This window comes from Rana temporaria, chromosome 9 (assembly GCF_905171775.1).
Source record: "Rana temporaria chromosome 9, aRanTem1.1, whole genome shotgun sequence".
NCBI classification, from domain to species: domain Eukaryota; kingdom Metazoa; phylum Chordata; class Amphibia; order Anura; family Ranidae; genus Rana; species Rana temporaria.
In genome coordinates, this window is record NC_053497.1 from 103,014,502 (window position 1) to 103,252,936 (window position 238,435).

General features: G+C 43.7%; 2 protein-coding genes across 3 annotated transcripts; both read right to left on the reverse strand.

Moving 5' to 3' along the window:
* Window positions 1-10,128: 10,128 nt before the first annotated feature.
* LOC120914466 (sperm acrosome-associated protein 9-like) lies at window positions 10,129-20,483 on the reverse strand. 2 transcript variants are annotated; one of them, XM_040325152.1, is made up of 5 exons: window positions 20,348-20,483; window positions 16,228-16,394; window positions 14,918-15,120; window positions 13,390-13,615; window positions 10,129-10,248 (listed from the first exon to the last, which is right to left on the reverse strand). In XM_040325152.1, exons 2-4 carry the CDS (start codon window positions 16,369-16,371, stop codon window positions 13,468-13,470), a joined length of 495 nt encoding a protein of 164 aa, XP_040181086.1. In that variant the 5' UTR covers window positions 16,372-16,394; window positions 20,348-20,483; the 3' UTR covers window positions 10,129-10,248; window positions 13,390-13,467. The 2 variants fall into 2 exon arrangements, with proteins under 2 accessions (XP_040181086.1, XP_040181087.1); XM_040325153.1 differs by having other exon boundaries at window positions 16,228-16,407.
* Window positions 20,484-49,202: 28,719 nt separating this feature from the next.
* Window positions 49,203-215,003, reverse strand: LOC120913799 (carboxyl-terminal PDZ ligand of neuronal nitric oxide synthase protein-like). The gene is made up of 11 exons (XM_040324020.1): window positions 214,303-215,003; window positions 173,736-173,807; window positions 96,360-96,452; window positions 84,280-84,338; window positions 79,235-79,343; window positions 77,295-77,436; window positions 76,664-76,821; window positions 74,811-74,978; window positions 55,112-55,277; window positions 52,731-53,019; window positions 49,203-49,799 (listed from the first exon to the last, which is right to left on the reverse strand). Exons 1-11 carry the CDS (start codon window positions 214,405-214,407, stop codon window positions 49,277-49,279), a joined length of 1,884 nt encoding a protein of 627 aa, XP_040179954.1. The 5' UTR covers window positions 214,408-215,003; the 3' UTR covers window positions 49,203-49,276.
* Between the last annotated feature and the right edge of the window lie 23,432 nt (window positions 215,004-238,435).

Consider the following 238,435-nt stretch of genomic DNA (forward strand, 5'->3'; position numbering starts at 1 on the left):
AACCATAAGTCACTAAATCAGTGTATAAAGCTGCATAAGAGATTCTGCTTACCTGTGTGTCTTGCTCCATGCTGTCGGCAGCCATGTTTGGTGTGTCCATGCTGTATTTCTCTACTTGCACAATGTATAAAGCCGCATAAGAGATTCTGCTTTCCTGTGTGTCCTGCTCCATGCTGTCGGCGCCCATGTTGGTGTCCATGCTGTATTTCTTTTCTCACTGGCGGCCATCATCTTGTAGCCAATTGGTTGTGAGTGTCACCGGCGCAAAAGGAAATAAATAAATAAATAAATGTGAACTGTGATCTGCTGCAGTACTGTGTGCCCTTAGTGGGGGTCAATAGTGCTCTAAGAAGAAAAATGTTACTGCGCTGATCTAATTATCCAGAGGTATTTAATCTCTGGGAATATGGACATAAGTGAAATATCAGGGCCACAATGTACCCAATCTTAAGTGTGAATAACCTGAATACAAACAATAAAAAATATAAAATATATGAGTCATACAAATGTGACACAGTGATTTCAAACTTAAATCATATATCTTGATCAGTGTGTCAGCATACAATCCATATGCCACAGTGCTTCTATGAGAAAAAAAAGGATTTTTGTACTCACCGTAAAATCCATTTCTCTGAGTTCATAGACGGACACAGCCTTCATTGACCTTAGGGTTATGCTTCTTCCTACCAGGAGATTTAGGCAGAATTCTACAGCACTTAAGGTGTTAAAAACTTTCCTTCATGCCGCTCCTCCCAGGGGGCGTGGCTCCCCCAGGCATAACCCCCACTCTGCTCTAGCAGCTTCAGTTCGTAACAAGCAGTACAAACCAAGGAGGGGTGGGTGCTGTGTCCATCTATGAACTCAGAGAAATGGATTTTACGGTGAGTACAAAAATCCTTTTTTCTCTTTCGTTCATAGACGGACACAGCCTTCATTGACCTTAGGGACGTCCCCAAGCAGTGTCAAAAAAATTCGAGGGGTGGGAAAATAACACAGCAAACAACAGGTTACACCCCAAACAAAACCGGAGTTACTCAACGGAGGAACTCCAACCGTAAACTGCCGCCTGTAACACCCTGCGGCCGAAGGAGGCATCAGAAGATGCACTCACATCCACCTTATAAAACTTTGAAAAAGTGTGGACCGACGACGAGGTCGCAGCCTTACACACCTGTAACACAAAGGCTTGGTGTCGGAAAGCCCAGGAGGCCCGATCGTCCTGGTCGAATGCGCCGTGACCCGAAAGGGAGGCGCCCGCCCCTTCAGGGCGTAGGCCTGAAGCACAACCTGTCGGATCCACCTGGAAATGGTGGCCGACGAGACTGCCAGGCCCTTACTGGGACCGGACACAGACACGAACAGCGAGTCCGACTTCCGGAACGGAGCTGTCGCCGACAAGTAAACTCGAAGGGCCCGAACCACATCCAGAGAATGTAAAACGGCTTCCTTCGGGTTCTTCGGCTGAGGACATAATGATGGAACAACAATGTCCTCGTTAATGTGAAAGGCCGAAACGACCTTCGGAAGAAAAGAAGGTCGCGGGCGCAGCACCGCCTTATCCTGATGGATGACCAAGTAGGGGGCCTTGCAAGACAAGGCCGCCAGTTCAGACACTCGTCTGATAGAGGTAATAGCTACCAGAAAGACCACCTTCTGCGACAAAGTCAGCAAGGGGATCTCCCGAATGTCCTCAAAGGGGGCACGCTGAAGCGCCGAGAGGACCAAGTTCAAGTCCCAAGAAGGTAGCGGAGGGCGCACCGGGGGGGCCACATGCCGGACCCCCTGCACAAACGTGCGAACCAAAGAGTGCGCTGCCACGGGACGCTGAAAATAAACAGCCAGAGCAGAAATCTGACTCTTGATCGTGCTCAAGGCAAGAGCCTGGTCCACTCCCCGCTGTAGGAACAGCAGGATCCGGGACACCACGTAAGTACGGGGGTGCCACTTCATCTCCTCACACATAGAGATGTATGCTTTCCATGTACGATGATAAATTTTTCGAGAAGTGGACTTCCGTGCACGCATCATGGTAGAGATTACCGGGCCCGACAGGCCCCGGTCCTTCAGTACCTGGTTCTCAACAGCCACGCCGTTAAAGCCAGTGACCGTAAAGCAGGATGGAAGATCGGGCCCTGAGACAGGAGATCTTCCCTCAGAGGCAGGCGCCAGGGGGCGTCTGCCACCAGACGTACCAGGTCCGCGTACCAAGAGCGACGCGGCCAATCTGGGGCGATCAGGATCGTTGGAATCCCTTCGGCTTCCACCCTGCGCAGCAGGCGGGGTAGGAGCCTTAGAGGAGGGAAGGCGTAAATCAGGTGATATTGACCCCAGGGAGCCACTAACGCGTCTGACGCGTCTGCCCACGGGTCCCTTGACCTGGCCACAAACCGTGGTACCTTCCGATTGAGACGGGACGCCAGAAGGTCCACGTCTGGAGTGCCCCATTTTTGGCACAGGATCTGAAACACCTCCGGGTGGAGAGACCACTCCCCTTGATCCAGAGTCGTGCGACTTAGGAAGTCGGCTTGCCAATTCAGAACTCCCGGAATGTATACCGCTGACAGGGCCGGAACGGACCTTTCGGCCCACCGAAGTATGTGAGCGACCTCCGTCGCCGCGGCCGAGCTCCTTGTGCCACCCTGATGATTGACGTACGCCACGGCCGTGGCGTTGTCGGACTGGATCCTGACAGGACGGCCCTGCAGCTCCAGGGACCACCTGACAAGGCACAGCTTGATCGCTCGGAGCTCCAGGATATTGATCGGCAGGCGGGACTCCTCCTGAGTCCAGCGCCCCTGGGCTGACTGGGTGCCCCAGACGCCCCCCCCAGCCGAAGAGGCTGGCATCCGTCGTGACCACTGTCCAGCGGCACGGAAGGAAAGACTTCCCGGACCGAAGCACCGGAGACGTCAGCCACCATGCCAGGGAAGACTTGGCCAGATGGCTCAACCGAATCTGGCGATCCAGAGAAGATGGGACCCTGTCCCATCGTGACAGAATCTCCTTCTGTAGTACCCTGGTGTGAAATTGGGCATACGGAACCGCCTCGAAGGAGGCCACCATCAGACCCAGAACCCGCATGCAGAAGCGAAGAGACGACCACTTCTGGGTCGACAACTGTCTCACTGCAGATTGCAGGGTCAGCAGTTTTTTCCCATGGGAGGAACACTTTTGTCTCCCCCGAATCCAAAACCAGCCCCAGGTGTTCCAGCCTCTGGGACGGAACCAACACTGATTTTCTGAGATTCAGAAACCAGCCGAACTCCTGCAGAGTCCGACACGTGATGGACACGTCCTCCTCTAACTCTGAGCCTGAATAAGCTCTCAGGAGAAGGTCGTCCAGGTATCCCACGATAGCGATCCCTCGCTGCCGTAGCAAGGCCAGGATCGGGGCGAGCACCTTGGTGAACACCCGTGGTGCCGACGCCAGCCCGAACGGGAGGGCCACGAATTGATAGTGGTCCTCCCCGATCGCAAAGCGCAGATACCTTTGGTGGCTTGTGCAAACGGGAACATGCAGGTATGCGTCCATGATGTCTAAGGACGCCATGAAGTCCCCCTGGTGGAGGGACGCTATGATAGAACGGACCGACTCCATCCTGAATCGCTGCACCTTGACAAAGGAGTTGAGGGCCTTTAGGTCCAGGATAGGGCGAACCCCTCCCTTCTTGGGGACCACGAACAGATTGGAGTAGAACCCCCGAAACCGTTCCAGCGAGGGGACCGGCACAACCACCCCCCTGTCCAGAAGATCCTGGACAGCCCCGGACAGGGCTAGCCGACGATCCGGAGGAAGCTGGAGGTTGGATGGAAAAAATCTGTTTGGGGGACAAGAAAGGAACTCTATCTTGTACCCCGAGGCGACCACCTCGCAAACCCAACGGTCGAATAGAAGAGAATTCCACCGATCCACGAAGTCGTGAAGCCGTCCCCCCACCCGAGACCCGGGCGGGGGCAGACCTTCATGCGGAAGCAGGCTTGTCCGCAGGCTTGTTCGTTTTTTTTTGAACCAGGGGCGCTTACGCCCGGCAGCAAGGGCTTTTGCACCTTGCGGACCTTTTCCAGCCGCGCTGGCGCACGAAAAAACCGCTTAGGGGTAGTAAAAGTAGGACCTTGCTTGCGGCGAGGTTCCCTACCTTTCCCCGACTGAGGGAGCAAGGTGCTCTTACCTCCAGTGGCATCCTTAATGATGTCATCCAGGGATGCCCCCAAAAGCCGTCCGCCCTTAAAGGGCAAATCTACCAAGGCCTTTTTTGAGGACTGGTCAGCCGACCAGCACTTCAGCCATATAAGGCGGCGCAGAACCACTGCGTAGACAGAAGCCCTGGAAAGCAAAGGAATCTAATCCATATCCGCCTCGCAGAGAAACTTCTGACCCTGAATCAACTGTTCAGCCAGGTCCCTAGAGGACTCGGAAGCACCCTGGACCTCCAGATCCTGCAGCAGGAGCTTCGCCCTTTCAGTTAGCGTCTGAGCAACCAGGGCTCCGGCCAGAGCCGGCCTTACCGCCGAACCCACCACCGAGAACAGGGAGCGGGCCACGGCCTCCACTCTCCTATCAGCGGGGTCCTTGAAAGCAGGAGCCCCCTCCACAGGCAACGTAGTAGCCTTACTCAGTCTGGACACAGGAGGGTCCACCGACGGAGGAGTGACCCACTTTTTTAAAAAGTCCTCCTCCAGGGGGTAACGGTAGCAAAGCTTTTTGGAACCGTAAAAACCTTTTGCGGTGTATCCCATTCCTTATACAACATATTGTCTAAATAAGGAACACAGGGGAATACCTTAGCGGTACGCGGTGGTTTGCGGAATCCAAAAGGGACTGACACCGCTGGTGTCTCCGCCACATCCTCTAAATGAAGAGTCTCACGCACCGCAGTAATAAGAGCTCCAACAAATTCCTTATCAGCAGACTCCACAGCAGAGTCATCCTTGCTGTCCATGTGGGTTAAGCCCGCATCCTCAGACATGACAGAACCAGAAGCAGCAACAGCGTTATCAGATTCTGCGTCAGAGATATCCCCAGAAACAGCCTCCGGGGGGGGCGCTTTTTTACCCCCCAACCGAGCACTGGCTGCTTCAAACCTGGTGAGAAAAAAACTCCAGGACAGCCGACACCGACTCAACAGATGTGGCAGGGGAAGGGGCGCTAACTGTTAATTCCGGCATTGTAAGGAATGAGGGGCCTGATTCAGGCTCCATATTGCCGTTGCCATTTCACCCCTACTGCCAAGGGCAGGAAAAAAAGTCCCCCACAGGTCACCTCCCGGCCGCTAGAGCACAGTATGGGGGCCCCTGAGACTCACCACCCTCTGGTACAGCGCGGTCTGTGAAGGCAAGTGTGTGCTGAGGAGAAGCTGCAGCGCTGCGTCTGTCCCCTCAGATGATTCGCAGTCTTTTTCCCCCGCCGAAACGGCCACTAGAGGCCGAACTAGTGCTGAAAACGGCGCCGGCCACAAGAAAATGGCCGCCGAATAATACAAGCGCAGCTCCGGCAAAATGGCCGCCGTTGCGCAGTTTTAAAAAGACAGTGTACCCAAAAATGACAGTACACCAAAACAGCACACAGCACACACAAAAATGCCCAGAATGTCCACCACAGTCCCCTGCAGTGACACAGAACAGCCCCAGCCATACCACGAGTGAAAAAAAAAAAATGAGCCCCAGAGAAAAAAAAAAAACCCTGCACAGCCGTCACCCAAAGGGGGAAGGAGGGAGAGGAATAAGGGAGAGAGGAAAGCAGGGGAAAACCCTCAGTCGACCTCCCAAGGGAAAACATTCCAGCCAGACCACTTACCTGAGTAAGGGGCCACTACTTACCTGTCCTGCGACTACCCGGCTGGAGGTATCCCAGACAGACCAACGTCCGCGAACGGCATGGTTGTCAGCCAGACACACTGTGACAAGGCCATAGAGACCGGTCATATGTGTGCCCTAGAACCGAAGTTCCCCGGCCGCCCCTGGAGCAATGGGGCCTGTCGTGGACGTCCCAAAGCGGAGCTGAGGGCCGGCACACGCTCGAAGGCCGAACCTGGGGGGACTACAAGGGTCGAGGACCCAGCCTGTCACCCAGTCGGCTGTTGATAGAAGAATCGCAGGATTCAAAAATAAAAATAAAATAAAAAAGCGAGGAAAAAACTCGCAAAATGCAAAAAAATTTGCAAGAAAAAACTCCAGAGTCCAGGACTCCAGAGAGAGCCTGACTCTCCTGACGGTTAGGCAGAAACAAACTGAAGCTGCTAGAGCAGAGTGGGGGTTATGCCTGGGGGAGCCACGCCCCCTGGGAGGAGCGGCATGAAGGAAAGTTTTTAACACCTTAAGTGCTGTAGAATTCTGCCTAAATCTCCTGGTAGGAAGAAGCATAACCCTAAGGTCAATGAAGGCTGTGTCCGTCTATGAACGAAAGAGAAATGGCTGTTGCTGCTACTGACCAACCAAATAGTGAAAACAATACAAAAGATATTACAAAAAAATATATATATATTATATATATATGTGTGTGTGTGTGTAAAAACCCAATATGCAGTATGCCAACTGCACCGTGAGTTGTCCAATAACCGATATTGGAACAAAATAAAATAAATATCAATAAAAGTGAAATAATTATCAAACAACCATACAAATGTGCAATGTGCTGGCTGCACTTAAAAATAGTCCAAATGACAGGCAATCTTGCTCTTATACAATAGGTTCCAGCAAACACAAGGTTCAATGTTGGTAATGCTGTGTACAGGAAAGTGCCGCTATCTCTTCCACCCGACAAAGATGTGCCACCATCACCAATGGTTAAAATCAACACTCACCAGACCCCAGATATTATTAGGCTCCAAAGTGGTGTCTTTTCTTTGTCGGTCAGTGGGTGTTGCCTCCTTTTCCCTTTTACAAGGTGTCATCAATTCCTCAAAAACAAGGGGCTCATCATGGTGTAGTATATTAAAATATGTATTTATTTAAAAAAGGTAAAAAAAATATAACACTTACAATATAAAGTGCCTCTGACCGGCACTGAGTGTCTTTGGCAGTGTCAACCGTTAAAAGCCGCTGACCAGCATTTAAGTGGCGTCCTAAGAGGTGTGCTTGCCCCGCTGTGCTCCGCATGTATTGCTACAAGGGGTCCGTGCGCGCTGGTGTGCTGCACCCTCAATGTGTGTGTCCAAACAGCCTCTACGCGTTTCGCTAGTTGCGTCGTCAGGAGAGCATCTTGTAGCCGCATTTTTCTGGCGATTTCTGCTAATGTGTACTGTCAGATCAGCAGCCATTGTACCATGGATCAGACCATTTTAAAAAGTGTTTGGGTTTAGCTTGAAGAAAAGGTGGCGACCCTACGCGGCAGGGAGCGAAGCCGCCCAAGTGCTCTCGCCTGACGGGCAGGAGTCGGCTTGTTAGTTTCAGACACAATCCTGGTGGCTGCAGCCACAGCATTGTGTGTAATACCCCTGGCGGCGAAAGGGTTAAAATACTTTACAGGTTGCCACTTTATATTCACAGAAGAGGTCTAGTGCTAGAATTACTGTCCATGATTCGATGTTTGCAGTGATAACTTACATCTGTGGGACGATCGCTGTTTTGGGTGCATGCAGCACCAAAGCACGCTTTTGCCTTTGCACGCAAGCATGGGGGATGGGGACACTAACTTTTTTTTAATTATTAATTTATTAAATTTTTTTATTTGTACACTGTTGCTTGTAAAAGGATTGCTTTTACAAGAGAGCCAGCTGTAAAAAACAGTACCTGGGTCATGCCTGCAGCCGCGGGCATCATCCGTTATTGCTGCTTGAAGTCCAGCGACATACAAGAACGTTGCTGGTTGGCAAGTTTCAGAGCTCAGTCCGTGTGTATAACCGTTTTCACTGCATTTTTCTTTTCCTTTTGCCACATTTTCCCCCCATTCCGCCCTCTTCCTCAGACATGTCACAATCTTGCTGTTCCCAGTCACTGTCCAGCAGGCCACAGTTCATATTGAATCCACATGTTCTGCTAGCAGGTGGACTGGCTACAGAAATTGTATGTTGGGCCGAAGCAGCCCAAACCAGGATTGCCCAGAAATGTTTTGCTTGTGTTTTAACTGTGAACAAATCAAGCAGGTTATTGTTTTGCACTAGTATTGCTGGTTTCTTACATGGTAGCACTTTTTTCAGTAACAATAATGCCAATTTACAACTGCAGCCACTCGGGATTCACATTTCTGAAGTGAAACCAGTGGAGTATGTGGGATTTAAATTGTTGTTTGCAGGTTACTTCACTTAAAGAATAGGTTCTCCTCCTTTTGTAACGTTGCATATTCCACCTGTATTTAGGGTGGAACATGTATCCTATTCCAGCATCTGCACCTTCTCCATCGGTGTGCGCACAGGGTGTGCCAGGTGTGCCCAGGCCTTATCACTCCGTGCAGCATAGATTCCCCCTACTGCCCTAGCTCCCCCCCCTTCCTCCTGCACCGCTGCTGGCTTCCCTCCTCTCCTCTCCCAGCGGCTGTTGCTGCAGGGATATTTTAGGTTGAATGGGGGAAGGGGCTGGTAAATATGTAATTTACTGACCTCTTCACTTTTTGAATTAACACCGTGAGCGATTTGTACTGTGTGTGTTTGAGCTTTGGAGTGCACACCCTAATGCCATAGGCTGCGCACACCTATGACCTACTAAAAAAAAATTAAAGTATGTATCGGGTTTCTGCCTGTGATGGCAGGTGAGGCAACTTCTCAATGAAGTTCATTCACTTTAGATTTTAACTGTTTTGAGCAGATGTAAAAAAAAAAAAAAAACACCTCCATGTACAATGGAAAATGTTTGGTGTAGACTAAACGAAAAGGTTTGACATCAGAAGTGTACAAAATGCCCTCAGTGGAATGTATCTGTCTGCGGTTTGTGTAATTTTTTTGTATTGCCTCAATCCTGACAGCAGGATATATCCAGCTAAATTCACAGCTTGACAGACTGGGGATTTGTGTTCCCCTCAAAAAAAAAGCTGCAGTCAGCCATACGGGGTTGTACAAATGCTGCAACTGTGATGCTTTGCTTTACGGTTGCAGCAAAAATGATCTACCCTCCCATTATGTTCTGTGGGTAGTACTGCTGCCAATCATGACCCAATCAAGTGAATGATTTACAATCGCTCTGCAACTGTGTGTTAAATGCACGCAATTGAAAGCCGTGGTATAGCATTTTCTGGGTTGAAACGGGCACTGAGGAGGTGACTTATTGCCTCTGAAATGCAATCCACCATGGATTGCTTTTTAAATTTGGGTGGCAAGCATTCCACCAAGAGTTTGACAAACCTGTGTGGTATATGGCCAGAGGTGTATCTAGTGAAAATGGCGCCTATGGCAAGCACTGAAACTGCGCCCCCTGTCGAAACATTTGAAACCCATCTTTCAGATAACCTTAACAAAAAAAAAATAGCTAACAAAACTAGTGATATTTATCATCCCGTGTGATACATTGGTAGTGACATATCCTCTATGTTGAAATCTGGGGTTTATTAGACCCCTGATCCCTCCTCTGCCCTCCAAGGCCAGGTAAATGCAGAACCAATACTGGAAGTGATGAAATCTTCATCACTTAAGGCCTCAGTTTTCACAGAGGAGAGGGAGAAACTGATGTTCCTCCTTCTTCTTTGTGTGCTGCCAATCCGACCAGATGGAATGGGAGAGCCTGGGAGAACAGGGGAGGGCTGTGGCTGAACGCAGCAGGGATAGCGCTGCCATTGTCCATTAGCAAAGGAGATCCTGACTATTCTCGGGAGGAGGGAAGAAGAGACCCTCAGACCCTGGTAAGTGCCTTGCTGCCCAGCCACTCAACAGCGCCCCCCTTCATATGGCGCCCATGGCACTTGCCATGGCTGCCATACCCTAGATATGCCACTGTATATGGCAGTTACATATCGGTCCTGGAACCAGCACTACTTTCAGTAATGAGTCCTCAACCATGTGTAAGCACCAACTGGAGTGACTTGACTTAGAGCTCTTTCACACTGAGACACATGCTAGTCCCAGGCATCTGAATGTAGCAATGATGGATTGAAGGAAGGTATGTGCTGCTGGGGAGCACTGGTTCACTTTTGAGGCAGATATAGGGATATAATATAAAGCTATATGGATGAAGATAGACACATGCTTGTTCTGATTTTTTTTTTACACATGCATTTATTGACTCTAGCAATGGGAAGTAGGAAGTTTGGAAAATGCTGATTTGCCTTATGTTCTCTTTAGTAATGGCAAAAATCCAAAAGCAATATGAGCAGGTCCACTTAACCTAAAAAGAAGAAAAATGTTATGGAATTACATGAGTAACTCATTTTACTTTTATTAAATGTACAGAATAACTGATAGTGATTATAATTCATTGTTTACAACACATGTATATATGATAAAAGATGATTATACTGTGATAAATGCTGTAATAGCAAGCTGGACTACTTGAAAATGGCTACTGTTTAAAACTAAGAAGACTGCAATTATTGGCTAAATAACTTTTAATTATTTGCTATAGAAAACAATGGTGACAATAAGGCATGAGCCGCAATGTATTCAATCTATCTGTGCAGTTAGGGTCCCATGCACATTGGTGTTTTAGATGCAGATGGAAGGCACAGGTGCACCACCCAGCCTGTAAAACTCTGAGAATGAAAGCTACTGGGACTGGACAGCGCTACTAATGTTTATGCACCAAGGGAAGAGTGCCTGAAAGGCAAGTAGTGTTCTTTGTGGGCATTTCGTCTATGGCAGGGATCACTAAATGGTGGTCTGAGCCTGGACTGAGTGTGGCTGGCAGTTATCGGCTGTGTTGGCTCTCCCGAGTCTCCCGCCTGGCTGTCGTCCTCACAGATTGGGATGAAGAGCGGGAGTTGGGATTTTGTACCCAGTATTTGGGGGGCGCTAAGCAGTTTATTTTTTAGAATCTGCATGAACTTCTCTTTGACTGGCCATGAAGACATACAGCAATAAAACACTTATTTGTATGTCTGTGTTCCTGTTAAGGATTTTATTTAATTTTTTCCTTAACTTCCTGTTCCATTGACAGGATCTATTGGGAAATTTCCTCGGTGAAGACTTAGACAACAATAAAAACATGGCAGAGTCTTTGATTCACACTACTCCATCCACAACCATACAAAAGTCTGTACGGGTAGTTTCTGCACATCTCCCTGTAACTGTGCCCTAGCTAGGGCTGCATTCTCCACAATACTGTTTTTGGTTTACAAAGTAGCTGCATTTTATATAGGATGGTTCACTGCTCTAATCTCAAGTTTTATTACAATTGTAGGAGATCAAATATTGATTGGGGGGGCTATTGTATAACAAATCTAAAATTGCAGCTGTTACTGATAGCAGCCAATAAAAATAGAATTTTTGTACACGCCATATAATCCTCTTCTCTGGATCCATTGAGGGACACAGCTTGGTGATGATTATGCAGTTTAGGATTATCCTGCCACCTACAGGTGAAATGGACACTAGCAAAGAGTGGAATTCCCAATTACCGGATACACTAGATAGTAAAAAATAATTCCATGACAGGCCTATAACCTGTCAAAGTATAACCCAATGGGACTTCTATCCTCTGTTATGTGGTGTAAGTTGCCCCTTCTTTGTTTGTATTTCGTATTTTGCATAATCCACTCCCCCCGCACTGTACAGAGCAGCTCCTTTAACCCAATACAGCCCGCCCCTCCCAGCGCCATACTGTGCTATTGGTTGCTAGGACGGCCTAGCAACCAATGAGGTACTTCATTAGAGTCCTCCTGTAACAACGTCTTTTACACAAGGTGTCCATGTAACAGCAGGACACCGGAGCTGGGAGGTGCAGCAGATCTGCACTGAAGCTGGTGATACATAGGGATTTCTGATGGGGAGGCAAATGTGCTAGGGGGGGTTCTATGGGGGATATAAATAAGGGGTAGGGGGCTATCATGGGGACATAAATGTGCATGGGGGGCTCTAAAAGGGACATAAATGTGTGTAAGGGGGCTCTGAGGGGGGACAAAAAATTACACGGGGGCTCTGATGGGGGGGAAGGAATTACATGGGGGCTCTGAGGGGGACACAAATGTACATAGGGGCTGTGATGATTGCATAAATGTGCCTGGGGGGGCTGTGATGGGGACAGAAATGTACATGGGGGACAGAAATGTACATGGAGGGCTCTGAGGGGGACAGAAATGTACATGGAGGGCTCTGAGGGGGACAGAAATGTACATGGAGGGCTCTGAGGGGGACAGAAATGTACATGGAGGGCTCTGAGGGGGACAGAAATGTACATGGAGGGCTCTGAGGGGGACAGAAATGTGTGTGAGGGGGCTGTGATGTGGACAGAAATGTGTGTGAGGGGGCTGTGATGTGGACAGAAATATGTGTGTGAGGGGGCTGTGATGTGGACATAAATGTGCACGGGGGTCTCTGAGGGGGACAAAAGTACATGAGGGCTCTGAGGGGACATGTGTGTGAAGGGGCTGTGATGGGGACATAAATGTGCCTAGGGGGGGCTCTGAGGGGGACACAAATGTACAATGGGGGGTCTATGATGACATAAATGTGCATGGGGGGCTCTGAGGGGACTGTGATGGAGACATACATTTGCATGGGGGGGGGGGGGGAATTATTCATTTCTAAAGAACACATTTTTTCGGCCCGCAAATTAGTGTCTAATTTACAATGTGGCCGCTTAAGTGGAAAAAGTTTGGGGACCCCTGCTTTAACAGAACAATTAGTCAGTAAACAATTCCATTGGAGAACAAAAAGACAATCAGTACACTCTTAAGTGGTGACGTAATTGCTGAAAAGTTCATCCCATCAAGGGTCAGTTCAGCTGACTTTAAAAACTTTGTGCAGTAGGTAGGTTTGTCGTTGTACAAAAGAAAAAAGGCACAAGAGGGCACAATCTTAGTACATCAAATTAAATCATTTAGTCATAAAAAGAAAAGAAAATTGGTCACTTACATGTAATAGGATAGAAGAGTGCATATCATAAGCTATATTCTATGCACACTTCTAACCTATTGCATGTGAGTGGCCAATTTGCTTTTTTAATGAATAAATGTTCTAAATTGCTGCACTTAGATTTCGCCCTCTTGTGCCCTTTTTTTATATAACAAAATTAAAGTGTATTTGCTCCATTCAATACTGTTGTGGCTTTGCCATGTAATATTTGAGTATATTCTCAGCATTAAAATACTATTTCAATACAATACTTTTGTAAAATTGGCTGTTTTTTTTTTTTTGCGGTGTGCATGAGGCCTATAGGATAGTGGTCCTAGAAAGTGGCTACACTTTGAAACACTTTTAGGTACAACAATATGATGGAGCTTATAGGGGGCTGCTGTATTGGTTAAAGAATTCTGAAAATGAAGTTTTGTAACTATCTCTTTTAAAGGACATATAAAGGGATGACAATTACCAGTTTAGGTGGAATAGTAGCTGCCAGGAGCCTTCCTCGTTGGGTTGAAGGACCTTAGATGGGCTTTAATTCTTCTTTTTACTTGGATGCACGTGTCCGGACTGTCTCCAGCCTAAACACAGCATCACGTATGTTATCCAGGACGATGGGAACGATGCTCACGACACCGGCATAGTAGTTGTGCACTTCGTTACAGCTGAGGCGATTCAAAACATTGTGGGGATACCTAGGAAGATAACAAATGTATTATTGAAAAACATAGGACCTCAGGGATGCTGAACTGCCCAGTTATGTACCAAAAGGAAGGTGCCTCCATCTCTACACTAAACCACTGAGCCCAGGGCAGCCTCCCCTCCTGGCCACCCCTTGTCCCGGCCCTGACTGTATGTCCGATTCTTCCATACACCCACGTGAAAGGAAGAATTTAACTGCTTCTTGAAAATTAGTATACTACAGACAAAAATAGGATTTTATACTCGCCGTAAAATCCATTTCTCTGAGTTCATAGACGGACACAGCCTTCTTTGACATTAGGGTTATGCTTCTTCCTACCAGGAGAGTTACTCTCCTGGTAGGAAGAAGCATAACCCTAATGTCAAAGAAGGCTGTGTCCGTCTATGAACGGAAGAGAAAATACAATTATACATGGGTTGCGCCAGTAGAAAACCTAGTCAGGTTCCCCACTGTCACCATCCGGAAAACTATCCTGAGAAATGCCATGTAGCCATTGCTGGGGTGCATGTAGACAGGAAGTTGCTGTAAAGAGGCTGCAGGAGATCGGCAGCACCAAGATCCAACAAAGGATGTAAAAAGGTTAAAGTGTAAGCATGAAATGTGAAGAAAGCATCTCCCTCTATAGCAGTGGTTTTCAACTCCTGTCCTCAGGACCCACTAACAGGCCAGATTTTAAGTATTACCTTAAGAAAATACAGACTAGAATGCTACAATCACTGAGCAGCAAATGATATCACCTGTGATGTATTTCAGTTATCTTGCAAACCTGGCCTGTTAGTGGGTCCTGAGATGAGAACCACTGATCTATAGTGTACTTGTCTCAGAGCACGTGCGATTTCTGTCTGCTGCCTTGTTCCTCTATCAGCATGAGTCGCTTCTGACAAATTTTTCTTGACACCAAGATAAATCTGGTGACAGGGGAGGGGACCTCCAGCACACGGCTTGTGATTGATAATCTCAACTCTGTTCTGTGTAACGGGTGTGTGCCCCTTCCCTCCAATCGTATCTCAGCTTTCTCACTGAGCTTTGCAGTGTGTAATCTCATCTCCCCCCAGCTTTATAAATTTAGCACTTTGAGCGATTGTAGAGGAGAGAAAACTGCAGACAAACGGGTACAACTTATGTAAGAGGATTTGTTTCATCTCTGTGTATCACCTGAGGCCAGTCCCTTCACTGGGTATACAGTATGTACGGCTTTCCAAAAATACTGCCGTTCTGTAGTAAATTAATTGTAATTCATGTAGGGTTTACACCCACTATCAATTAGGCCTGCCATTTGAATTTGCGCACTTACCTGACAGTCAGATCAGACAGGTCATTGGTTGGATTGAGAAGATCAATGGTTTGCTCTATGATCCCCTTTTCTGAATGTGTGGTCTTCTGCATAGATTTCAGCTGGATACAGAACGCGGCCAGATCCTCACAGACATCCAAAAACAGAGTGAGGATACCCTTATCTGTAAAGTTGTTGCAATGGCTGTCTAAGTAGTTGCGTACCTGTAAATTCCATTAAATATAAGCATTAGCAACAACAAATATGGCCACTACACTGATCTTACTGCCACCCCACCTGCCGCACAAGGAACGCAAATAGCAGGATATTTTATATGAACAAGTCGGCTTTTGGTCGTCTTCTCACTGCTAGGGTAATGCAGGTAAACTTCAAATGAATGAATATATGTGGAATAAAACCGTACTGCTGTGGCAAAGCAGTGCAATTTTTTTTTTATTCAGTTTTTATTTTTTTCCCCTCCTCTCTAAATGCATGAAGAAAATGGTGTCTTTATGCATAAATTAAAATGTATTTTCATTTCATTTGTATGGGCTCTTTTTATTTTAAACAGCAATGTGCTGCATTTCTAATTCTGAGCTGCCTTTACAATGTAGTCTGTGGAAACCAGGTTTCTTTTTACGTTGTCATTTTTATTAATTTTTTGAAGTTAAAGCGGAGTTCCACCCAAAAGTGTACTTTCTGCTTATCCGATTCCCCCCCATTTCGGTTTCACATTTGGGACCTTTCGGGGGGGAGCGGGTACTTCCGGGGGACTGGCTGCGGAGAAGTACGGCAGCAGCTCAGCCTCCCTCCTCGTCTGCCAGGCCAATGCGAGCGCAATGCGCTTCACACATGCGCAGCAGGAACCCGGCCGTGAAGCCGAAAGGCAGCGGCAGCACCTGCCCAGTTGATGTATTTTTTAAAATTGGGATATTTATTATAGCAAAAAGTTAAAAAATAAATAAATTTCTTTTTTCAAAACTGTCGCTCTTTTTTTTTTTTTTGTTTATAGCGCAAAAAATAAAAACCGCAGCGGTGATCAAATACCACCCTGTGGGGAAAAATAGGACGTCAGTTTTGTTTGGGTACAATGTCACACGACCGCGCAATTGTCAGTTAAACCGACGCAGTGCCGTATCACAAAAAAACTGGCCTGGTCATTAAGGGGGCAAATCTTCCGTGGCTGAGGTGATTAATGTGCTGACCCTATAATTTTTTTTTTACATTTTTTTTTAATGAAACGAAAATGCCTGCATTTAAAAAAAAAATAAATGATCAAAGCTTATTTTACACCAATGAAAGAAGAATACAAACTGGTACCAGCTATGTACCTGTGCCAAGGTCCTCACGGGTCCGATTCTGTCATGGGCATTTTCCCGTGTCCGCTCCAATGCCTTAATGAAAGTATTTTGTTGCTGCTGCAGGAGCTTGGCACGCTGCTCCAGGGCCTTAAGGGTCTGTCTGGCTTCAGCCATGGTGACTTCTATGTTCTTTCACTCTGCAGATGAAATCTGTACATAATTAAAGTCTTATTTTTTATTTTTTTTATTTGTATAGAGTTAAACTCCAGACAGATATAAAAGACAAAAACTGATCAAGCTCATTAATACATCATTAGTGTATTTTTAAAACACAGGCAGTGTAAGTGCCTGAATATGAACAACCTCTTGCAGTCCCTCCACAGCAGGGCTGGAGTCAGAGGTAGAAGCAGCACAAGGAGCCAATCTGTTCATGTGTTGACAAGAAGCCCAATGATAGGAGGAGAAAGCAAAATGAGCTCATCACTGTGCTGCTTATCCTTTCACTGTTCAGGCACAGCTCAGAATGCAATAATCAATAGTAACCAATCAGATTTCAGAACCCATCAACAGGCACGTTATACAGTAAATTAACTTTTCCTGCATGGACTACAGCAGGTTGCATATTCCTCTCCCCTTGTTATACCAGTCCATAAAAGACCTACAGCTAGAGCAGAATGGGTGCTTTACTATCATAAACACATTTGCTGATTATTTGCATGGCAGATGAGAGGTGGAATGAAGGATTTGCTGTGTGCATGTGATGACCCACGGTGCAGTAAAGTTGGGAAGACCTGGGCGATGAAAAAGGGTGAAGCTTGGAACAGTAGTGAGAGGACTAAAGCAATACAATACCCAGCACCAGAGTCCAGACATGACTCACATATCCATAGGAACAAGATACCAGTGGCGGCTGGTGCTCAAATTTTTTTTGGGCGGGGGGCGCAAACGAAAAAAAAAATTGCAGCCTCACTGTGCCCATCAAATGCAGCCACTGTGCCATCAATTGTCACCACTGTGCCATGCCATCAAAAGCAGCCACTGTGCCATCAATTGTCACCACTGTGCCATGCCAACAAAAGCAGTCACTGTGCCATCAATAAAACCATATCTTATAATATTTATTCAAGAATAGCAGTCTGATGAGGAAGAGAATGCCACATTTGATGTGTAAGAGTTGTCACCCCCTGTATCAGCCTGATACTATCAGGCATTTCATAATTATTATAGTTATGGTGGATTTAGAATGTTCTTAGCTACTTTGTTGTGGAAAATGTTAATGTAGCTTCATCCATACATTCCTAGTAGTGCCCTTCGTCGCCGCTGTGCCCTGTAAAGTGCCCCTTTCCCCCCACCACCTGGCACTTCACTTTACTGGAGACTGGAGTCAGCCATCCACATCCCTCGATGTCTTCAAACCGCCCTCGATGACTGACAGGCGTCTCAGCCAATCAGGTTACCGGTAGCCAGAATTGGCCAACCTGATTGGCTGAGACGCCTGTCAGTCTTATCCAAGGAGCGCATCCCTAGTGCGTTCCTTGTATAAGCTTCCGTTGGCTCTGATAGGCACTTCCGTACAGCCAACTAGCTGCCGTTATTCAGATGGCCGGACATGAGCGCCGACCATCTGAATAGAACATCGGCAGCGGCCATAATGACAATGCAATGTATGAATCTATGTTATTAGACTCAGTGGCGGTGAGAGCCAGAGGGGGGGGGGGGCTCCAGCGCCCTCTATGGATGAACCACCACTGCAAGATATACTATATTATAAGGATATTTAAAATATTGTAAGAATATCTAAGTAACATGTAGATTGAATAGTAACAGTACCTTTTTATATTCATTTCAATTCTATCTACTGTAGCCTTTTATAATCAGTCTACATGTGCATTCCTAAATATTTCGACTTTTTATGCTACAAGTCAATACTGTATATTGATCATACCCCCCCCAATACGTTGGTTTTTTATGACATAAGAGTCTGAATAAAATTCCATCTGCTTTTGGCACTCCCCCCCCCCCCCCCCCCCTTGCACTCCCAGTCCCTAATCAATCCAAGAGCTTCTTGACTACAAAAAATAAGCACTAACGTTACGAAGGCAACCATTGATGACTTTCTTCTTAAAGGCCAACCGCACGCTAATTAAATTTTCAGTGAAATGCTCCCCCAGTGGTATTAAATAGAAATAAAATATGTAAAGCCCTGCGTAAATTGACGGCACTATATAAATACCTGTAATAAATAAAGTAAAACCTCAGGCTGCAATACTCCCCTTCAATCAGGCACTGTCCCCTGTAATACCTCTTGTCTGTCAGCAGTCTTTCTGGGTCACAGAGTCACACAGGGGATTTATATGACCTGGAAGACTGAGGACATCTTGTGTCAGGAAAGAAGTATTGCAGGGAACAGTGTCAGATTGCTGGATTTTGTTTTAAAGCCAAACTCTGGGATTAGATTATTTTAATTGCTCCTTCCAGCAGTATTAAAAAGCAAAAAAACAAAGCAGTTTCAGCTGGAGTCCTTCGCAATACTTATTTTCTGTCATAAGATGTCATCATTCATCTGGGATTGAATGACGCTCAGTGTCATGCATATCACAAGACTGGGTACATACAGAGAGTACATGATGTCATCATGGTGACCTGTACTAACACCATCATTACACAGAACCCCCCATACTACCCCCATCATTACACAGAACCCCCTATCATTACATAGAACCCCCCCATACTACCCCTATCATTACACAGGACCCCCCATGCTACCTCCAACATTACACAACCCCCCCACCCTCATGCTACCTCCATCATTACACAGGACCTCCCTCTATACTACCCCATCTTTGCACAGGACCCCAGGGCTGGACTGGGACAGAAATTTGGCCCTGGACTTCATCCAGACTGGCCCACTTTGACAGGTCTCTCCCATGGTGGCCAGACAACTCCCACACCACCCCCCCCGAAGCCCCCTCTCCCCCTTCACTAGCCACTAGCCGTTCTACTTTATTACAGTAGAAAGGCTGGTACTAGTACTCTTATAGCCAGTACCAGTGGGGAAGCTAGACATTATTTCACCAGGGGCAAAGAATCATCTCGGTGCCCTCTTATGGGACAAGATTAGGCAGAAGTGAGAAACTCCCAGACCATAGCTGTTGAGTCAGCTGTCTGTCCCCTCCCCCCATGCTCCTCTGGTCCCCCCCCCTGCTTCTTTGTTCCCCCCAGGTGAGCGCTGCAGGGAGGAAGACACAGAGGAGCAGAGGGGGGCGGCAGTCCGCTGTCACTGAAGCCGGCCCACTGAGCCATCGGCCCACCGGGAAACTCCCTGTAGTCCCAATGGCCAGTCCATCCCTGCAGGACCCCCTCTCCCTTCAAAGACCCCTGAATAACCCTCCCCCCAGCAGTCTCACCTTGATTGTGTCCATAGGATGTCAATCATCAAAGCACACCCCACTAAACCCCTTTTACCTTACCGAGCAGGCCAATCACCACACAGGCAGCAGGCATAGCCCCCAACCAATTAGCAGCGCCCCCAACATTCAATTCCACCCTTATCTCCTGAGTGATAGCCAAATCCACCTATCCACTATATGCAGGCAACACAGGGCTTAAGGGGCAGCTCAGCTTTTTTGGGCCCCACAGCAATGAATGGGCCTGGGGCAGCTGTCCCTTTTGCCCCACATTAAAGACGGCCCTGCATATGGCAAACACACTGGGGGAACTTCCAGGAGAGAGGGGACACTTGTGTAGGAAGCCCAGTGTTGGGTATGTTTCCTGGCTGTCTCTGGATTTATTATTCATTAGCCCTGTAAAGTCAGTGACTCAGAAACCCTAAGGCCCCTTTCACACTTGTACAACTTGTCCCACGATTTGGGACTGCAAAGTAACATGACAAGTCGTTCCTCATGATTTCCAATGACAAGCATTCATATTAGTCGTTCCGACTTCAAAGTAGTCCCTGCACTACTTTGGCCCAATTTTGATGCCAATTACACAGGCATTCCTTGAAATTGCGGCAAATGGCGGCAAATCGCAGTAAAATTGCGCGACTTTGAAGTCAAGGCACAGAATCAACATAGGAGCCAGGATACTAGCATTTTCAGAAGGATAAATCGGCAACGATTGCCTATATATTAAAAGAGATTTACAGTACCTGGAAAGGCTGCTCCTGTAGGATCCAAGGTTCCCTGCAATCTGACAGTTGCTGGTCTGTCAACTGTCAGACCTCACACATCAACCCACGTGCAGTATGATATGCATATGTGTGTCTGCAGACTCCAGCAGTGCGATTGTTTGGGCCGTTGCTAGGTAACCGTTGTGACGTGTACAGCCAGTTGGGCCAACAAACCCTGTATAGGGGTCTCAAACTGGCGCCCCAACAGCTGTTGCAGAACTACAAGTCCCATCATGCCATCTGCCTGTGAGAGTCATGCTTGTAACTGTCAGCCTTGCAATGCCTTATGGGACTTGTAGTTTCGCAACAGCTGGAGGGCCACCAGTTTGAGACCCCTGAGTGTATACAAATTAAAGGAAGCATTTGCTATAGAAAATCTAGCCCCCCCTGGCTGCCATGCTGTCAATACTCTGAGCCACAAACCTGGGAAAACTAAGAAGATGAGGATTTAAAGTACAAAAGTATTGTCCGGAGCGAACAATATTTTTCTTACCTGCGTTCTTCTATAGCGAAGAGGGCGACCTAGTTACATCAGTTTCAAATCATATTGCTTTCATGCCATAAGTTGTCTCAAATGGAAAACGTGTTGGGGGGGAGTGTCTAGGCAAAGCAGGGGAGTGTATCGACTTAGAAGACAGCCCAAAAATAGCATGATCAGGTCTAGGGTACCCCTCTAATATAGGTTTAACCCCTTGATTGCCCCAGTTAACCCTTTCACCCCCTGTTGCCAGTGTCACTAAGCGATCTTTTTTCTGATCACCATGGTGTCACGGGTGACGCTAGTTAGCCTGTTAGTAATTTAGGTTTACGTCACGTTTTTATAGCATCAGGTACCCCCATATACTACCTAATAAAGGTTTTAACCCACTGATTGCCCCCTAGTTAACCCTTTTACCCCGTCACCAGTGATCACCGTTTAAGTGTTGTACGGGTGACGCTGGTTAGTTTGTTTTTTATAGCATCAGGGCACCCGCCATTTATTACCCAATAATGGTTTAACCCCCTCATTTCCCGGCAAGCGATATCAGTTAGGTTTTAGGGTCAGTTAGGGTCTGCGTTGCCCCAGGCAGCATAAGATTAGCGCTAACACCCACACGCAGCATACACCTCCCTTAGTGGTATAGTGTCTGAACGGATCAATATCTGATCTGGTCTATTCTAGTGTCCCCAGCAGTTTAGGGTTCCCAAAAACACAGTGTTAGCGGAATCAGCCCAGATACATGCTAGCACCTGCGTTTTGCCACTACGCCCAGCCCAGCCCACCCAACTGCAGTTGATCACTGTCACAAAACACTAAACACATAACTACAGCGTTCGCAGAGTCAGGCCTGATCCCTGCGATCACTACTTTTTTTTTTGGTAGCGTTTGATACAGTTGCCGACAGTCTAGGGGCTTTTTTTCCCTGCGAGTCGCACTAGTGTACCAATAAATTTAGAGCCCAAAATGACAAATCGAAGGTACACTAGTGAAGAGACCTACACGTTTCTGAGCAGGACAGATAGTGAAGAGGAAGTCACTCATCTGTCAGATTCAGGCTCAGAATACAATCCTGTAGACCAGTGGTCCCCAACCTTTTTGGCACCGGGGACCGGCTGCGTGGAAGAAAATGTTGCCAAGGCCCGGTTGGGGGGAGGTTGGGGATGGCACGCGGGGGGTAAACGATTTTTCGCTGGCAATTTGTCAGCGCATTATTTCTATTACATTGTAGTAATAAATGAAATAGTTAAACCCACCATAATGCAGAATCAGTGGGAGCTTTGAGCGTATCACTTGCCACACTGCCTGCCACCAGATGCGGAATGTCACTTGCCACGCTGCCTGCCACCAGATGCGAAATGTCACTTGCCACGCTGCCTGCCACCAGATGCGAAATGTCACTTGCCACGCTGCCTGCCACCAGATGCGGAATGTCAATTGCCACGCTGCCTGCCACCAGATGCGGAATGTCACTTGCCATGCTGCCTTCCACCAGGTGTGGTAAGACCCCAACTGATGAAGGTAGTGCCCCCCTCCACAGATGAAGGTAGTGCCCCCCTCCACAGATGAAGGTAGTGCCCCCCTCCACAGATGAAGGTAGTGCCCCCCCTCCACAGATGAAGGTAGTGCCCCCCCTCCACAGATGAAGGTAGTGCCCCCCCTCCACAGATGAAAGTAGTGCCCCCACTAGGCCCTGTACACTCCATGCACACATGTGTACCAGTCAGTCACTGGTACACATGGAGGCAGAGAACAGGGGCATATGGTAAATTGGGTCAAGGCACCAATATGACCGCAAAATATGGGAGGGGTGGACCTCAACAACCAGTTGTTGGTGCCGTACCTAGTTGCCCGTAAGACCAGACGCTGGTACAAAAAAGTGTCTGTATACTTATTTCAGTTGGCTTTGCTGAACGCTCATGTGCTATACAGAGCTTCAGGACGGACTGGATCCTTCCATATGTCCTCTCTAGTACCCCTACCCAACAAGCCCCCCAAAGAAGATGTGTCTGTAGCAAGCGCGGATATAGGCGTGACTCCCACTATTATTGTCCCTCCTGTCCTGATAATCCTGGCCTTTGCATTGGTGAATGTTTTATATGCTACCATACACAAGTGGAGTTTTAGCATAGGGTACTGCTCTGAACAGAATAGGACACACTTTCACAGGGTCTCCCAAGATGACATCGCATTTTGAGAGAATGGAACCAAACGTTAGTTAGTTTCAAATAATAGTGTAAAAAAAGTAAAAAAAAAACACCAAAAAATATACAATAATAAAAAATAAAAAAATTGTTGTCGTTTCTCTCTCTTACTATTCTAACTCTATTGTTCTGCTCTTTTTTACTGTATTCTATTCTGCAATGTTTTATTGTTATTATTGTGTTTTATCATGTTTGCTTTTCATGTATGTAATTTTTTACTGTGTTTTATTGTTAACCATTTTTTTGTTTTAAGGTACGCCATTCAGCTGCAGCACAGATTTATTAATCTTTATAGCAACAGCGGTTGCTCCCATGATGCATAAAGCTGTGACTCCAGCACTGTAGGAGGTGATTTCACCACCACAGTTAAAAAAAGAGCATATATGCCGAAGCATGGGGACAGCAGGGGTAGAGGAACGATTTGCTCCTAACTTTTGGGGCGGATGCCCCCATGCTTCGGGATATATATATTTTAGGCACAGATTGACTTTAAAACTGTTTTATTTTTTACTGTTTTTCTTTGTATTTGCTTTGTAGGTATGGTAAGTCTTACTATTATACTGTAATGTTACTTTGTTTTATTGTTAACCATCATTTGCTTAGCAGGTACGCCATTCAGCTGCAGGACTGATTTATCTTGACAGCAACAGCATTTGCTCCCATGATACGTAAATCAGCGACTCCATCGCTGTAAGGAGGTGATTTCACCACCACAGTTAAAAACAAAATGGTGCATGTATGCCCATCATTAGAAGTGGGTGAATGAAGGGAGGTATTCTAATGGTGGGCATACCCACCGATCAATCTCTTTTTTTGGTTCAGCCCACAGGTTGCATGAAAAAAAAGATTACAATATATGCCAAACAAGGACCAGCAACGTACGTTAACTAAACCCGCAGGTATCATTCCGGTTATTACCACTCAAAGTCCAGCAACGTACGTTGCTGGACTTTGAGTGGTAATAACCGGAATGATACCTGCGGGTTTAGTTATCATCTTGGTATCATTCTTTTCAGCCAGTGGTCAGCTTTCATGTAAAAGCAATCCCAATCATAGCGCTAATTAGCCTCTAGACTGCTTTTACAAGCAGTGGGAGGGAACATCCCCCCTCCCACCGTCTTCCATGGTTTTCTCTGGCTCTCCTGTCCCAACAGGGAACCTGAGAATGCAGCCATGGTTCCACCAGCTAACCATAGAGCTAATCAGAGACCAGAACGGCTCCGATGATCTCTATGGCCTAAGAAACCGGAGCATTTCATGACTTAGATTTCGCCGGATATAAACAGCGCCATTGGGAAATTGGGAAAGCATTTTATCACACCGATCTTGGTGTGGTCAGATGCTTTGAGGACAGAGGAGAGATCTAGGGTCTCATAGACCCCAATTTTTTCAAAAAAAGAGTACCTGTCACTACCTATTCCTATCATTTCCCTGAGATGACAATAAAAATGCTAAAAAAATGAAAGGAACAGTTTAAAAAAAAATGAAAATAAATAATAATAATAAAAAAAAAGCGCCCCTGTCCCCCCTGCTCTCGCGCGAAGGCGAACACAAGCGTCAGTCTGGCGTCATATGTAAACAGCAATTGCACCATTCATGTGAGGTATCACCGCAAAGGTCAGATCGAGGGCAGTAATTTTAGCAGTAGACCTCCTCTGTAAATCTAAAGTGGTAACCTGTAAAGCAGGGGTGCCCAACCAGTGTCCCGCGGAGCTCTCGGATGTGGCCGTGACCTCCTGCTCTGGGATAGAATAGAATACTGTTATTAAAGGTAAGTTTATTACTAAAATCACAGTGTATATATTGACATATATGGGCATATATGTTCTGCAATGGTTACTGGGCTGCTTTCAAACTAATGCGCAGATGCAGAGCAGTTCACCTGCGGTTTACCTGCACTGAGCCATACACTTCCGTTATTACCTGCAAGTTTGGTGAGCTTTCTCAAAGTGCACCAAACCTGCAGAATATAATAGAAGTCTATTGCAAAGTGCAGAAAAGCCAAAGGGTACAATACGTTGCAATATGAAAAATGGGGGAACTAATGCGCAAACCAATAAGGGATATAATAAACTAAAAAAGTAGCAGCCACCTAAAAAGTGTTCACACACTGAAAGGTATAACAATATAAAAGGGGGGGGTGAGGGGGCGCTTACTATAAAAATAATTTTAAACTATATATAATAACGTGCATAAAACATCAAATAATTCAGGAGTGATAATTGCAAAACACATCCATAAATGACTCTTCATAAAGGTGAAGTAATATAAAATAACACTGTGAAAAATGTATTAAAAAGTGCAACAATCCAGTGCAGAAATCACCTGTGTAAAAAAATTATATATGTAATCCTGTGTATGCAAAACACATACACTAGAAAAAACGACTGTATTTGCTGGTGTATAAGACGACTGGGCGTATAAGACGACCCCCTAATTTTCCAACTAAAATGTTGCTTTTGGTATATACTCACCGTCGGTGGCGGCTGGTGCTCAAAATTTTTGGGGGGGGCGCAAACGAAAAAAAAAAAAATTGCAGCCTCACTGTGCCCATCACATGCAGCCACTGTGCCATCAAACACAGCCACTGTGCCATGCCACCAAATGCAGCCACTGTGCCATCAATTGTCACCACTGTGCCATGCCATCAAACACAGCAACTCTGCCATCAATTGTCACCACTGTGCCATCAATTGTCACCACTGTGCCATGCCATCAAACAGCAACTGTGCCATCAATTGTCACCACTGTGCCATGCCATCAAACGCAGCCACTGTGCCATCAATTGTCACCACTGTGCCATGCCATCAAACGCAGCCACTGTGCCATCAATTGTCACCACTGTGCCATGCCATCAAACACAGCAACTGTGCCATCAATTGTCAGCACTGTGCCATGCCATCAAACACAGCAACTGTGCCATCAATTGTCACCACTGTGCCATGCAACACAGCAACTGTGCCATCAATTGTCACCACTGTGCCATGCCATCAAACGCAGCCACTGTGCCAATTGTCACCACTGTGCCCTTTAATTGTCACCACTGTGCCCCATGATGCCACTGTGCCCATTGTCACCACTGTGCCCCATGATGCCACTGTGCCCATTGTCACCACTGTGCCCCATGATGCCACTGTGCCCATTGTCACCACTGTGCCCCATGATGCCACTGTGCCCATTGTCACCACTGTGCCCCATGATGCCACTGTGCCCATTGTCACTCACCACTGTGCCCCATGATGCCACTGTGCCAATTGTCACCTCTGTGCCCTTTGTCACCACTGTGCCCCATGATGTCACTGTGCCCCTTTCCCTGTAAAAAGCACTTACCTGAGGATTCCATGTGCTCCCTCAATGTCTTCTGCCGCTGTGGTGAAGCTTCAGCCAATCAGGTTCCTGATAACCAGAATCCGGGAACCTGATTGGCTGAAACGGCCGTTTGTCTTATACAATGAGCGCAGATTGCCTGCGCTCAGAGTATAGACAGCTGAGAGCCGGAGAAAAGCCTATCAGAGCCGCTGGCTTTGATAGGCAGTTCCCCTCAGCCAACCAGCTGCCGCTATTCGGGTAACCGGCGTCCCGCATCCGGTTATCTGAATAGACCAGGCAGCGCTGGCAACCAACAATAACATACATTTGTGCATTTATGCACGAATGTGTGTTATTTGCGAGAGGGGGTGGCGCTGCAGCGCCCTCTATAGACGGCCGCCAGAACTGCGGCTAAAATGTCAAAATGACATTTTAGCCGAATAAAAGTTCTTAAAGGGCCCGTTTTTTATTTTTTTATGACTGTGGGAGGGGCGCGGCGCCCGTGCGTCCCTATGGACGGGCCGCCACTGCTCACCGTATAAGATGACCCCCTTCCTACTTGTCATGCCTAGCCTCACCTCACTGTGCCATTACATGCCAGACTGTGCCACCATTACATGCCAGACTGTGCCACCATTACATGCCTCACTGTGCCACCATTACATGCCTCACTGCATATCTCACTGTGCCATTGCATGTCTCGACGATCCCTTACCTTATCCCTGACATGCAGAATCTGTCAGACCGCGGCTGTCCCTTTTTCAAAAGCCGCGCCTCCTCCTTGTGCTGTTCCGTGATAGGCGGAACACTCAGCTTCCCAGCAGACACTGTGTTCAGTGTTCCTCCTATCACGGATGCCCTCTCGTCCGAGACCGAGGATGAGAGGGCATCCGTGATAGACGGAAAACACTGAACAGAGGCTCTGCTTGGAAGCTGAGTGTTCCGCCTATCACGGAACTGCAGTAGAAGGAGGCATGGCTTTTGAAAAATGTACGGCCGCGGTCTGACAGAGTCTGGATGTTAGGTTACCGGCGTATAAGACGACCCCCGACTTTTAGGAAGAATTTCATGGGTTAAAAAGTCGTCTTTTACGCCGGAAAATACGGTATATAAAATTGTGTAATTGACAGTCTTTAGTGCAGAAAAAATGTCCCTTAATTGCGGTGATATCCAATAAAGTGCAGGTGCTTTCATCCAGTGCTATGTGCCAAACGTTTCCCCCAGCATCTCACCTTAAGTGGCTAAATAATAAGCCTCTCTGTTGTATTCCTCATAAAAAAAAACGATCCCTGCTCACACCTCCTGGTTAGATGCTCAGACACATACAGGAAAAAGAGGGTACTCTATAGTGTACTATTTTAACACAAAAACAAACTTTTATTAATGGTAAAACACTCACATTTTAAGCAGAGGTAATTCAGCATATGACAGTACTGTGTGCAGGAAGACTTCCGGGTTTGGCCGCGCCCGGAAAAAGTGATGTCACCACGGCTCTCTGGCCTCACGCATATCATGACTGTCCACGCCACTTTTTCAAAGGATTTTTAAAGGATTTGAAAAAGTGGCGTGAACAGTCACGTTACGCATGAGGACAGAGAGCCGTGGTGACATCACTTTCCAATGGCAATATCAAAACCAAAAGAAGATTATGAATTTTTAATATATAAAAAAAAAGACAATAAAATATATATAATTTTGCATAAATATATCACTCGTTTCAAACCTCAACGGATCTCAAGCTGTGCCTCCAATTATGTCAGAATGTTTATACTGAAATAATAAAAAAAAGTATTGCATTTATGAAATTATGCAAATCTTGGTTTTGGGAGATTTACCCTTTTCCATAAATATCAACAAGAAATTTAAGTTTGTTTATCCGTGCTATTTTGAAGACAAGTGACACAAATGATATGTTTAAAAATATATATTGATTAACTAAGAATACAGTGCTAATATTATATTATAGACTTGGTAACTTTGGTGAATAGCTCTCCGTGGCTTCACGGATTTGTGTAAACAATTGTGTTTACCTTAGTACAAATGATTCCTTCTCAAAACAAACAGGCCATATACTTATACTCTAAAATGCACAAACAAAATGTTATATTGTGCACAACTTAATAATCCAATCAAGACTTGTGTTAAATTTAGAATGAATCTATTTTACTCACATATCATGACAAAACCATTGTATAAATGTTGGCTTTAGCTTTTTAAAGACAGACAAAACTGTGTATGTCTCTTAATATGTGGATAGAATTATTTCCTAATGCAGTTAAACATAATACAACTCCAATTTGCTCTGCCATATATATTTAAATGGTTTTAGTAATGTACATGCAAAAACAATTCAATTACAAAAAGGTATACATGAAAATATTAATATAGAAGATTAATACTTTACCAGTAGTCTAAGAAACTTTGTTTTTGAGAAGTATCAGAATGATGAGTCCCACAGGACTACTTTCAACCTCCTACATCTTTCCGTCTTTCAGGATCTCACTAGTGTCACTACTATGTAATTGATGATGCGATATGACAATACGTTTTATATGTTACCATAACAACCAAGTCCAGCGGCCATCTTGAATAATTATTATCTTTAACCTCTAGAGGCAGTGTTGTAGAAATGACTTAAATGTTATTTTTGTTGACAATTTATGACAACCCCTTGACTTGGCTTCACAGAAAACCATTAATTATGTAATGGTTGACAATCATGTGTCAATTTATTTCAGTATAAACAATCTGACAATAATTATTTAAAAAAATAAGTATTTTATCATATTAAAATGGTGTATAAAAACATCAAGACAATATCCATATGATCGGTCTCTGTGCCATTTACAGGTGCCGAGACAGATGTAAGCCATAATCATCACAATTATGACAAATCACGGCTTGAACTATCTTGCTTTGCATGCCATTGCATGAGTCTATCTTATATTAGTTTCACCTTTTTACGTTGCATTAGTGAAAGAAATGAACTTTTGCCCGATATTCAAATTTTTCGAGTTTCACCTGTATTGTCCTCCGTCTGCGCTTTGCCCTTCATTGCCCCCATTCATTTAGCATCGCCTTTACTCCTTGGCGATTTCTTAGTGGGAGTGGCTGATGGAGCAGAGATCTCCCAATGGCCGCTCATCACTGATGAGGATTTTCCAACATGATGCCGATGGAGTCACCACGCATGAGCGTGATGCCATATCCAGCCCGGGCTGCGCAGGGGTTACCCAGGCATCTCCACTGGTACCAGTGTACCCTGGGAAGATGGGGGATATAAATGGAGCTTCAGTTTGCCGCGATCGTTGCTCTAGGAGTGATTTGCTACTCTGTGCAAAGCATGTCTGTGACTTTGTGAGATACTAAAACTTTAATGTTTATTGGCAGGTGGGTGCTGGATGTAAACAAGGTACTGAACCCTCCATGGACAATATTTTCTTCTTATTGCAGCCAAGAAGTGAACAAGAAGATTCTCTGCTCCTTCTGGTGATCCCTATGTAGCGCAATACTCTATCCGTCAAGCATTTAATAAAGATCTTTGTATATAGTCACTGCATCTGTCTGTGGGGTTATTCCCCATACCTTACATAGATGACAGGTATGTATATTATTCCTATCTATAAAATATTGTGTGCTAGTCCCTAGTGATTGCTTCCTTTTGCTTACCTACACAATTAGTGTAGATATTGATGCACTGTAATTACTACCTACATTTCTATAGGCAAGTCTGGGGCTCTTTTGCTCTGGCTCTCTTCCTCACGCGTTACCTGGCTGCACACACCACTTAAACTATGATTAAGAGGCGTGTACAGCCACGTAACGCGTGCGGAAGAGAGCCGGTGGTGACGTCATCTCAGCTCGTGGCTGAGAGCAGGGTTAACCCTGTATACATGTTACACGCTGTCTGTCTACAATTTTACTGTAAGTGCATTTATTTTCATTAAAATTGATATTCATTTCGTTTTTACACTATTTATTGTCTATTGAGAGCCATCCACCCTGAGAGCTTTACCACTAGGACCTGGGAAACTTATACCTGGGAGATTAAAGTGACGTGGATGAACAGGCTGGCCTGGAGAAATTGATCAGCGGAATCTGCTGTGTTAGCAAGCCAGCAGGAGTGGAGATCCTTATAGGCTTATTATAGCCTCTTTGAGGTGAGAGGCTTGGGGAAACTGAGCTTTTGTCTGCACTGTGGGATCCCACAGTGCATGTAAGGATTCTTTGTTTTGTTCTGTTTGGAGCACCTCTGCACCTTGGAATTTAGTGCTGATTGAAACACTTTAACGAGATTTATTTTGAACACTTGATCTAAAAATCTTTTACACCTAGCTGTGTGGAGTGATAAGTGTGCACAGAGACTCACATTTTTTTTTTTTTTGTTCATCTACTAATATGCATGGTTTTGACACTTGCATTTATTTATTCACCTTTTATTATTTATTTTGTCAGTGGATTATGGTTGACATTTGCGTTTTCACATCATATTCTTATTAAGTGTATTATTTATCACTATAATTAATACTCTCATGTGACATATTTATTTCATTATTATTTTGTATTATTAGATTGGTGGTATCATCTTACTACTATCGTTCACGTTTTCATTAAAAATCACTCAGCTCACCCCCCTCATCCTTCCGTTGCTGGTTGGTGGGCAATTTTTTGATTAGGAGTGATACATTTTTTCTGGCCCATAGGGATTGTCGGATTTTGATTTATACTTACGGTTCATTATTTTTTTTATATTAATTTTAATAATTTTTATAAGCAAGCGCCATTACCCTCCTCTTTATCATTATCTTACCAGTGTGTGAGCACTATTTTGTTGTGGCTGCTGCTTAGTTTTTAGTTATTATATTAATTTTAGTCATATTGCTCTAGTTAGTGTGGTTTTGCGCATTAGTTCCCCCCATTATTCATATATACACTTTAATGTTTCTGGTCGTGAGGTGCAGAAGAGATTTTTCTTAAAGGTTATAATTCAAATTTCTAACTTTTGGCATTCATTGAAAGGAGGAAATGCCTAATATAGATGGCTCTATATTGTGTGTAATTGCTAGTATTCTGTGCAGAATTCACAGAAGCTGGGCATTGTTTTTGGAGGCCCAAAACATTGTAAAAAAAGTTGTTTTTGAATAGTGTTCTTTGTAGAGAGATCCCTTTTGAACTCTAAGTGATAAGGCTCTGCTGTGTGAAAGAATGGGGCTAGTAACCATTCCCCATCCGAAGACAGTTTATAATTGTCAAGTCTGAGCATTTACCTCTACTGTTTTATGATGCACTTATTTTTGTATTTAATATGAATTTCTGGATCTTGCCAATTTCTCCACCGTGCAGGTGCATGGAATTGAAAACCTGGAAAAGTTGATCACAGAACAAAGCATAATTGAGAGCGATTATCCTGCCGACTCCTCCGGCTGTCTGAAGATTATTATAATTATTCTATAAATAGCACCATTAATGTCAGTGCAGGACCCATATTAAGCCAGTGCTGGAGGCCCAGATGTTTAGTTGGGATAAAGAAACTGTTGAACTTGAAGAATGTGAGCATGCAAAAAATATTTTCACCCTCATAAAGTGAACAGACTTTGTCAAATTGTTGGCTGCCAGACATAGATACATTTTCTCTTACAGTAGTTCCTAACAGTGTCCATGTAACAATGATCAAACAAGAATTGGCATTTCCAAGCCTTTATCCAAGGTCACAAAATTAAACATACATGAAGTGCAGACTACGTGGCTTTGAAAAATGCAGTGCACCCATGTTCCCAATATCCAGTGCCTGATTAGAAAAAAAAATTGACAGGCCATAAATGGCCCCTCACGAGTTGCTATCCACAATTTAAATTTAGAAAACTGCCAACATAATAATTCTATAGTGGCTAGCATAACGAGGCCTTGGTACCATTGTTTGACAGTGCTGCTGTTCTCTCCACCCAATAAGCCTCATATTGTATGCAGACAACTACATTTGCACATATGATCACAGGAATATGGGGGGGGGGGGGGGGGTGTTGGGGAGCTCCGCTGCCTCAGATGTTCTTTATTTACCATTATAGTAATTTTTTTCCAGAAATTTGTGCTCTCATATTCACACACCTGTAAATGTTGGGTATATAAAATATTTATCCATGTAGCATCATCATCTTTATGCCTTGGTGTGAGCATACCAGATCACCTGCAATTCTTTGAGATATAGAGCAAATTTCTTTATTTTCATTACTTTTTTTCCTCCAGAAACAAAATGAGCTAGTATTAACAAATAATTTTTGACTTAATGTTAGACTTTGCAGAGAGGAGCATTTTTCTTCTTACAAGAGAAGTATAAGAATATCGATATAATACACAATATGATATAATAATCACTCATACTCATCTAGATGGCTTCAAGCTGCAGCTGTCCCCCACCGCCTCGAAGACCGAGAACTGAGCGATCAAACACTGCTGATCGCTTAACAGGCAGTTTGAAACCTGGACACATGATTCCAAACCAGAACTGTCTGGGTGAATCCTGGACAGGTGGCAACCCTAGGGCAAGCTCTCCTGGTCACTTCCTCTGGTAGTCTGTCGTGTCCTTGCTGTAGGTTTGAAGCCAGAGATATAGGGGGCTGAGGTATCCACCCCATAGTAGGGCGGAAGCGACGTCAAAACGTCACTTCCGCCCATGCTTCTTAAAGCAATATTTTCTTCTTGTCATTTTTTTTTTTTTTTTTTAGCATCTAAGTCTAAATATGAGATCTGAGGTCTTTTTGACCCCAGATCTGATATTTAAGAGGACCTGTCATGCTTTTTTCTATTACAAGGGATGTTTACATTCAAGTAAGGGGGAGGGTGGGAATGGAGGAATAGTTGCTGAGGCTAAATCCAAAACAAACACGCCCAATTGAATTATGGACTATCTCGGTACTGATAAGTCAAGGTAAACAATGGTGAGTAAAAAATATTATTTTATTTAAATTAAAATGTTGCATTAAAACAATAATGTACATTAACAGATTGGTCAATTCTCGCCAAGTTTCGTGGGGTATCCGCTTCCTCAGGAGAACCAATCTAAAGGACAATAATGCAATGAGAAAAATAAAGTACAAATAATACAGTTAATATTAGCAATAAATTAAATAATACATAACAATTAAAGTTTTACCCAATGTGTAACGAAGCAGGCGCGGAGCCAAGTCTGCCCAGGTGATTAGCCCCCCCCCCCCCCGCGGCGGACCTGGGGGATGGTGCGTTGATTTCTAAATAAATGGCATACACTAGATTAGGAGGGGCCCAGTACGTGGATACATTGAGGGTGGAATGGGGAAAGGAAGGATAGGGAAGGAAAGAAGGAGGGGGGGTGGAGAAGGAGGGGGAAGGAAGAGGGGAAGGGACAGAGGAAAAAAGGGGGGGAGGGAGGAAAAAAGGGGGAGGGGGGGAAATAGAAGAGGAAGGAAGGAAGGGCAGGGGAAGGAAAGGAACGGGAAGGGAAGGAAAGGAAGGGAAGGGGGGAGAGGGACAGGACTACCCATGAGGTGGTCAGGGGTAGAACTCACCACAGCAAGTGGCATCCACGGATACATAGGGGGCCGAGACCAAGAACATTTCTTGTAATAGGAATAAAAGTGATCCATTTTTTTTTCAGTGTTTTTCAGGGGATGAAGTCACATGGTGTGACGATACTCGTCGGGATTGGAGCGCTGGACAACCCCTAGCATCCGACGGACGTAGTACGAGTTCGCTACTCGTGGATTTATGCCATTAATACTGACTTAAATGTGAGTTTTATGTGCTGTTTTAAATTAAATTTGATTGTTTTTACTGGATTATGCAATGTGTTTTGCTTCCCTATTGCTTTGATTGTTCCACTGCTGCATGAGCTGTATAGTGATCCCAGCCTGACATATATGGAAACTGCCTGACATGCGTGAAAATTGGTGAGAGAGGAGAAGCAGGACACTGACGAGCTCGCTGCTCGTGGAGATAAGCCTTATATTTTATATTCCATGTGAGTGCATCTGAGTGTGTTATGTGCAAGACCCCCCAGCTCTATCAATATTACACCATCCTGCTCTATGTTCCTTATATATATGCATGTACTGCCTTGGAATGTGAGAGCAATCTATACCATCAAGACCAGACCAAAGGGTTTTCCTATCAGGCTTTTTTTGCTTGATGTAAGGTGAGCTGCTGGGACCACCAGAGGTGTGTGTGGAGATTTTTAAGGTGACGGTCTATCCTTTCTTCACCAGAGTTGGCTGTGGGGTCTCCCTTCGTTGAATATCTGTCCTCATTTTTCAACCATCAGACTTACCAGACTTTTGGAGACCTGGGGTTTCTTTTGTTTCTTGGACTTTATTTTAGTTGCATATGTGTATCTTTTATATTTACTGAGTTATTGTTCATTTTTTTGTTATCTATAGTTATTACCACGGCATACCCACGTATTCACTGTCACTTGTGTCCCTCCCCCCCCTTTCCCCTTTCACACATTTGCAATATATTATTGATAGTGTGTTTTCACAGCGCAGACATCTTTCACGTGTTTCAACTGCCAGCATGTGCTGTGTTGGATAAACTTGCCATTACTAGCCCACAATGCAGCCAAAACATAGGGGCAATATAAAAGTGCTATATAGAAAATAGATTATATTTAACAGTAGTTGAGCAGCAAATACAGGAAGTGATTTCAGGGGAATTTAGGTGGAAAAACTGATAAACAAGCGTTACAGAATCTGGTACACCATGCAGAATGACATTTGCTATAATCCTTCCTGGCCCAATGGATTATACAGATGAATAATCCCAAAGTGGCAGACCATATTTATCAAGAGCCCACAGCTGCCTCTGCAATGATTTGCTACTTATATCCCCTTTCAGCCATCACCCCAACATTGACAGACAGAGTCTAAAACTGGTATTTCCATTCAGCAGGGCATTGTGATCGTGACACAAATCCGACAGATTATAGGAAACGTCTTTCATTATAGTTAATAAATAAGAAGCTGTGAGAGGAAGTACAATAGCAGAAATAAGTGTAAATCTTTTCCAGAAAAAAAACAAAAACTGTCCAGAGATAGCATATTGTGTTCTGCCCCCTACTGGAAACTCTGCATGCATCCAGATATTTCAACAGCTATGAAAATAAATAATTCCACCAGTGATCTCAGAGAACCCACTCGGGGGAATGCATGAAAACTGGAGCAGAAAGAATCTGGAGTAGCTTTGCATGATAACCAATCAGCTTCTATTGTCAACTTGTTTAAGTAATGCCGCGTACACAGAAAACCGTGGATTTTTTCCCGACAGAATATTATCTGAAATTCTGACCGTCAAGAACGCGGTGACGTAAAACACTACAACGAGCCGAGAAAAATTAAGTTCAATGATTCCGAGCATGCGTCAAATTGATTCAGAGCATGTGTGTTTTTTTGTGCGTCGGAAATTCCGACTGAAAAAGTCAGATGGAGCCTACACCCGAATTTCCGACCAAAAGCTCACATCAAACTTCTCTTGTCGGAATTTCCTATCGTGTGTATGCGGCATTAGCCTTTGAAAAAGAAAGATTGAAGCAGATTGGTCGTTGTATGCACGGCAGCTTCAGATTCTGTCCGCTCAATTATTATAATTTTTTCATAAATGCCCTACATTGTATTTAACGTATTTTCATAAACAAAGTATAAAATAGATTTAGAAGACTATCTGGAGAGCATATAAGAAACAAAAGCAGGGCAACACTTGGCACCTATAAGCTTTCATTAGCTTAAAATAGTAACCAGCAAAGCAGAATGAACTTGTACACTAGTTGTATATATAACCTGTAAAATGTATTACTGGTAGCACTTTGCAGATTCTGACCTTTTTTTTTCCAAAAATCCCATTCATGACCTCCTGTATTTCCAATTAGACTAGTTTCTCATTTTAATTCAGCAATCAATAAAGTAAAGTTTCAGAAACTTCCTTAAAAAAAAATCTTGAACATTTTCCTTACATTGTGTAACCACCACAGGAATACAGACATCTGGAATCCAGCTTCCCTTCATAGTCCATTTCGTGCAATTCAGGCCAAGCCCTATGAAAGAAAAACTCCTTGTAACAAACACAACACTAAGGCTGATCTATACAGAATCTGCATAGCCATTTGCCCAGTAAAAGTGGTAAAAGTGCATGTACATTCATTCTGTGCGAATCAAGACAAACAAGCTATACCTTGTGATGTCTGAATGTAAATAATTAATTTTATATTTAATCTGCTTTTATTTATTTTTCTATAGAAATAAAGTACAATCCTGTGTATCAAATAAACATCACGCTGTGTTTGGTCGGAGCCGCAATGACGTCACGGCTACTGAAGAAACTGAACGAGTGGGCCAGTTCTTCAGTGTGCATGTGCCTGGTTTCCCTTAGTTACAATGGCGGAGCCAGCACCCGAGCTGATGGGGGGCGTACATCGCGGGCTCCCTGGACAGGTAAGTGTCCTTATTAAAAGAAAAAAAAGTTTGCTGTTGGAAAAAACGCTTTAAGTGGTTAAACTGCCCTCATTACAGACCGAAGTTCATTCCTTTGATCTAAAAGAACCGATAGATACATTGTTTTTCTTTATCACCGTTGATAAATATTTGCTGGCTGTGTTTTTTCTCTTTTCTTTTGACAGTAGAGCACGCCTCTGCACTAGTTTAACATGAATCAGGGACATGCTGTACTAAGATCATGAGGGAGGTTGAATCGCGATAAGTTTTTAATGATTAATCGTGCAGCTCTAACACGTTACGTTATAGAATATATGGTATGCCAGAGATATGTAATAACATTATAATAAAAGCACTGGTAGTGTCAGAGTTGAGTTCTCTACTTTCCATTCCAAGGTTAAACAGGAATGTATGAAATAACCTCTTAAATAACCTTTTTAATGCAACAAAACAAAACATTTATGAAAAAAAAAAATGTATTATACAAAAAGTTGACAAATTCGTACATTGAAATTTCAATATGTTCTAGTTGGATATTAAAAACAAGAGGATTTGATGAATCAGAGTGATACTGTCCGGTAACAGAGAAGCGGTTCATCCAGGAGGAATCGCTTCTCTGTTACCACCAGTTGATCTTGTTTTTAATATCTAAATAGAACATATTGAAATTTCAATGTATGAATTTGTCAACGTTTTGTATAATAAATAATTTTTTTTCATACATTTTTTTTTTTTTTTGCGCCTTTAAAATCCCACGATAGAGGTTATTTCATACTTCTCAAGTTAACATAGGCTGATGGCAACCACATGTTCAAATACACAAGTCGTCCTAATTTCTAGGTTAAACAGGAATATGCACAACAGAGAAAGAATTTGTATGGGTGATGTAAATTTGATTAAAAAAATTGAACGGGGGAGAAGTTATAACAACAACTTGGCCTATCTGCAATTACCCATACAGAGGTTTAAAAGTTTAGAATTTCAAACATTCACTGTACTAGTGAATTAATTATTGCAGAATAGTAGTCATAAGTAAGGAGATAGAAAAGAATGATCAGAAAAAATAGGGGGGGGGGGGGGATAACCAGGGGATAAAGGATAAACCAGACCCCAACCCAACATCTAAGTTTACCATTACCGCTAGAGGAGAATCGGCCATGTGTTGCCATCAAGAATATCCAGTTTACAAATGTGCTACAAAGTCCAAAGAGTGTCTTGAAGTGAATCCATACAGAATGTGATCTTATAGGCATCTACTTTGTCATTTTTGCAGGGGACCATACACTCCATATGACATAAGGAGTCCATTTCACCTGTCCATGGGATATCCGATTTACACATATTTCTGGACATGATGCTATGTGCAGATGTTCGAAAATGTTGGAGCAAACTTTTATTTTGTTTGTAGGAGCCAGGCAGCTAAGACAATAGGGTGATGGTTGGGGTGTTTGGGATTCTTTCCCCCTTAAGTTTATAGTAAAACTGTGGGGGCCATGGTTCCCGGAGCAACTAGGCACCTCCATAAATAACTGATTTTACATGGCAAATACTTAAAGTAGATGTAAACCCTAAAGTGAACAGCCTCAGATGATACACAGGGATGAAACAAATCTCCCTACATCATTAAATACTGTTTAGAAAGTGCATGTCCTGTTCCTGAATTTTCTCTTCTGGATTCACCTGTGGGTGTGGATTCTAGCTAAACACTGTGAGACAGCTGATTTGAGGCAGGGGCGGAAGGGGCAGATGCCCTGGGCAGTACAATTTGCTGGAGCAAGAGTGGGGCACAGGTGACGTGCCGGCAGTGTGCTTCACAGTACTGCTATTAGCAGTACTGTAGTCATATGTTCCTGACCTGTTACTGTAACAATGTACCAAGTGCGCTCCTGCACACACCTAGACAGACTGCACCAGCCCTTCCCTGTCAGTGCTTCTCTCCCCCTATTAAGGCACTGCGTAGTCCCGGCAGTGTGACGTCACTCACGGCTGGAGGCGGGATGGGAGGAGCATAGAGAGCTGCTGCCGAAGCTGCAACCACCGAGGAGGAGCGCACAAAAGTAAACCAGCACTAAGCAGATCATGATTGCCAAATGCCATGCCTTCTGCACATTCAAAAATTAACTGTCTGGATCCGATTGGGGGAGGGGAGGAGGCTGAGGGGACGGTAATTACCAATGCTATTTTTCATTTCTGTAATATGCAGCATGGGGGGGATTCATGTACTGCCACTGGTCAGCCACTAACGCATCAGTGACCAATGGCAGTACATTAACCCTCCCATGCTGCATATTACAGAAATTAAAAATAGCATTGGTAAATTGTAATTACCCTCTACCTGATTCATGGCTGGGACCTGCTTGATCCGCTGTGTCAAATCACAACCCAGAGCCCTGTGCCGATAATCAATACAGGGTTTTTACAGAGGGAATGATCATTTTTTTGTTTTGTTTTCCTGCAAAGTAAAAAGCAGCACTCACAGGAAACATAGTTGATTCCCACTATAATTTGTTGATCGCCGCCATTACTAGTATAAAAAAAAATTCAGCATATATCTCAATATTTGTAGGCATTTTAGCTTTCACACAAACCAAATTAATATACACTTATTTGTTGCCAACGACCGCAGAATACATTTTGGCCTAAATTTATAAAGATTTTTTATTTGTTTGTTTTTTTGGATGTTTTATAGCAGAAAGTAAAACATTTTTTTTTCATTCATATAATAAAAGCTAACAAAACCCAGTGGTGTGCAAATATCACCAAAAGAAAGCTTTATTTGTGTGAAATAAAGTTATATACATATTGTTTGGGTACAGTGTTGTATGACCGTGCAATTGCAAGTTAAAATAACGCAAAAATGGACTGGTCATGATGGGGGTTCTTTACACCCAGGGGGGGGGGGGCGCAGTTTGCCATCTTCGCCCTGGGCACCGTATGACCTTGTCCCGGCACTGATTGGAGGAAAGACACACACTCCCCTCCCCACACATGCAGAGCTTGCCTGTGACTAGTTCAGCTTTATTTATGGCTCCCTCCCTGACACAAACTTCAGGCTGCTGTCTTAGGCCGCATACACGAGGTCGGTCAAAACCGATGGAAACGGACTGAAGGTCTGTTTCATCGTTTCAAACCGACCGTGTGTGCGCCCCATCGGTCAGTTATCCTTCGGTCCAAAAATGTAGAACTTGCTTTAAAATTCAACCGATGGACGCCTAACCGATAGGTCAAAACCGATGGTTAGTACGCAAAAGCATTGGTTAAAAACCCGCGCATGCTCAGAATCAAGTCGATGCATGCTTGGAAGCATTGAACTTAATTTTTCTCAGCACGTCATTGTGTTTTACGTCACGTCACTGCGTTGGACTCGATCGTTTTTTTAACTGATGGTGTGTAGGCACATCAGACCATCAGTCAGCTTCATCGGTTAACCGATGAAACGGTCCTTCAGTCCGTTCTCATCGGATGGACTGATCGTGTGTACAGGGCTTAAGAGACCTTGTCAGAAGTTATCAGGCTAACAGACGAACGGGGCAGGCGAAAGCTATGGGACATAGGGCTTTGAAGAGAGAAAAGAGAACTCTGCAGATATGTGCCCAGCTCAAATTTCATGAATCAGGCTTACAACCACTTACGGACCGCCCGCCGTCATTATACGTTGCTACTTTATACCATTGTTATGGTAGTAGCTAGCTACCTGTCATGGTCTTACCTCTCTCCTGTCTCCTTCGTTTGACATGTGCTGGCGGCCATCTTGGTTTCTGGGTCTCTTGTAGCCTCCCACCCTGCGGCTCCTCCTTCCCACTGGGAGGAGCTGGATGCCTGGCTCATATATATATAGGAGGTCTGTGGCTTCAGTTCCTTGCTTGGTCCTCCTGTGTTCACATGCTTCTAAGACTGCTGCTGCTTCTGGTTCCGATCCTGGCTTCGTCTGACTTCCCTGCTGGTTCCTGATCCTGGCTTCGTCTGACTTCCCTGCTGGTTCCTGATCCTGGCTTCGTCTGACTACCCTTATGGTTCCTGACCTCTGGCTTCGCAAGACTCTGCTTCGGTTTCACCATCCGTTTGGACTTTTGCTTTACAGCTTGATTTTCAATAAAGCCTTCTTATTTTCACTTATCTCTTGTTGTACGTCTGGTTCATGGTTCCGTAACACTACCATAACCCCAGTATCCTCTTCAAGAGCGGACAGTCCGCTTCAAGATAAAAGTGGTCTCTGCGGCGGATTTGCCACAAGATCACTTTTATCGGCGGCGGGAGAGGGCCCCCCTCCCACTGCTTTCAGGTGCCCTCCGCTGCTTACTGGAGCCGTCGTAGCGGCGGAGGCGATCAGATGCTTTGCCTTCTGTGACATGGAGACAAGTGAGGGGAAGATGGTCCCCACCTGTCTCCATATCATTGCAGGGCGGAAGCGACGTCAATATTTTTGACCCCAGATCTCATATTTAAGCGGTCCTTTTTTTCTATTATACGGAATGTTTACATTCCTTGTAATAGGAATAAAAGTGAGCACAAATTTTTTTTTTTAAACCGTGTCAAAATAAAAAAAATGTAAGTATTATTTTACTTAATTTTTTTTATTTTGACACCGTTTAAAAAAAATATATTTATTTTTTTCTTATTTATTTATTAGAAAAAGATAAAAAAAAAATTAAGCGCCCCATCCCGACGAGCTCGCACGCAGAAGCGGGCGCATACTTGAACAGCACCAGCATATGAAAACAGTGTTCAAACTAGGGTTGTCCCGATACCGATACTAGTATTTGCGCTAGTACTTGTACTCGCGCAAATACTCCCGATGCCTGATAGAATACTTTTTTTTTTTTTTTCGAGTGCGGGTGGAGTGCGGGTGGAGAGGGGGCGGAAAGGGGAGCAGAGCAGTCCTCGTATGGGGGAGAGGAGAGCTGCTGCCGCTGCCGCCTTAGACAAAGCCAAGTCAACCCCCCCTCCCCCCGCCGCTGCCGACATCTAGTTACTATGCGCTGGGGTTACACAACAGCTGTCATTTGCATAGCTGTGTGTTTCTCCGCCGCGCCGTCATGTATAGCCCCTCCCCCTTGCCCGGGCACTTTGATACGACGGGTGACCTGTCTATCAAAGTTTCTGGGCAAGGGGGAGGGGCTATACATGACGGCGGGGAAACACACAGCTATTCAAATGCAAATGACAGCTGTTGTGTAACCCCAGCGCATAGTAACTAGATGTCGGCAGCGGCGGGGGGAGGAAGACTTGGCTTTGTCTTAGGAACAAGGAAAAACGCATATGTGGAGTCCGTGTGCCGCGCACCCCGAAAATGCAAAAACAAAAATGGGAAGGTCCCCCAGTGGGTTTTTTTTAGCGGCATGATGTTCTCAATAAATAGGAGTTTATTGGCTTTGTCTTAGGGGACACAAGGCTGCATTAGGGACGTGGCTGAATTTAGGGACGTGGCTGAATTTAGGGACGTGGCTGAATTTAGGGACGTGGCTGAATTTAGGGACGTGGCTGAATTTAGGGACGTGGCTGAATTTAGGGACGTGGCTGAATTTAGGGACGTGGCTGAATTTAGGGACGTGGCTGAATTAAGGGACACAAGGCTGCATTTAAAAAAAAGTATCGGTATCGGCGAGTACATGAAAAAAAAGTATCGGTACTTGTACTCAGTCCTAAAAAAGTGGTATCGGGACAACCCTAGTTCAAACCACACATGTGAGGTATCACTGCGATTGGTAGAACGAGAGCAATAATTTTAGCCCAGACCTCCTCTGTAACTCAAAACATGCAACCTGCAATATTTTTTAAATGTCGCCTATGGAGATTTTTAAGGGTAAAATTTTGTCATCATTCCACGAGCGGGCACAACTTTGAAGCGTGACATGTTAGGTATTAATTTACTCGGTGTAACATTATCTTTCTTATTGTTTAATTAAAAAAATAGTATAATCGCTGTATAAATACGATGTGACAAAAAGTATTGCAACAACCGCCATTTTATTCTCTAGGGTGTTAGAACCCCCAAACATTATATATATATATTTTTTTTCTAAGTAATTTTCTAGCAAAAAAAACGTTTTTAACTTGTAAACACCAAATCTCAAAAAGGCTTGGTCCTTAAAGGGGTTGTAAAGGTACAATTTTTTCCCCCTAAATAGCTTCCTTTACCTTAGTGCAGTCCTCCTTCACTTACCTCATCCTTTGATTTTGCTTTTAAATGTCCTCATTTCTTCTGAGAAATCCTCACTTCCTGTTCTTCTGTCTAACTCCACACAGTAATGCGAGGCTTTCTCCCTGGTGTGGAGTGTCGTGCTCACCCCCTCCCTTGGACTACAGGAGAGTCAGGACGCTCTCTACGTTGCAGATAGAGAAAGGAGCTGTGTGTTAGTTTTTTAATAAAAAAAAATAAGAAAAATAATGTTACGCTGAGTAAATTGATACCCAACATGTCACGCTTCAAAGTTGCACCCGCTCGTGGAATGGTGACAAACTTTTACCCTTAAAAATCTCCATAGGCGACGTTTAAAAAACTCGGTGGAGTCAAGAGTTATAGGAAATACCTATGATACTTAACCCTATTTATTGGCCAAATTTGGTATTTTCTGTTTAAAAGCAAAGATTTACATTCAAACACCACAGGATATAGCAGATTTGCATTTCTTTTTTTCCCCATTCGCACAGAACGAATGTACACACACTTTCACTGAGCAAATGACTGTGCAAATTTATTATGAATCAACCACAAAGTGTTGTTTTTATCTTTTATTGGTAGCTGTAGATTTTAGCTTGACAATTTTAATTTTCCAAAAAATTTGGTGGGTATATGTTGGAAATAATTTATCCTTACATTTAGCAAAATACAAACTAAATAGTGCTACCTTCATATAAGAATGAGCTCAAGTTGGATTACACTCTGCATAGCCTTATACACGCTGAAGCAAATGACTAAATATAAATGTAACGGAATCTAGCTGTTGAGGGTGACAAGGCAAGGGACATCCACTTCCTCCTGGCATGGCATACATAATTCTTTTAAATATCTTCACAGTTTTCATCAGAACAGGGGATGACCACATGGGCATTTTAAGGTCACCCATGTAATATAAAAAGATGTACATTCTCTAGGCTATATTTATATGGGCATGGTATGCCTGGCCTGAGTAATTTCCAATACAAAGTGATGCTGATTTATCTCTTATAGAACACATATCTTTCCAGTGGAAAGATATGTGTTCTATAAGAGATAATTCTGCTTCACTTTGTATTGGAAGTTACTCATGCCCGGCGTACCACCAGTCCATGTCCATATAGATATGAATTAGGGTTGTCCCGATACCGATACCGGTATCGGTACCGATACCGAGTATTTGCGGGGGTACTTGTACTCCCGCAAATGCCCCCGATGCCTGAATAGAATACTTGCCGCCGCAAACCCGCGTTAATCAGCGCGCAGAGAACATTACAGCTTTCGTTTGAATAGCAGAATCCCCGCCGCGTATAGACACTCCCCCTTGCGCGGGATTGGACGGATGATCTGTCCAATCCCGAGCAAGGGGGAGTGTCTATACGCGGCGGGGATACAGCTATTCAAACGAAAGCTGTAATGTTCCCCGCACGCTGATTAACGCGGCAGCGGCGGCATCATCCAGGTATGGGGGACATGATCTGTCCAATCCCGAGCAAGGGGGAGTGTCTATACGCGGCGGGGATACAGCTATTCAAACGAAAGCTGTAATGTTCCCCGCACGCTGATTAACGCGGCAGCGGCGGCATCATCCAGGTATGGGGGACATGGCTGGATATACGTGGGGGGACATGGCTGCATTATGTGGGGGGACATGGCTGCATTATGTGGGGGGACATGGCTGCAATATGTGGGGGACATGGCTGCAATATGTGGGGGACATGGCTGCATATGTGGGGGGACATGGCTGCATTTGGGGACACATTTAAAAAAAAGTATCGGTCCGGCTCCCCCCCCCCCCCCCCCCAAAAAAAAAAAAAAAAAAATATCGGTATTCGGTATCGGCGAGTACATGAAAAAAAGTACTTGTACTCGGTCCTAAAAAAATGGTATCGGGACAACCCTAATATGAATGTACATCTTTTTATACTGCAATACATCTGTTGTGGCCTTATTTTGATCTTGATGAAAACAGCCTATACAAAGTTAAGACGATTAATTATCTCTTAACATACACAGAAATATCTTTCCAGTAATAAATACATCAAAATACTCCTCCTAACTGCTGTTACCTGTGTTCTTCTTCTGTTGTTTGCAACTATATATGCCACTCACTTCAGGTCAGGATTTCCTGGGATGTGATGATGAGTAGGCGCTGGCAGCATATCATTCGGCAGCTCGGCCACTGACTGCACTGAGTGGGCGGTGCTGGCCGGATCTACACACCCTGTACAAGGCAGACAGCCAATCGCTGAAGAGGAGCAGCAGAACGGCCGAGCCATCTGATCCGATGATCGGGCCGGGGGTGAGGGAGTGTTACCTGAACCTTAGATGTAGATATTACAAATGATCTGTTAGAGGTTCATTGATATTCAGCAGCTTAATAAAAGTAACATTTGAAGACTTGTTCCCAATTGCCCCAAGTGCATCCTTCATCCTTTTGGCAAAAATAAGAAATAAAAAAATGTATAGGTCCAACGGCCTTGCCTCCTCACAGTTCTGCATACAGAGAAAGAAATTACTACATCTTTCACAGTTAATGGAAACTTAAATATACCTGTAGAGATTGGAGCTACGGGGAAAGGGAGGGACAAGAAATTTAGATCACATGGTATATAGACACACACACAAACTTAAGCAAATAAATAAATGTGGACACAGGCAGGAATAAAATGTCAGACCCATTTTATTGAATATCTGTGCAGTATAATCGATTATTCCCAATTCCCTAATATCATTCAACAGAAGCCTACATGTAATATCAGGGCCCAGTGATTATTCACAACATTTGAGAAGAGGGATAAAAGCTAGAGGGCGATTATATTATACTAGCAAAAATGAGCCTGTTCCAGAAAGGGCGTGATTGGGAATGGGATGAGGGCAAGGGGTGACCGAAAAGTGGAAGCTGGGGTGGAGGCAGCTGTTTTGGGAACATGAAGAGGCTCCTGCAGACATGGGGTGGTTAGCAAATTGTCGAGAGTAAGGATGGCAAGGATGGCTATGTATTATTGGGATGGTATAGTGGTGACAGAAAGGCAGCAAAATGGTGAGGGGGAAAGGGATGTGGAACGGGGGGGTCTGGCAGAGTGGTGTTGAGTGTGTGTGTTTGGGGGGAGAGAGGGGGTTTGAAAATGAATCTATAAAAATTTCCCCAAGTACAATTTTTTATTTTTTTATTTCACTGAAACAAACATTATCTCTAAGCAACTAAGCTAATGCCTAATTTATATATTTATTATGTTATATATTATGAAAATATATAATACTAATCATGTGACTAATTCCTATACTTAATTGTATTCCTATTAAGTTCATTTTCCAAGAGAAGTCATATGTAAAAATACAGTATACATAGATTTGAATCTTCATTTAGAGCAGGGGTAGGCAATCTCGGCCCTCCAGCTGTTTTGAAACTACAAGTCCCATGAGACATTGCAAGACCCTGACAATCACAGGCATGGAATTTGTAGTTTCAGCACAGCTGGAGGGCCGAGGTAGCCTACCCCTGATGTAGAGTTCATGCTGTTTATGGGGAGGAGCAGCAATGTAAGCACAGCAGGGGTTTTATGTAATGCTTCAGCTTCTCCATCTCAGAATGAAAGATTTCACTTAAAGTGCAAGTAAACTCTCCTATGGTTTTCAGCCAAGGAACCTGCCTCCGCCATGATGCTGCACATGTGATCAGTTTAGACACCAGCCATTGGACGGTTTGACAGTTTGGTTGAGAGCACAACCAATGGGAGTGTTACATTTCCAGGCACGTGCGGGAAATGAAACCGTTTTATGGAGGGGTTTACTTCCGCTTTCAGTACATGGAGGGTAATTTTATAAATTTGAAGTTTTGGGGGGTAATTGTGTGTGTATATATATATATGTGTATATATATATATATATATATATATACACACCGTTCAGTATGTTAAATTGTACATTTTTGCTAATGTTTATTATTTTCCTTTAGGACCTTGTGCAGAAAACTTTTTGTAATTCCCTTTTGACCTCTTCCACTTCCCGCTATGCCAAGAGCGACCAATCCTCAGACCTGTCCTAAGCTGCCCATAGATGGATCTAAATCTAGTCAGTTCAACAGGGATTGGACAAATGTTATTGATGAATGCTGGAGCGGCTGGTTTACAGAGGATTAAATCACTTTCTACACTGTTCTTCACAGATTATCAACACACATATCTATTCTCCTTCATATCTACGATCCAATCTGCCTTCTACATATCTCTGTTCTGCGGCCTTCAATTTCACATTCCAAATCCTTCAGCTAATGCAGCAATGCCCAGTCCCAAATACAGCTTTCTGACAACTCTGTGCCCTGGGCCCGCTTCCTCCTCTGTGCTTTTCTATCTCAGCTCTGCAAAACCAACCGCTGTTTATGGGAGGAGATCAGATTATCTCCCCATATTACTGAATACTATTATAGTACAAGTTAAGCTAAAAATGACAGGTCTTCCCTGGCCATCCTCCCATAATCCCCTCTCCCCTGGGAAGGTACAGCCTGTATATAAACTTTTATAGAAATTTGTGTCATTCAGAACTTTCCAATAATCAAAATAAATCTTCAACATGAATGCTTTTCTACTTTTTCAGGTTTAATCCTCTTGTAAAAAAAATATGCTAATAAAGATAGAATTAGTGTAGAATAATTATAATACTTTCCCACTTCTATAGAGGGCGCTATTACAAGTTGCACTATTCCACCTGCTCGCTCATCACAAACTAGGACATAAAATCATCCCAGCTGAAAAATACATGTAAAAATCCTCCTTATAAAATAAGCTACAATTTAATGAGGCGCTTCCATTTCATAGATTAAATTCTGTGTAAAAATAAATCCTATTCTACTTTATTTGGTAAACATTATCTAAATAATAATTTCTATTTTATTGCACTTTAAACTGTCTACAGCCACCCTCTAATATTCTAGTTCTATACTAGATGCTTTGCTTACGCAGCCTTGGTGGTGTGCGGAGTACAGTAATCCATAGCAACCATTGCCCATTTAGGCAGATTAGAAAAAGGTATGGGTTACTCAATATACAGTGTCTTTTACCTTCTAAAATAAAGTACTTCCTATATTCTCTGTACCAACTACCCACACGTAAAACAATTCACATTACAAGCCAATAAGGTATGTTTTAGATTTGGTTCCTTAACACCTACCAGATCCTGCCTGGCAGGGACGGTAAAAGTATATATGAAATCAATAGGGTTCTTCATGGCATACAGAAGCCATGTTTCAACCTCATGGATACCCATTTCCAGCTCTAGTTTTGCCTCTGAGCACTAGGCAGAGTTTCCTCACTCCGAGGAATGCAGGGTGATTCCTGGACGGAGTCGGGATTGGCACTGGCTTCAGAGTTTGAGCTAGTCACTGTAATCATTCATTTAAACATTTTTCTTCTGTTATTATGGTTTCATTAAGGAAGAAAATTTTTTTTTTCTTTAGGTGAATCGGTAGGAAAAAAACAATAAACTGATTTCTGTGGAAAATGTCACATTTTCTTCTATATGCATGCCTGATGCCCCATAAACTGGACTGACAAAGACAGATGCCAGGTTTAATGGGCTGTACTGCCAGCAGGACTTAATAGTACCTTAAAGGGCCCAAACTGAAAGAAAGATTCAAAGTACCATTTCTGAGTCCCAGCTTAATTGCTAACTGTGAAAAGCTGACAGACGGCCTTATCAATTGTTAGTTCTAACAGTAACAGGAGCAGGCAAAAGGAAAATCCCCCAGTATGTCCGGTTCTTGCCATTTACAAAGTCTAACCAGTCTGGTAAGACTGCTGTGAGTTGTTTAAAGGAAGGATCTCTGTATTACTCTTATGTAGCGTATATTCTTACTACTGGAAAATATTTATTTTAATATTTTGGAGCTTTTCCTTGCCTTGAGCTTCACGTCTTTTACTCCATAAATAGAATTTCCCCAATGTGGACATGCTATACACAGAGCTAATAATCACCACCACACATATATAATAAGCACTTTACAACACACATAAAGCAGAAAGTTATACATAGTATTTGTTGCAGTTAAGGACATCCATCTCTGTTCTTGTTTTCTGTAGGATTTCAGGAGTTTAACTGCATGAGCTTGAGCTGAGGCATCCTCTTTACACCCAATGAGCAAAAACCTGTCCCTAATATAGACTGCCATATAACTGCATATGCAACATATAATACCAGATAATGAGGTGATGAACTGTGATATGCCACAGTGCTGTTTCTTGTATGTCACCTTCTATTAAATACGTGTTACTTTCTACATATCACCAGTTGATAATATTGCAGCATCTGCTAATTGCCATTTGTAATAAGCCGCCATTGCTTGTGAACTTCTAGATGATCATCCACACCCATGTCAGGAAACTCATCCTCAGAGAAGCTGATATGAAGACAGGTGTCATTGGCAGAGGAGAAGGGGAGGGTGGCCTCCACATTCAGTGACTTAATCAATCCATTACATGGAGGCGTCTCAGGCACAATGGTTGGTGTGTCTTCCAGGTTGTCGTAACTGCTGGTGATGGAGTGGAAGGTCCCCTCATTGGATTCCTGGTGGACAAGCCTCCCCTTTATTGGGGACAGTTCACTGTTTTCAAGGCCAGGGAAATAAGAGTTTCTAAATGATGGGCTTATCTCTTCCATCTCAATGGGTGTTATAGAACAAGAAGTGATGGTGGTGAAACTGGTCAGGTTGAGGCTGGTTGGTATGGTCACATTCTCCGTAGATTCATTAACTGAGCCCGATAAGATCTTGGAGGATCTCTTTCTGGAGATTGGAGGAGGAGGAGGAATTAGCTTCGGGATGGAGTGAAGAAGCCTTTAAGACAAAGAAGCAAATTTTTGTCAGTTTCAGCTGTATTAATAATACGTTCACTCTACTCTTTGTGGAACATGCCATAAGAGAAATATGTGGGCCAAACACACCACTTGCTTGGCTGTGATGCTGATGATTTGGCTTTAATAATTTGAGCCACCCAGTAAAAGAAAATTGAGTTCTCTTCCAGAATGGTTGTTCCAAGTCACAAGTGACAAAATATTAAAGCGGTTTTCCACCCGCACATTTTTTCTTTAAAAGTCAGCAGCTACAAACACTGTAGCTGCTGACTTTTAATAAGGACACTTACCTGCCCAGGGAGCCCGTGATGTCAGCCCCCCGAGGCCGTTCCGCCAATCGGATCTGGTGCCAGCAGGGAAACAGGCATTGGAGTCTTATGGCTTCACTGCCCGTTTCCTACTGCGCATGCTCGAGTCGCGCGGCACTTTGCGAATGACCAGCTGTCTTCTGGGACACACAGGTGTTTCTTCTAGCAGTAAAAAAGGTTCACTGTTTCGAATCCTAACCATGACACCACCTGGTTTCCTCTGGATACTCTGGTTCCCTCCCAAACTTCATAGACAAGTTGGTAGGTTAATTGGATCCTGTCTAAATTGACCCTAGTATGTATATGTATGAATGTGAGTTAAGGACACTTAGGCCGCGTACACATGATCGGTCCAAACCGATGAAAACAGACTGAAGTTCAGTTTCATCGGTCCAAACCGCACCGCGTGTACGCCCCATCGGTCTGTTGTCCTTCGGTCCAAAAAAAGAGAACTTGCTTTAAAAGTAGGTACGCAAAAGCATCGGTTCAAAACCCGCGCATGCTCAGAATCAAGTCGACGCATGCTTGGAAGCATTGAACTTTGTTTTTTTCAGCACGTCGTGTGTTTTACATCACCGCGTTCTGACCCGATCGGTTTTGAAAACGATGGTGTGTACGCACAGACCATCAGTCTGCTTCAGCGGTGAACCGATGAAAACGGTCCGTCGGACCATTCTCATCAGATGGACTGATCGTGTGTACACGGCCTCAGATTGTAAGCTCCTTAGGGGAAGGACTGATGTGAATGTAATATATGTTAATCGCTGCGTAAATTGACGGCGCTTTAAAAGTACCTGAAATAATAATTATAGTAATTTGTAAGATATCTTAGTCTTGAAGCTTTTTAAAGCAGGAATAACTCAATGCTACAACATATAAAAACAAAACAAAAAGTGCAATAAAATAGAATGTATTTAATTAAAAAAAAAAAACTATAAAATACACTCACAAGTTTTGCAGAAGCGCAAGCATTTCAGCAGCCTATACAGAGTAAAACCTAATTATGGCAAGTGGAAACAGCCCCACCTTGGCAAGTAATGTGTAGCTCATCAGCTGAAGCTCTCCCAAGTACTCTGGCTAATGTCATCAGTTGTGGTGCCCTGGTGGCTGGAAGTACCCAGGCTAGCACCTTCAAAACATTTTTGCCAACAAAAAAATTGAATATTATGAAAAGACTTGTGCCATATATCCTTATATAAACAGAACCTATAATCATAAAAGAGTTTTTTTCCCATCACCTTCCAGGATGGCACACCTGAGAGATGAGGGATCCTCCCTACAGGAAACACAATCAATTGACAGCTTGTTATAAGTCCCCACCCTTCCCCTTGATCCCCAGTATTGATTGTGTTTCTCCCGAACACAGCGACATGTTTATTTTGTTTTAAGACCAAATGACCGGGGAGGGTCTGATGGTACCCCTGTGGAGACAAGTTTTAGGGAGGCCGAGGAGGGCTGAACTAACCTGTAGGCTTTGTCCTTCTCACAGGTCGCCCCAAGTGTGCACAGCGCTCTGGCCGAAAATTACAGCTTGTTCAGCCTCAGCCTATAAAAAGGTGTCTCATTAACAAGGTGTCACACAAACATCTCATGATGAGTAAAAGCAAAAAGCTCCCTCAAGACCTTCGCAACCTTGTGTTGCAAAACATACTGATGGCATTGGTTACAGAAGATTTTCTAAACGTCTGAATGTTCCAGCACTGTTGGGGCCACAACATTTCAGAAGCGGAAAGAAAATCATTTCACTATAAAGCAGTCACAACCAGATTTCTGACAGAGGAGTGAAAAGAACCATCAGAAGAGTTGTCAAAGAGCCAAGGACCACTTGTGGTAGAGCTTCAGAAAGATTTGGAATTAGCAGGTACAATTGCTTAAAAGAAAACGAAAAGTAATGCACTCAACTGGCATGGCCTGTATGCACGCTCACCACGCAAGACTCCATTACTGAAGAAAAAGCATGTTGAAGCTCGTTTTAAGTTTGCTGCACAACATGAGAATATATTTGGCACCAGTGGGGGGGAGTACAACGAGCGGAAGTTCCACTTTTGGGTGGAACTCAGCTTTAAGGTCATGTGCCTGTGTTCTTGATCTTGCTTCCCATTAAAATAAACTGCCCTCCAGAACCTTATTCACAACCTTAATGTATTTAAAGGCTTCAATCATGTCTCCCCCTTCTATCAGACTGTATATATTAGACTCCTCAAGTCTCGCCTGATAGGTTTTCTACCTTAGACCTGTTTATGTTCACATGGACATAAGCTTTGATCTAAAGCCTATGTCCATGTGAACATTAACAATATAGTATCCTACTATTGTCTCCAATGAGAAATGTTCTGGGCTGGTTCTGAACTGAGCTCCCTTCCACACAGTAGGATATAGAGTAAATGATACAAAAATAGTTCTATGCACAGCGAAGCAACCCTCAGCAACCAAATAAGGTAAAGACGATTTATGATTGGTCATCTGCTAATGCACTTTAGCACATCATTGCTTTTTGTTATTAAACAAAAGCCCACAGTTTCTCTAAGCTAATTGGAAGCTGCTGTGATGACATCACACAGGGTACATGAAACTGTAGTGCATAATTGGTGCTCATTTTTACTTACTTGTCTTCTTCAGTTTGGTCTGCAGTGACCTCTGACCCCTCCACCTTCCGACTGACCACCTCCTTCTCATCGGTACCCATTGTGGGGTCATGTTCCTTCTTCAGATTGATAAGATTGAGGTAAGAATCACCCATGTTGTTTACATTCATGGCATACGTGGTGGCAGTGTTGTTTTGCAACGGGGCTGGTGTGGAGGTGGCGGGAAGGTTTATTTCCAGGCTGTACAGGTTCTTGAGGTTCAGTGAAAGCGACTGGGCAATGGCCAAATTATGCAATGAGTGATTATTGCCTGTGAGAGACAAAAAAAAATTAAAATATAAACCTTAATTAATTCAAGTAGCTCATAAACTCAGGAGCTAGGCGCTGGGGCTGCTGTCTTCTGGCAGCATCCGAACGGCTAGCCTCTGTTGTCTGTATGTCTTATAACAACATTTCCCTTTTACCAACATCCATATGGCCCTATCCTTCAGATCGAGAGCTCTTGTGAACAGTCCCTGCCTTTGTGTTATTCCTTTACCATTTTGTAATTGTATAGACATTTGTTCATTTATTAAAAGAGAAAATAATATTTTGAAAGAATGGCGTATAATGTATGCGACACATGGGAAAGAGTGTAAACATCCAGCAAACACTGCAACTGTGCTAAACCACTCAGTTCATCTTAATTGGAGGTCTCTATAACCCACTGCATCCAAATTTCTGAGACAGTCTCATGGAGGGGGTGGGTGATGTGCTTAGTAACCAATCAGCTTCCAGGTTGTCAAAGCTTAATTGAACAAATTGATTGATTATTATGCAAAGCTGTACCAGATTCTGTGTGCCCCAGTTTTAGTAAATTGTCCCCAGTGTGTTCTCTTACTTCTCAGATTCAGCCCTGGTTCACACTGAGCTGCAGGAATGAAGCCATGAGAGTTCAGCTTTCACTCCCGCATGTCAGTCCCTATTTCGTTGGCGATTTCACAGAGACATCTGTGTGGGTTTCTGCACAGATTTCAAAGAAAATCGCACCCCAAAAATCGCAAAAAGTAGTACAGAAACCACTTTCTAAAATCGGGGCGGTGCTGCAAATGCAGTGGTGCCATTGTTGGCAATTGCTGCAGATTTGACATGTCGAAACACACCAATGTGAACCAGGGCTTAGTCTTCCAAGACCGAGGTGATTGTTAGCTGTGAGGAACATTTAAGAATGGACAATTCAATACATAAAATAACCTGCAGTGGCTGTGGGTTTCCCAGATCGGCAGATCACAGACATAAAAAAAACGCAAATCTCGGCAAAATCATGGTAAAAACATGGTACTTGCGTTTTGGATGCGGGCCTCGACCCTTTCCAAAAACGCAGAGGCACAAAAAAGCATTAATGTGAACATGTTCCATAGGAAACCATGTTAAAAAATGTCCCTGCATTTCTGCAAAATGCATCAAAAAACGCATTAGTGTGAATGGAGCCTTACGGAATGTATTTAAAAAAGATTTTCCAACTTCAAATTTCTGCTCTCTGGAAGTGACAAGTATGGGGCATCAAATAAGTGCAAGCCTGCCTGCATGACCATAGCCATCATTCGCAGGGCCAGGACAGGGGGTGAGAAGACAGGGCATGTGACCTGGGCATAGTGGCGCTATGCAGACAAGAGGCACTGGGCCAATGAGCGCTCTGCTCTCCAGCCACCTAAATGACAAGAGCTACGTTCGCGTCACCTCTCTCATTCAGAACCAAGCACAGCGCAGGGCTGTGATAGCTGCTGGAGGAAGCATTCTGCTCTATCTTCTAGAGCTGCACGATTCTGGCCAAAATGAGAATCACGATTTTTTTGCTTAGAATAAAGATCACGATTCTCGCAGCGTAAAATCTTTCACATTATACAAAAAAATTTGGGCTAACTTTACCAGTTAGTTTTTTTTATTCATTAAAGTAATTTGAAAGAGCGCTGCGCAAATACAGTGCGACATAAAATATTGAAACAACCACTACTTTATTCTCTAGGGTCTCTACTAAAATATATATATAATGTTTGGGGGTTTTAAGTTATTTTCTAGCAAAAAAAAAACAACAGCTCTGGGGACCCTGGCGTAAGGGGGGTTTCCCACTAATGATCGAATGCTGGCGGGACTGGCTACCGATCATGTGACCACTGTGACAGTCAATCACATTGGTCCTGTGATCAGCTGATCGATCCGGCCCCTGGTGTTCAAGAACCTTTTAGGTTGGGTTCACACCAGTCAGGCATAACGATAGTGTAAACTAGCCCTTAGTGTCACCTGTTGCCACTTGGGGTGCAATTTGGCATCTTCACCCTGAGCACTGAGCCATGTTCCGCCACTGATCATTCAACGTATTAAACTCCTCCTCTTGTCCAACATTACACTCTGCTGACCCTTACCAGAAAACTTTAGGTCGGATTTAATTTCCAACTCCTTCAGTTGTTTCACCAACAGCGCGATGTGCTGTAACAAGTCACGATTGGTCAGTAGCAGCTGGCGAACTCGGGCCTGAGATTCAATATGTGCAACGGTCTCTGCTGCAAGCTGGTCCTTCAGGAGCTGCACCTGAAATTCACAAAGAGAACTATGAATAATTTAAATCTAGAAGGTCTGACAAGAAAGAGGGGAGAAGATCCCACAAAACGTAATTAATATAGGCGTTTACAGTTCATGCCATTCTTACACCCTTAAGTCTTCTCTTTCCCCAAATTTTATTCACTTTAATTCTATTTCTTACCATACAACTCTTTAAATGTACAGCACAGTCACTTCAACTAGAGCCAGAAAAAACATAAGAATCTTGTGGAAATTATTAATTTGGGCTTCAAGAATTTTAGTGCTGAAATATTCTCTGGGTGGTCACTAAGGCTGGCCATACATTATACATACACTATTCTTATTCAATATGCCTTTAGATTTACCAAAACCTTCTAATACGAGATCAAACCTAAACACCTTCTATTTGTATGCAACCAGGAAGGCCCTTTCAGGGACGCTGTAGTTGCACTTGCGACTGGGCCCTGCCGTTCTGCCAATAGGGGGCCCCAAGACCCAGCATCTCCCCCTGCACCTCTGGCGTTTAGTTTGGGATGCAGTGGGGGGAATGGGAGGTGGCGATCGGCAGCTCTATGGTGCTCGTGGGATCTCCCTGAGGCTAGTATTTCTCCTCCAGAGTGTATACAGTGGAGAGGGGAGGGGCCTCTGACCGGGCAGCTACAAGTTTCACTCTTCAGTGTACAAGTAAGTTGCTTTGCTTGTACACTGTTGCCGATAGCTGCCCGGGTCAGAGGCCCCTCCCCTCTCCACTGTACAGAGTCAGGAAGAGAACTACAAGCCCCAGGGAGATCCCCCTGTCCACAGGCACCATAGAGCCGACGATCGCCGCCTCCCACCTCCCCCTGTGCTGGGGGTTAGAAGTGCACAGCCAGCCAGGTACAGGGGAACCCTGCTGTATGGGTGGGGGCTCTCTGATAACCCTGGTGAAAGGGGGGGGCTCTCTGGGGACAGTGGTGAAAGGGGGGGCTCTCTGGGGACCCTGGTGAAAGGGGGGCTCTCTGGGGACCCTGATCTAAGGGGGATGACTTTCTTTACTTGCTACACTGCTATGGGCTCTAGCCCGCTATGCCCATGGGGGGGGGTCCTTCATGGTTTCTTGCATCGGGGGCCCTGAAGATTCTAGTCACGCCTCTAGCCCTTGCACTACATAATTTAAGGTAAAAGAAAATTGGCCAGCCTAAGGTCCTGAACAAATGTAGTAGTACACAGATTATCCTGATTGTTTCAAGGAAACGTGTTAAGGCTGGTTTCACACTGGTGAGGTGCGAATTCCAGCTCTGTTATCTCTGCAAAGAGATAAGAGAGCTGTCCAGCAGATCATCTCCATTTTAGCTGCGAATTTGGAGACCTGGGAGAGGGGAAGTGTACTGAGGAGAAGGAGAGAAATCCTGATGAGAACTAAAACACATCTGCGAATCAGATCTGTGCCCATAGAAGCAAATGGGCCTGAATTCGCACCTGAGCCGCACCGCAATGCCTAGAAAACGCACACATATTTTGGGCAATGCGCAGTGCAAATGCATCGCACAAATGTGAACCAGCCTCATTAAAATCAATGTATTTTATAATGTTATGCGAATTGGATGCGGTTTAAGCCGCACTCAATTTGCATAGGTGTGAACCCGACCTAAAAGAATACCCCTGCTGAAAATGCAGTACTCTGCCTGGCTGTCACTGATTCAAAGGATATGGTACTTGTTGGGATGCTGTCGAATAAAAGGCAGATAATTAATTCAGCTAACTGCCTGGCTGACTAGACAATTAGCATCTTCAACAGATCAGCAACGTCTGCCTCTGTATTTGTCTCAGTACAAGGTTTCCAAAGGTCCCAATCACACCAGGCAGCAAAAAAAAAGGAGGTTGAGGCATGTTTCTTTATTTTATTTAATGTCACTCGGCTGTATGTCTAAAACCAGACAATGGCCCTCCTGAGAGCCCCATACACATTCTTGCTGCAAGGAAAAAAAAAAAATAGGGCATGTCGCATCTGGCAGGCGATACCACCTGCCCCATGCTCCACACAGGTGAATGGGAACTGCCTTGCAACCACAATCAATGTATGCAGTTGCAGCCCCATGAGGAGAGATTTCATTGTGAATTTCCCCTTGGGGAAATTGGGCTTGTGGAAGTTGGCATATTCCCTCCCAATTACATGTTAGCCATGGGCCAGTGACTGCTGACAGCACAATCCGCCATGGATCGCGAGTCGCAAGCTAGGCCCAGGTGAAATAGGCCTAACTGGTGACTGGGTGGTAATTTGGTAAACGTGGCAAACACCTCCCAGCATGAACCCATAGCTCCCATATTAGTTGGCATGAAGGGGGAAACAAGTAGGTTTTACATAGTGATTTAGGAGAATGACAATAAAAACAGCCCCTGTCCACAGACTACAAAACAGCACAACATGCAATATGTGATCACTGGCTTGGCAAAGTTGACAAAGGATAAGGGAAGACAATTTCCCTCACCATTATCTCTACTGGCGCTTTCAGAGGAGACATGTATAGCATACAGAGACTGGAGAGATGTACACAGCACCAGGTCAAACCTGCCTGCCATGAGGGATTCTAAATATTTGTGCGGTTGAATTATTGATTCCTGGCTCTGACCCATCTATGATAGAACTTTCTCCTCATTTTTGTCTCACCCAACACAACCATCTCCTTGTATGCAGCCAATTCTGAACACTGCAGTAAAAGCAGAGCATCAGCAGGGGGAGACAGTGCTCACAAACTGATCAATGTCACAGAACAGCTATGAGACATACCTGTACATACTGAATACCTGAAGTTGTATCATATACTATATGCTGGAGGTACATGTGACCTGCCAATAGGAGAGCTGCCAAATTCCAATCCTCTATAAATAGTTAAGGGAAATATACCTTCAGTGCAGTTAAATAAGCAAATTTATTGAACGGACGTCTCATTAGCTAGCAAGAACTGGATTTTTGTACTTACTTTTAACCTATTTTTTGTAGGTCATTGAGGGACACAGGAATTAAGAGCCTTATACTGCCACCTACAGGATGATTTGGACACTAGCAAAAAAAAAAAAAAGTATAGAATAACCTATCCTATTCCCAGAATGCCTTAGCACGCCTAACCCCTCCGACAGAGGGGTGTGAACTACAAGAAACTGATTTTACAGTGTATACAAAAATCGAATTTTCTCAAGTGTTCATTGAGGGACACAGGAATTCATAGACAGTTGGGATGTTGAAAAGCAATCCAAATAAGGATGGAAAACAGAAAAATAACTAACAGTCCCACAAAAACCATATACCAGGTAACTGCCTGCAGCTCAAATCACTGCCTGAAGCACTGTATGCCTGAAATTTGCAACAGAAGAGACCTGAACATCCACTGTGTACAATTTTGAGATCATGCAAACAGAAGACCAGGTGGCAAATCTGGGAAACAGTTGCTTGATGTCAAAAAGTCCAAGAAGAACTCACAGATCTAGTAGGGTTTCCTAACAGGAAAAGGTGAAACCATATGCTTTGAACCATAAGCCTTTATAATGGTTTGTCTAAGACCCCTTTCACACTAAAGCGTTTTTACAGCGTTTTAGTGTATTAAAACACTCAAACACTCTTCATGCATCTCAATGGACCCTTTCACACAGAGTCCTGCAAGCAGCATCTGTGGGGCGCTGAAAAAAACGCTCCAAAAATGCCCCTCTCCATTGAAATGAATTGAAAGCGCTGTAAAAACGCCTTACCCTTTGACACTGAGGCACTGCAAAAACGCCCTAAAACGTTAGGGCCTTAGCGGTGCTTTACCAGCACATTGGGATTGCAGGTGAGGCTTCGCTCAAATAACGCTTGAAAAATGCCCCAGTCTGAAAGGGGCCTAAGCTACTGGCAGATGGTGAAACAAAACAAGAAGCAGGTTCCCACTTATGGGGCCCCTTATGAATAGCAAAGAGTTAGTCTTTCTAATGTAAGCAGTGTCTGCAAAGTAGACATGCCCTACATCCATGCAATGGAGGGAGATCTCCTTGGTAAACTGGAGCCAGGCAGGAGGATAGAAGAACAATAACCTGGTTGATGGGAAAGGTCGAAACTACCTTAGGAAGGAAGAAAGTTCTGGAGCCCCAACACCACCTTGTCTTTGCACAAGACCAAAAAGGGTTAAAAAGGACAAATCCTCCGGCTCATACTCCAGCCTTGCAGTGGTGATAGCAACAAAGAATGCAACGTTGTGGATAAAAGTGGAGAGGGAATATCCCCGATAGGTTCAAAGAGTGGTTTTTGATGCACTGACAGATTCAGATTTAGATCCTACAGAGTCACATAGAGGGAGCCACCCTGTACAAATATTAATAGGCGGTTAGCATTCTCCGATACAAGATTGCAAGTGCCAAAATAAGTCCCTTAATTGTACTCAAGGTTAAATGTTAATTTAGGTCCATTTGCAACAAAGCCAGGATTCATCCCGAGAAGAATTTCTTTGGGTGAATGTCTTCACACAAAGTGTAGTACGCCCTTCATGTGTGATGGCAGATCTTACAGGAAGAATACATCCTAGCCTTTAGCATTATGGGAATCATCAAGTCAGAAATCCCACTGGTTCTTGGGACCTGATCTTTAATAGTCATGTTAAAGCCAGCGACCGTAAGGCAGGTTGGTAAACCGATTCCTGGGAGAGAAGACCTATACAATCTGGAAGAGCCTATGGAACAACTACCAGAAATCTGATCAGGTTCTAAAACATCTACAGGTGTAGGGACCATTCCCTTGGGCCAAGGTGCTGTTGGGGTAGTCTACATACCAATTGTCCATGCCTGAGATATACCTGATGAACAAGGCTGGAATGTGAATCTCTGCCCAGAACAGGATCCTTTCTACATTTCTTGCCGTGGCATGACTTCTGATTCCTTCTTGATGGGGTTGTCCAGCATTGCAGAGAGAACCGAATGACCCAAAGTTTTCAAATGTTCATCAGGAGATGATATGATGTTGTTTCAAAGGGGTCCTGAGTAGAATTGGGCAAATGGGACTGCTTTGAAGGAGGCTACTATTATTCCCAGAACTCTCATGCAAAAGCAAAATGTGGCGGCTGATTTTGTTTTTCTGTTTTTAGGCTTTTTTTCCCCCTCTATTTTCACCTGATGATGTGGCCACTGGCCAGTAACACACCTCCTGTATTAGAGTGCCCCCACTCCGGATGAAAGAGCACAGGGGCACAACAGACAGCAGCATTGTAAGTCTGGGGAGAAGGTTGTGTTAGATAGACTAGCAGATTCAGATGCACTAACAAATTGAAACAGAACTCCAGTTTACACTGTAGTCACTCTTGACTGATACATTTGCAGCAGAGCTTGTTCTGTTGGAAAAACAACAGACTGTTGGATAACTTATTACAACTTGTATAACACAAGATTTGTACCCGATTATCATATTCACTCAATAAAATACTTTGACAAGGAAAAACAACAGACTAATGCTGCGTACACATGGTCGGAATTTCATCATTTTGCTGATCAAGTAAATACTGTATTTATTGGTGTATAACACTCACTTTTTCACCCGTAAAATAGGTTGCAAATAGTATGTGCGTGTTATAAGGCGATACTCCAATTTGGGCTGCCTCGGAGAGAGAACAGGGAGGGGGCGGGACGAGTGCCGACAGATTACATACAGCGAGAATCTCCTGTTTACTAAGTGGCCTATGTAATAGGAAGTCCTGTCTCCTGGGTCGGCATTGGACCAGTGTTATGTCTATCATAGAAGCCGGTCCAGGAGGCGGGACTTTGTATTAAAGAGGCCGCCGAGTAAACAGGTGATTCTCGCTGTATGTAATCTGACGGCGCTCATCCCAATCTCCTCCTCCCTGAGATAAGCGTTCATCAGGCTGCATTCATGGCAATGGTGAGGCTGCAGATGGGCATTGGTCAAGCTGCATTGATGGGAAATTGTGAAGCTGCAGATGGGCAATTTTGAGGCTGCAAATGGGCATCGATCAGGCTGCATTGTTGGGCACTGACCCTTATTTTGCTTCAAAGTTCTATATTTAAAATTTTAGTTTTTTTCCTGAAACTTCACTCTTAAAATGAAGGTGCGTGTTATATTCCGATAAATACGGTATATATTGTTGTTTAAGAAGTGAGCTTGTGTTGAAATCAAAACCAGAAATAAGGAACTTGCTTGTTGGTCATGAGTTTTTGTTTGGAGTTTTTAGGTGACATAATGAGTTTGCTTAGATAGATACAAAGATGTATAGTTAATTATATGACATTATGATTGGTTGAATGCATCATGTTATAGGAAATATGCAATTTGAACATGTACCCCTTATTGGAGGAAAATGGTTGGTAACGCCCATCTTTCATTCACATTTAAAAGAGAAGTCTGTGTTTTTTTTTTTTCTATTTATACTTACCTCAGTGGATGCAGCATTAGACTGATGCTGCATCTGTCCCCCGGCACCTCTGCACTGAGAACCGAGCCACCGAACAGCGCCGATGGCTCGGTTCTCACTCCTCCTCGAGTAGAGCGATGCTGGCTGTCAGTCAGCATCGCTTCTGCTCTACTTCTCAGCGCTCATTGGAGCGCTGAGCAGTGGAGGGGTGGGGAGCAGCCATCTCAGCGGCTCACTGAGATGCTGAGACTGCCATCTATTAGGGCAGCTGGCAGACCTAGGCTTGGAAGTCAAGATGACGCGATGCCCTGACTGATGGCAGTGACGTCAGCGGAGAGCGAACTTCAGACCGCTCTCCACTGAAAACGAGCCACAGGAGTGCAATTAATTTTGCACCAATAGGAGAAGCCCAGTCTAAAATGCTTAGACTGGACTCCTTTAACACCCTATCTGAGACATAATAAAGCGGAACGGTGTATTGTAGATCAACCTGTGTTGTATCAATCATTTATATACATTGTCCTCTATGCATAGAGATATTTGGGTATGAGAGCAATGGAATCGGCCAACGATGAGGTAATTGTAATTTGATAATAAAGATAATAGTCAGGACTAGTGGTTAAAGGTAATGGTGAGCCTTACAAACATAATGTATTCACTTCCATTAAACTAAACAAAAATGCTGATTTATCATATGGAAAAAGTAGGTGCACGCCTACATTTACCACCACTTTATATCCATGAAATTAGAAACTGTTGTTTTAGATTAGGTGCAATTGATTAGAACCACCTTAGAGAGAGTATGCAGGTGGAACCTGTCTCACCTTAACCTCAAGCATCTATGGTCCAGTGTTCTTTGCTGTTGACATGTGTGGTTTAATCATGGCAAGATCAAATAGAGCTCTATAAAGCCCTCAGAAAGAAGGTTGTGGGTGCCGACTAGTCTGACAGGGTATTTAAAAAGGTTCCCAAATGATTTGAAATCAATCAGTCCAGGAAAATAATCTAATGCTATATATATATTACAAACAACCACTGATTTGTCCAGGACTGGCCTGCCCAGCAAATTCAACCAAAGAGCTGATTCTTTTTTGATGTTAAAAAAAAAAAAAAAAAAAAAAACCCACAATCTCATCACAGGTAACTCTTGCAACAGTTGGGATCAAAATGCATGCATCTACAATCAGAAAGAGATTGCACCAATTTAGTCTGCATGACAGGTATTGTTAAGAAAAGGCCATTGCTGTGCCCATTCTGAAGGGTCTGTTTCCAGAAAACAAATGTTCCTGATGAAGCAGTAACATTCAGAGTGGCATTTATTGGATGAGCAGTGGGAGTTATTGGATGGGGAGATAACTCTTTCAGGAGGTACTCAAGGCAATCAAACAGGCTGAGCCAGCTAAGGCTCCGGGCCCGGATGGGTTTTCTTTAGAGCTGCACGATTCTGAGAAAAATGAGAATCACAATTCTTTTGCTTAGAATGAAGATCATGATTCTCAAAAACGTTTTTATTTGACTGTGGTAATATTCATAATGTATAAAAAACCTCATAAAGACCTAAGTGAGGTGGGCAATTATAGGCCTATCTCACTAATTAATTGTGACTTCAAATTACTGGCAAAAATATATGCTACTCGATTTAACCAGTTTATAGCAAACTATATTCATGTAGAGCAGGCTGGTTTTTATACCAGGCGAAGAAAGAGAGCGGAGGGCGCACCAACCTCGTGTGATACTGATAAAAAATATTTATTCCAATAATAAAATCAATGGTTATACTCACAAAATTGGAGTTAAAAACAGGCTTCAAAAGTGAGTACAGCAGATGTCCAGCACCGTCAGTGGAACACGAATAATCGTTTGAACCAATCGGTAGATGTAAAAGCTGACGCGTTTCGGGGGCGTACCCCTTTCCTCAGAGCTAACGTGGTCTGCAGTGCTCCCTCGCCGTGGTGATTATGGGACTATATATACACACACACACACACACTCATATGCACAGAAATACACGCCCACATAAGTGGGCAGGCAGGCCTATGTTGATAGGTTCATGTCAGGGTGTAATCCTCCCAGGTAGGAGGGGGGCGTTTTTTCAAGGACCACACCTCTATATCCTCAGAGTACCAGTCCCTTAAATGAGGGTGGTCTCAGAGCAGTAATACAGTATATATTGTGTTTTTTGGAACTGTCATTGCAAATGTATACTGACTCCCATCTTTAGCTAACAGTGCATATTTATTTGTTTAGTTAGTTACTAAATTACAGGCCGAGTGTGTGGAGGAAGGAGTGCTCATATGCTTTACCCCTGTGTGGAGGAACGATAGGGACTTACCTGACTGTCCCTTTGTGCTTATCTCCACTGGATCAATGTACATGCTCCACGTGAGTCTGCTGGAACGCACGCCAGCCATATAGGACAGCAGTGCGTTCCAGCAATTGATGCGCGCGCGCGCCGTACTGTTCGCGGCGCGCGTGCCGTACTGCGCGCGCCGCAATCGCGATGTACCGCGCGCCGCGCACTGTGTCGGTGAATCGTCTCCCTATGCGCAGAGCGGAGACTAACTGCTCCAAGCTCTGCAGTACAGGGACTGTGACGTCACTGCGACTCTATGGTAGCATTTTACCATGGAAGATGGACCTCAATGTCTGCCCTCTAGTGGTGGAGGGTGCAAAGGACACTTAAACTCCATGATAGTGAGATCCTGAAGGGAAATTACCTCGATGTCCACCCTCTAGTGGTTGGAGGGTGGAAAAGTAACATTAAAAACACATTAATTTTCCAGGTGAGTGCTTTTAGCCTAACTCCACAGAAAATTGGATGGGGCTGCGTGCAAAGGGAAATACAGTTATAGCACTGTATCAATAGTGATGTGCATAACTGTGCCCATGTATAGACACCCACATCTCACAAAGTGGCTAACATAGGGGGGACTGCAGACCATCGAGACATCTACATATTAACAAGATGCAACATACAAATAAATAGTGACAAAAATCCCTCAATGATGTTACATTAGTGCCCAACATGGTGTTTGCTATTTTGTATCTATAGCTACTATAATTGAAATTATTTTACATACTATGGTGTTATATAACTTAATGTATCTATCTACTCATACTAATATATTAATGTTAAATTAAGTTTATGATGTATAATCATATGCATCAGAAACGAAAGGGGGAAGAAGCCCTAGTGATGGGGGAGGGGGACAAAAAAGGCAGGAAGGATGTAGTGTGATAATAGGTGGACTTGAATCAGGTCGACCTCTTTCGTTATTATCACAATGGTGTACAGATACTCATGTCACAGTGTGCAGTTCGATCTCTTCATTTAACCCATTCGGGACCATACTGCCCAGGGTGAAGATCCAGTAGGCCTCTCTTTTACAGAGGATCTGGTATTTCTTCCCACTGTCCAAACCGTTTTGGATGGCTTCTATGCCAAACACTTTTAGGCCCTCCACTTCACTACCATGGGCTTCTTTAAAGTGTTTTGGTATAGAGCCTTTGTCTTTTTTAGTTAGAATACTACTCCTGTGCTCGTTCATCCTAGTTCTTAATTGACGTGATGTACGTCCCACATATAGTAGGCCACATGGGCATATAATGCCGTATATCACAAAGGCAATTCCGCAATTGATGAACTGTTTAATCATGTGGCATCTTCCATCCACCCCGATGACATCTTTTTTCCTTTGTTGCATATGTGTGCAATTGCCACAGGAGTTTACACCACATTTGTAGCTTCCTTTTTGATCAAAGATTGTGGTCCAGGGACTTTCCAATCCTTTGTTTTTGTTGATGTTGATGTTTTTCTTTTTCTTCACCCTACTTGGGGCAACCATACTTCTTAGATCCTTAGGTCTTCTGAATACCAAATTGGGATGGGGAGGGATACAGGTCTTTAGAAATGGATCAGCTACCAGGATTTTCCAGTTTCTTTTGAAGATTTTTTGAATAGTTGGGGCTCTGTTATTATATCTAGTGCAAAACCGTACTGTCTGGGTTTCGTTCTCCATGTATTTTACGGTTTTTTCACCTGTTGTCCCATCTTTCTCATAGAGCTGGAAATATTTTTGGAATGCTTCCTCAATATGTGATTCACCGTACCCTTTTTCCCTGAATTTTTCTCTTAGAATGATGCTTTGTGCTTCGTAATCTTCCTTTTGAGTGCAAGTTCGTTTAAGACGACAGAACTGTCCGAATGGTACATTTTTGATCCATCTTGGATGGTGCTGACTTGAGGCGTGTAGATATGAATTTCCTGCGCTTGGTTTAAAATGGGTCTTAGAGAGTATCTTACCGTTCTCTTCTGCCCTTAGCTCTAGGTCTAGAAATATCAGTGACTCTTGGTCCACTACATATGTGAATGAAATTCCGAACGGGTTGTTATCACAATGTGTCAGGAAACCATCCAACTCTTTGTCGCTGCCATTCCATATAATTAGGATGTCATCTATGTAGCGGGAGTATAATATCAGGTTCTTTGCAAATGGGTTATTGGCCCATATGTATTTGGACTCCCAGTACCCCATAAATAGGTTTGCGTAACTGGGAGCAAACCTAGCCCCCATAGCAGTACCTCTTATCTGTCTGTAAAAGCAATCTAGGAAAGAGAAATAGTTGTGGGTGAGGGTGAACTCAATGCAGTCCCGAATAAATTGTGCTTGACGTGGGTTGAATTGATGTGCTTCTGCCAGGTAATATTCTATGGCTCTTAGCCCAAACTCATGTTGTATACATGTGTACAGAGAAACCACATCCAGTGATAACCACCTGTATCCTCTTTCCCACTTGTATGAGGTGAGGATTTCCAAGGCGTGTCCTGAATCCTTGATGAAGGATGGTAGATTGGTCACTAGACTTTGCAAGAAGAAGTCTAGATAACATCCCAAATTGCTCGATAGACTATCGATTCCTGCAACAATCGGTCGACCTGGTGGTCTCTCTAAGCTCTTATGAATCTTTGGTATATGATAAAAATGTGGGACTACTACGCCCCCCTCCTATCTGGGAGGATTACACCCTGACATGAACCTATCAACATAGGCCTGCCTGCCCACTTATGTGGGCGTGTATTTCTGTGCATATGAGTGTGTGTGTATATATAGTCCCATAATCACCACGGCGAGGGAGCACTGCAGACCACGTTAGCTCTGAGGAAAGGGGTACGCCCCCGAAACGCGTCAGCTTTTACATCTACCGATTGGTTCAAACGATTATTCGTGTTCCACTGACGGTGCTGGACATCTGCTGTACTCACTTTTGAAGCCTGTTTTTAACTCCAATTTTGTGAGTATAACCATTGATTTTATTATTGGAATAAATATTTTTTATCAGTATCACACGAGGTTGGTGCGCCCTCCGCTCTCTTTCTTCTCTTTTATAGTTTCATGAATACCCACGATTCTGAGGAGGGCTGCAAGACTCTAGATGATAACTTTTAATTGAACCGCACCACCCCATAGCACTCCCTACAAAATATCAGAGCGCAGGAGACTTTTTCTTGTATATTTTATACCAGGCGGCCAGGCTTCGGATCAAATACACGTACCTAGACTTGATCTCGTTACTTTAAACCTCCAGGGATCAGAGGCGCATGAGAAAGGGTATGCTGCTTTCCCTTGATATACCGAAAGCATGCAATAGTATTTTGTGGGACTATATCTTTAGAATACTGCATAGGTGGAACTTTGGCCCTCAATTCTTGTCATACATGTATCTCATTCTTGTTCTCACTGGGACACATAGGAGAGTGAGATGAAAGTTGATCGGCCATTCAAAGATGCGTAAAGAGTGGAGATAAGGCTCAGGGAATCCGGGGCATGTTAACAAATGTGTTCAAAAGCGGTTGTCCGAAACGGGTAGGACGAGGTATGCTGGAGCGCAGTTTTCAAGCATCAGCTCCTCCAATCACCTTGCATTTGGGGGATATAAAACGCATTCTGCCTAGTGACCGGGACACTTCCTGATGACGTTCTAGGAACGAAACGTATGTCGTGGCACATCCCGATCGCATCACTTCCAGTTTTCGTACACCACGGTGGTGGAACGCATGCCAGACCCACTAGCGGAAGCTGAACAGCTGTAAACACTCAATGCCTGGTGATACACGCTCTATTCCTTAGTGCCAGGATAAGGCACCAACATATGTAAGCGGTCACTTGGCGTTTTGTATTTTTATCTTTGTAATTAAATAGTTTTACACTATGGTCCCTTGTTTATCTATTTTTTAATGGGCTATATTGGTGGAGACATATGAGATTCCCAGCCATTATCGATACAGCAACAAGATTCCTGATTCATTTATTACTGTGCTTACTGACCTGCTTTTTAATGAGTGGTCATGGTGGTCTGGTGAGTAGGCATTTCACTCACTTCCCACTGGGTGGGTGAGAGCTGGGTGGGTGAGAGCTTACAGTCAGATCAGTCAGTCAGTGTCAGCGGTGGAGTAGGGCGCTTCGGACCTTCCGCATACGAGCCTGCTTCCACCCAGACCTGGCAGTCAGAGGCTAGGCAGCTGCTAGGCTAGACGCTCCATGAAACAAGCTCCCTGGAACCTGGAACCAGCATCTCGCTCTCCACGAGGACTCCTCTCTTCCGCAGGTAAGACCCTGCCTCTCAGGGCCTGACATCCTGGGGATCCACTGACGGCCGTCCTTATCAGGGCAGCCGTCACACAGACCCCACACTGCGGCTTTCCATACTACCTCTCGCCGGCATCTATCGCCCGCACGGCCACCCACTTTGTGGTGGTCCCAAATCACCCCCCCTGGGTGTATTTCCGGCGTTTCTGGGTGTTCTTTCACCCCCGCGCCGGCCTGCTCCTTCTCGCGGCCGCCGCACCTTAGGAAAGTCCGCGGCTTCAGCCGCGGCCTACCGGCGCGCCGCTCTTTTTCTCCTTACACTTAATTCCTAAGCACAGTTTGCTCTGGATATTCACCCCCACACCCCCAGAGGCCCCCTGCTCAGCAACTTTATCGGTAAATAGCATTTTTACCAAGCTGACAGCCCCCCCCCAGCCGGGTCCTGTGCTTTGCCTGGCAGCCATTATTTTGGTACACCCAGCAGCAGTGACACCCAGCTTCCCCCCCCCCTTTTTTCCCCTCCACAAGCCGTTAGTCTTTTGATCCAGGGTTTTGAGCCGATCGCCTTTAGGGATCAGGAAGGAATTTTTTCCCTGCCGCAGCACATTGGCCAGCTTGCCCAGGGTTTTTTGCCTTCCTCTGGACCAAAAATAAAATCCCATTTTCCCTTGAGCTAGGATTCTCGAATCCTCTCTCACCCTACGCCCGCACCCCAGCCCTTGGTGACTGGCAACAATGGTTAAGTTGCGTTACTCTGCAGAAACCATTTGGGGTCTGAGACAATTCGCTACTACATTGCCTGCCGCCACCACAATAACCTTAAAATCAGATCAACTTTTGAGGTTCGATCATCGATCGATCATCAAATATTTCAATCATTCAACACAGCTCAAGCACATATCATGTGCTTTGCTTAACACTAGATCAGCAGTTAAACACCGATCAGAAATCCATGATTTCTTACTACAATACGATCTAGACTGCCTCTTTATCACGGAAAGTTGGCTGTCAGACGATTGCAACACCATTCTCGGAGAACTGGTGCCAGCAAACTATCGCATCTTAACGGAAAATAGAATAGGGCAAAGGGGAGGAGGACTGGCGGTGATTCATAAGTCGCATATTGCAATCACTAAACCGGTCCTTCAAAATCCTCTTCCTTTCATGGAAACCCTTACGCTTCAACTTCAAGCTCATTCTCAGGAGACCGTTCATATTCTCCTCTGCTATAGGCCCCCTGGGCCCAAATCGCAGTTGATATCAGCATTAACGGAGTTCATTTCCACCTACACCCTTAGCGGTAATCATCTTTTGCTGCTCGGGGATTTCAATTTGTGGGCTAACTCCTCACAGGATCCCATCGCGGATGCCTGCATCAACCACCTGGAAGGATTTGGACTTCAACAACTTATACGCGGACCAACGCATGCTTCAGGTCACACACTCGACCTAATTTTCAGACAAAATCTGAAAATTAATATTGTGGGAAATGAACCTTTGCCATGGACAGACCACCATGCAATCAGCTTCATAATCCCCAGAACTCCATTAGTCATGAAAGTACCCAAGCCGGTGACAATACACTGGGCTAGATCTCTGAGGAAGCTCCACTCGGAACTCTTCAGATCTACCCTGGGAAACCGAATTGGGGCTATTCCTCCTCAGCTAGCAGCCTCAGATACTTTGGATGCCATTAATGCAGCTCTGCTACAGTCAGCCGACTTAGCAGCACCAAAGCGCAAATTTCGCAGCCGGGAAAATAAGTCCAGCTGGTTCAATAACCAACTGTCGCTATTGAAGCAAGAGCGCAGAAGGGCGGAAGCCTCCTGGAAAAGAAGTCCGTCAGAAGACCACCTCAACATCTACAAAGCAGTAACTACGCGCTATCACAAGGAAATTTTCAAAGCCAAAAAACTTCACTTCTCCAGGGTGATTAACAGCGCACTGAATCGCCCTCGCGAACTCTTCAGGATGGTCACCCAGACCATGAATCCTGGATGTCTAGAAGTCCCCACTTCAGACACCCAAGAGTTCTGCAATGAACTATCGGATTTCTTCATCGACAAAATTGAGAAAATTCGGGTAAGTATTCGGCAAAACAATACTCCACTCAGCCCCGTCTTCAATCAAAACAACGACCGAACGCCTCTACAATCAACTAAGTTCACTTTGGAACCCATCTCCATCGATACAACAAAAAAATTAATTGGCCTGCTGCGCGACAGCACAGCACCGAATGACATCATTCCCACCAAGCTACTGAAGGAATGTGCCGACATCCTGGCGCCTCCGATCACGCAGCTTATAAATCAGTCATTTAAGGAAGGCATAGTGCCTTCCCTGCTGAAAGAGGGCACAATCCTGCCGATCTTGAAAAAACCTAATTTGGATCCTATGGACCCAACTCACCGCCGTCCCATAACAAGTCTAAATGCTCTGTCCAAGATAATGGAGAAAGTGGTGGTAAATCAGCTGCAACAGCATCTGGACACCCACAACCTACTCGATCCATTTCAATCCGGGTTCCGTCCCGGACACGGGACAGAAACGGCCTTACTGAAAATATGGGACGATGCGCTCGAGGCCGCAGACGAAGGAGAATCATCTCTCCTGGTTCTGCTGGACCTAAGCGCTGCTTTTGACACAGTAGACCATGGATTGCTACTGAGACGACTAACAGAAGTCGCCGGAGTCTCAGAAGATGCCTTACCATGGTTCTCCTCTTTTCTAGGAAACCGATCACAAACAGTGAAACTGGGATCCTTCACGTCAGAAAAACGCACGGTGACATGTGGGGTCCCCCAAGGATCCCCCTTATCACCAGTGCTGTTTAATATCTATCTTCGTCCTCTCTTTGATATGATCAGTAGCCATGAACTACTTTATCACTCTTATGCAGACGACACGCAGTTGTATTTTCGCATCTGCCACAAAAAGGATCATCATCTAAGTTTAGAGAATTGTCTCTCTTCAATAGAAAACTGGATGACTAAGAGTTATCTCAAACTCAATAGTGCTAAAACAGAACTCTTTATCTTCGATGCCAGTCGGAAGAAATCACCGACAACAAACTGGACACCATCTCCCATCCTGGGACAAATCATCGCCCCTAGCTCCAAAGTCAAAAGTCTGGGAGTCACGTTTGACACCTTCATGACAATGGACGCACAAATAGGGTCAGTAGTCAGCGGGGCGCACCATTTGATGCGCCTACTACGCAGACTGATTCCATTTATTCCCAAAGAAGACGTAGCAGTCGTGGTGGGATCTATCGTGAATTCCAGACTGGACTATGCAAAAGCCCTTTACCTCGGGCTACCCAAGTACCAAATCGCTCGTCTCCAAGTCGTACAGAATACGGCCGCTAGACTGGTGACTGGGAAAAAATCTTGGGAATCAATCTCACCTTCACTGAGATCCCTTCACTGGCTTCCAGTGAAAGACAGAATTGCATTCAAAGCACTCTGCCTGACACATAAGTGCATCCATGGGAAGGCTCCTAGATATCTATGCGACAAGATCAAACCGCACAATTGCAGCCGCATTCTGCGTTCCACCGACCAAAATCTGGTCAAGGTTCCTATAACCAAATACAAGTCCAAAGGAGAAAGAAGGTTTGCTTTCCAGGGCCCCAGGCTTTGGAATGCTTTACCAACCAGCATTCGGTTGGAGCAAAACCACCTGTCTTTCAGAAGGCAGATCAAAACCCTGCTTTTCTGAAAGGCATGAGACACTAACAACAAGCGCCCAGAGGCGATTCAGTTCGCATGTGCCGCGCTATATAAGTTTTTCATTCATTCATTCATTCATATATATGTATGTATGTATGTATGTATGAAGCTTTATTCATCGGTGAAGGTGCACAGAATTTAAGTCAGATTACAATCTATATATGGACTTTTTCTGATGAAATGCTCACTTATTGTTCACTATAGGGCTATCTTGCTCATGATTTTTTATGACTGTGATGGCCACATCCATCTTGTCCTCATTTGTGTGGCTCCCAAGCTTGTGGATCTCCTTTGTGAGGTGAGTTGCAAGATTAGTGGTGGCCGCAGATAACTGTCTGCAGCATGGTCTTAAAGCACCCCATAAGTTCAGTGTCTCACAGTGGGGGAGGCTGTGGTGGTAAACATGCCTCTGCAATACTGTCAGTGTCTGAGAATAAGTCAGTCTCACCTGACAGCAGGGGCGGAAGGATCGGGTCGGCTGGCTTGGCGCTGAAGGCATGTGTAGTGCCGATTCTTTTCCACTTCGGTGCAGGAGATGGTGCGGGGGTGGAGGGTGGACAAGGTGGGTGTAAAGGACTCCACAGGGTGCAGAGAAAAAGGTTGATGTGACCAGCGGTCGAGGAGCGGGATTACCACGCGCCTATCTTGGATCACTGCTCACGAGCGCCCCCCCTTTTGGAGATACATTTTTGAAAGTTATACACTATATTGCCAAAAGTATTGGGATGCCTGCCTTAACACGCACATTAACTTTAATGGCATCCCAGTCTTGGTCCATAAGGTTCAATATTGAGCTGGCCCACCCTTTGTAGCTATAACAGCTTCAACTATTTTGGAAAGGCTGCCCACAAGGTTTAGGAGTGTGTCTATGGGAATGTTTGACCTGCAGTCTCTTCTCTAATTCATCCCAAAGGTGTTCTCCTGGGTTGGAGGTCAGGACTTTTGGGTTTATGAGATTTACAAATGATTTAATTCAGTTTTTATGTAGATTTTACACAGCGTCCCAACTTTTTTGGAACTTGGGTTGTACTTACTTTTTCACATGACTCTATGCCTGGATTTGGGCGGATGTACTTCAAGGTTGCTTCACAGCTTATATGGAGCTTTATGATTATATGTTAGACATGTTTATGCCAATTATACCACCCTGAGGCACCCCTAAAGTTGCGTGGTGCAAGATAGTTATTTAAATGCCAACTACTGGCACAAAAAACTTGCTAGGATTAAAGCAATTAAATATTCTTCTGCATGGAAAGCAACCCCCATCAATCCCCTTTCTTCTAAGCCCATCAAATCTGCTCATTTATATGCTATGTTGGTACAGCTGTCGCTGTACTTTTGGGTCGATTGGATACAAGCAATTCCAGTCTCAGACCCCCAAAGCTGCTGTCATACATCTTCTACTAGCTAGCTCAGCTTCAGACGAGGGAACATATTTAACAAGAAAATAATAAGTTAAACAGTAGGTGCTTCTAGCTAGTACAATATATAGAACGCGATCATGTAACTTGAAAACAGTTCTCATTTATATAAGCACGCTGATGAAAGAATTTATATTGTGTGAACTAAATAATTCATTAATATTGAGTTGTGTATAGTTAAAGCGGAGTTAAACTCAAATATGGAATTTCCACTTATCCGTCTTCTCCCCCCTTCCTTCATTTAGAACCTTTCAGGGGTGAGGGGGGAATGGATGCCTGCTTTTGACTGGTACTGTTCTACACCTCCGGGAGACGGGGGCCGTGGCTGCTGACTTAACATTTTTCGTGGGGGGCTGGACCTCCTCTTTTAGGCTAGGTTCACATCACGATTTTTACATCCGATAATCGGACCGTTAAATCGGATAGAATCGTATATGACAAAATCGTATGTAATCGGATCAGTCATCCGATTCATTACGATTTAGATTGACCACAATATAAAAAAAATCGGACACGATTTTAATACGAAAATCGGACACGATTTTAATACGATTTCAAATCAGGACCAAAAATCGTGGTCAAACACGATTTTTGATGCGATTTTAAATCGTATCAAATCTGATGCGGATCAAATCTGATGCACTTGGGGACCTACATTAATGAATGGAAACGTTTTGCCATACAGATTTGTACGATTTCAAACCTAAAATCGTGAGAACAAGTAGGATGATAAAATCGTGGTGTGAATGCACCCTAACTGATGGGCGTGGGCACAGATGCTAGCACTGAAATGTAGGCCAGTAAAAAGTTGCTCAGTGTATGTCGTGAATTAGTTTTATTGGATCATTCAACAGCTTCACAGTAAAAATGGCTTTTGTAAATGACATAAAATGCATTTTATTGCAGCACATGCGCCAAATCTCACGGCAATGCAGCATGTCTCACTGCTGTACATTATCGTGAATGAAGTGTACGTTTTTTTTACACTTCAAATAAAGTTTATACTAAAACAAGGGAGCCATGTGATGAATTGCTATGCAGAGTTGCTAGTGTTGTGAATCATTCTGGTAGCTTTGCATTATGTGTGAATACAGCCTGAAAAAGGATGCCACTCCTCTGAAAAACAATCCACAAATTAATTTCTTTTTAGAGACATTTGTAAGGCAGTGAGGAAGCAATGTCCGCTCCTCACCACTTGTTTTAACTCCCAAAATTACATGCACATGGTGCGGGGAAGTTGCAGCACAGTTCTAACAATTCTAATAAACAAATTGTCCAATAACAAACCTAATAAATCTATCAATTATTTATACTATTAAGATGGCCCTGGCTTCAGGGTTCTTTCTGCACCTAAAACATCTGAGAGCAGAACTGGCTCCATCGCCCTGGCTAATGCAGTCTGGGAGGTCTGGTCTCACATAAAAGACTATGCACTCACCTGGGCTACGGCCACCTGCGTCTGCTGCTGCTGTTGGAGAAGCTGGTGCTGTAGGAGCTGTAGGCCGTGCTGTGAGGCCAGAGGGGTGAGGACGGAGACAGAAGAGGCACAGCTCGGGGTGTGAAATTTCTGGGACAGCGAGGAGTAGGTGGAACAATTTTCAATATCCTGTAATCAAAGACAGCGAGGGTTGGGTACATGCTCCAGAATCATGAAATATAAATGAATGCTGAAATAGAGCTGCAAAAAGTGAATTTGTAATCATGTCCAATAAAACAGACGTTATATGAGGAAGTTACACAAATGACAGAAAGCTGAATAATCCAGGGTAATGGATAGCAATATCAGAGGCAAGTAGGTGTACATGCATGTTGAGGTGTGGTAAGTCCTGCCCACATCTTAAAAGTGAAATGACAATTGAGCCTTCTATCCTCAGCCTGCTGGATCTTTCCTCCAGTTTTCGTTCCAACAGTTCAACAATCTCTTTGCTGTCATGGCAGATAGTCTTCCACTAGGGGGCTCCACAAGCCAAAATATAAAACTTTAAAGGCCAGCAAGGACAATCAGCAACAGGACAATATCAGACTGTTAATTTGAGCCGCCTACCAATTTACAAGACATTTAAACTTAATTCAGAGATCGTTCACTCCTGAGTGGTTTATTGGTTGGAAATGCCATCAGAAATGAAAGAGCTTCTCATAAATCACTGCTATAGATGCTGAGAAAAATTACAAAATAAATAAATTCAGCAACTTTCGAGTGGTAAATGAAGTGGCCTATTTCTCCACTGTAATAATTGGATATTTACAAAGCTGGTAGCTCTTATAAAAGCTAGTAACAATTCACAAAACACTTGCCACTCTTTTCAATTAATCAAATGTTTTGTGGCTCAGACCTGCTGAAATAATTGCATTCATGTATATTGTCAATTTTTTATATGTTCTGCATGAGAAGTCAGTTCACAAATATTATCTCCCGGGTATTGCTCCATCTGACTGGTGAAAACAGTGACTTCTGTGAGATGTCTACTGTGAAGTACAGGAAAAAGGAGCCATTTCAGTGAACATACATAAAAATTCAAGAGAAATAAAGGATTTATTTGGCTAAATGCATTGGATGGGGAAAAATACTAATTTCACAACAGTGAATTTTTTTGTAAACTAAATGCTACACTGTGCAATAAAATAACAAAGGGATATAAAATAACGGACACCGATTTTCTTTCTTTCTTACATTTGAGCTCGGGCATTCAGTATCTCCTGTAACATTCATAAGTACTTGGTGGTGCCGCTCCAGCTGAGATGTAGAGCCCTATTGGCACTTAGGATAGTAGGAATGCCAGCGTAAGAAAAACTCACCCAGTAAGCAATGAACATTTTAGCTTGAAACCGCCACTCGCCATAGCTGATCCTAATATGTTATTGTATACATGTGAAAGCCTCAGCCAATGCCATTTCTCAGGCCATGTTTCGCCCCACCCACCGGGGGCTTATGAACGGCATTGACGGAAGATTTCACATGTATACATCCATACTAAGATTGACTATAGTGAGTGGCGGTTTCAAGCTATCCTGTAACATTAAAGTTATTACTGCCATTCTGCGGATGGTGTGAGATTTTTTTATGTCTGCTACCTTCTGTCCCCTATCATACACGCTAATAGCTCCATGTCACTATCAAATATAATTTCTTAAATGTTACTAATAATTGTTGAAATTATTGTGATCACACAGCAGCAGGCCAGAGCTCCTATAATAACTATAACTCAGTTTTGTGGACCACTGTCAAAAAAGTTCACTGTGGTTGGCCAGTGTATGCTGCGAGTACCCAGAACACTCTTGTTCATGTCTTACCTGACCATTTTGTTCTTTTAGCACTGTCAGACATTTGACAAGGCCCAGGTCTGGCGCAGACACAGTGCGTTCACAGGTTCTTTTCTCTGCGGCGCCTCTGTTCACACTTCCATCAGCTTCTTCTGTATCTTTATTTTCTGCTCCTGTCAGCTGTCGCCCTATTATAAGTTGAAAAGTTTATAAAAATTAAAAGAAAAACAGGCTTTAATAAATTGTCACCACACACGGAATACTAATCCGCCCGCAGCTTCATTTGCATGGAATTTGCATCAAGTATAAAACATTTATAACTGTATCAGGTGTCAAAATATCTGCTTCTTCAGCAAGATCCTCCCAACCTACCTTTAACTCTCCCTTTTCCGGCTGTGATTAGCAAGCTGTACACTGAACGAGCAATTACACAAGGACAAAAGGGAGCTCTGCTCATTTACATATAAATTTATGGATTACATGCATGGCTGAGGAATATTAACAGGCCTAAAATAAGCCCAAGTATTGCCATTTGTCATTCTGTTTGGCTGAAGTCAGTGCGGATGCGATTGTCATTTAGATAATTTGAGTCGCACAATACAATTGTCAGCTGTTCTGCCAGCTGAGCGCAATGTGTTATTGCACCTTTGTCTCCAGCTACCTTCAAGTCTGGCCTCTTCCAGGGACTTATCACTGGCACCGTCCGCCTGTCCGTCTGCATTCTGATGGGCGTGCTGGAGGCTCATTTTGTGGCACACTTCAAAGGCCTGTCCAACTGTTCGCACAATCAGCATTGCCTGGCTCTGCCGAAAAAATGGGTGACCAAGAGATGCCATTTGTAGAGAATATAATAATTACACAGCAACCACTATGCAGGCCACAGCACTCTAAGACAAAGGAAATCACAAAGAGCAAATTAAAGTTTTCTAAAAATGATTAATGGTCCTTTAAATAAACTATAATATTACTTAAAGCGGATGTGCCACTAAACAAATATATTAAAAGCCAGCAGCTACAAATACTGCAGCTGCTGACTTTTAATATAAGGACACTTACCTGTCCTGGAGTCCAGCGGTGATCGCAGCAGATGACGAGCCGATCGCTCGTCACCCTGCTGCTCCCCCCTCCATCCACGGTGAGGGAACCAGGAAGTGAAGCGCTCCGGCTTCACTGCCCGGTTCCCTACGGCGCATGCGCGAGTCGCGCTGCGCCCGCCGATTGGCTCCCGCTGTGTGCTGGGAGCCGAGTGTTCCCAGCATACAACGGGGGACGGACGGGAAGCGGAGAAAAAACCCGTCCTTTGCCCGTATCGTAGGGCCAGAAGTGGGTGCAGATACCTGTCTGTAGACAGGTATCTGCACCCCCCTCCCCCCTGAAAGGTGTCAAATGTGACACCGGAGGGGGGGAGGGTGCCGATCAGCGGGACTCCACTTTAGAGTGGAGATCCGCTTTAAAGTTTCATTTTTCAGTTTAAGCCATTTACTGGTAATGAGATTTCCCCACAGTGCCAACTGATACATCATGTTAATATCAATGTTATTATCAGGGCTGTCTTTAAGGCAGGGAAAAAGGGGCAGCTGCCATCGGCCCTGTCATTGTTGTGGGGCCCCACGCAGCTGCCTCATACTTGCTAACTATCCCAGTTTAAATTCCCTTGTCCCTTGAAGTTTTAGTCCGGTGCAGTGTCCCGATATCTCATTGTGAAGTGCTGCTACTAATGCTGCCCAGCTCTGCCCTATTGTTGTGTACAGTGACTCACCTACAGACCCTGTGTTTACATGTAAATAACCATCATTCATATGTAATTAGCTGAGGCCATCAGCATTCATATGTAAATACAGGCGACATTCATATGTATATCATGCCCCTCTGCAGTGAAGAGATGATGTTCTGTAACCTCTAGTAACTAATCAGTGAGCAGTATTACTGTACAGTAATCTCTAGCAACCAATCAACAAGCAGAAATCATGTGCTGTAACCTCTAGCAACTAATCAGTGATCCGTAATGTGTGCTGTAACCTCTAGAAACCAGTCAGTAAGTGGTAATGACATGCTGTAACCTCTGGCAACCAATCACTGCCTGATCTGATACAGTAAACTGATTTTAAGTCTAGCTCATATTTATTGTATGGCTCAGAGCAGGTGGAGAGCAAACTTGCATGAGATGGCCCCCAAGAATTTTTTTGCACAGGGTCCAATCAACATTAAAGACAGCCCTGATTATTATCAATGTCTGAAAGAAGAACAATCTGCTTTGCCTCATAGCAATCAAACAATGGGGTTGATTTACTAAAGGCAAATCCACTTTGCACTACAAGTGCACTGCAGGTGCACTTGGAAGTGCAGTCACTGTAGATCTGAGGGGGACATCCAAGGAAAATAAAAAATTGCATTTTAGCTTGCACATGATTGGATGATAAAATCAGCAGAGCTTCCCCTCAGATCTACAGTGATCTACAGCAACTGCACTTACAAATGCACTTTTAAGTGCACTTGTAGTGCAAAGTGGATTTGCCTTTAGTAAATAACCCCCAATGAATCTGATAGGTGGTTTCCTCTGCACACAAGGAGAAATCTCGGGTCCACCTTAGTAGTACTCACTTTCTTCTTAGATTTGAAGACGTTACATTTGAAAGTGTTGCTGGCACCGTCCCGGGCAATATAGCTGAATATCTTTAGATCTTGCGAGTCGTGTGAAACATAGAATATTCTGCAGAAAGAGATAAAAAACTTTTCAGCTCGCCTGTCATCCTGTAAATGGCGTTTCCATCATGAATATTCAGCACAGCCTGGAAGAGGGACGAGGAGATTAAACATTCAGCAGAGATCTGGGCCAGGCTGGAAATAGAATATGATCATATTCTGGAATTGGGTGAAATTATGCTGGCACTCAGCAACTGCCATACTGCCAACTAGCTCCTCAGCAGAATGTAGCTTAAATCCAAATTTCCCCTCTATGTAATAATCTTGCAGCAAGCTGTGAACACCTCCTAAAATCTTTTTCTTAAAGTTTTTGACTTCCAACAGGGCCGTCAATGTAAAGAGGTATCATGCTGCAGGGAAAGTATTCTCCTACACACAGCCAACTTTCTAATGCACACTTCTGGGAGCGCTAAAAATTCTGGATGGACTCTACTATATACATGCTTTTCTAGCAAACATTGCACTATAAATATATTGTTCACATACATTGCAATACATGTGTAAGCTGGCCAACTGCACCAAAATTATCCCTCTCTGGCCAGTCCCTACTCTGCTCTGCATAATACAAATGCTCCACCAATTTGTGAAAACACCACCTTCTGAAATGGACACTCACCAGAAACAAGATAAACAAGCGCCTTTGGGTTAACCACTCCACACATATGGGTATATCTGCAGATTTTCCAACCGGTATGCCAGTAATCACTCCATACACCTCCATATTGCTTTCTATAAAACCAATGTGGAGGTGTATGGAGTGATTACTGGCATACCGGTTGGAAAATCTGCAGATTTACCCATATGTGTGGAGTGGTTAACCCTGATTTAAACCAAAAGGCGCTTGTTTATCTTGTTTCTGGTGAGTGTCCATTTTAGTAGGTGGTGGTGTTTTCACAAATTGGTGGATAATGAGCCTTAGTCACAGATGTGGATTTGTGCACATGGGATGTAGCTTATCTCTGAAGAGAAACACTGGGACTATTTTTCTTGGTAAAATTATATGATTATTTTGTAAAATTTACGATTTTTGGTCATTTATTAACATATAAGGCATATCACTTGTTTTTTTATTTTGTTCACTTAAAATGCACTTGCTGGTCCTTTATTAATTATTGATAGATATTTTTGAATATTCACTGTTTGAAGAGTAGTAGGAAAGATATAATATTATTGGGTTCGCACAGCCATCACCTTTTTTCGTGTTATGTTAAAGTAGAACTAAAAGCTGAAGATGGAGTAGAGATGAACTAGAACACCTGTTTTTATTGCCAACTGTGCCCCCGTTAGAGAGATTTGCTTATAGTTCATTTTAGGGCACACCAACACAATATATTGAATATCAATTTTTTGACAGCTTATAAAACATGAGATTGAGCTTAGAAACCAGATAAACATGAGTGAACTTTAACTTAGGTGCATGGGTATTTAATTTTTTTTTACACTTTTTCCCTCTAAACTTTCTTTTTAATCACATAGTGGACAAAAGTTCCCCATGTGATACTTTTTTTGTGACAGGTTCTCTTTAATGAGGCATCAGGAGTCTCCTAGATCCCTGCTGTCTCACTTGACCTCCATGGAGGCTGATGGAGCAGCAAGACACGGAACTGTGATTAAAACCGTTTTATACTGAAATAAATTTGCCCCATATGCGAAGATGACCTTTTTCTTTATAGTCCATTGAGGGACACAGGAATTCCTAAGACACCTCGACTGTCATGTTATACTGCTGCTTACAGAATAAATGGACACTGGCAACAAAAAAAGGCTGCCCACAACTGTCATGCCTCAGTTTCTGCTTGTGTCCTCAGGAGAGTGGTTGAGCTTTCTTTAGATCTGCGGTTTGTTTTTTGTCTTCTTAACCACTTCCTGCCCGCCCGGTGGGTTTTTACGGCCACAATGTGACTCTTAATTGCCGGGAGGCCGTCTATATACAACCTCCAGCCACTGGGGGGCGCGCGAGCGGGTGGGGACACGCGCACAGCCCGGCGCGTCACAGAGATGCCGATGCGCGTGCATGGCGGCCGCGATGTCCGCCAGGTACCCGCGATCGGCAATGACAGAGCAGGGACGTGGAGCTCTGTGTGTAAACACAGAGCTCCACATCCTGTCAGGGAGAGGAGACTGATGCTGTGTCCCTTGTACATAGGGACACAGCATCGGTCACCTCTCCCAGTCAGTCCCCTCCCCCCACAGTAAGAATCACTCCCAGGATACACATTTAACCCCTTCCTCGCCCCCTAGTGTTAACCCCTTCCCTGCCAGTCACATTTATACAGCAATCAGTGCATTTTTATAGCACTTTTCGCTGTATTAATGTGAATGGTCCCAAAAATGTAACAAATGTGTCCGATGTGTCCACCATAATATCGCAGTCCTGACAAAATTTGCAGATCGCCGTATTACTAGTAAAAAAAAAAAAAAGTATGTCAGAATTCTATCCCCTATTTTGTAGCCACTATAACTTTTGCGCAAACCAATCACTATAGGCTTATTGCGTCTTTTTTTTTTTTACCAAAAATATATAGAATAGATATCGGCCTTAACTGAGAAAAAAAATATATATATTTTTTAAAAAATGGGATATTTATTATAGCAAAAAATAAAAAAGTGTTTTTTTTTAAAAAAAAATTGTCGCTTTATTTTTGTTTATAGCGCAAAAAATAAAAAACGCAGAGGTGATCAAATACCACCAAAAGAAAGCTCTATTTGTGGGAAAAAAGGGATGTCAATTTTGGTTGGGAAACACGTCGCACGACCGCGCAATTTTAATTTAAAGCGACGCAGTGCTGAAAGCTGAAATTTTGCCTGGGCAGGAAGGGGGTATATGTGCCCAGTAAGCAAGTGGTTAAAGAGATTGTAAACCCTTGTTTTTATAAAAATAGGCTGAGAGCCTGAGATGTATTCTCTCAAGACTAGATTAAGGGGGGATATGATCAACATGTATAAATACAGAAGGGGTCCATATAGTGAACTTGGTGTTGTTATTCACCTATGGTAATCACAGAGGACAAAGGGAAACTCTACATCTGGGAGGAAAAGAGATTTCATCTCCAAATACAGAAAGGTTTCTTCACAGTAAGAGCTGTGAAAATGTGGAATAGACTCCCTCCAGAGGTGGTTCTGGCCAACTCAGTAGATTGCTGTAAGAAAGGCCTGGATTCTTTCCTAAATGTACATAATATAACTGGGTACTAACATTTATAGGTAAAGTTGATCCAGGGAATATCCAATTGCCTCTCGGGGGATCAAGAAGGATTTTTTCCCCAGCTGGAGAAAATTGGATCATGCTTTGCTGTTCTTTTTGCCTTCCTCTGGATTAACTGTGGGTAAAGGATTGTGTATATAGGACTTTTATTGGTTGAACTAGATGGACTTACTACAACCAGACTAACTATGTATCACAGACTACCTTTGTATGGAGAATAAGAGAAAAATAAATGAAGTGTCTATTTGCTCATATGGTAGAATAAAAATAAAAAAATACTGTGAATCTGGTTACACATTCTATTTGTGAGTGTCAATAACATCCCTTTTACTAAATGCCATTTTAAAGTTCACTGCTATGAGAGTCTCCCAGAGTAGAACTCAGGATAATACATATGCTGCTTCTGGAAGCACTCCAGTAAATAGCATGGCACGAGCAAGCAGCCCCCCACTTGGGGCTATACAAAGTGTTCTATTTCCTCCCTCAAAGGAGCTTCTGCCATCACTAATATTAACAATAATAATAAACAATAAATCACCAATAAGGTAAGGCACTGGAACTGGCAGGCTGAAAATGTTTTTGGTAAACTACATCTTTCCATTTTGGGACGAATAGGATTTTTTTGTACTTAGCATAAAATACTCTTCTCAGTGTTTATTGGAGGAAACAGCTCTGCTTTAGATAATTACCAGCTGGATATATCGCCACCTGCAGTAGCTGGTGCACCAAATACAAAAGTCAGCTTAGGGGGCAACCCCTGCTGGTGACCAAAACCCCCTCCACAGCGAGGACACTCCATTACACGACATAACAGTGCAAACAGCGAGAATTAAAGTATTTACACATGTTAAAGTGATTGTAAAGTCCTGTTTTTTTTTTTTTCCTGTAAAAATAACAAACATGTTATACTTACTGTACCTGCTCTGTTGCAGTGGATTTGCACAGAGCAGCCCAGATCCTCCTCTTCTTGGGTGCCTCTTCGCTGCTCCTGGCCCATCCCTCCTGTTCAGTGCTCCCACAGCAAGCAGCTTACTATGGGGCACCCGTGCTGAGTCATAGCTCTGTGTGTCCATTGCCCTAACTGGCTAGCCGATTTTGATTGACAGCTGTGGGAGCCAATGGGGCTACTGCTGTGTCTCAGCCAATCTGGAAGGAGAATCTCGGACGGCTGAGACATTCGTGGACATCGCTGGACAGAGAGGGACCTCAAGTATTAGGGGGTGCTGGGGCAGCTGCTGCACACAGAAGGCTTTTTATCTTAATGCATTAAGATAAAAAAAAAAAAACTTGTGCTTTTACAACCCCTTAAGTGTCTGCTGCCCCTCTCTGCCAATCCCTCCACTGGCATCCACTCTCCCAACAAATTACATTTAATTTACTAACAAAAACTTTCGAAGCCACCCACAACTCTGCCCCTAGCTACATCACCAATTCTAAGGAGGAACTTGACTAACAACTGAGTGTCCACAGCTGTGGATGGTTTTTTTTTCCCCACCATCAGCAGCCACTCCCTGGGCTGTCCTTTTGTATTTTTTAGTACACTTAGTGTTAAACCCCTGCAGATGGCAATATACCTAACTGATGATTGTCTAAAGCAGAGGTGTGTCCTCCAATGAATGAAAAAGAATAATGCAACCACTGTACTGGATTCATTTTGGTGTATTGTGATGGTGGATACAGCAATAAAATGCTGTGGGTTTGGTCATAGGCAAGACTGGGGGTGGGGAAGGTTTCTTACCTGTAGACGGGGTCATGCATCAGCAGCATCTTACTCTCATCCCATGTCCATTCCTTCCTCTGTGACACAGAAAACACCATTAGAAACATCATACAGGACATCAGACTCCTCTACATATTTCATGTCTCACACTGAAATGTACAAAGTTAAAAATGGTGACAGGGGGCAGACTTAGAGCTGGTTCACACAGGGGCAATACGACTTCGTGCGGCGACTTGGACACGACTTGAGCGTGAACCACAGCGCGACTTTTAAATAAAAAAACGGCATAGAACCGTACCAGGCCGCATTCCCTCAACATGGGGGGGGGTAGGTGCTTTGGGGCAGGGGGCGCCCCCCACCCCAAAGCACCTTGTCCCCATGTCGATGAGGACAAGGGCCTCTTCTCGACAACCCTGCTCGTTGGTTTCGGGGTCTGCGGGCGGGGGGGGGCTTAATAAGGGGGCCCCCAGATCCCGGCCCCCCACCCTATGTGAATGAGTATGGGGTACATCGTACCCCTACCCATTCACCTGGGGGGAAAAAGTGTCAAGAAAAAAAAAACCACACTAGGTTTTTAAAGTGATTTATTAGGCAGCGCCGGGGGTCTTCTTCCGACTTCGGGAGTCTTCTTCCAACTTCTCCACTCCACTCCACTCTGGTTCTTTCTGCCTTCTGCCGGGCTCCTCCGCTATCTTCTTCCAGCTTTTACTAGCGGCGGCCCCGTCTTCTGCGTCGTCTTCTTCCCTCTTCTCTTTTTCCGATGTTGACTCGACGATCTTTCCGTTGTTATGCCGTGTGCGTAGCAATTTATATAGGCATAGCGGAGGACAGGCCCGGACTGGGACAAAAAATAGGCCCGGGCATTTTAGACTGAGCAGCCCGGGGGGGGACGACACGCGGCGGGGGTTAATGATGGAATGCCCACACAGAGAGAAATCACTCCACATTGCTGGAACAGAGAGAAATGGTTCGACATTTCCCATTGTTGTACTGAAGTCAGTTGATAGATCGGAGTCTGTATAACCAGTCTGCACATTGGTAGATTGAAATTTCTGCTGAACTGGCAGAATTTTAATCTATTTATGATGGCCTAAGTCCACCAGTCTCTGAGTTTAATAATATCCTCAAATCTTCTGAAAGGGGTTCTCAACTTAGGTTTAGAAATTCACTTTGAACTCCACCTTATTTCCAGAACTCTCATTATGTATTAGATGTGCAAAGAATAAGGTGAGAGAACATCTAATACCTATAAAGAGTAATGAAAATAAGGTGGAGTACAAAGTGAAATATCTGGAGGGACTGGCTGAGGTTAAAACAGGCAGGGAGGAAATTAGGCATCACCTCCTTACTGTCTGTCAAATGCCTCTGAAAAGTGACATGAGAATTGATAACTTTTCAGTGGAGTATCTGTGAGTGCAAGCCTTTTGGCTCACACTGGTGCTCAACATTTTTTTGGGGGGAAGCAATCAAACTGAACAAAAACATCAAATGCAGCCACTGTGCCCCATTATATGCAGCCACTGTGCCCCATCAAATGCAGCCACTGTGCCCCATCAAATGCAGCCACTGTGCCCCATTATATGCAGCCACTGTGCCCCATTATATGCAGCCACTGTGCCCATCAAATGCAGCCACTTTGTCCCATCAAATGCAGCCACTGTGCCCCATCAAATGCAGCCACTGTGCCCCATCAAATGCAGCCACTGTGCCCCATCAAATGCAGCCACTTTGCCCCATCAAATGCAGCCACTGTGCCCCATCAAATGCAGCTATTGTGTCACATCAAATGCAGCCACTGTGCCCCATCAAATGCAGTATAGGCGTTTTTAAAGGTGACCTATTTTTTTACATTAGAAATCTCAAAAATGATGGCAAATTATGAAAAACCATAAAAAAATGTAATTGCTTGCATTGCATTGTGGACAATCCACAACTTGTGGCAGGTGACGTGGCCAGGTGACGTGGCCAGTGGACAATCCACAACTTGTGGCAGGTGACACGGCCAGGTGACGTGGCAAGTGGACAATCCACAACTTGTGGTAGGTGACGTGGCCAGGTGATGTGGCAGGTGACGTGGCCAGGTCCTGTGGCCAGTGGACAATCCACAACTTGTGGCAGGTAACATGGCCAGGTGACGTGGCAAATGTACAATCCACAACTTGTGGTAGGTGACGTGGCAGATGACGTGGCCAGGTCACGTGGCCATTGGACAATCCACAACTTGTGGCAGGTGACATGGCCAGGTAATGTGGCAGGTGACGTGGCCAGGTCATGTGGCAAGTGGACAATCCACAACTTGTGGCAGGTGACATGGCCAGGTGACGTGGCAGGTGATGTGGCCAGGTGACATGGCAAGTGGACAATCCACAACTTGTGGCAGGTGACATGGCCAGGTGACGTGGCAGGTGATGTGGCCAGGTGAAATGGCCTGGTGATATGGCAAGTGGACAATCCACAACTTTTGGCAGGTGACGTGGCAAGTGACGTGCCAGGTGATGTGGCAAGTGAACAATCCACAACTTTTGGCAGGTGACGTGCCAGGTGATGTGAACAGGTGATGTGGCAGGTGACGTGGCAATTGGACAATCTGAATCTTGTGGCAGGTAACGTGGCAAGTGGACAATCCACAACTTGTGGCAGGTGACATGGCCAGGTGATTTGGCAAGTGGATAATCCACAACTTGTGGCAGGTGACGTGGCAAGTGGACAATCCACAACTTGTGGCAGGTGTCATGGTCAGGTGGTGTGGCAAGTGGACAATTCACAACTTGTGGCAGGTGACGTGGACAGTTGACGTGGCCAGTTGACGTGGCCAGTGGACAATCCACAACTTGTGGCCAGTGATGTGGCCAGGTGACATGGCAGGTGACATGGCCAGGTGATGTGGCAAGTGGACAATCCACAACTTGTGGCAGGTGACGTGGCCAGGTGATTTGGCAAGTGGATAATCCACTTGTGGCAGGGACGTGACAAGTGGACAATCCACAACTTGTGGCAGGTGACATGGCCAGTTGACGTGGCAGGTGACGTGGCCAGTGGACAATCCACAACTTGTGGCAGGTGACGTGGCCAGGTGATGTGGCAGGTGACGTGGCAGGTGACGTGGCCAGGTGACATGGCAAGTGGACAATCCACAACTTGTGGCAGGTGACGTGGCCAGGTGACGTGGCCAGTGGACAATCCACAACTTGTGGCAGGTGGCGTGGCCAGGTGACATGGCAGATGACGTGGCAAGTGGACAATACACAACATGAGGCAGGTGACGTGGCAATTGGACAATCCACAACTTGTGGCAGGTGACGTGGCCAGTTGACGTGGCAGGTGACGTGGCCAGTGGACAATCCACAACTTGTGGCAGGTGACGTGGCCAGGTGAAGTGGCAGGTGACGTGGCCAGGTGACATGGCTAGGTGACATGGCGAGAGGACAATCCACAACTTGTGGCAGGTGACGTGGCCAGGTGACGTGGCCAGTGGACAATCCACAACTTGTGGCAGGTGGCGTGGCCAGGTGACATGGCAGATGACATGGCAAGAGGACAATACACAACTTGAAGCAGGTGACGTGGCAAGTGGACAATCCACAACTTGTGGTAGGTGACATAACCAGGTGATGTGGCAGGTGACGTGGCCAGGTGACGTGGCCAGTGGACAATCCACAACTTGTGGCAGGTGACGTGGCCAGGTGACATGGCAGGTGATGTGGCCAGGTGACGTGGCAGGTAATGTGGCCAGGTGACATGGCAAGTGGACAATCCACAACTTGTGGCAGGTAACGTGGCCAGGTGACATGGCAGGTGACGTGGCCAGGTGACGTGGCCAGTGGACAATCCACAACTTGTGGCAGGTGACGTGGCCAGGTGATTTGGCAAGTGCATAATCCACTTGTGGCAGGTGACGTGGCAAGTGGACAATCCACAACTTGTGGCAGGTGTCGTGGTCAGGTGACGTGGCAAGTGGACAATCCACAACTTGTGGCAGGTGACGTGGCCAGTTGACGTGGCAGGTGACGTGGCCAGGTGACATGGCAGGTGACGTGGCAGGTAATGTGGCCAGGTGACATGGCAAGTGGACAATCCACAACTTGTGGCAGGTACCGTGGCCAGGTGACATGGCAGGTGACGTGGCCAGGTGACGTGGCCAGTGGACAATCCACAACTTGTGGCAGGTGACGTGGCCAGGTGATTTGGCAAGTGCATAATCCACTTGTGGCAGGTGACGTGGCAAGTGGACAATCCACAACTTGTGGCAGGTGTCGTGGTCAGGTGACGTGGCAAGTGGACAATCCACAACTTGTGGCAGTTGACGTGGCAGGTGACGTGGCCAGTGGACAATCCACAACTTGTGGCAGGTGATGTGGCCAGGTGACGTGGCAGGTGATGTGGCCAGGTGACGTGGCCAGTGGACAATCCACAACTTGTGGCAGGTGACGTGACCAGGTGACATGGCAGGTGACGTGGCCAGTGGACAATCCACAACTTGTGGCAGGTGGCGCACTCGGCCAGCTCAGTGGCCTTTTTGCAGGACATTAGAGCAGCCCAGGGGGCAAATGCATTCTTACAACCCAGCCCAGTCCGCCCCAAGGGCCTTGGTACACCTCTGGGTAGAAGTGACATGCGGGCCGCCGAGGGCCGTCCGCGGGCCGCAAACGGCCCGCGGGCCGCCAAGGGCCATTCGCGGGCCGCTATTGGCCCGCGGGCCGCCACAGCCCACCGGGCATATGCCCGGTATGCCCTATGGCCAGTCCGGGCCTGGCGGAGGAGCCCGGCAGAAGGTAGAAAGAATCAGAGAGCGGGAGAAGTCGGAAGAAGAGCCCCGAAGTCGGAAGAAGGGAGAAGACCGGGCCACCGCTAGTAAAAGAGCTGGAAGAAGATAGCGGAAGAGCCCGGCAGAAGGTAGAAAGAACCAGAGAGTGGAGAAGTCAGAAGAAGACCCCCGGAGCTGCCTAATAAATCACTTTAAAAACCTGTCTAGATACAATGTACCCCATACTCATTCACATAGGGTGGGGGCCGGGATCTGGGGGCCCCCTTATTAAAGAGGGCTCACAGATTACGATAAGCCCCCCGTCCGCAGACCCTGACAACCAATGGCTGGGGTTGTCGGGAAAAGGCCCTTTTCCTCGTCAACATGGGGACAAGGTGCTTTGGGGTGGGGGGCCGCAGGGCGCCCCCCTGCCCCTAAGCACCTACTTCCCCATGTTGAGGGAATGCGGCCCGGTTTAGGAGGGGGGGCGGTCGCTAGTCCCCACCCCCGTTCCTGACCAGCCGCGTTGCACGCTTGGATAAGGGTCTGGTATGGATTTTGGGAGGACCCCCACGTCGTTTTTTCAGAGTAGGGGGTTCCCCTTGAAATCCATACCAGACCTAAGGGCCTGGTATGCTCCTGGAGAGGAACCCATGCCGTTTTTTTATTTAAAATTTGGCGTGGCGTTCCCCCTCATGATTCATACCAAATACCTGCTCTATGGGAGGGAGGGGTTTGCCTTAGAGCCGGTTCACACAGGGGCGACTTCCTGTAAAGTTGCCTCACTATGAACGGGGATCCGACTTCCTTTGAAATCAATGGGTACAAGTCGCCTAGAAGTCGGATTGAAGTAGTACAGGAACCTTTTCTGAAGTCGGAGCGTACATTAAGACGGCTCCCATTCTCGTCAATGTAATTTGACATGTCGCACGACTTGGGGCAACTTCAAGACAGATCCCAAGTCGCCCCTGTGTGAACCGGCTGTAATGATGGCTGAGCTTCTGAGTGGATGAAATTATGTCTGCAGTGCTCCACGTTCACAATCAACCCTTACAAGTCTCACAAGAGCAGACTGGATGTGATCAAAGACTGTCACAGCTGAAGCAGCCTCACCACCTACTCAGCCCAGCACTAAGGCCTCATTCATACTTGTACAACATATCACTTTTTTGGCGCATACGTCATGCAACAGCATAGGGCAGCCCATTCTCTTGAGTCGTGATGCGCAATGCCATACATTTCAGCACACATTCCCAGAATGCTAAGGAATGCAGCAAATATATAGGACTGTCAGTATTATCATTACCACTTAATTATCAGCACTGCCCCCACATTGTTGGCGAGTGGTAGATAACTGCATAGAACAGGCCTTTATGAACTCCAGAGAAATAGAATACACAGCACGGTAGAGAACTTGGTATAGATGGTCGTTCTTATTGCAAATCTTAAACATCTAATGTAAATGAGCACGTGGCCCACACACAGCCGCCATTAAAAATGGGATTCTTTGCCTTTCATCTTCTATTTTATAAAAATAAACATGTCATATAAGATTTCCCTTCACACCTTCAAAGCTCTGAAATCAATTACCCAGCAAAGCCACCTCCATGATGCCAGCTTTGATCAGGGACCGCAAGCTGACACACATTGGAGGGAGCTTGTTCTCTATAGGAAGCTTTCCTGCTGGCAAATTCCCAGTTACAATAAATATACACAATTAACTCTTCAGTAAAACTCACTATTTAAATGCCACGCCACTCAAAACTGACATTTCAACTATAAGTGGATGTACAGTGCCTTGAAAAAGTATTCATACCCCTTGAAACTTTCCACATTTTGTCATGTTACAACCAAAAACGTAAATGTATTTGATTGGAATTTTATATGATAGACCAACACAAAGTGGCACATAATTGTGAAGTGGAAGGAAATTGATAAATGATTTTCAAATATAGAGTAAAGGGGGCTGGATACAAATGCACGCCACACTTTTCAGATATTGATTTGTAAACTATTTTGAAAACCATTGATCATTTTCTTTCTACTTCACAATTTTGTGCCACTTGGTATCACATAAAATCCCAATAAAATATGTTTACGTTTTTGGTTGTAACATGACAAAATTTGGAAAATTTCAAGGGGTATGAATACTTTTTTCAAGGCACTGTAAGAGATTCTTCTTCCTAAACATGTTGCACATATTAGATTCTTAAGGCTGTTTCACATATGTACAGTGTATTTTTGTATCATTGCATTTTAGGAACGTTACTATTGAACACTATAGAACATATGTCTTGATGAGAACACATCTAATGTTCACCAGGCTGTTACAGTGGTTATAGAAAAGAATCCCCCCCCCCCCCTTTAAAAAAATCACATTTTGTTGTTTTGTGGCCTGAAATTAAGACAGACAGTTTTTGTTTTACCCAGCTACATTTACTCAGTGCAACTTATAACAATCCAAGTGAAAAATATAACACCAACATGTCAGAATCTCTTTTTTTTTTTTTTATTCAGAAAGAGAATCATTCTAAAAATGACTTTTAAAAACACAATCAGATATAGCTAATCATCTTCTTAATGGCACACAAAGCCATTTGACTTATATACTGTGATCATTTTGATTAGCTTAGCATGAAAAAAGCTTTCCCAGCGCATTTCAGTCCCTGGTAGTGCAACTGAAGCAAACCATCAGCTATGGGTGGAAAGGCACTGTCAAAAGATCTCCGGGATATAGTTGTGAACAAGCACAAGTCAGGATATGGATACAAAAAAATTATGAAGAAGTGGAAGATATTTGGTACAACACAATTCAGTGATTATGTTTTAGAACTATTTTTCTCTGACATGCTGGTGTTATATCTTTCACTTGGATGTTTTAAGTTGCAGCTGGATAAAACAAAAACTGTGTCAGTCTTCATTTTTAGGCTGCAAAGCATTACAATTTGATTATTTTAAAGGGGGTGATTCTTTTCTGTACCTACTTTATATCCTGGGTATGAAGGAATGTGCATCTAACTACAACCATAAAAGGTGCGCTGTCTCTTTGAGTATGCAAATACTCATATAAAGTGCTCAAACTTATCACAATACAAATTTGCTAAGTACTACAATCTAAAAAAAGTGCATTTCATTTTAAATATACAAATGCTGATTTAAAGTGCTCAAATGCACAAATTCATAAACAAAGTGCTGTGAGACCTCAAAGCAATCCTTGTACCACCAGTGTGTGACAACCTCCACCAGTACAAGTTGCTTACCAGATGAAGTTGCTCTCGAAATGTAACAGGTTAATGTAGCACAAAAACAACTTCCTACGGTCTTCAAAGTAACAGTTTGCCTCTTCATAGGATAGCCCTCAGTGACACCTTACGGCTCCAATATGCTTGCATCACTCAGAAAGCAATAAACAAAAAAAAAAACATGGGCCAATATCTTTCAAACAGAAAATATCTTTCAAACAGAAACATTTAATAAAATAGAGCATACTCACAAAGAAACAAATGTAGTCACACATAGAATAGCATCACTGCTGGAACAGTGGCAAGCACAATGACGTCACAAATTGGCTCTGCCCAACACGTTTCGTGACAACCCACGTCTTCAGGGGAGAACCGTGAAGATTTGCTGTGGAAACTGTATGGAGTTGTTTTTGTGCTACATTAACCTCTTATAATTTTGAGGTTATTGTCCTTGCGTAAGCAGCTTGTACTTGTAATGGTGGAGGCTGTCCCATGGTGGAAATGCAAAGATTGCTTTGAAATTTGATGGCACCAGTCTGTTCTGTGGTTCCAGAACTTAAAATGGACTTTCACAGATACTGATAACAGTTCACATATTGGCATATATGTGCATGAGCATTTTTTATTATTTGTATTGAATTTCAAGCATGAATTTATATATTATTTAATGCACATTAGAACTTTGTTTATGTTTATGAATTTGTGAGTATTTATTACACTTGAGCACATTATATCAGCATTTGTATATTTAAAATGATAGTGCGCTTGTTTTAGGTTGTAGTATTTATTATATTTTGTACCATCATACATTTAAAGTGTTACTAAACCCACAACAGTAAAATCAGTCTGTATATGCAGTACAGCATGCTTATACTGTGTAATGGTAAACCTTGGTGCCAACTCAAATAACAACAAACTAAAAGAATCAATGTGTGAAGCTGCCCCTTTAAGTGGATGGACCACCTCTGAAAAGGAAAACAAGGCTAAACATATCTAATGTTTACATGTGAACAAAAGATAAATAACCAGTAGCTCTGAATAAAATAAAGAGAAAACAGAAATGTGCTGGAGATGTAATAAGGACAGGGGAACAATGGTACATATCTGGTATGGGTGTCAATGGGTGTGAGACTTCTGGCATAAGATACTTAAAATCTATCAAAAAGAATCAGGAATAGAGATAAAATTATATCCTTTATATCTAGTTGTATCTATCACACCAAGATCAATAAAAACTATAAAATCAGATATCTTTCACCACATGATCACAGTGGCCAGAACAATAATAGCCCATAGATGGAAGAAAATAGAAACCCCCAACAATAACTCAATGTATATGTGAAATTAACGAAATACAATATATGGAAAAAAGGATAAGGGAGGGCGGGTTTGTAAAAAAAATCCACCACCAAAAATGTGGCAACAATGGGATGAATTCTGGCTTCTAGCAAACTTAACCAAAAATTCTAAAGCCGCTTACACACAACCATTTTTAATGGTCTAGAAAAAACAAAGTTTTTTCAACCCGATTATTGTTAAGCCTGCCTACACACGATCGTGAAAAAAAAAATGCTCTAGCAAAGCGCGGTGACGTACAACGCGTACGACGGCACTATAAAGGGGAAGTTCCATTCGGATGGCGCCACCCCAACGCGAAAAACGGTCGTGTGTACGAGGCATTATAAGAGGAAGGAAAGGGGAAAAACTCCCTTATTTAATCTTGTGGGTTTTTTTTGGGTTGTTTGTGTGTGCTCCACCACAATGTGTACAAAATGCACGCTTACCGAAAACATCTATAATATGCGCCTTTGGTGTCTTAGGGTACCACCCTTTTGAACGTTGTATTCACAATGTCCCACCTTTGTAGTGATAAATTAGAAACTGCCAACCGCTGTTCTCCACAAGCTTTAATACCCGACACCCAGGGAAAGATCATAATCCAAGATAGTCTAAGAATGTTTATTAAAAAACAAAACGGGGATAAAATATAGATTTTCCACTTACATTTACAGGTGCTATAGTCAGCACAAACACAGCCTGGTATCAGTCGTCCTGCACACCCCTCGGTCTGAGCTGGCGTGCATTCCAAACAGCCAAATGTCCTAACCAGATCAAACAGGAAATCACGTCATGTATGGCGGACGCGCAGCCTCAATGCATTTCAATTATCAGCATCATCAGGGAGCTCTTCCTGATGATGCTGATAAGCGAAATGCATTGAGACTGCGTGTTCGCCATATGTGACGTCACTTCCTGTTTGAGCTAGTTAGGACATTCAGCCGTTTGGAATGCACGCCAGCGTAGATTTTTTTTCAGCAAAGATTTATGAATATATATTTTTTGGACTGTGCAGTTTTTCATTACTTTTTATTATTTTGAACTTTCAAGTATATTTGATTGTTATTTATCTTTAGTGCACACGCAAACATTAGACATGTGTTAACGCCTTTCTTTCATTTTTTTTTCCGTATGCTTGTTATACTCAATGTGGAACCCAAGAGGTTAACAAGGCTGTTTGATCTTGTATGCACAGATCCTCCCCTCCCTGCACAAGTCCTGATAAGACAGAGCCTTTGGAGTCAGGCTGCACATGCTCAGTTTGGTGTGTATTGTTAGGGAGGTTTTTTTTTTCCTTGGGAGCGTGCATGTGATCAGCACAGGGCCAATCAGCACTGTCAAGACAGAGGGTCAGGAGCCCTGCAGCCTCACAGGACAGTAGCTCAGAGCAGAATGAAATCTTCTCCAGGAACTGATATGCACTGTGGGAGACCAGATATAGTGAATGCAGGGTGCTGAACTTGGTAACACTTAAGCACTTCATGCATATGCATATTGGCATTTTCATATTTAAGAGACAGCGCACCTTTTATGGTTGTATTATTGAAACTTATCTAGTAGTCTGATATTTTGGGTTGCAGCCGTCTCATTAGCCACTGGGACACGGATCACAGGTGTTCTTTTTTTATTTAATGTGCATTCTAACTTGGCTGGTGCAAGGATTTTTGGCATCCTAGGCGAAACCTCATTTTGCCCCCCCCCATTGACTCCAACCCCTTTGCCCTGCCCATGTGACAGGAGGCGGCGCTATACATCGGCTCTGCTTCCTCTAGTGATGGCTCCAGTGAGCAGCTGCGCGTGAGACTGAGTTATTTACATGCTGCAGCCTGCAGAGCATGCAGACATGGAGGGAAACAAGCGGACAGGCGCCCCTAGGCAACAGTGTGCCCTAGGTGGCTACCTAGTTTGCCTCGTGGTTGCACCGGCCCTGCATGTAGCGGAATTCTCTAACTGCAGCAGATGAAATCAACGACACAAAACTGTGGCTGTTAAGTAACATTTATAATGTTGTTTTCCAAATCTTAGCAATATGAAGATACTCCATTTGTGCTAAATATTGGCATGGGGTGAACACAATGGTTTTATCATTTCCATGTCTTGTTACCAGTTGAAAATGAGCATATACCCCTCTACCTAGTGCAGGGGTCTCAAACTGGCGGCCCTCCAGCTGTTACGAAACTACAAGTCCAATCATGCCTCTGCCTGTGGGAGTCAGCCTTGCAATGCCTCATGGGACTTGTAGTTTCGCAACAGCTGGAGGGCCACCAATTTGAGACCCCTCACCTAGAGGCACAGTAATCTCCCAAGTGTGAACATTCAGAGATGACAAACTCAGTACATTTTCTACAGAACTGAGGAGAATAAGCCTTTAGGAAGTTGTACAGAAGAGCGTAAAGAGACTGTGAAGGAATGTATCAAAAATACGACCCCTATCAGAAGTCCCAGGTCTTGTTTTAAACACATCTATCATCTTTGCTTATTACACTCCCATTTTTGAAGCTGCGCTTACAGTATTCCCATCATGCAATCACTTTATCGGATGCAGCGCCCAGTGGCCTCATAAGATGCGCTCATCCATTATACATCATGGCCAGAAATGAGATTTTCACACATTCATCCAGAGAGTTCTATGAGTTCTGTCACTTTATATTACCGGAATAGAGCTGAACGTTAGTTCAGATAAAATGTTAAATTAGACAGGGTGCTTTTCCCACAATGCTGTGCTGTTGGGATAGCGCAGTATTTACAGATCAATATGGAATGCATAATCTCACCTTCTGTTTCTTTCTCATCACTACTTTAACTCCATCCAGGGACACTGTGATTCCGACTTTCTTCTTTTTGATGTTTTTGGCTTTGAACTCATACTGGTGGAAAAAAAGTGGAAAACAAAAATTACCATCTCCAAAGTGCTATGCGATATATACGACCTTCATCTATCCTAATTCTGAGCTCAGCTGTTCCAACGATGGCACAAAGCTAAAAAAAATTCTACCGTTAATCAAATCAGATCCCGATCCAATAACTACACATAGCACTGATGCTGCAAAGCATTCAAGGATAGAGAATTAGAGCCCTTTCACACTGCCAGTGCCCGAAAAACGCTGGTAAAGTGCCGCTAAAACTAGCGGCGCTTTACCAGTGTTTTCGGGTGCTAGCGGGGCGCCTTTAACCCCCGCTAGTGTCTGAATAAATGGTTAAAAGTGCCCACAAAGTGTCGCTGCTGAGGCACTTTGGCGGCACTTCCCATTGATTTCAATGAGAAGGGGCGCTTCAGGAGTGGTGTATTCGCCGATCCTAAAGCGCTGCAAAGAAGCTGCGTGCAGGACTTTTTTTGACGCCCTGCCAGCGCAGCGGCCCAGTGTGGAAGCACTCAGGCTTTCACACTTGGGTTGGAGATGAGGCTTTTTTCAGGAGCTATTTTTAGGGCTAAAGCGCCTGAAAAACGCTTCCAGTGTGAAAGGGGTTCAAGAACTGAGAAAAAAAAAACATATCATACAGGATAAGGGAGGTGCTAATGTGCAGCGTCCATACATAAAGAATTAGAACAAATACTGAGAATTGCATCCCTGCATACAGACCATGAACAAGAGAAGTGCCACTGTGCAGCACCCATATACTGTATACAGAATATAAACATATAATCTAAATTACTCCCAGCATACAGAGCAATTTTGCAGCAACTATACAAACAGAACAAGAACAGATACTAAGAAGTACATTTAGAGTGCACCACAAGAGAAGAGGTATTGTGTAGAGTCTATACATACAATAAAACAGATATTGAGAATTACACACATACACAGAATAAGAGGTGATCATATGAAGCATCCATATATAGTAGAGCTGCAGAAATAAAGTCGTCAAAAAAGATCGAGTCACAATCCTAATCCAGTATTTCCACAATTCATGTAAGTGCAGAGCCGGTGTCTGCTCAGAGCAGTACAAGAAAAAAAAAAAAAGCCGGCAAAGGTTTATTACAACATTGCTCAGCACTAAGAAATAAAGAGAAATATTGTATCATTTGGTCCTTTTACATCAAAGGGAGGAACTTCGGTCTTTAAATGAGGTTAGTTTAACAACTTAAAGACTAAACCTTTTTCTGACATTTGTTGACAAGTTAAAAATCTGTAATTTTTGCTAGAAAATAATTCAGAAACCCCAAACACACACACACACACACACGAATCGTGCAGCTCTAATATACAGTACAAGAAAAATACTGAGAACAACACCTAGCATTCAGGGCAAGAGAAGTGCTTCTGTTCAGTGTCTATACAATATAGAATAAGAACAAATACTGAAAACTACACCCTGCATTCTGAACAAGAGAAGTTGCAATGTGTAGTGTCCATACACACAGAGCAACAAAAGACATTGAGTGTTACACCCATCATATAGAATAAGATCTATCTATTGTACTACTGCTCTGACCAGCAGATTTGGCATCATGAAGAAGATGGAAAGCTGCAGAAGAAAGTCATTCTTGCTGTCAGTAGGTGGTCTCCGCTGCAGACTTTCAATATGGTGCTGATGGCAGAGGGGGTTATATAGCAGACTTGAGCGATCTCAAAAACTTGAAGGAGCAAAAAAGTAAAAGTGCAGAACAAAGATGGCTTCTCTGGAAAAGTTATTTTTTCTTTTTATAACTCTCAGTGATGCACTGGATATAGCTTACAAGTCTAATGCCTCGTACACACAATCGGTTTTCCCGACGGGAAAACTGCTGTGTTTGCCTTTGGTCTGGAAAACCGTGTGTATGCTCTATAGCAGTTTTCCTGCAGTTTTCCTGTCGGGAAAACTGCAAGCAAAAAAATGAGAACCAAACCAAATTGCTCCTGGAGGAGTGGGCCAAGGGCCTGCACTCCTGGTTCGGCAGGTGTAATCTTCTTAAGATGTCTATCCTCCCGAAATTCCTATATCTATTTCAAGCCCTCCCGATCCGGATTCCGTCCCTATATTTTAGACAAGTGCATTCCCTTTTTACCAAATTTATCTGGGCAAAGTCAAGACCTAGACTATGTAGACGCTACCTAACGCTATCCAAACATTATGGGGGACTGGCTCTCCCTGATGTGTGGAACTACTATTCGGCGGTCCACTTAGGAAGAATAGTGGATTGGAACAGACATGGTGACAACAAATTGTGGATACAGCTGGAGCAGGCGCAATCCACTGCCACGTTAGGGGGAGCCGCCTGGTGTTACGACCGGCTTGCCCCCGGGCTGAAGTCGCACCTGGTAATAGGGACCACCCTCCAGATAGCCGATTCTACGCTGTTTAGAACCTCGCTCTCCTCAAGGGACTCCCCCCTGTATCCGATACTGGGCAATCCTGCCTTCCCTCCCGGACTAGACCGGGCAGAGTATGGGACGCTCCTAGCCACTGGCAGAGATCGGGCCCAGCACTTTGTGGCAGACAACCACTTGCCATCAGTGCCCACCCTGACTGAGGACAATGGTCAGTTTGGGCTTCCCTTTTGGAATGCAAGAAGATTACATAATTTTCTCCACTTGATACCCAAACTGGCAAAATATGGCCGTAATCCGACAACTTTCGAGAATTACTGCGGGGAGGCAGGAATCCTGCCCAATGTGCTGTCCAAAACTTATGATCTGCTTAACTCCCCTGCGGAACAACCAGACTTGCAATTTGTACGTAAATGGGAAGTTGATTTACAACGCCCGTTCACGGACGCCCAAAAGCATTAATTATCGTATTTTCCCTTAAAACATCTATCTGCACGAAGATTCAGGAACTTAATTATAAGATCCTGACCAGAAGGTACTACACGCCCAGTCGACTACATAGGTTCTTCCCGGCCACTACAGACAATTGTTGGAGATGTCAGACAGAGAAAGGGACACTCCTCCATCTCTTCTGGTCCTGCCCTCTGCTGCAGCAATACTGGACGACAGTCCGAGCAGCAGGGCTTTTTATTCAGGGGGAACTTGGGGGAACTCAGTTCCACCACCTCTGGCTCAGACCCTTTGGTGCCTGCTCACCACAATCACTTGTAAACACAGAAGTCTGGTTTCTGTGTTTATAAGGGACAGCTCTGCACTCTGTGTGTAACCCCCCATGAACTCTGTACTCTGTATGTAATGCAATCCTGGTATTTAATGCCCCTTTAAGACCCTTCTACGGTTTGTGAAATCTGAACAGGGTCGTGGTCGAGTTCCTGCACCTATTTTCTGAGAAAAAAAGCTCTGCCGAGCGGTAACTCAAAAATTTACAGACCACACGATTAGTAATGACCCGGCCTTCATCCTACTCCATGTCACTTCAATTCCAGCTCGGAGTTACAAAAAGTCGATTGTGAGGCATCTCCTGAATGCAGCCAATGGAATAAAAGTTACCCCCCGACCACGGGGATGTGGCTGCGCAGGGTGGAGCAGATCAGGAGACTGGAGGACTTGGTCCGTACAGCCCAAAATAAACAAGAGCAACACTCCCAGGCGTGGATGCTCTGGACGATGTTCATATACTCTGATGAAGGAGTGGCTTTGCTAGCCACTTGGGGTCACATACTATAACAATTTGTACGGTCATTACAGCATCCACATGTGGTCCAGAGTCCTCTAGGTCCACCTCCTCCTTCCCCCTCTAATTCTAACTTCTTCTTTCACTACACATATCGCTCCTCTTCCTCTGTGTGTATATGTATATGTATATATATATATATATATATATATATATACACATATATACGCGTTTCTGTTCTCTAGCATTAGAGATTGCTATTGGATATATTGGTGTTCGGAACCTGGACGATGCGGCCAGGTCTGAAACCACGTAAACGAAGTGACATCTCAGGCTCATCAGTTGTGGCCCTGATAACAGGCGTTTTCTACAGGTGTGGACTGTTATCCACCGACCTCAAATGCTGATACTACTGTTGTCATTTACATACTTGTGAGTGTCAGTTGTTGTACTTTATGATGCAAGATATTTTTCTCTGTATGTTTTGTTTTATTTTTTCCTTCTGTCTCTTATTCTTTTGAAAAAAAAACAATAACATTTATATTTGAAAAAAAAAAAAAGAAGAAGAAGAACCGCCGCGATTCTGTTTTTTTTGCTCTGCAGTTTTCCTATGGGAAACACTGCAGTGGAGCATAAACACGGCCGGTTTTCCCAATCAAAGCTGTCATGGCAGTTTTCCTGTCGGAAAAACTGGCCATGTGTACACGGGAAAAGCAACCAAGCAGGTTCTTGGTTGTGTCCACCTTTATATTGGAATGACACTCAGAAATCTATTTTCTATTTTGAATTAAAGTTGTTGTTTTAACAATGTTAGCTTTAAATTGTTGTGCTTTACAAATGAGAAAACATTGGGAACTATACTTGAATGGAAATAATTGCGCTCACCATTTGTGTGCTTTTTTTTTTTTGAGTAAAGTGAAATTCCGCGCCTAACTAATAAAAAACAGTTAAATATATATATAGATATATACAAATATTAAGAGTGTAAATAAATAAATAATAAGCTGCTCCTCAATAACACAAGTGGTATGTGGATAAGATAGAATATAAATAGAGGGCGCTAGGCCCATACACATTAGGTAAAGTGCCGTAACAAAGTGTCTATCTAGCAATAAAATTGCAAAATAAATAACACAAAAAATATATGAAAAAGTCCCAACAGTTGCAGTCGACCTGCACTTGAAACCACGCGAGTGGATTCAAATATGATCAAACAAATATAAAAAATAAAACAGTGAACAAAGTCCAATTGTAATGATAGTTCTGTGAAAGAAGAAATGCCACCACCGCTGCAGTATGATTATCAATTCCACCCAAGGTGTTTTAGATAAGGTATGCTCTTACCAGAGCTCGTTGACCCCTTTAGTGAAAAAGATGGTCAACTAAGCTTATGCAGGATTGTGCCTGCAACACTTGAAGATATGGACAGACCACTTTGCAAATCCAGGAACCTCACACGGGATTATATGTAAAAGAAGAGAGGCCAGATAGCCAAATAGCGTGATACCGTTTTATTTAAAATTTTTAAAATAGACATAAAAATCTGCCAAATGGCTCCTTACATTAGGGGGTGCCCACCCGGCACTGAGGCTGCGGACCTGTCACCGCTCGAAGCGGTTCTTTTGGTCGGATACGCTGGGGGATGAGAGCCGCCGCTCACATGTAACGCCAAACGATCCCTTCAACAGTCCAAAGCACGGGGGGTACGTCACGTGACCAGGCTGCCTCCGACGTACGTTTCGTTATGTTAACGTCATCAGGGGGGCGTGCCTGGTCACAAAGCATGATGGTATATGTAGTCAGAGAAACACAATGATTGGTGAGCTGAAACTAATTGCAGATACAGCCTCGGTGCCGTGTGTCATCAATACAAAATAAATATAACACCGTAGGTAAGTACATTACATTCATCATATTTAAACAAAAGAAATAGAGAAATGCACAGAAATATAGAATGGCCAAAATACTATGAATTCAAGAGTATTCCGCTGTTGAAATACATCTTAAATAAAATACAGATCTCGCATCCCTCCGGACGTGCAGATTCAAAAATAAGTGCCAGAAAAACTTTACTCCATAAAATTCAATCATGATCACTCTAAATGATTATTCATACAAAATCATCTTAAATACACCAAAAATGAATAAATATAATTAAAAAATAATGAATAATGAATATAAATAAAAAATTATTTAGTTGTCTTTCAACCTTATACAGACCGGATTTAAACAGGGTAAAAAGAAATATCTCCCAATACTTAGTGATAGATTGCAAATATCACTAGATCCCTCCAGACATGTGATATGAATGAAAGGGGATTAGAGAGTATTCAAATTATTTGGATATTATTTCCAATATTAAATTGAATAATTGAATATAGTGATGATCTCTACAAAAGGGGGGAGATCGCACTAATTACCTAACCCCAATCAAAAACCAGCATACACAAATATTAAATAAATAAAACCATACGTAAATATCTGGCAACCCTAAATAGTCACTGACGACTATAGATGATTGAAAATAAAAAATAAAAAATAATAATAATTAGTCCATAAAAAAATGAATGGATAGGGAGGAGTGAGGGAAGGGAAACTGGAAGGAGTAGAGAACACTCAATCATCGGTTAAGAAACAATTGAGGTCCAACTCCACATTCAGTCCTAAAGGTTGCATGGTCCGTAATCTGTGTACCCATTTCATTTCGTTTTGGGAAACACTCCGTAACATATGTGTACCTCGCCAGTTTCTTTCTATTTTGTCTATGCCATAGAACTTACATAAACTGGGGTCACTTCCATGGAAATTGGCAAAATGTCTTGAGACACTATGATTAGGGAAACTTTTTCTAATATTTGTTAAGTGTTCATTGATGCGGATCTTAAGTTGGCGAGTGGTCCGGCCAACATATTGTAAATGACATGGGCATTCAAGCACATAAGTCACATGATCAGATCCACATGTGATTAGGGGTTTGATCTTGAAAGATTCGCCTGTTACATTAGAACTAAACTCGATTTTTTTCTTTTTGTCACCAGGATTCCGTGTAGTTCTACACGCTTTGCACCTAGTGCAGTGATGAAAACCGGATCCATCTAAAAAGGTCACCAATTTTGTTGGTGGATCAGGAACATTAGGAGCAATTTTGTTCCTGAGGCCTGGAGCTCTCTTATAGATGAACTTGGGCACCTTAGGGATGGATGTGATCAGGTCTTTATCCTTCCTCAAAATATGCCAATGTCGTTTAAACACAGCTTCTACCTGTCGATATTGCCTATGGAATCCACTAATAAAAGGTACTTCATTTTTATACTCTTTTCTCGGTTTGGGGACCAATAGAGATTGTCTGTCAAGAACTGCCACTTGGTTATACGCTTGATTTAGTGTAGTTTCAGAGTAACCTTTTTCCAGAAATCTAGTGGTTAGTATATTAGCTTGAGTCTCAAAATCATCATTATTATCACAGTTCCGTTTTAACCTCATATATTGCCCTTTCGGGACTGCTCCTATCCAGGAGGGATGGTGACAACTATGAGTGGGTACAAACCCATTACGGTCTGTAGATTTGAAGTAGGTGAGTGTTTCAAATCTCAGATCGTTCTTTTTTATAGTAAGATCCAAATAGTTTACCAGATTTTTGCTGATTTCAGCTACAAAAGTAAGTCCATAATTATTTAAATTCATTTGGGCGATGAATATGTCGAGAGATTCCTCAGAACCTTCCCAAAAAAGAATATCGTCGATGTAGCGTTTGTAAAAATGTAAAGATTCTGGTCTGTTTGAAAAAATTGTTTCATGTTCCCACTTATTCAAAACAATATTTGCGACACTTGGAGCATATCTCGCTCCCATTGCTACACCGCCCACCTGATTAAAAAATTGATTGTTGGCCCAAAAATAATTATTTTTCATTGCTAGTTCAAGTCCCCTTATCAGGTAATTTATTTGTACCTTCTTTAGCTTAGAAAATTTACCTAACGCCCATCGAAGGGCAATTAGGGCATCAGAATGTCTGATATTTGTATAAAGGGATTGAATATCCACAGTAGCCATAATGGTGACTCGGGTGGCTGGTAAGGTTTGAAGTGCCACAATCAGATCCCTACTATCCTTAAGATAGGATGGACTCGCTGAAACCAGGGGTTTAAAGAAACCATCAAGGTACTCTCCTAGACGGGAAAAAAGGGAACCTATTCCACTTATTATCGGTCGACCAGGGGGGTTAACCTTGTCTTTATGGATCTTAGGTAAAGTATATAAGACTGGAATTTTAGGTGCATGTAAGACAATATAATCTGCCTCTTTAGGGTCTAGGATACCTCTTTCTAGTCCCTCATTCACCCAAACAATCAGCAGATTTTTCAGCTTAAGTGTGGGGTCGCCCCCAAGAAGCTGATAAGTGTTACTATCATCAAGTTGGTTCTTCATTTCTCGATAATAATACTCTTTAGTGAGAATTACAAGGCCTCCGCCTTTATCGGCTGGTCTAACCACTATGTTTCTGTTAGTTTCTAAATTCTTTATTGCTTCCCGAAATTGTTTGGTAGATTTAGATGGAAGGACTGTCATTGCACGAATATCGTCCTGAACTAAGGTCCGAAAAACCTCAATGTAGTGATTGGAACCATGCCGGGGGTTGAATACCGATTGGTTCCTCAATCCACTATGAATAAATCTATCAGATTTAGGTGGTCCAAGTTTCTGCGTATTTCCTGCAAAATGTTTTTTTATATTAAGTTTCCTAATATGTTTTTCTATATCAATAAAGACTTCAAATTTATTGATGTCCTTATTAGGTGCAAATTTAAGGCCTTGTTGTAGAACCTCCAGTTCAGATTTGGAGAATTCTATTCCTGTCAAGTTAAAAATGCCCTCAGTTAATCCAACCTTTTTCTTTTTCTCTCTCCCTCTTCCTCGTCGTCCTCTCTTTCTAAATACTCCTGATGGTGGATGGGTGATTTTGGGGGGATGCGGTATGTATCTTTCCACCCTCTCCCATCCCCCCCCCCCTGTTGTTGGTTATAATGAGGTGCCGGCCTACCTCGAAAATTCCCTCTGTGGCCACCCCGAGGTGGTCTGGGAGGGTAGGGTGGGCGATAGGGTTCGTAATAGTGATAGTCTTGGCTCCTATCATCTAATACCCCAAACCTATTATAGGTTTCAATTGGCTGAGAATACCCGTAGGCATTAGGTGGAGGATAAGTCGATGGTTTATAATAAGGAGTGGTGTGTTTGGAATTTTTGATGGCCGATTTTTTAGGGGTGCTTGATATTTGTACTGTTTTTTTCTTTTCAGCACTTTTGTTAGGCTGTGGAATAAGATCTCCATCTCTACTCAGTTCCAAAGGTGTACCCTGTCTGAGAGTCTCCTGCCATTTATAAATTTTATTTTCTTCCAAATCCTGTGCATCTCTCTGATATTTCTTTAATTTTTTATTTTTAATTTCACTATCATATTTTGATAGGTGTATCTGCAAAATCTTAGATTTATCCTTATATTCGCTACTGGAACTAAATGGCTCCATCCGTTTTTTAAGGTCTGCAATTTTGGATTCCAGAAGCGTATTTTTGGTTTTCCGTCTCTGGACCATTAATTGCATAAGTTTCTGCTCACAGGCATTAAAAAATTGGTACCATTCTTCAATAGATTGTAAATTATCATTCCCATCATTGGGACTGATATCCCACCTGAGGTGCCTGGGGGTGAGATTTTTACTTATATAAAGTTCAAATGAGGCAATATCCCACCACACTCTGATCTGTTTCTCCATATCAAATTGTAACTCTTTAAACCCTTTATCTAGATCAATGTTGGAACTTGGGGTTTCTTGAAAAATTTCCTCTAAGTTAATATGACGTTCTCGCATAAAATTAAAGATATCCATGGCTGCGTGAAAATATGGTTCAAAAAAGCAAAGATTATTAAACCTCAGAATGTGTAAAGTGAAATTCCGCGCCTAACTAATAAAAAACAGTTAAATATATATATAGATATATACAAATATTAAGAGTGTAAATAAATAAATAATAAGCTGCTCCTCAATAACACAAGTGGTATGTGGATAAGATAGAATATAAATAGAGGGCGCTAGGCCCATACACATTAGGTAAAGTGCCGTAACAAAGTGTCTATCTAGCAATAAAATTGCAAAATAAATAACACAAAAAATATATGAAAAAGTCCCAACAGTTGCAGTCGACCTGCACTTGAAACCACGCGAGTGGATTCAAATATGATCAAACAAATATAAAAAATAAAACAGTGAACAAAGTCCAATTGTAATGATAGTTCTGTGAAAGAAGAAATGCCACCACCGCTGCAGTATGATTATCAATTCCACCCAAGGTGTTTTAGATAAGGTATGCTCTTACCAGAGCTCGTTGACCCCTTTAGTGAAAAAGATGGTCAACTAAGCTTATGCAGGATTGTGCCTGCAACACTTGAAGATATGGACAGACCACTTTGCAAATCCAGGAACCTCACACGGGATTATATGTAAAAGAAGAGAGGCCAGATAGCCAAATAGCGTGATACCGTTTTATTTAAAATTTTTAAAATAGACATAAAAATCTGCCAAATGGCTCCTTACATTAGGGGGTGCCCACCCGGCACTGAGGCTGCGGACCTGTCACCGCTCGAAGCGGTTCTTTTGGTCGGATACGCTGGGGGATGAGAGCCGCCGCTCACATGTAACGCCAAACGATCCCTTCAACAGTCCAAAGCACGGGGGGTACGTCACGTGACCAGGCTGCCTCCGACGTACGTTTCGTTATGTTAACGTCATCAGGGGGGCGTGCCTGGTCACAAAGCATGATGGTATATGTAGTCAGAGAAACACAATGATTGGTGAGCTGAAACTAATTGCAGATACAGCCTCGGTGCCGTGTGTCATCAATACAAAATAAATATAACACCGTAGGTAAGTACATTACATTCATCATATTTAAACAAAAGAAATAGAGAAATGCACAGAAATATAGAATGGCCAAAATACTATGAATTCAAGAGTATTCCGCTGTTGAAATACATCTTAAATAAAATACAGATCTCGCATCCCTCCGGACGTGCAGATTCAAAAATAAGTGCCAGAAAAACTTTACTCCATAAAATTCAATCATGATCACTCTAAATGATTATTCATACAAAATCATCTTAAATACACCAAAAATGAATAAATATAATTAAAAAATAATGAATAATGAATATAAATAAAAAATTATTTAGTTGTCTTTCAACCTTATACAGACCGGATTTAAACAGGGTAAAAAGAAATATCTCCCAATACTTAGTGATAGATTGCAAATATCACTAGATCCCTCCAGACATGTGATATGAATGAAAGGGGATTAGAGAGTATTCAAATTATTTGGATATTATTTCCAATATTAAATTGAATAATTGAATATAGTGATGATCTCTACAAAAGGGGGGAGATCGCACTAATTACCTAACCCCAATCAAAAACCAGCATACACAAATATTAAATAAATAAAACCATACGTAAATATCTGGCAACCCTAAATAGTCACTGACGACTATAGATGATTGAAAATAAAAAATAAAAAATAATAATAATTAGTCCATAAAAAAATGAATGGATAGGGAGGAGTGAGGGAAGGGAAACTGGAAGGAGTAGAGAACACTCAATCATCGGTTAAGAAACAATTGAGGTCCAACTCCACATTCAGTCCTAAAGGTTGCATGGTCCGTAATCTGTGTACCCATTTCATTTCGTTTTGGGAAACACTCCGTAACATATGTGTACCTCGCCAGTTTCTTTCTATTTTGTCTATGCCATAGAACTTACATAAACTGGGGTCACTTCCATGGAAATTGGCAAAATGTCTTGAGACACTATGATTAGGGAAACTTTTTCTAATATTTGTTAAGTGTTCATTGATGCGGATCTTAAGTTGGCGAGTGGTCCGGCCAACATATTGTAAATGACATGGGCATTCAAGCACATAAGTCACATGATCAGATCCACATGTGATTAGGGGTTTGATCTTGAAAGATTCGCCTGTTACATTAGAACTAAACTCGATTTTTTTCTTTTTGTCACCAGGATTCCGTGTAGTTCTACACGCTTTGCACCTAGTGCAGTGATGAAAACCGGATCCATCTAAAAAGGTCACCAATTTTGTTGGTGGATCAGGAACATTAGGAGCAATTTTGTTCCTGAGGCCTGGAGCTCTCTTATAGATGAACTTGGGCACCTTAGGGATGGATGTGATCAGGTCTTTATCCTTCCTCAAAATATGCCAATGTCGTTTAAACACAGCTTCTACCTGTCGATATTGCCTATGGAATCCACTAATAAAAGGTACTTCATTTTTATACTCTTTTCTCGGTTTGGGGACCAATAGAGATTGTCTGTCAAGAACTGCCACTTGGTTATACGCTTGATTTAGTGTAGTTTCAGAGTAACCTTTTTCCAGAAATCTAGTGGTTAGTATATTAGCTTGAGTCTCAAAATCATCATTATTATCACAGTTCCGTTTTAACCTCATATATTGCCCTTTCGGGACTGCTCCTATCCAGGAGGGATGGTGACAACTATGAGTGGGTACAAACCCATTACGGTCTGTAGATTTGAAGTAGGTGAGTGTTTCAAATCTCAGATCGTTCTTTTTTATAGTAAGATCCAAATAGTTTACCAGATTTTTGCTGATTTCAGCTACAAAAGTAAGTCCATAATTATTTAAATTCATTTGGGCGATGAATATGTCGAGAGATTCCTCAGAACCTTCCCAAAAAAGAATAATATCGTCGATGTAGCGTTTGTAAAAATGTAAAGATTCTGGTCTGTTTGAAAAAATTGTTTCATGTTCCCACTTATTCAAAACAATATTTGCGACACTTGGAGCATATCTCGCTCCCATTGCTACACCGCCCACCTGATTAAAAAATTGATTGTTGGCCCAAAAATAATTATTTTTCATTGCTAGTTCAAGTCCCCTTATCAGGTAATTTATTTGTACCTTCTTTAGCTTAGAAAATTTACCTAACGCCCATCGAAGGGCAATTCCATCCCTAAGGTGCCCAAGTTCATCTATAAGAGAGCTCCAGGCCTCAGGAACAAAATTGCTCCTAATGTTCCTGATCCACCAACAAAATTGGTGACCTTTTTAGATGGATCCGGTTTTCATCACTGCACTAGGTGCAAAGCGTGTAGAACTACACGGAATCCTGGTGACAAAAAGAAAAAAATCGAGTTTAGTTCTAATGTAACAGGCGAATCTTTCAAGATCAAACCCCTAATCACATGTGGATCTGATCATGTGACTTATGTGCTTGAATGCCCATGTCATTTACAATATGTTGGCCGGACCACTCGCCAACTTAAGATCCGCATCAATGAACACTTAACAAATATTAGAAAAAGTTTCCCTAATCATAGTGTCTCAAGACATTTTGCCAATTTCCATGGAAGTGACCCCAGTTTATGTAAGTTCTATGGCATAGACAAAATAGAAAGAAACTGGCGAGGTACACATATGTTACGGAGTGTTTCCCAAAACGAAATGAAATGGGTACACAGATTACGGACCATGCAACCTTTAGGACTGAATGTGGAGTTGGACCTCAATTGTTTCTTAACCGATGATTGAGTGTTCTCTACTCCTTCCAGTTTCCCTTCCCTCACTCCTCCCTATCCATTCATTTTTTTATGGACTAATTATTATTATTTTTTATTTTTTATTTTCAATCATCTATAGTCGTCAGTGACTATTTAGGGTTGCCAGATATTTACGTATGGTTTTATTTATTTAATATTTGTGTATGCTGGTTTTTGATTGGGGTTAGGTAATTAGTGCGATCTCCCCCCTTTTGTAGAGATCATCACTATATTCAATTATTCAATTTAATATTGGAAATAATATCCAAATAATTTGAATACTCTCTAATCCCCTTTCATTCATATCACATGTCTGGAGGGATCTAGTGATATTTGCAATCTATCACTAAGTATTGGGAGATATTTCTTTTTACCCTGTTTAAATCCGGTCTGTATAAGGTTGAAAGACAACTAAATAATTTTTTATTTATATTCATTATTCATTATTTTTTAATTATATTTATTCATTTTTGGTGTATTTAAGATGATTTTGTATGAATAATCATTTAGAGTGATCATGATTGAATTTTATGGAGTAAAGTTTTTCTGGCACTTATTTTTGAATCTGCACGTCCGGAGGGATGCGAGATCTGTATTTTATTTAAGATGTATTTCAACAGCGGAATACTCTTGAATTCATAGTATTTTGGCCATTCTATATTTCTGTGCATTTCTCTATTTCTTTTGTTTAAATATGATGAATGTAATGTACTTACCTACGGTGTTATATTTATTTTGTATTGATGACACACGGCACCGAGGCTGTATCTGCAATTAGTTTCAGCTCACCAATCATTGTGTTTCTCTGACTACATATACCATCATGCTTTGTGACCAGGCACGCCCCCCTGATGACGTTAACATAACGAAACGTACGTCGGAGGCAGCCTGGTCACGTGACGTACCCCCCGTGCTTTGGACTGTTGAAGGGATCGTTTGGCGTTACATGTGAGCGGCGGCTCTCATCCCCCAGCGTATCCGACCAAAAGAACCGCTTCGAGCGGTGACAGGTCCGCAGCCTCAGTGCCGGGTGGGCACCCCCTAATGTAAGGAGCCATTTGGCAGATTTTTATGTCTATTTTAAAAATTTTAAATAAAACGGTATCACGCTATTTGGCTATCTGGCCTCTCTTCTTTTACATATAATCCCGTGTGAGGTTCCTGGATTTGCAAAGTGGTCTGTCCATATCTTCAAGTGTTGCAGGCACAATCCTGCATAAGCTTAGTTGACCATCTTTTTCACTAAAGGGGTCAACGAGCTCTGGTAAGAGCATACCTTATCTAAAACACCTTGGGTGGAATTGATAATCATACTGCAGCGGTGGTGGCATTTCTTCTTTCACAGAACTATCATTACAATTGGACTTTGTTCACTGTTTTATTTTTTATATTTGTTTGATCATATTTGAATCCACTCGCGTGGTTTCAAGTGCAGGTCGACTGCAACTGTTGGGACTTTTTCATATATTTTTTGTGTTATTTATTTTGCAATTTTATTGCTAGATAGACACTTTGTTACGGCACTTTACCTAATGTGTATGGGCCTAGCGCCCTCTATTTATATTCTATTTTTTTTTTTTGATACTGACTTTTTTACCTTTATATGGCAAAGGTGGGTCTTTGGATAAACGTCTCGTTCACACCGGATGTATTGTTACTGCAATGGGCTGCCTTGCCCAGTGCAGTTCCAATAGAAGACAGGGCACAAATTCCTTTTCGGTGTTAGGCTGGTTCCATCGCTGTGCTGCAGTGGTGTGAGCTGAAACAAGCAATACGGCGTGGTTTATTTTCTTGGCACCTCACTGCATCCTAGTGTCACTCATGACATTTCAACAATGTACCGACAAAAGATATCAGTCTGTTTTTAGCAAACCGGATCTTCCGCCGCTCCATAGAGAACAATGGGTGGCCCGCCCAAAAAACTAAAAGGTGGACTCGATCGGTCCACTGGTGTGAAAAGGGTCTAATACATTGGGATTGACGCATCAGCACTATTCCTCCCAATGCACACTGGAGGCCATTCAGTGCCACGGCTGTTGTGAAAGAGCTCTTAAGATTTTAGGAACCCCCGTTCTAATGTAACAGGCAGTAAAAATACTTATATACATATCTCAGGGTAAAAGGGGGGGGTCCACATATCAAGTGGTATCATTCCTCACTGAGTTAGTCGGTCAGTACAAGCATGCAGCAAGCTAAGACTTAGGACACCTAACCAGCATAATTACAATGTGTCCACTGTCCCTCGGTTCCTTGGGTCAGAGAGGCCACACATGCCCCTAAACAGGGGTCTCCAATTTTTCTAAATAGAGGGCCAGTTTACTGTCCTTCAGACATTAGGGGGGCCGGTCTAGGGCCATTGGGAGTAGAAAATCTCCTGGCGTCCAGTGGGAGGAATTGTGCCCCATCAATGGTGTCAATGAAAGGAATTGTGCCCCAGCGTTGATATCAATGGAAGAAATTGTGCCCCATCGTTGGTGTCATTGAGAGCAATTTGATGGCATTAGTGGAAGGAATAGTGCCCCATTGTTGGTAGCAGCAACAGGAATTATGCCCAATTGTTGGTGTTAGTGGATGGAATAGTGCCCCAGGGGCCACATAAAGGCAGGCAAAGGGTCACATCTGGCCCCAGGACCACAGTTTGGAGACTGCTGCCCTAAAGAAGTCTCTCTCTCTCTATATATATATATATATATATATATATATATATATATATATATATATATATATATATATATATACACACATACATACACATACATACACTGATATAGAGAGATAGATATAGAGAGAGAGATAGGGATATATAAAATTATACACACACATATAGGCGCCCCATCAATTGGGAACTTTCCTGCAAGGATAATTCATGTTTACACGGATATGGAGATTGTATCAGAAAGGACTTTCTCTGGGGCACATATTAAATTATCATCAAAAAGAAAAAGAAATTATTCATGTGATCATTTGGAAGATACCAGTGAAGACAGAGAGTCTGATAAGATGTGTGCTGGGACACGTGCAGACAGCGCTGGAACACAGGATTTGAGAATGTATCATCCGTATTTACAACGCAGATATCTGGCTGAGAAGGAGACGGCTTACAGGAAGGCACATTTCTTGAGAAAAGCCACATCTCAGAGGCTGTGTTGTGTCCACCAGAGGGCAGACTTCTCAGAAACATTCCACCCCTACAGGTTTTTTGAGGACACATACTGCCCAACATAGGGCCTTCTGTCATTTCCATTTATCAAGCTAAATTTACTGTTCAAACCAAACCTCAACCATCCATTTCATCAATAAGGAAATAATTAGCATTGTCAACAGTACTGATTGTCATCAATCCTGTTATTATATGCCTGCGCAGGCTACTGAAGTGGATAAATGTGGCGTCACTAAAGCGGATTTCCACCCAAAAGTGGAACTTCCGCTCATTTGCCTGCGCTCCCCCCCCTCCGGTGCCACATTTGACACCTTTTGAAGGGGAGGGGGGAGCGGATACCTGTTTCTCACAGGTATCCCGATACCACTTCCAGGAGTCCGGGCCACGGCCTTTGATGTCATCGCTGGGGCTCCCTCGTCCTTCCCCTGCCGCTGGACCAGTAGGAGAGAAGAGCAGAGCCTGACGCATGCACAGCCGTAATGCTACACTGCCGGGTTCCCGTGGTGCCGACATCTCTGCACTCCAGGACAGGTAAGTGTCCTATTATTAAAAGCCAGCAGCTGCAGCATGTGTAGTTGCTGGCTGTTAACTTTTGCAGCGGAGGGCGGACCTCTTTTTTAATACATCCTTAGATGTGGTTTCTCATGCAAGCAGTGTATGTACCTGAACTTGACTTGTTATTAGCATTATGCAGTCCCTGTACAGCAATGTTTATAATTGAAGGGATAAGCAGCACATGCAGAATGCGGATAGGGGAAGAGAGCAGAGTGACAGAGATAAGCCCATTAGGCCCCTTTCACAAGTTTTTTAGGCAGACCTGAACGGACACTCTATGGAGCGCCGAATGTCAGCGGTGACATGCCGCTGACATCCGACCCGCTAAAGTGTGACGGATAGAGACCTTATTTTCCATCTGTCTGGCGGATCGTATGAAGGCGGACTCTATGGTCCATCTTCATCCAATCCCCCATAGGGGAGAGCGGCGCGCTGACAGGTCATCCCTGCACAGTGTGTAGAGACCGACCTGTCATCGACGGAGCGATCCCCACTGAGCAAAGCGGAGCCCGTACATGGACACGTCTGTGTAAAAGGGCCCCAAGTCTGCTGCTTCTCCTTTGACTGGGGATGGACAAAACCTTAAGTTACCCAACTGTAGAAGAGAAAACTCATGTCTCTTGTAATGCCAGACAGGGCTGTGATGAATGCCAGAGCTGTGAGAATCTCAGGGCTGGATGGATAGAAATACAAGTCTTTTTGCAGCTAAAACTGTTCCAATATATGCATTATATATAATGTGTGTATTCAGCTTTATATCTAGGTTATAGCAGAAGACAATTATGTTAAAATTATATAAAATGTAAAAAATAAACAAAGAAAAGAAGGTAAATTTTCAAGAAGTGAGGGGTTAACAAGAAGATGAAATATCCGACTTTCATGCTTCAGAGAAACAAAAGAATGTGAAGCGCTGGAGGCGGAGCTGCCAATGTGCAGGTAGATCACATCCCTACCAGCCGAGATCCAGACCTCCGGCACTCCTGTGACCTGATTATATGCATCATTAACTTTGCCTTACAAGAGGTTCAGCTGGGAAGTCTAGAGGCAGATCACTTCACTCCAGAGCCATTTACTTCCATATTACTGGAACCATTTACAGGTCACACAGGGGCCCTGCCACCCAGAGAACAGCACTGTGCTACAGTGCACCAGGTATAGATAATTTACTTATAGTGCTAACATTTTCCACACTGCGCCATTCACATCCGTCTTTAATATCCCCACCACCGTCACACATCATTATTAAACATTTATACAGCTCTGACATTTTCTATACAGAGACACCGCAGACATACTAACACCCAATCAGAGCAGACATACTAACACCCAATCAGAGCAGACACACAGAGCAGACATACCAACACCCAATCAGAGCAGACACACAGAGCAGACATACCAACACCCAATCAGAGCAGACACACAGAGCAGACATACCAACACCCAATCAGAGCAGACACACAGAGCAGACATACCAACACCCAATCAGAGCAGACACACAGAGCAGACATACCAACACCCAATCAGAGCAGACATAACACGCAATAAGAGGAGACACACACACAGAGCAGACACACACACAATCAGAGGAAACACACAGAGCAGACACACACCAATCGGAGGAAACACACAGAGCAGACAAACACCAATCAGAGGGGACACACACACCGAGCAGACACACTAACGCCCAATCAGAGCAGACACATGCAGCGCAGACGTGCTAACACCCAATCAGAGGAGACACACACAATCAGGACACACAGAGCAGACACACAAACACCCAGAGGAGACACACACAACCGGGACACACACAAACACCCAATCAGAGGAAACACACAGAGCACACAATCAGAGGAGATGTATATAATCAGGACACACAAACACCCAATCAGAGGACACACACAGAGCAGACAAACACCCAATCAGAGGAGACACAAACCCCCCACACAATCAGGACACACACACACACACACACACACACACACACAGAGCACATGCACAAATACCCAAACAGAGCAGACATACACATATTCAGGGCACGCACAGACAGAGCAGACATACAAACATTCAATCAAAGTAGGACACACAAACTCACGCTTGAGCTGGATACACACTATACAATTTTCTTTCAATTTTTTTTTCTTTAGATTGACCAAAACCATATAATATGTAGCAAGGTCCCAGGCCTCTTTTGGTCTGATGAGAACCTCCAGGGCCAGAGACAGCCGACGTTCTTCTGTATGTAGCGGGTTGCGAGGTATGGTGGGTTCAGAGTAGTTATTGGGTGCCAGACACTTCTTGAATGCAAAAGAAAGTTTATTTCTCTTAACAATAATTTTTTGGGGGAGGAGAAAGAGTTAGGGCCAGGACACCCTTAGGTAGTTGCAAGATTGATTGGCAGACTCAGAGACTTCAATAGGAGGACAGTCATGCAGGGAAAGGCCCCAGCAAGACGCCACATCTGCATGTGCAGGAATGCTGTGTCCTATTGCAACAGTCTTTAAGAGTTCCAAATACAAAGTTCCTTCATATTCACTACAATCTCTCCTTGTAGTTCTTCAATACACTGAGCTCCTGGTTTCTCACTAGACCCTCCAGTTCATTGTCACTGAATCCCTTGAGCTCCTCCAATCTTCACGGTCGTATCTTCCTCAAATGTCACCCCCGCTTCTCTGGTGGGTCCCTAGCTTGGCACTCAAGATACTTCTCAAGCTTCACCCACGCTGACCAGCTCGGTCCCTAGCTTGACACACAAGGCTGCTCTGCAAGCCACTGGGTGGGTTCCTGGCTTGATTCTCACTAAAGTTTCCAGATTCTTCACCATCCCAGGTTGGTGAGAATGCTGCTCCGGTACTTGCTCTTCAGCTACTCACTGTGGTCCCTGGTAATAAGGCGACAGCTCCCCTTCTACCTCTGACCACAACAGGTTCTCCGGCTGACAGAACAGTCACTTCTGGTTGGACTGCAAGCCGCAATCCCAACCCCGCGCTTCTCTCTTGCTTCTGGATAGACCCTCAGACAGCCTAGCCGCCAGATGTGTCAGGATAGGCTCGATCACCGGCCTAGAAGCCCGGGGCAATACGACACACATCCACCCAAACAGCCAGCCGGGTGGCACATATCACCTGACTCCACACAAATATATAGGCTCTCCCATCAAGCCAATGCGATTCAAGAAAACCCCGTCCATTGGCTGAGATACCCTATACACCCATAACCTGACCTTGCGTTGCCCTTCTCGCATTTAGTACTACCAAGTACCCAGTCACCTAGTGGTAGAAGAGAAAAGTTAAACAAGGCCAAACTTAGAGAGAAATCAATAGATCTCTAGCAATCAACCAGGAGAACTACTCCTGGCAAGTAAATTTGTGGGGAGCAACCCTGCCTAAACTCCAGGATGTTATAAATATGAGGTCAAACCTGAAGAGTTTAAATTTGTTTGCAATCAGGCAGGCCCTTGCACTACATGATTTTAGTAAATCTAAAGGAAATCGGACAACAAAAGTTCTATAGTGTGTATGGGGTCTTAGAGCGGACACACACAATCAGGGCAGACACACATTCAGGGGAGACATGCACAGCCATTATCTTGTTTTCTTATTTTCTCATTTCAAACATTATTTGCAGTAGTTATAAAGGCAGAATCATTTTTTTCTTCTTAACATATTAAGATAAAAAAAAATAAAAAAATGTGTGCCGTCCCCCTAATACTTACCTGAGTCCCATCTTTTATCCAGCAATGTTGCACCAGAACCTCTGCTGTCCAGGACTTTCCCTCCTCATTGGCTGTCAACTGAAGACAGTGAGCCAATGAGGAGTGAAAGGGGCGGGGCCGAGACAAGCTGCTTGCTGTGGGGGCACTCGGCAGGGACCAGGAGTGATGGCAAACAACCGGAGAAGAGGAGGATCTGGGCTGCTCTGTGCAAAACCACTACACAGAGCAGGCAAGTATAACATGTTTGTTATTCTTAAACCAACAAAAATAACAAAAAAAGACTTTAATATCACTTTAACCACTTCCAGATCACGCACTGCACATACACTGAGGCAGGACGGCCCAGCTGTACATCGGTCCGTGCATTAGATACAGTGGGCGCGTGCCCACAGGTCCAGTGGCCTCGATGTCCACCGGCCACCTGCAATCATGGTAAAGAGAGGAGGATCCCTGTTCTGACAGGGGAGAAGAGAGAGAGAGAGATCAGGAACAGGATCCCTCTCTACTCCCAGTCCGTCCCCCTGACAGACTGACTGAAACACCTCCCTATAGAACACTTAACCCTTTAATCACTCCTAGTGTTAAATTCTTCCAGTGACATTTATACAGTGATCAGTGCATTTTTATAGCACTGATCACTGTATTGGTGTCACTGGTCACCAAAAAGTGTCACTTAGGGTCAGATATGTCCGCTGCAGTCCTGCTAAAAATCGCTGATCCCTGCCATTACTAGTAAAACAAACAAAAAAAAGTCCCTAAATCTTTTTCCCCTATTTTGTAGAAGCTATAACTTTTGCGCAAACCAATCAACATAAGCTTATTGCGATTTTTGTTTACCAAAAATATGTAGCAGAATACATATTGCCCTAAATTGATGAATACATTTGTTTTGTTATATATTTTTTGGGGGATAAGTATTATAGCAGAAAGTAAAAAATATCGTTTTTTTTTTCAAAATTGTCAGTCTTTGTTTATAGTGCAAAAAATAAAAACCGCAGAGGTGATCAAATACCACAAAAAGAAAGCTCTATTTTTGGGGGAAAAAAAAGGACATCAAATCTGTTTGGGTACAATGTTGCACGACTGCGCAATTGTCAGTTAAAGTGACGTGATTAAGGGGTAAATCCTTCGGGGGGGTTAAGTGGTTAAAGCGCACTTGCAAATACATCTATATTACACACAACCACATTGTAATTGACTAGAGAATTTCTCTCTACATAAAAGAAACATGTTTGACCTGCGAATCACCATACTGCTTGTATTGTTGCTGCTGTGTTGCTGCTATGTGAAGCTTCGTCCCATCTCCCCCCACAAGCACAAAGAATAATGACAGTAAAACATCAGATCAGCTTGTAAATATTTAAGTAAACAGGAGACCTTACTTATCCACAGCGACAGGAACTTGTGTTGCTTTTACTGGTATGAATAATAGAAAGTTAAACTTTATAAATGGTCCGGAAGCCAGGACACGGGCGGAGCACCACGCTGCAATTTCTTCTAAATATTTGATCAAACTTCTGGATCTACAGCTTTCATGTTCTCCACTGTGACGGCACAGGGAAGCCGCCTAAATAATTCAGCCTTAAGATGGCCATAGATGGGTAGAATTTCGAATGAAAATTCTAAAGAAAAGTCTTCCAAACATGCATTTCTCATTTGAAAGATTTTATTTGTTTTTAACAATTTTGTAATGAATAGACTTTACTGAACAAAAACCACACTGTTAGAAATTTGTTTGTGCAAGAACATTTTTCCATCCTGGTCCTTTGAATTTTCCTGTCACTACGGTCAAAAACGCACGCTGATTTGACCCACCAATGATTTGAAAAGTGAACAAACTTTCTAAAAGCTTGTACACACTATAGGAAAATTGGGTGAACATTTTCATCCGAGGAACTTTCGTACGATTTTCGCATTGTGTGTAGGGCTGCAACTAACGATTATTTTCATAATCGTTGAGTTGGCCGATTATTGTTTTGATTAATCGGTTAACAACATTAAAAAAAGAAAAGAGAAAAAAAAAGGAATTTTGCAGTGATTTGCATTTTTTTTTTTTGGCCTATTTGTTGTTGGGCAGATTAAAAAACAAAAATTGCCCCAAAAACACATTACATGTTTTTCTGCAGCTTCTCCATTGAAGTATATTGAAGCAAAAAAAATAAAAATAGCACTGTTTTGCGTTAAAAAAAAGTCCTTGCCGTTTCCAAATACGCAGCAGCTGAGAAAAATCATGGATGTGAACGTGTCCCATAGGAAACCATGTAAATAAACTGTAGTGTGTTTCTGCAAAAAGCACCAAAAAACACAGAGGTGTGAACCCAGGCCTGATGTTTAGTAACATAATGGGGTTAAAAAAACGAAAATTCGTACAAAAAGATCAAATAATTGCTACTGTAAGGGGTTCATTTTTTACTGTTGGACAGTGAAAGTAATATTTATCGTAGCGATTTGCTGTTTTTGTACTATAAAAGGCCAATTTTTGTTTTTTTAACCCCATTATGTTACTGGCCGATTACTCGATTATGAAAATGGTAATCGATTAATTTCATAATCGATTAGTTGTTTCGGCCCTAATTGTGTGTACACAACTTTCAACAGTTGACTTACGACTTTTCGTTCGAAAATTCCTGAAACAAATTCTCGTAAGGTAACAAAACAATTTTCTTTTAATGTGTACCGTTTGTTTGATTTTCATATAAGAAAAATTGAGAAAAGAAAGACTGGGCATGATCAGAAAAAATAACAAATAACAAAAAAAAAATAAAAAAAATAAGCCTTTGTCTTCATCGGTTACAATTTGCTGTGAAAACAACAAGGGCAATTGGACGATCAAACTTTGGCAGGCTGCAGGGCTTGACATTGGACCTGTGCCTCCCAAGGAAAATGCTGGGATTGAAGGCTCCCCGGATAAATGTCTCGGGTGCATATGGCCTGACGTGTTATTTTTTGTTGATGCACTGAAATTTCGGCGGCCGAATGGTGTTGACAGCATTTTGCCAATGAGAAAAAGGTGTCGATAATAGTGCCAAAAACGCACGTGATTTTACTGTGTTTATGGTTTATTTGTCATAGATTATGTGACTCAAAAACATAACATGGGTGTGTTATTGATGCATTTTCAATGCTTTTCAACGCTTTTCAACAGGGAGGTCTGTTTTTGGTGCTTTTTTTTTTTTTAACTAACCAAAAATGCAGCAAGCAGGTTTTTTAACACCACAACAGAAGTGCAAAGGACCAGTGTAAAGACATACATAGGATTTAAAGGCATACAGGGAGCTTTTCTTGCGCTGAAGATGCCATTTAGGGCCCAAAAACAACTAAGCGATTAATCGACAACTAATCGATTATAAAATTAATCGATTAATCGGCCAGTAACATAATGGGGTTAAAAAAAACTAAAATTAGCTCTTTATTAGTACAAAAAAGCAAATCGCTACTGTAAATATTACTTTCACTGTCCCACATTAAAAAAAATGAACCCATTACAGTATTTTTTGCTCTTTTTGTACTTATGTTTGTTTTTTTAACCCCATTATGTTACTAAACATCTCAGACCTGGGTTCACACCTCTGTTTTTTGCAGAAACACGCTACAGTTCATGTACATGTTTTCCTATGGGACACGTTCACATCCATGATTTTTTTTTCAGCTGCTGCGGATTTGGAAAGGGCAAGGACTTTTTAACGCAAAACGGTGCTATTTTGTTTTTTTTTTGGTTCAATATGCTTCAATGGAGAAGCTGCAGAAAAGCATGTAATGTGTTTTGCCCAACAACAAATTGGCCCAAAAAAATGAAAAAATAATTTTTTTTTTTAAAAGGCTATTATCCGATTAATCTAAACAATAAATCGGCCAACTAATCGATTATGAAAATAATCGTTAGTTGCAGCCCTAGACAAATTCATATCCATATGCCTGATATTAAATAAAAAAAGTCAAATATAATACAATTATATTTAGGAAATAAAATGTGTTTATATATAGATAACCGGTGTGATCATCTTTGGGAATTGAACTTTACCTTTATTTTATCACGAAAATCCTTAAAATAAAAAAAGTAATAATAAAAGTTATGTAAACTCTACAAATTTTTTTCTGATCTTGGCTTGGTATCAAGACATCCCCAAATGTTCCACTTCTTAATAAGTGATTGAACAGTACTTACTGGCAAATTTAAGGCTTTTGATATCTTTTTATATCTTATGCCATCTTTTTTAAAGTTCCATTACCTTGTTACGAAGGACTTTTAACAATTATTTTCTGCTCCCTATGGCTCAGTATCCAGCCTGCTCAGTACATGAATGTGAGAGCCAACAACTCACTAACAATTTACACAGACACTACTTGCAATTTAAAAATCCACAGATGTGGGAGATTAACTTTTAATTGCCATTTTAATCTGTGTGTCATCTTCTGTGTCTGTACCAAACATTCCAAAGTGAAAACGCCACCTCCAGATATTTGTGTCCATGGTCGCAGGTTCATCGGAAACCGAGTGAACGTGGTATCTGTGGCCGGGCTCGTGGAGTCGTTTCTGGCTACTTAAACCTATTGGCCCAGCTAGGCTAAATATATACTTTTTTTCCCCACAAACAATGTACTTTTAGCTGATAAAGGCATATACAAGGTGGCGGTATGCTCAAAGCGTGGGGCTACGAGACTTGGGAACAAAATGGCGTTGGGATAATGTAATGATGTCCCTATATAAGTTGCATCCCTTCTCCCCATCCTCCCCCTCTTGTTATTGTGTTTAAGTATGTTATGTCATGGCACGTAGACAAAAGGTGTGGAGACGCATCCCAGCAAGGGATGTATAAGAAGGGGCCGCCTGCTTGTCCTAATCCCTTTATGCGTTTCAACTGTAGTTTTTGTTTGAATGTAAAAGTGTTGAGTTCCCATTGGTTCTTCCTCCCCCTACCCCCTCTATGAAAAGGTTAAGGGGAGTGTCCCAAACTGTGTTTAAAAGTATAGGTTTTGTAAGTAACAGTTTATGCTCTGCATGTTTAACCCTCAACATCTTTGTGGTTTGCCTCGTGATTGGGGGTTAAGGGCTGGTTATGGCGAGTCGGCTGGCTGAGGGTGCGTTTGGAGAACAGGAGACAGTTCTGGCGAAGGTGCCCAGCTTGCGTATCCGAGATCCGTCACAATCACTAAATAAAATAGTTTTTTGGCATGATCAATCATATTTTCAATATCAATGCCAAAACGTCACAATTTCTGCCAGGGTACTAAAACTTTTTTATAACTGTACCATCCATAGTGAGGCCATAAGATACAATCAGATCTATTGAGGCACTAAAATGGCAGTCTGGCACACCTCCAGAGAGATTTCATAAAACAGGGATATAACCCAGCAACAATCAACCAACAGAACAAAGCAATTAATATCTATTCCCCAGAACCAATATTTTTAACTATAAAACAGACTGGCATACTACCCACTCCTAGTTCTAAGAAACATCTGGAGCCAACCTCTTCTGCAAAAAGATGAACAACTTCAAGAGATCTATGTAGTCCGTAAGTAGTCAGGAGAGTTCTATCCTGGCTGACAAGGAGCCCCAGACTGTGTGGATGATATGAAAGTCAAACACATTAGAATAACAAAAAGGTGAGCCACTTATCCTGTGCTGCGTCCACAAAATAAACGCCTGGATCAGGACATTCACAGAGTAGAATGATTTATGAGCAGTAACGAGAACTGGCCTAATTTATTCCCGAATCCCAGCACACATAGTCTCCGTCAATCACGACACTGAGCGATGGACGATGGAGCCGCTGGCAGAGAACAGATTATTAATTTCCTGGGAGCGATAAAATGGAAGAAAGTGGGAACACAGCATGGGAGCAGTAGCGGATGTTTACACTCTGAGATAATAACACTGAACACCATGAAGAGTGATTTTTTTTTGTATGTATTTGCGCATATTTTTGCCCATTTTCGCACATATGCGCGCAACTTATGCTAGCGTGCACAATATGCAATGGGCATTTGCCCATTAATGTGCGCATGCATTTGAGTGCATGAGGCGTAAATTACTTAACAAAAATGCATATTTTTCTATATTGTGCATAGGCACATTACACTGAATGGGCTGTATTTTATCTCAGTAAAAGAATAAGCCGTACTGAGCTTTTTCAAGCTGCGGTGTGCAAGAGGCCTTATGCCGCGTACACACGACCATTTTTTATGGTCTAGAAAAAACGAAGTTTTTTTCAACCCGATTATTGTTAAGCCTGCCTTGCCTACACACGATCATTAAAAAAAAATGCTCTAGCAAAGTGCAGTGACGTACAACGGCACTATAAAGGGGAAGTTCCATTCGGATGGCGCCACCGTTGGGGCTGCTTTTGCCGATTTTGTGTTAGTAAAAGTTTGGCGAGAGACGATTCGTGCTTTTCAGTCTGTTACAGCGTGATGAATGTGCGATCTCCATTACGAACGCTAGTTTTACCAGAACGAGTGCTCCCATCTCATAACTTGCTTCTGAGCATGCACGTTATTTTCATGTCGTTAAAGCCCACACACAACCATTTTTTACGAAGTTAAAAACGATGCAAAAACTTAGAGCATGTTCTAAATCTTTAATGGCCATTTTTAACGTCACGAAAAATGCTCTGGAGCCCACACACGGTCGTTTTAATGACATAAAAAAAAAAAGTAATTTTTCACATCGCGAAAAACGGTTGTGTGTACGTGGCATTTGAGCTGGATTCTCATTTTTTGAAGACCTTACTTCTGCCATTACTGCAGACCACAACTCCTGTACCAACAGACTGCTAGACTGGATGCTGAATTTTGCCGCCTGTCCACTACTAGGTCTATGTGAAGAAGAAAAGAGAAGGATAAACTTTACATTCAGGCCGGGTTCACACTTTTGCGAATTGGATACAAGTTTTCCATGCATCCAATTCGCATGATAGGAGACTGTGCCAGGCTCTCAATGGAGCCGGGTCACACAGCTCCTGGGCAGCCGCTGTCCGCATTGGAGAAGGGTCCGGTGCGTCTTTGGTACCATTTGAGGTCCGAATTCAGGCAAAAACGTGGACCTGTTTCGCACCTGAATCGGTGTAGAGGGACACACCGGACCCCATTCTGGGACCCGCATTAGTGTGAACCCAGCCTCAAAGTGAACATTTTAACAAAGTAAAAAGCAGAATGCTCATCAGCTTAAAACAGTGAAAGCTGGTTACTATGGGTTACAGAACTCTACAAACTGCACTCTGCCTAATAAAAAAGGGGGCAGAATTCTTTCAGGGAGAGCGCATTGATTCTGTGACAAGTGACATCAGACTGGCAGAGTGAGCATCAAATTTCTGAAGTTTAAAAAGAAAAGTTCAGTGAAGCTCAGCGGGGAGTCACTTTAACAAGCAATAATGTCACAGCACGTTCTGGCAGCGGATGCGGTCAATGACATCGCCCTGTATAGACTACAGATATTCTCAGTCTCTCTATTCTTCCTACTGATCCACACCTCTGTGCTCATTATAGGAAGTCCTGGAGAAAGATATTCACAGCTACAGCACTCAGGAAACCAGTAAAAGGCTTTACAAGCCCAGCCAGAGGCTCCGGAACAAAGGACCTGGCTGGCTTTTCACTCCAGCTTTTATCGTTCCTGCCAAATGCAGAATGTCAACCCTTTTCATGAATTAAGTTGGGGGTGACAGAGGGAGAAAATTGGCAATCTGAGCTGTCAGCAAAGTGTCAGTTAAGAGACAGGAGCAAGGTGCTCACTATACAATGCCAGAGCAGGAACAGCTGGATGGCCATTTATGAAGATTTACAGAAGTTTTCTGCTGCATGTCTCAATCTAATAAAATGGCAAGAGCCCCAGGATCTACTGAACACTCAAGATTCCTGCAAAATTCTCTGATTCACCTACCTAAGTCTCCTGGTTAACACTGATGGTGGTTGGGCATCTTAGGCCTTGTACACACGACTGAACATGTCCGCTGAAACTGGTCCGCGGACGACCGTGTGTAGGGCCTAGCGGACCAGATTCCTGGGCTAGCGGACAGGTTTCCAGCAGACAAAAGTTTCTTAGCATGCTAAGAAACTTGTCCGCTGGAAACATGTCCGATGGTTAGTACGACTCATCGGACATGTCCGCTGGTTATGACGTATAACCAGCGGCCCGAAATCCCGCGCATGCGTCAAATTGATTCGACGCATGCGTGGAAGCATTGAACTTCCGTGTTAGAGAACGTCGGTGTCTTCTACGTCACCGCGTTCTCTGTCCGCTGGGATTTTGGTCGGATGGTGTGTACACACATCAGAGCAAAAGCTGATAGGCGTCCAATCACAGCGCCTGTCGCTTCAGCCAATCAGGTGACAGGTAACCAGACCCAGTGCACCCGATTGGCTGAGAGGCGTGTCAGTGTTAGGAAGCAATTTATTCTCTAACACAACACTGTGTAAACAGCAAACACAAAGCATTGCGCCTGCTGTCTACCAGTTTGGAAACCTATTATAGCCTACGGCTCTAATCAGGATGCCTATAAGAGCCCACGGCTCTAATCAGGCACTTCCAAAAAACACCCCTGCTGCTGTAATTCAGATGTCCGGTGGCCAACAAGGGGCCGAACACCTGAATAGGGGGCGGCAGCGGCAACAATAGATAGATTCATACAATGCATGAATCTATCTATTGGTGATAGAGCAGTACAGGAGAGAGGGGATGGCGCTCCTGTGCCCTCTATGGACGCACCGCAACTGAGGCCAGTACTGATACATTTGGATCAGCATGACAGCCAGGCAATTAGCATTTTTCAAGAGGAGAGGTCAATAATGACAATTCTAACAAAGCAATTTAAACACCATACGAAGCACCACCATGTGACATGGAGATACGACAAAGCCTCTTGTGACCCTGGAAATCAAACTACACATGAACAGAAGGTACAGCATGTTGCCAGCCCTCATGAAATTGGCCACTGTCTCAATACTGATGGAATGGCACAACTGTATGTTGCACACTGCTGCTGGTATTTGAGCTGTGGCCAACGATAATCAACAAGGTTATTGGTGTAATCTGGCACATTCCAAGATGTCGGCGCATCCAGGCAGAAAATGAGAAATATTCCAGGTGGGGTGCAATGACCAGCTGAGATAAATAGAAAGCTGGTAGTCTCTGAGGGGAGACACAGAAACGTGTGCTCAGCAGAGACATTAAAGAGTATAATTATCCACTGCGATCGCTTTACTTCTCACCGAGTGCAATATAAGCGGGAATAGAGATGTGCAATTATGGCAGGAAAATCACTGTGAATAAAACCGAACCACAACATTTACAAGACTGTTTACAATAAAAAATCTTGCCATACAGATTGGCTAGGGTTTTACAAGTAGGGATGAAGTTCAGATTTGCGGTGGATCCATTTGAAATCTCAGTCCTGGCAAGTTATTGTTGAGATTTAAACAGACCAAATTCATTGCAACCATAATGCACTGCCTGAACTTTTAACTGTGGTCAGCAGGTTTGCAATGGCAAATGATGTATTAATAAATGGTGCAGCACATAAAATAAATCACAGAATGTCCATATAGATGAGAATGACGAATAATGCCTCGTAGACACGACTGGTTTTCCTGGCAGGAAAACTGCCATGAGAGCTTTTGCCCGGGAATCCCGGCTGTGTGTATGCTCCATCGCAGTTTTCCCGACATGAAAAAAAAGAGAACATGTTCTCTTTTTTTCCCGCCGGGATTCCCAGCGGTTTTTAAGCCGGCAGTTTCCCTATGGCGAAAACCTGAGGTGGAGCATCCACATGGCCCGACCAAAGCTCTCATGGCAGTTTTCCTGTCGGGAAACCCAGCCGTGTGTAGGGGGAAAAAGCTACCGAGCAGGTTCTCAGGTTTTCCCAGCGGGAAAACCGATCGTGTGTACAAGGCATTAGAAGAAATTAATACAAAGACTCCTTGGTGCTCCCAAAGACAGACAGGACACCAGATTCCTTGTGCAAATTAGCCCACCAACGACACTTATAGTGTTTCGCTCGCCTCAATATATTGACCTCTGTAGCCATAGATAAGTAAAATTAAACAGTTTTCCCACTCACAGGGGGAGATGAAACCAGTGGATAATACCCTGTCACAGGATCTCTCAAATTGTATCCGTCATCCCGAGGTCATGAAACATTAAGGCTGCATTCACACCTGAGCGTTTTCAGCTCATAAAAACACTCGTAAAATGCCAAAAACGTCCAACAAGCTAAATCCCATTCATTTCCATGGCATCTGTTCACATCTGAGTGTTGTCACCTGAAGCAAAATGCCTGCTTTTCTGCTTTTTTCATTGGTGACCTGTAAAAATCGTTGAAAACAAGTTGCGCTTACATAAAAACGAGCATGTAAACAAACAGTGGCGTCCTCTGCGCCATCTCACATCACTCTTGGTGTAAGTCTTGTCCAAGGCCAATCCCTACGCGTTACGAAACTGTCTCGTTTCTTCGTCTGGCCAGACGAAGAAACGAGACAGTTTCGTAACGCGTAGGGATTGGCCTTGGACAAGACGTACACCAGGAGTGATGTGAGACGGCGCAGAGGACGCCACTGTTTGTTTACATGCTCGTTTTTATGTAAGCCCAACTTGTTTTCAATAAATGTCCTATTTTACTTTATACTACACCATTGGAGGCCCTCGTTTGTCCCTCTTGTGTCCCTGGCTTGAGACCTTCCAGGTACTACATTCAGCCATCAGGTTTACACCCGTTGGTATCAGGAGACATTGAGGAGACTGCCGTGAGGTGGAGTTTGATGTATTGAACGCTCTATTTTTCCCTCATTGAGGTGAGAGTTCTGGGAGACCAGACTGGTGTCTTTGGTGGAGTTTCCATTTCCTCTGGGATTAGTGGACACCCATTCACAGCAGCCGATCACTTTCACATTTGGACTTTGACACTATTTTTTTCAGCGTCATCTTCTTAGTTAAGATTTGATCGCTCAGCACCTTTATTTGCACTTTTTGATGTTTCTGTGTCTTCATATTGTTTATATATGAATGTTTTCGCACAATTACCTGATATTACTTAAATTTTTGCCCATTCCTCCTTGCAAAACCGCTCGAGTTCAGTGAGGTTGGATGGAGAGGGTTTGTGAACAGCAGTTTTCAGTTTTTTTCACAAATTCTCGATTGGATTCAGGTCTGGACTTTGACTTGGCCATTCTAACACCTGGATATGTTTATTTGTGAACCATTCCATTGTAGATTTTGCTTTATGTTTTGGATCATTGTCTTGTTGGAAGACAAATCTCTGTCCCAGTCTCAGGTCTTTTGCAGACTCCATCAGGTTTTCTTCCAGAATGGTCCTGTATTTGGCTCCATCCATCTTCCCATCAATTGTAACCATCTTCCCTGTCCCTGCTGAAGAAAAGCAGGCCCAAACCATAATGCTGCCACCACCATGTTTGACAGTGGGGATGGTGTGTTCAGGGTGATGAGCTGTGTTGCTTTTACGCCAAACATAACGTTTTGCATTGTTGCTAAAAAGTTCGATTTTGGCTTCATCTGACCAGAGCACCTTCTTCCACATGTTTGGTGGTGTGTCTCCCAGGTGGCTTGTGGCAAACTTTAAACGACACTTTTTATGGATATCTTTAAGAAATGGCTTTCTTCTTGCCACTCTTCCATAAAGGCCAGATTTGTGCAGTATACGACTGATTGTTGTCCTATGGACAGAGTCTCCCACCTCAGCTGTAGATCTCTGCAGTTCATCCAGAGTGATCATGGGCCTCTTGGCTGCATCTCTGATCAGTCTTCTCCTTGTATGAGCTGAAAGTTTAGAGGGACGGCCAGGTCTTCGTAGATTTGCAGTGGTCTGATACTCCCATTTCAATATTATCGCTTGCACAGTGCTCCTTGGGATGTTTAAAGCTTGGGAAATCTTTTTGTATCCAAATCCGGCTCTAAACTTCTCCACAACAGTATCTCGGACCTGCCTGGTGTGTTCCTTGTTTTTCATGATGCTCTCTGCGCTTTAAACGGACCTCTGAGACTATCACAGTGCAGGTGCATTTATACGGAGACTTGATTACACACAGGTGGATTCTATTTATCATCATTAGTCATTTAGGTCAACATTAGATCATTCAGAGATCCTCACTGAACTTCTGGAGAGAGTTTGCTGCACTGAAAGTAAAAGGCGCTGAATAATTTTGCACGCCCAATTTTTCAGTTTTTTATTTGTTAAAAAAGTTTGAAATATCCAATAAATTTCGTTCCACTTCATGATTGTGTCCCACTTGTTGTTGATTCTTCAAAAAAAATTAGTTTTATATCTTTATGTTTGAAGCCTGAAATGTGGCAAAAGGTCGCAAAGTTTAAGGGGGCCGAATACTTTCGCAAGGCACTGTATATAGTATATGTTGGTAATTTGGTGTTAAAGCAGAGTTCCACCCAAAAGTGGAACTTCCGCTTTAAACACTCCTCATCCCCTTACATGCCACATTTGGCATGTCATTTTTGTTTTGGGGGGGGGGGGGTTAGCCTGCCTTTACACTCACACTATATTCGACCAAAAGTATTGGGACGCCCGCCTTTACTTTTGGTCAAATATCGTGTGAGTGTAAAGGCAGGCAGGCCTGCTACCTCTCTACAACCCACGCTACACCCGACCAAAAGTATTGGGATGCCTGCTGCCTCTCTACAACCCACGCTACACCCGACCAAAAGTATTGGGATGCCTGCTGCCTCTCTACAACCCACGCTACACTCGACCAAAAGTATTGGTTTACTTTACATGTGGATGAAGGCGTTGGCGGAGTGGAGTGACGCTCCGGGCTGCCGCATCGCTGGACAGTGGAGCAGGCAAGTGTCTGTTTATTAAAAGTCAGCAGCTACACTTTTTGTAGCTGCTGACTTTTAATAAACATAAAAAGGCTGGAACTCCGCTTTAATACACATAGTGGGATTTTGATGAATGCACACAGCGTCTCACTAAGGTTACAATTAATAGGTGGATTCTGTAAGAACACAATCCATATTGGTTTAAATCACTTATGATATAAATTAGTGCACGCTCAACTGTGAAGGGAGATCCACTAGATCACTTTTCAGTTCATAGGCAGCACCACTTATCCCCAACTCACATACACAAATTTGAGCCTTAAGGCTCATACACACGGTAGGACATCCAACAAAATTTCCCTTGGATTTTTGTCTTAATTGATTTGTCCGATCACACCCATAGCATACACACGCTCGGACTTTTCTGCAAACTTTTCTAACACTTTCCCAACATCACGTGGTTTTACTTGCTCTTTACCGCCACCCTTTGGTTAACTTCTGCTATTGTTGGTTGAGTTTAACATTGGTTCTGAGCATGCGCATTTGTACTTTGTCCAAAAGTCCGATGGTTTGCTGTACACACGGTCGCACTTTGCACAATCGGACTTTTCGGAACAGAAAGTTGGTCCGTTCACAGACCCAACTTTTTGTCCGATTGAAGCCAAAAAAGTTGGTCCGATGGAACGTACACACGGTCGGACAAATACGAAAAGTGCCGGATTTTGAAGTTGGTTGGGCAAAAGTCCGACCGTGTGTACGGGGCTTAAGTGACACATTTGGTGACAAGATACAGTGGCCATGACACCAGCACCTGTTCACTTACCTTTTGTTTACAAACCACTTCAACAAAATCTTTTCAGGATGTTTATTATGAATGGAGCTCATCTCCCCTGGGAGCAGCCATGTAAAGTATCAGAAATTAGTATACATTTCCATGTAGTCAGCCACAGCTCATGGAACCTTGCCTAAGCTTTGAAGGAACCCAAGCCAAGAATGGCTTCTATAGAGAATATCAATCCAGGGGTTTCAATACACCACTTCTTTTCCTGTGGGCCCCATTCACCACCACCTGTCTGGAAGCCCTTATTACCAGCACTGACCTTATTAAACTACTGCCTATCTCAACGTCCCCATTATCTGTTCTGAGGGACGCATTATACCGCCATCTATTTTGAGGTCTCCATGGTATAGGAATTCGACCTTCCACCCCAAGAAGCTTGTGCCCCCAATCATTGTACAACAATGTATAGAATGCAAATTTATATAATGGATATCATAGTGTTCATCCTGCAGCAACATTCTGTGCAATATGATTCAAAGAGCCAGAATAAAGCTGGCAGCATCCGGTCAGAGGAGATGGAGTGCTACAGAAAGGTCATGCCAACGTTCCTCCATTTGTCTTTGTAGCAGAAAAGTCGACTGGAACAAAACAGCAATTAGGAAGCAGATTCCAGTTTTAATTAAAGCTGCAGGGGAAAACTAAGTCTTATCAGGAAAACAGAGCCTGTGCCATCCCAATGCCAAGCCAGAGTGGTCCAAGCAGATAGTAGAAAATATGTGCCCGGGCCCAGGTTTGTGTGCCAGCTATGGAGATACCAGGGAGACTAAACCCATGCCAACACCATAATGCTCCTATCAAAATGCTTCATTCACTGCCACACAGCGCCAATAATTTTGCTCCGCTCCAACTCTATTTTACTCCTGATCCAACCATATCACACAGTCTGCAGATAGAGGATGAAATGTGTAATCACAACTTAGAAAATGCTGGCAGCTCTCTAAACCACATTTATTATCCACCTTGCTTTGCTATACATGAACAGACTCTTGAAGTGTCAGCTAAGTTTTGAGAGAAATGCGGTCATCGGGCCATTACAACATGGCTGACAACAGTGCCGACTCATTGTACCCAAGGAAAAAAAAAACAGATCTGTCTGGATAGAGAACTCTAGATTAGGCAGATGGGTGTAAAAGCATCATCGTCTAAAGCTGGCGATACACGTTAAGATTTCAGCCCATGGGGCCGAACGAGATAATTTACTCGGGTTCCTCCATAATTGCAGTTTAGCAAATCTGCCAACTATTTTATTCTGACAATTGGAACCTGCAGCTCTCAGAATGCCTAAACAAGTTTTCACCCAAATATTTCTGCCCCACACTGACAAAATAGAAGATCCCCGGCTCACTGTCACTACAGGCAGCTCTATTGGGAAAACGCTGCAACAGTGAGAACACTAAAAACAGACGCAACATGTACCCAAAGGTGACTAACCTTTAAAGCAACCAGATTTTGCCCTCAAATACCCTCATTGAAGGTAAGAAGCCCTTACCAGTCAGCAAAAACATGCACTCCAATCAGTGCTGCCAACCTACCAGATTAAAATTTACTGACACAACAACCCAAATTTACTGGCAAAGCCAAGTTTTTACTGGCATTTCCAAAAGTTACAAAACTACAGTTTTAGGTGGAAATTTCAGTATTTAGGCCACAAACTAGTACAGTATGCAATTGGGAATGTGATTTAAAAGAGGAATTGCAGTCTGATTACATAATTTGTAATAAAAAGAAATCTTTGCCATTCTGAAGCTTCCCTCCAACCACTGTGCATATTATTTTATATATACTGTGATTTTGTACTTGCCAAATATGTTACAGAATTCTCCCTTCACAGAGTCTGGTTGCAACTGTGGGCAGCTGAAGCTGCTGCCTGTTCACTTCCTGGATTTGCACAGAGGCACACCTCCAGCTCTGAAGTCCTGTAGCTCTCATTGCCCCTCTTATGACTCATCCCCCTCCCTTCCTAGCAAACTCTCATGAGAGTGAGAGAGAGAGCTGTCCATGTCGTCATAAGCCTAGGCTAATGACCAGAAAAGAAACATGAAGTGGGCTGTATAAGTTATTTACTGGCAGAAAAAAAAATGTTTCTAAAGTTAAAACAACAAAGGGCAGAAGATTTAATAGAAAGGAAAATGACTTAAGGTCTGCTTTAAGGTTAAGGCGAAAAAACTTTTTTTTAATTTGAATATAATAAGTAAAAAGAGGGTTTCCGCTCCCCCCCCCAAAAAAATGACATGCCAAATGTGGAATGTCAGGGATCACCTTCCCTTAAAGCAGAAGTTCCATATTTGGGTGGAACTCCGCTTTAAGTGTTGAGCATACCCAATGTCGGCATTTGGTTTAAAAGAACTCCAATCTCCAAAGAACTCCAATCTGACCTAAAAAAAACATGCAGTTAACCAATTAGGAGCTTCTTACATCTTCAGGAAAAACTAAATGTATTTAGAGAGTTCTGGCATACGGTAATGGAATGGTAAAAAAAAAAAAAAAAAAAAAAAATTCCAAAAGGGCCGCCTCAAAATAAGATTAGTTGAAATGAAGCTGGGGCCTAGATTTCAGTGCAGATGAATACAGATATAGTATTGTAGCAAGCTCAAATACTAGAAGTTTTTAGTCGAGTTCTACTTCAACACTTCTCTGCAACAGAACAGAAAACTGAATGAAAGGTAAATGTCACATCGATAGCCTGCTGCACAGTATTACCGTCATTCTGTATTTCAAGAGGATAAAAAGACCAAATCATAGGGTAAACAACACAAAGCAGAATAGAAGATCCTACCAGGGAGAGGGGACCTAACCTTAGAGGGGTTGTAAAGGTTTGTTTTTTATTTTCTAAATTGGTTCCTTCAAGCTACTGCATTGTTGGTTCACTAAACATTTCCTTAAATTTGAATGAATGAAAAACTTATATAGCGCGGCACATGCGAACTAAATCGCCTCTGGGCGCTTGTTGTTCCTGTCTCTTCTAAATGTTTTTTTCTTTGTTTTCTTTGTCTGAATTTCTCACTTCCTGTTCCTCCTCAGTAAGCTGTTCTGGCTGACTTTCCACCGCTCGGATGATGGTGGAAAGCTTACCGAGGAGAAACAGGAAGTGAGAAATCCAGACATAAAAAAAAAAACATTTAGAAGGGAAATCGAAGGAAAAGGTAAGTGAACCAACAATGCACTAGCTTAAAGGAACCTATTAAGAAAATAAAAAACAAACCTTCACAACCCCTTTAGTAATGACCTTGGAGTCACACTATAGAAATCAAAAGCTTGTCAAAGCTGTCTGGATATTTTGTGTGCGTTATATAGTGCCCTTTGAACGCTGATCATTAATAATGTATGTTATATGCTGGATATTATACAGCTGGCCTTACAACAGTAGCGTTTTATTAGGAAAAAATTCCCTTTCAGAAAGGTACTTTGATTTTCTAATGGTTAATTGACATTCAATGTCGACTGAAATGACAAGAAATTGCAAAGTAGGATTTTGATATTTTCTCAGACTAAACACAATTCTAATAGTTTATGTAGTTTTCATTTGGGAAAATTCATACAGATTTTAATGAAACCCCTTAAAAAGTTAACTGCCTATTTTAAATCGCACTCAACCATGTTACACTCGTTGCATCTGATCTCTCCCCTCATTTGCACTTATCTGGCTTCTGGAACAATCCAAATTTCCAGCAGCTAAAACCAAATCCAGCGGCGTTCGGATGGTGTAGGACATGAGGGACTAAATATGTGTATGAGCTCTTGGAGCTTGATGGTATCAAGTCTTAACTATTGATGTGAGCTTGGCAGATTCCGGACACAGATCTTTTGTTACACCCAAATCCACCACCATGTTCACCCTCTGCTTAAACATCAATCGAACTGCCCTAAACAGTTGACCCCATTGGAAAATAGGTGTGGTTGAAGAGATTAGTGTCTGACCTCTATAGGTTACCAACAGAAAACCTGGGGCCTTGCACCCTTCCTTGGATACAAAGTGGGAAGTCTTTGGATGACTCCTCCTGGAACCAAATCTGGCCTAACTCTTCCAGGTGTTCTCTGAATATTTTGGACAGGATAAGTGTATAAATTCGGGCATTTCCTGGTTTCTGTGTGGTGTTAGTTCATCAGAGTTTGGCAATAGGTCAATTACTTCTTCATTTCTACCCATAATGCCTTTCTTTCTTATCATAACTTTTCTATGTTGTATTCCTTATAATTGGATAATCTGGCAGCAAGACATGGTAGCTATAGAAGAAAAGAGAGGAAGCTGTACACACGTTACACTCTGATTGTGTAATCTTCTTTGCATCTATCAATAATAACGCCAATCGTATGTTTGAGTGTATTGCCTAACGTTTATGACCAGGTTGTCTGGTGTTTTTTTTGTATGTTTTTCTGTTTGTTGGTTTGTCTTAAACCTAATAAAAATATCTTTAAAAAAATAAAAAAATAACGCCATTCGTGCAGCTAAAGGAGAAGTCCAGCTTGAGCTCGTTTGGCTGGGCTTCGCCTATAGGTCACAGGAGTACAATTCCTTTTGCATTCCTGTGACCTGTTTTCTTGGCAATCTGCATGAGGTTTTTCATGCAATAGCGTCACACACCACTGTGTTGATTTCTTTAAAACACAGGGATCTGTTTTCACTGCTACAATGCACTCTTCTTTCCTGGCAATGGTTACTTTCTCTATATACTTCTGATCCTCCATGGTACAACGATTTACATTTACTTAGATTAGTCCATACATCTGAGTTTTTACAACGCATTAATTCTATAGATGCGCTTTAAGGCTCCATTCACATCTATGCGACAAAACGCCCGACGCCGGACGCTTGTGCCGCTAGAGGGGGGAATTCCCATTGCTGTCTATGGAGATGGTTCACATCTCATAGACGCCGTACGCCTGTCGCCTGAAAAAAAGTCCAGGACCCTTTTTTTCAGGCGACATTGGCGTTCTCCCATTGACAGCAATGGGAAGAATTTGAAAAAAAAAAAAAAAGTTTCACACTCGCGGCAAAATACGCCACGTACGCCGTTGTCGCGGAGGTGTGAATGGAGCCTAAGTTACTACTCAGTACTAGTGTTGTCCTGCTACCGATACTAGTATCAGTACCGATACTGAGCATTTGCCCGAGTACTTGTACTCAGGCAAATGCTCCGATGCTTCACCCGATACCTGGAAAGTCAGGGGTGATCGGTGCGGCGGGGGAGTTACAAGCACCGATCACCCTGAATAGATTTCAATAAAGCCTGACAGACGTTTCTCCCAACGTGGCTTTCAGCTGCGTTAGTGAAATCTATACAGGGTGATTGGTGCTCGTAACTCCCCCCACCGCACCGATCACCGCTGACTGTCCCTGTATCCTCCTCCAGTCCCCCTCCGTTCTGCTGTCCCCCTCCGCCCTCTCTCTGTCCCGATCGGTCAGGATGGAGAGTGGAGGTAGGAGTCTGTAAATCTGGCTCCTTCCCTTTCCTAATGAACAGTCAATAAACACTGACTCTGTCCATTCACATAACCGAAACATCGTATTCACATAACTGAAACATCGTAAAAAAGCGTTGTAAAAAACGAAGAAATTAAAAAAAAAGGAAAAAATTACTGACACATATGCCACTGTCACTTGACATAAAAAAAAAAAAAGTATCGGTGAGTACTTTTTTTTTTTTTTTTACCAGAATAAGACAGAGGAATCAAATTATGAAAACCACATCCCAATATGGAGAAAATTTAAAAAAAAGGGGGAAAGGGAGGTCACAAACTTCGGGACATTTAAGGTGTTAGGTATGAAGACTAAAACTAATTTATACAATATATAAAAAATTGAATTTTATTACAAAGATAAAAAACATGAGAACAAGTTTTCATCCATATCAAAATTCACTTGTTCTATACAGAAGCATAATTTACAGACACTACCACTCAACATGTTTCACTTCAAAAAAAAAAAGTGTACCTTTACAAGGACTCACATAAATGTTATCAATTTGAGACTTGATAATCCTGCTGGTCAAAATTGCTTTCCAGCAAAAATAGTAATCCAAGGGAGTTAATATTCAGCAGCAGTACAGTCTGTATGAATACCACAGATTGTAGCGGGAACAAACCGCAATTCATAGTTTTTTTCCGACCCGGCGGCGTCTGACATCACCACCGGGTCGCGGACGTAGTAAAGGGATGCCCGTGCGTATGCGCCAAAGCTTTGTATGGCGCATATACAGAGACGCTGCAACACGTCAAGGATACGGCCGCCATTTTTGAAAATTGAATGCCCATAGTAGGTGGAACGAATGGGACACAGCCAAAGTAGACAGATAAAATGAATAGCAAACTCATTTGCAAACATGAATCTGTCATACCGAGGAAAAAACTGCTGTTAAAAAAAAAAAAGCTGTAGTCAGATGGGCAAACCGGGACTCTCACCAGTGGGGCTCAGACCGGTCGGGTCATTGATTAGCAAACTGAACGATGAGTACAAATAACAGGATCAAGACAGACAAAAAAAATGGGAAAAATTAATGTGAACATTAGAGAATTTGATGGCAAATAAAGTTGATTTAGGTAAATTATAAAAATAAATGATTGAGAGTAATTTAATCTGCTTAATTAATTAGCAAAATTAGATAATTAGCAGGTTTTAGGCTAGGCTCAATGTATACCCATATATGTAGAATATACAACTTTACAGCAAAAAAGCATCAATGTATAATTTAGTATTTACAGTGACCCCAGTAATCAAGTCAATCATTGAGAGACATGCAAGTATAAAGCATATGACCAAAAATTTAAGTAAAACAAATAATAAAATATGAATATATATATATATATATATATATATATATATATATATATATATATATATATATATATATATATATATATACACATACACACACACACACACACACACATATACATACATATACACACCTGTAGACAGGTCGTATATCCAACGTACCTCACGTTGTAATAACATTTTGTCGTTAATCACCCCCTCTCTCATTTGTGGTGATATGCTCAAGGGCAAAAAAATGCATCTTTAAATCATCAAAATTGTGATAGAGGCCCATATGGCGACTTATGGGCGTTTCCATCTTCTTTTTTTAATACCAGGGAAACCAATGAACCCTGATGCGATGGAATAAAGGTAAATTTAGTTTTCCCCACGTAGAAGGCATCGCATTCGCACATCATGACTTATACCCCCCCCCCCCCAATGGATTGGCATGTTGCCAAAAACTTTGGCTTATACAGGCGTTCATTGGGGAGGATAACATGTCGCAATGCGTGGATGCAACGACAGAAGCTGCATTTGTGCCATGGCCTAGTCCCTTTTGCCAAACTTGAGATTTCTAATTGTGGGTTATAGTGGCTGTGCACAGAGTTATCCTTTAATGACCTAGATCTTTTATAGGTTATCTCAGGATATTCTTTAAGGTGTTTAGAGACATTGGTGTCCCCCATGAGGAGATACCAATACTTTTGCATAATGTCACGCACCCGTTGGTGCTGACCTGAGAACTGGGTACTAATCCTGACCCCCGTGTTAGGTTTAGGAACTTGTGGCCATAAATTAAAAATGGATCTATCTTAGTTTTTGGCTTTGAGGTATGCTTTTTTTTCTTACATCTAAACACTTTCAACGCCCCACAATGATATTTACAATATCTGCATATTTAATACATGCCAATATATTTGATAAACCGGTTTGTATTAATAAAAATTAACACGCGTTTTCATTCCAACCTCTCTGTTGTCTATAGCATATAAAACGTCACAACTGAAATTCCTGAGGAAGCTCTGTTGAGTGAAAAATGTTGAGTTGTAGTGTCTGTAAATTATGCCTCTGTATAGAACAAGTGAATTTTGATATGGATGAAACATTGTTCTCATGTTTTTTATCTTTGTAATAAAATTCTATTTTTTATATATTGTATAAATTAGTTTTAGTCTTCATACCCAACACCTTAAATGTCCCAAGCTTTGTGACCTCCCTTTCCTCCTTTTTTATTTACTTGGGACGCAGTGTATGTGTCCACCTCATGTGCCAATCAAGTCACCTCAGATCCCGAAACAGACCCATCCAGCATCTACTCCTTAGTACCACATGATGATATTTTCTATATCCAGACACCATGAGGCATCCGCTCCTACGGAAATGGCTGTGACCACAAAACGCATAGAGCAACATGCATTCATGTTTTTATTATCTGGATATACTATATTATACCAATTTTGATGTTCATTACCCCATAGAGCAAATATTACCTCATTTAGATTGGCTTTTAATGTGCTGTCTCCAATTCTGTGTATGCATATCCATGTGCAGTCTTATTGATGCTATGTATGTGTAAATATATGAGATGTTTTTTAACAGGAATATTGCAATGTGCTATTTTTACAATCTATGTTAATAAATATGATTTTTTTCATTTATTGCCTGTCATTTGCCTCATGCAAAATCCCACCCTTTCCCCATTTTCGTGACCCGTAATGGCACTTCTGTAAGGCTGGGTTCACACAAAGCAGATCCAATGGATGGACTCTGCTTGCTCAGCAGGGATCGCTCCATTAATCCCGAATGAGCAGGCGGATGACTGGTCCATCTCCGCTCACTGTGCAGGGGTGGACCTGTCAGAACCCCGCTCTCCTCTATGGGAAGATTGGGTGAATGGGAAAAGCCTGTCCGTTTTCATCTGAACGTATCCGATCCGCTGCATGGATAGTGAACGCATCGCCATCCGTCTGTTTTGAGCGGATCTTATCAGATCGGATGGCAGGCAGGTGTCAACGAAAACATCTGCCCATAGAAGTCAAAGGGTTGCCCACTCGGATCCACCTGAAAAAAAACGGACAGGTGGATCCGAGCGGGCCGATCACGTGAAAGGGGCCTAAAAATGTATCTGGAGAGGGGTGAATTCACTTCTGTATGCTAAAACTTATATCTAGGGAGTGGAGACTTAAGGTTGAAGGTCCGCTCCAGGGCCCTGTTCTTCTGGATTCGGTCGCCTTCGAGCACTGTGTCATCCGTTCTTTCATTGATGGGCTGAAAGATGAACTATTGGCCTTGAATTCCATGACAAATTCAATGACTTGTACAAGTTTCAGCAGGTATATATGCTGAGTTCTGAGGATTATCGAGTTTCATCTGACCGTCTGGTTTCCCTGTCATTGGAGATTGTCATTGACCAGAAGCACGATCATGATCTTTGGCTCGATACAGCTTACCTCTGGTAAGCACATTATGTTATAGGTGGCGGTTCACACGTGTGTTTACTGGTGATCACATTCTCTCTTCACACAAGAATTTCACTCATCAGATCTTGCACTGTGCAATCTATATCGGACAACCAAATTTTTTACATTGATCCAATAGATTTTGGACATTTTATGTTTTTTCTTTGGATTATTTATGCACATTATTCTTCACGTTTCAGATCGATATTAGATTGTTTTATATTGATTCATTCTTCATTCACTTTATTCTTTTGCGCAGCTCTTTTTTCCCTTTTTTTTAATTCTCTGAATGTGTGGTCTCACATTGTGAGCTGCGGCACATATATATTTTTCACGTATTTAGGTAGCGCAGTATATTCCATCCTTACATATTGGAGACTAAAGATGCCACTCTTGCGATATACAACTCTTATTTGGGAGAGTGGTAATGTCATTCTTAATTAATCACTTGTATCTGTAGACTGGTAATGTCACATCTGAATAGTATCTGTATACTGTCGATTTCACTCTTGTAATTTACAACTTATATCTGTAGAGTGGCAATGTCACTCCTGTATAATAGCTGTAGAGTGGCAGTGTCGCTCCTGTATAATATCTGTAGAGTGGCGGTGTCGCTCCTGTATAATATCTGTAGAGTGGCGGTGTCTCTCCTGTATAATATCTGTAGAGTGGCGGTGTCGCTCCTGTATAATATCTGTAGAGTGGCGGTGTCACTCCTGTATAATATCTGTAGAGTGGCGGTGTCGCTCCTGTATAATATCTGTAGAGTGGCGGTGTCGCTCCTGTATAATATCTGTAGAGTGGCGGTGTCGCTCCTGTATAATATCTGTAGAGTGGCGGTGTCACTCCTGTATAATATCTGTAGACTGGCAATGTCACTCCTGTATAATATCTGTAGAGTGGCGGTGTCGCTCCTGTATAATATCTGTAGAGTGGCGGTGTTGCTCCTGTATAATATCTGTAGAGTGGCGGTGTTGCTCCTGTATAATATCTGTAGAGTGGCAGTGTCACTCCTGTATAATATCTGTAGAGTGGCGGTGTCGCTCCTGTATAATATCTGGAGAGTGGCAGTGTCACTCCTGTATAATATCTGTAGAGTGGCGGTGTCGCTCCTGTATAATATCTGTAGAGTGGCAGTGTCACTCCTGTATAATATCTGGAGAGTGGCGGTGTCACTCCTGTATAATATCTGTAGAGTGGCGGTGTCACTCCTGTAAAATACCTGAAAAACAGGGTGGATTAAAAAAAAAAAACGGATTTAAAATCGGATTTATTTTGATAAAATGCTTTTGGAGTAAAAAAATCTATATAAAAAGATACTTTTCCATTCAAGATAGATAAATAAATTTAGTTATTCAGCAGCTTAGTTATGTAGCAGGAGACTGTATATTCTACAATATTTAAAATTTTATTTATGTTTTAGGTAAACTCATTCATTAAATCCAAGTTCTGCAAGCTGAGATAACATGTGCTGCATTTATGCAATCACACAATTTCACAGTAACCATGACATAAAACAAAGTTAAGGAATATTGCTTTATCCTATTGTTTTGCAAATCTTTTTACACTACAATCTAAACCTATTAAACTAAAATCAGTTCTGATATCACGGTTTTACTAACCTGACAGTTTTTTATTCTAAATAGGAAACCTACATTTTGTTTGCAAATATTACCCACTTGCCGACCGCCTCCTGTAGATATACGTCGGCAGAATTGCTCGTGTGGGTAAAGCAACGTACCTGCACGTTGCTTTGAAAATCCCACCGTGCGGCGCATGCGTGCGTGTGTGTGTGCCCGCCGCAAGCTCCGCGACCATGCCCGCGGACTCGATGTCCGCCGATGTCCTGCGATCATGTCACGGAGCTGCAGAACAGGGAGATGCCTTTGTGAACAAGGCATTTCCATGTTCTACCTAGTGACAGGATAGTGATCTACTGCTCCCGGTCATCGGAAGCAGTGATAAAATTTCGTGTCACTGGTAGCCCAGCCCCCTCATAGTTAGAATCACTCCCTAGGATACACTTAACCCCTTCTCCCCCTAGTGGTTACCCTCTTTCCTTCCAGTGTCATTTACACAGTAATCAGTGTCCATTCCTCTTGGAAAAAAGTCTTCAGTTCCTGTAAATTCTTGGTCTGTCTTGCATGACCTGTACGTTTGAGATCCCCCCCAGAGTGGCTCAATGATATTGAGGTCAGGAGACTGAGATGTCCACTCCAGAACCTTCACTTTATTCTGCTGTAGCAAAAGACAGGTTGACTTGGCCTTGTGTTTTGGATCATTGTCATGTTGGAATGACCAAGTACGCCCCATGCACATATTCCTGGCTGATGAATGCAAATGTTCCTCCAGTATTTTTTGATAACATACTGCATTCATCTTGCCATCAAGTTTGACCAAATTTCCTGTGACTTTGTAGCTCACACATCCCCAAAACATCAGCGATCCACCTCCGTACATTTCATCATAGGCCTTGTTGACTCTCCCAAGTGTAGCGTTTATGGTTGTGGCCAAAAAGCAAAATTTTGGTCTCATCACTCCAAATGACTTTGTGCCAGAAGGTTTGAGGCTTGTCTCTGTGCTGTTTGGCGTATTGTAAGCGGGATACTTTGTAGCATTTGCGTAGTAATAGCTTTCTTCTGGCAACTCGACCGTGCAGACCATCTTTCCACTAGTGCCTCCTTATTGTGCATCTTGAAACAGCCACACCACATGTTTTCAGAGAGTCCTGTATTTCACCTGAAGTTATTTGTGGGTTTTTCTTTGCATCCCGAACAATTTTCCTGGCAGTTTTACTTAACTGTAGTTTGGTTTCAACAGAACTCCCAATTTTCCACTTCTTGATTCGAGTTTGAACACTGCTAATTGGAATTCTCAATTCCTTGGATATCTTTTTATATCCCTTTCCTGTTTTATACAATTCAACTACCTTTTCCCGCAGATCCTTTGAGAATTCTTTTTGCTTTCCCCATGACTCAGAATCCAGAAACATCAGTGCAGCACCGGATGAAAGATGCAAGGGTCTGTCAGGAGTCCAGAAACTCATTGAGCTTTTATACATACACAAGCATTACAAGCAAACATATCACAGGTGAGGATGGTTACCTTTAATAGCCATTCAAACCCCTTTGTGTCAACTTGTGTGGATGTTATCAGGCCAAAATCACCAGGGTACGTAAACTTTTGATCAGGGTCATTCGGGTAGTTTCTGGTGCGATTAGGATTTAAAAAATGAGTAAACACAGTTGATTGATAATAAATGGCTTCAACCAAACACTAAGCATGAGTGGAAGAAAAGTTTTTGTGTTAGCAATCATAGTCTCTGAAAAAAATGGCAGAATTTATGATTTATTTTCCAGGGTATGTAAACTTATGAGCACAACTGTATATGTGGAGACTTGCAATGTCACAAATTGTATCTGGAGACTTGCAATGTGACTCGTATATACAACTTACATCTAAAGATTGGTAATACTGTAAGGGCCAGTTCACACCACTTGCAGTCCAGTGAGTTTTCTTTCTGCATCAAAAAACGCATGGAAAGTAGGTTATATGATTTTCAATGGCATATAGTTCACACCAGTGCTTGCAGATCCATTGCGTTCCAGTTCAAGAAACATGATGCATTTTTCCTTTACTGGAACGCTGTAAAATGCATCAAAAACGCACTGGAACGCACACATGTCCTTAATTGAGATTAAGAATAAAGAGGGGGGAAAAATGCACTGGACTGCAGGGATAGCCCTTATGGAAGATACAACACATATAGGGGGCAGTAATTTCACTCAATGAACATATAATATATCTAGAGAGAGTTGTGATGTCACTTATGTAAATGATTACTGCTACCCAAAAAGTGGAAACATTTTTCTTATGAAATATAAAACAACCAGTAGCCAACTCATCAAAAATGATGGGTAATGATAGCCAGACACAGTCAGGCACCAAGCATTTTCCCGAAAATTACCAGCAAAGTCAGCCTCTGTGTTGCTCACATGACAGGTTTACTTATAAGTGACTAATAAATAGGATTGTCTTTTGATGGAAGCAGCCATCTCTTGAAATACACATTATTTACTGACCCCCGAACGATTCTGAAAAGTATACGATGGGTAATAAATAGGGGTGCAACGGATCGTCACCGATCCGTGATCCGAACGGGCCACTCCGTTCGGATTGGCACACCCCGCGATCCGCGGAGCGCTCCGGAGCCTAGGCCTAGGAAAGTCCCTGGCTTCGGCCTAGCTCCGGAGCGGCGGCCATCTTGCTCCACCCAGTCTGCTTGCCAGAGCCCAGCGTGACACGCCTCCCCGGGGAGGCGTGTCACGCTGTGCACTGGGCTCTAGCAAGCTGAATGGGAATGTTAGCAGTGAAGCACTGGTGTGAGAGGAGGGGGGGAAAAAAGAGCACAATAGCAATTCACAGGGGTGGATTAAAGAGGAAGCAGGTGAGGCTGTTTGGGACTTGTTAAAAGTACAATCTTGATGTTTTTACAGCAAAAAAAAAAAAAGTAATAAATGCTCCTATGAAGGTCTATTTCTTCATAGCATAGCTGGCACCAACTTTGACCAATGTGGTGCTGAAAAAAGGTTAAAAAAAAAAAAAAAGTAATTACACCAACTGTGACCACCAAAAATTAATAAAAAAAACAAACAAAAAAAAAGTACTTACAAACAAGCAAAACTTTCCCAGCTGAGCGATAAGGCCACAGAGTTCATCCCATAAGACGAATATTGATGTTACTCAAAGCTGGAAGACAAATCAATGCTCAGCAGCAAAGGAAGAAAGAGGAACAGCAGATAGGATGAAGAATAACGATCAATAACGATCAGACACCGTGCACTGCATTAAGCAGAAACAAATATAAAACGTTGAAGCCCACATCGGCCACCTGAGCCTTCGCTGCTCTGACCAGCCTTTCAGACGTCACCTCATTCTTCCTGAATAATGAGAAGGTACAGGATGCCAGCAATGAGATTTACAATATACAATAAAGCCATGGAAGAAGGCTGACGAAACGTGTCAGTCACTTTATCCCTGTAATATATCTCTAATACCTTGATTTGCAGTAACCGAGGACAAGACAGACAAATAGACTTTATTTCGACCCAGCAATAGCTTGGTAGAGAAGAAATTCTGAATCCTGTAGCAATGTGACAAACCAACAATTAAATCTTCTGCTATGCACTTATGACATGCAGGTATGGTGATCAGTTGGACTGGCTGGACTAGTGAGCATTGAAATATTCCCAATAGCTGATCGTCATCAACTACCACCAAGAAAATGGAAGGAAAATACAGTTTCCAACGCATTGAACTGGGGGAGAGACAAAAAGAGATCATTAGGTAGAAATAAACAGGGGGAGTGCGAGATATAGAGGGAAAGAAGGGGGGGGGTGAGAGGAATGAGGGAGATTGGGGAAGGAGCACACAAAACAGGACAAGCGGAACTACATTGCTTCTGAGCACCACAAACCAAGAATGCTGTTTTGTTGAGAAATCACATTGAAAAAAAACCCTAGCATTTCTGGATGTGGCCATCTTGATTAAGTGTGAAAGATTCAAGTAGTATTTACTTCCTGGAATTCATCTGCGTTTAGCTCAGGCAGGCATGCAGGCAGGAGTGTGTGCTTATCTGAGAAAACCCCTCATCCACTCCTGAAGATTCCTGGGATGTATGACATTACTTCCTGGTTTCCATGCTTAGGCAAATGATTAAATAAATGTAAAAAAAAAAAAAAAAAAGTTTAAAACAAGTAAATATGATATACTAATACAAGCAGCATAAGGATAAAAAAAATAGTCTGTTGACTGAGGGTGAATTTCCACTTTAAAGGGGTTGCAAAGGTAAATGTTTTTTCACCTTAATGCATCCTATGCATTAAGGTGAAAAAAAACATCCGACAGCACTGCCCCCCCCCCCCCCCCGAGCCCCCGTTTTACTTACCTCACCCCTCGAAAGTCCCGCGCACATCCCCGTCATCCTGTTCGGTTCCCAGCCTGGCCGTTGATTGGCTAGGTTGGACGGATTGATAGCAGCGCAGCCATTGGCTGGTGCTGCTGTCAATCACATCCAATGACGCGGCGCGAGAGGGGACGGGGCCGATTGATACAGTTGGTGGCAATGGCCGCCGCTGTATCACGGGAGTGCGCTCGCAAGAGCTTTCCACTATGTGAGGGAGCTCGCATGAAGGTAGAAAGCTTTTGCGAGGAGGAGCCGAGACAGCCGCAGAGGGACCCCAGAAGACCGGTTTTGGGGACACCCTGTGCAAAACGAGCTGCACAGTGGATGCAAGTATAAAATGTTTGTTATTTTACCAAAAATTTACTTTAGTGTTCCTTTAAGGTGCGCTACATTAGAGGAGGAAGACACCACTTTGATCTCAGGGAAGACAAGCTGCCACATCTCAAAATGATCTTAACAATTCTTCACAAACATCAAAGAAAGAGTGTGTGATTAACGCTGCCTGGGAACCTATCAGCCAATGCCATAAAAACAGGGTTAATTTAAAGAGTCCAAACACGTTTAAGAAATAACGTTTTTTTAGACATACGTGATCAACCTCAAATGTAACTAAAACATCTTATCCATGTGTTGTACTAGTATATATAAACCATTTACTGTGTATAGAATAGAATGCTATATGTACTAGGGTACAATCTTGCTTGATCATTACAAAAGCAGCCTCTGCGTACAACAAAGCAGAAAGATGGCACCAGAAAAATAAATCACTCAAAGAACGTCTTGTTTAATCAATGGAACTGTCTTTGCAGAGTCACTCACATAAAAATTGTAGGGAAGTCTAAAACCGACCAAAATCATAAAAATGCAATGCTTCCATTTATTAAAAAGTACTTTAAATAAAAAATAAAAAAAACAATATTGTGCATTGAGAAATTTCATCAGCAGCGGTATTTGCCATCATATAAAGTATCTCCCAAAAGCGAATTCCCTTCTCACATTTTTGTAAATATTTTCTTCCATCTTTTCATGCGACAACAATGAAGAAATTACACTTTGCTATAATGTAAATTAGTGAGAGTACAGCTTGTATAACAGTGTAAATTTTCTGTCCCCTCAAAATAACTTGACATATAGCCATTAATGCCATAAACCCTTTACAACAACTTTATGCTACAGGTAAGCCTATATTAAGGCTTATCTGTAGCTACACTGGATATCTCCTAAACCTACACAGTTTAGGAGATATCCCATATATACATTATATATATATATATATATATATATATATATATATATATATATATATATATACACACACACACACACACACACACACACACACACACACACACATATATATATATATATATATATATATATATATATATATATATATATACACACATATATATACACACACACACACACACACACACACATATACATATACACATATATACACACACACACACACACACACACACACACACACTGTTGTCATCGGCACATGCGCACTAGAGCAAACTGAAGCAATGACACCTATGTGTCGTTGCTTCAGTCAGCGTGCCGTTACTGGCGGCTCCCATGCGCGCTACGTCATCGCGGCTCCAGCCAATCACAGCGCTGGAGCCGCGATACCCAGAAGTAACCCCCGGGATAGGAGGGGGAGACGAGGATGGCTGCGGGGGCTTCGATCTAAGGCAAGTAATTCACAATGAGCTAGTATGCTATGCATACTAGCTCATTATGCCTTTGTTTTGCAGGTTTTTTTTTTTTTTAAACCAGGGTTTACAACAACTTTAAAGGCCAGAGGACAAATAAGTGCGACACCATGTGCAACTCTAAGGCTACTGAAGGATGTGATTCTCTGCTGGTGATGAATACACTGAGCCTTAAATCCCTCAATGGAGGGGCGTGTCACCGGAAGCAGTGCGCTAGACGTGATGCTGGAGGAGGAATCCACTGAAAGGACCTCAAGCTGGAAAACAAGCTGGTGTGCCATTTCCATGAGAATTCGTTTTGGGGGGTGACCCCTTTGTCAAGTCACTTTTTTTTTTTTGGTGCTTTTGGATTATGAAATTATCTTCCACCACTCCAGGTGTTTTTTTACCAATAGCTGCTGGATACCACATTTTGCTGTGGACTTTAATGCAATTTTTCTTAATGAAATAGTTTTAAATTACAGGACTTACTGCAGTAGCGCTTAGCACCTGACTATTTTGTGTTATACACCGGACTATTTTTATTGGATATTTTTTATAACAAAAAAAAAAAAAAAAAAAATTGTCGCTCTATTTTTGTTTATAGCGCAAAAAATAGGTGATCAAATACCACCAAAAGAAAGCTCTATTTGTGGGAAAAAAAGGATGTCAATTTTGCTTGGGAGCCACGTCGCACGACCGCGCAATTGTCATTCAAAGAGTGACAGTGCTGAAAGCCGAAATTTCACCTGGGCAGGAAGGGGGTATATGTGCCCAGTAAGCAAGTGGTTAAAATCCGCACAGCCCTGGCGGAATTCAAATAATACTTCCAGATACAGGAAATGTGTTTTAGATTGTGTATGGGACGTCAGTGTAAATACACAAAATGTTATCCTAAAAGCCCAACAAACAACCTAACTTAAAACAAGCATTTCTAAAAAGAAAGTTGTTGCAGATTAATTTTTTCTCTTTGTGATCATCAGACTCCTCAAAAGCGACATTATCACAAAAAGCCGGAAAAGTTTGCAGCGTCTTGTGAGGAGAAGATGGAGGAAAGAATTGCTATTAATGAGTAGATTACTATCATTATTCTAAAGAAAACAAGACTCATCAGCGATCAGAAACAGGCCGACAGATCTTGATATTTTCAATGCCAGGATAAGAATTATTCATCAGATCTCATCTATAAAGGACGACATAACAGAATCATGTGTAGTGACAAGTGAAGAAGATATAAATGCAGTTGAGATGTCGGTATCCATGGCAACCATGACAGCGGGTGAAGGAGGAAGCTGTGAGGCAATGTCCAATTGGCAGGGGCCAACTTCTATTAAAAACGATGGCAGCAAATCTGCCCAAGACAAAATTCACCATTAGTATTGATATCAGCATCAATAATTAACCCATTGAGAGAGACGAGTATAAGGGGTGGCAAGAAATGTATTATCAGCGAAAGAACCCTAAACTTGCAAGAGAGGAGAGTATAGAAGCTGGTATGAGGAGTAACTAACCCTAAACCAGAGACTGAGACAAGTATTCAAAAAGGGGTAAATATCAGGGTCTAGATAAAAAAAAAAAAAAAATCAAAAAAAAAAAAAATCGCCATCAACAACCATGCCAGGGGTCAGTGACTATAACTAATCCAGCAACAGAAGGCAAAGATCGCCACTGGGATACATTTCACCTACAGAAATATGAGGATGAGTAACTAACCATAACCTCTGTAAATTAGGTTAGTATCAGAAATAAAATGTAACATCCGTAATGTCATTAGGATTAGGAAATTACCCTAACCAATAGTGGCAGGAAAGTATTGACGCCCAAGATGAAATTCATCAGATCAATAATTATGGTACCTGCACCAGGTAGCAATAAAGCCAAAGCTATAACTCGAAATGTCACGCAGTCATGGGGAACAAAATGTATTATTATTATCATCATCATTATAATACAGGATTTATAATCCAACCAACAGATCATGCATTGTTTTACAAAATGAGGGCAGACAGTACAGTTACAATACAATTTAAAACACAACAGGAAATCAGAGATCCCCACTTGTTAGAGCTTACGATCTAAAAGGGAGGGTCAAGTGATACAAAAAAAAGGTAATAACTGTGGCGATAGAGAAACTAACTAGGTGAAAATAACTGGGTGATAGAGAAAATAAAAGTTTAGTTGTTAGGTGGAGGCAGGATAGAATTCTCTGAAGAGATGGATTTTCAGGGATCGCCTAAATGTGGATAGAGTAGGAGATAGTTTGACAGATTCAGGTAAGGAGTTCCTGAGACTGGGGAGGCTCTGGAGAAGTTCTGGAGGTCAGCATGGGAAGGGGTTATGAGGAAGCTAGAGAGCAGGAGGTCTTGGGAGGAGCAGAGCGAACAGTTTGGTTGGTAATTTGAGTAGAGGTTAGTGATGTAGTTGGGGGCAAAATTGTAGATGGATTTGTAGGCTGTTAGTATTGGAATTGTATTGGTTAGGTAAACAGAAAACTAATGGATGGATTGGGAGAGGTGGGTAGAAGCCACTGAACAGTTGGTAAGGTGGAGGAGTCCGACAGCAGAATTCATGGTGGACTGAAGGGGGCATAGCCTATATAAAAGGTAAGTCAGTGAGGAGGTGCAGTAGTCAACATGAGACATAGCAAGAAAAGTAGAAACTTTGTGGTGTCATTGGTTAAGAAGCGTGGAGACGTTGCAGACGTTAAGGCAGGAAGATCTGGACAGTGATTTGCATGTGGGGCCAGAAGTAGAGAGTTCAGGGTCCAGGACCACACCTAGCTCCATGGCTTGCAGGGACAGACTGATAGATGCGCCATCATTCTCGACAGAGAAGTCAGTGGAAGAGGCACTTCGGGGCGGATATATTATGGAGCTCAGACTTGGATAGATTAAGTTTGAGGAAGTGGTGCGACATCCAAACTGACTTCTAGTGAATTAAAAGGAGTAACTGAAAACCTGAACAATCGGACAATACATTATGCATGCAAGAAAAGGTAGTAGTAGCATCTGTGTCAAAAGTTGCAATCTGGTTTAAATTCCGGTTTGAATGAGGCGATTTGTTTCAAGATGTCCCGCAAGAGTTGCTGTTTGGCGGTTGATGGGGGGGAAACACAGGAAAAGCACCATCTCTTCCACAAAAAAATTACGACTTATTCACAGGAAATTGCCTAAGAAACTGCACCTTTATCGTTGAAAGGCTGTAGTGATGGACAATTCATTGTTATTTTTCGCACGGATCCAAACTTGGCACACTTTTTCTTTTGCTTTCTTATCACCTCTTATCTTCTTTGATGATGAATGACTTTATTTTACATTACAGGGATGGGGCTGGTGAGATGAAATAGAGTACAGAATAGCAGAAACACTGAAGGACAAGGCAGAACACTTTCACTTGGAATAAAACCATACAATGATAAATGGAGGACACTTTCTAAGCCTCTCTGGTGGGGTAAACATTAAAATACCCAATTATTGTTATCCAATATGGCAAAGAGAACAATAGTAGCAGCGGGCTGGAAATGTTTTTCTTTGCTACTTTGACCGCTTGTCGTCCATTCATTGTTGCGTCTATATTACAAGTGAATTCAGGAGGTAAAATTAAACTATTTGCAGAACTCTGTAATATGCAAGCAAATCATTAGTTTGCATTAAAAGGTTTGATCATTCTGCTGCTGTTGGTAAATTTGGGCATATTTAATTGGATATGTGAATCAAGAACAATTACTGGGCAAACTAACTGGCTCATCACCAATAAAGCAGATATATTCTAAGTAGGTAAAGGCCACAGAGATTTGACTTAATAGACAGTAGTAGTACGTTCTCTACATACAACGCGCACAAAATCAACAATATGATAAACAGCCTGAAAAACTCACTGTTACCATGTAAAATGTAGATATAATGGCATCTGGGCAAGGTTAAGGTGGCCACTAACAAATTATCCAACAATCACTCTGTTATCATGTGTGTTCATGTCACCAGATGTAAAAGTTGCACTTTGGAGGTTTTGTATAAAATCTTTAGACGAGTCCAGGGGTGAGAGGGAAAGAAGGGTCATTTTATGTATCAATATAATTATAGTTTTAAATGTTAGGCACAGTAGGCTTCTGTAGATGTTTTAACATATATATTTAACAACCACACATTTTATTCTCATTGTTAGTAGGAATGATCTCATAGAAGCCTATTTAAAAATGCTTACAATATTATAAGCCATGGTAGGAGGAGTAAAACAAAAAAAAAGGTGATCCTGGGAGAAGGGTGTTGGTTGCCAAATGTTGTATGCCTGGCAGCTCCTGTGTTGGAGTTATGGCTCCAATCATTACTCTTTTTTCAAGCATGACCACCATCCACAGAGGGTAAAAACTTTATGTTAAAATAAACCCCTGTATGTTTAAGTGTCAGGTCACCTGTAGCCAGATGACAAATGCACCCTGTTGGAGTCAGGGGTGCACCGCAAGGTAGTGAACCCTATAGCAGACTGCTGCGGATGGACAGGAAGCTTGAGCCCAAGATTCCCCAGGGCGCGGAGTCTAAGGTCCAGCTGGTGTTCACCAGAGCCTCTAGTAACACAGGATTACAGCGCTCAGGAAGTTCATTGAGGACAATCAGCATTAAAGGTAAAACCAAGGATGTGGTGACAGCAGCATTTCAGAAATTAAGTATTAAAGTCCATTAATATGAATACAAAAAGTCTATGCAATAAAGATGTATTCACTGGGCAAATTTCATCAGATAACCAAGGGCTGCTCTCCAAGAGTGAAGTCAACTTGAGCAAACAGAGAAAGGAGCGCGCAGTATTGCTACAGACTAGCGCTGGCTCTGAAACACGTTGTGTAGTTTCTTGACCCGTGTCAGCCACCGTCCCTCTGACGTCACTATTCATCAGACGAGCGGCTTGCCTCTACAGCGCTCACACACAGCCACAAGACTCGGCTCTCCCAGCTGCAGAATCGAGCTTTCTTCACAGAATGCAGGCACAACCCGGCTCCATTTGAAATACCTTCACTTTCACCCCTGTTCCTGCAATTTTAAATGTAAGTGTTGGATACCTGCACCTGTTATTTTAATTAAACCAGATGACTCAGAGGCGCTTTTTCCTGCGTTTCTTTTTCTACCAGAGCATCTAGTGGTGAGAATGGCCTTCGCTGCAACTGAACCCAGGTTGTGGCCCCCGGAGTCCCCCAGGTCACGCTCTGTAGGGAGAGAGGGGAAGCAGCCACTCAGGACACAAGGTATAGTGAAGGGTAAGCCGAGGTCAGGGCAACAGGCAGACGAGGATAACCAAGGGACAGGGTCACAGGCAAACAGGAGTAGTCGGGGACAAGCCAAAATCAGTACACAGAGAGATGAACGTAGCACACGGCAAGCAGGAACACAAAGCTAACAAACAACGTTGATCAGCAATGCAGACCTGCAGTGCACTAGTTAATATAGAGTTCCTGGAATGGCCTGGGGTGGAGCCATACAGGGAGGAGAGATGATAAAGGCAGCCAGGTGAGAGGGCCAGGCCTCTAAAATGAACACATGGAGAGCAAGGTAAGCCGCCAGACATTACTGCATATCCATGACATTAAGCCAACAAAGCTACATAGAGAAGTGGCAAAACATCCAACACCACAGAACAAGTTCAGCTGAATGTGACTTATTACCAGCTATGCCATGACCTGCAGACTGAGAACCTTTTACATACCACCTTATTATAAAGCATTGTGTTAGGATTTGCATTCTTTTTATTCACAAAGTTATATTGCAGGACTATAAGAGTATGTGGCCAGTTTCTTTGTTGCCAGTAATAGCCAAACAGCAACGACCATGGCACAATGGTACCGATACTAATCTTTAGCCGACCAAGCTTTGAGCCACAACATTCTGTGTATGTGAATGGAGATTAGAGCCATTCTGGAAATTTGTGTCATTACTTGTTCTAGGGCATTTGTACAAAAGAGCAGAGCAGGACATAATTACTGAAAATGCTCAATTGAGGCACAGTCCTGGAATACAGGCTCATGTTGGTATTTCATTGCCGTAGTCCAGTTAGCTGTTTGACAGACAGAAATTGCAGAACTAGGCCTGCAAGTATAAAGAGAGCCATTAAGAGTGCCCAGGGCATCTGCCCGATGGGCCAGGGCCGCATGTCTTGACAAGACTTGGCTGTGACATGTTGTGTGCCTGAAATAAAACTAGAGTCGAAAGCCGAGACTGGTGTTAAAATCAAGTCCTGCTTCAGTGCAATAGAAGCATCCTCACTCTGAGGCGGAGTGTTGAGCAGGTATTCGACGGAGAAAATGTTTGCCTGAGTTTATGCAGGGTACCACGTCTTACCTGGCCATGAGGCTTGGGATATGCAATTAGCGGACCTCCAGCTGTTGCAGAACTACAATTCCCACGAGGCATAGCAAGACTCTGACAGCCACAACCATGACACCCAGAGGCAGAGGCATGATGGGACTTGTAGTTTTGCAACAGCTGGAGGTCCGCTAATTGCATATCCCTGTTATATAGGGTCCAGGCTCCACCCGTCACAATGGGCATACCACCAAAGTGGTCTTTACAGTCTGGGTTCCAAAAGGATGGACCATGGCCCTGGACCTGTAAAGCACCCTGTGGCTAACTACAAACAGTACACAAAAGTGCCAAGGTGAGCGTCTGCAGAATGTAGTGCCCAAAGCAACATTACAGAAAATCCCCATGGCATGAGGTCTGGGTACAGCTTCCAATGTTTTACTGAAGTTGCACAGATCCGAATGCACTGCTTCTGTTGTTGCATTAGAAAACAGTAAAGAGTTAATTAAATAATTTGGATATAAATAAAGTAATTAGGCTAAAAGTGATTTCCCATTGGGGATAAGAGGTCCACCACCTTGGGACACTAGCAAAAAAACTCAGGACTCATGGAGTAGTGTAGGGCTATAGGGGAGGTGCACAGGGGGTATGTCACAAGAACATTGCCAGTGCAGAAATCACCTGAAGGTATGAGCCTATAAACCAGGGTCTATGAAAACTGACACGTCTGAGATATGTTACATTTATATAGATGAACACGCTGCTGAGCTCAATAGATTGTTCATGTTGCGTGATTATAGTGTTATCACTATCCAATATAGTGGGATGCGGTTAGCTTTTAATTCAGTTTTCATTTGAATAATTAACTGTCACCACAGAGCATAAAAGGTCTTCATTCTAACTTGAACATCTACATATATCTTACACAAGTCTAAGGCTGGATTCACACCTATGCATTTTTTGTGCTTTTTGCATTTTGCAGATTACAGTCCATTTACCATGGATTCCTATGAAACACGTTCTGTATTCCAAATCTGCAAAATGCACTAAAATGCATAGGTGTGAATCCAGCCTAACAGACCATCAAACTATCTGTTTTCTCCAACACACCCTCCTTGTCAACAGAAACACTGTATAGTCTAAGTGCTAGTTCACACTAGATGCAGTTCCGTGCACTTCCTTTCTGCACAAAATGCATGCACAGTGTTTTCCATGCATTCCAATGGCTCTAGTTCACACCATGCAGTTTCCGGTCAGTTTCCAGTGCAGAAACTGACCGGTGACTGCATGGTGTTAACTAGAGCCATTGAAATACATGGAAAACACTGTGCATGCATTTTTAGTGCAGAAAAAAAGCGCACGGAACTGAACTGCATCTGGTGTGAGCTGGCCCTAACTGCACCAGAATATAGCTGTAAACAATTTATTAAACAAGAGGAACCTCAACAAAAATGTCAGTTTCCTCTGTGGTATACATTTTTAAAAGCATCTTTTCTGTATGTCACGCCTGTTAGCAGGATGATCCTAAAAAAACTTTACAAGATGAAATAAGAGATTATGAAGATGAATTTCTGTACTACATTGATTGCTGTTCTTCTAAGAGCTTCAGACAAAATGGGCAAAAAATGGTCTGTATAAATGCTATTGCTGTGCAGGAATCACGCCAGCTCTCAAACATGCAATCTCTTTAAACCCGCAATAAACAGATTGGCTTCTAGAACTGGAAAAAGAGACAACTCTCAGAGGACCATCAAGGTCAGAGTCGCTGCTAGAGGCCTGCAAGGAATTTGCTACTTAATGGCTTAATTTGAATAGCATTAAAGGAGGGAAGACATGATTATTTAGAAAATATAGCTTTTCCTGCCCTGGAACACTACGAGGAGGAAATAAATAGATCATTAGCAATTACGGTAATAAGGAAAATGAGAGGCAACACAAAATCAACTGCCTCCTCCCAACATAAAAAAAAAAAAAAAAAAGGAAGAAGGACTATATATGCCAACAGATCCTGCGTAATCACAACTACAATCCTCATTATGCTCACTGCATCCCACTACCCCACCAACAGATTCAGCCTACTACAATCCTTATCATCCCCTCTCTTCTCAAAAGATCAAGTCCAGTTACCATACAACCATCATCATGCCCACTGCCTTCACAAAAATATCCAGTCCCACCCAACTACAATCATCACCCTCCACTAAACACCATTACTCCCCTACAACATATCCTGACAACCACAACAATGCAATTTCCCCCTCAGATAGATTTATTAAATTCCCCCTAACCCTGAGGCTTCATGTACATGGGATGTTGTTTAACCTCTCCTGAACGATTTATCTTGACAGCTAGAAACCAGTGTCTAAAAACGTCCGTTTAGCCGCGTTTGCGTCTTGAAGCATTTGAAAAAAATATATATATTTTTTTTTTGTTAAAAATTAAAAAAAGTCGGAAAGGAAAAAAAAGGAAACGCTGCTAAATGTGAGTTGCCGTGTTTAGCTGCGTTTGGCCCTTGAAATGCCTCTAAATACATTTTTTGGGGTTCCAGAAAAAGCCTCTAAACTCAACTGTCTAGAAACTATAACATGTACTGATAAGGTAACATAGAGGTGAGGTCAGGAGCAATTGAAAAAAAATGCCCAACTGCTCCTAAACCTCCGTTTACCAGCAGCAGTGTACATGAGGCCTAACAAATGTCCAACATTTATTATCATCCACAGATACCACAATACCCAATCTTCTGGTCTCACTCGCACATACACACAAACACACACAATCAATTTTGCACCAACTTTTTTAGTTTTTACTGTATTTGAGTTTATTTTACCTCCCAATGTGTTGTTCGTTTTGCTATATCCATTTAATTAAATCAAAGTTACAATCCTAATAACAAGACTAAATCATGGCTTTTCAGTAAATATATATTAAAGATGGACTTCAGGCATTTTTTGTCAGCTTTCCCGTATATTTTTACAGGTCCTATGCTGAAACATTGGCCCCTAGAATTTCCTTCTGAAACTGGGTAAAGATCCTTGAATGCTCCTCGGATCAGCCAATTGTACTGTTGAACATAGACCTTAAAATTCTCACCAAAGTGTTAGCTTTCCGGCTGCCCAAAATCATTGCCTTATTGGTAGAGATAGACCAAACTGGTTTTATGCCAGGAAAATCTACTGACACAAACCTACATAGTGTGTTTGCTCACCTCCAAATTGCTAATGCTGGCATGTCACCCATTGTAATGGTGTCAATTGATATAGAAAAAGCCTTTGACTCCGTTGATTGGCAGTTCATGCACAGGGTCCTGGAGCCAATAGGATTTGGGCCCAAATTTCAAAGGTGGGTCACACTGCTTTATAGGACTCCTCGAGTGGCAATTGGACTGGGTCTTGCGGTTTCCCCATTTTTCAACATAGGACAGGGCACTAGACAGGGACGCTCACTATCCCCCTTTCTTTTCGCTCTTGTTATGGAGCCCTTGGACACAGCCCTTCGAATGTCAAGACCATCTGGGGCCATTCAGATGGGATCCATTAGCGAACGGATTAATGCACAATATGCAGATTACTTCATTTTATTTTCATGACTTGGGACTTCTCTTCAAATGTCACTAAACATCCTAAACAAGTTTCCCATATTCTCTGGGCTTAGGGTAATTGGGGCAAGTCATCTATCCTGCCTTCAGATGATGGAGCCAGGGAGGAAGCGGACCCTGACCTTCCTCTGCGTTGGGTCACGTCCCTCACATACCTTGGCGTTAAGATAACAGCAAATGTCAATGACTACATGTCTCTAAATCTGGCCCCACTGGTGACCCAATTCACACAAAAAACAAAAACGGTCTGTAACTGCTTACCTTGGTTGAAGTCCATAGTGCAGAGATGTATGCTCACCCTTGCTAATACACCCAGCCCACGGTAACTAGGTAAAAGGCTACATGGGCTGTGAATCTGAGCACGGGGGCTTGACAGGAAAAGGGATCCGAATATCCAGTACCAAAGAGGGAAATTACCAGGGCCGTTTGAAGGAATTAGGGGGCCCCAAGCAAAATGGACATGGAGGCCCCCCCCACCGCACGCACAGCGCAGAACCACAGCAAGCAGAAAACCAACAGCCGGGTGGATGGAAGGGGTGATGGTGGGGCAAGATGAATCACTAGTGCCCCAGCATAGCATGACATATAAAAGAGGGCTGCATACAGGGCTGGTGCAAGGATTTTTGACACCCTAGGCGAAACCTAATTTTGCCGCCCCCCTTGGCTCCACCCCTGACCCCACCCCCTTTGCCCTGCCCATGTATACCCCACCTTTATAACGAAGCACCCATCAAATGCAGCCTTACCAGCGCCCATCAAATACAGCCTCACCAGCGCCAATCAAATGCAGTGTCACCAGCGCCCAAATACAGTGTCGCCAGGGCCCATCAAACACAGCCTCACCAGCGCCCATCAAATGCAGCGTCACCAGGGCCCATCAAATACAGTGTCACCAGCGCCCAAATACAGTGTCACCAGCGCCCAAATACAGTGTCACCAGCGCCCATCAAATGCAGCGTCACCAGGGCCCATCAAATACAGTGTCACCAGCGCCCAAATACAGTGTCACCAGCGCCCAAATAGTGTCACCAGCGCCCATCAAATGCAGCCTCACCAGCGCCCATCAAATACAGCGTCACCAGCGCCCATCAAATACAGCCTCACTAGCGCCCATCAAATAGTGTTGCCAGGGCCCATCAAACACAGCCTCACCAGCGCCCATCAAATACAGCCTCACCAGCGCCCATCAAATGCAGTGTCACCAGCGCCCATCAAATACAACGTGCATCCACATCGGTATCACCCCCCGTTGACTGCACTTATTCCACACCATTGATGGGTTGTCTGGTCTGCTTCCGGCCGGAGCTCCAACTTGACAAGCCTTTCAAACACTGCTAATCTGTAAGTGTGTTTTTGTCTTTACTTTTAAATAAAATAATTTTTATACGGATTGACACTATTGTGGCCCCCTATGTTTTTTATGTGGTATGGTCATCGTATCCCCCAACACGGGAGTGTAACAGAGATCGACATCCGGATTGTCCACACAGGCCTTTACTCTCCAAAGTATCAGTCTTCATGCTACCTGGGGTCTTCTTTTAACTAAGAGACCACCGGGAATCTGGTAAGCAGATTCATTACTCGTTTGGTGGAGGTTTCTTCTTATCGGATTGTCACTTATCATCATGGATTTTTCTTTTCTTATTCACTGGTGAAAGGACTTATTGTTTTTATCAAGGACTTTTTTTGATATCTTGTCGTTAATTTAAATTCCTCACATTACTCACGGACAATTAATTTTATTCGTTTTTGGGTATTTTCATATTATGTGTAGCGCATCTTGTTTTTTTTCTTACAGCCCCACTAGTGCCCATCAAATACAGTGTCGCCAGGACCCATCAAACACAGCCTCTCCAGCGCCCATCAAATGCAACGTCACCAGCGCCCATCAAATACAGTGTCACCAGCGCCCATCAAATACAGTGTCACCAGCGCCCATCAAATGCAGCCTCACCAGCGCCCATCAAATACAGTGTCACCAGCGCCCATCAAATACAGCGTCACCAGCGCCCATCAAATACAGCGTCACCAGCGCCCATCAAATACAGCGTCACCAGCGCCCATCAAATACAGCGTCACCAGCGCCCATCAAATGCAGCCTCACCAGCGCCCATCAAATACAGTGTCACCAGTGCCCATCAAATACAGCGTCACCAGTTCCCATCAAATGCAGCCTCACCAGCACCCATCAAATACAGTGTCACCAGTGCCCATCAAATACAGCGTCACCAGTGCCAATCAATGCAATGTGGGGTGGGGGATATTTTAATACACAAACACATTTAAAAATTTTATGTCAATGATCATGAGAAGGGTTCAGGGATCAGGATACTCCAAAATGACACTAGCGATTAACAGGAGGACAATCTTCAACCTAAATCCTCATAAATGAAGTTACACAAGAAGTTGTCATCACACATATACAATATGCAACAGTTTTTATTCACCACACCAGTGTCACCAGGTGACGGTCTTGGGCTCAGCAAACTTCTGACAATATAGTACTGTGTACCTGCTGTTTGCTGTGTTCGTGCCTCTTCCAGGCTCCACCTGACCCAAAGCCCGGGAGCCGCTGCCAGGTGCCAGTGCCATGCTATATCCCATGATGCACCATCCATGTCTGCTCCAGACACGGCCAGGAGAGCATGAGGGGGGGGGGGCGCTGTGCTTCTGGACACTGTAGAGAGAAGTGAGAGAGGCCTGTGGACACAGAGAGCAGAGGGGGGGGGGGCTGCCTTGTTCTGAACGGAGAGTGTAGAGGGGGATTGCTGGACACATGTGACTCACATGTGTCCAGCAATCCCCCTCTACACTCTCCGCTCAGATTCAGAACAAGGCAGCCGCGCCCCCCCCCCCCCCCCTCTGCTCTCTGTCAGGGCGGCTGCCTGGTGGATAGTGCAAGCTCCGTGGAGGACAGTGCGGCCGGGCTCCCTAGGCGGTGTAGTGTCTCCTCACCGGGCCCCACTCGGCTGCGGGCCCCATAGCGCCCGCGTTGGGGGCCCCCTTCCAGCTCGGGGCCCCAAGCAATTGCTTGCATTGCCTCTCCTGTTCCGACGGGCCTGGAAATTACCAAAGGATTGTCGAGGTGAAGCTGTAGTCAGGGGATTCCAGAAGTCAGAGTTAACAAGGAGCAGAGCCAGGGTCAGAAACCGGGGTTAGTCTTGGAACACTGAAACTTGAAAACAAGAACACAGGAAACCAGGAACCTTTGGCAACGCAAGAGACAATGAACTGACACAGCCCTCAAGGTGTCTACAAAACAAGACAAATCTGCAGAAAGGAACACAAGCGGGATCATCCATTCAATGACCCTCTTATAGACTAAGAGGATCCCATTTCCAGATAACCAAACCCCACTGTTGTACAGGATGAAGGGGAATTCACATATTGCTAGCCTGTGTGGTGGGCTGAGTAAACCAACACCACGATGGCAGCAATGGAGACAATTATAAGTTTCCAGTTTAACTAGGATGCAGGAGTTCACCTTTAAGTGGAAACAAATTATAGGTAGTCATCTCTTCAGCAGTGCCTTTTAGAATATGAAAAACTCTCCTGGGTAATATTATAGGAAAAATCCTTTGTAAAAAAGAAAACAAAGGCAGCAGCTCATATCAGTTTACAACTAGCAAACAGGGGAAAGGTGCACAGACAGGCCAACATAAAAAAAAATACATAACCGTTTCAACATCACATGTCAGAGGCTTTTTTGATGCATACATTTCTAAATTAATTTTAAGCCACCCCGCCTCATCAAGGCACCTCTGCAGAGGATGGTCCCCAACTTGAAACTATCTACTAGCGAAGCCTGGGGGCAGCCTTTAAACCTTTTGCTGTTACAGCCATGTTTTTACATTTTTCGCACACATTTTAAAATGCAGATTTTACGGCTAAAGATTAAACCCAAAACCAAAAATGTATTATATTGCAGCTTACCAATTCTTAGATGTGGTGGCTGCATTCATTCTCCCCCCCCTCTGTTTTTACCTGGTTATCTGGTCAATAACACATCTCCTGTATTAGGCCAACCATAGATGGTTCAAATTCCTGCTGAACCGGTCAAGATTCGAACTGTGTGGGCAAGCTGAATGTACCAAGTTGATCGATCGATCAGCTTGGGTACACCCGGTCTGCTGGAATCACTTGCGATTATTATTAGCGGCTGCTATATCCGCTAGCAATAATCACTGTCTTCTTCTGGCATGGACAGCACCCCCCGCCCGCCCCTGCCCCCCCACTGGGAGCAGACAATTGCTCAGCAGGAGGGATTCCCCTCTTAACACTGAATGTCTTGATGGGTGAATCATGTGAATTTCTTTCCTCCTCCTGCCTTCAGAGTGCCCCAATAGCAAGCTGCAAATTGTAGTACAGAGCGTCTCTATGGCAAAATAAAGAAAAAAACTTCTGCTTTTAGAACCACTCAATTCCTGCCCAGGACTACGTGTCCCATGAGGCATTGCTCCTCACACATTCACAAGTTCTAAGGCACCTACTAACATGGATGGACAGTGTGCTGAGCTGTAGGTGTGCTGCACTGTATTTCCTAATATGTAAACAAATAATGCATTCTGTATGCAGGCCAACTAAGCGGCTGGCCGTAACAATCGATTATGAAAATAGTGAACTATTCTCATAATCGATTAGCTGTTGATTAATCGATTCATTTTTTCGGCCCTAAATGAAATGACATCCCTAGAATTATTCCTCACATGGGCAGCAATACCAGACAGCATAGTAAGAGGTGGGAGTGCTTTGACTTTGTAGGCTGTGGATCCCAGGCTGCAGGGGGACCGAGACAGGAGGCAGTTCCTGAGACTGGAGGTTTCTGGCCGATTGATATTCCGATCTGTGAGCTTCTTATGTGAGAGTGTTCTGGTTTTGTTTGTTTAATAAACTTGCCGCTACAGACTCCTTTCTTTGTATTTGAGATCATGTATACCTGGAGGGGATGAGAGTTGAAGCAATTGTGAATCTTTGCCATTAATCTGGATATTATCTCATGCAGTTATGACCTCCTTATAATATAGGGGTCCAACTGTGAATGTAAGGGCCCATCCGTATGAGTACCTGCTAGTGGAAGTCATCACTGTGAAGCGTGTATTGTACTTTGGAAGAGTGTTGGGGCCATTTATCAGATCATACCAGTTACTTAAAGTATTTATATCCTTGAAATTTTCCACATTTTGTCATGTTACAACCAAAAACGAAAATTTATATTATTGGGATTTTATGTGATAGATAGACCAACACAAAAGTGTCACATAATTGTGAAGTGGAAGTAAAAATTATAAAGGGTTTTCAAACTTTTTTACAAAATAAATATCTGAAACGTGTGGCATGCATTTGTATTCAGCCCCCTTTACTCCGATACCCCTAACTAAAATCTAGTTGAACCAATTGCACCAAAAAGCAGCCCATGGTAACTTGAAGGAGCTGCAGAAACCCACAGCTCAGGTGGGATAATCTGTCCACAAGACAACTATTAGTTGTGCATTCCACAAATCTGGCCTTTATGGAATAGTGGCAAGATGAAAATCATTTACAGTTTGTGAGAAGCTATGTGGGGGACACAGCAAACATGTGGAAGAAGGTGCTCTGGTCAGATGAGACAAAAATTTTACTATTTGGCCTAAAAGCAAAACGCTATATGTGTGGCGGAAAACGAACACTGCACATCACCCTGAACACACCATCCCCACTATGAAACATGGTGGTGGCAGCATCATGTTGTGGGGATGCTTTTCTTCAGCAAGGATACAGAAGCTGGTCAGAGTTGGTGGGAAGACGGATGGAGCCAAATACAGGGCAATCTAAAGGCCTGTACACACGATCAGACTTTTTGACAACAATTGTCTGACAGACGTGTTTTAATCGGACAATCCGACCGTGTGAATGCTCCATCGGACAATTGTTTTTGGTTTTTCACCAGACAAATGTTCGCTGTGAATGTGCCTCAAACTTTTCGGCAACAAATGTCTGATGGAGGATAATCCGATCGTGTGTACAAAGTACAAACACGCATTCTCAGAACCAAATGCTAAAAGATCAGACAACAATAGCATAAGTTGCCCAAAGAGCTGAAAAACCACGTGATTTGGTGAAAGTTGGCTGAAAATGTCCTGCAGAACAAGTTTACGGCCAACGCCCATTCGGACCAAAATCCACAGAAAAGTCAGATGGAAGTCTGATCGTGTGTATGAGGCTTTAGAAGAAAACCTGTTAGAATCTGCAGAAGACTTGAGACTGAGGTAGAGGTTCACCTTCCAATAGGACAAGGACCCTACACATACAGCCAGAGCTACAATGGAATGGTTTAGATCAGGGGTGCCCAACCTTTTGAAGAGCAAGGGCCACTTGAGCAACTTGGTAAATCGGTCGCGGGCCACAATATGGGCTCTCTGATCCGCCCATACGGAAAGGGACAGATACCCTTTAGTTGTTTTTTAGTGGATCGGATTGAAGGTAGGCGGGTGTAAACGGACACAAGTCTGTTTACATCTGCTGTTACATAGAGATGAATGGAGGGTCCGATTGGGTCGAACTGATTGTGTGAAAGGGGCCCAAGGCTGCTTTCACACTGATGTGCTGTGGTTTACCCACACCGCGGGTGCAGCGCAGTGCACCTGTGGCTTTCCAGCGGGTTAGCTGCACTTTTCCATAGACTTCTATTATATCCTGCAGGTGTGGTGCACCGTCTTAAAGTGCACCAAACCTGCAGGTTCAAACAGAGTGCATTTGGTATCACGCCGATTGCTTCCTCTACCGCCATCTTCATTCACAACACTGAGGCTTGCTAACCCACCATCCCAGAGAAAGAGGTCGCGGGCCAAATCAGAAGGCTCTGCGGGCCACTGGTTGGGCACCCCTGGTTTAGATCAAAGCATATTTATGTGTTAGAATGACCCAGTCGGGGCGTGGCCTGGACAGGCATGTGAGCGGACGCTTGGCACGGAGCTCCCGCTATTGATCCTGCAACGATCCTTCCCGCGGCGATCCTGTACCGCACAAAGCGCCGACAGACCCACCCTACCTTCCTCCACACGGCGGCGACCACACAGAGACCTTCCCGATCCCCGAGATGGCCCGTAGAGGTGAAAAGGAAGCGGCGGTGGTGGCGGCCCTGACCCTCCAAGATGGCGCCGGCTCCGTCCTCCCTCAGAGGGCCACGCGCGGCTGGGAGACACACAAGGAGACGGGTAAGCCGGCTAAGACACCAAAACAGCAGGGGAGGGAGCAGCCCAAAGATATGCTGTACTATACCCAAAAGCTCCAGGGCCCGAGCTGCTCCCTTCCCCCTCAGCTGTCGACACCATTACATGAGGCTGGGGGGCAAGATGGCGCCTCCACCCTAGATGACACGCTGCCCCTGGAGGTGTCCCAAGGACAGATAGCTGACCTGTTTGAGAGGCCAGAGGATGCTCCACAACCCACGCTGAGTGAGATCCTGCAGGCAGTGCAAAGCTGCACCACATCTGTGACTGCGTCCGTGGATGGCCTTAAGCTGCAGTTTGGGGCCCTGACAGAAACTGTGTCATTTATCCGACATGACATCCAGAAAATAAGAGAACGCACCACGGCAGTGGAGGGGCGCGTTAGTGAGGTGGAGGACCAGATGCCCCACCTCGTTAGAGACACCAGAACTGCGCTGCAGCAAGCGGGTCAGGCGAACGCAAAGACAGACGATATCGAGAACCGCCTAAGAAGGAACAATGTTCGCATCGTGGGGCTCCCTGAGAAGGTGGAGGGCCGGGACCCCACAGCCTTCGTGGAGTCATGGCTCCAGGAGATGTTTGGTGCGGAAGCATAATAGTGCTCAGGCTGGCGCGGGAGAAGGGGACTGTACACTATAATGGAGCAAGGGTCTCATTCTACCCAGACTTTTCCGCAGAAGTGCAGCGCAGGAGAGCCAAATTTGCTGATGTGAAGAAGCGCCTACAAAATATTCAAGTGACATACGCCATGCTGTACCCGGCCAAACTAAGAGTCACAGTCAGAGGCCAAGCCACCTTCTTCGAATCCGCCGCGGATGCTGCGGAGTGGTTGGACCGCAACGAACAAGATTTGCGCAGGAGACGGGACGTAGACGAGGGGGACTGAAACACCTGACCGCACAAGATGGACTAGGTATGACACCTGTTGTGGGAAATGCCTGTTTTTTATATCTCTAATTGCTATTTTCTTTTTCCTTTTTTTTTTTTTTTTGTCAGCGCGAGCTCAGAGCTTTTGAAAAATTACCCTTCCAATGTTGGAATCTGAGCGGCAGAGGGGGAGGCCCCCCCTCTATGTCGCACACGCTAGAGAACGACCCCGTAGTCTGGGGAGGACTGATAGGTGCCCGGTTGGCACAGAGTTCCGGAGACTGTGTTTTTTCATCTCAGTTTTTGTGTTGTTTTTTGCTCATCTCACTACACGCTACGCTACCTCCCCTCTCCCCACATTATATTTTTTATACCTCCACCCATTTCGTACATGGACTGATGCCTACAGGCACGCATTATTTGTTCTGGACTCCTGTGCTCGAGGTGGACTTGAGACACTGTCGCCGTACGGCGTTGCCATTAATCCCCAACGGTCATGGCTACCACACCTATAGTATCATGGAATGTCCGTGGTGTCCATGACCCCCTGAAGCGCACTATGATTGGCTCATGCCTGAAGAAGTTCCATCCCGCAGTAGTGGGTCTCCAGGAGACTCATCTTACGAAAGACACTATAGGATGCCTGGGACTTTCCTGGGTGGGCAAGGCATACCACTCCACTCACACCTCCTACTCTCGGGGGGTGAGTGTTTTGGTTCACAAATCCTTGGCCTACCAGGAAATAGAATTGGTAATAGACTCCCAAGGGAGATATGTTTTTCTGCATTGCAAACTCTTTACTGTGACAATGATACTTGCTTTTGTATATATTCCCCCCCCCTTTTCTAGAGAGGTTATACAATGTCTCCTGTCACACTTAGCTGATAAGCCTGATATACCTGTCATGATTATGGGGGACTTTAACGGGTGCTTGGACCCCAGGCTGGATAGACATCCACCGGCCATACCACCGCTGGGGGGCAGAGGCACTATTTTGAGCCGCCTGCTGGCGGAGGTGGGTTGGATTGATGTTTGGAGAGTCAGACACCCGACGACCAAACAATTCTCCTGCTTTTCTAAGACCCATGGGTCGCTTTCACGCATTGATCTGTGCGTGGGGTCCACCCAGGTTCTGCATATGGTCTCCAAGTCGGAATACCTCCCCCGAGGGGTATCGGACCACTCACCCCTGGCAGTACACCTTATTACCCGCCCGGTCTCCTCCCTGCCCAGGGCCCCCTGGAAAATGAACGCATTCTGGTTAAAACTGTTCACCTCTCATGAGCGAATAGGGCTGCAGATAGGGAAATACTTTACGGAAAATGGCCAAGGGGGTGATGCAGTCGAGGGGTGGGATGCATTCAAGGCTTGCCTTAGGGGCACGTTTATTGCTGAAATCACTGCCGTTAAGCGCAACTCCGCAGCACTTCTAGAACAGGTCGGGGACCAGGTGCAGAGACTGGAACTACAATATGTAACAGATCCCTCGGACTCCGCGAGGGACGCTTGGATATCGGGCCAGGACTCCCTGGACCGGTTGAGAGCGTCCACCGCGGAAAAGAAACGTTTTTTTACCAAGCAGGCTTTTTACGAGGAGGGGGAAAAGACGGGCAGACTTTTGGCCAGGATTGCCAGGTCCCAACAGGCGTAACCGGCCATAGGAGAAATTCGCAACTCTCAGGGGAGGCTAGTGAACGATCCAGAGCAGATAGTTGCCGTGTTGGCGACCTTCTACATGGATCTGTATAAACCCTGTGACGACTACCCTGACAGTGAGCTACAAACATACATAGAAGAAGTGGCTCTTCCGGTGTTGTCCCGACAGGCCCGAGCTGCAATGGACGCTCCCCTTACCCTTGACGAATTAACGAAGGCGGCTGCCTCCTTCCCTACCTGTAAGGCTCCGGGAGACGATGGGATCCCTATGGAGGTATACACCCAATATGGGGGGGAGATTCTCCCCAAACTCCTAGAGGTCTTTAATGCTGCTTTTGAACAGGGGAAGCTACCCCCCTCCATGACAAGGGCAAACATTATTCTTTTGCTGAAACCAGGCAAGGACCCCCTCGACCCAGGCTCATACAGGCCCATCTCCCTGCTGCAGAGCGACGTAAAAATTTTAGCCAAAGTACTAGCCATGAGGGTTAACACGATTATTCTATCCATAATCCACCCTGACCAGGCGGGATTTATGCCACGTAGTTCCACCGCGACCAACCTTCGCCGCCTGTACCTAAACATGCAGACCCCATCGGACACCGTCGGCCAACGGGCACTGTTGTCACTTGATGCCAATAAGGCTTTCGACAGTGTCGGCTGGCGGTATCTGTGGGTGGTATTAGCCAAGTTTGGCTTCGGCCCTAATTTCTTGAGGTGGGTGAGACTGTTGTATGACGCGCCCCAGGCGGCCGTGCGGCTGTCGGACCGGATGTCTCCTGCCTTCGCTTTGGGCAGGGGGACCAGGCAGGGCTGTCCCCTGTCCCCCCTGCTCTTCGCCTTGGCGATTGAGCCCCTGGCGGCCCTGCTGCGGGACTGCCCAGCAGTAAGGGGCTTCCGATACGGAGACATGCATGAGAAACTCATGTTGTACGCCGACGACATGCTCCTGTTTCTGGAAGATACAGATGAATCCCTGAGCCAGGTGATGTCCCTTGTGGTGAGGTTCGGACATTTTTCTGGCCTCACCATAAATTGGACTAAATCCGCGTTGATGTACTTAGACGGACCTCCTCAGTCCGAGGGTAGCCCCTCAACCCCTGTCCCGGTAGTGTCCTCTTTTAAATACCTAGGGGTGCATGTTTCCCCCATAGTGACTGACTATAGTCGTTTGAATATCTTTCCCCTACTGACCAGGTTTAGAGACAAGATCCACATATGGAATAGGCTGCAAATGTCCCTCGCGGGTAAGACCAATCTCATTAAGATGATCCTGATGCCACAGTTGCTGTACCTGCTCCACAATTCCCCGATAGTCATCACCCTCAAAACTTTTAGAGTGGTAAACTCGCTCTTTAGACAACTGCTATGGCACACCAAAACGCCCAGGATAAAGCTGGAGCAATTGCAGCGGCCCAAGGAGGGAGGGGGGCTGGCACTCCCCAACCCATGGATCTACTACCTAGCTGCGCAGCTACAGCACCTAATTGGTGCTATGTCTCCGGCCCCGGCCGGCTCCTCGGCCAGGCTTTTATTGTTTGGCACTGGGGCCCGGTCGATTCCGGAGGGACTTGAGGCTCAGCACTTCCAGAAGCCCAATAGGAAAATGCCCACATATGCACTTACCCAGAAGGTGTGGAATAAGGCGAGGCAGCTCCAGGGGGTCACAGGGTTTACTGAATACAGCCCGATATGGGATAACGACACTTACACGGAATTAGCCAAACTAGATCAGGGCCCCCGGTGGAGCCTTCGGGGTATTAGCCTACTCAAACAGATTTTTCATAGGGGCACTTTGCTCCCATTTGATACTTTAAGGTCCAGATTTGCGCTCCCACAAAACATGCTTTTTTACTATGTCCAGCTGCAACATGCAATCAGGGCCCAGGGGGGCGCGGTGGAGTGGGCTCAGTCCCCCACTCCGGTCTTCCGCGTCCTACGGGACGCTTCGGAGACCAAAGGCATTATCTCACTGTGCTATAATATGCTGCTTGACTCTTTTCTAGAGGGACATCCTATGAAGGTGGCAGATCAGTGGGAAGAGGACGTTGGGCCATTGACAGGTGACATGTGGGAGGAGGCACTGCAGGTGGTCAATAGTTGTTCCCTTAACGTCGCACAGAGAATATCGCAACTATATATCCTACTACGGGTCCACTACACCCCCGTGAAACTCTTTAAAATGGGCAGGGTCCCTGACCCCATGTGCAACAGGTGCAGGGTAGGGACGGGTGATTTGATTCACCTGCTCTGGCGTTGCCCCAAACTCCACAGGTTCTGGAGGGAGGTCATGGACACGCTCAACTCTGTCTTCCAGACTACCGTTCCCTTAGAACCAGTCTATTGCCTGCTCGGAGTACTGGAGGGGGCGGTATCGGAGGAGATAACTAGAATAGCACTCAATAGAGCTTTATTCCAGGCCAGGAAGGTCATTCTCCTGAAGTGGAAACTGGAGGCACCCCCCACGTTTAAACTATGGGTGACACATATGGGCAAGATGCTTGTAATGGAAAGGTACATTTATCAGCACAGGGGTAGGGTGGGCAAGTTTGAAAGAATATGGGATCCATGGCTCGCCACACCCGGCCTGAGCCCTGTGGAGCTCGTCCAGATGAGATTGTTAGGAGGTAACTAAATTCGCTAGATATGGAAGAGTGGGAAGGGAGGACGCAATATAGGGTAGGATGCATACATGCTTGGTATCTGACGAAGAGTTGTATGTGTAGTGTATTGTTTATACCTTGTATGAGATGTCATACTGCTGTTTTCTTGTTTGTTCTATGAGCAATAAAAACTTCTCTGATATAAAAAAAAAAAAAAAGAATGACCCAGTCATAGTCCAGATCTAAATCCAATTGAGAATCTGTGGCAAGACTTGAAAATTGCTGTTCACAGACGCTCTCCATCCAATCTGACAGAGCCTGAGCTATTTTGCAAAGAAGAATGGGCAAAAATTTCACTCTAGATGTTCAAAGCTGGTAGAGACATCCCCAAAAAGACATGCAACTGTAATTGCAGCGAAAGGTGGTTCTACAAAGTATTGACTGGGGGACTGAATACAAATGCATGCCACACTTTTCACATATTTGTAAGAAATTTTGAAAACCCATTTATTATTTTCCTTTCACTTCACAATTATGAGCCACTTTGTGGTTTGTCCCGGGAAGTGATTAGGACAATGTACGTTCTGGCAACAGGTATTTTCTGTATTTTTTTTATGCTCTTCGTGTGAGTAAAAAAAAGAAAAAAAGGAAAAATGAATGTAGCCACTACATCAGAGATCTGTAATCTGCAACATGTTGTATTTTTGTTCTTGGGTTTAGTTATGCTTTATGGATACATCATGGGTCCGTTAGACCCCTAATGTTACCCCTGCACTCTGTTGAAGTCAGTCAAGCACAGACATGGGTGCAACGGTCGGAGGGCTAAATCTGAGCCTGGAAGTGCTTAGAGCTCTTCTGGGATCATACTTCACAGGGAATAAGGTAAACATTTGTATGTCAAAATGATCAGGTGGGGATGTAAAGATTTTTTTTAATAGCAGCCAGAAGTTTGTTTAGATTCCGGCACAGAAATAATACCTATGTCAGTTATGGAAATAGTTATGAAATAAATTGGGGTGCCTCCAAGTAATCCTGCTCTTAATTTATGCATGGATTATACATATATCTCTGCTGAAACAATTTAGTGAGGTTTTTTGTGCCGATCTGCCAAGACAAATCCTGGGAATTGTTGTATTACTCTTCTAGTTGTAAACTGATGTGGCTGCCATTGTGGTTTTATAAAGGAAATTCATTTTCCGTTTTCTCTACCTCTGTCCACGCAGCCTCATCTATCCACACACAGAATTATAGAAGGATATGCATATCCCGTGGAGAGGCCTGTCTACTTCTACACACGGCGCCACGGATGGGCAGATTCTCTATGCCAAGCTGTCATATTATGAACACAGCCTGTCAGTTTTGTACTGAAGTCAGACAAACAGACGGCTGACATCATAAGTTTCACTGATGCTTCTCAGTTTGCCATCAAGAGGCAGTACTGTATTCAGCATACAGTCCATGCAGCTGCTAAGTAACTCCTATATGCTGAATTAAAAGCCCTATATCCCCTCAAAAGCCCCCATCGGTAGGGTGGTGTGTTGTCTATATGTACAGAGGGTAAAAATTACACATATAGCCAGAGAAATAAATTGTATGTAAAGCCAAAAAAAAAAAAACACTTTCATTTTAGTTTTGTGTCTCTTCTGGGCAGAGATTCACCCTCTCTTCTTGCCATGGTGGATACCACTGTCTCCACAACAAAAAGTAATATGAATTAAAAAAGATGTAAAGCAGAACTTTACCCATAACAGTTTAATAACAATAAATATTCTTTAACAAGAGAACATACATTCCACATAATAATTATGCTACCAAAATAGTGTGTGCTGTAAATTGCCTCCAGCATTGCTCCTGTTTCTTCTTGCTGGAGGCCGCCATTTTGTTGAAGCCCAGAGCAGCCACTTCCTTATTGGAAACTCTCCCCACTCTCCTTCTCAAAAACGATGGGGTTAAAAGTGGTGGGTGAAAAATCTGGTGCAGCTGTGCCTGGTAGCCAATCAGCTTCTAACTTCATCTGGTTCAATTAAGCTTTGACAAAAAACAAAAAAAAAAAAAACTGTAAACTGATTGGTTTCTATGCTGAGCTGCACCAGATTTTGCACTCTTCCGTTTTAGTAAATCAACCCCTATATGTCACTTTCTGAAATTAAAATATGTACATTTTCAGCTGTGATTGTTTGTCTTTGTCCAGATAGACGCAGGCAGACATTTTAAGCTGGTCGTACATGGATCAAAATTCAGGTTCAGCAGGAACAGGCCAAATTTTTATCCATGTATGGACAGTCGACTTGTGTACAACCAACCTGTTGGAAAGTTTTCTCTCAATCAGCATTGCTGGCTATGGCCAGCGGTGCAGATTAGTGAATTTTGACAACTGGAAAGTCACCCCGTCCCCTGTCAAAATACGAGGGAGGGATTACCCCATCCACAATCGAATGTGTGGATGGCGAAAAGCAACTACTGTATTTGCTGGCGTATAAGACTACCTTTTACACGTAAAAAAAAAAATACCCAAAAATCAGGGATTGTCTTATACGCCGGGTCAGCTGCTCGGATGCCTGCTGGATGTGCGGTAACACTGTATGCAGCTGTATATACAGTATATACCGCTTAGCCAGTCCCGGTGAGCGATGTATTCAAATGAATACAGAGCCTGTTCGGATCGGAGTAACAACCTCTGCCAATCCGAGGAGGCTACATACAGTAGCCTGCTCGGATTGGCTTTGAGAGTCAGAGAGCCGTGGGCTGATGATGTTACAGCCTCTGCCAATCCAAGCAGGCTTTGTATTCATTAATAGAATAAATTGCTCGCCGTGATTGGCTCCAGCACGAAGGAAGAAGAATATGGCTCCAGCTCCAGCAAGAATGAAGAAGAATATGGCTCCAGAAGGAAGAAATATGAAGTGTTGGAAGCCTCGGAAGGGGGGGGGTCGTCTTATACGGTGAGTACAGGCAAAAAAAAAAAAAAATCTTAAAAAAAAAGTAAAATTAGGGGGTCGTCTTATACGCCTGGTCGCCTTATACACCAGCAAATACGGTATTTTTCTTTTGTTTAACCCGCTGGTTAAACTAAAAAAATTAAATAAAAAAAAGAAGAAGGCTCATGTATGGCCGGTCTTTAGCTCCATTCAAACTTGGTGTTTTGGGATGTCAGAATTGTTGTAGTTTCAGGTGCCATTATTTTCAAAGGCACCTAAAAAGCGGTGAGGTTTTTCCCATGTTTTATTGTGTGGCAAATCGCATCATGTGAAGCTTTTCACCCAAAAATCAGGACAACTCTCATTCACCAGCTTCCATGCAACATTCCTTTGTGATAAAAGTATCCTTCTTTAGGTCAGTTTCCATAGGTTATTCCCTCCGTGCTGGAGGGAATAACCTATGGAAACTGACCTAAATTTCAATCCAATCAAATTTTTACTCTTGTCGTCTCTAATGTTGCATCAGAAATTCCTTATTAGTTTTCAATAAAAACAGTAAGAGACTTGCAACGTGTAGAAAGACTACTAGAGAGCATGAGTCCTTTACAAGTCAATTCTTCCACATTTAGCATTTGTTTTCTACAGCCCTTGACCATCACTATAAATTATATTTTTCTCAGCAATATCAATTCTGGAAATTCAGAGAAATAAAAATACACAAAAGAGAAAATGGAACAGATGGTACAGAAAGGAAATAAAACGAAACTCTTTAACTAGCAGAAACATGATGAATTCCATTAGAGTTTAGATTTTAGATTTTCTCCGATGGAATTCCGATGTGATTTGGCCGGGCAAAAGCCTGATCGTGTATACTCGGCATTAGAGAAAATCTCAGTCACTGTCAAGTATACAACTAACAAACAGCATCCATCTTCCAGGCCTGCATGGCAACATTAGGTTTCTTAGAAGAAAATAGAAATCTCACCCTTATCCTTCTCATGGCTGCCACAATTTCCACCCGGCTGTTGGGTCTCGGGACATCCAGGCTGCCAATATACTAGAAAGAGATACAGATAGTTAGGATTCTGATCTGCAATGAAAGGCTTGTACAAAATCCTGCCATGAGGAACTAAATAGTAGTGTTGCACCAAAATTTAAAATTCTGGACCGAAACTCGGGGCGCACAATGGACAGGTTTTTAAATTGAATTAATGTGGCTGGCCTTTTTGCATTGAAGTCAATGGGACGCAGTTTTTGCATTGAAGTTAATGAGACGCAGTTTGTGCATTGAAGTCAATGAGACGCGGTTTGTGCACTGAAGTCAATGGGATGCAGCATGCGATTGACACCTTTTTTTTATTTCTATCGGAAAAAATGCTGATTAAGCCTAGTTTCATCCAATAATTTTCAGCGGCCGATATACCAGTGCATCCCTACTAAATAGATCTAAAGACTGACGATGCCCACACACTACAATCTTTTTGTACGATCTCCTTTAGATTTACCAAATCTTTCAATTTACAAGTCAGGGTATTACACTAAGGCTAGGTTCACACTGCTGCAATGTCATACATTGCATGTGATTCGCACTGCACTGCAGTGCAAATCACATGCAATGTCTGTGCAATGCAAATTCAGCCATACAGATTGTATGGCTGAATTTGCATTGCATTCGGCCCAAAGTCGTGCAGGACCCTGTTTTTGGTCCGCACCAAAATCGGATTGCATGTGTGTTAACACCCATGCGATCCAATTCCTGTCCGAATGTACAGTTCGCACTGTGATATGTGAACCAATCTGTGGGTGTCATTAACTTTGTATTGATACCTGCAGTGGTTCGTATAGGGCAGTGTGAACTGTATGCGAGTTGTATGCGATGCGGGAACCCGTACTGGATTTGCACAAGTTCTTGCATTGCAGCAGTGTGAACCGAGCCTTAGCCCTGGTTCACATTGGTAAGATTTGAGATGCGATTTGACATGTCAGATCGCATCTCAAATCGGCGGCATTTGCCGGCAATGGAACAGTCCTGCACAGATGTCCCTTTAATTGCGGCCAAAATCGGGACTGCCAGCTGAACTCGCACGGCTTCACTCCCGCAGCCCAGTGTGAACCTGGGCTTAATGTTGTTCTAAAACTACAGAAACATTTTTAAATTGAATTATAACATGTATGGCCAACTTTCGTCAGCTCTAAACCATACGAGATACTTTCTTGCTTTCAAAGAGGTACAAACTCTTCACTTGCCTCAATTTTCCACCTATTCTCTTCCCCTTTACTTTCCCAACCCCTCTTTCCAGCTTCCTTTTTTCTTACCCCTGGCACTCCTACTCATCATTTCCCTTTCTATGATGGATATTTAAATATAGTATACAACACACCCTCCTCTTAATTCATGCCAGTTTTTGTAAAATCAACAAAGATCTCCATTGTACAATGTTATGCAAGCCACCCTTTCTGGAAACACAATTCACTGTTGAACATGATACCAAAAACAATTGTTTTATTAAGTTCAACAATATCATATTTTGTATGTCTTGAATGACCTGAGACAACTTCCTTTCTCTGTTTATACAATACTGAACATAAAGACAGATTATACATTAAAAAGAAGTACAGAAAGATGCAGACAATCTTGCCCCTGACAAAGCATACGTAAAGCTGGCCATTTTTCGTTCATCCATTGGGCACAATCAAAGTAGACAGAGAAATCTCCAGGCTGAACTTTGTATTGTGACAGTGGCACCCTACTGGACAATTTTCCAACATGTCCCTTCAGCATAAGTCAATTAAACAATCGACTTCTGTCGAGTGGGGGAGCCTACACGCTGATCACATTTCAATCAGTGTATGGTCGAATGCCGCGTACACACGATCGAATGTTCGATGTGAGCTTTTGGTCGGACATTTGCTGTCGGAATTTCTGACATCAAATATTTGAGAGCTGGTTCTCAATTTTTTCCGACAACAAAAGTGCTTGTCGGAAATTCCGATCATCTGTATGCAATTCCGACGCACAAAAATCCTACGCATGCTCGGAATCATTGAACTTCATTTTTCTCGGCTCGTCGTAGTGTTGTACGTGACCCCGTTCTTGATGTTTGGAATTTCCTACAACATTTGTGTGACCGTGTGTATGCAAGACAAGTTTGAGCAAACATTCCGTTGGAAAAAAATCCCCAGTTTTGTTGTCGGAATATCAGATCATGTGTATGCGGCATAAGACCTCATCTTGAATGTACAGTTTCGTTTTTGGCATCAGTACACAAAAAGGATGTTGCTTAACTGGAGAGAATGTTCTACCATCGGATGTTTTTTTATATGTCTAAATTATTGTGTTCTATTTTGTAAAATAAAAAATTCAATTTTTAACTATATTTGCATTATTGATTTAACCGACACCGTTTAAAGACCCCAGGGTTTGTTACCCTTCTTCCCATTTTCCTAAAATGTACTCTCATAGGGGAGGTGGTGTCTAGATTTGAGTATCTGTATCCCACAAATTGACTTCAAAACATTTACCTACTCTGTTCAAAGGAATTGCACAGAGTGGCCCCCGAACCTCTACTTCTCGGTTTCCGTTGGTGCTCCTGGCTCCTCCCACAGACAGCGAGACTACGCCCTGTGCCTTCATCACTGGGCTTGATTAACAGTAGAGGGAGCCAGTGGCTCCTGCTGCCTTAGCAAAGCCCGAGAGACCAGGAAGTGAGGAAAGAGAAAAGCTGCAGAAGGGCACAGCGCTGGATGGAATGAGGCCTCAGGTAAGTGGGTGGTACTGATGCCTAAACATTTTTCACCTGAATGAAAAATATGCATGAAGTTAAAAAAAGGTTTAGGCTTTATAGCCACTTTAAATACTCAGATTTAGTAATTGCCTTCATAGGCTGTGCATATGCTGCCCTCCTGTTCTTTCCTCCTTTTCCCTTCCCCCTCTTCCAGCCCCCCACTACTTCTCCTCATTCTCTCTCCTCCCCTTACCATCCTAAGGGGTATCGGCATATCCCATGCTGAACGCCCAGTGAATCATTCCAGAAATGCTTCTCGATTATTCATTGACAGGATTTTTTGTATCTGTTACATGTATTCTACCGTACCTTGACTTGTACACTCTTGTATAATTTCTTAATATACCTTTTCAATCGACAAACAGAAGAGTAAAAGCTGTAAATCATACAGGGAACCCAGGACGTTGTGGAAAGAGATTGCCAGCAGAAAGGCGGGAATTAAACATTTTTTCACTCACAGTCGCACCATTTCTTCAAAAGGTTTAAGTTCACGTTGGATTGCCAAAGTATTGTTTGTGTTGTACAATGCTCCTATAAAAGGAAGTATGCTGTGACCATTAAACTTCCTTTAAAGCATGGGTCTTCAAACTACGGCCCTCCAGTTGTTCAGGAACAACAATTCCCATCATGCCTAGTCATGTCTGTGAATTTCAGAGTTTTACAATGCCTCATGGGATGTGTAGTTCCGCAACAGCTGGAGGGCCGTAGTTTGAGGATCCCTGCTTTAAAGGGTTAGTTTAACTTTTAAATTGAACAGGTGGACACCTAAACTCCCCCCCCCCCTCCATCCCCATTGTACTTGCCTCCATGGGTGAGGAGCGGTCAGTGCAAATGCAGCCAGTATAGCAGTTCCGCGCCACGAAATCTCTGCTCTTCCCTTTTCTATAGGACTTTCAGGATGGATCAGTGCGATTCTGATTGGTGAAATCTGTCACGTGCCAGTGCTGAGCAGATTCACCCTGATCCCTCCTGGAAGACCTACAGAAAAGGGAAGAGCAGAGATTTTGTGACCCGGGACTGCTACGCTTGTTGCGTTTGCACTGACCGCTCATCGTCCATGGAGGCAAGTACAATGGCTACAGAAAGAATGGGAAGAGAAAGGGGGATTTCAAATCCACAGACAACTACATCAGCTGCATGGATACTTACAGCTCATCTCCCACCGAGGTAAGTACAGTGGGGAAAAAGGGGGGTGGGGTATGGTGTTAGTTCACTTTTTTTTCTGAAAAGGTGAACTAATATTTCAGTTTATTGCAAATGACAATGGAGCATGCTTTTCTCTGTATTTGGAAAGACTTCTTCATAGTAGAAACAGTGAAAATGTGGAATAGATTTCCACAGGAGCTAGTTCTAGCCAGCTCAGTAGATATTTTTTTGTTTCAAAGAGGGATGTACCGGTATGTCTAAATGCACAGACTAGATCCAATAATATTTATAAGTAATAAAACTGTAGATTATCGCATTTTGCCCACCTCTTGATTACCTGTAGGTTTAGGGTTCTGTAGATGCAGGCTGTTTCAATAATTTTTATTATATCACAAAAAAGTGACCAACATATGGAGCCAAGTGTGCCCTCGAAGGTACAAAGACGCGTACCAGCCAAAAAATAAAAACTCCTGCATAGTGAATAGTTGGCATCATACAAAAAGGTATGTAGAGACAGCCACAGGAAGAAGGAGGAAAGCATGAAACAGGAACAAATGAGAAGCAAAAAGTAGGTAGGAAAAAGTGTGTGTGTGTGTTTGTGGGGGGGGGGGGTTTGAAAAGCCATAACCCATCCAGCCACTATTCCTGGTCAGCACTGTAGCAGCCGGCACTCAAGGGATTGAAGATACTGGGGGAGATTCAGATAGAGATACGCCGTCGTATTTCTGAGATCCGACGGTCGGATCTATGCGAGAGGTTCATAGAATCAGGTTCCGCATAGATCTCACTAAGATCAGACAGGTGTAAGTGACTTACACCGTCGGATCTTAGGCTGCATTCTCCCGCTGGCCGCTAGGTGGCGTTGCGTTTTTTACACACGTTTTTTACGTCGTTTGCGTTCGGCTTTTTCCGGCGGATAGTTACCCCTTCTAAATGCGGCGTATCCTATGTTAAGTATGGCCGTCATTTGGGTATGAGGGGACGCTACGTTGTGGACTATCAACGGGGAAGGTGCATTGGGGAGGCCTGGACCCCCTATGTTCCGGGGATCTGGGACTCCCCGTACATCCGAATTTTATTATTTCTGCATGTGCACTTTTATTCCCCTGGTTGCCGCCTGGGGCTTCCCTCATCATGGTGGCCATTTTCTTTTTTCTTTTTGTTAAGCACCCACAGGTGGTGCATAGATCTAACATACACCCACCCACCCGACGGGCGTTCCCTCCAGGCCTCCCCGTTCTGCACATTTTTCTTTGGGTTTGTTCTCCCTATGATTGTTGACCAAGTTATTCAACTGTTTTATTTTCTCTTTTTTTGTTTGAATCTCCGACTGTCATGTTCTGGTGTGTCCACCCGTCGTGGCTGGGACGCTGTGGGACGCTGACTTATGTAGTGCTCGGCGGTGGACTACTTCCCCGCTTTGCACGAACAAATGTATGACTTCATAGTCCCATGGGGTCCCACCACGATATGTAATGATTGTTTATTTTGCCGTTATTTCTTGATGTGTATTGTATTGGTGTGTTGTGCACGGGGCTCTCCCCGTGAACTACCCACGACCCCCAACCTAGGCCTTTCAGCTGCCTTTACGGCGATGGCTGAACCGTTGCTTGCAACGCTATTAGTGTGGCCAGTTTGGCCCGTCTTTTCTTCTGCTCTCTTTCTCTCTCCTCTTTCCCCTGTCCCCCCCTTCCCACAACCCTCTCTCTCCCACCTCCCTCCCCCGGAAGCAGTGTGCTCCCCACTGGTAGGTACTTGTCCCCTTTTGCTGCGTTATCCTAATGGCTAATCCCGATTGCTTGACGGTTTCGTCCCTGAACTGTAGGGGGTTTAATACACCTGAAAAGAGGAGACAGATTGCATTTCATTTCCATAAGCTCCGTACCCAAATTCTCCTCCTACAGGAGACCCATTTTAGGTCTGATTCTATCCCACAGCTTTCCCATAAACATTACCCTACATGGTACCATAGTACTAACCCATCGGCAAAATCGAGGGGGGTCTCCATTGCATTCCATGCCTCTTTTACACCAAATGTTGTGGACTCCTATGTGGACCCAGCCGGGAGATTTATCTTTCTCAAATTGTCTTATAAAAATGTGATTTACACAGTTGCTAACATATATTCTCCTAATCAGGACCAACTGCAGTTCTTCACCTCCATGACCTCCCGCCTCAGAAAGTTCGGCACGACTAACATGATCCTGGGCGGTGACTTCAACGTTGCCCTGCTGCCTCGTTTGGACTCGTCAACCGGTAAGTCCTCACACTCCTTAGCTAGTCTGACCAAGCTACGTTCTATCTTTACAGATCTCTCCCTTGTTGATGTATGGAGGGTCTTGCAGCCCACAGATAGGGACTACACGTATTATTCCCCTGCACACTCCTCCTATAGCAGACTGGACTATATCCTCATTTCCCAATCCCTACTGGACCTCTCCCCTAGTGCGTCTATAGGTCTCACTCTTTGGTCAGATCATGCACCTGTGCATGTCGCACTAGGTAAGACCCCCACGCGAAAACCTAGATCCTCCTGGCGGCTTAATGACAACCTACTTTCGGATCTGGCGTGTACTGAGGACATTATTCAGACTATCTCACATTTTGTTTCTGATCATGCCCGGGACGATACGAATCAGCTGACGAAATGGGAGGCCCTTAAATGTGTCCTCCGGGGCAAGTTCATACAACACGGGTCTAGGCTAAAAAAGGCTAAGTCGGCAGACGTTACCCGTCTCCTCACTACTATCGCGTCCCTCGAGGACCCACACAAGCGCTCCCCGGATCCGACCATGTTGGTTGATCTGGCTAACGCCAGGCGAGATCTGTTGCGGATTTTTGCTGAACGCTCTTTGGTGGCCAGGGATAAGGGGCGCTTTACGCATTACTCCCAGGCAAACAAATGTGGACGGCTGCTGGCGAACACCCTGCAACCACGCCTAAGCAGAAAACACATCCCCCTAATCGTTTCTCCCAACAAAGGCAAACTGCAGACTAACACAGCTATTGCCGAAGAATTTCGACAGTTCTATGCAGCCCTTTACGACCTTCCCTCTCCAACGCCCATGCCTTCTACGCACCCCCCTGACTTCCCGAGCGACTTGCTCACATATATTACAGAAACGGCCCTCTCGACGGTCCCCGACTCCTCCGCTGAGGAACTGGAATCCCCTTTTTCGGTGGAGGACTTCCTTTCCGCAATTAAGAAGCTCAAAAACGGTAAAAGCCCTGGCCCCGATGGGTTCACCCCACGTTTCTACAAAACGTTTGCTCCTCAACTAGCCCCCCTCATGACGAAAGCCTTCAACGCCATAGATGATGGCGCTTCTCCTTCTGCCCTCCTTCTGGCCCAAATAGCAGTCCTGCCCAAACCCGGTAAGGACCCGTCTTATTGCGCAAACTACAGGCCCATATCCCTCCTAAACATAGACCTGAAACTTTTCGCTAAACTATTGGCCGACCGAATATCTCCGTTGCTCCCAGATATCATCCATGGAGACCAAGTGGGGTTTGTCCCTGGCCTCGAGGCCAGGGACACCACCAAAACGATACACCTCATAGCTTACGCCCAAAATCATAGAATCCCTGCGTGCCTCCTTTCCTGTGATGCCGAGAAGGCATTCGATCGGGTCAGTTGGCAGTTCTTGTATTCCACCCTGGCTCAAATAGGCCTAGGCCCTAAGATGCTGGCCCGCATCAAATCCTTGTACTCCTCCCCCACTGCCTCCGTCTCGGTCAACGGAATACAATCCAGTACGCTATCCATCAAAAATGGCACCAGGCAGGGTTGCCCCCTTTCCCCCCTTCTATTTGCCCTTGTGATTGAGCATTTAGCTCAGGCACTTAGAGCAAATCCGAAAATCCAAGGGATCCAAACGCCCTCTTCCCACTGTAAGCTCTCTCTATATGCGGACGATTTACTCCTGTATGTCACCCAACCCCACACCAGTATCCCCTCAATTTTGGCTGAAATTGAAAGGTTTGGCGCGCTGAGTAACTACAAATTGAACCTGTCCAAAACAGAGGCACTGAACCTCTCCCTCCCGCCTTCCACTTTAGCCGCCCTCAAACCCAATTTCTCGTTCCAATGGAAAGAGAAATCAATTTCCTATCTCGGGACTGCAGTCCCGCACCGATTATCAGACATCTTTGCCCTAAACTACAGCCCGCTCCTCACCAAACTTCGACACCTCATGGAGGCCCGTATGGATCTGCCGGTGTCGTGGTTCGGACGTATGAGTACGCTCAAGATGGATATATTGCCCAAACTTCTGTACCTGTTCCAGGCCCTTCCAATAGCCCTCCCTTCAACTTTTTTTCGTACGGTGCGATCCATGGCCATTCAGTTTACATGGAGACGTAGCCGACCTAGGCTGAAGCATAAACTCCTTTGTTGCCCAGTGTTGAGTGGGGGAGCAGGTCTCCCAGATTTCGAACACTACCATGCATCGGCGGTACTCTCCCGGATTCTGGAGTGGTTCCCTCACCCGCTGGGTAAGGTGGCAGTGCGTGTGGAACAAGATATGTCCTCGACGGACCTGAGAGCCCTTCTTTGGGGCCATGCCACGTCCCACCGAGCCTTGGTAGGGATATCCCCCCTAACTAGGGATGCCCTGACATTATGGTACCGTAGGAGGGAAACATACGCCCTTTCTACGGACCCTAGCCCCTTGACTCCTATTTTCGATAACCCAGACCTGCCGGAGGGTGGAGGCCTCCACTCCCTGGCTGGCCACCTCAGGCAAGACTGGCCCACGGCACGAAGCTTCGTTAACCCCGCTACAGGTTCCCTCATGTCGACCCCGACGTCAGCTTCCCCGAGAACGACTTGGCTCACCCAACTACACCTGACGGCCTATTGCAAGACACTCCACAGGTCCGGACAGGCCCACAGACCATTGACAGAATTTGAACAACTTTGCTCCTTTTCCTCCCCTCAGAGACACACCCTCTCTTTGATCTACAAATTGGTGCTAGGTCACACACATAGCGCCCCTCCCACATTCACGTTGGCTTGGTCAGAGGAGCTGGGGAGAGACATTAGTGAGGCAGAGTGGCATAAGGCCTTCTTTTTCACGCATAAGTCATCCATATCGAGTTATGCGCAGGAAAAAAATTACAAAGTACTTTCACGATGGTACCGGGTCCCGACCACCCTCAGGGTCATGTTTCCCTCGACCCCGGACTCGTGCTGGAGATGCACTGCAGCCAAAGGTACGTATAGCCACATTTGGTGGGAATGCGATAGGATACGCCCGTTTTGGGCCCAAATTTTCTCAATCTACTCGGACCTTTATGGCAAACCGCTCGCTCCCTCCCCGTTTATAGCCCTTCTCTCCATTTTGCCGGGTGCCATCAAGTTCCAGAAGAATTCCCTCCTGAGGTTTTGTTTGAGCGCTGGGAGGCAGTTGATTTCTAGGCACTGGAGGTCGTCCTCCTCCCCCTCCATCATAGAATGGATAAACGAAATGAATGGTATCATGCTTATGGAGGAAATGCAGGCCAGGTCTCTGGATAGGTATGCTAAATTTGTGTTTGGAGACAATACTCCACTTCGGATAAACTCAAAGACAGGGTTACCCCTGCAGGGTCCACCTGAGGACCAAGGGCTAGCCATGGAAACAACGCTGGGGGCTCCCTTCCAGTTTAGTTAATAGGTTTTACACTCTTCCCTGGATATTTACCAGGAGAGTTGGTCAGGGACATATTGTCGCATTCCTGCTGGAGGCCGAGCACACCGCTTCCCATACCCCTTCCCCATCTCCCCTTCCTTTTCTCTTTACTTCTCTCCTTGTTTCCTTTCTATTGTTTCTTTTTCTGGCTGACTCTTCAGCTACTTCATGGTGACACCTTCGCACAATCCTACTGATGCACACGGTCATTTACTTGTACTCTAGCATTTTCGCATTGTTCGAGTTTTGTATCATGGTATTTGGCAGTTCTGGCTACTTCACCACATTGGTCGATTCGACCCTTCCCACTCCCCTGGGCCTGGACGCAGATGGATCCCATGGGGGCGCCCAGGCCGGAGGGGGGTCTTAATAGACCAGGGCCATACCCTATGCGTAGTGAAATTTGCGATTCATGTATTTTACTGCAATGACTTCCTGTTTTGTTTTATGCCTTATGTAATAAGGATTAAATATGTTGCACGTTTTATGTTTTCGGACCTGAGCCGCCCTATGTCGGGCCCTCGGCCGCACCATGTTCTACTTTTTTTTATACTGTCTAAAAATCTCAATAAATCTTTATTGAACCTTAAGTATGGCCGTCGTTCCCGCGCCGAGTTTTGAATTTTTACGTCGTTTGCGTAAGTCGATTCAGAATACGGCCGGACGCAAGTTACGCTCACGCCAAAACCAATGACGTCCTAGCGACGTCATTTGGAGCAATGCACGCTGGGAAATTTAGCCGGCGGCGCATGCGCAGTTAAATCGGCGTGGGGACGCGCCTGATTTAAATAGTACACTCCCCCTAGCTGCAGAATTTGAATTCCGCCGGGGGATTTACGATACGCCGCCGCAAGTTTTGAGGGTAAGTGCTTTCTGAATACAGCACTAGCCTCTAAAACTTGTGCCGGCGGATCGTAAATCAGATAGATTACGCGGATCTAAAGATCCGCTGATCTATCTGAATCTACCCCACTGTATCCAAGGATTCCAGACTCTCTCAAACTTTGGAGAGGTATCCCTGAGTTTGCTGACCAGCTTTCCGTTTGTCATAACCCAAATAAGTTTGCACTTCATCAGATCAACCAGTGGCTTTTTCCAAGCGGTCTAGATGCAGGTTTTCAAATGCATTTATTTTTTTGCTTATGAACTTGTTACTTTTTTCAATGTAACTACACTATATTACCAAGTATTGGGATGCCTGCCTTTACACACACATGAATGTTAATGGCATCCCATCCCATCTACGCTCTAATTCATCCCAAAGGTGTTCTATCAGGTTGAGGTGCAGGCCAGTCAAGTTCCTCCACCCCAAACTCGCTCATCCATGTCTTTATGGACCTTGCTTTGTGCACTGGAGGGGTAATTATGGTGTGGGGTTGTTTTTCAGGGGTTGGGCTTGGCCCCTTTGTTCCAGTGAAGGGAATTCTTAAGGCGTCAGCATACCAAGACATTTTGGCCAATTTTTCTGCTTCCAACTTTGTGGGAACAGTTTGGGGGTGGCCCCTTCCTGTTCCAACATGACTGCGCACCAGAGTACAAAGCAAGGGGATGAATTACAGCAGAGATTGCGAGCCAGGCCTTGTCGTCCACATCAGTGCCTGACATCACAAGTGGGCTTCTGGAAGAAGGGTCAAACATTCCCATAGAGACACTCCTAAACCTTGTGGACAGCCTTCTCAGAAGAGTTGAAGCTGTTATAGGTCCAAAGGGTGGGCCAACTCAATATTAAACCCTATGGACTAAGACTGGGATGCCATTACAGTTCATGTGCGTGTAAAGGCAGGTGTCCCAATACTTTTAGTAATATAGTGTATGTTATTATGGTAATTAATAATAAAAACTAGCATTATTATTGTTTTTAAACTTATGGACATATGAAGTTTTGTTGTCCTAGGAGTGGATATTGAAGATTTTGGATTAATGGTTTTAGAATTTTTCATACGTATGCTATTAAAGGAAAAGTCCATCCCAACACTAAAATCTCTGCATCTACAGACAACCACGATCTAACACTAACCTATCTAGCCCTGTAAAAAAGAAATTAGTATACACAACTTTTTTGAAGCCGATCCAGTCCAGTCCAGTCTCCACCGGCGGAAGCTCTGCAGAAGAAACAGCTGACAACAGCTGTGAAATGAATGGGTAGGGACGTCACCCATAGACTTACTATGGTGCTTCCAATGTCGGCTGTGTCCTCTGCACCCACCTCCACAGCTCAGCGTGGGATCAGGTCAGATGGGCTTCAAAAAAGGTATGTATATGGCGGATTTCTTCTTTACAGGGTTAGCTAGGTTACTGTGAGATTGTGGATGTCTGTAGATGTAGAGATTTTGGTTGTAAAGGTTCATTTTTTTATTTTCTAAATAGGTTACTTTAAGCTAGTTTTTTCCTCTTTTGTAATTTAAGCTAGTGCATTGTTGGTTCACTTACCTTTTCCTTCAATTTCCCTTCTAAATGTTTTTTTCTTCGATTTCTTTGTTTGAATTTCTCACTTCCTGTTCCTCCTCAGTTTGGTGTTCAGTAAGCTGTTGTAAATGACTTTCCACCGCTCGGATGATGGTGGAAAGCTTACTGAGGAGAAACAGGAAGTGAGAAATTCAAACAAAGAAAAAAAAACATTTAGAAGGGAAATCGAAGGAAAATCGAAGGAAAAAGGTAAGTGAACCAACAATGCACTAGCTTAAAGGAACCTATTAAGAAAATAAAAGATGAACATTTACAACCCCTTTAAGGTGGACTTATCCTTTAAAACCTGAAAATGATTTGCTATACAGGAGTGCATACAGGTGCTGGTATATGTGGAGGGTGCTTTATATGCTTATATGAAGCATGTGGATATATGAAAGAGGGTGGATGAGAATATCCTATATAAAATATATTTAAAAAAAAAAAAAAATACACCGGGTTTTAAAATATAAAAAAAAAAAAAAAAAATTCCTGTGTGTTGTGAGACACTTACATCCATACATTTATTAATTTATGTACTTTTTGTGCACGCTCCTTTGTTTGAAGAGCCGTACAGCGTGTTTTTAATTATTCAGGTGATTTAAATGATTTAAAGTTTTGAATACTTGGTGGCTATAAATGTCCTCCCACCCTGGCCACCCCTTCCTCTACGATTAAGCCCAGTCAGGGTGAAATGCATCAGAGGTGTGTGGCTATGGATGGGGAATGTGTAGAAATCAGTACGATGGAATTAAGTACATGGTTGAACATGCAGCAAAATATATAGCTGTTTCATAATAATCAGTATGTATTCTAGGGCCGAAACAACTAATCGATTAATCGACAACTAATCGATTATGAAATTAATCGATTACAATTTTCATAATCGATTAATCGGCCAGTAACATAATGGGGTTAAAAAAAATTAGCCCTTTATAGTACAAAAAAGCAAATCGCTACTGTAAATATTACTTTCACTGTCCCACAGTAAACAAAATGAACCCCTTACAGTAGCGAATATTTGCTCTTTTTGTACTTATTTTTGTTTTTTTAACCCCCATTATGTTACTAAACATCTCAGGCCGGGTTCACACCTCTGTTTTTTGGTGCTTTTTGCAGAAACACACTACAGTTCATTTACATGTTTTCCTATGGGACACGCTCACATCCATGATTTTTTTTCAGCTGCTGCGTATTTGGAAAGGGCAAGGACTTTTTAACGCGAAACTGTGCCATTTTGTTTTTTTTGGTTCAATATACTTCAATGGAGAATCTGCAGAAAAGCATGCAATGTGTTTTTGCGGCAATTTGTGTTTTGTAATCTGCCCAACAACAAATTGGCCCCAAAAAAATTATATATGCACTTTTTTTTTTTTTTTTAAGGCTATTATCCGATTAATCGGAAAAAAAATCGGCCAACTAATTGATTATGAAAATAATCGTTCGTTGCAGCCCTAATGTATTCAACCTGCTATATGATCACCCAAATTTTGCAACATCAGTTCTGAGTGAAACTAGACTAGACCGTCTTCTCTAAGATTCAGTGAGGAAACGAAGGGGTGTTTACTCAACAAAATGTTCACATAGAAAAGGGAGCGTGTTAGACAATAAAGTGTCAATGCAGGCCACCACACATGGTGTGAACAAGAAAACATTCCATAAAACAGCAAAGTAATACAGCGTTCTGTCCACACAGGGGTTGATTTGGCACAGCAATAAATACAAATGGATTTTAGCCTCCTGACAATTCTGTAGCAAAGCTCTGTCCATTCCTCCTCAGGCTTCATGTACATGGGACATTTTAAAACCTCTCCTGAACGATGGAACTTGACAGATAGTAACCGTCATTTGAAAACATCCATTGTGGCACGTTTATATGGTGTGTGTGCGCATTTGGAATCGTTTTTTAGTGGTCTCTTCTCTCGCTCTTTCTCCCTTTTGCCGGGCACCACCGATGTCTTCTTCCAGCTCTTACCAGCGGGGGCCCGGTCTTCTGTGTCGCCTTCTTTGATGTTGACTCAACGCTCCCTCCCGCTGTAATGCCGGGTGTGCGGTGCGCAACGATTTATATTGGCCTCTTATGACGTCACAGTCCCAGCATGCCCTGGGTGGCGACAACATAATTACCCCACCCCCTTATGTCATCACCACCCGGAGCATGCTGGGACTGTGACGTCATAAGAGGCCAATATAAATCGTTGCGCACCGCACACCCGGCATTACAGCGGGAGGAAGCGTTGAGTCAACATCGAAGAAGAAGGCGACGCAGAAGACCGGGCCCCCGCTGGTAAAAGAGCTGGAAGAAGACAGCGGTGGTGCCCGGAAGAAGGGAGAAAGAACCGGAGAAGAGAGTGGAGAAGTCGGAAGACCCCCCGAAGTCGGAAGAAGGGAGAAGACCGGGCCACCGCTGGTAGAAGAGCTGGAAGAAGACAGCAGTGGTGCCCAGAAGAAGGGAGAAAGAACCGGAGAAGTGGGAAGAAGGGAGAAGACCGGGCCCCTGCTGGTAAAAGAGCTGGAAGAAGACAGCAGTGGTGCCCGGCAGAAGGGGGAAGACCCCCGAAGTCGGAAGAAGACCCCCGGAGCTGCCTAATAAACTACTTTTTACTTTACACTTTTTACCCCCCAGGTGAATGGGTAGTAAGCATTAATTTAACCCAAAAGCAATTGTAGCTTACCAATTCTTAGATGTGATAGCTGCATTAGTTTTCTTTTTTGGCATTCGTTCCTTAATTTTCACCTAGTGATCCTGCCAGTAGGTCTGTTTTCCAACAGAACAAGCTGTCCTGTGTAGCAGTTAGGAGGGATGAGACAAATTTATGTAAAACCTTTATCCCAAAGGAAAAAGAACTGCTGCTGTAACTAACTCTTAGCTGGTGTTGCTTTAACCACTTTACGCCCAGGCAATTGACAAAAGACGGCCACAAAGGTGGCTCTCAATTGCCCGGAGGACGTCTATGGACGGCCACTGGGGGGCCCGCGCTCCTGCGGAATCACTGAAGTGCCGATGCGCGTGCCTGGCGGCCGCGATGTCCCCCAGGCACCCGCGATCGGCGGATACACAGACAAGGACGTGGATCCACGTCCTGCCAGGGAGAGGAGAACAATGTTGTGTCCCTTGTACATAGGGACACAGCATCGGTCAACTCCCCCAGTCAGTCCCCCCCCCCCACACACTACACTCCCTAGTGTTAACCCCTTCACTGCCAGTCACAGTTATACAGTAATCAATGCATTTTTATAGCAGTGTTCGCTGTCTAAATTTGAATGGTCCCAAAAATGTGTCAAAAGTGTCCGATATGTCCGTAATGTCGCAGTCCTAAAAAAAAAAAAAAAAAAAAATCGCCGCCATTACTAATAAAAAAATAATAATTCTGTCCTCTATTTTGTAGGCGCTATAAAACTTTTGCGATTTTTTTTTATATAAAAATACGTAGAAGAATACGTATCGGCCTAAACTGAGAAAAAAAAATCGTTTAAAAAAATAAATAAAAAAAATTGGGATATTTATTAGAGAAAAAAGTAAAAAATTGTGTTTTTTTTTTCAAAGTTTTCACTCTTTTTTTGTTTATAGCGCACAAAATAAAAAAACGCAGAGGTGATCAAATACCACCAAAAGAAAGCTCTGTTTGTGGGGAAAAAAAAGGACGTCAATTTTGTTTGGGAGCCACGTCGCACGACCGCGCAAATGTCAATTAAAGCGACGCAGTTCCCGGAAGCTGAAATTTCGCCTGGGCACGAAGGGGGTTTAAGTGCCCAGTAAGCAAGTGGTTAATAGGTCAATGTATCTAAATTTGCTAGTGCATCTAACAGTCCCCTCCTCCCAGAGTAACAATGCTGCTGTCCTAAGGCATCTTTGTTGCCCCTTCATTCAGGATGGGGGCACTCCAATACAGGAGGGGTGTTACTGGACAGATCACCAGATGGGGGAAAAAAAAAAAAAAAAGCTTAACAAATTAAATACAATTCAGCCACCACATCCAACGATTGGTAAGCTGCAATATGGTACTTTTTTGTTTTAATACCCCTTTTTAAGCTGTTCTCACAGGACATAGAAGCAATCAATGACTACAGAACACTTGGAGCTAAATCAATAAAGCATTTGTGCATTTGTGACATCTTTGAGTTCTTCACCAAATCCATGAAGGCCATGTAACAGTTTTGTTCCCATTTTGGTACTTTTTTATATTTGCAGGTACAATAAAATAATAATGGATGACTCATATAATAATCCTTGTATCAGCAGGGTGTTATTAGGAAAATAAAAATAGATATAGGAGGAGGTGCTACTGAATCCAACAATTGTGATGTTGGCCACATCCCTGATATATACGAAAAGAGAGATGACCCCCCGAGTGGGACTTTAAAGGCCAAAACACAATATAGATATAAAAAAAAATATATGTTTATTGGGACAATATGAACCTATTGACTAGGGTTGTCCCGATACCGATACTAGTATCGGGACCGATACCAAGCATTTGCCCGAGTACTTGTACTCGGGCAAATGCTCCCGATGCTTCACCCGATACTTGTACTGTCGGTGGTGATCAGTGCGTGGGGAAGTTACAAGCACCGATCACCGCTGTATAGATTTAATATCTCTCTCTCTCTGTGATCGGAAAATATGGAGAATCCCCCAAAGTGGGGCTTTTGAGGCAACAGTAGTTAAGGTAGTCAGATTTATACAAAAGTAATGTTTTTTAATAATCAAAAAAAGATTTACATATATAACATAATAATTTAAAAACAACACATGAGGGAGTGTAAGTTGAGAAAAGAGTCCATAATACGAATACAGGGCCCTACGCGTTTCCCTTCTTCAGGGGCCAAGGTATGTATGGAGTCGAAGTGTATTTAACAACTTTTCATTCAGGACGTTTATGCAACTTTGCACACCCCTTGATGGGACATCGCAGGCAGGACGCAGAAAAATCCTCAGGTGCCGTCCAGACATTGCGGACGGCAGTGGTGTCAGCGGCTCGCCTCACTACTCCATACTAGCTGTATACCATCTCATACCTCCAGCTATTGAGCTCTCCACTGACCTCTCTGGCCAACTATATATAATTCACCCTTTAACTTCAGGGACAGGTAAAATAATATTTTTTACGCTGTGACATTTTTGGCCAAGGGTCTTGCTTCACTGCGATATAACACAGGATGCCAGTCTCCACTCCCTCCTTTACAACCTGAGGATTTTTCTGCGTCCTGCCTGCGATGTCCCATCAAGGGGTGTGCAAAGTTGCATAAACGTCCTGAGTGAAAAGTTGTTAAATACACTTCGACTCCATACATACCTTGGCCCCTGAAGAAGGGAAACCCGAAACGCGTAGGGCCCTGTATTCGTATTATGGACTCTTTTCTCAAATTACACTCCCTCATGTGTTGTTTTTAAATTATTATGTTATATATGTAAATCTTTTTTTGATTATTAAAAAACATTACTTTTGTATAAATCTGACTACCTTAACTACTGTTGCCTCAAAAGCCCCACTTTGGGGGATTCTCCATATTTTCCTGTCTACCAGGGGTGTTGGCAACCACTTGAGACCATAAAATCAAAGATGTTCCATTTATACTCTCTCTGTGATCGGTGCTTGTAACTCCCCCACACACGATCACCGCTGACTGTCCCGTGTCCTCCTCCAGCCCCCCTCCATTTAGCTGCAGTCTGTATCCCGCCGTGTTTCTCTCCCCTTCCGTGCTCCTCCTCCACCCCCTGGAAATGTCAGGATGGAGAGCGGGGTAGGAGTCGGTAAATCCGGATGGACAGAGTCAGTGATCATTGACTCTGTCCATACACATAACTTTTTCAGTTTATGAATGAAGAGAAGACGCTGTCTTCTCTCCTTTCATTTTCAGCGCAGCTGATGCTGCTGAGAAAGGGACAGGGAAACATGTGTCCCTAGTCCCTTTCCCTGTCTCAAAGGGAAGATGTCAGAGGTCTGTTAAGACCCCTGATATCTCACCAAAGCCCCCCCAACAGGGCTGAAAAAAATAAATGAAAAAACAAACCATAAAAAAAAAAAAAAATATAGAAAATAAAAAAAATTTAAGAAAAAAAACACACTGACACGGTGCAGTACATAAAAAAACATAAAACATATTCCATATCCATATGGAATCACCAAAAAGCAATGCGTGTGCCGGATGGCAAAAAGAAAAAAACAGAACATAAAACACAATACACAACGTAAACTAGTAAATCAAAAACACTCTCCAAATGGAAAATAAAAATACATGTCAATGCCAATTGTCTTGTAGCTACTTAGAAGAGCAATATTTTACAAACAGAAAATCCTTCCACTTATTTGTGATGAATCTTGTGCAGCAAGTTTCTATGGATAGTGGCCCTACGGTCTCAACACGTCACTTCTTTAGGAGGCAATATCAATATTTAAAAGCAGTGACCTATAAATGATCCAATAGAACCTCAGCACCACACTCACTGGGAACAGATGTGTATGTCCCCTACATGAGGCCACTAGGAGGAGGAGGTTGGAGTGCATCCAAAATATAGCAAGCAGCACTGCGACATTAAAAAAAAACTTGGAGGATATTATTTGGATAGCTAGAGCAGTGTTTCTCAACCTTTTTCCAGTCGGGGCACCCTTAAAAAGTATTTTCAGTCTTGAGGCACCCCAGTCCAAGGCTTGGTTCACATCATGGTGTGTCGCAGAACACGCGCAAAATCGCGCTCATTCCTGACACACAGAATAATGCTCTGCTCTTTAGAGGTACCATTAATTCTTAATGGTACACCCACACATTGGAAAATGTCGGGTGCTTTAGCTGCAGTGCAATTAAAAAAAAAGAAGAAGGTTGGGGACTTGTTTCCCTGCATTTTTGTGGGTACAGAAGCCCATTGAAATTTATGGTCTGCCCTACATGCAGCTGCACAGATGTGAACCAAGGGCTTGTTAACATGTCAAAGGGGCGGTAAAACCACATGGTTGAGACGTTTTTACCACCCCCAACTTCTCTACCTTTAGCTGCAGAGGCAGCAGCTGGGGTGTTCACATGCTGTGGCTGCAACTGGAGGTATACCGAGGGTGAATGGGGGTGCACTGCAACTACCCCGCAACTGTGTGCATTGCACGGTTGCGGTGTAGTGATGCTGCATTTACGGGCTTAAAACAGGTAGTAAAGAGGCAACATAATGCCTCTTTACGGCCTGTCAAATGCCTCTGAAAAGCGATCTGTGCATGGATTGCTTTTCAGAGAAGCAGCAGTCCTTGCTATCAAACAAGCCCTACAAAATCCATTGTCATGGTACAGGAATGGGGGGGGGGCAGGATTAAAAGTAACATACATACAGACTACAGACACAGGCTTACACATGCATACACATACATACCAGGGTTGCCAACTTTCAGTAAATTTACGAAGTTTGTAAAATCCGTACTTTTTTCATCTGTCCTTGAATGTCCATTGCGGACATGTAGGCTGCATGTCTGTAACGGACATTCATGGACAAATGCAAAAAGTATGGATTTTACAAACTCTTTGTAAATTTACTGAAAGTTGGCAAACCTGATACACACACGCACACAGACAGACAGTCACATGTGCACACACATACAGACAGACAGTCACATGTGCACACACACACATACACAGTCACATGTGCACACACACACATACACAGTCACATGTGCGCACACACACATACAGACAGTCACATGTGCACGCACACACACACACACACATACATACAGACAGTCACATGTGCACGCACACACACACACACATACATACAGACAGTCACATGTGCACACACACACACATACAGACAGTCACATGTGCACACACACACACACAGTCACATGTGCACACACACACACATACAGACAGTCACATGTGCACACACACACACAGAGACAGTCACATGTGCACACACACACACAGAGACAGTCACATGTGCACACACACACACAGACAAATGTATAAAGCCATTTTAAAAAAAAATAATGTAGCTTCTAGCTCAGTACCTTTTCAGATTTCTCTTTAGCCGGGTACTGCACTCTAGGGGGAAGCAGAGAGCACAGCACACTCCTCTGCACTTCACTTTCATTTTTGAAGCCGACAGAGCTTCTCACAGTTCGGCAGGAGAGCTCATCTGACAGCCTTCTCTCCACTGACCCCCGCGGCACACCTGAAAACCTCTGACGGCACACCAGTGTGCCGCGGCACACTGGTTGAGAAAGGCTGAGCTAGAGGGTGAGCAGAAAATTGCCCCTGAACAACGGCGGCATTGGTGTTCATAGGGATAAAGCTGCATTTAATATAAATGCCTACTTGTCCGTCCTCCTTACCAGGTGCTTGTCAACAATTCGTCATCTGGTTAAAAGGATGCGATTTGCAATACTTAACCACTTCAGCCCTGGACTATTTTGCTGGTCAATGACCTGGCCACCTTTTTGCGATTCGGCACTGCGTTGCTTTAACTGACAATTGTGTGGTCGTGCGACGTGGCTCCCAAACAAAATTGACATCCTTTTTCCCCCCCCTCAGTTTAGGCCGATATGTATTCTTCGTGAAAAAAAAAAAATGCAATAAGCGTTTACGGATTGGTTTGTGCAAAAGTTGTAGCGTCTACAAAATAGGGGATAGTTTTATGGCATTTTTAGTAATATATATATATATATATATATATATATATATATATATATATATATATTTGTTTTACTAGTAATGGCGGCGATCTGTGATTTTTATCGGTACTGCGACCCTTATGGCGGACACATTTTTGGGACCATTGGCATTTTTATAGCGATCAGTGCTATACACACACCCACACACACACACACACACCTCCCGGTTCTCGCTCTGTAACAAGCGATCGCGGGTGCCCGGCTGTGATCGCGCGCGTCGGCAGCAGGGGGCGCGCGTCTCCAGCAGTGTGCGCGCGCCCCTAGTGACTGAAATGTAAAATTACGTAATATGCGATTTCGCGCAGCCGAGCCGGCATGCCGCCGTAAAAATTGCGGTGGCTGGTCGGCTAGTGGTTAATATACACTATATTACCAAATGTATTGGGACACCTGCTACACGCACATGAACTTTAATGGGTTCAGTATTGAGTTGGCCCACCAACTTTAATGCCAACTATAACAGCTTCAACTCTTCTGGGAAGGCTGTCCACAAGGTTTACAAGTGTGTCTATAAGAAACTTTGACCAGTATACCAGTCTTTCAGAAGGGCATTTGTGAGGTCAGGTACTGATGTGGATGAGAAGGCCTGGCTCCCATTCTCCGCTCTAATTCATCCCAAAGGTATTCTTTGGGATGAGGTCAGGCCAGTCAAGTTCCCACCACCCCAAATTGATTCATCCATGTCTTCATGGACCTTGCTTTGTCTACTGGTCCAAGTCATTGGTGAAGGGGGATTATGGTGTGTGGTTGGGCTTGGCACCTTAGTTACAATTAAGGGAACTCTTAAGGTGTCAGCATACTGAGACTTGTTTGAAAAATGTCATGCTCCCAAAAATTTGTGGAAACACTTTGGGATAGCCCCTTCCTGTTCCAACATGACTGTGCACCAGTGAATCCTACAGACTAAGACTGGGATGCAATTAGAGTTAACCTTCATGTAAAGTCAGTTTTCCCAATACTTTTGACAATATAGTGTATATGGAGATGTGGTGCCCAATGGCCACCGCCTGCACCAAAAAAATTCTAGTAAAAATCTCCGTCACAAGTTGGCCCATTGTTACACAGGTAGGAGACAGATCTCTACTGAGTGTCTATGACACTTAGTCATTTTTGTGTCAACACCTACTTGACTCTAATCAGTTTTACACCATTTTAGGGGTCATTTTCCTGCTGTAGCAGGAACTATCTCAATGTTGAACAACTTCCCGCCCATGGGACGTCATATGTCATCCACGGATTGAAGTGGTTATACCAGGAGCTGCAATGGGCCACTACACATTTCAGGGGGTCCACCCCATTTGTCAAGCAGAGCAAACTGAACTAAAAGCTCAGAGCCACTGAAACCCTAAACGGTCCACCTATTCCATTGATGTTGTGTGCCTGTCAGAGGTGCTAGAAAGACACCGCCTGCAGCTCTTTTAAAGTTAGCGGGTCTGGATTCCACTGTATAGAGGCATAACATTACAGCAGCCCACCTGTCATCCCTGCTAGTGGTCCCTACAGTGCACCCCCTCTGCTCTTCAGGCTTCTTATACAAAGTGTGCTATACACTGATCCTACACCTTTGCTCTTTAACTTTATAAAGTATCATCTATTGCTCTCTTTCAAACTTTTTTTTTTTTTTGCAGGCCGGGTTCACACATATGTGAATTGGATGTGGGTTTCTCTGCATCCAATTTGCATAACAGGAGACTCTGATGGGCTCTCAATGAATCCGGTTCACACAGCTGTTAAAAAGGGTCCTGCTTCGGCCTAGGCCCGCGCACACTGACCACGATCCTGGCGTTATACTCCACACCCTGTGCCCAAGTCAAAGTTAATGGCACCTTATCCACTAGATTTCCCATCAGAAATGGCACGCGGCAGGGGTGCCCATTGTCACCCCTCCTGTTTGCCTTGGTCCTGGAACCCTTACTCCGGACCATTCGAGCTAACCCTTCAGATAGGCAACACGGAACATAAGATTTCTGCATACGCAGATGATGTCCTGTTTCATCTATCAAACCCGCTGATATCATTGCCCAACCTAATGAAAGAGCTGAAGCTATTTGGGACCTTGTCCAACTTCAAAAATCAATTTGACGAAGTCAGAGATTCTTCCTATCAACCTCCCTGCACATGTAGCCAGTGGTCTCCGGACCTCCTTCCCCTTCACCTGGGCCACGACATCCCTGCGATACTTGGGTATACAACTGACAGATAAATTTGACACCTTGTACGCTGCTAATTATACCCCATTATTGACGACGGTTAAAAATGACCTACAACGCTGGACGCGTACAGCTTTCACCTGGCTAGGTCGGGTTAATATTATCAAGATGACTGTACTGCCCCGCATCCTTTTTTACTTACAAATGCTCCCGATCCCCCTGCCCAAGCAATTTTTCGACCGCATCTCTAGCATGATGATCGCTTTCATCTGGAACGCACATAAATCTAGAATAGCGCTCAGAATACTGCGACGTTCAAAACGCACGGGAGGTCTAGGGGTTCCCGACGTTAAACAATACTACCGAGCAATAGCTCTGCAAAGGATCCTGAACTGGCGCTTCCATACCCACACCAAGGTCTGGGTGCCTCTTGAGAAAAGCCTGGCGGGCAGGAATTTATCCTACGCACCGTGGCTGTCGCGGGAGCACAGGGGGTTGTCCGACACAACTTCACCTCTGACGACCCATGTTCTAAACGTCTGGGACAAGGCCAATACCGAGTTCGGCTTGGCCCCCCCGATGTCCCCGCTGGCCCCCCTGGGAGGTTTCCGATGGTTTCCCCCAGGCGAACAAATGTCCTTCTTTGACTCGTGGGTGGATGATGGGAACGCCAGCTGTGGGAAACTCATGAGGGACGGTAAACTTCAAAGCTACGAAACACTCCCGGTAGGCAGACAGGGCTCCCGTATGAACTTCTGGAAATATAGACAGATACACCACTTTTTCGAGATTCATGGTCGCACTATTAGAGACCCCCTGACACTCACCCCCTTTGAACGGTTGTTCACAGAGGACGCTCCTATCACGCACATGGTATCGGAACTATACCGACTCCTCACTTCCACTGCAGCACAAGTTAGACCCGCTTATGTTAGGCGATGGGAGTCTGATCTGGGAATGACATTCACAGGGCCACAGCTTGATCACCTATACCAACTAACCCACTCGTCTTCCATTGACTCAAGGACGCAGGAGACGAACTTTAAACTTCTGTCCCGGTGGTACAGAGTGCCAACAGACCTGGCAAATATTTATACCTCTACGTCGCCACTATGCATGGCGAGGCTGCGGACTTAGAGGCACACTACTCCACATTTGGTGGGACTGCCCCTTGATCAAACCCTTCTGGGAGGACATACGGGAGCAAATTAAAGTAGTGACTGGACTGGAGATCCCTTTATCCCCGAAACACTTCCTGCTACATGTCCCCACGATCCCCATTCGGCAATACAAAAAAAAATGTGCTGCCTCATCTGCTTAATGCAGCAAGGCGCCTTGTGCCACTTCACTGGAAAACGTCCAGGATCCCTACGAGGGAAGACTGGATCACGGGGGTGACTGTGGTTAAGGAAGCAGAGGACTGGATAGCGACCTGTCGCGACACACGAGATAGATACACTACCATATGGGCCCCCTGGTCGGACTATACCTCAGACCCCACTTTTGTCCCGTCAAGTTTGGACACTGCCCTACTAGAACTGTCAGACCCTTCCCTTAAAGCCCGCAGGTTGGCAAGTGCACAGGACAACCCCCTAACCACGTGAAACCGGCTATGCCCAGCGGCCAGAGAGAACCAGCGGAGACTGACCACTATGGCACCGAGCCCGGCGAGGGGTGACTTGCAGCCTTTTGGACGCCTGAAGGTAAACCTGGTCTGTCTTTCTCTCCCCCCTCCCTCCCTCTCTCTCTCTTTCTATTTCTTCCCCTCTCTTTTCCTCCCCTTGTTTCCCTTCTCACCCAATCCCTATTTACAACTGTTGACTCACATATTCTGTTGCTGATTGCACTCTCAACCAAGGAGCCACTCAAGGAGCCGAGAGTAAGGCTGATTTTTCAGACACTGGTGACTATGGGGCCGTCCCCGAGTACTGAGGGGACACTGGTGGCCTCGAGTCTAACTCCAGGACCTCATGTGGGGTGCCCGGGGCGGGCGAGTTGTAGCAGGGAGAGAATTGTTGGAGGCCCCATGGCCCCCCCCCCCCGTTCGGCTCGCGGGCTAGGGCCCCCACTGATGTAGCGACCCGCGTGGACGGATACCAGACTCGCCTCGGTGGGGCGGGGCCGTTCACGGGGATTACTGTAGCCTTGCCCTCGGGGAACGGCTGGCGTTACAGCCGGACCCTATATTACAACCCAGAAATTAATACCCTCCTTGGTTGACACCATGTTATGGGATGCCCGTTGGCGCCCCCACGTCCTATTACATTATATGTTTCTGTTTTGTATGTTTAACAGACCCCTCCGGGGCCTTGAAGCCTGCGAGGTCGCTAGTACTGCCTACCGACAACTTTCTGTTAAACATGTGTATGTCATGTGTATTTCTTTGGTTAAAAAAAAAAAAAAAAACTAATAAACTTGATTATACAAAAAAAAGGGTCCTGCTCGTCTTTGTGTCCGAATCCAGGCAAACATTTGGACCAGATTTTCACCTGAATGGGTGAACACAAATGCACCGGTGAGCCTTAAATATTAGAGGGTGGCTACATTCAATTTCCATGGTCCGAGTGTATGTAGACAATAGACATGTGCATTTGTTTTCATTCAAATGCATTTTCGTCCGAATTTCAGGTATTTTCGTTATTGGTTTTAACAAACGAAAACGAACGCGCAGAATCCCAAAGATCCGACATAAAAAAAAAATGCTTTAATTTTTGTTGCTACAACAGTTCGATATAGATGGAAGATTCGACATGACGCTGACAATAGCAATCTGTGTCTATCGAACCTGTGGTCGAATGTGCCCAACCTTAACTCTATTAGTCCAAGATTATTCTACATAGAGAGAAGAAATTTGACATTATAGAGACAGTGTTGGGGTAGACCATTCGACATGAATGAGGAAGATTCGACAAAAGCAGCGAAAAACATACAAACGTTGAATCTGTCATTAAAGGCTTACGGTGTCTGTCGAAAGTTCTAAGAAGATTCGACAAGCAGCTAAACTGTACGACAACGCAATCGTACATCTACGGTTAAATGCTTGGCCCGTAGGCTATAGAAGAATTCGAATGTTGGTTGACTAGTAATAATAAATGTATAGATTATTACTAGATATTAGAATTCTACCATAGCTTGTAGGTGGAACATTTGACCGGAAATGTACGATTGCGGCATCGTACAGTTTAGCTGCTCCGTCAAATCTTCTTAGAACATTTGACAGACACCATAAGCCTTTAAAATGACAGATTCAACCTTAAAAAGGAACACTAAAGGTTTGTTTTTTATTAGATCAATTGATTGCTGTAAGCTAGAGTATTTATATATCACTTACCTCGTTTTTCCTTTTGACCTCCAAAATACAGTAATCCAGGTTTGAAAATGCCATTTCCCGTCACTCCTCTTCTTGCTTTCCACCAGCATCTGAGCCGTTTTGTATGGTGGAAAGCAGAATGTGCTCACCCCCTCCCTATGACTACAGCCCTGCGTGAAGATGCTCTCTTATCCCTCACAGGCATGGAGGCTAAGCCTAATGGGAACTCTAGTTCCCATTAGGCCGTGATGTAGCAAGAATGAATGCGCACCGCAAACCAGGAAGTCAGTGAGAATAACGATTCAGGAGTGACGGAGGTGAATAAAGCAGCTCGATTTCAACAGGTATCAAACTAGTTATAATGCAAAACATACTTTTTACTTTATCAGCTACTGTCAGACTTTAATTTAAGAGGAAAATATTTTTGTCTTTACAACCCCTTGAATTCAGACAAATGCATTTAACGAAACAAAAATAAAAACGAAATAACTAAATAAATGTATTTTTCGGACGAAAACGAAATTCCGAAACATAATATTTCAGGGTGCACATGTCTAGTAGACAACGTAGCCACCCTTTCTTATTCACTCCAAAGATGGACTATGGGATTTGTAGTGCGCATAGAGTAGCGCACATGACCAGAATTAAACTGCTCATTCCAAACAAATGGAAGTGGGTAGGAAATGGAGAGGTTCAGGAACTCAAAGAGGAGCTTCTAAAAAGTAGCAGAAAAGCTCAGTAGTAAACAATTTTATGAAGAATAGATTACGAGGCCATTAAGTAGTGGAGGTGTATGGAGTATTTTTGGAGACAAAGAATATCATTATGGGTCACTTTAGTGGTGACAGAGCATCCATCTGTCCATACACACAGTGCCCCTCTCTCTCTACTGATTCGGGTCATCAGAATGGGGTAGGGGAAACATCATCTGACATCCCCCAATCCCGAACACTGCCCTCCCCATCACTGGAATGTCCTTTGTCCAATAGATTCTGGAGGGAACATAATAGACTGGCTCACAATGGCAATCCTCTGCCAGCAGAGCCTAGTCAATGGCAGCTTTGTCTGTGCATTAATCTGTCCTGCTCTGAGCATCCCTCCTTCTCTCTGCAAGGGGCCCTGCGAGCGACAGGAGGCAAATTCAAACTTGCATTACAAGACGACAGTTGGAAGATGAAAATCTGAACAATAACATTTGCCAAAACTGCCAACATATTTACATTTATCTTCGTGTCTTCTCAGCCCCCTGTGCCTTTTCACACCAGAGCACATCAGGAATGCACATTGCCACTCACAAGTTTTTCTAGTAGTTTTCATGTGTTAACGCACATTGCACCTAGGGCAGCCCAATCACTTGAATGAGCTGCCTTACACGCAACATACCCCCCCCCCCCCCAAAGTAGCTCCAGAACTTTTTCAGTCGTGGAGTTGTAGCGTGGCAAAACATGCATCTGCTACCCATGCTTGGGGTACCATAAAACAATTAATGCCACTGCAAGCATGACCTGCAATTTCAGGGTGTTTGCGAAACGCACAGCAAAATGCACATTTGTGCGTTTTGTCATGCATTTAGGAAATGTGCAAGTGTGAATGCAGCCGCAGCTGGTTCTTTATGTATTCTGTAATGCCAATTTACACGAGTCTCAAAGGTTTCATGTTTGGTAAAATACTTGGGTAGAAAAAGGCGGCATACCGACCAGGATGTTGGTGGTGCAGTTTTTCTGATTACAATAACACCAATCATGTTATTATATCTATTCAGCAAAATGCACTGAAATAGCCCATGTCTGTATCTACTGAAAAGAAGCAATTATGGTTTATATATAGCCAAAACATTTATCACCAATAATGGCATAATCAGAGTCATTTATCAGAACAAATGTGCATCATCCGAGTGCTGAAAGGCGCTTTCTGGTCACTTGCTGTGGGTTGGAGCTCTACACATACCGGTGTTCCTATTAAGCATTAAACTGTACTAAACCCAAAACTAAAGATGTAACATATTTCAGCTTACCAAGCATTAGATGTGGTGGCTGCCTTTGTGTGTTTCGATTTTAGCCTCCCCCGTTTTCACCTAGTGATCTGGCTAGGAACACAGCTCCTGTATTAGAGTGCCATCACTCTGGGTGAAGGAGCACAGGGGGCACCTTTGAACAGCATTGCCAGTCTTTTGGAATAAAGGTTTTTCCTGAATACGGTGTAAATAAAAACAGATTGTTGCAAGCACCCCTGCTAGTGTTAAGTGTTTTTTCTCATCTCTGTATCTGATACATTGTGTAGGAGAGCTTGTTCTTTTGAAAAAACAACAGACGTACTGGCTAGGTCACCAGATGAAATTAGAAGAAAGAAAGCTTAAAAATGAAAACTAATGCAGCCATCATATCTAAGAAATAAGCTGCAATATAATAAAATGTTTGCTTTTGGGTTTATTACTGGTTTAATCCCTTACAGAAGTAATCTCACTTGATGTTATTATGGCTTGCTAAATTCCCTGAGGGCCCCTGTGCACACAGCCCCTGTCCCCGTTAATATTGGTTCAGTGGTTCCTAAGCAGTGTTATCGGAATATCTAGCCCCTTCCACCTATATCCAACAATGCTGGAGACAAAGGATGGGCTCAGTGACCACACTGAGGAAAGGGGGCGGTGCAGACACAGAGCACAGGGAGCCCCGCCTCCTCTGAACATAGCAGTCCTCCTTGCCAAGGATCACTGTGCCTCCTCGGATACATTTGTACAAAGAAAAGGCTGAGCATGCAACATCCTTCAGCCATGTCTACTTTGCTACTTGTAAAAGACTGAGCCTCCAATATCCTTACAGCCAGGGCAGGTGCTACCACTAGGCAGCCGCCTAGGGCGCCCGGACACTGGTGTTCCTACTCTCTTTGCTCTGCAGCAAGCAACTAAGTCTCAACATCAGCAGGCAGCAGAGGACCGTGTCTGTGTCCCAACTCCCGAATGAATGAAAGCAAGCAAACATTCATTGATGGGCACTGGTTGTCTGCATTTGATGGGCCGCTGGCAAGGCTGCATTTGATGGGCCGCTGGAAAGGCTGCATTTGATGGGCCGCTGGCAAGGCTGCATTTGATGGGCCGCTGGCAAGGCTTCATTAAAAAGGTGGGGTATACATGGGCAGGGGAAAGGGGTGGAGCCAGGGGGCGGCAAAATTAGGTTTTTGCTTAGGGTGACAAAACTCCTTGGACCAGCCCTGCTTACAGCTAGTCCAGAGAAGATTACAACAGTAGTAGCTGGAGGCAAATCTTATGTAAAGGACAGTGGCTGGGGAGCATTTGTGTAGTAGCTGCTGTAGACAAGCGGAGTAGCGGCCTGACTTAGGCTCTATTCATACCTGGGCGATTTAGTGTCACCTAAAAGAATAATGCCATCGCAAACGTGTCCTGCGTTTTGCCACGATTCAAAATGGCACAGGTGTGAATGGAGCCTAAATGCAATGCGGGAACTAAAGAAACATTTTTTTCCTTTCTTTTGGACAGAGTGGAGATAGATTAGAACACCTACTAGGTGCTACATCTGCCCTAGTTAGTAAGATTCAGACTTTTTGTCCTGTTTACCATTATCGTTGAAAATAAAAGAAAATCCCAAATTTAGGGTTGTCCCCAGAGCAGTAAGGAGGGGAAATCTTTTATTGTGGACACTAGTTTTGATGCCCAAGAAATTAATTTAATTTGCATGGATTTTCTCACTTCCTGTATTGGCTGTGGCATAGGAAGTGAAGCCTATAGTTCTACTTCAAGGCTGGGTTCACACTTGTGCTATATTAGCACAAGTGCTGTGCAGATCACATGCAATGTCTGTGCGATGCAAAATTTAGCCATACAGGTTGTATGGCTGAATTTGCATTGCATTCACACCAAAATGGTGCCCCTTTTTTGTCCGCACTGGAATCGGACCGCATGTGTTTTCACACCTTTGCGATCCGATTCTTGCACCATTTGGCAATTCGCTAACCAATTTGGGGGTGTCATTAACATTACATTGACACTCGCAGCGGTTCGCAGATATCAGTGTGAACCGCCGGTCGGTGACATGTAAGTGCGAACCTGCACTGGAATCACAATGGTTTCTGCATCATATGTGTGAACCGGGACTCAAGGTATTTTTTTTATGACTTTACAGTACATAGGCTTGTTCAAGAGTTTGCCCTTTGTTTTCTGGGCATGTTGTGCCCTACCTCTCTCCCAGTTTATTGGACCAAAACATTGTTCAGCAGTCTTAAATTGTTGGATGGCATCATTTTATTCACAACCGCATAATATGTCAAGAAAACCATCCTCTATAGCAGGGGTCTCCAAACTTTTCAAACAAAGGGCCACTTTATTGTCCTTCAGACTTTAGGAGGGCCGGATTGTGGCCAGTGGGGGCAGAAAATGTCCCGGGCTCAGCAGTGGTGAGAATAAATGTGGCCTCGGGGTTGGTGGTCAGTAGGAGTAGGGCTCCTATCAGTAGGAGGAATAGTATCCCATCATTGATATCAGTAGAAGAAATAGTGCCCCCTTGTTGGTGTCAGTGGAAGGAATATTGCCTCATATCAGTTGGAGGAATAGTGCCCCAAGGGCCACATAAAGGCTAGCAAAGGGCCACATCTGGCCCTCGGGCCGCAGTTTGGAGACCCCTGCTCTATAGGATAAGGGGGTTCTACATACATAAAAAACTGTTCTTCACTGCTGAGGAGGAAGGACTTCCTGCAAGAAATTGTGTGAACAGTCTGTTACTGAGGACCTTGTCTTTTGATTCAGCTATTGATCATTGTTATGCGACTGTGATCAGGTAAAAACAGGGAGTGCTGCATTAAAGCACAAGGTAAGCAGTGTATGTTGTTGGTCCCATTTTTATTTTATTTTTCCAGTTTGAAGGGGTTAAATGGCACCCAGCCAGGGGGTGGGGGGAATTCAGGTGCAGTAGAAAAAGCTGAATCTTTAAATTCATTTATCGTAAAGTTAAACACAGAAAACACAAGATAACAAGTGGAGATCAAGCCAAGTCTGGAATCATCTTCAGCTAATTAATGTATTTCTGGCTCCACATTGGAACATCTGGACATGTTTTTCCATCATAGAAAGACTCATCTTGCCAGAAGTGGAAGAATTAGATTGTGCATTGATCGCTTTCATGTAGAACATTAATGGAGACTGAAAAGCAAAACACAAATCAGACAGAAATAGAGTTATGGCAGGCAGAGGCGACATCGCTTGTACATCCATCATGGAGGCTCTGCCAGCGAGGACGCTGTGCGCCCTTCAGCTTTGCTTCCTAGCAGGGTGCAGTAAAACACACATCTATACAGTGTCTTGCCAAAGTATTCACCCCCTTGGCATTTTCCGTGTTTTGTTGCCTCACAACCTGGAATCAAACATGGATTGTTTGAGGATTTGCATCATTTAATTTACAGAACATGCCCACAACTTTTTTTTTTTTTTTTATTGTGAATCAAACTAATAAGACAAAATAAAAAAAAAATCAACGTGCATAACTATTCACCCCCCTAAAGTTAATACTTTGTAGAGCTACCTTTTGCGGCTATCACAGCTTCAAGTCGCTTTGGATAAGTCTCTATGAGCTTGCCACATCTTACCACTGGGATTTTTTCCCTTTCCTCCTTGCAAAACTGTTCCAGCTCCTTCAAGTTGGATGGTTTGCGCTTGTGAACAGCAGTCTTTACGTCTGACCACATATTTTCTATTAGATTGAGGTCTGTGCTTTGACTAGGCCAATCCAACCCATTTACATGTTTCCCCTTAAACCACTCTAGTGTTGCTTTAGCTGTGTGTTTGGGGTCATTGTCCTGCTGGAAGGTGAACCTCTGTCCTAGCCTCAAATCACACACAGAGTGGTACAGGTTTTGCTCGAGAATATACCTTTGTTTAGTACCATCCATCTTTCCCTCAACTCTGACCAGTTTGCCAGTCCCAATGGTATTCTTTGGATGATGTGTTGGGTTTGTGCCAGACATAGCGTTTTGATGGCCAAAAAGCTACATTTTAGTCTCATCAGTCACACCTTCCTCCATAGATCTTGGGAGTCTCCCACGTGCCATTTTGTTTTTTGGAGAAAGTAATGGCTTTCTTCTGGCCACTCTGCCATAAAGCCCAACTCTGTGGAGCATATGGCTTATTGTCGTCCTATGTACAGATACTGCAGTCTCTGCTGTGGAACTCTGCAGCTCCTCCAGGGTTACCTTAGATCTCTGTGCTGCCTCTCTGATTAATGCCCTCCTTGCCCTGTCTGTGAGTTTTGGTGTGTGGCCATCTGTTGGCAGGTTTGGTGTGTGGCCATCTGTTGGCAGGTTTGCTCTTGTGCCATGTTCTTTCCATTTGGTTATGATAGATTTGATGGTGCTCCTAGGAATCAAAGATTTGGATATTTTTTTTTTTTTTATAACCCAACCGTGACTTGTACTTCAACAACATTGCGCTTTACTTGTTTAGAGAGTTCCTTAGTCTTTGTGGCAGTGTTTGGTTAGTGGTGCCTCTTGCTTAGGTGTTGCAGCCTCTGGGTCCTTTCAACAAGGTGTGTGTATGTAATGACAGATCATGTGACACTTAGATTACACACAGGTGGACACCATTTATGTGACTTCTGAAGGTAATTGGTTACACCAGAGCTTTTTATGGGCTTCATAACAAAAGGGGGTGAATACATACACACATGCCAATTAACAATTTTTTTATTTCTGAAAAATAGTCTTAATTTTTTTTTCTAATTTTACTTTGCGAACTTAGACTATTGGTGTTCTGAACTTCTGATCCATCACATATGATTCAGATTAAAAAAACATTGAACTAATGGCTATAATGTAACAAAATAGGTAAAAAGCCAAGGGGGTGAATACTTTTGCAAGGCACTGTATACTAACCCAATTTGACTTGCTGGAAGGATGCAGCATTATTCTTTATCTTTTGAAGTTTTTGCAAAAGAATCGCTTGTGTAATGAGGCCAAGCCTTCCCCCCCAGCCCGGTAGAAGTTTGTCTGATAACGCTGCAATTTTTCTCCCTCCTGCGGAGCGTGCGGCGTTCACCTGACATGTTAGAACAGATGAGGTTCAGGTGCGGATTCCTGCTATGGAGCAATGTGTCAGCGTAACTGCAGTACCCGTATAAAAAATTATAACATTTCTCAGAAACTCTGGTGATTTTACACAACTCTGTGTGTTTACATCACCGCAAAAAAAAAAAAAAAAAAAAAACGCAGAGCGATCCACATATTGCAGAAATCACTTTGTGGTTAGCTGAAAGACCCATTTAATGTCACCGTATGTAATCTTTACACAGCATTAGCAGTGAATATCCTCACTAAATAAATATTCACTGTATATTTTCACATTTCTCTGCTATTTTTTTTATGCCGTCTTATATTAAATTACGTAGTCTTTCAGTGATTGCAGAAAACTACAAGAAAGGCGGCAGCTTGAAGATAATTAAGTGGCCCTGTATTCCTGAGTGATGCGACTGCCCTGCAGAAGGAGGAAAGTTTTCTAAAAAGTGGCACAGCTCCCAAGATGAGAAGCCAGGCGTGTGTGGCAGATTAATGCGCCATGGTAACAGATGGTCAGGAACAATGCTGGACCCTATACAGAGTGTATGAAGAACACAGACAGCACTACCCCCACCACATCCAGGAATGTCTGGTAGCAGAAACGTAGCCAGATCAGAGCGGCACATCTACGAGAGGCTGAACGCCAAGCCTTCACATCCTCAATTAGAAGAGGGAAAGGGTCACATGTCCAAGTAGACAGGTATATTCCTAGGATAATGTGGAATCTGAACATGTTGCAATATTGCCCCAACTAAAAAAAAACCTGCTTTATGAGCTGCTGTGGCATAGCCAACAGTTAATGTGGCTTGTAAAGCTTCATTTTTTTCAGTGGGGTAGAATTCGAATCCAGTAGCCAATGTGCCAAAACACTCTTCCTGGCGCTGAAAATTCCAAGGTCAGTGGAAAATGATCTGCAAGACTAGGGAGTTTTACTTTAACTACCTACAGTATATGAAATGTTTCTGCCCAGCTAAGAAGAACCTTCGGTACAGGGACTGGTGCCAGCTAACACAGACTAATATACTTCAACAGCAGTACGCCATAGCAACCAACCAGATGTCAGAGGAGCAATCGCTGGGTACAAAAAATGTCCTGACATTTATAACAAACCACCACTTAACAAGGTGCCACAAAAACCTTTGTCCAGACTTATTTCAGCAGAAGATTTATAATCTGTTAATAAAGGCAGCGAAGAGGGGGATTGCAATAGCAGACAGTAAGAAGGCAGAATGTGACAGACTGTGTGCCAATAATCCCATTATAATAGAGATTATGATCACAAATCCAAAATGTGAGTATTAAATCTTGCCATGTGACTCATCCAAAAGCCCAACTGCAGACAAACATGTAGCCATGTATTTAACTTTCCATTCAGAACCACTGGTTTATAGCCCAACAATAGAACCATTAGCCAACAGTACAGGAACATGTTGGGCTATACTCCAACATAAAGCTATTTAAGCCAACTGTCCACCCAGAGGCGCTAGATCATGGGTGCTCAACTTGTGGCCCTCCAGCTGCAGCAGAACTAAACATCCCATCATGCCTCTGCCTTTGGGAGTCATGCTTGCAAGGCTACTTTCAAACTGGGGCGAGGGTGTTAGCGATAAAGCACCACCAATTTTGGCGGCACTTTACAGCTGTAATAGCAACGCTTTTTGGCCACTAGCAAGGCACTTTTAACCCCCACTAGCAGCAGAATAAAGGGTTAATATCGCCTGCAAAGCGCTGGCAGGGGCGTGGAAGAGCGGTGTAATCACCGCTCCTCCACCCCCCAAAAGATGCTGCTTGCAGGACTTTCTAAATATGGGGCTGCAGGGGAGGAGTTTCCAGGCGCTGTTTTTAGCCCAAAAGTGCTTGAAAAACGCTCCAGTGTGAAAGGGCGTCAACTGTCAGCCTTGCCGTGCCTAATGGGACTTGTAATTCCGCAACAGCTGGAGGGCCACAGGTTGAGCACCCATGCCAGTCCTATTTTTCAAACTTTTTTATTTTTTTTGATAGGAAATTACTTAGAACCCCCTAACATTATACAGATCCCCCCCCCCCCCCAGGCACCCTAGAGAAGAAAAATGGAGGTTGTTGCAATACTTATGTCACACCGTATTTGCGCTCTTACAAGCAAAAAAATTTTGGAAAAAAAAAAAAAAATACACTTTAAAAAAAAAAGTTAGCCCAATTTTTTTCTACATTGTCAAAAGATATTACATTGAGTAAATTGATACCAAACATGTCATGCTTTAATATTGCACCCGCTCATTGAATTGCAACAAACTTTGACCCTTAAAAGTCTCCATGGGCAACGTTTATAAAGGTCTACAGGTTACCAAGTTTTGAATTACAGAGGAGGTCTTGGGCTAGAATTATTGCTCTCGTTCCAACGATCCCTCACATGTATGGTTTGAACACCGTTTTCATATGAGGGCGTGACTTACGTATGTGTTCGCTTCTGCACGTGAGCAAGGTGGCGCTTTACTTTTTTGTTCCCCCTTTTTATACTGTGTTCATTAAAAAAAAAATGTGTATATATATATATATATATATATATATATATATATATATATATATACATACACACACACATTGAGATATATATATATATATATATATATATATATATATATATATATATACACACACACACACACACACACACACACACAAGTCCCCTTTAAGACCATTGGGTGGAATCAACGCTTTTCCCCTCACTCGACTCCATGCCTCCGAGGGCAAAGGACCGAATCGTCTCTGCCGCTACTAACAACTCCGGTAAAGGAGACCACCAGGGAGCAGGGCACCTCTCCCGCCCCTGATAAAAGTGATATTGCGGCAGAGACCACTTTTATCGCCCGCTGTTTAAAAAGATACCGGGGTTACGGCAGCTATCTGATGCAATAACCCCGGTAATTCAACGTCAAACAGCATTCATTCCATAGGGGGGTGTCGGAGGGGGGGGGGGACCTGACCTCGGGTGGATGTTTTTTTTTTCTTTTCTTTTCCCCTCTTTTTTTTTTCTATTTTTTCTTTTCTATTTGAACAGCATTGGATAAGATGGGTGTAGATGATAACTGGGGGCTCAGTCGGGCTTGAGGAAAATGTTTGGTGTTAATAATATAGAACGATAATCGAGCTGCTCAGAATTAAGGGATAATCAGTGGTAAAGAGGATATGTGTAATCTAAATATAAACGAGTGTAGAGGAGGCAATAACTGGATAAGTTGATGAAAATAAGAGGTGCAATTGAAACACTGATATGTGTATGTATATTATTGCATAATGTTATTGTGGTTGCTGTTGACAAAATAAAGAATTTATATTAAAAAAAAAAAAAAAAAAAAACAGCATTCGTGTAACGACAGCAGGCGGTCTAAGTGGTTAATTTATATAATCAATTTAAATTAATTTATTGTTGCCCATTATTGGCACCTTTTAGTGCAAGAAAAGCTCAAGAAAAATGCAGTCTACAGTCTCTAACCTTCTCTTGCATCATGTCCACAGTCTCTAACCTTCTCTTGTATCACATCTGCAACCTCTTACTTAAATTTAAACACACTGTTAATAGTATTAGCAAAATTTCCATTTGGTGCACCTCTAGCAGACATGATACAGGAGATGGTCAGAGACTGCAGACATGATACAAGAGATCAATGCAGCCTTCCAGTGCCTAGATCAGAAAGGCGATCTCCCACTGTAACACAGAGCTGGATTTGAATTGTCCAGGCCGCAGTAACAATGTCTCCTGTGATCACGTCACACCATTTCAATGCCCCGGCATTGGATCAGTGTGCTGTCTATCACAGGAGGCGGGACATTGTTACTTCGGCCACCCGGACAATTCAACTCCCTGACACAGTGCTACTGCACATGCACCATTATCGACACTTTTTATTTCCGTAATATAATGAAAACACGACTTTCGACCGCCAAAATTTCGGTAACATCCCTAGTATGAATACTTTTTCAAGGCACTGTACATAAAGCCACCAGTTCTCATTGTGCACCATCACAACCTTCTAGTCGCCGGCATCCTACCAATGACATAAATTGGTTGATAAGAAGGAAGTTGGGCGCGTGCATATCATCTGCGTTTGCCTTCTCCATCAGCACTGGGATCACATTAGAGTGAGGGAGAATAGAAACAATGGAATACTAGTCATTACCAGTGTGCAAATGTGTATTTGCTTTGGAAGAATAAGTCACCTCTAACACTGGGTGTCCTATGTGTGTAGATGTTGCTGCATTATGTAAAAACTATTAGTCAAGTTCATTTAGATTTTAGAATGGGGTGCACAGAGACGTTCCATAATTCTAAGGGGGGGGGGGGGGGGGAGTCTTGGCTGAAAAAAGGTTGAGAAACACTGGCTCAGATTAAAACAGCCATCACTATAAAGTCTGTTTAAAAAAAATTAAATAAAATAGTTTCAGGCCTGTTAGCACTCAGGACTAGGACACCAACCCTTTCATGAAGTAGGGTTGGGATGCAACCAGTCAGTTCATTGGGAGGTTGGACAAACCTCACTATGTTGGTATATACAGCTCATGCAGAGTCTGTCTGAACATGAAGCAGGTGGAGATATGGATAGATGTATATCATCTGGAATTACTTGCCTTCCACCAACACAGATAAAAGCACAGCGGATCACTGCTCCCAGCGAGAAGGAGATGCAAAAAGACTTTGGTCAGCGCCAAGATTCTGAGATCCACCTGTGGCTTCCTGCCAAACGATCACATTTACATTCAGGCTACAAGCAGGGTATATACAAAAACGTTACGTCTGTGCTTTTCAGCTATGTATATATATCATCAAGCAGAGCCCTCTCCTTGTTCTGGGATATGATACAAAGCCTACAATAGTGCAGCCACCAATGCAGAGGAATGTACAAGTCTGGTACACTGAGGCTTTGGCTTCAGGCACAAAGACATCTGTAGCCTATCTGACCACCATTAGATTTCTCCATGAAAAGACAAGCCAGTGTCCTCCCTGATCGCATGCTGCCATGTCTGAGGGGCAGGAAGGATGCAATGAATACACTGCAGTATTACAGGCCTCAGGTGAATCACAGATCACTGAACAGCCTTCAGATTACTGGGCCCTCTCCCTATCACACAGACCCAGAATGGGATCTCACAGAAGCTGAACCCCCATAGGGAGTAAGCCATAAATGTCAGCGTACACAGTCCCGTTGGCGCTGTAATTACATTATTAATTACCAGCAGTGGACAGTGGTAAATTGGAAATGGCAGATTATTTCTAACAAAATTCTTCTGAATAATAATGAGAGCGCCAGCAAGTAACCCTGCAGTTAGAATAACAGACCAAAGTCATCACTGAATACAGAGTATAAATTCACAGGGATCCATAGTAACAAATCAGGCACTTGCTTCCATTGTCCAGATGTCCTTGAAAACCTCAGAATGAATTTGATTGGCTGTTAATAGTAACAAAGATGATACAAGAGGAGAACACCTCTGACCAGCTTATGACTACACTCCGGAGAGCCCACATAACAGAAGAAATGGAACTCCGCAGCCTGTCAGAGCACACAGACCTCATGACTTGTGCTGGGCAAAGTTTGTGCCGTTCCTCTCATGCAAACTTTACATCTCCCCTACCTCTCATGTGAACAATATCACCACAATATAAAAGGGAATGTTCTCAATTTACTGCAGGTGGAGAAATGGGTGGTCTTTACATGAATAAGGCACATTGTGTACAATTTAGCGAAGTAAGGGGGGGGGGGGGAAGAAAGGGGGGGGGGGTGATCTTAAAGAACATTACAGATAATAAAAAAGTGATGTAAGCCTTAGTAGAGGGGACATTACATTGTAGGCTCCTCTGATGCAGACTAAATATTATTACACATGGGGGTAGATTCACGTAGATCTGTGTTTCTTTGTGCGGGCGTAACGTATCCTATTTACGTTACGCCTCCGCAACTTTTACAGGCAAGTGCCGTATTCTTAAAAGAAAGTTGCGGCGGCGGCGTAGCGTAAATAGGCCGGCGTAAGCCCGCCTAATTCAAATTGTGAAGAGGTGGGCGTGTGTTATGTAAATCAGGCTTGACCCGACTTGATTGACGTTTTTCCCGAACGGAAGTACGCCGCAAGGACGTCATTGGTTTCGACAAGAACGTAAATGACGTCCAGCCCCATTCACGGACAAATTACGCAAACGACGTAAAAAATTCAAAATTTGACGCGGGAACGGCGGCCATACTTAACATTGGTATGCCGCACTTATGCCACCATATAGCAGGGGTAACTTTACGCCGGGAAAAGCCTAACGTAAACGGCGTAACTTTACTGCGTTACGATCCGATGGCGTAAGAGACTTACGCCTGTCGGATCTAAGTGAAATCTATGCGTAACTGATTCTAAGAATCAGGCGTATCTGGAGATACGCCGTCGTATCTCCTCTGAGAATCTGCCCCATGATCTTTATAGCACAACACTTTATGAAATAATAAAAAAAAGATACATTACAGTTACAATACAAGAGGATTCCGAGGACTCTGCTTGTGAGTTTATCTAATTGGTTTAGTCTTTCCTGTACAGCACTGCAGAATATGTCCAGGTGGTGGTGGTAGGTGATCAGGGCAGTTGGTGTCAAATGGTAGTTACTGTCGGCTATGGTAGGAGAGCACAGTAAATGGTGGTAGGTGGCAGAGTAGGCAGTGGTTAGTAGTCAGGGCATGTGATGGTAGGAGATCAGAGTAGATGGTGGAAGGTGGTCAGGGCAGGTGTTAGTAGGAGGGCACACTAGAAGTTAAGTGGTCAGAACAGATGAAGGCAGGATGGCACACTAGGCAATTGTAGAAGGCTACAATGAATGGTGGCAAATGGTCACGGCAGATGGCAGCAGGTGGGTACAGTAAGAAATGGTAAGTGGACATACTAGTTAGCAGTCATGGGCAAGTGGTGGTAGTTGGGTACAATAGGTTGTACAGGGGGGTTAATGGTAGTAGGTGGTCAGGGCAGGAAGCAGTAGGATGTTACAATAGATAGTGTGAGGTGGTGACTGTAGCTGGGTGGAGTACATGTTTATAGGTGTCAGATACAGGTGAATCAAGGTGGGCAGAGTATATTTTTCAGGAAGGCTCAGTATGGCATGCAAGATGGGCAGGCTTGGTGGTAAGTTAACAATGGTAGGTGATGCTTCTAGGTGGATAGAGTAAATGTTGCTAGAGGTCAGTGACAGGTGAAGCAAAGCACATTTGGAATAGTAGGCGATGGCAGTTGGTGAAGCTAGGAGGGAACAGTATATGATGCATGACCAGGTGGGCAAAGTAGATGACACATGGGCACAGTAGGTAGTAATCAGTGGGCAGAGCAGAAGTTACCTTGGCTTGGAAGTGAATGCCATGTTGGAAGGCTTCCTCATTATGGAGGGGGATTCGAGAGTCACATCCATCATCCACCAGATTGTACCTACTCCTCACAGGCATAACGCCCCCCCAGCCTGTCCACTGTATAACTGGGGGGCTTCAACTGTGCCGATACTGCACCCAGGGGTGAGGGCGGTCCTCAGAAGATCTCCAGGGGTGAGGGTGGTCCGCAGAAGATCTCCAGGGGTGAGGGTGGTCCTCAGAAGATCTCCAGGGGTGAGGGTGGTCCTCAGAAGATCTCCAGGGGTGAGGGTGGTCCTCAGAAGATCTCCAGGAAAAGAGGGGCTGGTGGTCCCCAGTGAAAGAGGTGTACTGGGAGGGGGGGCAGGACTCTGGTAATGGGGGGGGGGGGTCTTCTGGGAGTCTCCAAGAATATGAAGTCAGCAGCCTCTCCTGTGGGGTTCCCTTACTCCTATATAAATCTGGGGGCTCTGGGCTGGAAGTGAGCAGACAGGTGTAGTAATCAGGTGCTGGAGGGAATATCCCACCTGAGCTCCACAGAGATAATGGAATTGCTCCGCTCCTAGCGTGTCTCCCCTACCAGACAGGGAAGTCCCCCCCTACTATTACGGGGAGGGGGAAGGAGGTGTCCTACACTCGCGGGCTCGGTACTCCCCGTCCGCCGCTTTCCCCGGTGTGTCTTTCCAGCTAGATGCTGATTTGAATGAGCCCTCTGGCCCCACCCCCTCAAGCTCGGGACGCAGCGCCACCGCCTATTGGATTAAAGTTAAGCACGTGTCGACCCTCCGGTCCGCCCCCAGCCACTCCCCTCCGTTGTGTATAGTTCCGAAGGTCTGTGATTGTGTAGTATTGTGTATGTACGGAGAGAAGGCGAGGTGTGCCCGGGGTGTGTATACACATCTATACGGATCCATATGTTATATATACACATATCTGTCATCTATATGTCTTCTATACGGATCTATATGTTATATATACACATATCTGTCATCTATATATAGGGATCTATATGTTATATATACACACATATCTGTCATCTATATATAGGGATCTATATGTTATATATACACATATCTGTCATCTATATATAGGGATCTATATGTTATATATACACATATCTGTCATCTATATATAGGGATCTATATGTTATATATACACATATCTGTCATCTATATATAGGGATCTATATGCTATATATACACATATATGTCATCTATAAGGATCTATATGTTATATATACACATATCTGTCATCTATAGGGATCTATATGTTATATACATATATGTCATCTATACGGATTTATAGGGTTCTATATGTTATGTATACACATAACTGTCATCTATACGGATCTATATGTTATATATACACATATATGTCATCTATACGGATTTATGTGTCATGTATAGAAGATTCGACAAGGAACTCGAACGACTCTGCAAGGAAATGATAGAGATCTCTATGTCTGGGTTAAATGCAGCTCGGGATGGGTTCAGGCGGGACTTTTGATAAATGGGGGGGGGGGTAATACTTCAAGGACAGATTCCGAGCAGATGATTGATGGTTAGAGATGGAACTTATGCAAGGAGTTAGAGAACACTTCAGTTATTTTTTTTTTGGGGGGGGGGGGGGTTGTAGATGGAAGGTGGGGGGATTGATTTTCATGGAATAATTGTGAAGAGTTCCCATGGATTGTAGAAATAATGAAGGGGGGAGGGGTGGGCGGCGGATCTTTGGGATGGATTGTGGCGTTTTGCGATAGGAGATGACGAGGTGCATTTGGGGGGTTCTAGGTGGGCAGTTATGGAGGGAGCTGAAACTTTGAGTTATCAAGCGACAGCCAAGAAACCTTAAAAGATAATTTTTTTTTCTTTTTAATTTTCTATTCATATTTCCTGAGATTGATGCAGCATCGGTCCCCCGGCGCCTCTGTACTGAAAACCGAGTGATCGAAAACCGCTGATTACTTGGTTTTTAGTGCTCTGTGAGCAGAGAGCTGTCAGTCACAGCTGTCTGCTCCCTCTTTGGTCATTGCAGCGCCAAGCTGTGGAGGGGGCGGAGCGGGCCATCTCAGGCTCTCACCAGGTCGCTGAGATGGGTGTCAGTCCAGGCACCTGGTGGATCCATACTTTATTGTCATGATGACGCGGTGCCTGGACTGAAATCTGTGACGTCAGCAGAGAGCGGACTGAAGTCTCTTCTGAAAACGGGTCACAGGAGTGCAAAACGAATTGCAATCCTATGATCCATAGGAGAAGCCCAGCCAAACGACTTCTCCTTTAGGGTTTAGAGAAGATCTGTAAAGAAAGGGTGACCAAAATCCCTGAGATGTGTGCAAACCTGGTCACCAACTACAAGAAAAGACTTACCTCTGTGCTTGCCGACAAGGGGTTCTCCACCAAGTACTGTACTAAGTCATGTTTTGCTTGGGGATCAAATACTTATTTTACTGACTGAACTGCAACTCAATTTATACCATTTGTATCACGTGTTTCTTCTGGATTTTTTGGTTTATATTCTATCTCTATCATTTAAAATACACCTGTTATAACAATTATAGACCCTTCATTTCTTTGTAAGTGGGCAATGTCAAAAGATCTTGCATTGGAGTCAGTAGGGACAGTCAACTGATTCGGGGAGGAGGGAGAGCTAACTTCTAAACATCTGATTCATTCGGAGAAGGGAGCCTGTGGGTGATAAGCCTTGCCTTCATATGACAGTTCTTGATAAATAAATATGTGAATAACAGCAGGCTTCTCCTTGTCACACTACCCCACTCCATTCTTCATACTGCTCCCCCTCCCTTCTTTTACCAATCCAGCCGCAGTCTTTCTCCGTCTGGTGCTTTCAGTTTCCAGTTCAAACTGACCAATCAGGAGTCAGACGTCCCTGTCATTGTGCTCACTCGCTGTGTTCTGGTGACCTTTCTCCTCTTGTCATTCCTTGTTTGTCTAGATTTGAAAGTCTGTGGGGTGTGACAGGCCCGGGATGGCTGGCTGGCAATGGCAGTGTGTGTCACCGTCTTCTCCTTCATGTAGGTACGATAGATTTTAGATACAACCTGGCAAGGGAAATGTTAATCTTATTATTATGTGGCAATAGAAGGGAATGTCATATCTGAAATGCTCTTCTGTGAATGTGGTGTAGTCACAGACTAGAAGAGAGCCCACCATCACATGCACAGTACTGAAAGACCGGGATGTTTCCAGGGACAAACGTTTATCTCTCAGGACAAACCATGAAAAAAGCAGAACAGTATCTGTGAATTGGATAATGATTCACAGTGTGAAAAATTACGCTCACAGCGGACTCTGCTGATGGATGCAAGAATTTTACTTCTCCATACATTGACAATGAGGAAAATGCAGCAGAAGGTGGAGAAGATCGATTTGCTCCCCATTAGACTGATTGGACAGACGATTGAGGATTGTGACGCTCTCATGGCTACTCAGCAATCAGAAATGTGTGGAATGAATGTGATTTCCTCTGGCGGTGCTGTCCATGGCCCTTGACCATCAGGCTGCCTCCCACCATACGTGTCTCTGTACCATTCTGGTAATCAGGTCAATTCATCACCATTAATCTGGAGGATATTACAATATTTATGGGCTATTAATTCTGTTATCGTTATTATGACATTACTGAATATACAGTACAGTTACCCACAATCAGAAGTCATCTGTTATGCCCTGTACACACGAACGGACCTTTGTCCGCCCAAATTTTCATCTGAATTTTGACGAAATTCCACCGGAATAAAATAGAACATGTTCTCTATGTAAACGCTGATGGAATTCATCGGAATTTCCGATGGAATTACTCCAATGGGGCATACACATGGTCGGAATTTCCGATGGAAAAAGTCCGTCTGACGTTTTCCATCAGAAATTCCGATCGTGTGTACTGGGTTTTACTGGTCGGACTTCAGCAGAGGAAATTGTATGTTGCTGGAATCTTCTGCTGAGTTCTGAAAGTGAGAACAACAGGCTTCTGACTTTCCCCACACATATTCCCCATCACTGAACACTAATTTATATATATATATAAATTAGTGTTCAGTGATGGGGAATAAGTCGAAGCAAAACCCTTTTGTGTTTGTTTTTTTTGTTTTTTTAGTTTTGGACAGTTCAGAGAAGGATTAGCACGCCTGTCAGGTTTTAGGCTGGCCATACACATAAAGATTCAAAATACTCCAGCAACAGCTGTATCTGATTGGATGTGGGCACTGTTTGGTCGACAATTTTTAGCTCAGTTCTTAAAATTTTTCAGTTGTCAAGCGGGCCACAAAAAACTGGGCCACAAAAAAGAAGCCGCAGAAAAGACAACGCCAACGGGAACCACCTTGTATAAATGTATTGAAAACAGTAAAAATTGAATAACATTTCAAAAATATTCACATGCTCCACTAGTAGTGAAGCAGTTTGAGCATATGGGGTCACATTGACCCTTGTCCCTTTACACCCCCCACACACACACACACACACACACATAAAACACACCACATGACCCACCACCTAAAATACAATCCTCCACGAACAGCACATGTAACATCAATAAACTGCATGTAATGATCAATATAGAAGAATGCTTACCAGTTGAATGCAAACACTTGAACATTTAATAACAGCAATTCACAAAACCATGATAATGCAATGTAATGATGGGAGGCCTATGCCGCAAGGTGACAGACGCAGGTCCGCATATACCCTGTACTATACCCTGTACTATGCCACAATTATGTTTAAGCCCACAGTCTAAATATAGATAACGACTAAATGGATGCTATGTAAAGAAAATGCATATGGAGAGCTAAAATCATGCTGGAACTGTCTTTCAAGATAACATACAGGAAAAGAAGGGAAATTTCCTGAAGGACTTTAAAGGCACCAAAGTATAAACAATAAATTCAAATAAAAATGTATAAATATAATTTATTATGTATGTACAAAAAATCTTGTTTATACATTAAAATTGAAACATATATGGAATGTTTATAAAGCGACTTGAGAATGATAACCCAAAAAAGCAATAAAGTGTACGGGAAATGATTGTCCAAACAGAAACCTGACGTTTCGGAGAATTGTCTCTCTTTCCTCAGGGGGAAATGGACGGATCAGCCCTTTATCTATAGAATGTACAATAATGCATTAGCATGTCAAAAGTATATAAAATATAATAGAATTGGTGATTACCACAAAAACAATATTAATCAACGCAATACTCACAGCTTGGTAATTATTCTCCATATATAACATTCCATATAGCGTGTTTAAAAGCAAAGAAATAAGCAATGTAGCGCCCTGGGGTTGCTGGTACATACAGAAATAGATCAATGTGGCTGAATTAGCGCTAGATGCCTGCTAACGTTCCCATACACCAATGCTGGAGTCGACACAGCTAGACCCTGCAATTTAATCAAGTAAATTCAGTGTATAATTCACCAACCTTCTAATGGGAATATTACGTTTAGAGGGAAACTGACCGCAAATGAATACAATTTCATATGTGTTTGTAGCTGCTACCCACTGCGACCCCAGACCACTCATGCGGTGCAGGGGTCTTCTTTATAGCACAACAAGTGTATTGTGGGAAGCTAGAGCCTTGAAGGAATGCTGGGATAAATGTTTAATTACATCGTATAGTTTTATACTGTGTAAAGTTCCAAGAAAACTGGCAACAAATTAACTAAAACACAACCTTGGTCATGAGACCTCAACTTGTGTCCAATAACCCCTGAATGAAGAGGTAAGAAATCTAAAACAGTCTAGTGTCTGCTTATGTGTATTCAATGAATGACCATTAGGTGGCAGCAATATACTGAACTTCCCAGATCAATATTAAACATCTTGTTAGCTATGCATACCAAGAAAGGAATTGTCTTGTCAGGATACATTGTCTCTACTAAACTCCTTTTGGTTCAAACCATGCCAAAGGTATAAAATCTACACTAAAGAACTATAAGGTTAGGTCATTTCCTTTTGCCTACCGTGTTTAAGGTTGTTTGTAGTTTGAGGGAGCCGCAGCACTATCCAGATCAACTGCTGGAATGCCGCGGTATCCCTCTGTGTATGGCTTAAATACCTCCCCCAGACATTAAGCGGGCACAGTGCAATGAACATGATAACATAAGTGTGCCACCAGATGAATGTTAATCAGATAGCCCGATAGCAGAATAAACTGTAATGAAGATTAAAGGGGTTGTAAAGGTTTGTTTTTTATTTTCTAAATAGGTTCCTTTAAGCTAGTGCATTGTTGGTTCACTTACCCTTTCCTTCAATTTCCCTTCTAAATGTTTTTTTTCTTTGTTTTCGTTGTCTGAATTTCTCACTTCCTGTTCTTCCTCAGTAAGGTGTTCAGTAAGCTGTTCTAAATGACTTTCCACTGCTCGGATGATGGTGGAAAGCTTATTGAGGAGAAACAGCAAGTGAGAAATTCAAACAAAGAAAAAAATTATTTAGCAGGGAAATCGAAGGAAAAGGTAAGTGAACCAACAATGCACTAGCTTAAAGGAACCTATTTAGAAAAAAAAAAGACGAACCTTTACAACACCTTTAAGTCTCTATAGAATAGGTGCTATGCTCCTAATAGATGGGGAGACAGGGACACAATCTTGCTCCAGAAAGAAGCAAAATGGATTTTCAACTTGAATTCAATGGTCTCTCATGGTCTTAATAATGAACTTTCAATACAGTCTTTTCTGTAGTTTCTCCCTTGCAGAGCATCTGCAGGAGGGGCTTTTACTCAGAATGTGGTTTCCCCTTTAGGTGAATTGTTCATCAGATGAGTGTAAATGTATTACATACATGTCTTTGCTCTCTTCTTATTGATCTCTTTTTATTCTTCGTTTTTATTGCATTTTCGACCCTAGAATCCTGCTCTTTCTTAGGGTTTGATATGTATTTTTTAATTATTTACACCCTGCTCACTGGATTCTATCACCTATTGAGGATGAACAGGGAGAGGGTGGGATAGCTAAAGTAACACTTGTGTCTTTAAATCGGCAGATGTTTCATGGGGAGAAAGAAAATAAAGCCCATGATCAACAGCCCTGATGTATGTAGAAACATAGAAAAGGGACAGCAGAAAAAAGAGAGTGGTCCATCGAGTCTGCTGTATTTTTTTATATTTTTTTTATACATTTTGTATTTCTTTTTTGCTAACTTTTTTGTCTGAGTATAGATCTGTTTGTACAGTACAAATATACACACCACAAGCTAAATCTCAACATAAACAGTGCTTGCTTATTTAGAAAAATGGACTACAATGGTACATCCTTAGGGCCCTTTCACACGGGGCGGATCAGTAATGATCCGCCTCCGTGTGCTCCATAAGCTCAGCGGGGATCGCTCCGTATATCCCCGCTGAGCCGGCGGATGACAGGGCGGTCTCCTCACACTGATATTCTTCCATCTGCAAAATCGGATGTTTGCGGAGGCGGGTGATTACGGGTGTCAGCGAATGTTTATCCGCTGACACCTGCAATCACATAGGGACCAATGTATGTCCCTTTTTCATCCGCAAACGGATGGATGAAAAAGCAGACATACGGTCCGCACGTCTGAAAGGGCCCTTAGTCTTCCAAAGCCTCACCTGTCCCTATAGTGCTCAGTGTGACATCATATTTGTGTGCCCAGCAGAAAGGACTGTGGGATGAGTAGTTCTACCACCAGATAATTGCTATACCTGATTATGTGTCCAGACTACATATCCCAGAGGTCTTTGCTGCTGTTAGAAAGATTGCTGGGAGTAGTTATAAAAGAAGCAAAAAGCCAGCACGGCGCTCTCTTCTTTCCGGGCCTGATGCAAGGTGGACCTCTCCGTGAAACACAGGAGGGGAGGTCACGGCCTACCACGTGGAGTTCCACCCTCCAATCGGTAACCTGAGCAGCCTAGCTCGGTCCTTGCTGTCGGACATCCTTCCAGCACCACTCTGGTCGCCTGCCTTTTCAGTGTGTGCCAAGCTTCACATTGGGAGATCGAGACAGCGGATCCACTGCACGAGTGCCGCTACACGAGTTCCTGTCCCAAAGACATCAGAGCGGTCTGGTCGTTGGTGAGAGGGCATATCGCCCAACCTTTATCCATCCTTTGTCACAGTTACACAGGAACACCTTGCACAGACACCTCCACTCCAGGAATACTTTACTGAATTTATTTGAATATTGTGCTTAAGACAACTCTAGCCTTCCACGCTACAAGAAATCCACAGTTTACCACTACACCTAATCGGATTACAATTAACGAGCTCCTACGTACCGGCGAAGAAGATCTGCAACGTGGACTTTATTACTATTACTGATAAAAGGGACCCTCCTTATATTATCATTCTTAAAACTGCTCTTCCTTCTTATGATTGCAGTATAGGCTGGCCAGATTCCATCTCTCTCAGAGTGTCAGTAGAGTCAGTTACCTGTAACATCCTTTTGGGAGGTAACCCTATTTCTCAAGGAAGTGTTTATACAGTATTGTCTTTTTTAATATTGTCTTGTGCCTTTTTGGAGGAATTATTTTGCTGAGTTGGCGCTGTTGCCAAAACTCAGCAGATCTATTACCTCCCCATCCCTTTTTGTAACAACCTTCTTCTTTATTGGTTCCAGTAAAATATTCTTAGAACCTAAATACGCAAAGGGGGTTATTTACAAAAGGCAAATCCACTTTGCACTACAAGTGCACTTGAAAGTGCACTTGCAGTGCGCTTGGAAGTGCAGTCGCTGTAGATCAGAGGGGGACATGCAAGGGAAAAAAAACATTTTACCTTGCACATGATTGGAGGATAAAATCAGCAAAGCTTCCCCTCATTTCAGATCTACCCCCTCAGTTTTACAGCGACTGCACTTTCAGTGCACTTTCAAGTGCACTTGTAGTGCAAAGTGGATTTGTCTTTCGTAAATAACCCCCAAAGTGTCTAATTTATTATGCTACAGCATACAAGGATGTCCGAACCCAGAGTGTTAGGTGGGTTGGAATGTTCACTAGGTCACGGCCGTGCAGATGAGCAGGTAATTTTAAGCATTCTTCTAGGGGGCTCTGCTACACCTCTATAAGTGTTATCAATATAAACTTCATATAAATCCAACACAAAAGAAAAAATAAATGACTACCTTGGTATTCAGCTGACCCCTTCCTATTCCTATTTTATTTTCATCTAATTACTATCCTCGGCTTCGCTTCGCTCCTCATCAGCGCTTATGCAGTCTTGGCAGTTCCCACACGTCCGGGATAGGCTAGATTAACTCAGTGAAAATAACCATTTTGCCCAAAATGTTATATTACTTTCATACCCTTCCAAAGCGGGTTCCGCCACATTTTGTATGCCTGCTCCAGAATAGAATTTTGAGGTTCATTTGGGCTAAAAAACAACATAGGATCACCAAAACAGCCCTCTTGAGGGTTCCGAACATCGTTAAATACTATCTGGCCGCACAGATTGCTCAATTATCCCTGCTTTATTCTTCAGTAGATGTTCCCCCGTGCTCCCATCACAGGGCCATCCCTCCTCTGGCTCCCTCATTATCTTCACCCAGCATTACAGAGTCCGCTTATGCATCATAGCCTACAAGTTTGGGATTCCGTGCGGTACTCCGCCGGCCTCATGTCCCCCTTTTTACCCCTGCTCCCTATCACCAACAACCCTCTCTTCCCCCCCAGGCCTATACCAACCTCAGGCATTCTCCTGGTGGGTTGCTAATGGATTCACACAGAGCCGACACTTTCTTACCACCAGATCGTTCCCCTTGTGGGCCTCGCTGCGGGAGTCCTGCGATATCACAGAGACCGAATTGCTTGCCTCGCTGCGCAGAACTGCTATGTATCCATTTGAAAAAAACTACTTTTAAACATATATGCCAGCACTTTCCAGGATCCCTAGGCTAAATTTCAGCCCTCTATGCCTCTTTGAATAACCGTCCCTCCTCCCCTCCTCTCACCTATGTAGCTCAGTGGGAATAAGACTTTGCAACTGAGATAAAGTTAGCTGACTGGAGCAGGGCCTGTTTCTCTGTGGCCAATAGCTCATTTAACACAGCCACTTTAGAGGCAGCATATAAGGTGCTTTTACGTTGGTATTGGGTTCCGACCCACATTGCCCATGCCAATTCATCCTCTAATGACCGCTGTTTTCAGGGCTGCGGCCAACTGGGTGATGTAGTACATACACGGTGGACGTATTAGTTTCTGGTCCTGTGTATTTGGCCTCTTATTTACTTTGTTTCACCTCCCTATACCAAAAGAAGCCAAGTTTTCCTTACTGCATTGTCCCATCCCAGGCCTGTTCGCCCATCAGTGGAAGCTCACTTCTTACTTATTTTTGTCAGCCAAAAGAACAGTTGCCCAAGCCTGGAAAAAAACATCTGTCCCCTTCCAAGCGGTGAGAAATTGCATGATCGTGTTGATGCTTAACGAACATATGTCCAGCATCCGTAACAACTCCCATGCTAAGCTCCTTAAAGTTTGGGAACCATGGCTTTGGGAACCATTCCACTCTCCCCCCAGCCAGCTCAGGTGGCCTATGATGGACAGTCCCAATGCTCCTGAGCCCTGTGAGTGTCCCAGAAGACTGCGAGGGGGGGGGGGTTTCCATTTAGGAAGTCAAAATCGGGGAATCGCTCATCAAAAGTGCCAGTCTCAAGAGGAGCGGGGGACGAGTCCTTAAAGCGCAATTTCCCCTTTTGGGTGGAGCTTTGCTTTAATTTTTGGCTAGCACAGACCAATTTCGGCTGGGCTGCCCAGTAGATGCTCATCAGTGTAAAGCTTACCGTAAGTGAACAGCCACTGAACTGTCTGGTCTGACTTGTTCTGAAGAAGGGCACTCTGCTACGCCCACTCCTGGACAAACATAGGACTCCAATCAACAGTTCTGGGAACTCCCGAATATTCTAGAATTCTATTAATTCCCTTTTACAACTCTTTGAGGGAGGGGGGCTATTGTGTTGTGATTTTGTCAAGAAACTCTACATTCAGGCCAAATCTCTAGAGAGACTCACATTTCAGTCTGCACAAAAGCTGCCCTGATCTAGAATGTGATCTTTGATAGTTTATTAAGTCATAAAAGCTATTTGCTGTACAACTTGTCCTGGAAAAGAACAGTACGAACAGTGTTTCAGCAACGGTACTAACTTAAATTAACTTTGATCCTGTGGGAAGTCATTTACCATCATACCTCTGACTAAAGCCCTGTCTGTGCATATGGGCCAAATATCGGGCGGCATCGGCCAACATGTACTGCAGACTGTCCGACAGCCGATGGTTAAGAGTGCTGACCAGAGTGTTCTGGCAGGGGGGGCGTCCCCCTGTCAGAACACTATAGAACAGAATGGGAAATCGCTGTACTAACATCGGATTTTAAGTACAGTTGCCCTGACCTGAGCTGTCAGGTTTTTTTGTTCAGCCCACTGGGTTGAACCAAAAAAAAACTAGCAGTGTGTATTAGGCAATTCTGACCCCATGGAGGGGTAATGCAGGAAACTCCATTAGCGCAACCCAAAATGGCTGCTAGCAAAAAGCACATGCAATACAATGTAATTTTATAAATAAATATTCTCATATTTTATCATTTCTACTTCCATAAAGATGAAATATTGTGACATGGTTTATAACTGGTTGTCTCTTGCTGTTCTACATAAAAATGTAAGCACATTATGATTATTTACCACCAATCTGGCACACAAAAGTTTGGTGAAATTTTGACTGCCAAGAATGCAGTGACATAAAAGAATACGACGAGCCAAGAAAATGAAGTTCATTGCTTCTGAGCATACGCCGACTTGATTCTGAGCATGTGCATTTTTTGGCGCGTTGAAATTGCATACAGACAAACGGTTTTCCTGCTAGGATTTGTTCCTGACGGGAAAAAAGAGATCCTGCTCTCTTTTTTTTCCCGGCAGTTTTCCTGTTGGAAAATGTCCAATGGAGCATTCACACTGTCGGAATTCCCAGCCAAAAGCTCTCATCTGACCTTTTCCAACAGAAAAAACTGTCGTGTTTACGGGGCATAAGGGTACAACTATAAAAGGCTGAAAAATCTCCTCAGTATCACTTCCCATATACATAATTATTTGTCAGCCAGTCAGCTGCAAACTATCAACCTATAGTTGCAGAACTATGCTCTAATTAAATAACACTATGTTGTAAACATATAGAAATTGAGAACTCCGGCGCTGTCTGATGGACTGGGGGGGAGGGGGGGAACTGCAGCAGCACCTGTGGATCTGATCCTAACAGAAAAAGTGATAATAATGTGAAGTATGGTAGCTGCGCTGTGGGGGAGGAAATGGGAAGGTGGAAGTGAAAAGGGAATGCAAAATAAAGGGATCGTGGGTGAACTAAACAGTGAGAGAAAAAAAAGGTATCTGATGATACTACAATGAACAATACAGATGAAAGTGAACAATAGACATGTGCACAACAAAAAATTTCGATTTTGTTTTTGTTTCGTTTCGTCTCGTTACGTAGGTTCGTAAAGATTCGTTATTTCGTAAGACGCAAGTTTTCCTATTCGGACCCGTTCGTATTTCGTAAGACACAAGTTTTCCTATTCAGACCCGTTCGTATTTTCATAACAGTTTTATTTTCGTTTATACTAAATGATTCGTAATTCTGTCTAATTAATTTTCATTGATTCAAAATTCGTAATTTTGTTAGATAATAATTTTCGTTTAATGGATTCGTAATCTTGTACTTTTGTAAAAACATCGCAACACGCGGCTAATCCATAGTAAGATAGACTTTCTCTTAATCCCCGTACACACGGTCGGAATTTTTGCCAACAAACTTCAAAATGAGCTATTTAAAAAAAATCCGACCTTGTGTACGCTCCATCGGACAAACGTTTTCTGTTTCAAAAGTCCAGCCAACTCCCTTCGAACAAAAATCCACAGAAAAGTTTGTTTGAAGTCCGATCGTGTGTACGAGGCTTTACACTGTCCAAAATACAGACAGACAAAGGATTTAAAATACGGAATGCAAATCGTTCGTTATAGATGTCATTTTCGTTCTTTTGCTGTTTCGGTGTTTCGTATTTTAGTAAGATTGTCTAATCGTACGTTCGTATTTTCGCTTGTTCGTTATTTTGCTTATTCGTAATTCCGTAATTTTCGTATTTTGGTTCTTTCAGCTTTTCGGATGTTCGAATTGATCCGAATGTACGAATACTAACAAATTCGTACGAAAATCCATTTGTTACGAATGGAACGCACGTGTCTAGTGAACAAACACCTATAATCCTGATAAGATTTAACAGTGAAAATACATAGTAAAATGGCTACTACATAGACAAACACCAAAACTAGCATAAAATAAGTGGAAAAAAAAGTGCAAAATTATCAAAAATCACACATGTGATAAAGTCCTGTCCATAAATAAGGACCAAAATCTAGCAGTCCAGTAATTCCTCCACAGAACAGTGTCTAGATCAAGGGTCTCAAACTGGTGGCCCTCCAGCTGTTGTAAAACTACAAGTCCCATCATGCCTCTGCCTGTGGGAGTCATGCTGGTAACTGTCATTCTTGCAATGCCTCATTGGACTTGTAGTTTTGCAACAGCTGGAGGGCCGCCAGTTTGAGACGCCTGGTCTAGATGAAACACCTCCACCAAAAATGCAAACGTGCACAAATTAAATCTTCAGTGATGACACCTCTAAGTGTGCTAGCAGCTCACCTCACGGCTGTTTGTCCAAACAGCTAGCAGAGATACTGATCGCAGCTGGATGTGTGGGCTGATAAAACACCTCCTCCTGACTCCTAAGACAGCTCTCAGCGGCCAATGTGTGTCATGGAAAAGAGAAGATATATGCAATGCATTTAGCATGACACTGTGAGGGTACCTCGAACAGGCAAAGATTTGAGAAAATGTACTCACATGAATGAAAGGACAGCGGGCATAAATCCACGAGTGCCGAACTCTTATCCCCCTCAGAGTGTCAGCTATACAGGTGAGAGTGTGATCTGATCCTCATACGTCCAAATGGCAAGGCTCAATGTATCATAGGAGCATTAGGAAGAGCGAAAAAGAGACCATAGCGTGCAGGGCCGCTGATAAGCCAGTACAACTGGCCCTGTTGTAGCGGGCCCGGATGGCAACCCCCTTAAAAAAAAAAAATGTTGATGTTGATGAGGACAAGGGCCTCTTTCCAACAACTCTGACCGTTTGTTGTCGGGGTCTCCGGGGCATGATGGGACTGTGACGTCAGAAGAGGCGGGGTCACCGGATGACATCACCCGGTGATCACACCCCATGCCTATATAAGTAGTTGCGCACCACGTACATGGCATTACAGCGGGAGAGAGCATTAAGTCAACATTGGAAGAAGAGAAGAGGGAAGAAGATGACGGAGAAATCCAAAAGTTTAGGTTGACACCAGAACAGGATGGGGAATTTGCCAATGAGGACACTAATTCTGTTGACCCTTATTATTATTATTATACAGGATTTATATAGCGCCAACAGTTTACGCAGCACTTTACAATATAAAAGGGAGACAAACCAGTTACAATACAATAAAATACAAGAGGATTAAGAGGGCCCTGCTCAGAAGAGCTTACAATCTAATAGCCTTGTGACACTCCGGGAATCCCTTGAATTTGGAGCAATTTATGATTTCTTCCTGTTTTGGCTGTGGGACGGGAAGTGAAAAGAAATCTCCCCATTGGGACACAGATGGCAAAAAAAAATTGAAAGGGGTTATAACCCTCCCTTACTCTATGCAAAATGAAAAAAAGCTTTGCCTTTATTTTGAAACATTTTCAATCTCAACTGGTGTGACTGTACCAAAAAAGAATCACAGGGATCACAGACCGCATTATTTTTTGTGAACTGTAATCTTCCTACATTATTGACTTATCTAATGATATAGAGAAAAAAGCCATTTGGAGGTTCAGCAAGCAATCAAGGTCCTGAAAATTGGAAAAAAAATGACTCAGATAGCTTTACTACCGCTTATTATAAAAAGGTCTCAGACTCTTATTTCCCAGCCTGATTCATTTTTTTTAACAATTCCACAAGGGAACTCTGACTGCTAGACACTCTCTACTTTCCATAGTTTGTATACCTAAACTGCAAGCTGACCATGTCTCCTGGACAAATTATCACTCTATATTGCTGATTAATATCGATATGAAATTGATGGCTAAAATTCTAATGACTAGACTGGATTCAGTCCTTGAGATGCTGGTTGGAAAGAACTAGGTGTGCTTCATTAAGAGCGCCAGGCTAGGGACAGCATACACAGAATCTCTTTACTACAGCATATTGAATGACAGCAACCCACGCCTCTTATGCTCTTATCTTTAGAAATAAAAAAGGTGTTTAAAATGCTCAGCTGGGAATTTCCGATTTTATCCTCTGCAACAGTAGGGTTTTGGCTCTTGCTTTGTGTGTTGCATAAAGGCCTTATGTTAGGTACACGGGATACATTCTCAATAGCTAGAGAAACAAGCCAATGATTCCCATTCCCAATCTTGTTTGACCCTGCCATAGCCATGGAACCCCCAGCCCAGGCCATACGCCTCGATCATGATGCCACTGGTATAAGCTACTTTTTTTGCAGATGAGACCCTCCTGTAACCCACTAATTTCTCTCCTAAATGTTATTACCCTGATCCCATTTTTTGGGAAGCTGTCAGGACTACGAGTTAGTAAGACAAAATGTAAAGCCTTAAATGTGTACTTATTCACTGGGGTTCTGGATTCCCTGGAAAGCTTCTTTCAATCTTCCCCTTTCCCTATTTGGGTATAAACTTAACTGCCTTTTATGATTCCCTATATCCGGTGAATTGTCCCAAACTATTCACACATCTATACTCTATTTGCCTGGAATTAACACAACTTTTTGTGGCTTGGGAGGATAATGGTGATCAAGATGTCCTTGTTGTCTAAACTCCTCTTTTATGCTAGTATAATATCGATATACATCCAAGCCTTTTGGGTCCATGCATTACAGAAGAAAATCCTCCAGTTTGTTTGGAAAAGGACCTCCCATAGATTAGTGAAGCTGACCCTATACATCATAAAGTCACAAGGAGGTCTGGGACACCCTGTCATGCATCTGCAGTAATGCTTCATGCCCTGACTGTCTGCTTACCTCTCTGGTCTGTGCAGGGCCGTCTTTACCGCAGGGCAAATGGGACAGGTGCCCTGGGCCCTGTCACTGTTGGGGGCCCAAAGCAACCCCCTTTGAAAAAAAAATTATTATTTTTTTTATTTTTTTTAGGGGTCCGGAGGCCCACAGGGGCCCGGAGGACCCCAGGGCCCCAGATGGCAACCCCCCTTTTTTTTATTTATTTTTAAATAAAAAAATAAAAATGATATATTTTTATTAAAGGGACAAGTTTTTTTATATATTTTTATTTTATTTTTTATTAAAGGGCCAATTTTTTAGAGGTCTGGGGGTCCCCAGGGGCCCATAGTTCCCCAGGGCCCCGGATGACAACCCCCCTTTTTTTATAAAAAAAAAATATTTTTATATATATATATATATATATATATATATATATATATGTTTATTATTATTATTATAGGACCCAGAGGTCCCCAGGGCCCCGGATGGCAACCTCCCTTTTTTTTTATATGTATATATATATATATATATATATATATATATATATATATATATATATATATATATATATATATTTTATTATTATTATTAAAGGGCTCAGAGGTCCCCATGTGGCAAACACCCTTTATCTTTTTTATAAATGTTTATTTTTTTATTTTTGTTTATATATTTTTTTTATTTATTTTTTATTTAAGGGCCCAGAGGTCCCCATGGCCCTGGATGGCAACCCCCCCCTTTTTTTTTATAAATGTTTCTTTATATATATTTTTTTATTAAAGGGCCCAGAGGTCCCGGATGGCAACCCCCTTTTTTTTTGTAATTTATTTTTATTTAAAAAAAAATATTAAAGGCCCCAGAGGTCCCCAGGGCCCCAGATGGCAACCCCCTTTTTAAAATATATTTTTTATATATATTTTTTATTTCTTTTTTTCTTTTTATTAAAGGGCCCAGAGGTCCCCAGGGCCCCGGATGGCTACACCCCTTTTTTATATATATTTGTCTTTATTTCTTTCTTTATTTCTTTTTTTGTAAAGGGCCCCCCGCTTCTAAATTTGCGGCAGCCCCCCCCCTGCTTCTCAATTTCAGGTGGCAGCACCCCCCATCCCGGTTCTCTGCTCCAGGGGGCCCATGCCTGAAGCTGTGTAAGTGGCCCCATAATTCCTGATGGCGGCCCTGCCTCCCGTTAAGCCCCTGTGCTGCCCACAAATCAGGCTGAAAATCATCAGCGGCACGCAGCCAGTGACAGTACTGCTTCCCTTCCCAGTGTTTTAAAATGTACAGCACCCCTGGCTTCCCTTTAGACGCGCACTTCTCCCTTCCTGCCACTGGGTGCTGCTTGTATATTAAAGTGAATTAGAATGTGATTTTATAACATCCCCAGTTTGCTCTTCCTGAGGCTGACTTCTTCATGTCCTGCTCCTCAAGGTATGTCACTGTTTGCTAATCTATATTGTAAATTGAAGTTTTCTGTAGAGTGTGCCCAAAGTCTTTATAATATTTGATGATTCACTGCAGGTCTGGTCAGTGTTTTAAAAAGTTCCTCTATTTTACACATGGCATGGCATGGGGGTCACAGCACCGTCTGTCCATTCTGCTTTAGCACCATGGGACCCCCATGCCATGCCATGTGTAAAATAGAGGAACTCTTTAAATCACAGACCAGACCTGCAGTCCAGGCTGAGTAAAGCCTCAGAGTACATGACATTACTGTCTGTATTTAACTGCTTGATGGGCTTATTTTGGGCCTGGCTGGTTCACATGTATGTGTTTTGGCGGCCCACATTTGCGCAGGCACGCCTATGCCCATCAAGCACTGAAATACAGCACTGTCTGTCCATTCTGCTGTCTGCTGTGACTTATCTGCAGTTCCCGCACTGTCAAACTTGCTGCATTTTTAGATGTTTAGGTCACGCTTTTAAAAACACAGTGCGTTTGTGTGTGCAAGAACTGCAGGTAAGTAGTATGGTGCAAAAGCAGAATGGATTTCAAGGCAACTGTATTTTTAAAATGCTGAATGCACCTTTTTTCTGCAGGAAACAAAGGCATGGCAGCCCATTCAAATCAATGGGCTGCTGTACCTGCACAAATGAGGACCGCCAAAACATACATGTGAACCAGCCAGGCCCAAAATAAGCTGGAGGGGGGCCCAAAAAAAATGTTTGCCCTGGGCCCAAACCATATTAAAGACGGCCCTGGGTCTGTGTATCAGCTTTAGGGACCATGCTACCACACCTATGTGTTTTAGTAATCTTCTCTCAGCATGGCTTCACCCTAGCCTCTAACAGGAAACACTATTTAACCTTGCGCACTCTAAGCCAACCTTGCCCGTGCAACAATTGTGTGACGGCTTCCCTAAATGATTCTTGTCGTGTGCGCTACGTTTTATTCCGTGTACCGATCTTTGGCGTGTTCTCCTGACTATCCCTGTCTGCTTATTGCCTCAACCTTTGGCGTAGCCTCCTGACCCTCCCTGTCTGCTTGTCTCCTCGACCTTGGCTTGTTCTACTGACTATTCATTGTTGCCCTGGACTGTTGCTTCCTCTCCATCCACCAGAGCCAGCCGTGAGCATAAGCCTGAGCTGTGAGACCTTGGGCGCCGTGACCTGGAGTCAGTTGCAGCCAAGTCCATCCTCACCATCTGCCAGGAAAGGCATAGATGTCCAGCAGGAATTGCACGCCAAAAGAGATTATCCTCTCCTTTATGCACTTGATGTGGAATGGCCGATGGCACATTCTTCCATCTGATGTGGGAATGTGCTCCGATAAGGAAGTTCTGGTCGGATGTTACAGCGTTCATCAGCTCTGTATCTGAGATTCATAATATTTGAAATCCTCTTAGATGCCTACTGGGATACATTGATGATGATTTATCCAAAAATGTACAATCCTTCCTACGCATAGAGCTGTTTTACGCAAAAAAAATGATTACCATGCACTGGAAATCTCAGTCCACACCAAATATAAAGTTTTACCATTGTCAACCAAGAGATACCACTATATAAGTTAACATACGAAGCTAGAGGATGCCCCAAAAAGTTCTCCAAAATATGAAACTCCTGGGTTAACTCAGAGAGTGCCATACCACCTGCCCCATAGGGTGCAGCTTTTAATGGGGATATTATGGTTCCAAAACGGCCAGTGTCTGGGCCCTGACTAGAGTAGATTGTGCTACATGATTACTACTTTTCTATATGCTATTTCACAATGTTTACCTGTATACCTGATTATTGTATTGCACTCGCTATGATTATACACCTGTGTAACCATTATTTGTTATGTTAATAAAAACAATAAAAAAAAGTTAACCTTTAAAAAAGGAATTGCACGCCAGACACGCGCATGCACGGCACGTCAGCGTGCGCGCACACGTGCACCTGCGCACACATTGGCGCCAAAGGGGCTATTTAAAGTGAGTGCACCAAAGGCTCCTTGCTGTTTGCAGCTTCTGTGTGTCTGAACTATGTTACCTGTGCTGACTTCTGATCTTGAACCCGGCTTGCTCTCACTAACCTTGTCTGCTTGATACCCTGACTTTGGCTTGTTTTGGACTTCTCTTCTGCCTACTGCTCTGCGTGATCCACCTGAACGCTACCGTGCTTCTGTGGCTACTGTCTCAACCTCAGGGTCCCACAAGACGGTGCGTCAAGAGAGGCTCTCCTCTACACGTCAGGCTCGCGATCCAGGTACGTGACGCCATCAAAGGCTCTGGTGAAAAACTGCTGGCTCCCAGGAGAATCTTATTCTCTAGCTCCCTGTCCAGGACTGTGGCTTTGACCCTGTCTAAATGCTTCTCAGAACTATCGACCCTTAGCAGTCAGTCCACAACCTTTGCAGTGCGCTCCTAATCACTTCCTCACGTAGGTAACCTGACACTCCCTTTCTTCCCAAAAATATTATTCAATTCACCCAAATAGGGATGTGGAAACCAACATATAGTGTTCCTCTTTGGGTATTCCTGGAGGCAAACTTACCTTCCCACAATCCAATGCCAACATTTTGTGGCTACCTCTGAAATCTCACATTCCTTCCTCACGCCCAGTGACCAGACACTCCATCCAGACCTGGGATGACCTACGAACTTTACATCTGATATCTCCGCATATCCTTCTTTTGGCGATCTTGGGAAATCCACTGTTTCCCCAGGAACTGTTAATCCGCAGACATTCGCACCCTGCACTTCCACAGCTGTGAGATTTCTCAGGCAGGAAGTGGTTAATTGATAATGTCTGGTCTGTTTAGTTCTAATTTTGCTGTCTTTGTTTTATCTAATTCTTCACACATTTCCAAGTTGTCTCTAATCTGAGTTGGGAAGTGGCTTTGGTGGTTGTATTTGATCTTGCAGTTGGAAGAAGATGGCAGATGAAGTCTTAGAAAAAACTATTTATCTCACAAGACGAAAGCTTGTCTCTTACAACCCAGCGTCGGTTCTTCTATTCTTTATTTAGCTATTCCTGTACAGTTGTCAAGGCTTTATAATCAAAGCCAAGCAAATAACATAGGTTTGTTGTTTGGGTATATTGGCTAGAAAAAGTACACACACACACACACACACACACACACACGTAAAGAGTATACACAGAGGAAAAGTGTCTGGTGTTCTTAAAGGGGCAGTAAACTGCCAAAGTACATTCAAACATTTGAGCCCCTGGGACATTTTGCCTTAATATGCAAGTATACATAGCATATTTGCACATTATAGCACATTTTAGCACACTTACCCTGCAAAATTGGATGATCCAGGGTAAATCCGATTGCCTCTCGGGGGATCAGGAAGGATTTTTTTCCCCTGCTGTAGCAAATTGGATCATGCTCTGCTGGGGTTTTTTGCCTTCCTCTGGATCAACTGTGGGTATGAAGTTGGGTGTATGGGATTGTACTGTGTTTTTTATTTTGTTTGTTTATTTTTTGTGGTTGAACTGGATGGACTTGTGTCTTTTTTCAACCTGACTAACTATGTAACTATGTAACTATGTAAAACCATCTCTTCTAGTTCTGAAATACCTGCACTTCACTCCATGGCCTCCGCTTCCATCTTCACCCAGTCTTCTTCCACATTTGGAATCTTGGGGTCTGGATGGGAAAAAAGGGAGGAGTGATGAGAGAGTGGATGGGCTGACAGTAGGGATGGGGTAAGGAGAATGACAAGGGGTGGTGAGGAAGGAAGGGGGGGCCTTATGAAAAGAGGAGGGTGTGTGTAAGGATGGAGATTTTGCCAGACCTATTGTGTGTGGTAGGGATAGGTTGCTGCTAATCAGTGTGGATATAAGCTAAAGGTATCCTCTGCTGTGATACAAAAAAGGATTATGGAAAAGGATTATGCAGTCACTCCCAAGAGGAGTCTGGGGCATTCCTCTGAGAGTGTGAATTGGTGCCAGTAGAGCCTTTTCTTTTTCCTATAAAGTTCCTTGTGGTGCTGAAGAGCGGAGTGAAGGAGGAATGCTACAGGGTCGTCTTTTAGGTCTATTCCTTAGTAACTAGTCAATTCAACAATATTTGTAGGAGTGTGTCTGGTTCATTCAAACCCACATTTAAGAGGTTTGAGGGTAAAGTTTTTGACGGTAAATAGGTACATTGGGCCAGATTCACGTAGAATTCCGGCGGCGTAACGTATTGCATTTACGTTACACCGTCGCAAGTTTTTTACGGGCAAGTGCTTGATTCACAAAGCACTTGCCTGTAAACTTGCGGCGGCGTAGCATAAATCCGTCCGGCGCAAGCCTGCCTAATTCAAATGGGGCGTGTATCATTTAAATTAGGCGCGTTCCCGCGCCGAACGTACTGCTCCGTTTTGAAATTTCCCGCCGTGCTTTGTGTGAAATGACGTCGCACCGACGTAATTTTTTGAACGGCGACGTGCGTTACGTCCTTTCCTATTCCCGGACAACTTACGCAAAAAATTTTTTTTTAAATTCGACGTGGGAACGGCGGCCATACTTTAACATGGCCAGTCTAAATATAAGCCATGAAATAGCAGCTGTAACTTTATGCCGGGAAAAGCCGACTAGCGACGACGTAAGAGAATGCGACGAACTCGCGTACCTTCGTGGATCGCCGTAAACAGCTAATTAGCATACCCGACACGGAAAACAACGCAAACTTCACCCAGCGGGCACCGAAGTATTACACCTACGATCCGAAGGCGTACGAAGCCGTGCGCCTGTCGGATCGAAGCCAGAAGCCGTCGTATCTTGGTTTGAGGATTCAAACTAAAGATATGACGCGGCAAATTTGAAAGTACGTCGGAGTATCAGCAGATACTCCGGTGTACTTCTTCTGTGAATCTGGCCCTCTGTACCTTCTGGTAAGAAGTTTGAAACCCAGTTTCTGAGTTTTTCATGCTATGGAGAAGTTGTGGGTCAAAAAAAGATCATAATACCTCTGTGAGTCGTGAGAAAATGATCGGCCTGATTCTGGTTCCTTTAGAAACAGAAAAGTGCAGCGCTAAATATTATCTGAAGTGAATCAAACAATGTGAATAATCAAAAACACATATTTCATGTAGGAAATCCTGTGTTGAATAACATTAACCCATGTCATGCAACGAATAACATGGGATGATGATAAAAGTGGATGTAATACCTCAGAGAACCACTGGAAGAGATATCAATGAGTAAAACAAAATATTTGTGACAAACTCTAAGATGATTTGTAAAAAGTCCAACAAAACAAATAGTGATAATAAAATAAATGTGCATGTACAATAAGTCCAAAAATGAAAGAAAACAGAAGTTCCTTGAGGAGAGACTGGATGACAGACACCATGTGAGGCAGATCTTTCTCCGATACAGGAATCAGAAAACTTGTACAGCCAATGCAGGTCTCATCAACAATCCACAAATGTATCCAAATACTAAATATAAGATAAGGTACTCTTACTGTCAGGAGAGTATAGTAGACCAGTACTGTGTGACTGCACAGAGGAGACCCACAATGTATGCGGTGAAGTTAAAAGGTGTTTATTAACAAATAAATGAAGACAACCAGTGCGTAACAAAATAGCATATACAATCAGGGGAAATACCGTATTCATAAACAAAGCCAGGCCGAGGTCATACACAGGGGAAGTCAGCAGATGGGTGAGGATGGGAACACAGCGGATCAGGGAGCGGATGGATGGACAGGCTGCGGGGCAGGAATCCAAGAGGGAACAGGAATCAGGACACAGGGAGGACAAGTCCAGGCAGGGATCAAGGATCAGGATCAGGTCCAGAAATCAGGGTCAAATACAAGCTCAGGTCCAGGAGGTATGACGATACCAGGGCGAGGAGTGATTACACACGCCGGGTATTTATAGAGGCGTGCTGATTGCATTCAGGTCACACCTGAACGCAGGAAGGGCTGTATGCTCCATACTGCCAAGAACGCCCCGCTGGTGGACGCCAGTACTGCAGCCCAAGGATAACATAGCAGTAACACCAGCAGGGGGAACCTTTCCTGACAGTACCCCCCCCAAAGGAGCGGCCTCCGGACGCTCCAATTAGATGTTGCTGGGGGAAGTCCGTGGTGTCAAGCTGGGCAGCAGATAAAGTCACATCAGGTTGGGCCAGATGAAAGTCCATGACTTTTAACAGGGCAAAGTGCAGCTCAAGCTGGGCAGCGGGTACAGAAATCTTAAGTTGGGCAAAAAGTACATCAAGCTGGGATGCAGATAGGGGCAAATCAAGCTGGGCAGCAGGCTCCGGGTCGTCGAGCTGGGCAGCAGGCTCCGGGTCGTCGAGCTGGGCAGCAGGCTCCGGGTCGTCGCGCTGGGCAGCGGGCAGGGACACCTCAGACTGGGCAGCGGATGGCACTGAAACAGGCAGGGCAGATGGCACTGAAACAGGCAGGGCAGATGGCACTGAAACAGGCAGGGCAGATGGCACTGAAACAGGCAGGGCAGATGGCACTGGCAGGGCAACTTCAGGCTGGCAAACTGGCACAGCAACTTCAGGCTGGCAAACTGGCACAGCAACTTCAGGCTGGCAAACTGGCACAGCAACTTCAGGCTGGCAAACTGGCACAGCAACTTCAGGCTGGCAAACTGGCACAGCAACTAGAGGCTGGCAAACTGGCACAGCAACTTCAGGCTGGCAAACTGGC

Coding starts and splice junctions, on each gene's coding strand:
- LOC120913799 (XM_040324020.1), bottom strand. CDS start 214,407: ATGCCTGTGAGGAGTAGGTACAATCTGGTGGATGATGGATGTGACTCT. Junction 96,453..173,735: donor CAGCCATGAGAAGGATAAGG/GTGAGATTTCTA, acceptor TTTTTCCACCAG/TATGAGTTCAAAGCCAAAAA. Junction 49,800..52,730: donor GACCAAACTGAAGAAGACAA/GTAAGTAAAAAT, acceptor TTTGTCTTAAAG/GCTTCTTCACTCCATCCCGA.
- LOC120914466 (XM_040325152.1), bottom strand. CDS start 16,371: ATGGCTGAAGCCAGACAGACCCTTAAGGCCCTGGAGCAGCGTGCCAAG. Junction 15,121..16,227: donor CCGTGAGGACCTTGGCACAG/GTACATAGCTGG, acceptor TGGAATTTACAG/GTACGCAACTACTTAGACAG. Junction 13,616..14,917: donor CTGTCTGATCTGACTGTCAG/GTAAGTGCGCAA, acceptor TTATCTTCCTAG/GTATCCCCACAATGTTTTGA.